Source organism: Pelodiscus sinensis, chromosome 1, assembly GCF_049634645.1.
Source record: "Pelodiscus sinensis isolate JC-2024 chromosome 1, ASM4963464v1, whole genome shotgun sequence".
Classification (NCBI taxonomy): domain Eukaryota; kingdom Metazoa; phylum Chordata; order Testudines; family Trionychidae; genus Pelodiscus; species Pelodiscus sinensis.
The window spans coordinates 222,961,418-223,249,775 of NC_134711.1; the positions used below are offsets into that span (position 1 = coordinate 222,961,418).

At 43.2% G+C, this 288,358-nt stretch overlaps 3 protein-coding genes and 4 long non-coding RNA genes across 9 annotated transcripts; 1 reads left to right on the forward strand and 6 right to left on the reverse strand.

Annotated features, from left to right (window-relative positions):
- Positions 1–5,037: 5,037 nt before the first annotated feature.
- LOC102456991 (uncharacterized) lies at positions 5,038–27,690 on the reverse strand. Its single transcript, XR_331282.4, has 4 exons — positions 27,557–27,690; positions 10,248–10,395; positions 9,759–9,984; positions 5,038–5,350 (listed from the first exon to the last, which is right to left on the reverse strand). It is a non-coding gene; the product is annotated as an uncharacterized LOC102456991 (long non-coding RNA).
- A 3-nt stretch (positions 27,691–27,693) lies between these two features.
- LOC142823995 (uncharacterized) lies at positions 27,694–145,175 on the reverse strand. The gene is made up of 3 exons (XR_012899052.1): positions 145,034–145,175; positions 116,315–116,407; positions 27,694–27,879 (listed from the first exon to the last, which is right to left on the reverse strand). It is a non-coding gene; the product is annotated as an uncharacterized LOC142823995 (long non-coding RNA).
- A 9,788-nt stretch (positions 145,176–154,963) lies between these two features.
- Positions 154,964–167,308, reverse strand: LOC142823997 (uncharacterized). The gene is made up of 3 exons (XR_012899064.1): positions 166,954–167,308; positions 164,454–164,533; positions 154,964–155,563 (listed from the first exon to the last, which is right to left on the reverse strand). It is a non-coding gene; the product is annotated as an uncharacterized LOC142823997 (long non-coding RNA).
- A 17,010-nt stretch (positions 167,309–184,318) lies between these two features.
- LOC102457574 (acetylserotonin O-methyltransferase-like) lies at positions 184,319–201,960 on the reverse strand. The gene is made up of 8 exons (XM_006112261.4): positions 201,777–201,960; positions 200,688–200,862; positions 195,116–195,245; positions 192,237–192,305; positions 191,577–191,695; positions 189,495–189,635; positions 186,760–186,882; positions 184,319–185,584 (listed from the first exon to the last, which is right to left on the reverse strand). Exons 1-8 carry the CDS (start codon positions 201,846–201,848, stop codon positions 185,373–185,375), a joined length of 1,041 nt encoding a protein of 346 aa, XP_006112323.2. The 5' UTR covers positions 201,849–201,960; the 3' UTR covers positions 184,319–185,372.
- Positions 201,961–208,875: 6,915 nt separating this feature from the next.
- On the forward strand, positions 208,876–248,672 carry LOC142827028 (uncharacterized). Its single transcript, XR_012901391.1, has 3 exons — positions 208,876–209,085; positions 222,947–223,040; positions 248,436–248,672. It is a non-coding gene; the product is annotated as an uncharacterized LOC142827028 (long non-coding RNA).
- LOC102457160 (acetylserotonin O-methyltransferase) lies at positions 213,505–226,322 on the reverse strand. Its single transcript, XM_075920502.1, has 8 exons — positions 226,251–226,322; positions 224,488–224,662; positions 221,340–221,469; positions 219,588–219,656; positions 218,883–219,007; positions 216,273–216,410; positions 214,945–215,067; positions 213,505–214,336 (listed from the first exon to the last, which is right to left on the reverse strand). The coding sequence occupies exons 1-8, from the start codon at positions 226,320–226,322 to the stop codon at positions 214,125–214,127; spliced, it is 1,044 nt and encodes a 347-aa protein (XP_075776617.1). The 3' UTR covers positions 213,505–214,124.
- Positions 248,673–254,839: 6,167 nt separating the features above from the next.
- On the reverse strand, positions 254,840–274,141 carry AKAP17A (A-kinase anchoring protein 17A). Of its 3 annotated transcripts, none has more exons than XM_075915763.1 (5): positions 274,034–274,141; positions 271,891–273,132; positions 267,009–267,157; positions 258,376–258,616; positions 254,840–257,321 (listed from the first exon to the last, which is right to left on the reverse strand). In XM_075915763.1, the coding sequence occupies exons 2-5, from the start codon at positions 272,650–272,652 to the stop codon at positions 256,416–256,418; spliced, it is 2,058 nt and encodes a 685-aa protein (XP_075771878.1). In that variant the 5' UTR covers positions 272,653–273,132; positions 274,034–274,141; the 3' UTR covers positions 254,840–256,415. The 3 variants fall into 3 exon arrangements, with proteins under 3 accessions (XP_075771878.1, XP_075771863.1, XP_006135913.2); XM_075915748.1 differs by having other exon boundaries at positions 273,973–274,117; XM_006135851.4 differs by lacking the exon at positions 274,034–274,141 and adding an exon at positions 273,701–273,904.
- Between the last annotated feature and the right edge of the window lie 14,217 nt (positions 274,142–288,358).

The following is a 288,358-nucleotide window of genomic DNA, read 5'->3' on the forward strand; positions in this document are numbered from 1 at the left end:
ACGAAAGCCCACCATGATACCATCTACATGTTTTGTTAGTCTATAAAGTGCTACCAGACCATTTGTTGTTGTTTTTTTAAATACTGATCATCTCCAGTAGAAAATTTCAGTACAGACTTCAACTTTGTGTAGCTGACTGATTTTTCTATTCAGTTTGCTCAGTTTGAAAGTAAAAAGATGCTTTTCTCTACTTGGCAGCTCCATAACTTCATCCTGGGTGTGTTCTTTCCTTCTCACACATCATCTGACATATGCATAGGTCATATTATGCCTTTTTATATGTATGCAAGCATTGTCTTCACATCATATCCGCAGTAATCCCTACATAGACCTCTTCTTCTTAGCTGTGTGAGGATTTTCACAGGACCTATGACACAATTTGCAGACAATGGACTGTTGTCAGGGCTGATTGAGGGTACAATTTGGTCTCTGTCAAAATTTGACCTTTACTGATGTGTGAATTGGGAAGAACCCAGCCTAAATTTTGTAGTCCAGTCTGAGTTTGTGGGTCTAGCAGTTAGCATATTTTTTTTAACTTACAATAAGGAACAAATATGAGATGCAAAATCAATGACACACAGAATATGGAAAACAGCAATACCACTGTGGCAGAGTGATTTAAAAAAAAATGTCATACCATAGTTGATGTTAGTAACAGCTAAAGTTGGTTGGGACTTTTTGAATTGTTTCTTCGTTGAAAAATGCCAGTTTGTCAAAACCAAATCTGTTTGCCAGAAAGAGCTAGATTCAATGCATTTCCCGTTTTTTTTTGTTCATTTTATTTGTTTGCAAATATTTTCAATGTATTAATTTTTTTCTTCCTCATTCAGAATGGAAATAATGTCAAATTCTTAGAAATATTCATGAGATGGGGATACCTGTTTCCCGTCCAGCTCCATTCTGATCAGTTCATGCACTATTGGAAGATATTCAGATTACGCTATACTGAGGGAAGTTTGAGGACCTACAGACCACGGACTAGAAAAGAATTAAAGGGTATAGGACCTTGTGAGGGCCCAGTTTAACCCTGAGTATAGGGCAGGCTGCACAAAAACATAATATGTACCAGTCACAAGAGTTATTCAAAGTGAGTAAACCCGGTTGCTGAACAAACTGTGCATAGGGCATCAATATTGTAACCCCTGACTTGCTGTAAGACACAGAAACCTCCCCATTAATCATCCCTCCTTTTCAGACAGTAACATTCACAGTAAACCACGCAGGCTGCGTCTAGACTGGCAAGATTTTGCACAGAAGCGGCTGTTTTTGCGCAAAATCTTGCCGCCTGTCTACAATGGCCGCGAGTATTTGCGCAAGAACACTGACTTTGTACTGTACAAAATCAGTGGTTCTTGCACAAATACTCCGACGCTCCCGCTCAGGGATAAGCCATCTTGCCCAAGTATTCTTGTGCAAGAGGGCCAGTGTAGACAGCCAAGTTGATTTCTTGCGCAAGAAAGCCCGATGGCTAAAATGGCCATCGGAGCTTTCTTGTGCAAGAGAGCGTCTACACTGGCATGGATGCTTTTGTGCAAAGGCACATGCCAGTATAGACGCTCTATTCGCAAATACTTTTAACAGAAAAACTTTTCCGTTAAAAGTATTTGCGCAAAATCATGCCAGTCTAGATGCAGTCACATAGAATAAATGCAGTAAACAAAACAAGAGCACTTTTCTACATCCAAACCTCTCCTCCCCCCATCTCCTTCCACTAACTGCTATCTCAGACATGTCTGCGGATCCCTAATTAGCACTCTATTACTCACAGGACAGTTCTGTTTCTTTCCGGGGTTAATATCTATCATTGTGCCTGGCTTTGCAAGGCATTTATTAATTACAGCAACACTGCAGTCAACTACTGCAGTTCTTCCACAGTTTGTCTGTGCCATTTCCCATTTTATTTTCTCTGATGGAGAAGTATTACCGGTGTATCCATGGTGTCATTTATTTTTAAATGTGACTAAAATGATCACTTCAAAGTATCTTAGTTGGAGAAAAAGAAAGAGAAATTAAAAATAATTCCACTAACACAGCAGCTGAGTTGTGGGGAGCTTTAGGGAAGGGTAGAAGTTTGGTTGTTGGAGGCCAATGACAATTTCTACAGTACTATAGAATATTGGATCACACCATTGCAAGCATAGAGCAACATATTTGGGAACCTGAGATCAGACTGCAGATGTAGCAGTGATAGTGTCACATATGATAATCTGCCTCAGGCTTCACTATTTCTTCTCCTACCACCTTCTTGATTCAGCATGGGAACCTGCCTAATGCCTGCAGCACACAACATACCCGTGTCTGTATTCAAGGGTATAAAATCAGACGTGTGACGTTGTTCTGTGGCACTGGTAGCTTTGATAAGAACTGCTCTATGAACTCTGTTTTCTTACTAGGTTTTATTTTATTCTTCCCTAAGCTACCAATGCTGTCTTGTCACTGCTGTTTGTCATCATTTTTATGCAGCTGCTATCTCAGTGAAGTCTCATCTTCCCAGCTCACTGACACAGCCTGCTAATCTATATGGAACAAAGCTCTCCAACAGAACAAAAAAATGCTATCACAAAGGACAAAGTTAATGACCATTGACACGATCATGGATTGAATTTCTTCAGGCTGTGTAATTTCTCCCAACACTGTGTTAAAGGGGCAAGCTTGTGCCCCTATTCACTGTCTGCTGTTACTGTCACACGTCTACACAGTGGGGCTAAAGCCGAAATAGGCTATGCAACTTGAGCTACGTCAATTGTGTAGCTTAAGTCAAAATAGCTTATTTTGGCTTTGGCGCTATCTACACAGCAGGAAGTTGAAAGAATAGCAGTCTTCCTCCGACTTCCCTTACTCCTCACGAAATGAGGGTTACAGGAGTCAGAGTAAGAAGTCCTCCAGCTTGACATTATTTTGACATGTTGAAATAACTGCTTGTAGTGTAGACGTGGACTATATTATTTCAGAATAACGTCAGTTATTCATATGCTGTGTTGACATACCCTTAGATACGGGAATTCTCCAGCAAAAGAATATCCTATAGTGTGAAAACAGAGAATCGCACGAAGGGCACTTTCTTCATTCTTGTCAGCTTCTACTAAACTCTAGACTGCCATTAGACTCACTTGATATAAATATAACAAAAGAACTTAATAAGTAGGAGTTACTCAGCATTATGCCAGCTGCTTTTTTCCAATCAAATTCTATCTAAAAAATGTAGCCATCACTTTTTCATATGTGTGGACACTTTTGTAAACAACAAAGAGTAAGAGATAAAACTAAAAAACTTGAAGGCTGATATATAGCCTGTTGAAGGCAATGGGAGCATTTACAATTACTTTGAACTGGGTTTGCATCAGGCCTGTGGTCACTCACCATTTGGTAGAATGGAGACAGAAGCTGTCTTAGGGAGAAGGGCGAATAGCTCTTTCTATGTCTGTTGGTTCAGCATCTTGGAGGAACTCGCTCAATATCCAGTTGCTGGTGGACAACTGGTAGATGTAAAACCTGGGCAAGGTTTTCAGAAGAGCTTAGGTTCAATTACAGGCCTGGACCAAAGGTCAATAGAAAACTCAGAGCCCAGATCAACTGACTCAGACTTGGGGTACTTGTGCTCTCAGGGGTGAAAAATAGCAGCATAGACTGCACACCGACCTACAAGGTCATCCCACCTTGCCCAGTCTCAGAGGCCAGGTTCCAGCCCAAGTGAGAATGTCTTTCCAGCTATTTTTCGCCCCTAAGGCTATGTCTACACTATAGAGCTTTTTCCGATAGTTTTTTTGGAAGAGGATTTTCCAAAATTTGGCCTGTCTACACTGGGCCAAATTTGGAGAAAAACCCTCTTTCGGAAGAGCCCTTCTTCCTCACGGGAGGAGGAAGACAGAGATTCTGAAAGAGCATGTCTGCTCTTCTGCAAAAAAAAAAAAAAAAGCAGTGGAAGAGTAGATGCATTCCCTGGACACAGTGAAATTTTTACAGGATACCTCCAGTATCCTGGAAAAAACCCATAGTCTAGACATAGCCTAAGTGTGAGCTCAAGTCCATTGACTGAGGCTCAGACACACTTACGTGGAGATTTTGCTTCACTGCAGATGTACCATTAGATACTTGAAAGAAGCGGCCAGATATTCATCAGTGCCCAGCACCTAAAGGTGCCGATTGTTCTCAGTGGGGGATGCTGAAGCAAAATGCAGGACAATGTAGCACTTTAAAGACTAACAAGATGGTTTATTAGATGATGAGCTTTCGTGGGCCAGACCCACTTCCTCAGATCAAATAGTGGAAGAAAGTAGTCACAACCATATATACCAAAGGATACAATTAAAAAAATGAACAAATATGAAAAGGACAAATCACATTGCAGAACAGAAGGGGGATGCGGGGGGGAGGGGGGGAGGGGAAGGAAGGAAGGTAAGTGTCTGTGAATTGATGATATTAAAGGTAGGGAGAGTGGGATGTTTGTGAGTTAATGGTATTACAGGTGATAATTGGGGAAGCTGTCTTGATAATGGGTGAGATAGTTCAAATGTTTGTTGAGTCCTTTTTGGAAAGTGTTGAATTTTAACATGAATGACAGTTCAGAGGATTCCCTTTCAAGTGCAGATGTAAAAGGTCTTTGTAGCAGAATGCAGGTGGCTAAGTCATTGAGAGAGTGTCCTTTCTGGTTAAAATGGCAAGAAACTGTTTTCTCTGTGATCTTGTCTGATATCTGTTTTGTGGGCATTAATCCTTTGGCGAAGTGTCTGAGATGTTTGTCCAATGTACATAGCAGACGGACACTTTCGGCACATGATAGCATAGATTATATTTCTGGATGCGCAGGAATATGTATTCTTGATCTTATAACTCACTTGGTTAGGTCCAATAATGGTATCAGCAGAATGAATATGTGGACAAAGCTGGCAACGGGGTTTGTTGCAAGGGAAGGTACCAGGGTTGGTATTAGTGTGGTATATCCTGTGGTGGTTGGTAAGAATCATCTTGAGGTTAGGTGGTTGTCTATACGAGACTATGGGTCTGTCTCCCAGAGCCTCTTTGAGTATGGTATCCTGTTCCAGTATAGGCTGTAGTTTCTTGATAATGTGTTGGACAGGTTTAAGTTGGGGGTTGTAGGTGATGACAAGTGGTGTTCTATTGTTGGTTTTCTTGGGTCTGTCTTGAAGTAGATGGTTTCTAGGTATTCGTCTGGCTCTTTCAATTTGCTTTTTTATTTCTCTGGGTGGGTAGTTGAGGTTTATAAATGCTTGGTAGAGATCCTGAAGCTTCGGGATGCTGAGTGCTCAATGCTTGTTAAAATCTGCCCATTTTATTTAAGTGTTGTGTTCCCTAGAGAAAAACAGGTCTTTCCCTGACAGTTTAGATTAACCTGAAACAAATAAAGAAGAACAAATTGAAATCTGTCTGCACAGGAACAAGAATACAAAGTGTAATAAGCTCCAGCTTGAATTGCCTCCCAACTTTGTTCCTCAGAAGAGAAGCATCTGAACTTATTTTTCTGTTTACACTTTGTAGTCATTACATTTATGCCGGTTTGGGGATGTGAGAAAAGGATTCAGTCTTCAAAGAAGTATCAGATGTACATGAAGCAAAATGCAGGACAATGTAGCACTTTAAAGACTAACAAGATGGTTTATTAGATGATGAGCTTTCGTGGGCCAGACCCACTTCCTCAGATCAAATAGTGGAAGAAAGTAGTCACAACCATATATACCAAAGGATACAATTAAAAAAATGAACAAATATGAAAAGGACAAATCACATTGCAGAACAGAAGGGGGATGCGGGGGGGAGGGGGGGGGAGGGGAAGGAAGGAAGGTAAGTGTCTGTGAATTGATGATATTAAAGGTAGGGAGAGTGGGATGTTTGTGAGTTAATGGTATTACAGGTGATAATTGGGGAAACTGTCTTGGTAATGGGTGAGATAGTTCAAATTCTTGTTAAGTCCTTGTTGGCAAGTGTCGAATTTTAACATGAATGACAGTTCAGAGGATTCCCTTTCAAGTGCAGATGTAAAAGGTCTTTGTAGCAGAATGCAGGTGGCTAAGTCATTTTGGGTATGTCTTCACTACAGCGCTAGTTCGAACTAACTTAGTTCGAATTAGTTAATTCGAACTAAGCTAGTTCGAACTAACGCATCTAGAACTAAAAACTAGTTCGAACTAGCGTTTTGCTAGTTCGAACTAGTAAGTCCACATTGAGTGGACTCTGAACAGGGCTTAAGGATGGCCGGAAGCAGTGCCGGCAGGGCATAAAAGGAGGACTTAGAGCATGGAGATACTGTCTCAGGCTAGCCGAGGGCTGCGCTTAAAGGGTCCCGACCCCCACCCCGGACACACAGTTCTAAGGGGTGCCCCGCTTGCAAAGAAGTTCTGGCTTGGAGTGCCCTGAGTGCCCACACTGGGCACATCACACCACTCGGCCATCAGCCCGGCTGCACTTGCCGCAGGCTGCCATCTGGGGAGAGGGAGTAATTGGGGGGCTGCAGGAGAGCTTCCACCCCCAGAAGCCCGCAGAGCCAGCCCAGTCCTCCCCATCGGGGGCTCGTACCCCATTCCTCCCTCACCTCCTTCCACTTACCCTTCCCTAGCCCCCCTTCTTATTGATGTACAAAATAAAGATAATGTTTCTTCCAACATTGACTCTGTCTTTATTGAAAAAAACTGGGGGAGACTGGGAAAAGGAGGTGGGAGAGGGGAAGAGAAAGGCTGGGAGAGGGGAGGGCAACTAACATGATCAGGGGTTGGGAACAGGTCCCAGATGAAGAGAGGCTACAGAGACTGGGACTGTTCAGCTTAGAAAAGAGGAGATGGAGGGGGGACAGGATAGAGGTCTCTAAAAGCAGGGGTTGGGTGGAGAGGGTGAATTCATAAAAGTTCTTCCTGAGTTCCCCTAAAGAAGGACTAGAGGACACCAAAGGAAAGGAATGGGTAGCAGGCTTGAAACTAGTAAGAGAAAGTTGTTCTTGCCAAAGCAAATAGTTAACCTGTGGAACTCCTTGCTGCAGGAGGCTGTGAAGGCTACAACTAGAACAGAGTTTAAAGGGAAGTGAGATAAAGTGATGGAGGTTGGGTCCATGGAGTCCTATTAGCCAGAGGGTAGGAGTGGTGTCCCTGCCCAAAGTTTGTGGAAGGCTGGAGAGGGATGGCACGAGACAAATGGCTTGGTCATTGTCTTCGGTCCATCCCCTCCAGGGTCCCTAGGGTTGGCCGCTGTTGGCAGACAGGCTACTGGGCTAGATGGACCTTTGGTCTGACCCAGGACGGCCATTGTAAGCTCAGGGCTCAGTGTCGGGGGTCTCAGTGGACCCCCTTGATTTTCATGCACACCTGGTCCTGGGTGGCCAGGCTGGCAGCTCTCCTGCCCTAGACGGCCACTTTCCTGTGCCTAGTGCAGAGATCGTGGACGAGGTCCACGATGTCCGCACTAGCCCAGGAAGGTGCCCGCCTCTTGCGGTCCAGGGCAAGCTCCCGGGAGCCGCCAACCTGGTCCCGGCAAGAGGGGGTGGGCTGGGGGGCATCGGGTGGGTGGCTCTGTGCCGTGCCAGGTGCAGGGTCTGCTAGCTGGGTGCTGGCAGGCTTGCACCTGGCACGGGCACCGTAGCCAGCCCGTGCCCCTTTAAGGGGTCCGGGGCAGGGAGGGGGGGCATAGAGTTTTCCTGGTGTTGGCCAGAGTGGCCACCAGGGAAACCTGGGGAGGGCTAGCCTCCCACTAGTTCGAACTAAAGGGCTACACAGCCCTTAGTTCGAACTAGCTAGTTCGAACTAGGCGTTAGTCCTCGTAAAATGAGGTTTACCTAGTTCGAACTAAGCGCTCCGCTAGTTCGATTCAAATTCGAACTAGCGGAGCGCTAGTGTAGCACCTATTAAAGTTAGTTCGAACTAACGTCCGTTAGTTCGAACTAACTTTGTAGTGTAGACATACCCTTAGAGAGTGTCCTTTCTGGTTAAAGTGGCAAGAAACTGTACATGTTTGAAAATGCAAAAAAAAAAAAAAAAAAAAAGAACTCTTGTTCAGAAAACAGCATCCAAAAATAATGTGACATTTGGTGAGTCTACTGTTATGGACCATGTAAACCATCTCAAAACTGAGAGCTTTCCACTTTAGCTAGAAATTTGACATGGCCAATCTAACATTGCCACAGCAAGGGCATAGCTACAAACAGTCCCAGTTTGGCATCTTTGGACAAATGGGCTAGACATCTTAGGGCCTGAAAGAGAGTGAGACAGAGTGAGAGAGAGAGAGAGAGAGAGATCAACTGATTCTCTGTCCATTATGCAGACAGCAGTAGAGTACCTATGGCAGAGTCCTAACCGGCTAGTGGGAATCACAGCCTGTGGATAGCAGCCCTATTAATACTCAGAATTTTTGCCTGTAGCAAGGCAGTTATTGTATTAAATAAGTGGGGACTTTGGGGAGAAGGGAGGATGGGGACAGAATTAATTTTCGGGAAGTGATTTCTTAGTAATAAAAACCACACAAGGAGAAAAGGGGGTGCAATTAAGGAAGAAAGGATAATAGGCCTGTTTCCTCTCCCCAAATATGCTATATGTGTGAGAACTATAGGCATCTGGGTGTACCAAAAGAAGGCAACAGTAGGTAAGTGGGAGTCTTTTTTGAGGGTGTGAGGAAGTGTTCCCTGTAAACTGTGTACTTGTGCAGCTGCCTTGCAGAGATTCAAATGCCACCCAACTAATTAGCAGAGCTGCACAACTTGATCTTTTGTTTCTATTGGTGGTGCACATTCACCATGTTTTAGTGCACATAAAAACTTTATTCTGCAGATGGATGGGAAAAATTAGAGGGAACATTGGTGTGAGACTATTTGGGAAGGAATGATTATATCCCATCAATTAGTTTTTAGCTGAATCCTCAAAATTTTGCAACCCTGACAAAGGGCTATAGAGATAGCTATATTATATCTATAGCTATATTATAGCTATGTAGAGATCGCTATATTATGTCATCTGAAATTCCCAAGTAAACATCTCCTTATCCCTGAGCAGCACTCAGAAGAACCCCAACTTCTGGGACAATTCTGTACAATTTTTATAAAGCCATAGCATGTATGCTCTAGCAAAAGCTGTATGTTCAGTGACAGATGAAAATACTGCCTGAATGGAAAGAAGAACATCTAGGATCAGGAACTCCTGTTTTAAATGGCTCTTGGAAAAATGAAGTGCTATCTCTTTAAGTTTTATGTAGCAATTGCAGACAGTGTCTAAGCTGACCCCCTGTAATTATAGCAGTGTAAATTCAGATGTGAGAGGTCATTGTCTGGCACTAACAGCTTTATGCAGACTTGTACTATGAACCTTTTTTTCCTGCTGGGAAAATTAATTATGTGATCGGCTCTGCTTGAAATTAACACAGAGCTAACCTTTTCACATGAAGAGATCAAACACTCCAAGGTGACTTGCAAATTACTCCTCTAAGCGAGGGTCCCTCTTTTCTCTTCCCTCCCCCTGCCCAGAGAAATAATTAGTTCACTTTGGTATGATGTTTAAGTACTGTCATTAATCAAGTCAAACATTCTGAAAGATTTCGTTTTTGTTCTTTTTTTATATTTAAGTTTTAACTCAATTTTTAATTAGAAAGTGTACAAAGTGCTTTGGATAAAAAAGATTTCCCAATATTGATCCCAATCCAAATTTAAAATACATATTTTGTATGCAAATAATAAAGCATAAAAATTATAGTGAGGTTGTCATAGCTTCATCTTTATACTTTATATACATATATATAGTTTACACATACATGCAGAGGAATACACTTACCTGAATGGGTGAATGTGTTTGTATGTACAGGTAGCTGATCCACATTATAGAGATTTTTGCCATTTTTCAATGGCTTGCAATTTATTTCTATGTTCCTTCCAAGTTAGCATTAGGGCTGGTTGAAAATTTACCATTGAAATTATTTTTCATTGAACAATTGACTTTGCATCTGAACATCTCTCTGTGAAAATTTTTGAGTATTTGCATTTGTTGAAAAACCAAACACCTGAAAATAAAAAAAAATAGTTTTCAGCTGAAAACAGAAATATGTTGATTTCCATCATATGTTGGGTTTACAATTTCATTCAAGGGCTTTCAGCACTCCTAGTACACAAATTGTTTTAACACCACTAGCTGAAGATTTGCTTCAGTGAACTTAGGTTAGAAGCCATTCGCCTATACCAGCTTGAATTTCAGCATGTTTCTATCACTTGCATTTACTTCATGTTAGAAAGGGAACAAGTATAACTAGGGGAAAATGCACAGTACCTCCTTTTCCAGTAACCTCTTTGTTCCAGGTAGAATTATCCAGGGGGACAGGTAAGCAGAATGGTTCAATGCACTATAGCCCCCCAAAACGGTGTGATACAAAACCAAAATGGGCTCCAATGGAAATCCATTACACTCTGCTATGTATCTGTGATCATTAAAAAAAAAGAAAAAGAAAAAAATCCCTAGTCATACTCCAAATATACACACACATTCTAGTGATCTAAAGTGACAAGAGAATTAATACATACAATTTGAACATTGGCTTACAGATAATTGTGTCATTTTGTTTGTTCTAACCTAAACCTAACCTCTAATTTTGCCTTTGAGACACTTAAAGTACAAAATTGGTGTTTAGCAATATGGTTTCCATTAACTTTAAGGGAAGAGAAGAGCATGTTGAATTCTCACACATGGCTTTGAAGATATAAAGTAGAAAATTTCAGTTTGTTTTGCAAAAACAAATTAGAGATAGAATTAGACATCTCACAAACACAGATGCTTGCGAGTGGCAATGAGACAATTTTCTCCTTATTGGAAACATGTGAACGTCCTATTAAAAACAAACAGGAGTGGTGTAACATTTCAGTATTTGTGGACAGTGCCAGTCTTGGCACCTGTTAGACAATGTCAAAACAACATAAAAGATTTTGTACTGTGAAACAAACAAGGAGTTGGAAATTTGTACACAGAGACTGGGGGATGGGTGTGTTGTCTTATTTATATGTTAAAAACAGATGCCAAGCAATACAAAATGTACAATACAATAATATGTAGATAGAGGGACATTTTTCCTTTAAAAATCCTTGGAGCACATACCAAAATGTAAAGTTGCAAAAACATTTTTTCCTTCATCAGATAATTTTGCACAAACTGCTGAAGATCAAAGTCAAGTCAAGAGATAAATGACATCTGAGCTGACAAGGCATCTTAGCCACTTGAGAGTCCCAGAGGCAGCCTTAAAGCCAACAACATGATTGCCTGTGGAACTGCCAAAGGATCCAGATGGCAGCACTGAAATAAAAACTGTGATGACAAATATTCAGACAAAGAGTCACCTGTGGCTTATGTTTTTGTATGAGTGCTGCTGAAATCAGTGCCAGAAGAAGAATGAGGAGAATTAAGGGGAAGGTATATATTTTCTGCTATTATTCCAAGGTCCAAACCTGAAGTCCAGACTCCTTACACATGCAGGATCTCCACTGGAGTTACTGAATTTCATCTGTGCCTTCATGGCAGAAATGGGTCCCAGAATTCTACTGTATTCTTTTAGTTGTCTCTAGCTGAATAATATATAAAACTGAATAAAACCAGGGTATAAATAGCAAAAGGCCCTGAAATGTCTAATGAGCACTCAGGTATATCAGACACTTTAAGGGCATAACCACTTGCCTCAATCTGGTCTCAGCCCTGGCTCCCGGTCACTTCTAAATCACCCCAGGCACACCTACGGTTTAAGACAGATAGTATTTAATAGTTATATTACAGCACTCCCCAGAGGCCCTGGTCACCATTGGAACATTTTCATGTTCACTGAAGTACAAAACCAAAGGAAGAGATGATCCCTTCCCCACAATAACTTCTGTGGTCTATAATTATTTTCTCCTCCTTTACATGGTCACTTGAGTCAATGTTTCATTTTGAGCCTAACTCTAGTTCAAATAGTATCAGAATAAGATCTTGTAAACCAAATGTAAATGAAATACAAAAGAAAACACCCTTGTATTTAAAGTGATAGATTTGACAGAATACTAAAAATGGTTATTGGCCACACCGTCAAGCATGCTCTTTTTTCTGTGATTAGGAGAAGCACAATCAGGCCTACTGCACAACTGTGGAAGTTCAATAAAGGTTATCCAATGTTCAATCGAAAAAGATAATCATGCTGTTGCACAGCACTTGGTAAAATGTATATTTTTTGCTTGCATCCAGTTTACCAAACACCCCAATTTGCTCTGAATTAGTCACCTGCCCTCTTCAATATTAACCTACATTATTTGCCAAATGTTTGTGTCATTTGCAAACTTTATAAGTGATATTTTTATGGTTTCTTCCAGGTCATTGATATAAATGTTAAATAGTGTAGAGCCAAGAACTGCTCCCCATGGAATCCCACTAGAAGTAGACTCACTCAATTATGATTTCCCCCTAAACAGTTAGGCTGTGTCTAGACTGGCAAGTTTTTCTGGAAAATCAGCAGCTTTTCCGGAAAAACTTGCCAGCTGTCTACACTGGCCACTTGAATTTCCGGAAAAGCACTGACCATCTCATGTAAAATCATCAGTGCTTTTCTGGAAAAAACTAGGCTGCTCCCATTTGGGCAAAAGTCTCTTTCCGAAAGACTTTTGCCTAAAAGGGCCAGTGTAGACAGCATAGTACTGTTTTCCACAAAAAAGCCCCGATCGCGAAAATGGCGATCGGGGCTTTTTTGTGGAAAACCGTATCTAGAAAGTGCTTTTGCAGAAAAGCATCCTGCCAATCTAGACGCGCTTTTCCAAAAATGCTTTTAACGGAAAACTTTTCCGTTAAAAGCATTTTCGGAAATTCATGCCAGTGTAGATGTAGCCTTACATTTTGAGAACTATCAGTTAGCAAGCTTTCAATCAACTTAGTGCCATATTAATTTTATATTATTCTAGCTTTTTAATCAAAATGTCATGTTACCAAGTCAAATACCTTACAGAAATCTAAGTATTTATGTCAAACCTATAATTTTATCAACCAATCAGGACCTGAAGTTAGCTTAAAACTGCATGGACAGACAGAATTTAATTGTCCATGTTGGTAATCCACTGTTAAGAACTGGAAAGAGGAAGACATTTTCAACAAGTTGTATTGATTCCAGAATATAATTAACAGCTGACCTATTAACAATAGGTGTGGTTACTTACACCATTATAATTAGTTAAGTTTTCCTACCTGACATTTTCCACTATAAAACTTCTACTTTCAGTTTCGCTTATCACTTAGCAAAACTTTATCTGTTTCAGCTGAAATTCTCTGTGCGAGGTATCTGATTCAGGTGGAAAATTTTTAGCAATTTTCAACAAAAAGGTTCAGATGTTCCCCAGAATGAGAATGGGAAAAATACAAGTTTGTCCTTACTAAAAATAATTCTTAAAACTGTATGGTTGAAACATTCTTCTTCCTGTGTTTTTGGAGCAGGGACTTGAAATTTGGTTTGGGGAAGGCAAACCTTTTTGGCATCAAGGGTGTGCCTTTTGCTATTCTTGAGATAAAAAAAATAACACATGCTCAAATCTGATCAAGTTATAGCTCTATGGAAAAACTTAGCTGGTGAATGCTCAGCAGAAACTTGTTAAAGTTTTGCAGCTAAATTTTTTGAAGGTGCTATCTGCACAGAGCATTCTCCAGCTTTCCTCTGCAGGGTCTGAGCAGGACCTTCTCTGGAACTGGTGCCAATATACTGTAACTAAGCACAGGGAGTGCCTAGATAGGGAGGAAGCAGAGATGGCTTAAATGGAGACTGGTGAGAGGCTGGGCTTGGAGCAGATGCATGGGAGGTCAGGACAAGGAGAGTGAGCACTGGGAAAAGAATGGTAGAGGACTAGGACTGAGATGAGGACAGTCTCTAGAAAGTCTCAGGTAGAAGGGGTCAGGGATGTAACTGGAGGTAGAGACAGGGACTGTCTGTAAGCCAATAAGATGAGCTTCCCCCTTAGAAACAGAACTAGATTTCAGGATGCCTGATTTTAGCATGCTTGTGCTGTAAGCAAGTAGCCTCATCTCTGTCCAGTGGCTGACCTGCATGGCCAAAGTATGTTGTCATCCTTTATCAGTTGCCTCAAATGGCAGAGGTCTGTGCTGTGGTTAAACCTGCCAGGGAGCCATTTTGGGACCCCTTTTGGGTCCACGTGCTGATTTTTTCCAGATTTTTTTAAACCTAAAAAATTACAATCTGATCATTCTTTTAATGGCATTTTCGTTTGTAAAGTCAAGTACTCAAAAGCTAGGGAATGTTAAAATTAAAGTTGCTCATGCAATCTCACTTTAGCCTTCTTGGGTATATACATAATGATACTGTCTGGTGCACTGAATGAAACAGGGATCACCTGGGGAAAAATTGTATGTAATCATGTAATTGATGAATGTATTATAATGCATATGCACAACTGAGCAACATTAATTCTCGGCTTTCCTAACTTAGTGCTCAACTTTGCAATCTTAATATTCATTGACTGCAGCTTTTTATATAGAAGAGATATACAGAGTACTCTCATAACATATCCTAGTACTCAGAGGCCGACACTCCTGCAAAACATTAAGTGCATTGAATCGTTAATGACACAAGTATCAACCTTTTGTTTTATGTGGCTAGGTCACAGTAGGTGAATATCTGTGTAGCTCCACTGATAGAAGAGACTATGGAATCAGCTATCAGCGCAATAAAAAAAGTGTATTGGAGGTTTTCCCAGATTGTTTAATTCGATTAGAGAAGTTGTTTTAAAATGTCATAAGTGTGCAGACAGTTGCCAGTCCTATGTTAGGAACGGGGGGCCTAGAGCAGTTCATTGGAGGTGCTGAGAGCCATTGAACCAAACTGTATATCCTGTGTATAATGGAAACCACTTCAAGTGTGGGGTGCTGCAACATCCCTCTCTCCTCTCCTACCAGCACCTAGAGTTAGGGAGATCCTTCAGGTCTACTAATATGCACTGCAAGCTTTTATCATTGAACTACCAATGATTGTCCTGCCATGAGGCCAGGGGACTGGACTCGATGATCTCTCGAGGTCCCTTCCAGTCCTAGTATTCTGTGATTCTATTATTCTACCAAGCTTGAGACAGCATCCTGTCTTCATGCTGTTTGCTAGGCTATGGAACTCTTAGGGTTCAATTGTGACATTAAGCTACAGACTGAAGTAAGGAATGGTAGGGAGGTAGTCTGAGGGAGTAGGTAGTTGCACCATGTTTGAAGAGAACATGCCTGTCCTGCTGGTGAATGGGTGAAGGGGTGGAGCAATAGTTTGTTCTGAAAGTTGATTGGCACTAAATTACTTTTGACTTTGTGTTCCTGGAAGCACTTCATTTGTGATCATGTCCAGACTACACAGGAACGGAGAGATAAGTAACAGAACAGAAAGTTCCTTGCATTATCCCTTTCTTCTCTCCTTCCCCTCACCAAGAAGTGATATGATTTTAAGAAAAAAAACCCTAAAGTTATGTGTGATATTCTGTTATTTACACAGCAGAACATTGTGAAAGTGCCTAGGTAATTTACACCACAAGGTGTCAGCCAGAATAACTTTTGGTGACTAAGTTTGTCATCCATTCTCCTAGTCATAACAAAGGTGATGTATCTGCAATCACAGCAAAAGCTATGTTAGTGGAGCACTGTGTAGCCAATATGAGGCTTTATAGGATGTATACATCTTATCACAGCTCGGTCAGATATCTTGTTAACACCTTGAGAGAGGTGACTTCTACAGTGACAAGTTTTATCAAGATAGTGCAGTGCAATATGATTTTCCATTCTAAACCACAATGGACTACAATGAACTAAATCCAATATTTAAACAATGGCATCTGTAAGCAATAACTTCATTGGCACCATAAAAAATAAGGCAGTATTTTCCTGCACTGCCTAGAAAAATAAAGTTCATGTGGCATGTAGAATATAGGCTGCCCCCCGAATTGTGATGCGATCGGTTCCTGGGATAGCATTGCAAGTCAGGGGCAATGTAACTCAAACTTGCATTTATGATAGGCGCCATGTTCTGTCATGAATACAGGGCTGAGGATGTAAGTCAGGGGTTTTCGGCCCCTTCTGCACTTAAAAAAATGGCGGTAAGTGCGAGGGGTCGCAAATCAGGCCATCGTAAGGCGGGGGTTTCCTGTACTTAAGTTCTATTGTGTGGCATATGAAATTAATTTAACTAGCATTCTTGATTTATTTATAGTATATAAAGACTTTGTTTTATTCTGAAATTCACATTTGTGACCTGTAAAGCATTTTCTAAAATCTAGGTAATCACTAGTATAAACCCCCACTAGAATAGCAGCATTAAATAAATGGCACTTCTCCATCAAGGGATATTTGAACTATAAAAAGTAACACATGCAATGAATCTTTAGTACAACGGGGCAGGGACATCACAAGACAGTAAGGTTAAGTTGGTATGTCAACTGTCAGTTCCCGTGACATATCTTAACACAAATGGGAATTTGTTAGCAGCGATTGAAAATGACCTTGTTCTTTTCCTACGAATCTGAACAAAATAGCTCTTTCTAATATTGAAAATACTTCCCTATCATATAATAACTGTATATCAGACTCTACAAGCATAATTAAATCATATAATGCAGATGAAAAATAATATCAAATTCTACATAAAAGTTATGATTGTAAACTCAGTAATATCGAAACCAGAAACTTTCCCATACTTGAAAAGCTGCAGCTTTATAAATAATACAGTATAATCTCATATATAAATCTATTAAAAAAAACCAAAAAACCTATGATAAAGAATGTTAAGGTTCCACAGTCAAGCATTCAAAAATTAGTAAATTTTATAATAAAGATTGCCCTTCCATTTCTAATTTGACCCACTTTTGTGTATGCATTAAGGAATCTTGCTTAACATCATATAGAAAGTCCATGGCAGAGACAAAGATAGAATTCATTTTAGGGCCTTAAACAAAACATCCACTGTCTTCTTACAGGTCTGTGCTCCATTGTCAGCTGACTGTGGTTATGTCTACACAGCAGCATTATTTCAGATTAAGCTATTGCGGAAGCAATTTTTCCAGAATAGTTTATTTTGAAATAGCGCGTCTACATACAAAATGCTTTTTGAAATAGTGCTTAGCTATTTCAAAATAATGCGTTCATGCTGATTGGTCGCTAAATCACGTTTAAGGCCACCTGGAACCAGTTCAGGCAGGGCATCAGGTCAGTGGTTGCTTTGTGTAGCTGCAGCTTGAGGCTATCTGAGGTCTGTGCTTAAAGGTACCCCCCTGGACAGCCTGGTGTCAGGTTTCCTTGCTTGCTTGCCTACCTTGCTGAGGGCCAGCAAAGCATTTTCTCTTTTTGCTCTGGTTGCCCTGCTTCAGGACACCACAGCACTCTCCTCTATGGAGCCAGAGCTACCTCCAAGCAGTTTTCAGCTCTTGCAGCTTTTGCTGCAAGTCATGCAGTGCTTTCTGCATGCAGCCTCCCAGGCCCCAGCCCTTGTGGTAGACCCTCCTCGGGTGTGTGGGGGAGCAGCTCCAGCATCTGGATGACGTCCCCCTCCTCATCTGGTGTCTGGACACCAGTGCAGACTCGTGGGACCATATCGTTCTGGAGCACTGGGGAGACCAACAATGGCTCCAGAACGTCAAACTGAAGAAGGGCACCTTCCTCAAGCTGTGTGAGTGACTCACCCCTGCCAAGGCAACGAGACATGCACATGAGGCTTGCCATCCCCCTTCAGAAGAGTGTCACCATTGCCCTCTGAAAGCTCTCCACACTGGACAGCTACCGATCCATGGGGAATCAGTTTGGTGTGGGGAGAACGACCATCAGAGCCCTGATCTTGCAGGTATGGCATTCTCAAGCTATTCTCCCAAAAGCAAGTGGAAGGGTGGAATGGGCTTCCCTAGGGAAATGGGGGGTGGCGGTGGTGCAAGCCCCCTTCTCAGGAGGGTTTGTTCTTTCCTGCCCTCACAAAGCCCTGCCAGAGGTGGATGTGACTGCAGGGGGTTGCTCCTGGTGAGTGAGGGGGAGGGAAGAGGACTAGGAGGAAGGAGCAGGGGGAACTAGCAGGTGTCCTGGCATCCCTGTGATTTTTGGTTTGTTTCTCTCCTTCTGCAGGTGGTCAGGCTTATCAACAGCATCCTGCTGTGCAGAGTCATCTGCCTGACAGATGTGGACACCATCATCAAGGGATTTGGCGCTCTGGGCTTCCCCAACTGCAGGTGGGCTATCGATGGGTCCTCTGTCGCAGCGTCCTGGAGCCATGTGTCTAGGAGCAGCACAGCACATGTTCCCCCATGCACAGGTTGTTGCGCAATCCACAGCCAGCAGGGGCCAAGCATGTAGCGCCTAGCTCCCCCCTTGCACCCAGCCCTCCCCTCCATCCTCTGTATAAAGAGAAAGTGATGGCACTCACATGATGTACCTTTCCCGGCCTTGGACAATGCCTGGGACACGTCCACAGGGAGGCTTTGGGTCAGCTGCGCGCTGAGGCTGGTCTCATCTGGGTCCTGGTCCTCCTCCTCCTCCTCACCGTCATCTCTCCCCCCAGCGAGGATGATGACAGGTGTCTCCAGCCTGGAGTCTATAATTAGCAGGGGGGAAGGGCTCTTCCCCGGGATGCAGTTGACCTCCTTAAAATAAGGGCAAGTGTGGGGCTCTTCCCTGGATCAAGAGCTGCCCTCTTTGGCCCTGGCATAAGCCTGGCAGAGCTCTTTTACCTTCATCCATACCTGTTCTTGAGTGTGGATGTGACCTTTGTAGCTCGTCCCCCCAAATCTCAATAAGGTCCAGGATCTCCACACCAGACCAGGAAGGTGCACTCTCTTGAGGCCCCAGCAGGCTCCTGTGAGCTGCCTGAATGCTCCCGGGGAGCAGGAGAGGGCTGGGTGGCACTGTCACTGTGGCTCGTTGTAGCCTAAATGCTGTCAGGGGCAGCTGCAGAGTGGCTCAGGGCTGTCAGGCCTGCTGCGAGCCACAAACCCTGTTTACATAGTCTGCAGCTTTAAGAGCTCCAGGGGACGGGGGTGGGGAGGAGGGAGGAATCGAGTTTTCTTGTGTGTGGATAGAGTGGCCAGTAACACACACTGGGAAGGGCTGGAGGTCCCCTATTTTGAAATAGCCCCTATTCCCTGTCTACACAGCCCCTATTCCGAAATAGCTATTTCGGAATAGGCACTATTTCTCGTAGAATGAGGTTTACAGAACTCGAAGTAAGCCAGCTGTTATTTTGAAATTATTTCAAAATAGCAGTTTAGCTGTGTAGACACTCGCAAAGTTGTCGGGATAGCGGCTATTATTCCGAAATAACTTTGCTGTGTAGACACACCCTGTGAGAGGATGCGCTAGTATAACTCTTAGACTACACCAAGAACCCAACCCAGTGGATTCAATCTTAAATCAGGGATTTGGTTCTCAACCTTATTATACTGGTTCTCTCTTTTCTACACTAAGATCCTCCTCCACAACCTGTTCCATTTATCTGAGTCCACCTGCCAGCTAGAAATACAGGAATGGGAGAATAGTCATGAGTCCCCTCTGACAACCCCCTGCCATCTGCCCCGATTGAGAACCCAGACCTTAGGCCATTGTTTCTCAAACATTTGAAAGCTGAGCCTCCTCCTTCAAGAAAAATAAATCTACCATATCATCCCCACAGTTTCATTATGTGTTACTACTTTATGTATTTTCTTTGCCCTTTCCTGCATTTTGGTGAGCAATGCCATACGATCTCTTGATTCAAACGGTCAGGGCTCTAAGAAAAACACCAAATGTTATGAAACTGGACAATACTGATGTTGTTACATCTGAGCATCCGAGTTAGTACCCAATGAAATGGAAATTAATGGGACAATTCACAATTCACTGAGTTCAACTCCTAGCTTGGTGGGAGATCTGAGGTAATCGCTTCCCCTTCTTATGCCTCATTTTCCTTTTCTGTAAAATGGAGATAATGTAGCAAACTCCTTTGTAAAGTGCTGTGAGATCTCCTGGGAAAAAGTGCTATCTGAGAGTTAAGATTTTACTATTTCAAAGTGTAAACTCAGGCAAGTGTTCTGCACTGGTTACATTCCCTTAACATTTGGATGAGTTTTTTCCTAACCATAGGCTAGGGACTTTGAGAAATGAAAGCTTAGGCTCTGGAGAACAATTCAAAGGTCTGCTCGTGCCTCTGATACTGTGTATCCAGGCTCTGCAAATTAATACTATAAGCCAAATGGGGAGAAAAATGGAGGAGGCAGTATCTTTTATTGTCCTGAGATCTAGCTTGTAGCAAACTCATCAGACGTTAGGTACATGCCCAGTGGGGTTGCATACAGGGAGCTTTGTGGGACTTGAGCATTCTCAGCAGCACTCTAACAAATGCTACTGAGCATGTTCAAATGGCAATTTTCAGAAGCTTATGACTCAGTCAGATCGCAGTGCTCTTTCATGGAGATAGCACTAGGCCTCCATCTGACTCCAGGAGCACCCTCCCATTCCACATCTCAAGTTTTTATGCCAAAGCATGAAGACACCAGAGTTCTTGAAGAAATAGTTGGAGGAAATGAAAATTTAAATCCATCCAATTTTCATTAGCCTCATTCTTGGAAGTGGTTAGACCATTTCAACAGAAACTTTCTAATATTTTCAGCCTAAGGATTAGACTAAATATGGAAAATTTTGGCTCAATGAATTAAAATATGAAAAAATAGTATTCTTGTTGCCACTCTAAAACTATTCCAATGTTAGAAAAGTGTTTGAAAGTGACAGAGTAGCCAGAGGAAAAGTGAAGAGGGGAAAATCTAGGCCTCATTCATTTTATTGTACTCGGGAGAAAGGCAGATGGGGAGCAGGGTGGGGGGGGGGGGGGGGGAGGAAGGGGGAGAGAATATCCAGGAAGGAACAGAACTTTTTTTTTCAAAACAGTATTTAACATCAAAATCAAGGACAATTGTTAGATTTTGAAGTCATGAGAAATGGGAACAACATCAACATTTTCCGCAAAATTGTTTTTCCAATTTTTGACCAGCTTTAATGGCCATACAGAAACATTCTTGAACATGATTACACTAAACTGAGATGCCCCATCCTGTCTGCACAGGTTCATCTCCATCCTTCCATGAGTATTACACTTTGGGACTCTCCTCCATCAACTTCCAGCAATAATGTCTTCTTGTTATTCTACTTCATAGTCCTGGGAGTTCCAAGCAACTCTTTTCCTTCTATGCCATTAGGTAAACTACCTCATTTTTGTTTAAGGGTCCACAAAGGTATCAATTTAACAGCATTAAAAATGAGGTTCTCTTTTGTTCCACATAACATGTACACAGCAAAATTCTACCAACCTGCCTCTATTTTAAACTGAAAGAACTGCTTTTTGAGAGAGAGGAAATATGCTGTCTCCAGAAATATTCAGTACTTGACTTCTCTTCCAAGATTGCTGGCAAAGTGATAATTTTTGTGATGTGGACACGTCAAGTACTGTACTCACTGGCTCACTTCACTCAAACCATACACACTTGTCAAATGGTAACAACTTTCTGCTACTAGCACTTATTAGGGGAAAATTTGAACTAGAACCATAAAAATGAAGTGGTTTGTACCTCAGTCCCTGGAGGACATCTTTATGTTGGATCATCTTTTCTCTTCAAAACCTCTTCTTCAATAATTCAGTTATCCTTATTACTTCCTTATACGATCGTTTCTCAACTCCAGAACTCATTTCACCTCACTAACCATTGTCCCTCAAGAGTGTTCAACATCACCATTCAACTGGGCCATTCAAAAGATCTCCCAACATGATCGTAGCTCAAACACACACTAGTATAGGGGTGGGCAATAAAACAGCAAAGATTTACCAGGGTTAGCTGCTTCCACAGATGCTAGAGATCACAGCTCCAGTAGGCCACCAATCGCTGTTCCTGGCCAATACAAGTGGTAGGAAGTGGTTTGGGCTAGCTAACCCTGGTGGACCGGATTCAGCCCATGGGCCGGAATTTGCCCACCCCTGCATTAGTAGATCCTACGTAGTGGCCTTGATACTGGATCACCATTTTCTCTCCCACTTCTTATACCACTAATCTTCCTACAGCTCTTGTTTCCATTTCATTATTTACTAACTCGTGTTGTCTTCTAGAATTTCAGATTTTCACATTTGTCAGGTAATTTTTTAACCCGTGATTTTAAAAGAAGTTCAAAATCTATTCAAAGTTTGTATCCTGACTTATCTAAGGGCACTACATTATTTGATATTATGAAGAAAATGGAGCATGTCCAAAACTTGGCAGCTATTGGGCACACATATTCCAATTTATAATTAATTAGAACTGAGTTTAAGTGCTCTCAAAAGAATATCTTGCAGCTTAAGAAATGAATTATGCAATATTAATCATATGTGTCTATCAGTTACAAGATAATTTTATGCATTGCACCAGGTTTTCAAAGTAATTTAGGATAGCTCTGAAGCAGCTTAAATTATCATTAAACTGCTGCGGCAATTAAAAATGTGTTAGGGTCTTACATGTAGTGTTGTTGTAGCTGTGTTGGTCTTAGGATACCAGAGAGACAAGGTGGGTGTGCTAATATCTTTTAAGCTATGTCTACACTACAGAGTTTTTCTGCAAAAACTCAAGCCCATTTTTGTGCAAGAGAATCGAAAGAACAGACGCGGTTTTGCACAAATGGGGAAGAAGGAAGAAGTCTTTTTGCGAAAGAGTTCTTCTGCAAAAAGACACGTGTGGACGGGGAAGAGGGTTTTTTTTGCGCAAAAATAGGAAAGAGGAAAAAGCACAGGTGCCCTGGTGGCCATTCCGTGCATACCAATCAGTGTTTACTTTAAAGTGTCCATGCAATCTGGATGCTCTTTCGCAAAAGTGCATTGCTTTTTCAATGCGCTTTTGCAGTGCAGACATGCTCTTGTGCAAGACGTTTTTGTGGAAGATCTCTTCTGACAAAAGCTTCTTCTTCCCCAAAACCCTGAAGTCTAGATGTAGCCTTACTGGATAAATGTCTCTTGGTGAAAGAAACATGCTTTCGAGCTACAAAGAGCTCTTCTTCGGGTCTGTGAAAAAGCTACTCCAGTCTGGACCTCTAGTCACTGGCCCCGTCAGGCCCTACAGGGCTATTCCCCTATCAGCTGCCTGGGACCAGTAACTGTCTCTCTTCCCCCAGGCCCTCTCTAGGTGCCAATACTCAATACAGATGATCGTGGCATACCTGCAATTGTAGTCCTTGGTGCTGGGGTTGCTCCACCCCATCCTCTCCAGCGGAGGCTTCGGCCTGGTCCCACACTCCCCGCAGAGTGGGGTCTTCCTGCTGCTGCTGCAGAAAGTCCCCCTCTCTGATGTCTAGGTCAAATGGCGCCCGGTCGTCTTCGTCCACGGCATTCCAGGTGCGTTCCTGGCTATTCTCGTGATGCGGCCTCCTCATCTCCACCCTAGGGGCCACCAATGTTATACCTTGGTCCCCCTGCGTTGCAGTGGAGCCCGCCTCTTGACCCCACCATTTTAAATCCGGCACGAATCGGGCTAGTCCCTACCCAGCAATATTGGGTACGCTAGTCTGGGGGTGAGGGCAACGCAACAGCGGCCCTCCCTGTGCTCATCCCAAAGGGTGACCTACATGGTCGGGTATGTACGCACCTTTCTGTGGATACATTGCATCCTCATGGGTTGGCCGCTCTGTCGGGTCCTTTCCCACCGAGCCTGCCCATACCATCGTCTGTCCAGAGCCGGAATCAATCAAGGCTTTGTGTGACCTCCCTTCCATTTTTACTTTAATCACGGGTTGGATTAGCTGCGACACCTCGATGGCGGGGCAGGCCCCGGTGATCCATCCAAATGTATAGTCCATTAAGGGGCACTCTCTCCTGAAGTGTCCTTTTTGACTGCATTGGTATCAGACTCCTCTTACTGGACTCCTCCCCCCTTTTACTTGGTTCTTCACTTGGATTTCCTCTCTCTCCTTTGCCCTCTGGTATGGGACTGGGGTTCATCGAGGTTTTCCATACCAGGGCCAACTTCCTTCCTTCCCCTGCCCAGGATGTCCCACTCTTTCCTCCTTCAGCTCCGCTCTTGGCACCACGTCTGTGGTAGGAGGGGTCCTCAGTGCACTCAGACCTGTGAGGGGCTTTCCTTTTCCCCCGACTCCTTCATCCACCAGATAATCCTCCATTAGTGTCACCGCCTCATCCAAGGTGGCCTGAGGGTGTCAGCATACCCAGCTTTGTCCTTCAGGTGGCAAAACCTGTACAACTGCTCCAGCACAATCTTATCCGTGATCTGGACACCTGTCTTGGATTCTGGCTGTAGCCAATGCCAGCATGCCTCTTGGAGTCTCTGCGCCAGCATCCGCAGCCTCTCCCCGGGTGTGTACTGTCCTGCCAAAAATGCTGCTGGTAGGTTTCTGGGGTCACCCCAAGCTGATCAAGAATCGCCTCCTTCACCTTGAAATAATGTAAGGCGTCCTTTGCCGACAAACTTCTGTAGGCCAACTGGGTGGGGCCCGACAGGTACTGTGCTAGAAGGGTGGCCCAGTGCTCCTCTGGACATTTGGCTGCCATCGCCACCTGTTCAAACATAACCAAAAATGCTTCGGGGTCATTTTCGGGTCCCAGCTCCCATAAATGAATTGGTAACTTGTGGCCAGGTTCCAGGTCTTCCTCTGCTCCCAAAGCTGGATCTTCCGACGCACGCCCCCATCTGGCTATTTGTTGCTGGTCCACGATCTTCTGCACCAGTTGTCTTTGCTGTTCCTGGTACTGGCTCACCAGTTGCTGCACCAGGTGAGTCTGCTGCTGTTTCTGCTGGTGCTGGTTCTCCATTAACCACTCCAGCAGCTTGTTGACCTCCATGTCTATGATGTTCATGTCTTCCCCTCTGGAATTAAATCTCTCCTCAACCAAACACAAAACAGAACCCACCAAGAGGAAAACCCTAGATCCCCTTAACTCAGGGATGGATCATTGATACTCACATTCTCCACCACGTGTGAAAAGGCCACTCCAGTCTGGGCCTCTAGTCACTGGCCCCGTCAGGCCCTACAGGGCTATTCTCCTATCAGCCGCCACAGACGCTGCTCCTGTTACCCAGGATAGTGCGCCGTGGAGGAGGGGAAGGGGGACTCGGGCCCACCCTCTTTCCGAGTCCTGACCCTAAGGTCGAAGGAAAGTCACAACTCCCTCGTGTGACCTGACTGGTGAGGCATAACCCCTTAACTCACCAGTCCACAGACTTACCTCCCTAGCCCTGCCCTGGGCAGCTTCCTCCCCTCTTGGCTCACCCGGCTCCACCTCCATTGGGTGTTCTCCCTCCGGTGTCCGAGACTCACCATGCCCCTTTTTGTCCGGGCTCCCTCTCTCCCCAGACTCTTCCGGTCCCACTCCCTTTTTCAGTCCTCCTTCCCTCCTTCGCCTACTCTCTTCCTCCCCTTCCACATCTTTGTCCTCCCCTCCTGTCTCCTCCCTTCTCCCTTTTATCCTCCCAGCCTCTGCTCCAGGATACCCTGTGATGTCTCCATTGAGGTCACCTGACCCACGGCCGGCGGGTCTTGCGCCGTCCGCCCACACCTCCCTGTGTGGTCCCAAATGTGCCACCACTTGCAGCTGGGGCAGTGGGTGGTTTTCTGGCAACCCCGGGGTGAGGCGGCCCCTTGCGTGGCACTGCTGCCACCCACATCTCCCTGGATGGCCTTACGTGCGCTGGCCCCATCAGCTGGGGCGGCATCCGGTTACCCAGCAACCCCGGGTGAACTGGTCTGTGATGTGGCACCGCTGGCGCATGCACCGTCCAGCTGCTTTGGCTCCACCGTGCGGGGCGATGGCCAGCGCCCCGCCATGTCCCCCAACAAAAGGGGAGAGCTGCAAGTGCGGAGCTCTGCCGCCCTGTCACAGGGTCAGACAAGAAGTGCTTGTCTGTCTCACCCCCAGTATTTAGCATCTTACAGACAGATTAAGGCCTTGCTGAATCAAAAAAGTTGTACTTCTTTATCTATACTGGTATGGTCAAAACACTACAACCTCCTATTATGGTATAAATGTGCCTATATGAGTAAAGTTTATTTCCATATGGGTTTAAGAGAGCTCAGTACACAACATCTTTATACCTTTAATCTATCTTCTATAACTGTGTCCATAATAGCACTTGTACTAGAATTACTATATTGGTTAAACAATCCTCCCAAATCACCTCTGTAACCTTTAAAAAAAAAAACCAGTGTGTGCAGCCCCAGCCTAAATGCACGGAGAACTCACTGAGCTATAAGTTGGGTGAGAACTTTTATATTTACCTGACCATTTCCTGAAGAAGCAACAGCATGCACCTCACTGCTCTGACTGTCATTTCTGGAACTATTCCACCATATGTGAACTTGGTTGCTCTGTTCCTTGTGAAAATACCGCAGCAAAACAAATTTTGACTTACTGTCTGTGCAAAGTGATTTTGAATAGTAACACTTTATATAGTCTTTTTCCAGGCAGGAAGCCATAAGAATGATAGCTTAGAAGAGTTGAAAACAAGGGGGGTTGTGGCAATAGATGTATGCTACACATATTGAATATGCTACACATCTCTAAAACAAATGAACTTTTTAATGTGTGCCAGTATAAAGAATGTATGGCTGTAGTCAAAGAACATGCAGCAATGAGAGCATTGTAGCTTTTAGTAGTATGAAGTAAAATTTTCCAGTAAACTGTCTTATGTGAGCTACTGATCTAACTGTAAAGTATTGATACCCTTGTGTATACTGCCCATTTAAGTTTTTCAAGTGACCTAGATAGTTATTTCCCTCTGGTTTCAAATCAAAAGATCAATCATGTCTGCTTCTAGAAAGCCAGAGATGAAGCTGAAAGATTCTGGTGAGGCTTTAGGGCCTGGGAAAATATCATGTTTCAAAATTCAGTGTAATGAACCCAATCATTAAAATTTTATTGCTTAAAAATAATTCATTATAAATCTGAAGCCTCATTAAACTGAACTATGAAACTTGTCTGCAAATAGAACTACAGTAGTTACAAGTCATTTGAACTACAAAGTTGTAAAAGGGTATTTGCACATTTAGGAAAATTAATGGTCATAACAATAGACAGAAATAAATAAAACAAGTCTTAGATTTCAAGGACTGAAAACCATGGAACAGAGATCAATTGAAAAAAAAATCAACCAAAGCTTGCTTTCTCTCCAGAAGTATAAATTCACATATAGCTTGACATATTAGAAAATAATAAATTACTGTGTCTGATATACTTGTTTTGTGATTTATTGATCTTACATACACATATATATTATGAAGGCTAGGTTCAGTTTTGTACTAAAAGCATGAATTCAGTCCCTTAATTATGTATGAAAAATGCCACATATCGTCTCTCAAATTAGAAAACTTGTTCCTTGTGTATAAAATACATTTCCTAGATTTTTAAAGCAACTTTACCAATTAGTTTAAGAATTAGAATTAATTTAAACATAGGTCCATTCAGAAATGTCATGCTTGTATCAAGTCTTTTTGCCATGTAAACAATGGAATAACACAGACTCTAACTTTCCCTATAATTAAAACGTAATTGAAATTTTGTACAAATGCTATATTTGAAAAAATAGGTTGGAATTAAGAAAGTTAATAACAATGGTTGTACTCACTTATATGAATAATGTCAACAGGAAAGATCATCTCAACAGGTCAGAGAAGTATGAAGTTGAGCTGTTTTGATTTCAGCAGTAATTCAACCAGTCGTCAGCCATCTTGCAGCTAATTTGCATATAACAGTTCTGCTGGTTTTTGAGTCAGTGGACTGGACTCATCAATTAAATGACTCAGCTGTCAGTTTTCTTTAAAGGTTCCATGTTTCATGCTGCTGCCTTGGGTATCAGAGCTGGAGAAGCTCGCTATAGAACTGCTGCTGAATCTGGAACAGCTTCCTCCACCCTCGCAATCATTTAATGTTGATTTCTATAACAGTCCTCTAAACCAACAAATCAATAAAAATTGATGAGCTCAGACTGATTTCCCTGTACTGGAGGCCTCATACTCAACAAGTTCATCTCATACAAAAAATATTGTGTTACTCGTAAATCCTTAATATGCAGGTTAGGGTACTGGAAGTGTCTGATAAAACCAAGAAAACTCAAGTTTCCCACGTGTTATTTAAAAAAAATCCCTCAGTGAATGATAGTTCCAAATGTCAAGATGCTAGCTCTATACAAACATGCAAATTAATTGTACAGGTTATGCACAGACAGGCTGATACAAATATTTATATGTATTATAGAATTATTATGTATTAATGTGTTTGGGTATGAAAAGTATGGCTATAAATGTAATTAAAAACAGGCATCTAGGCATTAATAAGTAACAAAACATAATTAATAAAGAAGAAGCAATCAAAGTCATGCCATTCATTATGCACGAGTCTAAAACTAATTTAACTTTTCTGCGTAAGCTTTAATTGTATTGAGCTCAGGCTTCTGTCAGATGTTCTGAAAGACTGATATGCAAAGTTTCTAACACTCAGTAATGCAGATTTGAGCTAAGAAACTGATGTGAAATTTCTTTCTAAGCATGAAGAAAATGGGTATAAATGAAAAGCTAAATAAAATCATGTGTACTGTATATTGAATTCCTTTTAACTTGACTTTGGAATGGTTACATCTTCCTTTTCATCAATATTATGTGAAAAGTCTCAGGCTTTTTTGATCCAGCATTCCACCCTCTGCATATTTCATGCTGCTCTAGACACTGAGATGATCACAGAATTTTACTGATGTTATGTTAACTTCTGACATTAACAAATTTAGGCAGAAGGAACTATTTGGACACTCCTAGACCTTGATTAAAAGCTAATTTGATAGAATTAGATTAAAAGCTAATAAATAGAAATCTTTTGTGACCATTTGATCTGTAAAAAACACACACAAAGGATGGGATGGTTTTTTAGATATTCAGATGTGGAATTTACTGAAAATTCAAAATACATAAGGACTGAACAACAAGGTAGAGTTCAAAACCCAGGAAAGGAATGGCCAATCTGCTGATGATGGGAGCTCTACCTTCCTAATCCTTAGGTTATTGTAATGTACATATTTTTGAAAAAGTGAGTCTCTCCAATGGTAAGAAGAATTGCTCTCCTTTAAAAATACCTTTAATTTGAATTGTGGAAGGTGGATTTGAATTTACACTTTGTTACATTTGTTAATTTCATCATCAGTTAATTAAAAAAATCAAAGACAGTGGGAGACATTCACAGCTGGGAGCTCCAAGCAGTAGCAGCAAATTTGCAGCCATTTTGGGGATGCCCAGAACACCCAGATGGGGGAGGGGTGCAGGTTCAGGGAGTGATCTGGCCTGGGGCAGAGACTGGGTGTGCAGGAGGGTGCGGGGTGCAGTCTCTGGGAGGGAATTTGAGTGCAGGGGGGAGTAAGAGATTGGATTTGGGGAAGGAATGCAGGTATGGGAGGGGGTCAGGGATGCGGGCTGTGAGATGGGGTCTGGGTGCATGCTCTGGGATGGGGCATGGGTGAGGGGTACAAGCTCTGGGAAGGAATTTGTGGGCTGGAGAGGGTACTGGGAGAGAGGGTAGTAGGTGCAGTGCTTACCTGGGGAACTCCCTTGTCAAGTCTGTTCCCCACTTTGGCATGACAAATGCAAAAGTGGGGCCCGCAAAAGTGCCCCAAAACCTTATCTCTATAGGCTTTGGTTCCAAAAGTCCTCCTCCTAATACCCATAGAGATGTAGCCATGTTAGTCTGGGGTAGCTGAAGCAAAATGCAGGACAATGTAGCACTTTAAAGACTAACAAGATGGTTTATTAGATGATGAGCTTTCGTGGGCCAGACCCACTTCCTCAGATTTTGGAGAATAAAAACTGCTGCCACCACCCAAGTATTTGTAAGAAAACCAGGGGAGAAATCACTTGGGAAATTTCATCCCTAAGATAACATCAGGACACAAAAATGAACCATTACCAGGTTAATTAGAAAAAGAAAACAAACTTTTATGATCAAAACAACACCATAGTTGCAAGCATAATAAAGTGGCTAGATGAAAAAGAGCCACCACTTGATATACTCATGGGGGACTATCCCCCTCCTCCCATGGGCTCAAACTTAATTACAAAAGGAAAACACTTTTAAAGGGAAAAGAAAAAAATACACTTTGAACAGCTCAGATATCAATTCCACATTCCCAAACCAGAAAACAATAAAGCCTGATGGATTATCTAGACTTTTCCCTACTTACACTTGTAAGTCCATTCTTGGGCGAGAGACAGGCCTTCCTATCTCCCTGTTACATGGAAGAAACCGCTCTGACTCAGACAAAGTAGTTCCTTTGTCCCAGTTTGAAATCCCTATCTGCATTGTTATTGGCTGACCAACTACCTGGCTAGGTTAACCCCTTAGCCACGAGGCTGCTGGTCAGCCCTCATGGTTATGACACCCCCTCTGACAGGTGGGGGAAGGTGGGAGGAGTCTTTATGCACTGCTGCCTGCAAGTACCACTGCCTTCAGCTTACCATTGGCTGCAGGGCTGGGGGCAGTGTACAGAAACATGCATTCCCCCGGCCATACGGACATACCAGCAGCCCTGAGGAGCACCTGCAGGATACTCTAGTGACCCTGCCCTGCTGACGATGGTAGTGGTGATGGGGTGGGAGGTCCCAGGCTCTTTTAAATTACCAGGGGCCAGCAATATGGGGCTGGAAAATGCACTGGAGGGGTTGCACACGTGCAGCCGGGGGAGGGACCCAGACCCGAACTTTGTTGGCTCCAAACTCCGGGCTAAGAATATTCCTGGTGCCCCAGAACCAAGGGCTCATAGAGCTCACCACCCATGGCTCAAGTATTTTTTTTTTTTAATATATCTGCTTGTTTCCAAAACTGCCCTCTACAAAAATCACTTTTATGGAATGAAAACTTTTTACTCCGGTCATGAAAAACCCTAACCCTTGTACTCCTGCCCTGCAGTTGTTTGGAAGACTCCTCATGCTGAATTAATTTACACAATGCACAACTGGAGACATCCGACCTACAATGAAATTGTCTATTCTGTGTTATGCTCTCCATCAGAGGTCCTAAAACTGAGATCTACAATCCCTGGTATTTTGTGACGCACTTGTGAATGGTTGATGGACAGTGCACTGGTCCTATGTCAAGGATGGGCAAATACTGGCCCATGATCCAGATCTGGTCCACTAAGGCTAGCTCCTGGTGGGCCTCCACCACTGTATTTACCTGCACGGTCGCAGATGCCAGTGATCATAGCTCACATTGGCTGCAGATCACCATTGCAAGCTGTGGGAAGCAGTGTCCTGGTCCACAGTCCGGAAATGGTGATCCGCGTTTAACAGCTGCAATTGCTAATGCCTGAGCCAACCCAAGCAGGTAAATATAGCAGTGGTGGTTTGCCAGGTACTAATCCTGGCAAACCATGCCATGTTATTGCCCACACTTGTCCTATGTGGTCAGGTTTTCAGCTCAGTTTACCAACCTCTGCAGTTCTTGTGCGTTTCAATGAACACCTAGAACTGTCTGATCAAAACGGCACAGGGAGGCAGCAGTGCACATGTTCAGTGTCAGACACATAGGCACAGAGGGAATTTTTACTGAATAAACTTAGACGCTGAGTGAGTTTAGGAGCCTACAGGATTGAAGCAGCAATTATTGCATCCCATTGGCTCCAAAACTAAGACTAAGGAGCCGAAAGCAGGAATTTAGGTAACTAGTTTCTTTTCTGCCTCCAGGGTCAAGTGCATGATTTTACAAATATGGAAGAAAAGGCTTAGGGAGCAGGGTATGTCTAGACTGCAGAGTTCTTCCGGGATACCAACTCTGCCATGTCCAAGGAATGTGTCTGCTCTTCTGGAATTTTTTTCAGATGAGCAGACATGTTTTTTTTACGAGGAAGAAGGGATGTTCTGAAAAAGGTTTTTTTTTCCTGACATTTGGCCCAGTGTAGACGGGCCAAATGTTGGAAAAGCCTCTTCTGAAAAAAGAAGCAGAAAAAGACACAAATTGTGGTTTGCAATTTGTGTATCTTTTTCCAGAAGAACTGTGTAGTCTAGAGACAGCCTGAATTAGCAGTAGAAGAGCTATACAGAACAGTTATATGTTTTTGGAGATTTGGACCCCACTGGATAAAAAATATTGAAATATCTTAAAGAATTCCAGTCCTTCATTCCACCTAATCCCATATTTTTCCCTCTCGTCTCCCTACCTCCTTCATGCTCTTACTATTAATATATGCCTTCTCCTACCATTTCCCCCATCCTAAAATATCATATCTTACTATTGTCTGCTTTTGTGCTGTCTGGTCTCACAGCTTTGACGAGTTGTGGAATAGCATAATTCCGTAATGTTTTTAGAGAGCCTGAGATGTATATGCTATTTGGGGTGATACACAATCTGTAAGCCACTTACTTTATTATCTTTTTTCATCTACTTTTGAAAATCAGTAACAAACTACTCTAAACACAAAAGTGCTCACTCTTCATCTAGATAGCTCAATAAAGTAGTCAATTTTTCAGATAACCTCAGCACATCTGCAGATGTGGATGCTCATGGATATAAACAGATATCCACCAATTTGCAGGGTTTTAGATGCAAAATTTGTATCTGCATCTGCAGCAAGCCATGGATATCTGCATGCACGTATGTGGCTACCAACAGATATAAAGCAGATATTTGGATTTGCAGAGCTCTGCACATCTGCCTCAAACTCCTCCAGAACCTTCTCCTTAGGTTCTTGCTGCACTTTTCTCCATACCTGCTTATATTTGCACAGTCCATCCCTGGCTCAACAGGAATGGATCTATAAACCATGTGACCTCCTTGTCAACCTTCTCCTGGCATTGGCCAAGGTGGCAGTCCATCAAATCAGAAGGAGATGGATGGGGAGGTGCTCTTAGACTGTCTGGCTTGTTTCTCTACCTCTGGGCCACATTAGCCAGCTCCCTGCATGCCTTTGAGGAGCAGTGGGTGTTCCCTGCTTTAGACCCTATGACCCTCACACCTGCTCTTGTTTCATCATTTATTGCCCCCCATATTTATTTGAAACTTGGACCTGGTAGTGCGTCCTCTTTGGCTTGGGGGCCTTTGGATGTGGGTGGGCACAAGCCCTGGGGAACTCAAATAGGAACCCCAGCAGCAGGATCTAGTAATTTGAAGATGAAACTGAAGAGGCCCTTGTGTGGGGGTTCCCCTGAGATGTCTTCCAATTGGTTCTGCAGCCCTGGATTTGAAAGGTATATATACCCAAAATGAGATAAAGTTAACTGCAGCCAAATTTTATACCGGGGTGGGGGAACCTTTTTTGGGTCAGAGCCACTGACCCACAGAACAATTAGTTGGGAGCTGCACACATGAGTGAAACAACCCCCCCCCAATCCCTCACCAATGCTGACAGTAAAGTGGTGGGGTGGGTTCTTGTGTGGCCTAGGGGATAGGGCACTTGCTCTGGGAAGGACAGGGTCATGGGTTCAGGTCTGGTTGGGTCAGGTCAGAACAGCCAAAACCAGTCAGCCCTGGGGCTGGAGGAATAAGGGATCCCCCAAGCCTCAGGGGCCAGATCCAGGCAAGCCAGAGGCTGCATCCAGCCTCTGCACCTTAGATTCCATACCCCTGTTTTATACACTCAGCTTCTATAAATTAATGAAATAGTATACCACATCATTAAGAGTTAATTTGGAGACAGGCTTTTAGAAGCAAGGGCATAACAACTGGCAATTTTTCTCATCAGTATGGGAAGAGGGGAGGAAATATAAAGAACAGAGAGTGAAGGAAGATAGCTGGATGGACAGCCTTGAGTCTAGATGCCTCTGATAATGAAAATTTATTGAAAGTTAGAAAACTGATAATCTAGTAGGGGTCATTATGACCTGTGTGTTTTGCAGAAGTAATAACAAAATTTAGATAATGGTGTGTACTTGGTAACAGTCTTCTGGAGCTACCCAGAAACATTTTTTCCCTGACATCTTTACTCCCCAGCAGGGAGGTATCTGGTCTGTGCTGACCTCTTGTTGATTACTCAATACTACTTCAGAATATAGGTAAATATCTAGTATGTTATTTACTATTGCTTATGCCTGTGTGCACTTAAATCTAATAAATTGCAGTGTTAAACAAGAGCAAGTTATTTACAACATGCCTTGATCAGACAGAATTTGTGAGTTCCTGTTGATTTAGTCCTCATGTTGCCTGGAATGAAATAGTTAAGTTGCCTCTATTGGAGGGTTCTGAAAACCCCAAGTAACCATTCCCCAAGAACTTTGTTCAATTGAGGTTTCATCATTCAGGTTCCTTTATTTGACATAGAACAAAGCTACTTTGAGATGATCAGTCTCAGATACATAGATTATTACAAATACTAATAGTACATACATTTTTAATCTATCACAGATTTCTAGATTGAGTTAGTTACTCCACATGAACCAATCTCTGTATAATACTATCTGCCCATACACTGTGTACACCAAGCCTGGGCAAAATACTGTCTGCAGGCCACATCCAGCCCACCAAGTGCCCGGATTCAACCTGCAGAGGCAGTGGGGAGCCCTAAGCAGGCCTCCCTGATAGCCCCGCACGCCGCTCAGAAACACATCTATGAGGCACTTTCTCTTGGAGCCTGGAGGGGAAGGAGGAAGATTCAGACACTGTTCCCATCCCCAGCACAATCCTATTGGCCATTTTCTGGACAGAAACAGGCAATGGGAGTTGCCTATTTGAATAACAGGCAGCCACCCTCCTGCTCACTCACTCAAGTGCATGGCGGAGCAGGAAGAAACATTTTAAACTCTGTAAGCAGGCTGGTTTGGCTGGTAACTGGTAAGTATCCTGACCAGAACCTACCTCTGACACCCTAGCCCCTCTGTTCCCCAACCCTTTGCCCACACTCCTGCCTTGCTACTCCACGTGCACCCATACCCCCGCACAGATCTGGCACCCCAATCTCCTGCCTGAGCTCACAATCCCTTCCTATCCTAAGTCACATCCCAAAACCTTCACCCCAGTTCCCTCCCCAGGTCACAACTGTCTCCTTCATCCAAACTCCCTCCAAAATGCCATTCTCCCTTCTGCACCCCAATCCCTTGAACCACAAGCTCCATCCTAGACCCTGCATTTCCTCCATTAATACCATGGAAGAGTGCAGCCCTCAACCACTTGCCAAAATCTTAGAGTAGCCCCCTATCAAAAATTATTGCCCACCCCTGGTGTAGACACAACTTACTTTTCACCTCATTCTATGTTCCAGGATTATTTTGTCCATCATTATCTTGCACACTGCAAATAGTACCAGGGTGTTCCCTTTCACCTCAGCTAGTACTGACATCCTGTCTCTACTGATTTTTCTGACATTTACCTTCCCATTGTTGCCCACTAAGAAATGACTTAAGTTACTTCTGTCAAGTTATATGCCCAAACGTATACCTTGTTTACCACCTCTAGTCCTCCTCATGAGAGCGATAGGAGCGAGAGTCACATCAAGGGCAAATAGCCACTCCAGTTGAATGACACTTAACAGGAATGGATCTATAAACTCTTTAACGGGATGCCATTTCAACTAGCAACATTGTTCAGATTTGTGTGGTGCTAAAGTGCCACTTTGCCTGTTATATAACCAATGGGTTGCAAAGGAAAGAGATGGTGTAATAGGAACATGTGCTGCACATAAGCCCATAGAATTACAAATCAGCTTAGTACATTGGATGTCTTGGGTTGGGCTTCTTCTGTTCAGAAAATTAGCACAATTTTATCCTTGTTAAAGCCAAATGTTGGAAGCATCCCTATAGATTTTGAGAAATTCAGAGGCCGTTTAAAAAATGGAAGTCAGCGCCTCCTGCTTATATCTGTATATGTCCATTGTGGTGGTATCTGAGGCTATGTCTACACTGCCATTCTTTTTGTGGCAAAAGATATGCAAATCGTGCTCTCATTTGCATATCTTCTGCTGATCCTTTTTGTGGAAGAGGTTTTGCTGCTAAAAAGTCCTGTGTAGATGGGGCTATTTGTTGGAAAAAAAAAAAAAAAAAAAAAAAAAAAGCCTTTTGCACAACATCCTGTAAACCTTATTTTTTGAGGAATAAGGGATCTTGCAAAAAAGGGGGGGTTCTGACAAATGGCCCCATTTACACTTTTTAGCAGCAAAACCTCTTCTGCAAAAAGGATCCACAGAAGATACGCAAACGAGATCGTGATTTGCATCTCTTTTGCAGCAAAAAAATGGCAGTGTAGACGTAGCCTGAGTGCTTTCATTTGTGCACTCAAGGTAACTGGGCAAGCTCAGAGCCACTGTTTCAGTCACAACAATCCGCATTACATCTGAGCTCAGAAAAAATGTCCAAGTTGATAGTGACGGGAGATGGGGTTAAAAATTCTAGCACTTTGTTCTCCTTGCGATTGTGTACTGCATACCCATTCCCTGGTGGACTGTAAGTGAAATAGCTGATGACAAAGCTTTCACTTACCCCGCCATTTACGGTCTAACTGAGATGATAAAGCTACAGGCCTCATGTCCTCCTCTCTCCTGATGACACTGACAAGGTTATTTTTTAAAACATTTAAATCACTTTGGTGCAGAGTGAAGTGTTGCTTAGAGACTCCAGTTGCATTGCTTACAGTAAGGCCTTCAGGGACATACTGTATTTTGTCTATAATGTTGCTAACTCTGCTTAGTGCTACCAATAATTCAGTAAAGTATATCCCAGGATATGTCTGTCCTTACCTTAGCTCTGCAGTTTTCATCCTCTGGGCTTTTTCCTATAGACAACTTTTTACCTCTTTCTGTCTTGGGCCGGTGTTTAAGTGCTGTCAAGAGATCCTTGTAAAGACTTATTAGGCCTCTATATAACAATGTTGCATTAACTACCTATTGCTGAGCCCAATGACTTCAGTTAAGAACAGGGGCAGGCTATCATATAATCACCATGCTTTAAGAATGTATTAATGTTGAGATACAGTAACAGTGATATATTTATTTTATTGATTCATTAGGTCTTTTATCTATAAAAGGTATTTAGCTGTAGAGGCTCTTAGAAAAAGTTTTGACTTACAAAATGCAAACAAATAAAAATCTCAAAAGACAAACAATGGACATGAATTGCCCAGCTAACAGCATTTGAACTGAAAACCTTCCCCTCCCCTGTAATCAATCCTATCCAAAATGAGCTGATGACAGCTAACCAGTTTCAGTCCCATTAAGACTCTGGGTCATTTGTTCTACTATATCAAATGGTATGATTAGCACACTGAAGTGACTGCAACCAATGTCACTTTGCTGATCTTTATAACTGCTTTTTGTCTACAATGAACATGAGATCTGACAACTTAGAATCTTTTAGGGAGGATTACTTAAAACTATTCTTAGGATTTTTCACAAAGAAAGGAAAGGAGACACTCCACAGTGACTCCCTTCTCTTGTTCGAGACGATGGATTATGAAATCACCATTTCTTAGACAATAGTATGGCAACATATAAGTCTAAAAGAATTAGTTTAGAGACTTTATTAACAGCTGTCATGACAAAGTAACTGACCAATACTACTGTGATTTGCTTCCAATGCCCAGGACTAAAAACTGAGTGGACTCAAGGAAATCTTTGTACTCCGCATATTATTACCATAGAATCATAGAATACAAGGACTGGAAGGGACCTCGAGAGGTCATCGAGTCCAGTCCCCTGCCCTTATGGTAGGACCCCAGTACCATCTAGGCCATCCCTGATAGATGTCTATCTAACCTGCTCTTAAACCATCTCCTCCTCTTTTCCACAGAACACAGGAAAGCTGAATATAGCTCAGTTATTAATGAGTCTGTCCACATCAAGAAATTGTTTCTTTAATAGAGGCCTTCCAGTAGTTTTGTTTCCTTAGTTATAGCTAGAAAACTGATTCTTCACCCTAAAATTTAAACAAAAGAGATGGATTTAATAGCTATCGTAGTCCCAAAATGAAAGCTGTTGCTATCTGATATTTGGTAGTGTATGTGAAATTCTTTGGTGGTCTCAGGTCAATTATTAATTAATAGTAGACAGTATCAGCATAAAAACCCCCAGCACAATTGGCATCCCCATAAAAAAAGAAACCAAGGACTTACATGCACATCGTACTGTGGTCTCATCCCTAGTGGTTGTAATTCCAGTGAAGGGAGTAACGAGCAGAATAGCATAGCTTTCACTGCCCTGGTCCATGGTTTGCTCTTTGTTCTCTAGGGCTGTCAACTCAGGATCTTTCACAAATGTTGAATTTACTTGTATTTCTCCAAAATATAAAATCATTCCTGTTTTATAACAATGCTACTTTGGAAAAATTACTTGTGAGCTTGAGTTGATCCTCATTTACTTTTGCTGAAATTTCCTTAATTTACCAAGCCAATTAAAATAGTCTCAAGCAATTGTTTGATCCCTCAAGAAATGTTAGTGAATCATCTTTGTACATGTTTCCTATTCCTCTGGAAATAGAATGTCCTCAGTTTTGGTGTGGACATTTTAGTGAGTCATACTTCAGGTGCCAGCAGCATCATGAAGAAGTGTACATTGATTTTCTCCTCAGCATTTGACTTGACAGCAAAGAATTTTAAAGTGACCATGTGATGGTAATACTGCAAAAAAACCTGCCCTGCTTCTGAAGAGAAATCATCTAGATTCTCATAAGACATGCTACAGTGGCTCATTGCCATGCAGATTTTGCCATGAGTATGGGCAAAAAAAATATATTGTGTTATTTAAGAATGCTCTTTCCTGAGTGTGGGGAATAGGTTCACAAAATATGAATTGAGGATGTTTTAGTTTTATTTATTAACTAACCCTGACTAAATTGTTGCTGCATCTCAGGGTTTACAGACATATCACGTTTCCATTTGCTAGCATTAAATGTGATGTGACTCGAACTGCTCCACTGGAGAAAATCTTTAGGCAACAGAGTGATGAAAGGATAGTGTGAAACACAGCTTCATACTTTAAAAGGATTATGACAGGATTGGCTTTGTGAGCTGTGATGGCTCAGTGGAGCCACCCTGTGGAAGCACATTTGAATAATAAATAAGGATAGACTACATAGTTTAGTCTGAGGCTACGTCTAGACTGCAAGCCTCTTTCAAAAGAGGCTTTTTCAAAAGATACTTTTGAAAAAGCCTTTTTCGAAAAAGAGCATCTAGACTACAACCGGTACTTTCGAAAAAGCAAGCTGCTGTTTCGAAAGAGAGCACCGAGGAAGTCTGGATGCTCTCTTTTGAAAAAGCGCTTTCGAAAAAAGGAGTTCTTCCTCGTAAAATGAGGTTTTCCGTGGTCAAAAAAGCTGCCACATTCTTTAGATTTAGAATGCAGCAGCAGTCTAGATGCAGGGCAAGTTTTTTTCGAAAAAAGACCACTTTTTTGGAAAAACCCCTGTAGACTAGACATACCCTGAATGTCTTGACTATTATTGAGACAGTTTATTTCTAGAATAAATCTATCAATAGGTGGTGTGATCTGTTTTTCTGAGGACTACTTTTGAACCCAATTTTGGCTCATCAGTTCCATGATAACATCACAGATTTGTAAACTAATTCCATCTGCTGACACAGTTTTCTATCAGAGGACTTTTTAAATGTTAACTGCCCTTTAAAAGTGATTCCTATTAACTGCCATTGGATAAATTGGAAGTCATCAGTCGGAAACGCAGCTAGACAACATTTCGTCTAAGAGTTACGTGACTTTGTGATTTCATTGAATTAGAAAAGAACGTGTGCTAAAGTCATGTCTGGTACAGCTCCACAAAATCCATTCCTCTCCCCTCTCCGATCTTTTCTGAGTATTTTGGTACTTCTGGAAGCACTGAGACATGTGAAAATGGAAGGAGAAAAAGGTAATTGAACTTCTTTAAAATTCAGAGGTGCAGGAGTCAGATATAGACAAAGCTCCTATTTTATGCCTTGTCTAGACTAATGCCCACCGTCAAACTACTGCAATTACACAGTTAGCATAGCTGAAGTTGACATACTCAGCATGACATCTTGATAAAGTCAGTAGGGGCTGCTCTCCTGTCCATGCCAGCTAATCTTCTTGTCTTGATGGAGTACCAGCATCGATGGGAGCAGGATCAGAAATCAATTTATCACATCTAAGAATATACGATAAATACATGTCTGGTGAAACAATTGCTGCAGTGTCGATCGCCGGTGTAGTGTAAACAAGCCCTTAACTACTTTATCTCTAAAGGCAACTTATCATACATTAAGGCCTGGTCTACACTACTCTGGGGATTGATGCTGCAGCTATCGATCCACCAGCAATCAATTTATCGCATCTGCTTAAATACAATAAATCACTCTCTTAATGCACTCCGATCAATGCCAATACTCTACCAAATGAGAAGAGTAGCCGGTGTCAATGGGAGAGCAGCTCCCCTGTTGACCTTACCACATGCAAGACACCATGGAGAGTATGTCGTCTTTAGCTATGCAAGTACATCAATGGCAGCAGTTAGTGTACACAAGGCCTAAGATTCCTATACCTAAACATGAAGCTTGCAGAAATAATAGATATATGTATTTTTTAAAACAAATCAGAGTGGAGGGAATGAAAATGAGCAGTGTCAGAACTGGGACATATCTTCCTGGAAAAACATTCACAATGAAATCAAGAGGATCAAAACTTTGTTATAAGGGAGTTTTGTAACAAGCCAAAAAAACCATTCCTTTAGTGTTAAAAAACAAACACATTTGCTTGTTACCAGCACATCATGGCAGACTTTCATCCTGGTTCACAGTTATTAGGCTCAAAAAGCAGATTGATAAAATATAATGGAAATGAATGATGAAAGCCATCCTTGCTTGAAATTCAAATGAGGGTCAAGTAGTAGTTTTTCCTTTTCAACTCCCTTGAGCTTTTCATTGTATATTTGTTAACCTTTTTAAAAGTCCTTATGCACTATATGTTTTCACTACAGAGGCACTGAACACATCAGTGTACATGAAAAAAAGTGGAGATTTGAGTAGCAGAGATTTGCATACAATTAAGATTTTCATTTGACTGACTGAACTGACTTGGAGTCTCAGTAATGATCACAAACTATTTTTCTAATTAGTTATTTTCTTTAAGTCATCTCAGACAACTGAACAACACCCATTGTATATAAAACTGTTTGTATTTGCAATGCATGTTTTGGTAACAGACAGCTGGTATGGAGAGCCACTGACTATCTTGCTGATATTTCTTGTCTTCCTGTTTACTTGTGCTTGCTGGTCTGTCTCTAGCTGTTGTCTCTTGCCTTACAATTTGATTATAAGATTCATGAAGCAGAAATCATCTTTTTGTTCAGGACATTAGCAGGGGCCTGGCATTGGTAGTAGGGGTTGCATCCCCCTCACTCAAAGGCAGCTGCAGAAAGTGGGGTGACTTGGCCCTAGCCCACTCTGATCTCCCCTGGCTTTCAGCTACATCACTCCATTTCCTGCTGCTGGTGAATGCAATTCTGCCTCTTTCCTCAAACTCCCTCCCTCAGCAACAGCCCAGGGAATTGAGGAGGCCTTGTGCAGGCTGCAGTGGTCAGGGCCTTCCTGCACTCACCAGCAGAGAAAAATACAGTGACCCAGCTCTAGCCCGATCTGCTCCCCTGGCTCCCATCAGATATATTGTAGCCCAGTGTCTGTGAGTCTGTAATGCCAAAATGCTGGCTGTTCCCTCTGGGCGGCCTGTGCTGCATGGGGAGTGCGGGGCCCAAACGGCTGCTTGCGCCGCTTGCTTCCCCGCAGCAGCCCAGCTGAGCGGCGCAGAAGTCAGCCAAGTGCCACAGTGGGAGGCCAAGGGGGGGGCAGAGCAGTGATGTGCGGTGTGACAGCGGCTCCAGGCCCTACCCCCTGGCTGTGAACGTCACCACCGCCCCCCTTTGCCTCCTGCTGTGGCGCTCGACTGACTTCTGCGCCACTCAGCCAGGTCGCTGCATGGGAGCAAGTGGTGCAAGCGGCCATTTGGGCTCTGCACCCCCCCCCATGCAGCACGGGGAGTGTGGAGCCCGAATGCCATTTGGGCGCCGCGGTCCCCCACGTGAGAGGCAGGAGGGGGAGGAGAAGTGAAAGAGAGAGACAGAGAGAGAGGCAGGAGGCAGAGGAGAGCTGAGAGAAAGAGAGGGGGAGGAGGCAGTAGGAGGAGAAGAGAGAGAGAGAGATGGCGCGAGAGACCGATGTGGAGGAGAGACCTGAAAATCCATCTTATGACGGGCTAATTGACTAGTTCTTAAATAATACAATATATATTTTTGTAATGTGCCTGTAAAAATGAGATGCTAGTCCTCAACAAGGGGGAGGGGGAAAGAGGGCTGTATATGTTATGGCAATATAAATAAGTAAATAATAATAATTAATAATAATGATGGCAAGAGCTCACTCTGCTTACTCATTTAAGACTCCCAATGATGGTTGTGTTTTTCTTGAATAAAAAAGTCTGATTTCTTGGTTTTGAAAAATTGTTTGTTTTCCTGCTGCATAACATTGTCATGGTTAGTGTTTCATGTAAAGGTGTAAAACAAATAATAGCATGAGCAAATGTTCAGTATTGAGAAGACATGCTGTAATATTGTTATTTTTTGGTATAAAGGGTTTTGTGTGGAAGCAGCTTCTGGACATGGCAGTTGTGCAAACAAGCAGGGGAGATTTCTTTCTGCCTTGGTCTTTGGTTACGTTAATTTCTCAAGGCAGAGCTGCTCTGTGGGGATCCGGCATAGGTGCTGAGCTGAGATTCCTGAGAGAAGGGATCACCTGCATGCTATTTGACTATGTCTGTTTCCAGAACTGGTGTTCATGTATAAATAAAGCAGGCCACACACCGTATGTACAGAACCCCATATCACCAATTTCTTCTCTCCTGGAAAGCCAATGTGCAAGGCCCTGAACATCTGCCACCTTTCAACAGAAGCAAAATGAAGGTGTCAAAACAGCACAACAATGGTTACACAAAAGAATGACAATAGCAAAGATGCCTACTGGAGTCAGGGGATATTAATAAGGGAATTAGCTTATTATAACCATGACCCATGTCATGAGTCATGAAAGAGTGACCAGAATCTTATCATAAGAATGGCCTGACAGGGTCAGACCAAAGATCCATCTAGTGTAGTATCCTGTCAACTGACGATGACCAATACCAGGTGCTTCCAAGGAGATGAACAGAACAGGGCAATCATCAACTGATCCATCTCTGCCGTCCATTCCCAGTTTTGGTCAGTTATAGGCTTAGGGCATCCAGGGCATGCAATTTCATCCCTGATCATCTTAGCTAATAGCCATTAATGAACGTATCCTCTATAACCTCTTTTGAACACAGTTATAGTTTTGGTCTTCATAATGCAAGAATTAGGGCTCACCCAATGAAATTAATAGCAGGTTTAATGCACAGTCAATCTGTGGAACTCATTGCCAATGGATGTTGTGTGATGGGGTAAATAACATTTCCTTATTCACATTCTGCACACCATTCATGATTTTATGGGCCTCTATCATATCCCCTCTTAGTTGTTCCTTTTCCAAGATGAAAAGTCACAGTCTTTTTAATCTCTGCTCATATCACATGGAAGGTATTCCTAACAAGAATGATTTTTGTTGCCCTTCTCTGTACCTTTTCCAAGTATAATATGGGGCAACCAGAACTGTATGCAGTATTTATGTATCATGGATTGAAATAGTGGCATTATGATTTTTTCCCCCTTCTTATCTATCCCTTCTTAAAGGGTTCTAATATTCGGTTAGCTTTTTTTGACTGTCACTGCACACTGAGTGGATGTCTTCAGAGAACTATCCACAACAATGCCAAGATCGCTTTCTTACATAGTATCACTGAGGTAGGCAGTATCTTGCTAAGACGTGGAAAAAGCAAGATTTACATTGGAAGTTAGCTAAAAGCCATATCCTGAGAGAATCTCAGGATTTGGTTTTAACTTTATTATTGTTATATTGTATATAAGTCTTGGTCGTTTTGGGGAGGTCTTCAAACTACACATACACTATTTGCTGCATTGCCGGTAGGGTGGCCCTAGGCAAGGCTGGATTTAAGGGCAGGTGCAGGCTGGGGTGCTGGTTTGTCATTAGTGACAAAAGGGGAAATAGAATTATTCAGCTAATGTATTATATCCTGATAATCTGTCTTCTTTTTTATTGAAAGGAAAAAATTGTATGAAATAGCAACTTTGTTGCTTAGGCACTAATGAGCCTGGGTTTGATATCACAATAATTGCTACGATTGCAATGTCAGAAACAAAAGAGAACTTTGAACAAGGAAAAAGAGCATAAATTGATGAAGTCATAAGCCTTGATTAATGACATCATACCAGCTCAACTGCAATTAAACGAGATTTCAGACAAAGGATCATGAACTTCTAAGTATCAAAGATACTTGTAATGTAAGTGTCTATATGAAAAAAATAAAAGCAGAGTGAGAAATACAGAAAGCAAGCGAGGCAATCAGAGTCTTCTTTGGTCAGAATATTCTGCCTGGGACAGCAGGTCTCTAAACACTAGAAAGAGTCTCAAGCTCAATTTGCTGAAGCACCTAAAAATGGCCCTCTCAAATGTATATATTTATATAAGACTCAGAATACTTTAATATAGAAAAGAAGATCTAGATAAGCAAGCTGTATTTACAGAGTTCCTATAGACAAAACACCCCAAATTTCTCACCATTCCTAAAGTGAACTCTTCCCCAACCAAAAAATAGGCACAGGAGTTACTGCTATGTCTAAAGATGAAAAAGGCTTGAATGATAATGCATTATGAAGTCAGTTAACAATGAAAAAATCTGTAATCTCTTTAATGATTTCCAATGAATCCCATTTTGGCTGGAAAATATCAAGGGTGAGAGTCTCACCCCATTCCACAGGTTGTACCTTCTTTAACCGGGACTCTCTGTAGGGGAGCTTCAGCCCTGCTGGCAGCCAGGAAGCTCTGGCCACAGCCACACTGCTGCGGCCTCAGTGGTGGCCAGGGAGTTCCTGCCCTGGCCACGCAGCTCCGACCTTGGCAGCAGTGGGGCCAGCAGGAGCTGGAGAACTCAGGCCCAGAGAATGACAGCTGGCCAGGCAGCAGCAGGGTGGACTGGAGCTCTAGTAGGGGAGGTGAGGGTGGGACATTTAGCATAGGCCAAGAGGTGAGGGACCTCCCCTGGTCTGGCAAATCCCCTGAGGGTCAGGTCCAGGGAGGTCCAACCCAGACTGCTATTAAGTAAGCAAAAGGGCTGAAGTAATATAAAGGGATCCTAAAAGCACTGTATCTGGCAGTGCACGTATTGTGGAACAAAGCCTTAAGGATGTCTCCAAGGACTTTTTGCAAGTAGGGAGTTAGTGGAGGTAGGGCTGGGGCTGAGAGGTGTATGTCAGAAGCAGAAAAAGGACACAGAGTTAGGCTGATTCCAGGTAGCACTGCAGCCCATAAAGTGGCCCTAGGCAAAGCTGGATTTGGGGACAGGTGCCATCTGGGTACCAGCTCCGGGTTGCGGGTTGGCTGTTAGTGACAAAAGGGGAAATAGAATGTTTGAAGTAAAATGTTGCAGGCATTCTGCGTGTGGATTCATTTTTCACTGGCCTCCAAGAATGTTCTGGAGCTTTGTAGAATCTCATGGAACCTTCCAGATTTTCTGGCTATGTCTACACTGGCCTGTCTTGTGCAAGAACATATGCAAATGTGGCACGGCAATGACTATCTAGTGATGAAATACTAGTCTACAATGCTCCTTCTTGCGCAAAAACCCCCTCTTGCGCAGGAGCTGGTCTGCCGCTTATTTTCAGGCAGAGCGGCTCTTGTGCAAGAGGGGTTTTTTGCGCAAGAAGGAGCAGTGTAGACTGCTCCTTCTTGCGCAAAAGCCCCTTGTGCAAAAGTGATGACTCATTAAGTATGCAAATGAGGCATGGCAATATTCATTGCCTCACCTCGTTTGCATATGTTCTTGTGCAAGACTGGCCTGTGTAGACGTAGCCTCTAAGTACTACATTTTGCTCAAACCTCTTAGAATACTGTGAGCCATGGCCTCACAGGCATACAAGGGGCGGGGCATCATTAACAGTGAGAACCCAGAAGCAATATCATGAACCTTGTTTCATTGTGTAACTGTGAAAGTGCCCTTTTGTTTTAAGACTTGAAGAGTGTAAGCAGTGACTAATAAAGGACATATTTAATGTGATGCCAGAAGTAGCTATCAAACCCCTAAATATGCAACAATATGAAAGAAATACCATTACTTGTTTTGCCATTTTTAACACATAATAGCTGATTACTTTCTAAGACTGCAGAACATAAACCAGCTCTTCCTAACTCTGTCCCCCATAGAAAATAAAATTTACCCCCTAAAGAAGCCTTCAGGAGCTCAGTATAGGAAGGGAAAAGCTTAATTGCAATCTAGGTTGCAGCAAGGGGCAAAGCTGATGGGAAAATACCTGAAAGAGAACAATATAGCCTGAGCTTTATGCAGTAGAAATCTTCCCAGTGCAGAAGAAATTGAAGTGTGAAGCACACATGATTAGTAAGAAAATAACAGATTTATTTGAAAATAAGGAATGGAAATATGATGGAGAAGCATCCAGTTTTCCTGGAAGCATAAAGGATAGTGATGATACAGAAGAATGTGGTTTATATTAAAAGACGATTAATGACAAAGAAAAATATGGTTTACATGAAAAGGAGAGAAACAATAAAGAAGAATCAGCCTTGCATGCTGAGAGAAACAGCAGAGAGAAAAATTGCACACCATGAAAATCAATACATCAGGTCCTGCTATATGACTGAAGATCTTAAACTTTGATTAGATTGATTATACAATTTTGAATGGGCCAGGCAAAAATGAGGATATGATGTTTCCAGTAAAAGAGCGGAAGAGATACTTCTCAAAGTCGCACTGTGACAGCGTGCTCAAGAATGGTGAGAAACAGAGTCAACATTGGCTAGTTTACTTGAAACCATTTGACAAACGATTCTGGTTTTGTTGCAAAATATTTGAGCAGAATGACAAATCATTGCTTGCACTTTCTAGGTACAATTACTTCCATAAGTTAATTGATCCTCTGAAGCAACATTTTACAAGTTACTCCATAAGAATAGAAAGAGATTTACTGTCTGAAAACCCTCTCTGTTCTTTAAATTTTTTTTCAAAAGAACACTATTGCAGAGTGGACGTAAGTGAAGGGTTTTTTTTGGGAAAAATGGCCATTTTTCTGAAAAAACTCTGCAGTGGAGACATCCCCAGAAGCAACAGCATCTTCTTTAGATTCAGTATCTCTCTTCTGAACACTGCAGAGGAAATGCATCCTGTTTTCAGCATCAGCTATTAGATGGGAGATCCTCACTGTCAATATTAGAAATCTAAGCTTCTCCTAAAGTGAGGATAGTTTTGAGGATTTTGCTCATGCTGTCGGTCACAGTTGTGAGTGGCGAGTGCAGCTTTTTGAAGCTCAGGATCATTAAAACCTATCTTTGATCAATGGTGGCCAAGAGACTGGCATCGCTTGCTATTTTACTACTTGAAAATGTCATTGGCCAATATTTGGATCTCTCTGATGCTGTGCTTCAGTTCAAGAGGGAAAAAGTGAGAAAAGTCTTTTGGGAGAAAGGACTGGGGTTAAGGCTGTCACCTGCTATAACACTAGTTAATACTGGTGCCCCCCCTAACCCCCCAATGTTGGTGTACAGTTCAATTTCCTGATGTTAGTACATTTCAGTGATTCTTAAAATAGAAACGTTTCTATAAGCTTAGAATAAATGATTATTTTTATTTCCTTATACACTGTATATGGCACGAATAAATATAGATTTACAGATCCTATCATCTTATATGACAGGGATAACTAATGCATTCAAACCATGCATCAAAATCATGAAATCGGCTACAAATGCAATAAAAATAGGTATTCAAAAGTTTAGCAAATGGAGAGGAGCACCCAAGTTGCCTGAAGCACCATTTGGTCTAGTGCCAGTCCTGGCCCAGGAAGTGGCTTTAACTTAGGCTATATCTACACTATCGTGGGTATTGACACCCTGACACTGGTCCACTGGCAGTCGATTTAGCGCTCATATTTTCTTCAGTTTAGATTGACTATGCCTCATTTTATTTCTTGCAAGGATAATCCTAAAATGCACAGGACCTAACAGAAAAATTCCAGTTACATACTAAATATATGTCAGGGTTCAGCACCTACAGAGGGCAGTTTATTTTCCCTGATCTTTGGCAAAAACTGCTTGGCAGCCTCCATGTACACTACATTTCTATACCAGATAATATTCCTTATGGCCATTTGCATCATTTTGTATCACAGTGGAGATTTCCTTTTGGGAAATAAAGCAAAATAATGAGTGGGAAATGAGTTGCTTGCAACAGATTAAATCATTTAATACCGCGGTGATGAATTACTCAGTCTCAGAGAAAGGAATGCTAAACAGCCCCTTTTGGATGATCAGAAAGCTGGAGCTGTTCTATTCACTTACTCATGCAACAGTGCACACTGTTGTTACTCTCTCTGTTGCATGCTGATTTCAGTTCTGCCGCAATGGCTTACACAGCAGAAGACATTGGGCGAACACTCACATCTACCTTTAGACAGGGTTCACAACAGAGACCACTCAATTCTGGGAAGAAAACCTTATTTCAGGCAGTGGGGATTTAGGCATGCAGCTCTCCTCTTTATTACAGGGATTTGCACATGAAAAGACAATAAAGTACCACTATCCCTTCTTATGACACCATTGTCCTATTTGACAACCCGTTGTCCCCTCCGTCAAGCAATTGTCCCTGGCTTTATATATTGATTTTCCAGAGGAGGAAAAATCACAGAGCAGAGTCTTGGTATATTCTAACTATTTGTATTTACACATATTTACCATTGGAACAGAGGTAGTAAAACAAACAAAAACAGAGCAATCCCTTCTTTCAGGAATCTCAGCGCTATCCCAGTGCTTGGTTACTAGAGAGAAACTCTAACTCTTCCTCAATAATTGACTGTAATTGGAGAGCAAAGTCTCCTGCTGCTTACACAGCTGCCTATCCAAGGACCATTGCCTTTATCCACATTTTTGCATAGTAGAAACTATTGCCACCACCATGTATTGCCAAGATTCAACATTTGCTCAGGCACTAATGAAACAAACAAAGGAACAACCTTGCAACAGTATGTGTAATAGTGCCAGCTGGTGATACCTGCACTAATAATATCCCATTGCTGTTTAAGTTCTAATACCTTTTCTCAGCAGCTCAAGTACTGGAAGCTGAGAAATTCCAAAAGTACCGCCACAGTCCCATAAGTTGTTAAAAAATCTCATGTTCAAACTGCCAGCCTTGTTTATTTGCTGGCAAAAGTAATTCACTTGGCAAGAAGTCCACAGAACTTTTCGATATTTGCCGGAGGCCCATGGCTGGCATGGTGCTCCACTGGCGCTGGAACAGTGGAGCCTCAGAGCAGTGGAGTCTCAGAGCCGCGGAAGCCTGGGATAGCGGAGACCTGGCAGCAGAGCAGCCTTGGGGTAGAGCTGTGGAGCCCCAGCATCCCAGGGGCTGGGAGCCCGGTGGCTCATAGGCAGGGAAGCCTGCCAATTTGCTGACAGACTCTGAGAGAGCCAAGAGTCTGTCAGCAGAGAGGCCAACCTCTCCTGGTCCAACCTCTCCCAAACAACTCCGTTGGGACCAGTCAGGGTGCTGGACTAGAGAGTGGACGTCCAATCTGTAGCTTATTTCCTCTTTTCTTTAAACATGGACAGATAAATAATACAATATTAACATATGGCTTTCTATTTTAACTTTACATCAGTAACATTAAGATGAGATACTAAAATGCTAATCAACATGCATTTTTGGAAAACAGATCATGTGAAACCAGCTTGGTAATTTTTATGAGATTTCAGTTTTGTAGGTAAAGGTCAGGGAGAGAAAGTGTGCGTGTGTGTGTATGTGTGTGTGTGTGTTGGAAAAGCACACTGAAAATGTTACAACTTTTACTGCAGTTTGCATGTAAGAATAATGTTAATCACTGGAAAATGTTTGCTCCATCTATCCCAGAAAAGAGCTGTGAGAAACCAACCAACTTTTGCTTTGTGTGACAACCACGTTTTCCACCTATGAAAAGTGTCTTTCATTTTCAGCATTTCAAGCAACAAGTTGTGACTGTCTGTGTTGCAACCATGGAAATATAATTTATTTTAATGAGATTGAACTTATTTCTACAAAACAGATGCACAGATGACAAACGTAAATGCAAAGAAATAAAAGTACCAAAGAAGACAAGAAAGATGGCTGGAAAGTAAAATTGTTAATGAGAAATGTGTAATGGGACTATGCTTGTCTGAAAGCACAACATCTTAAGCTGTGATCCTAGTAGTTAGGTTAATTAAGCTAAGCACCATTAAGTTAAAATAGAATTTCAATGGGAAACATCCAAAGTTAAAACAGCATTACAGAGGTTTTGATTGTTCAATGGATTGCCTTCCTCCTTCTGCCTGAGTACCAAACCAGCAACTACAACTCTGTGACTGCTCTCAGAATTTAGATGGCAGATCAGAAGTTTGGACAGTGGCAGCTCTAGCAGGAAGGACCCCAGCCGCAAAGGCTATGTCTACACTACAAAGTTCTATTGGAAAAAGATATGCAAATTGCGAACCACAATTTGTGTTTTTTTTTCCCCGCTTTTCTTCTGAAACAAGCTTTTCCAATAATTGCCCAACTGTCAGAAAAAAAAGCCTCTTTCGGAACAACCCCTGTTCCGCTGTGGTGGTTAGCAGGGTGACCATCCAGAGCTGAAAGCAGAGCCAGCAGCAGACTAAAAAGCTGGCAGCAGGGGACCTCCCCAGGTCTGACACATTCCCCCATTTGGGACCGTTCAGGTCCCCAGGGTCTGAACCAGGGAGATCCAACCTGTAGAAGATCGCTGAAAAAAGGCATGCTCTGGTGTTGGGGTCCCAAAATACAGCTTGATCTGTATGTACATCCCACCAGAGCCCCCAGCCAATAAGTATTTGGCCCAATAAAATCTACGCTCTCCTGAAATCTAATGGAGTCCTGTTCAATGCATCCATGCTTCTCATAGATTTCTTTATCAGCAGAGCTTGCTGCCAAACCCACATTGCTTGTCAGTATTCCCGCATTCCTGTTTTGTGCAGGCTTGGTTTTGTAGGTGACAGACTAGCACAAATTAGTGCTGACCCAGCAGTGTAAACTTTTGCTAATGACAGGTTGAGAGAAAGAAGACAGTATTATGAAGGCCTGGTCCATCTATTGCATCCACAATTTTTCACTTCTCTATTCTAAAAAGCAGAAGGGAGAAGTTGAACCTAAATTTACACCCATTTTCTGATAAAAAGAGCTTAATAATGTATATAAAACTGGAGCAGTCTCATAGGTAATCCAATCTGCATTCTAAAACTCTGCAATGGTAAATTTAATCTAACACAAGGTACAGATGGAATCTTTGCTATTGACCAAAGAAATCAATGTTATTACCTCCATACTGTTCCTTGATGAGTTCATGTAGCTGGCTAAACCTTTAGTGAATCGATAATCAGATGGCCAAGTGTAATAATTATTCTCAGTTCCATTCATAAAACCAATTGAGCACTAATATCTAGAGTAATTTCAGAAAAGGAAACAACAGTCTAGCTCAATATTTCTGGGGTGACTTTTACTATATTAATTGTCCTGTGCCCAAAACAATGAATATATCTTTCTGTGGTAGACTGAAAAAAATTCCCCAACAGAACTTCAGTGTATTTCACAAAATCAATATTAATCATTTTCAAACTATTTTCTTGTTGACTTTCCAAAGACTGCAAGATATCCGTAGGCAACTTCTGTGCAACATAAACAAATGCTCACTAACGAATATGTTTTGGGTATTTTTGCCCCTTAGGATTTGCATTTGACCTTTGAAACAATGTTATGGCTTATTCAGATAAAGGACTCTATTTTCAGATATCCTGGGTATTGAGTTATCCACTGTGCAGTCATGCTTATATGTGTCTAGAATTTGTAAATTGTATTCAAATTGCACTAACTACCTAATATTTTAATTATAACATTTTTGTTAGTGTCATTTTTTATTTCTTGAGTGCTGTCAGGAACTCCGTAGCATACAAACATAAAAGACAACACATTCTCTGTCCCCAGGAGCAAATCAAACACAGAAGATAACGACTGGAGACATGATTTGTAGGCTGAATTATTGCCTTCTTTCCAACAGATAAGCTGCTCTTATTTTATTGGGCTCCCCAAAGTGTTCTCATTTGAACATGAACGATTTCTTGCTGCGTTCAGAAAGGTGGGATATTCATAGCAATGATTGGCTCATAGGGAGAAAATTCTTTGGCTCCTGTTCTAGGAAGACACTTTGCCAGATGAGTATTTTAAAATAAACGCACTACTGATCTGTTTAAAGAAATAAAATATACCTGAGATATCTGCAAAATAATTTACCAGTAAGAATTTTAAAACATGTCGCTTAACTCACACCTCCAACTCTCATCCCTTCCTTGGCCCTCCAGGCATCTGCTTGGGTGTTTTCCCACCACAGTCTTTTGAAACCCATCTGATAGGGCGGGGATTCCTTTAGTCATGTCTTATTGGCCAAGATGAGATTGGGGGGGCTGGATTCCAGAACAACTTTTACCTCCTATTCCTAACTTTTGAGGTGATTGGATACTTTTCCTCTTTATGAATGGACTGGTTGGAACACACACACACACACACACACACACACACACACACACACACACACACAATCTCCTCTAGTTACAGAAAGGAAATGGAAATGCTCACAGGTTCCATAACAGTCTTCAGCTCTAACCCCAGCATTCGATTTCTAATTTCTATTCTCAGAGGCAAAGAGCATCTTTCCACAGACCTCAGAGCTCTCACTTGTCCCAGTCCTCTGTTTTCGAGCCCATACATCATCTCATGATGCATCCTCTCCTATCTTCCAAACAAGGTTTCCCTGGATACATACGCACACAAAACAAAGTTTGAATTTTATTGCTTTCTCTAAAGTCATGTCTACACTGTGGGGTAGCAATATGATACCCACAAAGCTCTCCTAGAGTGGACTCAGCTATACATCTATAGCTGAGCTTTGCATTGGTAAGTAAAACCTCCCGTACAAGCAAAACAAGCTATTTATCCAAAGCACAGCTTTCCCTGTGTAAACTGCATCATGGCCAGTGGCTTCCACCAGCATGGGTGAGTTGGTCAGGAAATCACACCTCTTCACACACCTGGCTGACTTAGCAGTGCTGGCAGACATCTGTAGCAAAGACTTGACCTATGTCTTCATCCAATCAAAATCTATAAGTTGACCAGCTGTATACATAACTTTTAAACTGTGCCTTTCAAAAGGTTAATCACTTCATTTTAGATATCCTCAGGCCATGTCTTCTACAGACTTCTGCTGGCATAGTGATGTCTGTTGAGACATGACAAAGCATGCTCTGTCACCACCACAGCAGAATTCCCTACTCCAGCTGTGGCTATACAGGCTAAGCTGAGCTTTTACAAGTATAGTTTGTTTTGCTTGTGTGGTGTGGATGCCTTATACATGTACAAAGTGCAACTTTGCCAGTAGAGCTGTACTCATAGCACGTTGGCAGCATAGTATACTACAATTCCTATACTAATATACTATACTAGTATAGATATGGGCTCAAATACGACATGTATATCAGGCAAAGTGATTTATGATGGGCCATTCCCACTGCATCTTGAGGGAGGTAGTTTTTCTGGCTGGGTATATCTGACTCTCACCAACTCACTTCATTTGATTGTTAAATATTACTTTATTGACAGATACATTCAGCCTGTCACACTTGGACATACTATTATTATGCCCAGAGAAGAGAAGGCTTCCACAGTGTAATCCAGAAATTGACCGAGAGAGTCGGTATTGATATTCACTTTCAACTTAATTTTAACAAACATCTTGGATTTTCATTAGTAAAAAATGTCCTCAAAATATATGGGGAGGGAGCAGAGGTGAAAGTAAGCTGGTGCACAGCTCTGGCAAGAGCCGGCAGGGAGCTATTTAAAAAGCTAGCAGGGACCTTGGTTACCCTAAGACAGTACCTGCAAGAAACTGTAAATTATTTTCACTGCTGGGAGAGAGGGAGAAAGATTATTTCTTCTAAGAGCTAGAGATATTGTTTCCAATATCATAGCTCATGATATCAAATTGGAGGTCTCATTCATACCTGGTGAATCCCCCTCAACATCCCAGCAATGAGGAGTGGGCAAGTATTTTCCTGGATGTCTAATACTAGGCAGAACTTTAAATTGTATTCATGAGAAAAAGAAGTTGCCAAAAAGAACATTTTGGAGTTCCATGCTCATTGTCTTTTGGGAATCAACTCTGCAAGGTTCTAAGCACTGCTTATCCATCAAAGCAGTTAAGCATTTTGAATTCAATTAGACTTTCTGCTTTAATTTACATTAACTTTCTTTCCCCAAGGTTTGTATTATTGGGTGAAATGATTTTGCTCTTTCCTGGTGACCTGCCTTTCATCATATTAGGGCACACTGATGCAAACTAGTGTCTCCAGAGTTTACAAAGCCATGGTGTTTCGCTATTTTCACTGTATTGACTAAGTCCCATTAGTGTTAATGAGAGTGGAAGTTACATGAATGTATAGAAAGTAGACAAGTTTGCTAAACCCTGGTCTACATTAGGATTTTATTTCGAAATATCACCTCACCCCAACGTTGAATTTATAAGCAGCATGTTCACACTACCAAGCCTGTTATTTTGAAATAATGGGCTGAGTCATTCAAAATCTGTACTCCTGCTTTTCAGCAAGAGTAACGCTAATCCCGAAATAATTATTTTGAAATGACAGTAGTGTGGACACTCCAGTGCTGCTATTTCAAAATTATTACTCCCTAGAGTAATTCTCCCCAGTTTTTCCTGGGGCTCTAAGTCCAAGGTAGTGCATCCACATTAATAGATCCTGCTTCGGACTAATTTCGAGGCTTCTCTGTAGTACGGACATGATAATTCAAATTTGTTAAATCAGGAGTTATTGAGTCAAATTTAGTAATTTTGAAATACTTTCCTAGTATAGACATGGCCTAAGAGAATCTTCCCTTTGTGCTTGTAGGTACCAAAAATCACCAATTTTTGCTTTGTAACTCTTACGCGTAGGCTGTCCCAAAGAGAACACTAACACTACACACTATAAATCTATTGTATTTATTCATTTATAAAATAATCCTCTGAACTGACATTGGAGTATTTTGCAGCATCTCTGAGCCCTTGCCCGTCTCAAAACAACACAATTTAATTGAAATGAACATGATTGTACCCATACATTTGCTTTTTCCTTGATTCATCCTTTTAGAATAATCAGGTATGCTGGCACTGAAAGAAAGCAAACTTCATTCAAAGAGGTAACCAATTATTAATTAAGGCAGTTAGCTTACCATGAGCCCTTACAGAAAGCCCTTATTCAGCTTTGGTGAGGCCACATCTGGAGTATTGTGTCCAGTTCTGGGGCCCCCACTACAAAAAGGATGTGGACACATTGGAGAGGGTCCAGCGGAGGGCAACCAAAATGATTGCCCTCATTTTGGCAATCATAGGCTGGAGATATGATTTATGAGGAGAGGCTGAGGGAGTTGGGTCTGTTTAGTCTGCAAAAGTGAAGAGTGAGGGGGGATTTGATAGCAGCCTTCAATTTCCGGAAGGGAGGTTCCAAAGAGGCTGGAGAGAGGCTGTTCTCAGCGGTGACAGATGGCAGAATAAGGAGCAATGGTCTCAAGTTGTGGTGGGAGAGGTCCAGGTTGGATATTAGGAAAAACTATTTCACTAGGGGTATGTCTAAGGGACGTTAGTTCGAACTAACATTCGTAGGCGCTACACTAGCACTCCGCTAGTTCGAATTTAAATCGAACTAGCGGAGCGCTTAGTTCGAACTAGGAAAACCTCATTTTACGAGGATTAAGCCTAGTTCGAAATTACGAGTTCGAATTAAGGGGTGTGTAGCCCCTTAATTTGAACTAGTGGGAGGCTAGCCCTCCCCAGGTTTCCCTGGTGGCCACTCTGGCCAACACCAGGGAAACTCTATGCCCCCCTCCTGGCCCCGGACCCCTTAAAGGGGCACGGGCTGGCTACGGTGCCCATGCCAGGTGCAAGCCTTCCAGCACCCAGCCAGCAGACCCTGCACCTGGCACGGCACAGAGCCACCCACCCGATGTCCCCCAGCCCACCCCCTCTTCCCGGGACCAGGCTGGCGGCTCCCGGGAGCTTGCCCGGGACCGCAAGAGGCGGGCACCTTCCTGGGCTAGTGCAGACATCGTGGATCTCATCCACGATCTCCGCAGTAGGCACAGGAAAGTAGCCGTCTAGGGCAGGAGAGCTGCCAGCCTGGCCACCCAGGAGCAGGTGTGCATGAAAATCAAGGGGGTCCACTGAGACCCCCGACCCTGAGCCCTGAGCTTACAATGGCCGTCCTGGGTCAGACCAAAGGTCCATCTAGCCCAGTAGCCTGTCTGCCGACATCGGCCAACCCTAGGGACCCTGAAGGGGATGGACCGAAGACAGTGACCAAGCCATTTGTCTCGTGCCATCCCTCTCCAGCCTTCCACAAACTTTGGGCAGGGACACCACTCCTACCCCCTGGCTAAGACTACTCCATGGACCCAACCTCCATGACTTGATCTCACTTCCCTTTAAACTCTGTTCTAGTTGTAGCCTTCATAGCCTCCTGCAGCAAGGAGTTCCACAGGTTAACGATTTGCCTTGTCAAGAACAACTTTCTCTTACTAGTTTCAAGCCTGCTACCCATTCCTTTCCTTTGGTGTCCTCTAGTCCTTCTTTAGGGGAACTCATGAAGAACTTTTATGAATGCACCCTCTCCACCCAACCCCTGCTTTTAGAGACCTCTATCCTGTCCCCGCTCCATCTCCTCTTTTCTAAGCTGAACAGTCCCAGGCTCTGTAGCCTCTCTTCATCTGGGACCTGTTCCCAATCCCTGATCATGTTAGTTGCCCTCCCCTCTCCCAACCTTTCTCTTCCCCTCTCCCACCTCCTTTTCCCAGTCTCCCCCAGTTTTGCTCAATAAAGACAGAGTCAATGTTGGAAGAAACGTTATCTTTATTTTGTACATCAGGAAGGGGGGCTAGGAAAGGGTAAGCGGAAGGAGGTGAGGGGGGAATGGGGTACGAGCCCCCGATGGGGAGGACTGGGCTGGCTCTGCAGGCTTCTGGGGGTGGAAGCTCTCCTGCAGCCCCCCAATTGCCCCCTCTCCCCAGATGGCAGCCTGCGGCAAGTGCAGCCGGTCTGATGGCCGAGTGCTGTGATGTGCCCATTGTGGGTACTCTGGCCACTCCAAGCCAGGACTGGTTTTCAAGCGGGGCACCCCTGAGAACTGTCTGTCCGCGGTGGGGGTCGGGTCCCTTTAAGCGCAGCCCTCGGCTAGCCTGAGACAGCATCTCCATGCTTTAAGTCCTCCTCTGATGCCCTGCCGGCACTGCTTCCGGCCATCCTTAAGCCCTGTTCAGGGTCCACTCAATGTGGACATGCTAGTTCGAATTAGCAAAACGCTAATTCGAACTAGTTTTTAGTTCTAGACGCGTTAGTTCGAATTAGCTTAGTTCGAATTAACTAATTCGAACTAAGTTAGTTCGAACTAACTCTGTAGTGTAGACATACCCTAGGAGAGTGATGAAGCACTTGAATGGGTTACCTGGGGAAGTAGTGGAGTCTCCATCCCTAGAGGTGTTTAAGTCTCGGCTTGACAAAGCCCTGGCCAGGTTGATTTAGTTGGGATTGGTCCTGCCTGGAGCAGGGGGCTGGAGTTGATGACCTTCTGAGGTCTCTTCCAGCTCTATGGTTCTATGATTCTATGAAAGCTAACAGTAACTTGGACTATTAAAAAAGTCATTTTGGCAAATATTGAAATGAAATCTGGACAGAAATATATACTACTGCAATAAAAGTTTATATAGGAAATGCTATAGGAATTTGAAAGGAACTACATCATGTGTTTGAATGAAATTTTGCAATAAAGAAGATAAGATCAAAACTGTTAAGAAAGCCAGAACGGCTTTTTATCTATTCTTTGTAATTGTAATTGAATGTGAATACAACATGAGAAATGTGGTTAAAATTATAACAGATGTGTACTGCAATGCTATAATAATCAGTTTCTTATTTCATTTGTTCCATATTGATCTACATAAGATCAGGTATTAGGGTCCCATGGTGTTACGTCAATCCCTGTCCTAAAAGAATTTGCAATTTCTGTTTGGACAAAACACACAAAGCAAACAGACTGAGAAAAGTGTTTGAGAGAAGGCAAAAATAAGTCTGATGTGAAGGGAGCAAGTTTTACACAATTCAAGCAAATAATTTTTCAAATAACCTACAGGCTGAAAAATGTTTGCCTAGATATTATAAATAATGCATAAATTACTAAAAAGCAAAGTTTGTACATGGATAATTTGTAACTAGGGGTACGTCTAAACTACATGCCTCTGTCGGCAGAGGCATGTAGATTTGTTTGTTCAGCAAAGGTAAATGAAGCCGGAATTTAAATGATCGCGGCTTCATTTACATTTACATGGCTGACGCGCTGAGCCGACAAACAGCTGATCAGTTGTTTGTCGGCTCGCCGCTAGTCTGGACGTTCCCCCTGTTGACATCAAAGCCCTTTGTCGGCAGCCCCGGTAAACCTCATCCCACGAGGAATAATGGGGCTGCCGACAAAGGGCTTTGATGTCGACAGGGGGAACGTCCAGACTAGCGGCGAGCCGACAAACAGCTGATCAGCTGTTTGTCGGCTTAGGGCGGCAGCCATGTAAATGTAAATGAAGCCGCGATCATTTAAATCGCGGCTTCATTTTCCTTTGCTGATCTGTCTAATCTACATGCCTCTGCCGACAGAGGCATGTAGTCTAGACACAGCCTAGAAAAACATTGTAAAATTCATTGGCTAACTAGTTCATTGCAAATAATTTGCTGTGTTCCAGCTGAAATATGAAATGGTAGAATAAATACATTGTTCTGGAATGGAATGAGGAGTAACGGTAGTTCGAACTAGGAAGCCTAGTTCGAACTACCTAGTTCGTGCCCCGTGTAGCCGCGCTGCACGGGGTTCGAACCAGCGGGGTTTTAAAAATGGCGGCGCCCCGCTTATGCAAATGAAGCCAGGGAAATTCAAATCCCGGGCTTCATTTGCAAGTGCGGTATGCCTACATTACCCTCCTAGTTCGAACTAGGAGGGTAGTGTAGACATACCCTAAGTGCATATCTCACTGAAGAGAAAGGTACTGTGCCCTCTTACGAAATAGCTGAATAAAGAAAAGAAGGAAAAAAAGTTAAAGCATTTGAAAGGTAAAGTATTAAATAATGCTTTCAATTTAATAACATCCCTTGTTACATTTTCCCTGTGGCTGGAGAAAGTTTTAGAAGAAAAAACCTCTTATCTGACAGTCTTTTAGACAGAACATTAAATGGTAATAAGTGTTCTTTTTGAGGAAAAGAGAAGACGTTAGTTGAGATGGCATGGAGTTGTTATTTCTGTTAAAATTCAATCCTGTTTCAACCCAGGTGGAACCAGAGGAAGTGTCAGTGTTATCTAGGCCACTCTCTCTGGTCAGATCTGGTCAGGCTAGCTCTCATGGGGTATGTCTACACTACAGCACTAATTTGAACTAACTTAATTCGAATTAGTTAATGCGAACTAAGGTAATTCGAATTAGTGCAACTAGACCTAAAAATTAGTTCGAATTAGCATTTTGCTAATTTGAACTAGCATGTCCACATTGAGTGGACCCTGAACCGAGGTTAAGGCTGGCCGGAAGCAGTTCCGGCAGGGCATCAGATTAGGACTTAGAGCGTGGAGCTGCTGTCTCAGGCTAGCCGAGGGCTGTGATTAAAGGGACCCGACCCCCAACCCGAACAGACAGTTCTCAGGGGTTCCCCGCTTGCAAAGCAGTCCTGGCTTGGAGTGCCCTGAGTGCCCACACTTGGCACATCACAGCACTCGGCCATCAGCCCGGCTGCACTTGCTGCAGGCTGCCATCCGGGGGGGGGAGGGGAAGGGTCAATCGGGGAGCTGCAGGAGAGCTTCTACCCCGAGGAGCCCGCAGAGCCACCCCAGTCCTCCCCATCGGGGGCTCGTACCCCATTCCTCCTTCACCTCCTTACACTTACCCCTCCCTAGCCCCCCTTCCTGATGTACAAAATAAAGGATACGTGTGTTCAAAAATAGAAACTCTCTTTATTGAACAAAACTGGGGGAGACTGGGAAAAGGAGGTGGGAGAGGGGAAGAGAGAGGGTGGGAGAGGGGAGGGCAACTAAAATGATCAGGGGTTTGGAACAGGTCCCATATGAAGAGAGGCTAAAGAGACTGGGACTTTTCAGGTTAGAAGAGAGGACACTGACGGGGGACATGATAGAGGGACATGATAGAGGTCTATAAAAGCATGAGTGGTGTGGAGAGGGTGCATAAAGAAAAGTTCTTCATTAGTTCCCATAATAGAAGGACTAGAGGACACCAAATGAAATGAATGGGTAGCAGGCTTCAAACTAATAACAGAAAGTTCTTCCTCACAAAGCAAATAGTCAACCTGTGGAACACCTTGCTGCAGAAGGCTGTGAAGGATAGAACTATAACAGAGTTTAAAGAGAAGTTAGATAAATTAATGGAGGCTGGGTCCATGGAGTGCTATTAGCCAGGGGGTAGAAATGGTGTCCCTGGCCTCTGTTTTGGAAGGCTGGAGATGGATGGCACGAGACAAATGGCTTTGTCATTGTCTTCGGTCCATCCTCTCCAGGGTACCTACTGTTGGCCGCCGTCAGCAGACAGGCTACTGGGCTAGAAGGACCTTTGGTCTGACCCACTACGGCCATTGTAAGCTCAGGGCTTAGGGTCGTGGGTCTCACTGGACCACCCTGATTTTCATGCAGACATGCTCCTGGGTGGCCAGGCTGGCAGCTCTCCTGCCCTAGACGGCCACTTTCCTGTGCCTAGTGCGGAGGTCATGGATGAGGTCCACGATGTCTGCACTAGACCAGGTGGGCACCCGCCTCTTGCGGACCTGGGCAGGCTCCCAGGAGCCGCCAGCCTGGTCCCGGGAAGAGGCGGAGGGCTGGGTGGCCGCGGGTGGCTGGCTCGTGCTGTGCCAGGTGCAGGGTCTGCTGGCTGGGTGCTGGGAGGCTTGCACCTGGCATGGGCACCGTAGCCAGCCCCTTTAAGGGGTCCGGGGCCGGGAGGGGGGCAGAAGAGTTTCCCTGGTGTTGGCCAGAGTGGCCACCAGGGAAAACTGGGGAGGGCTAGCCTCCCACTAGTTCGAATTAAGTGCACCGCTAGTTCGAATTAAGTTCGAACTAGCGGTTTGCATGTATAGCGCCTATCAACGTTAATTCGAACTAACGTCTGTTAGTTCGAATTAACTTTGTAGTATAGACATACCCAGAGTTATATCAGCAGTCCATTTTTATTTGGACTAATTCGCTCGGTCTCTCTTTTGTATCTTTTCCCATCAAAACTTATTATTTTAGGTTATGACGACATGTTATGAACTTCCAACTACTTTTTAAAATTTAACCTAATATTAGGGTACATTTATAGGCCCAATTATTACAACTGTGCCTAAGCGACAGCTGTGGGTGAAGTTGTCTAAATGTGTCAATTCTAATCCCCCTTTTCTAATGCAAGATTTTCAAGGTGTGGTCTTTGCATGTTTTTTTTTCTTCTAGGTTAAGGAAAAAGCATGTTAGTCATTTAGGAGAATGACGTGTATTGGAAAAAATACATTTGCTTCAATTATAAAAAGTTATTGGATTTTTGGAAGAGGTATCAGAAGAAGTACATAATATCTGAAAGTCTGAACCTGGCTGGGAACTACTGCAGAGGGTTGGAAGGAGTTATTAAAAGTTCTAAGTCTACCTTTATACATCAAATAGAAGCAGTGAAGGTTTTTTGGTTTGTTTGTTTTTTGCTTTGCAGCCTTTAAAGGTGCAATTCATATGCATGTATTATTCAAAGCATTACTCATTGATGAAATTGTCTGTCGGTCACAATATTGCTAATAGGTTGTCAAATCCATATGAACTATAATGAAAACTGAATGCATTTGTGGGGGTTTAAGTGGAAATTAATAAGACTAGTAGGGAGAAAAATTCATTAAATCATAAATGTTGCTGGGTGTCTTTAGAATTTAAGATGTGATCTCCTCTGAAAAGTGACTCAGTAAAAAATGGTAATCCAGGATTGCATGCTTATTGCATCTCAATGATTTCTGGATAAAATGCGATCACTTTTTAAGTAAAATTATAATTTTTTTCCAACTGCAAGTACTGCAAACCCTAAAAGAGATACGAAAGTCAAACTGATTGCTTTCCTTCTTGGGCAGCCCTATGTGCTCTCTGTAGAATGCAGAGAAGACTGGCATACGGAGACTAATAGGAGTCATCTTATATATAGTAGCCCAGTGTCTGTGAGTCTGTAACGCTGACGTACACGGCCACACACCCTGGCCATGTGCGTCAGTGCCCCACCCCCCTTCCCCTCCCTCCAGGTAGACCCCGCTAAAAAAACGGACATGCTTGTCCGGGGGGGGTGGGGACCAGCCGGGAGGGGGCGGCTGGCCGGAAGGGGGGCAGGAATCAGGGCTGGCGGGGGGGGGTATCGGGGGCCGCGCGACTGGCCAGCAGGAAGAGGGGATGGGAAGCAGAGCTGGGGGGGATCAGGGGCCGTGGAGCTGGACGGGAGGAGGGGAGGACAGAGGAAGGGGGGCAGGAAGCAGACCTGGTGAGGGGAGGAGGTGCAGCCACTGGCCATAGCCGGAGTCCTTCCAGCCGCACCCCCAGCAGGCACTCTCTCTACTTGCCAGCAGAAGCTGGGAGACGGGCCACGACTTACACTGGGAGCCTCTGGTCCCATGCAAAAGCCGGGCAGGCGGGGGTGGCTGGGAGTTCCAGCCCCCGACCTGCCCCACCCCACCCAGCTTTTGCGTGCGACCACAGGGCTCCCAAAGCCAATCGCGCTCTGCCTCCCAGTCGCTGCCCTGCCCCCGCCAGGCTTCCCTCCGGCGCCCAGCCGCAAATTCACAAAATACTGGACATTGCACATGTCTGGTATTTTCTGAATTTTCCTACCGGACAGAGGGCGCAAATACCGGACTCTCCGGTAAAAAACCAGACACCTGGCACCGCTTGACTGGGCCCCGGGCGGCATGTGGCCATTTGGGGTCCGCGCTCCGCATGCATGGGGAGCGTGGACCCCAAACGGCCGCTTGCCGCCGCTAGCTCCCCTGCCATGGCCCAGCTGAGTGGTGCTGGTGCTGTGCCGCTCAGCTGAGCCCCGGTGGGAGGGGAAGGGAGGCGGGGCGCTGATGTACGGGGCCAGGGGGAGGGACCATGTACATCACCTCCCCCCCTTCCTCCTCTTGCCATGGCGCTGAGTGGTGCACCCCTCAACCGGGCCGTCGCGGGAGAGGGGAAGGGGGGGGTCAGTGACGAAGACAGTTCCGCCTCTTGGCCGTGTACGTCATCGCCCTGCCCCTCCTCCCCCGCAGCAGCCCGGCTGAGCGTGAAACACTCAGCCTAGCTGCCACGGAGGGAGGGGAAGGGGGCGGGGCGGTGATGTACACGGCCAGGGGGCGGTGCTGTATACATCACCACCCCCCTTCCCCTCCCGCTGTGGCACTCAGCTGAGTGCTGCGCCCCTCAGCTGGGCCGCCGGGGGAGCCAGCAGCGCAAGGGGCCATTTGGGCTCCCCCGCGGCGAGAGGGGAAGGGAGGGCGGTGACGTACATGGACCCACCCCCTGGGCATGTATGTCACCACCCTGCCCCCCTCTTTCGCGGCAGCCCAGCTAAGCAGGCAGCACTCAGCCAAGCACCATGGTGGGAGGGAAGGAGAAGAGGAAGGGGGAAGGGAGAAGAGGGAAGAGGGAAAAGGGGGCGGAGAGAGACGGAGGGGAGAGAGAGGCAGGAGGAGGAGGAGAAGAGAAAGGAAGAGTGAGAAGCAGGAGGGGGAAAAGAGAAAGAACATAAGAACATAAGAACGGCCGTACTGGGTCAGAACAAAGATCCATCTAGCCCAGTATTCTGTCTACCGACAGTGGCCAGCACCAGGTGCCCCAGAGAGGGTGGACCGAAGACAATGATCAAGCGATTTGTCTCCTGCCATCCCTCTCAAGCCTCTGACAAACAGAGGCCAAGGACACCATTTTACCCCCTGGCTAATAGCCTTTTATGGATCTAACCTCCACGAAATTATCTAGCTTCTCTTTAAACTCTATTATAGTCCTAGCCTTCACAGCCTCCTCTGGCAAGGAGTTCCACAGGTTTACTACACGCTGTGTGAAGAAGAACTTTCTTTTATTAGTTTTAAACCTGCTACTCATTAATTTCATTTGGTGTCCTCAAGTTCTTCTATTTAGGGAACTAATAAATAACTTTTCTTTATCGGCCCTCTCCACACCACTCATGATTTTATAGACCTCTATCATATCCCCCCTCAGTCTCCTCTTTTCTAAACTGAAAAGTCCCAGTCGCTTTAACCTCTCCTCATATGGGACCCGTTCCAAACCCCTAATCATTTTAGTTGCCCTTTTCTGAACCCTTTCCAAGGCCAAAATATCTTTTTTGAGGTGAGGAGACCACATCTGTACACAGTATTCTGTGTCTTATTTTCTATCCCTTTCTTAATAATTCCTAGCATCCTATTAGCCTCTTTGACCGCCGCTGCACCCTGTGTGGAAATTTTCAGAGAACTGTCCACGATAACTCCAAGATCTCTTTCCTGATTTGTCGTAACCAAATTAGCCCCCATCATACTGTACGTATAGTTGGGGTTATTTTTCCCGATGTGCATTACTTTACACTTATCCACATTAAATTTCATTTGCCATTTTGTTGCCCGATCACTCAGTTTGGTGAGATCTTCTTGGAGTCCCTCACAGTCTGCTTCTGTCTTGACTATCCTAAACAGTTTTGTATCATCTGCAAACTTTACTACCTCACTGCTTACCCCTTTCTCCAGATCATTTATGAATAAGTTGAAAAGGATTGGTCCCAGGACTGACCCTTGAAGAACACCACTAGTTACCCCTCTCCAATCTGAAAATTTACCATTTATTCCTACCCTTTGTTTCCTGTCTTTTAACCAGTTCTCAATCCAAGAAAGGACCTTCCCTCTTATCCCATGGCCATGTAATTTACACAAGAGCCTTTGGTGAAGGATCTTGTCAAAGGCTTTCTGAAAATCCAAGTATACTATATCTACTGGATCCCCCTTGTCCGCATGTTTGTTAACCCCTTCAAAGAACTCTAACAGCTTAATAAGACAGGATTTCCCTTTACAGAAACCATGTTGACTTTTGTCCAATAAATTATGTTCTTCTACATGCTTCACAATTTTATTCTTTACTATTGTTTCGACTAATTTGCCCGGTACTGAAGTTAGACTTACCGGTCTGTAATTGCCAGGATCGCTTCTAGAGCCCTTTTTAAATATTGGTGTCACGTTGGCTACCTTCCAGTCATTAGGTACGGAAGCCGATTTAAAGGATAGGTTACAAACCACAGATAATAGCTCAGCAATTTCCCATTTTAGTTCTTTTAGAACCCTTGGATGAATGCCATCTGGTCCCGGAGATTTGTTAACATTAAGTTTTTCTATTTGTTCCAAAACCTCCTCTAATGACACTTCAATCCGGGACAGTTCCTCAGATTCATCACCCACAAAGGACGGTGCAGATTCAGGAATCTCCCCAACATCCTCAGCCATGAAGACTGAAGCAAAGAAATCATTTAGTTTCTCCGCAATGGCTTTATCGTCCTTGATTGCTCCTTTTATAGCTCGATCATCTAGGGGACCCACAGGTTTTTTAGCAGGCTTCCTGCTTCTAATGTACTTAAAAAACATTTTGGTATTTCTTTTTGAGTTTTTGGCTAGCTGTTCCTCAAAATATTTTTTTGCTTTTCTTATTACATTTTTACACTTGATTTGACAGTGTTTATGTTCCTTTCTATTTATCTCACTAGGATTGGACTTCCATTCTTAAAAGATACCTTTTTGTCCCTCACTGCTTCTTTTACACGGTGGTTAAGCCACGGTGACTCTTTTTTAGGTCTCTTACTATGTTTTTTAATTTGGGGTATACATTTAAGTTGGGCCTCTATTATGGTGTCTTTAAAAAGTTTCCGTGCAGCTTTCAGGGATTTGGCTCTCGTCATTGTGCCTTTTAATTTCTGTGTAACTAACCTCCTCATTTTTGTGTAATTCCCCTTTTTGAAATTAAATGCCAGGGTTCTGGACTGCTGAGGTGTTCTTCCCACCACAGGAATGTTGAATGTTATTATATTATGGTCACTGTTCTCAAGCGGTCCGGTAACGGTTATATCCTGAACCTGATTCTGCACTCCACTCAGGACTAAATCGAGAATTGCCTCTCCCCTTGTGGGTTCCTGCACTAGCTGCTCCAAGAAGCAGTCGTTTAAGCCATTGAGAAATTTTATCTTCGCTTCTCTTCCTGAGGTGACATGTATCCAGTCAATATGGGGGTAATTAAAATCCCCCATTATTATAGAGTTCTTTATTTTGGTAGCCTCTCTAATCTCCCTCAGCATTTCAATGTCAGTATCGCTGTCCTGGTCAGGTGGTTGGTAATATATCCCTACTGCTAATTTCTTATTATTGGAGCATGGAATTACTATCCATAGCAATTCTAAGGAACATGTTGATTCACTTAGTATTTTTATTTCATTTGATTCTACATTATCTTTCACATACAGTGCCACTCCGCCACCCACCCAGCCTGCTCTATCCTTTCTATATATTTTATATCCCGGTATGATTGTGCCCCACAGTTTTTCCTCATTCCACCAGGTTTCAGTGATGCCTATTATGTCATTTAATACGAGGTACTCTAGTTCACCCATCTTATTAGTCAGACTCCTAGCATTTGTGTACAAGCACTTTAGAAATTTGCCACTGGTTATTTGTCTGCCCTTCCCTGATGCATTGGATTCCTTTGTATGCAGTTGTTTGTCTGCTCTGGCCCATGGTTTGCCCTCTCCCCTCCTCTCTTTCTGACTACTGCTTAGAGAATCTCTATCAATGGATTCTCCTCTAAGAGAAGTCTCCCTCCGATTTACGTGCATCTCTGCACCAATCGGCTTTCCCCCATCTCTTAGTTTAAAAACTGCTCTACGGCCTTTTTAATGTTTAGTGCCAGCAGTCTGGTTCCACCCTGGTTTAGGTGGAACCCATCCTTCCTGTATAGGCTCCCCCTCTCCCAAAAGTGTCCCCAGTTCCTAATAAATCCAAACCCCTCTTCCCTACACCATCGTCTCATCCACGCATTGAGACTCTGAAGCTCTGCCTGCCTACCTGGCCCTGCGCGTGGAACTGGAAGCATTTCCGAGAAAGCCACCATAGAGGTCCTGAATTTCAGTCTCTTTCCTAGCAGCCTAAATTTGGCCTCCAGGACATCTCTACTACCCTTCCTTACGTCATTGGTACCTACATGTACCACGACCACCGGCTCCTCCCCAGCACTACACATAAGTCTATCTAGATGCCTCGAGAGATCCACAACCTTCGCACCAGGCAGGCAAGTGACCATATGGTTCTCCCGGTCATCACAAACCCAACTATCTACGTTTCTAACGATCGAATCACCCACTACTAACACCTTCCTCTTCCTAACTGGCATTCCCTCCCCCTCAGAGGTATCCTGAAAGAGATGGATAGAGAGGCAGGAGGTGGAAGAGAGTTGGGGGGTGAGGCAGTAGTAGGAGAGAGAAAGAGAGATAGAGAGAGCGAGAGAGAGACGGAGCGAGAGCACTCAGGAGAGAAGACCTGAAAATCCTGTCTTATGATGGGCTAATTGGCTTGTAGTTAATAAAAGTGGGCTGATCGAGATGCAGAAGGAAAAAGTAAATCATGCCTGAAGCAGTATTTTGAAAATGGATAGATGGAGAACTTCCACAATAGAGTGTTGTACTGTGCTGATGCACCCAGTGCTGAAGACAGACTTCACCACGCCTCCAGAAGGGGCGAGGCCTGGAGCAGATAGCAGGTCTAGGGGCTAGCCTTCCCCAGATGGTCCTTCATGCCTTTAGGCCCCAGGGCAGCTGCCCCCACCCCACAATGGCCCTGGATGCACCTATACTAAAAGCATCAGATGAACAATTTATCCAGTTATGGAAGAGTCTGTATCTGAATCCAGGTCAAAAATTTAAATGGCCTCTACCTATATAGTTGACAACCCAAAATTCTGAACTCCCAAACCCATGAAGTCAAGGGAAATCCATATCCAGATACTAACTCTGCATCTTTGGTCAATCTTTACCTGAATTCCCACAATTCATACAATCCAGCCCGCTGATGAGGGTAGAGGGCAAAGGGGGCAACTGCCCCAGGGCCTGGCAATTCTCAAGGGCCTGGGATTCTGGGCACTATAAAGAGCCACCGGAGCAGCCACGTGGCTGTGAGGGCTGGAGAGTTCTGGTGTGGCACACACCAGCTGTGCTGAGGGAGGAGGCCATGATCCAGGCAGTGCTGGGGGGAGGTCATAGTCTTGGCAGCATTGAGGGCTGTCTGTCCCCAGCCATGAGGCCCCACCTCTTCCAGGAACACAGTGTCCTCCCTTCCCCACCTTGCCCAAGGGCCCAGCATGGCTTTGGCTCTCCTGCATACAATGCAGCTGTCTAAAATCTAGCATGCAGATTCCTTTTTGAGCAAGACATTTTTATGGCAATGAAAAACACATATATATTTACAGTTTCTAACTTTTGGTTTTATTTTTGTGTGTTTTAACTAATTACTATGAATGTGAGGAAAATATGACATGGCTATGATTCACTTCGTATAGATGAGGCTGACACAAGAGGTCATGAACCAATTAACACAAGCTAAATAAGTAACAAGTTATTCTGTGCTGCCATGATGTGAAAATTTTCAGTCAGAGCAGAGCAATGAGCAGAATGACAATAAGAGCAAGAGCGAGGAGGAGTCTATCTGACAAAGTGGGTCTTTGCCCACGAAAGCTTAAGATCCAATAAATCTGTTAGTCTAAAAGGGTATGTCTACACTACAGCACTAATTCGAACTAACTTAATTCGAATTAGTAAATTCGAACTAAGCTAATTCGAACTAGTGCATCTAGACCTAAAAACTAGTTTGAATTAGCATTTTGCTAATTCGAACTAGCATGTCCACATTGAGTGGACCCTGAACCGAGGTTAAGGATGGCCGGAAGCAGTGCCGGCAGGGCATCAGATTAGGACTTAGAGCGTGGAGTTGCTGTCTCAGGCTAGCTGAGGGCTGTGCTTAAAGGGACCCGACCCCCACCCCGGACAGACAGTTCTCAGGGGTTCCCCGCTCGCTTGTCTAACTCGATGAGGGACAGCAAAGCAGTCCTGGCTTGGAGTGCCCTGAATGCCCACACTCGGCACATCAGAGCACTCAGCCATCAGCCCGGCTGCACTTGCCTCAGGCTGCCATCCGGGGGGGGAGGGGGCGGCAGGAAATCAATCCACCCCGAGGAGCCCGCAGAGCCACCCCAGTCCTCCTCATCGGGGGCTCGTACCCCATTCCTCACTCGTCTCCTTCCACTTATTCCTCCCTAGCCCCCCTTCCTGATGTACAAAATAAAGGACACGTGTGTTCAAAAATAGAAACTCTTTATTGAACAAAACTCGGGGAGACTGGGAAAAGGAGGTGGGAGAGGGGAAGAGAGAGGGTGGGAGAGGGGAGGAGGAAACCTGGGAGGAGGGAGCTGGAAGAGGGAAGCCAGGGGAAGAAGGAGGAGGGAAGTATCAAAATATGGTACGCCATATCTTCAGTACTGTTTACAAATGTGATCTCCTCACCCCAGAAAATATTTTTTGGCCTTGGAAAAGGTTCAGAAAAGGGCAATTAAAATGATCAGGGGTTTGGAACAGGTTCCATATGAAGAGAGGCTAAAGAGACTGGGACTTTTCAGCTTAGAAAAGAGGAGACTGAGGGGGGATATGATAGAGGTCTGTAAAACCATGAGTGGTGTGGAAAGGGTGCATAAAGAAAAGTTCTTCATTAGTTTCCATAATAGAAGGACTAGAGGACACCAAATGATATTAATGGGTAGTAAGCTTCAAACTAATAACAGAAAGTTCTTCTTCACAAAGCACATAGTCAACCTGTGGAACTCCTTGCTGCAGGAGGCTGTGAAGGCTAGAACTACAACAGAGTTTAAAGAGAAGTTAGATAAATTCTTAGAGGTTGGGTCCATGGAGTGGTATTAGCCAGGGGGTAGAAATGGTATCCCTGGCCTCTGTTTGTGGAAGGCTGGAGATGGATGGCACAAGACAAATGGCTTGGTAATTGTCTTCGGTCCATCCCCTCCAGGGTACCTACTGTTGGCCCCGGTCGGCAGACAGGCTACTGGGCTAGATGGACCTTTGGTCTGACCCAGTACAGACATTCTTATGTTTTTATGTTCTAAGCTCAGGGCTCAGGGTCGGGGTCTCACTGGACCACCTTGATTTTCATGCAAACCTGCTCCTGGGTGGACAGGCTGGCAGCTATCCTGCCGTAGACTGCCACTTTCCTGTGCCTAGTGCAGAGGTCATGAACATTGGAGGCTTCCCCCCAAACCTCGATGAGGTCCACGATGTCCGCACTAGACCAGGCGGGCGCCCACCTCTTGCGGCCCCGGGCAGTCTCCTGGGAGCCGCCAGCCTGGTCCCGGGAAGGGGAAGAGGCGGAGGGCTGGGTGGCAGCGGGTGGCTGGCTTGTGCCGTGCCAGGTGCAGGGTCTGCTGGCTGGGTGCTGGCAGGCTTGCACCTGGCCCGGGCACCGTAGCCAAACCATGCCCCTTTAAGGGCTCCGGGGCTGGGAGGGGGGCAGAAGAGTTTCCCTGGTGGTGCCCAGAGTGGCCAGCAGGGCAAGCTGGGGAGGGCTAGCCTCCCACTAGTTTGAATTAAGGGGCTACACAGCCCTTAATTCGAACTAGTTAATTCGAACTAGGCGTTAGTCCTCGTAGAATGAGGTTTACCTAGTTCGAATTAAGCGCTCCGCTAGTTCGAATTAAGTTCGAACTAGCGGTTTGCCTGTGTAGCGCCTATGAAAGTTAATTCGAACTAACACCTGTTAGTTCGAATTAACTTTGTAGTGTAGACATACCCTAAGGTACCACAGGACTCCTCATCGCTTTTTCAGATTCAGACTAACATGTGTACCCTTCTAATGAGAGCAAGGGAACTTATCTCCATATGAAGAATGATGGATACAAAGGATACAAAGAAAGAAAAAATCCCTCACTAATTGCAAGGAAACTTCTGCCTTACACCATTAACTTATTGTTAATAATGGGCATTAAAGTGAATCCATTACTAATGGTGATGGCTAAATATAATGTGCAGGCAGGAGAATCACATAAATCTTGTGCTGTGAGTTAAATTGCAAGAATTAAATCAATAGCAAATAAGAAGAAATCATGTCAGCTACAAGCCAACTTAAAAGAGAAAACTGTTCATCATACAAATAAGGGGAATCAAATAAGGAGTTTCCAGATAACCTACATTGTGGAGAACCAAGAATGTGAGACCCATAGGATTACTGGTGCTTGTTTTATGAGAGCACCCAGAAGCAGCTATCCAGAGACTTTTTTCCCCATTGGAGCATTGTTTATTGGAAGATATAATTAATTAGACTCATTTCCACCTTTTTCCTCTCACAGCTTCTTTTGTCTCTAACAGTAGCGTCTTGTTTTGAAACTGAGATTTTAATCTTTGCTATCCTGTCATGTGTCTGAGGTCTGGAAATAAACATCTGTTTGTTACCACTGGCACTCCCGTTTGTCAAATCTTTCTTTCGCTTCCACTTTAGTTTTCCATAAGGACAGAATATCAATCCTTTTAGTGCATTATGTATCCCTCTTGCCCTCATTATCCTCTTCATACTCTGTCAGCTCTCCACGGATGCCTCTTATGACTCCAGAACTCAACTATAGCTGGTGAAGGTTCCCCTCTCCTTCCACAAAGCCCAAGAACAGCTGGTTTTGCTCCTTGATTTCATGAAGCAATGATGTATGTACATAGGTGACTCAAAAAAGAGGGGGGTGCGGAACTACAATGGAGTATATCAGCCCCTCACAATTGATTGGTTTTGGTTGCATCCCACCATCTGCCGAGGGACAAGCTGTTTTTATTATTTAGATGAGCAACTAATTCTGCAAGTAATCTTCTTGAACTGTCTGTGAAGGCAGATAATATCCAGGCCCACTAATGGGGGTAAGGGAATAGTTGCCCCAAGGCATGGCAATTCAAAAGGGCCTGGGGCTCCCAGCTGCTACCACAGGAGCAGTGGTGGCTGAAGCCCTGGGACCTTTAAATTGCTGCTGGAGCACTGTGCAGTGTGCTCTGGGCAGCTCTAAGGGCTGGCTGCCCCTGGCTCCTCCCTTTCCACCTGAGGATCCACCTCTTCTGGAAGCACAGAACCACTCGCCTGCACACGCACATGCTTTGCCCAGAGGCCCAGCAAGACTATTGGCTCCCCTAATAATGCCACAGTCCAGACAAACTGCACTTGCATTTTCCATGTGTAGTCCTGCCAGGAAACCCACTGTCAGGCTTCCAGCTCCCTTGGCTGTCACTTCTCTTGGGTGGAGACCTGTGGTGAAAGATGTGGAGAAATTGGAGAAGGTCCAGAGAAGAGCAACAAAAATGATTAAAAGGCTAGAAAACAAGACTTATCAGGGAAGACTGGAAGAATTAGGATTGTTTAGTTTGGAAAAGAGAAGACTGAGAGGGGACACGATAGCAGTTTTCAAGTACCAAAAAGGGTGTTACAAGGAGGAGGGAGAAAAATTGTTCTTCTTGCCCTCTGAGGATAGCACAAGAAACAACAGGCTTAAATAGCAACAGGGGAGACTTAGGTTGGATGTTAGGAAAAACTTCCTAACTGTGAGGTTGGTTAAACAACCAATTGCATAGGGAGGTTGTGGAATCTCCATCACTGGAGATTTTTAAGAACAGGTTAGACAAGAATTTGTCAGGGATGATCTAGACAGTACTTGGTCCTGCTGTGAAGGCAGGGGACTGGACTTGATGCTCTCTTGAGGTCCCTTCCAGTTCTAATATTGTATGACTCTATGATCCTCTGTCTCTCTTTTGACCAGGGTATGTCCTTGCTCACCAGTTCCTTGCCTTGGCTAGGTTATTCCCTGCAGAAACAGGCTGACCAAGTACAGGCTGAACTTGCAAAGACAGTTAAGTGTGATGGCACATGGTTGAAAATTGCTACACAGTTCTTCCTAAGAAGCATTTCAGAGAAAACATATTATAAATAATAAAAAGTTACGTGAATGATAATAAGCTTACCAGTGATCACTCCAACCCCAAAATGGCTTTGGCAGAAGCAATCCCTTAGTACCCACCTAAGGGATTTCCTTTCAGTTTCAAGCATAGTCTTATGGGTCTGCAACATCATAGAGATGGGAAGAACCGTGAGAAAGTCATCAAGCCCTGCCTGCTGCACTAAGGCAGTATCAAGTAAACCTCGACTTCTGTGGACCAGAGATCCTGTCTGTTTGTTGGATCAGGAAGAAAGTCCTGAACCTATTTAAACCAGCCTCTTGATCCAAAAATCCTTTTGTGGTCCCCAGAAGATCCAGTTTGAACTAAAATATGCTCACCAATCCAGCAGGGTGGCTTCAAAGAGCTAATAATGGTCGAAATACTTTAGCATCCCCCTCTCGTAGAGGAGTTACATGCTATTCTACAATAACACATACATAATACTTCACACATACAGGAGAGCCTCAGACTTATGAACCTCAGGAGTGGGGGCTGACCATAATTCTGAAATGTTTGTAACTCTGGACAAAGCATCATGGACTTCTGTCAGAGGGATGTGGGGGCTGCCACCCTGGTTGGGGGGGGTCAGGCTCCAGATAGGGGTGCCGTGGTGTTTATGACCCTCACTGGCATGGGGCTCAGGGATTTTGCCGCACGGGAGCACCAGTGCTCATGGGTTTAGACCCAGAATGGATGCTGGGGAACGGGATTCAGCCCCGAGCCTCCTTTACTGGCTTCTGCCCTGAGGGGAGTTTCAGGGCTTGGGGCTCCCCATGAATCTGTTCCAAGTTTCAGGCTTGCAGAGGGCACCAGGACTCAGGACTTCAGCCCTGCAACTCCCTTCCTGGTTTCAGCCTCATGGCTGGCACCAGGCACCAGAACTTGAGTCCGTATCTCCCTTCCTATCTTCATCCCCACAGGGGGTATCAGGGTTTGGGATTCCTCAGGGCTCCACTCCCGGTATCTGCTGGGGCTTGGGACTTTAGCTACGGGGATGGAGGAGCACCAAAACTGAAGCTGAGAGCAGAACTGCAGGGAGCCCCTCTCAAGTAAAACTGGGAGCAGAGCTGTGGGGAGCCCTGTTGCTCCCTGTGGGGCTGATTACTGGAGTGGGGTCCCCTCCATGGAGTTGATGTCCAAGCTCCAGTGTTTCCATGAGGCAGTAGCCCTGACACTCCACTTGAAGCCTCAGTATCTTGAGGATCAGAAGTCCCTTGCATCTCCACCCTACCCCACCCAGAGCCCTGACTCCCCTACCCTGCGGCTGTACCCCACCCCCAACTCTCCTTGGCTGAAAAAGGTTGAGAACCCCTGCAGTACATTACTGTATTGTCTTTTCTGATTTTGTTTTTGTTGTCTCTGCTGCTGCCTGATTACTTCCAGTTACCCATGTTGTGCATCTGACAGGTCAGTCTATATCTCTGGTGTGTATGTTATCTTCGAGGTTCTACTGTACTCGATAATACATAGACCTGCCTTGAGTGCTAGCGCCTGGACTAGATGGCCTCTTGAAGTCCCTTCCAGTGTCATGATTATCTAACTTTAGGATAATTTCATTTTCCATACAATGAACTCCATGGGTATTAAACCTAATTCAATAAGGTTTAACTTAATCCAGTAAAGTTTATCTTTCATAATGTTTGTTCATGATATGTCAAAGGCTGTCAAAGGTTCCATTCAGCATGAGTAAGTGCTGTAGAATCTGGATTTTAGATTATAAATTTTGTGACTACATATTGCTTTCTAAAGGGCCTAGAACTCTTTGGATACATAATTCATAATCATAAATTATTTCACCTTGCACTCTTCTAGTAGAGAGGGCTTGCAAACCTGTCTTCCGGTTTTCAAATGTTGCTACTGTTTTGAAGTCAAATCCTGGTATCTTCATTTAGATAATTTCTGATGTCTGGGAAACTGTCGGGGGGTATGTCTACACTACCCCGCTAGTTCGAACTAGCGGGGTAATGTATGCATACCGCACTTGCTAATGAAGCCCGGGATTTGAATTTCCCGGGCTTCATTAGCATAAGCGGGGAGCCGCCATTTTTAAATCCCCGCTGCTTCGAACCCCGTGTAGCGCGGCTACACGGGGCTCGAACTAGGTAGTTCGGACTAGGGTCCTATTCCGAACTACCGGTACTCCTCGTGAAACGAGGTGTACCGGTAGTTCGGAATAGGCACCCTAGTCCGAACTACCTAGTTCGAGCCCCGTGTAGCCGCGCTACACGGGGTTCGAAGCAGCGGGGATTTAAAAATGGCGGCTCCCCGCTTATGCTAATGAAGCCCGGGAAATTCAAATCCCGGGCTTCATTAGCAAGTGCGGTATGCATACATTACCCTCCTAGTTCGAACTAGGAGGGTAGTGTAGACATACCCGGGGAAAGTGCTTTATAATTCCTAGAGTTCTTAAGTTGTTTGTGCCTTACTTATGTTTTAATTGGCTTGGTTTTCCCCTTTAACTCCAGGTAGTAACAATGTACATTAGTTCTCTTGAGACAACTCATTGTTATTGAAGTCCTTCGGTAACGCTGGAAATAAAACATAACACCATCTAACAGATTATTGTGTATGTGGGAGGAGGGATGCACGGGAGTCCCCAGGATCAATGCTGAGTGACAGTGAAAATTCTTTCTGGGATGCTAAGGGAGCACATGCTACATTAGCTGCTCCTTTACTTCAAAGTGAGGTGTGTGACACCCTTGGACCTCAGACCAGCTCTGCACACAAAGAGTGCACACAATGACAAGGGAGCATTGCTGGGAGCATTGTCTCTTCCCTAGATGCATCATGCTCAGTCACTGTATTGGAGCTTAGATTGAAGAGAGAGTTTTCCTTTTGCCTTCTAGCTCTATCCCACCTCACAGGCTCCTGCACAAGACCAAGTAACCCATAGGAATAACCAGCTCATGTTTATTATTTATACAACACAGAGAAAAGCTAGATACATACTCTGGCTGGAAGGTTGCAGCATAACATGACTTTATTTCTTAGCATTCAGAATGATGATGCAACAGGAACCCCCAAACAGAGACACACTAAGCAGGCTGCTCCCTCAAATGGAGAGACACAAACCACCCTGTTTTACTGATACTGTCTGTCTGCAGACTGCTAGTCCCAGTTCTCATGCCCTACTGCCTGAAAGTAGAGCCAAGGAAATCCCCAATATTTAAAATGACTATTGACAATTTTAACACATTTTTTCAGTACGCCACATTTGGATATATAGAACCAAAGACACTAAGGCTACGTCTACACTGGCATGATTTTCCAAAAATGCTTTTAACGGAAAAGTTTTCCGTTAAAAGCATTTTCGGAAAAGTGCGTCTAGATTGGCAGGATGCTTTTCCGCAAAAGCACTTTTTGCGGAAAAGCGTCCGCAGCCAATCTAGACACAGTTTTCCGCAAAAAAGCCCCGAACGCCATTTTCGCGATCGGGGCTTTTTTGCGGAAAACACTACTGTGTTGTCTACACTGGCCCTTTTGCACAAAAGTCTTTCGGAAAAAGACTTTTGCCCGAACAGAAGCAGCATAGTATTTCCGGAAAAGCACTGACAATCTTACATGAGATCGTCAGTGCTTTTCCGGAAATTCAAGCGGCCAGTGTAGACAGCTGGCAAGTTTTTCTGCAAAAGCAGATGATTTTGCGGAAAAACTTGCCAGTCTAGACACAGCCTAATAGTATTTGTGATTACCATCATTCTAGCCAGACTGCTTGTTTGACTCAAAATCAGTTACCAACAATTTAAACCTTTCCTCAGCATTTTGTTTCAGCAAATGACACTTCTCTTTTTGTAGGTCTGAGTCACCATTACTCTAGTTAACAGAAACAGTTACCTGATCACAAATTCACAGGCCATCTTTCAATTCTAAACAGTGGTTATTGCTCATGTTCAAGATGAAAGAGGACATTTATACCACAAGCATTGTCAAAATGAATAAACCATAATGCAGCTTGAGAACTAGGCACAATTCCTTTATCATAAGGGAAAAAGAAACCTATATTAGATTTTCTGACTACCAGCGCCTTCAGTAATAAGTAATTATTGACATCTCAATGGGCAAGAATGGAGAGCAATGTTTTTCTCTTGTCAAAAAATCTCCCAACCACAAACCATAAATATGAACATCTTCAGCATTATTGAACATGTTGATACTATATTTCCTGAGGGGAGGGAGAAAAGGGTTTATTTCCTCATTTTTTCTCCAAGTAATAGCATGGATCTAAACTTTTAATCAATATTGCCCTGCATGTTGTACTCTGATACTATACATTTGTTTTCATGATATTTCATTCTCCCTAGTCCCAGGTCTCTACTTTAGTCTTGGGTTTCTCACTGGTAATGAGCCATCATTCAATGGTGACATCTGTCAGTATGAGTGGAGGATATCTGATATATCAGTGCGTCTGTGGATGCACCATCATGATGCATTTGATACCATATGCATGCCACATAATGCCTAGAGAGGTTTTTTTCACTGTGATAAGGATGAAGGAAGCTAAATAAGAATTGAAAGAATCAGATAGGACTAAATGTTCAAACTATCATTTTTTATCATAAAAAATGTTTACAGAAAATGAATTTAGTGTCAAATTTGCCAGTGTCCACTGGAATAAAATTTTACATGTGCACATTCAAGTTTGTGCTGCAGAATTTTTTGCACACTCATCCAGTCAAGAAATAAACACCAAATGACTTGCCTGATCCACCATGATTAAGCACCATAATTCAATTTTGTGGTTAACTCCAGAGTAAACAAAATTAAATGTATTAATTGAATAAAGGATAAATCTGAGGAAATCACAATTTGCTCATGAACAGTCAAGAAAAAAAGGTTTAATTAGATAATGTAAATAATAATTCAGTCAAATTAATTGCTCAGTTCCAATAACCAATATAATCAAACATTTTTCATAAAGTGGAAATACAGAAAATATCTGTTATGCTGATTCACTTATACACACACCATTTTTCTACTTTTGTGTGTAATAGTTCTAAACTCTGATTAGTGTTTCTTTTTTTCTTCTTGTATATAATATTTTAAGATTTGTACTGATTTTGATTCCACAAAAATTGACAAAGATGTAACTCTGTTGATGTTGATTGATTTACACTGGGGTAAGGTCATCAGACATTAAGTCATAAACTGCAATTAAAGAATCTGCATATTAGGCAGAAAATCTTATAATTCAAAAAGAGATCTCATTGGCTATGTCTAGACTGAAGGCTTCTTTCGAAAGATGCTCTTTTGAAAGCATCTTTCGAAAGAGCATCTTTCGAAAGATCGCGTCTAGACTGCAGGCGGATCTTTCGAAAGAAAAATCCGCTTTTTCGAAAGAGAGCACCCAGCGAGTCTGGATGCTCTCTTTTGAAGACGGCCTCTTTACATTGAAGAACGCCTTCCTTCGAAAGAGGAACTTTCGAAGGAAGGTGTTCTTCCTCGTGAAACGAGGTTTACCGCCATCGAAAGAAAAGCCGCGTTCTTTCGAAATAATTTCGAAAGAACGCGGCTTGAGTCTGGACGCAGGGGAAGTTTTTTCGGGAAAAGGCTACTTTTCCCGAAAACCCCTGAGTCTGGACACGGCCATTGTGATGGAATATACCCATGTCCACATCCTATATACTACTGTAATGATCTTTGTATAAGGTATGTCTTGTAAGGTACCATTGGACAACTCATAATTTGCCTGTCAATATTACCCTGATAAAATTTGGGTGACAACATTTTATGTAAAGTTATAAGATTTTTCTGTAGGATGTTATTAGCACATGTTCCATACAGAATCTGGCAAACAGCTGAGTCAAACAAAGGAATGTGTGCTCTGTTTAATTTGCATTTAAGTAGTAAACAGTCATCCAACAGGATGGGTAGACAAAGAAACCCCAAACAAGCGAGGAAAGCCAGCAGTGAATAATCTTACATACAGACACTTTCACATTCTGTCTTCTTAATCTAGCCTGAAAATATTTTCCAATGGCTAAAGGAGGATGTCTCATCTCTCTGTCTCTCCCTGTCCATCTCTGTCTCTCTCTCTCTCTTCATTGATTCACTTCATGAGAACGGACAGAGGAAGCAGCAGCCAAACAGAAGAGGTCCTCGCCCAAGTAGTTTGGACAGTAAGATTGTTGAGAGCATGTGGTGAGAAAAACTTTCCTTTGAATTTAACATAATTTGTTAAGTTGGGCACTTGTGTTTTATCTTTATTTTTACTGTACCCATTTCTGACTATTATGCCTCATTACTTGTACTCACTAATAATTTCTTTGTAGTCAATACACTTTTTTATGTAATCTCATGGGTTTTTTTAAAATTCAAGCGTATGAAGAACTATTTGAAATAATATACTGGCATATTATCAAGGGCACCATTTAGAGAAGGCAGAGGGCTGCAGAGCCACGTACTGGAACACTGCTTGTTCTTCCTCCCCCCATTCTACTGTCGGTGAGTGAGTGGAAACCACAAAGCTTGCATGAATTATTCCTCTGTCCCCTCCCCTCACCAGCCAGGAGTGAGAGGAATGAACATTTTTCTTGCTCTCTGATAACTGGGAAATGGGAAGAAGAGCAATCAGCATCCTGGTACATGTAATTGCAGCTTCCCCAGCCCTCCTTAAATGCCCCCCTTGTATATTATTATCTTGAAGAAATAAGAGACTTAACATACTTGTCCAAGAGAGGCTTAGTCAGTACTGGACATATATTTCTGGTGGAAAATCTAAGGCTGGACATGAGCTGGAGTCACTCTATACTACAGTACACCCAGACTTAAGTATACTTTGCTATTCAGGGAAACAATTATTCTTTTCATTTCCCCCACTGCCACCCCTACCCCCACCCCCACTCCAATCCTTTAGCTCTTTGCTGTCTGCAATGGAGGGTCAATGATGAGAACTAATTTACATATTATAATCAATGCTTTAGAATTGATTTTAAATTGTACTTAAATTGTGTTAATCCTGCTATGCTGTGTAAAAGTTAGTTTGCTACAAGTTCCATTTTATATGAATTAATCTTTATTTAATATAGAATAAGTGTTTTGTTCTGATTGTACAGGCCAAAGCCTCACTCTGTTTTATTGGGCAATCTTTATCTAGGCATGCTTCAAGTGACTGACTACTATGAATGAATTTCATATTCAGCATAATAGCAGTGATCATAACAAACTCATCTGGTATGCATATGGAATTCATATCCATTCCCATAGGTGTTCTATCATTCAGCAAGCTGCGTGGTACACACTTAAAATAAGATGGTACCATGTAATTTATAATGAATCTTAAACTAACATCTGATATGATTACAAATGAATTTTGATTGAATTTTAAGGAAAGCAGAATAGTCTAATTTTATTTTCCCCATTCACAAGTCTTTAGAGGGAGATTTGAAATTATGCAATGCTGATAGATTAATCCTAAAATCTAATATACAGGTTATTTTAGTTTTCTCTGCTGATAAGGCTGAGATCTTGATGAAAACCAACTAGCTGTGAAGCAACTCAAACCAAAAACAGAAGATGTCCAACCCAGAAATAATTTTTATAGTAAGAAGGAAGTATTGAGGGCTTGATAGATAAAGCCCTGCATAGATACAAAACTGGCATCCACATCTGAAAAAATGATCTGCATCCATCTCTGTGACTGCAGATACCTGTAAATATGAAGCAGATATCTGCAAATTTGCAGGGTTCTAGGTACAAAATTTGTATCTGTATCAGCTCATATCCACACAAATGAGCTGTGGATATCTGTGCTTGGCAGGGCTCTACTGATAGAAGCTAAGCCTGTATCCCTGGTGACTAATAAAAGGGTACCCAGAGGGCCACCAACCACGTCTCCTCCATCCCAAGCCCTGCTTCTTCCTGCCCCTTTTCTACCCTCCTTTTCCCTGCCTTTGCTTTACCCCGCCTACCTCGTCCCTCAAACAAGACAGCCGCGGACCCCCACCTTCGTCAGCAGCAAAGGGGGAAGTAGAGCAATGAGGCCCCAGCTCACTCTGCTCCCCCCAGCTGTGGTGCTCTGCTTCCCACCGGTGAAAGTGGGGGTGATCCTGCACCTTCCCCCAAGCAAGGTGGCCAGGAAAGCAGAACAAACTGGAGCTGTGTTGCTCTGCTCCCCCTGCTACTGTCAGTGAGTATGGGGTGTGTGTATGTGTGTGTATACCTGCTGCAGGCACCTTCCCCTCCCTATACTAGCCCTCCCAGAGGCCTGGGACTGGCTGGCCTCTTGACCCTACCGCCCATATGCCTCCCATACCTTCTGCATGTCATCCCTGCTTGTATCATCTATGCATATCCTGCATTTGCCAAAATGGTTTGCCGCCTTGGGGGTCCTACTGGATTCAGTTCAGTTCCTGGATTTCCGGATAGCAGAGTATTTTCAGCATTGACACCTGGCTAGGAGACTGTGGTATTACTCTGAAATGCAGACTATGTTGCATGCATCCATTCCCATGACGCTAGCACACTAAGCTCTAAATATTCCAGCAGCCATCATTGCAGTCATTTGCTAATGCAGTCATTTGCTAATGCAAAAACACTGTTGCCCACACTACTTAGGAGATAATCCTAATGAAAATCATGTATCAGCTTCCTCTTCACTTCTGAGTTCAAGCAAGGTGTTGGTGATAATCTAAAAAAGGACCGAATCAGCTCCTATTTTGTTCTTAAAGACACCTGCCCCTCACCCTCAACAACTTTTGGCACCAGTTAAAAGTTAGCCTATGAATGCTAACTTGAAGAACTTTAAAATGTAAATGCTCCATTGACTGCAGTTTGTTTTCTTTAATAGTGGAAGTCATCCTTTGGATTGGCTGCCACAGCACCAAGTGCTATAGAAATTAATATTATAATCTTTTTTCCTCGCCCTCCAGTTTCCCCCACACTTCACATGTGAAGTGCCCTAGTTCTTCCATGCAGTGAGAAAACCACGGCTTTCTTTGAAATTGTTTTTCTGTAATGTTAATCCTTCAGGTACTATGTAAACATGTCATCAGAAAACACACTCTGCAGCCTGTGTAGATTCCCTCTGGATTAGTGTTATGCCTTCCTGTGTTTGAGTTACAAGAACAATAATGCTGGATTTTCTTTTCTTTCTTCTAAGTGTTGTGCTAAATTGAGATTTCTTTATGCAGGGAAGTAAAGTTCGCCTTCACTACAACTAGAGTTTTGCCTGCATATGGAGTGAAAGACCTGGCCTTTTGTGGAGGCACCTCTTCATATACACCTGCCAATGAGATGCTTTCCTAAGTTTTCTGTCTGCTCACTAATATAATTTAGTGACACAAAACTGGGTTCTAATTACATTATAATCACTAAGGATTTGTATAATGCTTGTGAATATGGCATCTGCATGCTCAGATATTTTCAGATAGGCAGGTCAGCTACTAACATTTCTTATTCCGCTTTCCCTTATTAGCCTAAGAATGGATTGTTACACAGTCTCTCTCTCTAGTCTCATTACAGTCATTTCAAGAAAGAGGTTTTTAATCCATTTTACATTTTGTGAAAATCAGTAGTCTGATATTTTCACTGCTCCTACACTCTAATTTGATTGAGTGGACATTCATATTTTCCATTATAAAGCCATAGCAACCAGAGAGAAAAATGAAATGACTAGGACTGACTAATCCACATATATAATATTGAGAATGTTCAAAGTAGCACTTCAGACTCTGATTTACATAGTGAGTGCAAGCTAATCAAATTCTGATAATCCCTCCTCAGGACAAAGATTACAAATCCTTCTCATTACAGTCTTATGGGCCTTACTCATCAATTACTTCTGTCTCGTATCAGCTCTAGGTCAGCTGTACAATATTGCTCTTTCTTGTAATGGAAAACAAATGGATACTACTCAGACAAGCGATTTACACCTACAACAAGGGAAATTTGTAAGCACATTAGTAGAGAAAGCTGACTGAAAACAGGGGGATGCTGTGCAAAAATAAAAGGCAACTGACCTGAAAGTGTCAAGACAGCCAACTGGCAGATGAAAAATTCACATGAAAATGAATCTGAATCCCATGTACCCTTCAGAGAAACTTACATGATTCTGCATCTTAATGGAAGAAGAATGGTCTTAAACACCAACCAGGGACTCAGGAGTCCCAAACAGAGTGCTCAGGTACACCACAGACTCCCTTTAGCAAGCCACTTAGGCTCAGATACACAAAAGGACTTAGCCACCTATAGTGGAAGTTTAGTGCCTAAGTCCAGAATTTAGGCACCACTGAGATCTTTAAAATCCTGGCAGTGGCACTGGAAAAGTTATTGGAGTGGGGGTGCTGAGCTGCAGCCTCCTGCCCTTTTCCCTCTCTACTGGCAGTTGGGACCCCAGTCCCAGCAGCCGTGTGGCATCCCTCACGTGGGATCCAGTGATGGAATCCTCAGGTGTGGGGCCAGCAGCCAGGCAGGACCCCAGGGCTGAGTGGGGCACAGGGCTAGTAGCCAAGCACAACGACCTGGGGCCAATGGCTGAGTGAGACCTGGGGGCCAGCAGCAGAGTCCTTGGGTGGAAATGGGCCCAACAGACCAGGATCCTAAAGCCTGGGCATGCTTGCAGCACCCCCCCCCCCCATCCTTTCTTACCATACCTATGAGTCCTGGCTATGATGCTGCCTAATTCTGGAGGCACTTAAATTTCTTCTGTGAAAGTCCCCTAGGTGTCTATGTCACAAAGTGTGCGCTTCCACCTCAGATAAGTCACATGGGCACCTATCTCACAGTTAACCCAGAAGAATTCTCTAACAGAGGGGCCAAATCTGGTAGGTGTTCTCAGAGCAAGAAGCGGCTTGCTTATCTCTGCTCATAACCTTTAGTCTGGCAGAGAAGGAACTCAGCTGAGATGTGAGAGACCTCCATTCGGCCTGAGGAGAAGAATTCAAACATGGGACTCCCACCACTGGTCTATGGGATATTCAGATATAGGGTTCTCTCAATATCTCCTGTTGAAGCTGTTCCACTTTATGTACATAATTAAGCATCCATAATGTTAAAGAGTGAAGAAGAATGATTCTATGGTCTAGTAGTTAGGGCACTCACCACAGAAGTGGAAAAATCCTTGTTGAAATCCCTTCTCCTCACCAGGTAGAGGGAGAAACTGTACTGGGGTGTTCGGCATGCCTGATGTTGGGCTATAGGTTATAAGAGAGGCTCCTTTCCCCTCTCTCCTTAGCATTATGTGTCAAGTTAAGCAGGCACTGCCCTCATTCTTGCTAGAAACACTTTGGCTGTGTCTACATTGCACGCTTCTTGTGCAAGAACAGTTGTTCTTGCGCAAAAACTTGCCGTCTATCTACACTGCACGTGTGTTCTTGCGCAAGTAAATTTACAGTATAGTGTCGGAAAACAGGGCTTCTTCCAGAAGAGTTATTCTTCTCTCCTTGAGGAATAAGCCCTCTTTCACAAGAGCTCTTTCACAAGAGGGCAGTGTAGACAGGCAACATGAATTTCTTCCGCATGAAGCCCCTATGGTTAAAATGGCCATCAGAGCTTTCTTGCAGAAGACAGCGTCCACACTGACATGGATGCTCTTGCACAAAAGCACATCTCTTGTGCAAAAGCACATGGCGGTGTGGATGTGCTCTTGTGGAAGATTTTTTGCACAAGAACTCTTCCGCAAAACAGTTCTTGTGCAAGAAGCCTGCAGTGTAGATGTAGCCTTTGAGCGCCTGATTCCCAGAGAGGGCTGATGTAGCTATAGATCCTAAGCACACAAAAAATGCTGATCTCTAGCTTGGATAAAATGTATGTCTTTACAGCATCTGGGAGGTGTAATTCCAAGCTCTAGATGTATGTGCATGCTAGCAGTGTGACTGTACAGGCTCTGGCTAGCTACTTGAGTACAGTGTCACCCAGCCTCAGGGTATGTATTAAGGCAGTGAGCCTGAACTGCCCTTGTACTGCTGTAGCCCTTCTGCTATATTTAGGCACTAGCTCAAGCAAAGTTAGTGCATATGTCTATTCGAGCTGGGACTTAAACTGCTGTCTAGATTTACCCTTAGGCTGCTTACTCCCTGAGAGGGGACAGGCTTAGGCCACACCCCTTCTTTGCCATTTGCTATTGGCTAGTTTAGATGACTCCCTGCTTCATATGCTGGCTTGTGTGGATCATATTCTTAGATGTCTGTTTCCCCCCATGCATTGCACAGGCTAACTCAGGCTCTATAGACTCTATGATGTGACTAGTCACCTAAATGTTAGGCACTGTAGTGCTTTGTGAGCTTGGGTCTGAATCTTTCCATAGATCAATTCTCCATCTTCAAAAATCCTTCTTTTCTCTGTCTGTTGCCATCTCTTTGGGTCAGTGACTTTTTCTTACTCTGTACTTACATATCACCCTGTACAATGGCGCTCTAATTCTGAGGAGAGCTCTGAATGTGCTAATGTCTATAAATCCATCTATATATTTTAGTGTCTTTCCATCAGTGAGTTTGTTCAATAACTCCTCCTAAATGATAAGAACTAGGACCACCAAATTTGGTATGAATCTTCCTCTTATCCTAACTTAAAGTAAGATCGGGATTTGGTTGTGTCAAGGCAAAGGGATGTGCTTGGAATTAATTTTTTTCACATAAAATGGAAGGGGAGGGGGCTGATAGGAGGGAGTTATACTGTAGAATGACCACAGGGGGCAGCAAGCATTCTAGCAAGCCACTAGCAGCTGCTCCTCAGGGCAGGCCGGGACGTTGACTGCTGTCAACCACTGCATCATCCCATCACCCCCTGCCTCCAGGCCAGGCCCAGAGAGAAACTGGTGGGTGATCTTCAGGGCTCTCCCCCTTGGGCAGGGTGAAGCTGGCAGCCAGGATGCATGCCTCTCCTGCCTCCCTCCCCGCTCCCCCACATATCTCTGGGCTAGCCCCAGGAGTTTAATGTTTCATGTAGAAATATTGTTTGCTGCATTAACATCCAGCACGTTATGAGCACACAGCATATACAAGTGGCAGGCTATGTTTTCCTAAAACTCAAAAGGTATATTAATAGTAGTTCATAGAAATATAATTTTCTATCAGATTTTAGCAGAAGTGTGTGAACTTTGTTAATAATTGAAGACCCTTTGGGTTCTTAGGTGAGGTTATGGCATGACTGAAAAAAAATGCAGATGAGCTTAGCAACCAAAAGCAGGAACAGGTCACAGTCATTTTCATATTTCTTTAGGCTATTGAGTGTTACAATTAAAACTGAACAAGGGCTCAAGTTACATCCCAATGGCAGCTGAGTATTCGGCTCCTCTTCCTCCTTATAAATGCAAACAGTCCAGTAGCATTGGAGTGCCACAGTGAAGGCTGTACAATTTATTGACACAGCAAGGCCTTCTTTACAAATATTCTCACAGGAAGTTTATTGATTGGGTGGGAAATGGCTGCTGATGGGAACACCAGAGAGTTGACAGCAGATAGGTATTTACAGAGGAGACAAGTCTGTTCCTCCAATGACTGAGTAGCATTTCCAGAAGGGGAGTGCTGCCTCCTTGCTGTGGGGCATCCTCGTCAGAGACATCTTGAGAAATCTGTGGGTAGCATAGGACCCCACATTGCCCCTCCCCCCCCCACACATACACATCACCTCTGGTTCTGTGTCTAGACTACAGGGTATTGTTGACAAAAGTGCCCTTTTGTCGACAAAACTATACCTGCGTCTACACTACCACCGCATTCTGTCGACAGTAAGTTGACAGAACACAGCAGTTTTGTCGATGGCAGTAAACCTTGTTTTACAAGGAAGAACGCCTTTTTTAGAAAGTACTCTTTAAAAAAAAGGCACTATTGCATGCAAACTGTGCTTTTTCGAAAGAGAGCGTCTACACTCGCTTTCGAAAAAACGGCTTCCTTTTTCAACAGAACTGGTTGTAGTCTAGACATTCTTTTTTTGACAGAGGCTTTGTCAACAGTAACTGTCAACAAAGCCTCTGTCGAAAAAGGCGTGCAGTCTTGACATAGCCTATGTGAAGACCTTGGCAGGGAGCTTCCAATTGTCTTGTTGCTCCACCTGATATACTTGAAATTCTGTCCTGCCATACTGTAAGATTTGGAACACAGATTTTATGATGTGGCAGTTGAAGTGCACAAATTTCCAAGTAAGAAGCTCTGCTTGGAGATTCATAATAAATAATAGTTAGCCTCAGATCTATTTTTCACACAGGGAGGAGCACTCAAAGGATTTTAGAAAGATACGGGATGTAGCAGCTGCCAGGACTGAGGAGTTGGGTGGCTGATGGCAGGGGAGATGGCAGATAGTGGGAAGGCTAGAATGCTGAAAAGAGGAGGCTCAATGTCTGTTTCCTCCATTTTCTACTCCCCTTTGGTTCAGCACACCCACCATCTATCTCACGCACCCAGCTCCAGATATAGTTAAAGAATTTCTTATACGGCTTAATGATTTTAGCTATTTGTTCTTCCCTCGTAAACTCCACTCTATTGGCCTCCGTAGGACTGGCATGCTCCAAACCATGTAGTCCCTGTAAGTTGCTTTTAGCAATACTACAAAAAAATTTTCCTTATAGTGGTCAGGTTGGTTATACTTGTGGTGCGTTATTAGAAGGGGAGAGCAAATGTCGGGCTCATGATGAGCAAGTGGTATCAGACAATCTTCACTGGATCAAAGAAGTATTCTATTGTGAGCAATGCTAAATCCAGGCTGGCTAACAGGAAAGATTGTACTGCTTGAATAGTTTCTCAGTCATTCCAGTTTATTTTTAAAAAAGTGTGTGTGTGAGAGAACATATTTGTTTTTTTTTCATTGGAAGTTCATGGCAGAAAATAATCAGCTTATTAGGGAGAGTGGTAAATTCATCATCACTTCGAGTCTTCACCTTGAGAATGGATGTCTTTCTATGAAACATGTTTTAGCTGAACAGCAGTTTATCGAATTCAGTGTTTAATCACACACAGCAGGATAGAGTTCTTCACTGCTGGAATTATGGGATGGAATTCTATGTCCTGTATAATGCAAGAGTTTTGATCAGATTACAGTGTTCCTAGTCCCACTGACGATGATGGCAAACTTCCCATTGACTTCAGTGAGGGGCTAGGATTTCACTCCAGATAAATCACAAATACATTACAAATCTACTGAGCCACAAAAGCCAACTTTTGGATTAAATACCACTCTCAGCGGGAAACAAAATGCCAAGAAGAATCAATGAAACAACAACACACTGATCAACAATGGAAATATGGCAATGCTTCTCAAATGCTGACACCAGCTTTTTATGAAGATTATTAAAGGAATCTCAGTGTAAATGGGATGATTTCTCAGTTTGCACTAGACCAAAAAGATAATACAGTTTAAAGTTATTCCATAATTTCTCGATATTTATATAAAGACACATTTTCAGAAGAGGAGTTCTGCTTTGTAGAGGCCATGCCAAATTCTGCTCTTTTTCACCGTGGGTAAAAAGTGGCAGAACTGAGCCCACAAAGAAAGAAGAATCTAATCCATTTAAATTATTCAGATTTACCAGGGAAGAAAGGTTTAATCAAATGAATTCTTACTGTCATGATCTACGAAGAGAGAGGCATAGTGAAAGAGGTGCAATAGATCATTAGCATTATAATTCTGCAATTGCACCTTATTTCTAACCTGCAGCAAAGTAGATTTGCAGAGAGGGCAAATCATGCCAAGTTATATAGCAATTTTATATTCTGGACTGATCTCTCCTTTCCATATTGAGCACACCAAACCCTTTTCATTTGTATCCTAAGCCAAAGTTACATCCAGATCTCCAAATATGAAACTCTAGTTCATTTACATATTTCATCTTTTACTACTCAGCAGTCAGAGTTTTAAAAATATGTCTAGGAAGAAGTCACAATTGTTTGTTGTCCTTTACTAACTAAACAGAGTTTCTTGTTGTTATCCTTCCAGGGATAGCCCAAGCATTGTATTTTCCACCTACAGACTGCCAAGATCATTGTAAGTAAAAAAAGACTAATTTCTGTGAACAAAAATCCATGTTATTTGGGTGGCCCAATTGGATCAAAAAAGGGCAACAAAAATGATTAGGGGTTTGGAACAGGTCCCAGATGAAGAAATATTAAGAAGACTTGAACTTTTCATATTAGAAAAGAGGAGACTAAGGGGGGGGGGGGGATATAATTGAGGGCTATAAAATAATGACTAGTGTGGAAAAAGTGAATAAGGAAAAGTTATTTACTCATTCCCACAATATAAGAAGTAGGGGTCACCAAATGAAATTAATAGGCAGCAGGTTTAATACAAACAAAAGGAAGTTTTTCTTTACTCAGCGCATAGTCAACCTGTGGAACTCCTTGTCAGAGGATGTTGTGAAGATTAGGACTTTAACAGGGTTCAAAAATTAACTAGATAGATTCGTAGAGGTTAGGTCCATCAATGGCTTTTAGATGGGTAAGAATGGTATCCCTAAGAATGGCCTCTGTTTATCTGGAAATGGATGACAAGAGAGGAATCACGTGAGGATTACCTGTGGTGTTCTCTCCCTCTGTGTCATTTGGTTTGGCCACTGTCGGCAGACGGGATACTGGGCTAGATGGACCTGTGGTCTGATCCAGTATGGCCGTTCTTATGTTCTCATGTAAAAAAACATTCCTTGAATATAACAGAGGAATGTTATCTCTTCTAAAAGATAAGGTCAGGATGACAGAGTAATAGAGATATTTTGAGTAAGCCAACATGTAAAAGTTGATGGGTGATAACTAGGCATATTGGGGGCAGTAAATATGTCAGAAGGGTAGTATGTAAACCAGTGGTCTCCAACCTTTTTAACCGCAAGATCACTTTTCCATTTAAGTGAAATGTAAGATCTACCTCCAACCCAAATACCCTTGTCCCACTTCCTTCCCCCCCTCCTTCTTTGAGGCCCTGCTCCACCCATTTTCTAGGGCCTCATCCAGCTCACTCCATCCCCCTTCTCCCATTCTCACTCACTTGCGCCAGGCTAGGGTAGGGGGTTGGGGTGCAGGCTCTGGTCTTGGGCTAAGGGGTTTGGAGTGTGGGAGGGACTTGGGGCTTAGCCCAGGGTGGGGGATTGGGGTCCAGCATGGGTTTCAGGGTGCAAGCTCTAGGAAGGCATTTGGATGCAGGGGGACTCATGTCTGGGGCTGGAGGTTGGGTGTAGGAGGAGATTCAGAGCTGGGACAGGAGTTCAGGAAGCAGGCTCTGACTGGGCACCATTTAACTGAGATGGCTTCTGGGTGGCAGAGCGGTGGGGTTAAGGCAGGCTTACTCCTGTCCTGGCCCTGCACCACTCCTGAAAGCAGCTGGCACATACAGTAATGGCTCCATGGTGCCATGTGCTGCCCCTCAACTACAGGCACTGAGCCCACAGCTTCTACTGGCCATTACTTCCCTATTACTGATCAATGGGAGCTGCAGGAGTGGTGTCTGCAGGCAAGGACAGCATGTGGAGACCCCTTGCTCTTCATTTCTCAGAGGCTGCAGGGACATGCCAGCCACTCCCAGGAGCAGCAATTACCACAGGGATAATTACTCCAGCCACGACAGGTTAGGCATTTTAGGACTCACTACTCAAATGGAAGTGTAAGAGCAAAATGAAAATTATGAAATGCACAGACCAGTCAAAAACCATAAATAACCTACTTTGCAAGCAGTAAAAGGAGTAACAACAGCCCCCTACATGTGTGTTGGGTCAGGAGATGAGAGGGAAGGATAGTGTGTGTTTGTGCCAATGACAGAGACACACACAGTGTGTGAGAGTGACAGAGATTTGCATTGCCAAGCTCCCTTCATCCCATTCTCTCTGTGTGGAGATGGGGTACAGCTGTGGGGGAGGAAGAACTCCCTGATATCAGTGCCCCCCCCCTTTCTCTCTCCCACACCCTGCACAGCAAGCAGGAGGCTCCCAGGTAAAGGGATCAGTCCCTAATGTCAGGCTGTTTAGGTAACCAGCTGCCAGCACCACCTTGATGGCTGAAGAACAATATGCAAAAGCCCCGAAAAAGAATCCACCGAAGAAAGAGAGAGAGAAAAGGCCCACCAAGAAAAGAAGATTGAAGTCCCATCTGCTGTTAACCGATGACAACAGTGCCCTGGGGCAGAGGGATAGGACAAGATCAGTGGACTAAAACATATAAAAAGATTAATTCTGCCTTCACAATACACATATTGCATTATCTCCCTAACAAGATTCTGCTAGTTCTATTTCTACGAGTGTAACAAGGGAACTCTCTGGAAGTGGCAACATATCCCTCAGTTCCTAGGCAGAAATGCAGTCAGGTGGCTCTGAGTGGTGTGCACTGCCTCTGTCCTTAGGTGCCACCCCCACTACTACCATTAGCTGCTGTTCCCAGCTAATGGGAAGTGTAGAGCCAGTGCCTGTGGTGGGGGCAGTGCATGGAGCTCCCTGGCAGTCCCTCCACCTAGGTACCAGAGGGATATTTTGCTGCTTCTGGGAGCCATGCAGAGCCAAGTAGGGAGGCTGCCAGCCCCACCAGCCAGACTGCACCAGAGTCACCAGGATCCTTTTTGATGAGCTATTCTGGTCCAAAACCAGACAACTGGCAACTCTACTAGCCCATGCTTCATCGGCAATAAACCCAGCCTGGTGCCTTCATAGCTTCATGTTTCTTGGGAATATTGTGTGGTTCACTCAGGCTCCATCGTGCCAGCTGTGGCAACTCACAGGGAGAACACACACAAACAGAAATGAAATTGTTCCTTGTGACTTAATCACCGTATTTAATTCTAACCCCAAACTACAGCATGAGATGTTTACTCTGAGGTGTGCTTTGTCGTTTAAATAACAGTTATACCTTTTATACACAATAACAGGCTGCAAGCTTTTATTGATACCAAAGTTCCCTAAGACAATTTTCCTCTTTTGATGACTTTATAAAGTTTTTCTGTGCAGTTCCTGCTGATCTTCTCTATTCTGTTTAGCCATCTGGGGTCCTGCAATGGTATATACACACTGTGCCACAAAAGAATGAAGCACAGAAGACATGCTGATTGTATGGGCAGTTATGAGAAAGCAATGGGGGTAGGGAGAATTCTGCTAGAAGGCCTTGCAGCATCACTCTGCAGCATAGCTTTGTGCTGTGAAGAAAATGATGCAAATTGCTAAATGGACCTGCTACAGTCGGAGTAAAGAAACCACTTCCTTTATAAGAGAACAAAGGCTCCAACATTTATCAGTGGGGAAGACAGAGATGAAGTAGCTGTGGCAGGATACAGCTGTTATTTCCAGCATCCATTCATATATTGGATAATTTCATATTGAAGCTTTTCTATTGCATCAAGATAATATTCCAAAACACAAATAGTACAAACGGCTACATTTCTATCACAAATAGTACACACACTTTCAAAGACACTAGCTGGAGATATGCAAAGAACATTATTCTTCAGATGCCAGACACAGAGACTTCTCCTTCTTAGTCACCCTGAGAGTTTCCCCATTGTATAGTGACTAAAACCCAAGGCTACGTCTAGACTGGCATGATTTTCCGGAAATGCTTTTAACGGAAAAGTTTTCCGTTAAAAGCATTTTCGGAAAAGAGCATCTAGATTGGCACGGATGCTTTTCCGCAAAAGCACTTTTTTTGGAAAAGCATCTATGGCCAATCTAGACGCGCTTTTGCGCAAAAAAGCCCCGATCGCCATTTTCACGATCGGGGCTTCTTTGCGCAAAACAAATCTCAGCTGTCTACACTGGCCCTTTTGCGCAAAAGGGACTTTTCCCCGAATGGGAGTAGCATAGTATTTCCGCAAGAACACTGACAATCTTACATGAGATCGTCAGTGCTTTTGCGGAAATTCAAGTGGCCAGTGTAGACAGCTGGCAAGTTTTTCCAGAAAAGTGGCTGATTTTCTGGAAAAACTGTCCAGGTTAGACACAGCCCAAGGGTACTGTCAGGCACTAAGTGGTGCATGCCTGGAGCATCACACAGGGGAACAATAGAAGTCTACACAAATAAAACCAAACTTCTGAATGCCCCGGAGACCTCAGAGGAATATATGAACAGAATGTGTGATGAAACCCCAGCTAAAGATCCACTGGAAAGTCTCCTAAGACTTGATGTCCAATAACATCAGTCATTGCTTTATCAGAAGCAGGAGATGGAAGATTCTAACTGTAGGCAACTTTGCCTCCTAATTAATGACTAAGGTCTCCCATGTCAACAGAACAGATGAGGAAAGAGAAGAGGATCAACCAATGTGTCATGCAATTAACTGTTACTGTGTTGTGCCCACCTTAACACCTGGAGTGCTCTTCAGAGGACATGCTGGAAGAAGTATCCCAACAACAGAGATTTTGAATACAGATAATAGCTTCAAGCTTAATCCACGGACATTGCACATTAATAGTTTCACTGGCTTTGTCTTCCTGGTAAAGCATTTCTCTGTCTTTGGCATAATGAGAAAAGTAAAATAGATAGGAACATATTTCAAATGTTAGTTCCTGGACTAATACCACAAAATAGCTAGCCAGCATGTCTGGGAAAGGCTATTCAGGTTGATTGGTTCATCAAAAAACATTCAATGGATAAGGAAGCATGAGAGACATCCAACTATACTGGCCTGCAAACCTTCAATCTGGAATGTGGTTAATGGCATTCACCTGCAAAGAACTGAGTGATGCACGGACTGGTCACTAGCCCATATGACACCAAACACTATCTTGGGATGTACTGTTACACAGCAAGAACAATGGAGTTCCCTCCACATTGCTGAGGATATAAAAGAGCCCGGAAACACCTACATTTTTAAAAATCCTGCTTCTTACCTCTGGAAGAACTTTGCTACAAATTGAAGCTTGGAACAAAGGACTGAATGACTCATCCAAGCTGCAGATGTACTCCAGAGGCTTGACTTAAGCCCGCAATTTATTCCATCACTGCTACGAGCCTAAACTAAGAATTTTGAAATTGTTGGACATATTTAATGCCTTTAACTAGTTCTATTCTTCCTTCCTTCCTTCCTTCCTTCCTTCCTTGACACACAAAGTGGTTTAAGTTTCCTCTCCCTCCAACCCAAAGCTTCTTTGCTTGAACTGTGATTCCCCTACAAATACTTATATTCACTATCAATGTACAAAAAGTCTTAATTTGTGTAACTCATATGCCAAAGAACTGGAAATCAAAGTGTAGTGGGGGTTCTTCAACGTATGACCTCATTCCTCGTTCAACTCCTCAGCAGGTAAATTACACCAACTAATGCACATCGTTAAATCCCCAACAGATTTGTGTACACTAAGTAGGTCAAATGGAATTAGTGTTAAGTTTATACTAATTTATAGATCACATCTGCACTCAACTCAGACAGAAATCAACACTGGGTAAGTCAGTGGTAGAGCTACAGCTGAAAGTCAATAATGATTGTCCATTAGTTCAAGTGACAGAGACCTGTATTTCTAGCATACTGTACTCAAAGTCTGTCCTAGTTGAGCATCATGAAGTCTGTGTGACAGATCCTCAGCAACGGCACATGAAGTATATAAGCTATGACTATTTACACCAGATGGCTCTGGCCCTGTGTGTCCAGGGTAAGTGGTAAAACCGATTATTCTAGAGTTTGTGTGGCCACAGAAGTGTCTAGGTAGTCATGGAATCCTGACTACCTATACACTCAAACCTCCATACTCTGGGTGACCCTAATCCGAAAACACCCATGGCTCAGACCCTGGCTGGAGGAGGAGGAAATGGCTCTGCACACTGATGTTCACTGTGTGCCCCCAGGATCAGGATGCCAGATAAGCACCTCACCTCCATCCTCTCCATGTCACAGAATCCTTCCTGGCCTGACGAATTCTTTATTCCAGCATACGCTGTTTCCCAAGGTTGCCAGATTAAAGAGGTTCAAGTACAGTATGCACCAGCCTGCACAGAATCTCTATTTTTGGAAGCAGGACTATGTCCCCTTTGTAGCAGGTATAAATAGTAAGGAACAAATGCTAAATTAGTGCAGATTCCAGACCCCAGAGCTGTGGATTGCAAGAAGTGAATACAAGACACACAGTGGTAAACCCCAAATGTGCTGTTTACCCACTTGTTAAATAACTGCTCCACTATTGTGCCTCCTCTCAAGTTTACAATCTAAACTCTAAATGACTGTTTCTTTGTCTTCTGTGAAGCAGTTAAAACACCTTTGAGTACTCTCAGTGAATAAAAATTATCCAGCCAGTACTCTCGATGAATAAAAATTATCCAGTCTAGCACTTCCTCCTGTGATCTCCCTTTGTTTTTGACAGTCTTATAGCAGAATCTCAGAGACTTAGCAGGTTGTTATTGTTTGGGTCTGTCAAGGGGCGACCTACTCTGGGAGGCCCCTTGGGTCTAATCCCCTTTAATGGCATGATTTGGCCTTTCCCTAAGCCTATTTACAAGACCCCACAATGGTCTCAGTCTATATCCTTAACCCCGAGTTTGTACACAGGTCCCCTCCACTGGGGATAATAAGACCTAGTGGCCAGAGTCCATACATAAATCCCTTCTGCTAGGGATAATATGGCCCAGAGGCCTAATCCACGTAGGAAAACTTCCCCTACACAGGCTATCTACAGAAGGGGTAGGGGGTTCTGGGCCCTCCCACTCCACTGGGTCACAGCCCAGGGCCCTATTGGCAGTGGCTTGGTCCACTGCCCACTCAATGGGGAATCCTGCCACAACACGCTGAGCATCCAGAGAATAATTCTCCGCCCTGGGCTACTTCCTACCGTTCCTTGTCTGATGTCTTACTACAGAGTTATGGCTCCTCAGGTAGCCTCTCTCAACCAGGCTGCTGCTTTGTGGTCTGGCAGCATCTGCTCCTCTGGCTCCAGAGCTCTCTCTGTGCCTCCTTCCCCTTCCGCAGTCAGCCCAGACTGAGCTTCTTCAGTGGCTTTTATAGTCTGTCTCCACTTGGAGTAAGCCCAGCAGGACCGTGGGGATGGGGCCCTCTTACCCAGCTGGGCCAAGACAACTCCCTGAGCATCAGTGTGGGGTTGATATGCCCCATCACAGGGTCCAACTGTCAATCTTTGGCATCATATTCAATCTCAAGGAGAATATATCAAATCATTGCCAAACAGGACAGCAAGTGCATGTCTATACTACAGCGATCTTACAGTGTTTGATTTAGCGGGTCTAGTGTAGACCCTTAAATCAAACTCTGAGGGCAGCCCCACTAGCATCCTGTACTCCTCCTCCTCCTGTGAGGAGTTAGGGAAGCCACCAGGAGCATGTGCAAGAGTGATTTTTTTTCCTGTCTCAAAACTGAATAACAATAACAACAACAACAACAACAACAACAACAAAAACCCAACCCCACACACTTCAGGTCAATCAGAATGTTTCAAATTTTTTTAAAAAATTTGTTCAGTTTAATTAGTTTCCAAACAAAATAAAAAGGTGTTTTGAATTGGAAAACTGCATATTTTATTTTAAAAAAGTCAAAATGAAATATTTTGACAATTCAGAAATTCCCTCTCACCCAATGTTTTTTCAAGTTGGAAAACTTTGTGAAAACTTTTGTCAAAACTGTTTTTGAAAATTGGCACTCTTTGATGAAAAACAATTCACTGAAAAAGTTCCTGACCAGCTATACTGTGAAGATTATCAGAGTGGGGACTGGGGAACAATACCAGAGCCAGATTAAAGGTGGGGACCAGGGAAAAGGAAGGGTCAATTGGTTAGAAGAGAACAGAGCTGGAGCTGGCTTTGGGAGCTACAGTGTCACTAGATAAATGGGTCAGGGGACTGAAGAACATAGTAGCAGGGAAATAAGAAGTCTGTTCTCAAGTTTGAAGAAGGGAGCGCCAAAAGTTAAAAGAGCTGAAGGAGGTTCCATATCTGAACTGAAACTTTTGGAAAATTATCTATTTATGACTTTAGCCCACAGTTGCTTGCTGCATCTGATTTTACATTCAGTGCTTATTTTCCTATATTCTATTTTCTATTTAGTATTCCAAGCATGATTTTTTTCCCTTGCAATACCCTTTAACTTAAAGAAAAAAACATAAACTGCTTCTGGCAGTTAGTCTGGCTTCACAACAGTTTATGTTGTGACCTTAAAATTTTTATATTTTGTTTCAAGCTGGCTTAGAAAAGGTAGCATTTTTCGTTTTGATTTTCTATAAATGATACATGAATGTCACTCCATACTCTGTCCTGATATGCTGTACTTTGTTCCTTTTTTATATTTGACACCCCACAACTATGAAGGAAGAACCAAATCAAGTATTGTACTTCCTCGTTACCTAGTTCCTATTTGCAAAGGCAAGAAATATACTCATGTTAGGAAAATTATGTATGTATTCATAGTGGTGTTGAGTTATGTGTCTTTGTTGTAACAAATGTGATTAGGAATTCACAGTCATCTCTAGCCCAGATATTTGGAAATTTATCGCTGCAGTAGGGAAAGAATTGAAGCAGGATGATCCAAAAAGTAGAATATCACTCAAAGGAAATTCCAAATTTCATTGTTAACAGTTGTTAACAGCTATTGTTAACAGTTCTGGTTACATCGAAGAGGAAACAGAGTCAGGCATACACACTAAATAGTTTATCACAATATTTGGATGCTTTATAAGCTTAATGTAAAGGGCACATATTTAAAGATCTTGAATAGATAGCATACCAGATGACTCCTTGTTAAGCAACATTAATATAATGTATTCTTTTATTACACCTAACTCATGATCTAAGCACATTATTCATTGCACTGGCACCACATTTTAACTCTTACGGGTTTGTATGGGAGTTACAAAAGTGTACCAGAAGGAGATTATGTCCATACATAGGGACAATCACATTACATTGCACATTATTATGCTCTTTGGACAATATGTATTTCAAATATATTTTATCTAATTTAGTGTATTTCCAAAAGGCAATTTTATGATGTATTACTTTCTCAAAGGAATTGCTGTATATGAATCTGTGTTATAATCATTAAGACTAAAAACAAAAAAACAAAAAAACCCACCACCCTCCCATTTAGGAGATAAAAATAGTTTGGAAAATGTGTCTGTTAATTTATTCTTGTCATAGATTTAGTCTAGCTCTGCCATTAGCTCACCAGATTGCTGTAATGAGATCTAGGCACTTAATCCCCTGTGTGTTTTATGGCTCCAAAATATGATCAGAGTTCAGGCTCTGTCCTTCTCTTAGGGTCCCTAGGCATCTCTTTGAGCTAGCACAATGTCCCATTTATTTAGAGCACACAGTGCACTTGTTCGGGCCTTAGAATCAGTGCTCATCCCTCATTCCTCCATAAAACTCCCATAACTCTATGGAAAGGGAAGAACCTCCTGATTTACCTCTTGAACACATGGCCTGTTCAAGAGGTAAATCAGGAAGCTCGAAACACTGGCATGTTGCACAGTAGTCTAACTTGAAGAAGTCTCAGACATTGCTGTAAGGAGCCATGAATCCAATGTGTAATACACTCCTCCTCCTTCATCCTGTGATTGCAGAGGTGTTAACTTCTCACTTCACCTTAAATGGTCTCTTGTTTCATCTATTCACTTCTTATGCTAAACAATCTGTTCCATCTTGAAGTTAGCTGTGAAACTGAATATCTTTCCCAGACATGGAGGAGAGTTCTGTGTACGCCTGAAAACTTGTCTCTTTCATCAGCAGAAGCTGGTCCAATAAATGATATTACTTTACTCACTATGTGTCTTTAATAACCTGGGACCAACGTAACTACAGCTACAATGTTGGCAGATATTAATTTATTTTCATTTAACGTCTGTGTTCTTAAAGTGCTGTTACATTTTGACAACTAGTTCAGAAAGGGCATAGAAAATGTCATGTTTGTTTCAAAATCATAGAGAAAAAGATATATTAATTATTTGTTATTGCTTTAAAAAAGAAAAAAACAGTCACCTGAAAATTTAAATAAAACTAAGGAAAAATTCATACAGGCAAATGTTTCGTATTATGATTTATTTGGAGGGTCTTTGGTGGCTAGAGAGAAATTGTTTGTCACAAACATTTGGAAATGAACATACAACGATCACAAAGTCCAGTGGCTAGCTCATGCCCATTCTCTGAAAGGATAGTCTTGTGTTTAAGGCACTAGAATGTGGTTCATAAGCTTTTGTTTTAGAACCAGATCTGGCATGAGTTTCCTGTTTGGGACATATGTGACTTGCCCAAGGTCAATCTGCAAATGCTCATGTGTGTGATTCATTTTGAGCACATGAAAAATCTCAATGTTTTTAATAAGACTGCTCATATGTCTAAAATTAAGCACATATGAAAATTCTTGCAGAATTAAAGTTTTAATATGTGTTCCTCAGTTCGCATTTGTAAATTAAAAAAACAATCTCTCCTTTCTCCCAGCTTTTGTCCTTTTTATCCTATTTAAATTATGAATTATTTGGTGCAGAAGATTCTCCTATTATGTGTTTTTAGAATCCTTAATGTGACTGAACTGTGATCATGATTGGCTAATGTAATACATCACTACTAACAACATACCATTGCCTTTGTGAAATGTTCCTACATTTTAAAAACTTTCAGTGAAACTCCCTTGTGATATATTGCATGTTAATTGAAAAGGTGTTTGAAATTCAGATTCTGAATTTCAAGAGTGATGGACCTGAAAATTTTTTGTATTTTTTTTAAATAAATCATCTCTCTCTAAAACACTAAACAAGCCTATAATGCCCAGCTGGATTAGAGATGGAAATGAAGCAGGAATGGTTTCAGTTAGAACCATTCTGCAGACTATCATTATATGAAAAGGATAAAAACAGTGAGCAGTATCTGAATCCTTGGTACTTGCAAAAGCAGCTTGATTCCCAGGGTGACCAAGGGATGTGTTGCACTATCCAAGCTTTCATTTCTATTATGATGAAGTTGAAAGGTTTGGGTAAACACAAAGCTGAACCCTTCAGGGTAAAATTGCAATTTATGTGCTTGAGAATTTCTTCATTCTAATGCAGAACATTTTCTACATCATTAAGCAGAAGAGAAGGCTTCATAGATCTTCTTTGAAATATTTGAAAGCTAGTCAAAATCTTTAGTTACACTGCAAATAAGAATACATTGTGCATTACTGTTCTTCCTGTGCGTACGTACACTGACCATCCTCTTTTAACATATTATTTTGAGAAAACTATCTGATTGAAATAGGCACACAGATGTTAAGCTATATAAAAATCATTGTGAGCCTATGGAACTGTGGGATAGGCAAAAAGCAGAAGGATTATCAACATGAAAGTCGTAAAATCTATTTGCTACTTACTTCCATAGGCAATGAATGAAGATAATCAATTGAAGGTACCTGGGTGGGCATTTTATGAAGATTGTAGTCTCTTTACCTCATGATCATGTTCATCTGGGACCATAAAGAAACTACTGAAATAAATTAGAAAAATTACTCATTTTGAGATCACTGAATTCGGTGAATTTAGGATCAGGCCCTAAGAACCAGATTCTGCTGGTCTTGATTACGTTGAGTTGTAACTTACTCTGCAAGCAGTTCAAATAGAGCCAGTCAAGCAACAGTACTACTAGTTGCAGACTGGAGTCAGGTATTAATCATGAGAAAGCATGGTAGAGAATCAGGCCCTTGATGCTTCTGGTCTGTGCACAATTAGAATGTGCACCCTGAACAAGCTAGTCCTTGTGAGTTTTCCAGAGGAGATATTCTAGTCATAGAGAATGGGTTGCAAACTTTTTGATCAGCAAATTAACTTGTGGATTGGTTTTGACAGTTGGGAGAGAAGAGAGGAGTCTCAATAAGAAAAAAAAAGCTATAGGCAAGAGAGTCAGAGGTTATGTCTACACTAGCCCCCTAGTTTGAACTAGGGAGGCTAATGTAGGCATTCGAAGTTGCAAATGAAGCCCGGGATTTAAATATCCCGGGCTTTATTTGAATCTTCCCGTCCGGGCCCCATTTTTAAATCCCCCTAGTCTGAACTAACTGCCTATGGCTACACGCGGCAGTCAGACGTTAACTTGAACTAATTGTTTAGTTCGAGTTAACTGTTACACCTCATTCCATGAGGAATGTTTCGGTGATGAAAGAAACAGCTTGACATTTTCCAGGGAGGGGGTGAATGTGGGAGAATTTGGAATCAAGTTTGGTAGAGATAGCTATACCTCATATACAAGCTTATGGAATGTGATTTATGTATTTAGTCCGAAAAAAGTAAGAAAGGAAAGAGGACTCTGCTGGAGTGCCTGGTCTCAGTTTGGAGAAAGGAAGCTTCCCAACTTCAAGAGGGTCACACTAAAGAATACTCAATGCTAGCACTGGCAGATGATGAGATACTGGGTTTTAAAATTACAACATTGCATATTCAGGTCATTACTGGAGGAGTTTTACATATATTCATTTTAATTTATCTCTCCCTCAGAACCTGCATAACTGGATTCATGGCAATTAAGATACTCAGCTGCCCATGCAAGAGGATAAAAAAAGTTCCTTAAAAAAACTTCCATAAAAGATTAATTACATAGTTGTTCCGTAAAACATATTGAACATCCACTATCAATGACAGTTGAATATGATGGTATAAAAGGCTTTACTAATGAGTTGGCTTACTAACATGAGGTGGTTAGACCTATTCAAGTGACAAAGCCAAGAGTGAGTTATGTAAATCAGTGGCTCTCAACCTTTCCTGACTCCTATTCCTCTTTCAGAAGTCTACTATATCTTGAGTATCCAAGTTTTACCTCACCTAAAAATACTGGCTTACAAAGTCAGACACAAAAAATACAAAGAAGGTCCCTGAACGCTTACTGAAAAATTGTTTCCTTTCTCATTTTTACCATGCAGTTATAAAATAAACCCATCTAACTATAAACATTGTATTCATGTTTCAGTGTATAATATGTCTATATGAAATTTTAGTTTGTACTAAAATGCTTTCTTTGTAACCTGCTGTAAAACTGGCAAATATATAAATGAGTTGATATAACCCTTGAGACACCACTGTATACTCCCAGGGATATATGTAGCCCTGGCTGAAAACCATCCATGTAAATAATCACAAATACTTCCAGAAATGCCATAGAATTTCATAATTGTGAAGGGTTGTATCTCAGAAGTTCCCAGGATTAGAAATAAGAATTTGTGTCCCCTTCCCAGTAAACAAATCTACTTTGTCTAGCCCTGCGAAGATGTGAGATATCCTTTTTAAATCTGGGGCATTTTTATGTCATCTTTTACTGGCCATGACTAACTCTTACCTGGGCTGGGCCTCAGACAGATTATTTTGGGTTGAGAGAGGAGAATTACACAATAAACAGGGAGAAATTTTTTAGGAATAGGAAATATTTTTTAAAAGGAAAATATTTTACTGGCATGTTAATTTAAATGTAAGTGGCAACAATTTGAAGCGGCACTAGGATTTGAAGTGTTAACACAAATTCCAAGAGGATTGGTTAGAGGTCACAATCCAAGTGAAGTGGACAACCGTGAGTGAAATAAATATATCATGTTTTTACATTTATGACATAGGTATTACTTCCACATTTGGGCTGTGCCCAGAGAGGAGCGTTGACCTCCCCTGGTCCAGCAAACTCCCTGGTCCTGGACCACAGACTTCCAACCTGTATTCCAGTTAGAATAATTGACATTGCAGATAGGCAAAATTTTTAAAAAATGCTGCTTGAGAACTTAAGAGTGCCATCTCAATGTGCCTTTTAGGTAGCTTTAACTTTTTGAATCTCAACAGCTATTGTCATTAAATAATTATTGTCGAACACCCTCTCCCATAATTGCATACAACTTCGAAAATTGTAATACAATTTTTGACAGAATGTTGAAAAACAATCAATGCTACATTTCAAGATTATAAAAATGAAATTCTGGCAAGCCTAGGGCTAGGTCTACACTCTAATGTTACATCAGAAAAAGAAACACAATTTTCAGTATGCAAATTATGTATCTTTTCCCAATTTTCTTTCAAAAGAGGCTCTTTCAAAATTTGGTTCATTTACATAGCTCCAAATGTTGAAAGAAAGTGTTCTTCCTCATAGAACAAGGTTTATACAGATGGCAAAAGAGCACAACCACTTTTTCGATCTTTTTTTTGATAAAGTGGACACATTCCTTGGACGCAGCATTGCTTTTCCAGGATAACTCCGGTATCCCAGAAAAGCAATGCAGTCTAGATGTACCTCAGGTATAACACATTCTCACACTAATGTCCTTTTCATCTTTATATACGAAAAAAAGCAAAATGGGATACATACTGCTTTTACAAAGATTTCCTTAAAAATACCTTGTACATTTTTCAGAGATGTTCAGACCTCTTATGACTGACATTTAATTTTGATGTTCAGTAAAACCAATCCTTTCTTTTAAACATTTACAATAAATCCAATGCATTCATACAATGTTTTACATAGTCTATAAACCACAATCAAGATGAGGACATATTTCAATTATTTTATAGTTTAGAACATGCGGACTTTACAAATGGCTTGAGACATTTGTTCTGTCCAAGATATGTTAAATTAGCATCAAATATCAGAAAGTAATTTTTATTTTCTTGAATGTATTTTAGTAATTTGGATCAGCCATCAACTGGATTAATGAATTCTCTTCTAACCAGGAAAGAGCATTCATATGATTCTCATGCTTAGTAATGCTGTCATATTTTCAGAAAGGCATTTGTTCTGTTCAGATGGTACTACCACTCATTTGTAAAAAGGAAATGATTGGTTCTACTGAGATGAGGATAAGGTTGTATTAAGAAAAGCCTTCAAAAGTGACTATCGCTTTCTTTCTGTGGAGATAACATTTTGTAGCTCAAAATCAAATGCGGATCCTTTACTAAGGAAATGAACAAGCTTGACCCATAAAGCGTGTACTTTAAGATAAGAAAAAGATTTTCCTGCTTCCCCTCTCTAGCATGAGCTGACTTTTAGACATTTACAGTCCTTGCAAGTTTAGCATTGATTGGGACACATAAAGATTATGGTAACTAGGAGATGATAAAATGTTCTAAACTTAACTATGATCACCACTAGCCTAAAAATCACAATATAACACCAAGACAGTTTTGTCAGTTGCAATTTAATAAAGTTGAACAAGTTCCTTTTAGAACAGTATATAGCAGAACATACTGAAAAATGACAAGCTAGAGGAGGGATGGTCAATAATTTTTAATGGGGGAGTCACTCCAAGATTTTGATACGTAGTTACGGGCCACACTTTTGTGGAGGGGGTGCATAGTCTAGGATGGCAGGTGGGGTGTAAAAGAGAGCTTGGGATAGAGGACTGGGGTGCAGGAGGGAGTGTGGGGTCTGAGAGGGAGTTTGGCTGAAGGAGGGGGTTATGATCTGGGACAGCAGCTTGAGGTAAAGAGTCCGGGGTGGGGGGTGGGGGTTATGGGTGCAGGAGAGGATTCTGGCATGGGAAAGGGATGTAGGAGGGGGTGCAAGGTCTTGGAGAGAGTTGTGACCTGGGGGAAGGGGTGCAGAGGGTTTGGTTGGTGATGTAGGGTAGGAGAATGGGGTGCAGGGTCAGGGAGCAATATGGATGTAGGAAAGGATTCTGGCCTGGGGCGGGGGAGTGCAGGGTCTAGGAGGAAGTTATGAACTGATGGATGTGGGGATGCAGAGGGTTTGGGTGGTGGCCTGGGGTAGGTAGTTGTGGAGAGGGGGTGGGGTGCCAGAGGCAGGCTCTGGCTGGGAGGAGTTTACCTAGGTGGACCCCAGCCAGCAACTTTGCAGACTCCCTGCCTGTGTGCTCTGCAGCTGCTCCATGTGGCTCAGCTCCAGCACAGGGAGTGAGTGGAGAAGAAGGGAGGAAGAAAGGAGGCATAATTCACTGCCCCTGCCTTCAGCAACATTTCTCAGCTCCTTTCAGCTGAAAACTGGCCAATGGGAGCTGGAAAATTTTGCTAGGGGCAGGGATAGTGCACAAAGCTTTCCTCTCCCTGCCTAGACTGCACAGCAAATAGCAGCCTGCTGTTTAAAGTGTCTGCAGCTGCTCTGTAGTAAGGATATCAGCGAGGTGGCTGCAGGCTTGATCTGGTGGCTTGGTGGGCTGGATGCTGCCCACTAGCCACCTCTTGCCCACCCTTGAGCTAGAGTGGACAATATTGCAATTTGTTATGCAATTACAGGACAAGTTGTCCAAGATAACAAATATGGTGGCCCAGATCCTGAAAGGCAGAGAGGGCTTCCACCTTCCCACACAGGAGAGCATCACCCTTGATCTAAAAAAGCCTTGAGAATTCTAAGGCCATTGTGGTGATAGAAAAAATTCTCATCTACGTTGCATGGTTAAGGACTTCTCAGGCCCATCTCCACTAATGGCCCTACATAATTGCGGATCCCTCTGGCTTATCTGTGCATAAGCAACACAGAGAGAGATGTAGCTACTGCACCAGAAAGTTGCAGTAATCACCACAAAGAAGACTTCATGGTGTAGACTGTAGAATCCACGGAAGAGGGAGCACTCAGAGTCTATAGAAAAATTAGCTCTGGTGTATTGCCTGGTTAGTGGCTGTGAACCTTGCCCCGACTGTCTGGTAGACAGGATGCGGGGGGGGAGGGGACTCTTTGTTTATTGAATGCCCGCTCCTAAATGATGACACTGTTTCTGAGGGAGACTTAGTTCTCCACACTGGGAGGTGGAATGGGTCACCACTTCCCCTGAATGCCCCCTGCTACTTATGTGGAAGTGAAGTTGCCATCAGGGCAACCTCTGGTAAGCAGCCAAACTGAGCAGATAATAGGGGGCCTTCCACACGGGATCAGAGTACAACTTCATGAACATGGGGCCTAAGTTTGGCTGCAGATCTGTGGCATCCATACCTAATGGCCTGTATATGGCTCTGTATGTGTTATGTCCTAAGTACTTGGAATGTGAACACCTTTTTAAACCAAAAGTCATATTTTAAAAACAAAGTTTCCATCAGATGACGAGAGGAAATAAATGCTGGATTTCTAGTTTTCTTAACCCTTTGGCTCTTGCATTCCAGAGCTTTCATGGTTAAGATTATCATTCTTCACTAGAGGTAAAGAGAATTAGAACCCAGTGCTGAAAAAGGGTTAGAATGAACCATTTCCTTAGATTAACCAAAATTCTTCACTTCACGGGAATCCCTCTGCTTCCACAGCTTAGTATTTATTTTAAATATGTATTCACATGGTTCTTTGATCTGCAGATCTCCATTTAGCAGCCTGGATTTTAGAAGGTTTAAACATATGCTCTTACTCTCTCACTTTAGGCATAAGCAATCTTCCCCCCAAACACAAAACACAGTCTCTCTTTCCCCCCCATTCTATACCAGCATTGAATATTTGCCTGATCAAAGTTATATCACTCCTTCCAAAAATCAAGGTCTGACTTCCCTAGACCTACAGCACCAGGATAACAGCAAATGTACCATACATCCAGGCTCAAATGAAATCTAACAGAGACATACATCTATTGCCACCAACGTCAATGAACCTTCAGATCTGACATTTCCAGGAGGCAAATCAAAATCAGCTGAGTTAGATTGCTTATGTCTAGTTTTCCTCCAAAACACCTCTGGAGGGCTTTACTTGTCTGACTGTGCTGCATGAGTCAGTGAATTACACTCAAGGCCATCTATTCAAATATACCAAAGATATTATTTTTTACCCTGTTGACAATAACAATTGTAAGCAGGCATATAGCTGATGACAAAAATAAGTGAGAATCCTGGCATGCTACTCTATCTTAATTTCCTTTGGAGATATTTTGACTAGAAAAAGTAAAATTAACAAATAAGGACATTCATTTACTATAGGCTGTTTCTTTCAATTTTATGGAAAAAAATTATTTATGGATACAAAGTAGTGAGCTTTTTAACTTATGTGACCCTACACAGAGCTGCAAAAAGCACAAGTTACAACCACATTTCTTTCATTGAGAGCAAAAGCATGATTGATATGCGCAGATCTATGATTAGGGAAGATTAGATACTGGGGGTTGCCTGGTAGAAATCATTCTGTATATAAAATCATATTACTGTATATTTGTGCAGTTTAAACTATTCTTAAAATAAATTATAAACCATAAATACAAATTATAATTCAAAAATATTAGATTTTTAGACTAATATAATTTAGAAAACTATAAAATATTTAAAATGCATTTTATATATGAAAGTATGTCAGAGACTTAAGGTATTATAGATTTGGATTTCCTAATGTTAGGGCCAAGGGGTGTGCATCTCCAAAGAAAAGAAGAAAAAAATCCATTTCTACTGTTATGAAGTTCCACATTTTAGCCTTGAATGTTTTAAGATATAAGCCTTTAAACCTGCTCCTGTTACAATACTGAATCTTGCCAGTGTGGGCCTCTGACCAATATAATTCTGGAAGTTTGGAAAGTTAATACACACACACACACACACACACACACAGAGTCATCTTCTTGGGGCACATGACAAAAAGGGATGCGTATATAAATGACAGAAAGATGATTCACTACTGAACTACAGATGCTAATCTGCATTAGCAATACTACAGGAGTTTGTTAGTTTCTCATGGGGGATGGGGAGATGAAGGATTTAGAAGAGGAAATGAAGAACATTTTCTCCAGTTGAAACTATAAAGGAAATCTGGTGTATGCAAATGCAATTACTGAGTCTGGAATTTGGCCAGACAACATAAGCAAACTAAAAATATTCTTCTGTCTTCACAAAGTGTGAATTTCTCCCCCACAAGTGTTCTAAGAACAATGACCAGGGTTTGAAAAAGTATTAGTTACAAATAAGTCTCAGCTATGACTAACTGCTCAAGCATCCTTGACATCGTTCATGATATAAGCTAAACCCTGACTTGATTTATAACCTGATTACCTATTCATACCCATTCATTAGCCAACATGCAGTGTGTCATTACAATCACAACCCCTTTCATACATTTATACCATCTAGCATAGTAATGAGTGAATAAAGGTGAACTAAAATAAATCTGAGTAGAGCCTGGCAGCACAACCCTAGTGAATTCCAGAAATTAGAATTATAAATATCCCAGGGGCAGATCCTGGCTGATCTATGGAGCTGTGTAAATCTAGCATCTGCCCTCTGGAGTTTTAAAATGCAAGAAACAAGTCAAAATGGCGGAGGGGAAGGGAAGTCAAGGTAAAATATTGTTTATTATTCAAAACACCCAATAGCAGGCAACGCCTTTCACAATACATAAGAGGACATAGCTCCTGCTTCCCCAAAGATCTCCAGTCTCAGGCCCTGATGGTACAATCAAATCAATAGAGACAGACTTACACCTATGCAAATTCTGACTGAAGTGAATGAAGCGCCACATGAGTGCAGGTGCCCACCCATGATTGCAGGAACAAGGTCTAATTCTGGGCAATGATAGAATGAAGGGAGAGAAGACACTATGATGTGCTAGAGAAGGAAGGGTGGGCATTACAACAATAAGATCTTAGGTGACTCAGTAAAGTCAGGCACACAGTGTGGTGAAGTGTGGTCTCTCCCAGGTCCCCTCACCACTCCTTTTCTCTTGATGATAGAGAAAAAACTGAATATTTTTGTTGACTTGCTGCTTGCAGTTGTGGTAGAAGATGTGGCCTTCAGAAGACAGCTGAATGGGTAAGAGACACTGGCCTGCAGAGAAGCTCAGAAAAGTCATTTTGTAAGGGATGGTCTAGGAAAAGGCACAGGGAGAGTGATAGTACTGAGAGTGAACCAATTTTTTGCAGTTGTTTTAGGCTCATAAAACGGACAGGCAAATCCTCTTCCACTGCAATGAGCAATCAAATCTAGTATTTTCAGTTCACAGCAGAGATTGCAAGTAAAGAAGGCTTCAGTACATTCAACAAGATACATACTGCGGGGAATATTAGGCTCTCATAAAGGTTACATGAAACAAAAAACAGGACTATATAGCACTTTAAAGACTAACAAGATGGTTTAATAGGTAATGAGCTTTCGTGGGCCAGACCCACTTCCTCAGATCCAATAGTGGAAGAAAATTGTCACAACCATATATATTTTCTTCCACTATTGGATCTGAGGAAGTGGGTCTGGCCCACGAAAGCTCATCACCTATTAAACCATCTTGTTAGTCTTTAAAGTGCTACATAGTCCTGCTTTTTGTTTCAGCTGCACCAGACTAATACAGCTACATTTCTAGCACTATAAAGGTTACATGTTCATTGTAGTTCACCCTCACCCTTTGTGGTGAGCATCAGCCAGAATATATGACAAGCTAGCAACTGTCAGTCACTACTGATCAGAGCTGTGTTACTGGTGAGGACAGAGAGGAAAATGGCACAGTCCTTCTAGAGGCAAAACTTGTAATTACAATGAGTGAACTAGGAGGCCGGGGCTTATAGTGTTGAGTACAGACATGGGCAATCATTTTTGTAAGAGGTGGGGCACTTCACAAATTTTGATAGGCAGCTGCGGGCCAGCTCTGCCTTGGAAGGGGAGGAGCCTCAGAGGGAAGAGGCCTCATGCAGAAGGGGTGGAGTCCTAGGTGGAAAGGAGTGGTTGCCTTTAGGTGCCACATGCTCCTGCTGGGGAATAGATGTCATGCACTCACCAGCCCCCAACTGAGGCCTTGAGGTAGAGGAGCACACAAAGTCTCCTGCCTCCCACCCCCGCCTTGCCAGGAGCATGCAGTGCCTAGCGGGTAACCGCCTGCCATTTTTGAACAGTTGGTGGTTGCCACTAGGCACCCTGTGCCCCCGGTGTGGGAAGGAGACTTCATACACTCCCCCCCGGCTTGAGGCCAATCTGGGCCTGGGGGTGGGAGAGAGTGTGAAGTCATTCACTGTTTAAAATGGCTGGTGGCTCCCTCTAGACACCGTGTGCCCAGATCGAGGAAGAGAGCCTGGGGGCAGGGGAGCATCAGGGCAGGCTGCGAGCTGGATCAAACAGATTGGCAGGCTGGATCCAGCCTGTGGGCCGCATCTTGCCCACCTCTGCTCCAATGACAGCAGGATAATGTGTTATTTTGTATAGTGTGTCTTAAAAGGATTTAAGACACACTATACAAAAATCCCTGTAAACCTCGTTTCACAAGGCGTAGGGGATCGGTCAGCAAAGGCTTCCCCAGACGACTGATCCACATCTAGACTACCGCGCTGTGCCGGATGAGCTGATCGTCAGTACAGCATGGCAGCCATGTTTATTTTAATGAAGTGGGGATTATTTAAATCACCACTTCTTTGCCTATGCCGGGTAAACTAGTTTACTTGGCTCCGTCGACGGAGCCATGTAGTCTAGACATACCCTAAGAGCCCAATCTGCTTGTAGTTGTGGGAGAGGTAAAGGTAAGCATAGCTTATGGTCCTGGTTCTGGTCCTGGTGGTCCACACTGACTGTGTCACTCATGTACATTTACAGGAGACCAAGTTCTAATAACAGTTCCTTTGCAGCTCCCAATGGTGTTGTATTATCCCTTAGTCACAACAAGTGACGTGTTCTCTCTGATAGCTATCAGAGAGAGAATGTAGCTATAGCCTACATTTGGTGTACCTAGATGTATAACCTTGCACTTGACTACATTAAAATGAATTTTGTTTGAATGGGCCTAGCTTACAAAATGATCCAGAGGATGCTGTAGGTGTGCCATTCTCATTATCTACGCCTCTGCCAATTTGTGCCATGTGAGTTTTTATCAGTAGCAATTTTATATTTACTGCTTGATTGTTGATAAAAATATTGAACAGTGGATGTTGGGCCACACTCTGGAGAGCTTTAGATCACCTCCTTTTTATACCCATTGCTTCCAGAGAGTGGGATTTGTACTCCTGTGAACCTTTCTTAGAACTAGCTGAGGAGTTGATGGGCACATGAGGTTTCCCAAGCATCGCCCTGGAAGACAAATCCTAGTGCTACAGGCAGGAGAGAGGCTGTCGTCTTTTGCAAGACTGGCAGGAAAGAAAGTATCAGCCATTGATGACTGGTCTTAGCAGGCAGCATCTACCCACTTTTCTTCTCACAAAGGGCCCAGCTATTAAAGTAAAGAGAAGAATGAAAGCAGAATAACAAGGTGAAGGACCTGAAGTCCTGGCATCCACCTCAGTGTTACATGTCTGCCATTTACTTCCTCCCTTGGTCCAAGAACCTGATCCATGTAACCCTCATTTCTGGTGCAAGTAATTAACCAACCTCTTCAGAGAAAATGCCCAGATTTTTTGGGGGTGGTGGTGGCTGGTGAATTTATTTTCTCATTTCTGATGAGCACCATGCTTTACCTCTTCCTTGATAGAGAACTTTCTTTTAAATCAACTGCTGGTAGAGTTCAGGGAACCTATTGGAATCTCACAGAAGTAAACGGCAAAGCTTCCAAGTCCCTCTGGCTTCAGTGGGCTCGTAAGTAAACAGATTGAAGTTGAGACTTCCTAATTAAACCAGTTTTCACTCAAAGTTATGACGTTCAATTTTACAATTCGCAAATGTCAGTTGCAACGGAAGATTGGCCTCTTAAGAAAAAGGGTAAGATCTGTGCAACGTAAATTTCAAGAGTGATTTTTATGGTCTTTTCAGCGTCATAAATGCACACAACAAACAAACAAACCCCAAAATTGACAATATTGGGGAAAAGTTACATAGAGACTCCTCATTAAATGTTTCTTTCCCTACCTGCTCCAATTATTTTGTGTCAGCAGGCCAACATACTGCAGATAAAAATAAACTTGCAAACAAAAAAAGGCTGTATTTTGTCAAAACCACCAGTCAATCACTTCCAAAAGGTTAGACCAATTTGGTAAAACATATGTTGTTTGCAGAGGCCTTTTTCATGTTAGGCTGAAATTCTTTAATTGTAAATATTTTTAAGTTATTTGTTGGTTCCATAAGAGCTTATGACATGAGCACAGAACAGTCATACGTTTTAGTGATGTGCAAGCAGGTGCTAAGGCTGGACTAAAAGGAATTCCATCACACTATTTAAGGTTATATAAAAAGTCTCCATGTTTCCTGGGGCATGGTATTTATTAACAAAGAAATTAAGAACAGGATAAGAGTTTTTGTCAAGCCTTGTCCCTATACTAAGGCCAGGTCTACACTAGAGGGCAATGTCGAACTAAGGTATGCAACTCCACCTAGGCAAATAGCACAGCTGGAGTTGTAGTCTGAGTTACCATGTCATCTCCATGGGAGGTGTGGGAGATCAACAGGAGAAACTCTCCCATCAACTTGCCTTACTCTTCTCGATTTGGTAGAGTACCGGAATCAACAAGGGCACCATTAGCAGTTGACACTAGACCGCTAAATCCACCTTCAGAATATTGATCCCCTCAGTGCTGATCTTCTGCTAAGTGTAGACAAGGTCTTTGGTCTCCTAGGATCCTTCCTCAGGACTGGTCTCCCTACACCCCACCAAGGTCCTCTTTCTCTTTAAAGTGTCACTTCTACCTCAGCTTAAATATGGATACTTCATTCAGTGAGTAGTCAAATTATCCCTTTTTGAGCATAAGAAACATCTACTAGTGGGGTGGAGGGCATGTTTCATACAGATAATGCCAGACTTTTCTAATGTCCATAAAAGCAGTAGGGGAAAAACAATTGCTGCCAAATAGTTTCTGACAGGTAGCTATTAAATTCATATGTTTTTCATTGTTGCCATGTTAAAAGGAGTCCCACTGATTAATCGTCTGTTTTTCATTGATTTTTTTTTCAGTAGGAAGTACCTCTTCTTACCCCACCACTTACTCAAATTTGCCCTTTTTTGTACAATTGTAAGTTGCAAGCAATCTTATATTTTAATATAAATTTGATTTGATATTAACATTAAAATGTATGGGCATATATGTCTTTCTTTGAATAATAAGCTTCACATCATACTGACCAAGGGTCTTTATTGCTTGAGTATAAATCCATGAGGCCATTTGGTAGCAGAAGATGGCTTCTCCATTGGAAATGAATTGAGAAATAAGATTCCTTTTCTCCCTTATGTGCTTATAATTCCAAGAGACTATTAATCTGCATTAGGTATTTATGCTCCTTAAAGCACTGAATGCTTTAATGAATGTTGTCCTCTGCTTTTTGACAGCAGTGACAGAGAGTTTAAAATGTGTTTGACACATGTTTTACTGTATTTTACAAAATGTTTTTTCTGTAGCAGAAGGGGGAAGAATTTCATCAATACACGCCTTCAAAAGACTGACAGAACACATTACTTTTTCTTGGCTGTTGCTTTTCTTTTATAACAAGGATTTAAATCAGTGTCAGGTTACATTTTTAAAAAGTTATTTTGAGAGTTACCAGCAATAAAAAAAAACCTCACCTGGTATCCTCTGGTATTCAGTGACACAAGACTTTAACCTCCCTTCCTTGTTTTTAAGCTAATTTGCTAGCTAACTTGATTTTCCCAGATCGCCTTCCCTACCCCAGCCATTTCTCCACTCTCCTAAAGCTGTGGAATGCTGCTGAGAGCATTAATTGAAGACATCCTTTCAAAGCTGAAAGCACATGTTCTCCTTAATTAAGCTGTTAAAATGTAACTTCAATGAAGTGTTCATTAGGGTATGGTTTTGTTAAAATTTTACCATGTTATGATAGGTCACCATTAGATCTTGGAGCACCTGTTCTGAAAAATGTATTGGTAAAGTCCAGAGCTGTTATCTTAGTGCATTGTAGCTGAATCTGTATTGTAGTTGTAAACTATGCCTGAAAATTGTGCATCTGTTGACACATAATATATTCAAAGAACTGCTGTTAGGGTATGTGCTCCTCCTCTCATTTACCCAATCAAAATGAAGGTGGCACAAATAGATATAGACATAACAAAATGTTTTAGGTTAGTAAACTACCTAAGACTTTCAATGCTGACCTGAAGGAGGCCTCTGGGTTCATTCCTCCATTCCATTTTGTCACTTTGCTTGTGAAAACTGAAGAATGAGACTGTGAAGAGGCTATTGTGGCAATATATTCAGTCAGGTGGAATGAAATAACATTGATCAAAACATCACACCAGGAATGCATTATATACTGTACATCACTTTGTTTTAAGAGGTTTCTACTCCTTGACTGGACAACAATCAGTAGCATGCAACTTAGGCTGACCAATCACACACCATGAATAATGAATTCTTAAAGTGACCATTTTATCAGTACTATCACCTGGAATTGGTTCACACACTATCAAATGTTTCTGAGGAACATACATACTTGTTGAAGGGAGGACTGGTTACTGAATGACTTGTAGACAACAGAAAGGGCTTAATGTCAATGACTTAAGCATCTGTACTCAAAAGTGAATGTTTTCTATTCCTGATAGATATGGAAGTTTTTCTCTTCAGTGCAATGGGTATCTCTCATTTAGGAACATTAAAGAGAATGTTAGAATTCTCACCAACAGTGTTTGGGAGCACCCATAATGATGACTTCACACCGATACACTGGGATGGTTCACAACAAGGTAAAGACAACCAGCAAAAGTCCCATTACTCCCATGCAATGAATGCAAAGAACCACCACAGATCTGACCATCTGGATCCAACCTGTAATTGTTGCCTCTTATAATTGATTTTCAATGATGGCATTAAAAAACACCCTTATCTACATACTCATTCTAATAGAGAGAAAATGGAACTCAAAACTACTTTGTGTTAATTAATAGCCATGTTTGACACCACTCTAAATAATGTCAAATACTTAAATATGCAGGGAAAAACTCTCTGCTAGTATAAATCCAGTGCTTTCAATGAAATTAAACCAGCAGAGAATTTGGCCCATAAAACAGCAGGACTTTTCTTACAACCTTGTGCATCTGGTGTCAGAAATGAAGAATTATTTTATTAAAGTAGAGTTGAAGGTTCATATAAAAGTCATTCCATAGTTTCCAGACACCAAAAATAATTATTTCTTTCAAACCGAGAAAGTGTTCTAGCTGCAGAATAAAGAAAAATGAGCCACAAAACTAAAGAAAAAATAGGCACTTTCCACTCTGGATTATGTTAAATTATGTGTTACAAATAAATTAATCTCCCATGCAGCAAAGGAGTTGATGATAAAAGCATATAAGCTAGCTGAGGGAAAATAAGCTTCATCATATAATAAGACATTTAATATCATGCCTGTATTGCATCCCTGAGTCTGTATCGTTATAAATAATACCATAATTAGGCCCCAAACTATTTTCTATGTAAATTGTATTCTAATTTAGAACATAGAAAGAATATACTTAATTGCAAATATTTATGAGGGCATGAGGAGATGTGCTAAAACAAGTCTGGGGAAAGTTCTTCATGACATGTGCTTTGAAATTTCCATTTAGCAACCTGTCAGAATGAGCACGAGGCATGTTTCTTAGAATTAGGCTGCGAGTCATGACATGGCAATGCCCCATATTTCTGTAAATACCTATATGGACCTTATTTCCATATGGGCTGTATGTATTTTATTCATTAATGGGTTTTATGCTCCCGACAAAGTATCATCCCCGTTTTACAGCACAGGACAAAGCGACTTGCTCAACATCAGCTGAGAAAACCAACTGAGCCAGGAACTAAATCCAGGTTTCCCGTGTCCTGGTCCAATCTAGGTACTAGGTCAGCCTTCTTGCCCTACCACACCGGTTGACATCACATGCCGATCTCCTAGAAGCAAGCATATTATGTCATCATATGGATAGTAGCTTGCCATTGATAAATTGCACACCCTTAAATTCACCATTTCCTACCATTTTGAAAGGGTTTGTTCATTTTATTTACATGGGCACTATGTCAAGTTTTTATACATTACAAAGAGTTGTAGAGAAAGTGTATGTGATAGGGTATATCTAGACTGCATCCCTCTGCCAGCAGAGGGATGCAGATTAGGCAGGTCGAAATTGCTAATGAAGTGGGGGTTTAAATATCCCATTCTTCATTAGCATAAACATGGCTGCCACTTTTTTTCAGCACGGACCTTTATAAGAGAAAAGCGGCAGTCTAGAGGCTGATCTTTCGCTAAATAAAGCCTTTTCCAATAGATCCTGTATACCTCATTTTACGAAGCAAAAGGGATCTATCGGAAAAGGTTTTCTTTAGCGAAAGATCAGCCTCTAGACTGCTACTTTTCTCCAACAATGCTCCGTGCTGGAAAAAAGCGGCAGCCATGTTTATGCTAATGAAGCACAGGATATTTAAATACCCGCTTCATTAGCAAATATGACCTGCCTAATCTGTATCCCTCTGCAGGCAGAGGCGTGTAGCCTAGACATAAGCATAGAGAGAGATTTTCAAAGTCAAAAAAGGGAACAAGGTACCTAACTCCTGTTTGTTCCTTTTGGGGAAAAAAATAAACAAAACTCTCACCTGTAGGGTGCACTTCTATGTATGATTCAATAACATTTGTTTTGTTCCCTGCAGGGCATGCAGTCTCTAAATGCCTCTCCTGTGTTACGGACCCTGAAGTAATACCAGAGAGGGAGAAAATAGGGTAAGTACCTAAGGTAGAAGAGGTAAAATATTCCAAGAATAAATATAAAAAATATGCCCCCAGAATACTTAATTACTCTTATGTGGCTTCAATAGTACATTCATATTATCCCACGAAAGCCTAGAAATTTTGGCTCGATCTCAGTGTGAAATGGCAGCCTCTTTCTGAGTTACAGTCCAAAAGGAAGACTCGTGCTTCTTTCCTAAGCAATATAAATGAGCTTCATCTCAGTTTATTGCAAAGCCTTTTAAACATGTTGACCTTTCTGAGCATTTTTTTCATAATTAAATATTATCCCCACTGAGCAGTTCAATGGGTGCACAGTTTGTAAACCAAAACTATGCAGCTAGATTGTGTGTTCTCACATTCCCTTCAGATTTATTATGCCCCAGTCAGAACTCAGATTCCAAGGCCAGAAGGGGCCACTGTGATCAACTCATCTGATTGAACAAGGAGCAATGGTCTCAAGTTACAGTGGGGGAGGGCTAGGATGGATATTAGGAAAAACTATTTCACTAGGGGGGTAGTGAAGCACTAGAATGGGTTCCCTAGGGAAGTAGTGGAATCTCCATCCCTAGAGGTTTTTAAGTCCGAGCTTGACAAAGCCTTGGCTGCGTTGATTTAGTTGGGGTTGGTCCTGTTTGGGTAGGGGGCTGGACTCAATGACCTCCTGAGATCTCTGCCAGCCCTAGGAATCTATGATTCTATGATCTTCTGTATAACACAGGTCATTCAACTTCTTCAAAATAATTCTTAAATATGTCTTTTTAGACAAATAGCCAGACTTGATTTTAAAAGTACTGGAGAACCCATCACAATCTTTGTTGCAATGGATAGTTATCCTTACTCTTAAGAATTTATACTGATAAGTCAAAAGGATCTTCAACTGAAGTCAATGTTCTAAGGCTATTGCAAGGAAAATAGAAATAGAAAAGGAAAGGTTTATATAGATATGAATAGTCCTAAATACAGGGTGGTGGAAATAATGCAAAGACTAGAACAGATCATAGTTGTAACTGTACATTTAAAGGCAATCTGATTCTCTGAATCTGAAACATGAGCTTATTAATTGTTAAAATTAAATAAATAAAAATAAAAGCCAAGATGATCACAGCAGGAATGACAAGCTTTAAAGAACATCACAACTGACGGTACAATACGTGAAATAAAAACATTAGATTGAGCAAATTGCTTGAATGATTTAAAAAGTCAGTGAGAACAAGCCAGAGCTGCAGGTGTAATTCTGAGTGATAAAATGGCTTATTAAGCAAATTGCTAGGGCATAACAAAATGGAACAGATGTATTAGTAGCCTTGGATGTGGAAGTGAAGAAGGCTGGAAGAAAAAGCATCCTCACATTTATGGAAAAGAACTGAAGTGCAAAGAGGAAGAGAGAAAATAACTTAGTACTTCAAAGCTACTCTCTGCAGAACCAGAATTTATCACCACTATTCATCCTAAGTAAGACACTGCCAAAGCCCAGACAGCCACACAGGGCAAATACCTCCTTCCCCAGAGTGACTGACACACGAGGAAAAACTATGTAACACTTTAAAGACGAACAAGATGGTTTAATAGGTGATGAGCTTTCATGGGCCAGACCCACTTCCTCAGATCATAGTCTGGAAGAGAATTGGCATGACCATATCTACCAAAGTAATACAATGAAAAAAGTGAACACATTATTAAACTGACAAATCAGATTTAGTACAGAAGGTGGGGCGAGGGTTAGGGATGGAGGGAATAGCTATTTATGAGTCAATGAATGGCTAATCAGGGGTAAAAAGTGGGGAAGCTACCTTTGTAATGGGTAAGGTAATTAGCATCTTTGTTAAGGCCCATTCGTAAAGTGTCAAGAATGAATGAAAGTTCTGAAGTTTCCCTCTGTAATCTGGTGTTAAAGTCTCTTTGAAGTAAGATGCATGTCGTAAGATCATTAAGACTATGTCCAGATAGTCTTTGATCATGACAAGCCTGCAGTGGGACTTCTGTGGTAGCACCAATAGTATTGGGTGAGCCCACTTGTATTGTTGGTAAAACCATCTGTCCCAAACCAGCAGATGGTTTAATTCCTTTAGAACAGTGTTTCTCAAAGTGGTCTGTGGATCTACTCTGAGAAACCTGCTAACTTGCTGCTCCGGTGTGTTTATTTACTGGCTCCAGCCTATATGAATAAATATAAATAAATATGTATAGAACGTAGTTAATGCCAATATATTAGTATTATGTAATTATTTCATACAGAGCCACAAGAAAATAAAAGATCATTCTGAAAGTGCTGAATCTCTTCGTTATGCTGAAAGACATTGTACTCAAAGAAACAGTTTCATTTTACTCAAATTGAACAGTTTCATTTTTCCACCATCTCTTCTCACACTGCAGTAGAAGAAAAATATACCCAGTTCTCATTGTACCACCTTTTCCTAGATGCGAGTCCCTCTCTCCAGCTGATGAAAAATGATGCAAGACATTGACCCTGTTTTAGGAACACCCAAAGAGTATGTATTTTAATAATAAACCCCCGTAGGTAGCCTCCTGCATCTGGTTCTATCATGCCCATAATATTCTGTGAGAGCCCTCCTGCAACTAACATGTTTGCAATTCACTTGTGAAAATCATTGAACTAAAATATGGTCATTTTATAGGCAAATTATTCCACTAATATAGTAGAGTTGCTTTTAAATCAACATTCATAGGCTAGTACATGTAAAAAATCAATTAGGAAAACAATAAGACTGCAAAATCGAGAACTGAAATACAGGCAGTCCCCGGGTTACGTACAAGATAGGGACGGTAGGTTTGTTCTTAAGTTGAATCTGTATGTAAGTCGGAACTGGCATCCAGATTCAGCCGCTGCTGAAACTGACCAGCGGCTGACTACAGGAAGCCCAAGGCAGAGTTGCTCTGCCCCGGGCTTCCTGGAATCAGCCGCTGATCAGTTTCAACAGAGGCTGAATCTGGACGCCTGGGACAGAGCAGCTGGGGCACTGCCGGGTAGGCCCCCGCAGCACCGCACCTTGGCGCTGCGGGGACCAACCCGGCAGCACCCCAGCTGCTCTACCCCAGGCATCCCCAAATCAGCTGCTGCTGAAACTGATCAGCGGCTGATTCCAGGAAGCCCGGGGCAGAGCAACTCTGCCTCAGGCTTCCTGTAGTCAGCAGATGGTCAGTTTCAGCAGCGGCTGACTTGGGGATGCCTGGGGCAGAGCAGCTGGGGTGCTGACGGGTTAGTCCAGTAGCGCCGAGGAGCGGCGCTGCGGTACCAACCCGGCAGCGCCCCAGCTGCTCTACCCCAGGCGTCGGCGAGGAAAGCCTGGTCTGCTGGGGGGGCGCATTTGCTGCGCCCCCCCCCAGCAGACCATGGAGACACGGGCAGCGGGACTGCCGAGACGCGCCGCGGTCCCGCCGCCCGCATCCTCCGCGGCTTTGCTCCCCGTCTCCCTGGTCTGCTGGGGGGCCAGCTGACCAACCCGGCAGCGCCCGAGCTGCTCTACACCAGGCATTGGTGAGAAAAGCATGGTCTGCATGGGTGGGGGGGCGCACTAGCTGCCCCCCCCCCGCAGACCAGGGAGACGCGGGCAGACCAGGGAGATGGGGAGCAAAGCCGCGGAGGACGCGGGCGGCGGGACCACGGCGCGTTTGGGCGGTCCTGCCGCCCACGTCCTCCGGGGTGAGAAAAGCCCCGTTCGTAAGTACGGATCCAACATAAGTCGGATCCGCGTAACCCGGGGACTGCCTGTACTCCCTTCATGCTATGCCAATCACATTTATTGAGTTTAGTTGACTGTTCCATTTATACCTGACAAAATATAGGTGCCAATATAACTTTGGCAATTATTATTAAATGAAGCCACCTGCTACACAGATTGTTCCTCAGTGGAAGCTGAATGCTCCGAGATACCAATATACCTTCATTAGCATAATATTTGAGCACCCCAATTTTTAGTGTATTAATCTTCATGGCATCCCTCTTAAAGGGGGGGGAAGAGTATTATGACTATTTTACAATGGGGGATCTGAGATACAAAGAGGTTTAAGTACAGATCCTCAATCATCTATTGTGAGTGAGGAGACTAAAAACATTTGAGGAGCTAGAGCCAAAGGCCTTATCCAAGATCACACAGGAAGTCCCTGGAAGAGCACAGAATTGATTCTAGGTTTCCCACATCACACCCAAGCACCTTAACCACTAGATCATCCTTCCTATCACAAAATCTTGAGGCACAAATTCGCATTAGTCCTGCTTTAGATATTCAAATTTATAACCAATAAGGATTTTTTTTAATCATAGGAATGGTATTTTTTCCAAGAATGAGTGAGTGTCTCACTTTCTACACTATTTCTGTCTTGTAATGCTAGTTGCAGAATGAACTAAGTTCATTATTATGCTTTTATATCTAAAAGGAGTCACTGTTAGAATAAATTCTCTGTAAAATTAACTCAGTCACTCAGGCTACATCTAGACTGCATCTCTCTGTCGACAAAGAAATGTAGATTAGGCATGTCGAAATTGCTAATGAAGCCGGGATTTAAATATCTTGTGCCTCATGAGCATAAACATGGCTGCCGCTTTTTTTCGAAATGGAGTTTTTTCAAAAAACATGGCAGTCTAGATGCAGATCTGTTGAAAATAAAGCCTTTTTTGACAGATGCTGTATTCCTCAAAAAATGAGATTCAGTCTAGACACACACCTAGGGTGTGTCTAGACTACATGCCTCCTTCGACGGAGGCATGTAGATTAGCCAGATCGGAAGAGGGAAATGAAGCCGCGATTAAAATAATCGCGGCTTCATTTAAATTTAAATGGCTGCCCCGATCTGCCGATCAGCTGTTTGTCGGCAGATCGGGGGAGTCTGGACGCGATGCCCCGACAAAGAAGCCTTTCTTCATCGACACAGGTAAGCCTGGTTTCACGAGGTTTACCTGTGTCGATGAAGAAAGGCTTCTTTGTCGGGGCATCGCGTCCAGACTCCCCCGATCTGCCGACAAACAGCTGATCGGCAGATCGGGGCAGCCATTTAAATTTAAATGAAGCCGCGATTATTTTAATCGCGGCTTCATTTCCCTCTTCCGATCTGGCTAATCTACATGCCTCCGTCGAAGGAGGCATGTAGTCTAGACACACCCCTAGTGACAGGGCTGTTTTGACACAGAGTTGTCATAGAACATAAGAACGGTCGTACTGGGTCAGACCAAAGGTCCATCTAGCCCAGTATCCTGTCTACCGACAGTGGCCAGCACCAGGTGCCCCAGAGAGGGTGGACCGAAGACAATGATCAAGCGATTTGTCTCCTGCCATCCCTCTCCAGCCTCTGACAAACAGAGGCCAAGGACACCATTTTACCACCTGGCTAATAGCCTTTTATGGATCTAACCTCCACGAAATTATCTAGCTTCTCTTTAAACTCTATTATAGTCCTAGCCTTCACAGCCTCCTCTGGCAAGGAGTTCCACAGGTTGACTACACGCTGTGTGAAGAAGAACTTTCTTTTATTAGTTTAAAACCTGCTACCCATTAATTTCATTTGGTGTCCTCTAGTTCTTCTATTTAGGAAACTAATAAATAACTTTTCTTTATCGGCCCTCTCCACACCACTCATGATTTTATAGACCCCCTCAGTCTTCTCTTTTCTAAACTGAAAAGTCCCAGTCACTTTAACCTCTCCTCGTATGGGACCCGTTCCAAACCCCTAATCATTTTAGTTGCCCTTTTCTAAACCCTTTCCAAGGCCAAAATATCTTTTTTGAGGTGAGGAGACCACATCTGTACACAGTATTCAAAATATGGGTGTACCATAGTTTTATACAGGGGCAGTAAGATATTCTGGGTCTTATTTTCTATCCCTTTCCTAATAATTCCTAGCATCCTATTTGCCTTTTTGACCACCGCTGCACATTGCATGGAAGTTGTCGCTCAAAGTGGCGTAATATAAACATACCCTTACAAGGCAGGACAAATTGTTTGATCTGCACCTTGTTAGCAAAACCTTAACAACTTGTTTATCAATTCAGATACTTAGAAATGCATCATTATAGATATTTTAGCCAGAGATTTCCACAGGCAAGGTGTTTTGTTAGATACTTGAAACTTCTCATTTTGAAAGATTTTGTCTCAAGGGAATTATTTAAAATTTATCACTTATCAATAGTCAGTGAAATATTCTTGGATAGAGAATACCTGAGGAATGAATGGATTTGTAACCCTTGTGTCCAAGGCATCAAAAGAGCTTATGAAGTTTAAAAAAAATTGTGTTAAATATTGCATGGATGTTTATGTAGGTATAATTCTACTTACTGAAATGGAGTTATTCCAAATGAGAATTCATCTCATTGTGTAGATAAAAAAGCCATTTTATCTGCTCAGCAGTGACTCTTATTTATTCTTGCACACTAAAACTAGAACCATATGAAATGCATAATCAAAAATCTTGACTTAAAACTCAGAGTGTGTTTGTTGAAAGAATCACATAAAGTTCATGAGCCTTTAAAATAAATGCTTATTTGTTAAAAAAGTGGCCTAACGAAGATTACAGATTTTCATATTGTTGGTGCAAAATTAAGTGAAACGTAGTGAGCTTAGACTCCATTTCACTTTGTGTTTGGGGGAATCACACAAACAATGAAACACAACAGGGGCAAATCCATGTAATATAAAAACAGTTCTGTTCAGAGACTGTTATTGAAAGAATGTTTCTTAAAGTTGCCCTCTGTCATAGGATCACTGAATTCTTCCCAGGCAATCACAAAGCATGAGGGACAATCATTTTGTTTTGTAGGAATAAAGGGACTAAATTCATTTCCCAAAAGTGTTTCTATGTGGTTTAATTTTAGGATATATTTTAAGCTTGAAGCAAAAAGATTTATCTAAGACATTGACTTCTTATAATAGGAGCTGGACATGCACAGTATAAAGACCGATTAAGACGCAGAATGCTTGCTTCTGTAGGCAAACTGCAGCATATGTCAAGAAAAAAAACAGAAACAAATTGTGAGGGCTGTATACACATAGAACCTTATAGTCAAAGAACATTAAGGTTGCACAGGCAATCACTGAAATACTAGCAAATACCAGAATTAAGATTTTGAAAAGATTTAAGCAATTGAAAATAGGTTCTTATAATGGGAAATGCCAGGGAAGAGGCAACACTATGAGATCTGCCTATAATCTGACCTTAAACTCTTGTATGTCTATGTCCTTATCCTGCCTTGTATGCACACAAATATACTAACTGTAAGCACAAGTGTCTGGCATAAAGGTTCCATTTTCTGCCCATCTGACAACTGATGTCAACTTTACTCCTGACCCAACTGGGAGAGAACTGCTAGGCCTGGTCTACATTAGGCCAGGCAGGTCAGCTTACGGTACACCATCCAGCCATGCAAAATTTTCAGCTGGAATCAGTTTACCTTTAGCCAAGCCACTGCAGCCTCTGCAGTGTGGGAGGCTGATGGAAGCATATGCTCCTGTGGGCTTCCCTTACTCCTCACATAATGAGGAGTACACAATGCTGGTGGGGGCTGACCTCAGCGTTCAATTTTGGGGTCTACAATAGACCCACTAAATCGAACACTAGAGAATCAACCTACAGAGGATCAATCTTCTTCTTGGTGTAGACAAGCCCCAAGTGGGGAAAGCCAATCCCTAACAGGGATATGAATAGAGTTTTAGGTGTATTAACTTAGGCCTTTTGTAAAAGGCCATGCAGAGTTCTTTTGAATCATGTATGTGATATCTATACTGTGTAGCATTAGCACCAAGATTTCTACCCAGTAAACTGCATAGGAAAATGGAATTAAGATCTAGACAAAAGTCAACACAGAAGAGTGCAGATCTAAAAATGCGGAGGGATCCCTGTAGCTTTATCCTTCCTCAAAGCTATGCAACTCACTGTTTATGTGATACATAGGTAGAACAGATTTAAAAGTGAAGTACAGCATATAAGTAAGTTTCCATTTACCAAAATAATAAAGGAATTCCTTAATGGAAATGTTCATGCAAAGAGTATTCTGCAAAGTAGTCTCTATATATGTTATTTCATTCCCTGCCTGTCAGAGTGTGCCCCTATCTTGTGAAGTCTAATTATCTTTTCAGAACCACTCCATTGAAAAAGTGAAAATGAGCCAGTATAGAGTGGGTTATTTCGCTTTTGTGTAACTAGCAATACGAAAAGGGACTTTTGATGCTTAGATTGATTCTATTTTAAAGAGAAAAATCATGCATGCCACCCACACTCTTATTGAAAATAATGTGGAGTGTGTGGAATAAAGAGGAGATCAAAAGGATTTACTGCAGAAGGTACTATTTACTGAAGGGTCTTGCAGCAGACACTATTATGATTCTAAGGCAGAATGTTAAATAACTATTAACATTCTTTCCAACCAAACCCAATATTTCCACTGTAAAAATGCTAACATCTAACACACTAGCTATTTATTAATGTCATTCATCCATGCACATTTTAGGTTAGCTTTGGTTTTGACTATTAAAATGCAAATCCCTTTTGTGGCTTATGTTTTATAGTTGTTTCTTTCATTTTTGATGTTGTTAGAAGAGACATCATTTATAGTCTACAAGGAAATGCACATCATGCTGGAAAGCATTACTCACAATTCAGCCATCAGCAAGGTCACCTCAATGTCACAAGACAGATGATAACAAAAAGTATTCAGTTTCAGAAGGAATTATATGAGAATAATGGCAGAACAAGCATCTCGCCACAGCTTCCCAAAACATATGCATTGTCTCTTCCAAAGAGGTGGGTATATCACATCATATTTATTCTGAAATACTGTGGCATAACATGAATCTCCAGCCTTTAAATATTATCTCTAGGAAGAGAATGAAAAAATCAGATGTTATGGTCCTTGCTCTCCCCCAGCAAAGGCACAGAATTGGGGGAACATCCCCCCAGCAGAGTAACACAGACATTGATAACAGCACAGCTCTGGAGGGCTCAGTTATAGAGACTTGACAGCACTTACAAGCACAGTCCCAAATAGAAACCAAACCCCCAAGTAAATCCACTTACTCTATAAAGGTTTTACGCAGAGAAAGCTCATAAAGTTCACTCTCTTTATCAATGAAAGAGAGATATGCACAGCTGTTGTTTCTCACAAGGTAATAATTGTTATCACTGGCTTTGATAATAAATAAGAGTGATTTTATTAAGTATAAAAGTAGCATATAAGTGGTTGCAAGTGATGACAGACAGATCAAAGCATGTTGCTAAGAAAAAAATAAACCAAAGCATACCATCTAAGCTTAATACACTAAGGCTATGTTTATACTGTGGAATTATTTTGGGATACTGGAAGTATTCTGCATCTTTAAAGCAGCCCATTATTTTGAAATAGATTTTTAAATAATGGGCGTACTATTCCAGCAACCCTGTAACCCTCATTCCACAAGGGTTAAGGAATGTTTCGGAATAGTGCTTTATTTTGAAATCACCTTGAAATAAGCTACACAATTTGCATAGCACAAATTATGTAGCTTATTTCGAGGTAAGGTTGCAATATAGATGCACCCTAAGAGAAATTGTTACAATTCATAATTTCTTACACTACTCCTTATTTCACGGAAAGCCCTTCAGGCCAGAGCTGATATTTTCTCTCATCTGAGTCTAACATCTTTTCTCCTTGAGGGTATGTCTACACTACCCCGCTAGTGCGAACTAGCGGGGTAATGTATGCATACCGAACGTGCAAATGAAGCCCAGGATTTGAATTTCCCGGGCTTTATTTGCATAAGCCAGCCGGCGCCATTTTTAAATGCCGGCTTGTTCAAACCCCGTGCCGCGTGGCTAGATAGTTTGGACTAGCTAGCCATTCTAATGGGTTCTAATGCAGAGTTTGCCCTACTAATACTTTTGGCCACAGGTGCCGAGGCGTACAGATAGTTCGGAATGGCTTGCTAGTCCGAACTATCTAGCCCGTGCCGCGTGTAGCCGCACGGCACGGGGTTCGAACAAGCCGGCATTTAAAAATGGCGCCGGCCGGCTTATGCAAATAAAGCCCGGGAAATTCAAATCCCAGGCTTCATTTGCACGTTCGGTATGCCTACATTACCCCACTAGTTTGCACTAGCGGGGTAGTGTAGACATACCCTCAGAGAGTTCTTTTTCTTCCCAGGTCCTTTCATGAGCTCCCTTGAGGTGGGGAGCAGTCTGTGAAGCCAGCTGAGGACAATCATTGTTTGCTCCCCATCTTTTAAATAGAATATCCCCGGGACAGGAATCCTTTATTCAAGTCCACCCTCTCTCAGGAATAGTACTATATTCGGGATATATTTCAGCATCAGGTGGCATGGTCATGGGTCTTCGTAAGACCAACCACAATCCAAGCTTACTGGGAAAACAAAATCGTTCACTGAGCATTGTTTTGAGCACCAAGTCATTAAGTCCCTCACGTACCACTAATGGCTTTCACCAAAAGATCTAAATTAATAAATAGGTTTACACTTCATATTTTTAACTTCACACACAAAAAAGATACATGCATACAAACAGAATATACAAATTCAGGGGATAACATGCTTTTGAATGATAGGTCACTTGCATCAGTATGCATAAAGCATATTCAAATTACGCATATTCATATTCAAAACATATATCCATAAAAATATCAAGGCATAGTATCCCAACCAGTATCAAATCTGAAAGCACAGATTACAAGGTGGAAGGGAAGAAAATTATACCAGTCAGCTCTCATTCAATCATAAAAATACTGTCATTGAACTATTTATGCTAAGAACAATGAGTAGTACTATGGCACCTTAGGGTATATCCACAGTGTGGGCTAAAGATGAATTAAGCTATGCAACTTCAGCTACATTAATTGCGTAGCTGAAGTCAAAGTACCTTAACTTGGCTTTTGGTGCTGTCTACACAGCAGGAAGTCAAAAGAAGAACACTCTCCCTTCAACTTCCCTACTTCTTGTGAAATGAGGGGATACAGAAACTGGAGTTAGAAGCCCATTTTTTCAAAATTATTTCAAAATAACGCTGCTGTGTAGACATGCTTCTAGAGACTAATCAGGGGTGGCCCGTGAGACTAGCCAGACTAGGTGGTCGCCTAGGACACCGCCAGCCTGGGCGCCAATGATGATGTCACAGGGCGCCCGAGCACCCCATCATTGTGTCACGGTCATTGACAGCTGTACAGGCAGGGGTGCCGATCACGCCTTCTGCCTGGGGCGCCAGCTACCACAGCTGGCCTTGGGCCACTCCTACGATTAACATCTATCTATCTATCTATCTATCTATCTATCTATCTATCTATCTATCTATCTATCTATCTATCTATCTAGATATAAAAGCAGCTTTCATGGGGAAAACTCACTTCATCAGATAAAGAATTGCACAGGCAGTTGCCACGATGTAAACCTTGCACAATAATAAATCAGTATATTCTTTGGAAGACAGTTGGTTCTCATTAGAAAAATCTGTTCTGTTCTAAAAAGCGTATTTTTGTCAGTTTGCGTTATTTTATGATTTTCTAATTATTATAGCTTTAAAACTACTTGCTGAAATTACATTCAGGATCATAAAATGGGTTAGCACATAGAAAGAAGCATTATAAAAAGGAGAAGTAAGTTTGGATTTATACTAAAACCCTCATCCTGGAATGAACTTGTATCGTTTACACCCCTTCATTGTTGAGCCACCTCTCCTTTCATGCTGTCAAAGCATTCTGATGTTTGATCGTTCACTTAGCTAAACTAAACCTTGCTGGGTATTTGTGAAGCAGACTATGGGAAGCAGGGCCAAATCTTCCAAAAATATATTTCTCACGTAAGATTTACATTCACGGAATTTGTTTGTGGAGGTAAAAAGTTAATTTTTTAAAAAATTGAAGAGATCTGCTATGGGCATTGTAGGTAATGCAGGGTTGTTTTGTTAGGCACTTGATAAAGATTTGTAAGATGCATACGTGGACACACACCATCTATATAGTTTGGGGAGAAATCTCATTTCAGTACAATGCTGATCAGCAACAATGACACTGACATTTGTCAGACATTGTTTTCCTAGCTACTATATTTACTACAGGTTACTGTCCCAACTCTGTTGCCACCAGCTAGTCTAGAATGAAGCATTTATAAAGTTACCTAGTTGAAAACTACAGCAAGATTGGCTGGAATATCCTATCCCATGTAATTCTCTCCAGGCAACAATTTTCATATTAAACATTGTACAGTCTATCCCGTTTCTAAAAAAAATAAAAATCAGTGTTTATTGACAGTAGACTGGCCTGAAATGAGTTACATGCCTGGGACTGACAAAGCAGGAACAAACTGGTTCCAACATCATTATCTGGTACCCTCTTATCCTCTCACCATCCCAATTTGGCTTCAGAGCAAGGAAGAACACAGATTTTGTATTAGTGGCCAATTGCCTTCTGGTGATGGACAAAGGAAAAACATTGATACTTACACTCTAGTCTGTCGGTTGCTTTGAATACCAATCGAGATGGACTGAGATCAGCCAACTGTGTAGTGTCAAATGGTCTGGTAGCACTTTATAGACTAACAAAACATGTAGAGGGTATCATGAGCTTTTGTAGAATATGGATTCCAGAGTTTGGACTGTGGGCTAAGCCATTGTATGAATGTGTTAAGGGAACAGATCAGGACCCTTTTCACTGGTCCACAGAAGCCGACCAAGCATTTAAAACTTTAAAAAGAAAACTGATGGAAGCTCCAGCCCTAGGTTTGCCAGACCTCTCCAAGCCATTTCAACTGTATGTACATGAACGAAAAGGGGTGGCCTTGGGCAAGAAAGAAACCTGGCCGCCAAGCTCGGGCTCTGGGAAAAGGAGGGATGGCTCCACTCCACAGAAGGAAAGATCCTCCTATCGAAGGACCTAATCTGACCAGTGCTGCAGAGACTACATCAAACCACTCACGCCGGCAAAGAGGCTCTAACCCAGCTTATGAATAAATACTTCTTAACCTCTGGACTTCGGCCCCTAGCATCTCAGATACAGGCCAACTGTCTGGTCTGTCAAAAGAACAACCTTCGACCAGGATTTTCAGTACCACCAGCTACTCTGGAACCCACCCCAGGCCCGGAACTGGTTTGGCAGATAGATTTCACTGAGCTCCCACGGACTCAAGGGTTCAAATACCTCCTCATTCTGGTGGATTGATTTAGCGGATGGCCTGAAGCCTTCCCGTGCCGTCACTGTACAGCCAAGACTGTGGCTCTCAAGTTTGTCAAGGAACTCATCCCCCACTTCGGACTGCCCCAGTGGATGGAATCTGACAACGGAACCCACTTTACATCCAAGGTTGTCCACCACATAGCAGCCGCCCTACAAATCCCGTGGAAGCTCCACATGCCATGGCGACCGCAGGCCAGTGGAGCGGTGGAATGCACAAATCAGACCCTTAAGCGTCACCTCTCGAAAATCTGTCAAGAAGCCTCCCTACGGTGGCCTGATGCTTTGCCCATTGTTTTGCTCCGCATCCGCGCTCTCCCAAAGGGTAGATTAGGGCTTAGCCCCTTCAAAATTATGTTTGGAAGGGCATGGCCTATGAATGGGACACCGGCTCTGGCAGGGGAGTGGGAATGGGATGCGGCTTTTTATCTCAGTATATGTGCTCTCTGTCTGCTGCTCTCTCTTCTCTTCACAGGTACACCAAAGACTCACAGCCTCTTCCGCTGGATGCCCCTGTCCACTGCTCACAGCCGGGAGACTCCGTGCTCGTTCATACCTAGAAGGACGAGCCTCTCCGGGAGAAGTGGAAGGGACCCCACACCATCCTGCTGGTTTCCCACATGGCAGCAAAGGTTGAGGGACACAAAAACTGGATTCATCACTCGCGTCTGAAAGTAGTGCCCGCATCACCGCCAGCAGAACAGTGGACCGCCCAACCCACCAGAGCATCATCCACTGACGCTCTGGGACTTAAGTTGTTGTTTAAAAAGCACTGAGGGGTTAGGGGTTCTGTTGGGAACATAGCTGCCCTATCCAATAGACTCACCATGGGTTCTAATGCAGAGTTTGCCCTACTAATACTTTTGGCCACAGGTGCCAGTCTCTTGTTGCCTCCCGTGTCGCCCTCCACGCATGCAGGATGGGGAAGGGCCTCTGGAACTGGCTATCTAGCCTGGGAGGACTGGGGGGAGGCATTGTTCGCCTCCTGCTTACAGGTCTTGTATTATATCTCATCACTCTCCTCTTGATCACTTGCTGTAAAGCGCTCCTACATAAAATCTGTACTTCCCATTCCCTGGGAACCCCACTATACCCTCTCATAAATGACCCCAGTTCCTTAGCACTTAATCAGCTTTTGTCCTCAGAATATGAGAAAACTCAAACCAAAGTTTGTTGAGTATTCTCAAAGGAGGGAGCTGTTGGGGTCACTGGGCATGATCCTAGGTAACTCGGATGAGTGGAAGATCAAAAGAATCGATGAAGCACCCCGCTCTAGGCCCAAGCACCCTAAAAGCACCCCCATTTTCCCCCCGTCTCCTCCCCCCCCCCCCGGCATAACTGTTCTCTGGCTCGCTAATAGCTGGCAACGGCAAGACCTACCTTGAGGTTGCCTAGTTACTATCAGTGGTATAGAAGAAGAATTCAGATGTGTTTCTGTAGAGGAGAGGAGGAGGATAAGGCTAGCAACATGTCCCAGCGTGGGAATCTTGCTACAGTTCACTATTTTCCTGCAAGTAAACAACCTGGGTATATAAGGAGGGAAAACTGCTTACGTTGGTGTGCTTGATCAGAGATGTCTAGTCTCCTGGCACCTATTTGAGCGTTCAAATAAACTTTTTTTTGCTTTTCCACACCGGTGTGTTTATTGGAGCGCACACACCGGGCACCGAACCCAGCTGTTGCCTCCCTCAGGCACTCTGTGCCCGCAACAGATTGATTTAGATAGTGTTTGCAAAAGCAATTGGCTGCAGAATCTTTAGGGAGTTTTGCAGTTGAACCCAGAAGATATCTTCATCAAGCACAGTCTGTACTTGTAACTACTTAGAAAGTGTCAATTACCACTGTTTCTTGAAGAGCATTGTTTAATAAAATCTTTTGGATAACATCACCACAAGTTCCAGTCTTGTTTTGCTAGAATTCTTCAGTGTTGTTATACTATTCTTCCAGTACTACTTCTTAAAGCCTGGAGCTAAAATATGAGTATTTTTCATATATTTTATAGATTTTCCAGTGTACTTAACTTCATGAAATCATTAAGAAGCAGGTTTAGGCCATGAGAAGCTCATCCTATTGCAGAATCATAGACATAGTTATCCATTATGTCCTATGCTGAGTTCAAGTAACAGGTAATCAGTCACCAGGTCAAACACTTTCTCACTTCCAACCTTCCCTAGTACTCCACATATTTCACTAAAATACTCTATATATCTGTTCTCTCCTGTTTCAAAACTTTTCTTAAAAAAATAGGTGAGATGTTATTCCTTTCCCCCATATTTTTGTCCACTCATCTGTAAGTATTGTCAAAGTGTTTCATTGATTTTTTTCTTGCACAGTTTGCATTACATATGCATATTCTGATGGGTAGAAGAGGCTTGCACAAAAATGTCTGCTGAGTGACTGGTACAGTGGTTTAAATGCTGCCTACCAATAATTGTTTTCCATGACCGATAATGGAGTACCAGAAGTGTGTACCACTATTGAGAAAGCTTGGTCAGGTGTTTTGTTGATGTCCTGGTGTCATCTCCTCAGAAATTGAAATTGCTCTTGGGAGTCCTGAATATGGGTATTTGAGTGGCCCATTTTTATGCTGATTGAAGAGCTGAACTGGAGGGATGTCACAGGAGCAGAAGGAATTCTTGACCCAGAAAGTTTGCTGCAAGTGTCATTTTCCTCAAGGCCTTCTTTACCTTCGTTTTCACACAGGAAGGAGATTTTAATGTGTGCAGGGCATTTCATCCATGCAAGAATATGTGTGGTTATCCTGCTAGCATTTGGAAATATAGTTTTCATTGAGTTGCGTTTGCAAAATACTAGTCATTTTTGTATGAATGACTTTTGGTGTAGACAGATTTCCATATGTTAGAAGATTGTCACTCTGTTTTTCTTGTGGGAGGGGGAAAAATATCAGAGCTCCTCCATGTTGGGTGCAATTGGTTCCTCTTGGGGATCTCTGGGTCAGGATATGGAGGGAAGTTCCTTTCCAGCTCCACAAAATTCTCCTCCAAGGCACTGCAGGCACAGGCCTCTCTTTATCTGTCCACAGACAGGCACACAATTCAGTTTCTGAACATTTCCAGGTTTTTTTCCCTGGGCCCTCCCTTTTCTAGTGATGCGATGTGTTTTGAGGAATTAGCATAATATACATATATATACACACACTCACGTTAGGGTGCAGCCACTAACATCTAGTTATGAGTCACCAAAGGCTCCCTTTGCCTGTGGAGGCCCAGCCCATTCCTCTATTTGAATATTGGGTTCCATGTATTTGTCACTGCCGGACTGCTCTAATGTAATTCACTCCAACTGGGGCTGAATCTGACTGACCCTAAAAAGGTCCAATTCATACAGCAGCTCTTTGCCAAGCAATACAAGTCAAAGAGTATTACAATGGTATGCTAGTACCTGCAGAAGCCCCCCATTCACTACCAGAATTAAGGTTCTGGCACTTATCAAACAAACCTGTTACTGAATATGCACCTGAGGGACAGCCTCTCTTTCCAGCACAGCAATTCTGACCATCTACCATACAACAGCTAACATAGCCCATTGATTAGCTCAAGGGAACCAAAGGCAGAGCTTTCTGAACAACATGACAGAGTCCGTTACTACTCTTCATTTTGAGGTCAAGCTTCAAGATTTATGTCTTTGCCAAAGCAGTCCACAGCAGGAGTGAAAGAAAATGTTGGCAGTAATACGAAAGGGATTGCCAGTCTATCTTAGACTTAGGGTAAATCCTCTTTGATATCTTAGCTCCAATAGCAGCTAGCACCAGACGCTAAGAGTTACATAAACCCCCTGTAATAGAGCACTTTGGAATAATTGATTACTGGGGAGTTGGTGGTTGGTTTACACCAGGGAACATGAAAGTTTATATACTTTTAAGTGCTCTTACATAAAATAGCATTCAGTTACATTATATATGTATAATTCAAGGTAAGCAAAAAGGAAGGCCAATAAATTGTCCTTCTAGGAAGATCTTGACTTTTTTCTGTAGTCCTTGTTCAGTGTCCACATACTGTAATGACCGGGGCTATTAATCTAATCTATGATCATTCAAAATGAACAAAATACTGGGTCACATCCTAGGCTATGCCTGCACAACAGCGTTATTTCGGAATAACTGATGTTAATCTGAAATAACAAAGAGCGAGTCTACACTACAAGCCATTATTTTGAAATAATGTTGAGCTGGAGAACATCTTACTCCCACTCCTGTAACCCTTGTTTTATGAGAAGTAAGGGAAGTTGAAGGAAGAGTGTTCTTCCTTCGACTTCCTGCTGTGCAGACAGCGCCAAAAGCCAAATTAAGCTATTTCGACTTCAGCTATGCAATTGACATAGCTGAAGTTGCATAGCTTAATTCAGATTTTACCCTATTGTGTAGACATGTCCTTAGGGTTCCACTGAGATGCTCTCCTTAGAAATCAGGGAAATGCAAAGGTGGCTTTAAGCCATCCATGTAGACTCTCAGTTCAAGGGGTAAGTTGCAAAGGATTATTCCCCAGGCACAAGTCAGATCAACTTTTATACTGCTCTAACATACACTGGCTTGCAGTAGCCTAATGGAGCTATAACAACAGTAGGGAATGCCAAAGCACAGGAGTTTCCATCACCTGCTGTGTACCCTACATGGCTAGATTCAAAGAGCTTTGCACTGGAAACTTGGACAAAAACTGTCCTATTGCGCTGGAGGAACTGAATGAAAATGTTTAGGACATTCTTGTGTTGTATAGTTGTTTCAGGAAAGAATGACAGCTGGATGCAATTTACCCAGCAGGCTGTTTTAACTCAATGATCTGGCGGTCTGACTTGGTGAAGTTTTAGGCAGTTCTCTACAGAGAGCATTGGTGTCAATTTCTGCTCACACTTATTTCTTCCATTTGTAACAACTTAGGGTACATAAGAACATAAGAATGGATGTACTGGGTCAGACCAAAGGTCCATCCAGCCTACTATTCTGTCTGCCAACAGTGGCCAATGCCAGGTGCCCCAGAGGGAGTGAACGAAACAGGTAATGATCAAGCGATCTCTCCTACCATCCATCTCCACTCTCTGACAAACAGATGCTAGAGACACCATTCCGTACCCATCCTGGCTAATAGTCATTAACGGACTTAACCTCCATGAATTTATCTAGTTCTCTTTTAAATCTACACTGCAACACTATTTCAAAATACCAAGTGCTATTCTGAAATAACTTAGTTTGCGTCTACACAGCAGGCAACTATTTCAAAATAGTGACAAAACACTGTCAAACTGGAGGACTTCTTATTCCAAATCCGGTAACTCTCATTGTACAAGGAGTAAGGGTATGTCTACACTACAACCCTAGTTTGAACTAGGGTGATTAATGTAGGCAACCGAAGTTGCAAATGAAGCCCAGGATTTGAATTTCCCGGGCTTCATTTGCATCTTGCCGGGCGTAGCCATTTTTAAATCCCTGCTAGTTCGGACTCCGTGCCCGCAGCTACACGCGACACGGAGTAGGTAGTTCGGATTAGGCTTCCTCTACCGTGGAACGAGGTGGAATTCTGCAACTTCGGTTGCTTACATTAACCACCCTAGTTCGAACTAGGGTGGTAGTGTAGACATACCCTAAGGGAAGTTGGAGGAGGAGTTCTGTATTTTGAAATAAGTGCTCTGTAGATGCTCCCAATTTTGAAATAAGCTACTGATGTAGCTCAATTTGCATAGCTTATTTTGAGTTAAGCCCTACAGTCTATACACACCCTTATTGTTCAAGATTTAAAACTGCAGCCATAAAGGAGCACCCTGTTCTTCTCTTATAGACGTGTATTTCATCCCACATGTGTCACAACTGGATAATTTAATAGTGAAGAGAAGCAAATAAATAAATAAATAAAAGTTAACCTCTGCGTGATTTTAAATATTCAAAAGTTAACCTCTGCGTGATTTTAAATATTCACATTGGCTGAAACACAATATGAGACGTGCTGAAGCCTTTAATTAAAAAAGGAATAGGTGTAAAGCTATTTGAAAGAGGTGGTAGTGAGGAATGCGACCTGAAACCTGCTTCAGGAATAAATTATTAGATTTTTGAAATGGCATCCTCAGCCTCATACCAACAAGCAATAAAATGCTCTGAGAAAAATGAAAGGTATCTTCAATTTGATAGTGTTGGTTCATCATGAGCTAAGAAAAAAGAAAAGGACTGAACACTATGTTCCATTGCCCTTTTAGGCTATGTCTACACTGCAATGCTATTTCAGAATACTGGAGTATCCCAAAATAGTTATCCCGCATCTTAACAGCAAGCCCGTTATTTTAGACTCACTATTCTGACATCCCTGTAAATCTCACAAGGAGTAAGGGACAGCGAGTTATTTAGAAATAAGATCGAAATAAGATACACAATTTGTATAGCTCAAATTGCATATCTTATTTTGAGCTACATTGCAATGTAAATGTAGCCTTAGTGCCCTTAGCCCTGGTCTACACTAGGGAGTTATTTCGAAATAACCCGCCTTAAGTCAAATTTACAAGAAGAGCGTCCACACTGCCAAGCTTGTTATTTCAAAATAATGGACTCATTATTTAAAAATCTGTATTTCTGCTTTCACTGGGGAATAACACTAACTCCAAAACAATTATTTAGAAATAGCAGTAGTGAGGATGCTCTGGTGCCGCTATTTCGAAATATCTACTCCCCAAAGTAATTCGAACTAATTACTCCCCAGTGCTTCCAGGGGCTCTAAGTGGAGGTCGTGTGTCCACAATAAGTCCTGGTCCACACTATTTTGAAATAATAGATGGAATGCTCACACTACTAAACCCGTTATTTTGAAATAACAGGCGGGTTATTTAAAAATCTATATTCCTGCTTTCCTCGGGGAATAGTGCTTATTTCAAAATAGTTATTTCAAAATAGCATTAGTGTGGACGTGCTGCGGCTGCTATTTTAAAATAGCTACTCCCCAGAGTAATTTGAAGTAATTACTCCCCAGTGCTTCCTGGGGCTCTAAGTTGAGGTAGTGAGTCCACAGTAATGGAGCCTGCCTCGGACTAATTTTTAGGGTCCCCCATAGCGGAGACACGGTATTTCAATTTTGTTATTTTGGGAGTTATTAAGTTGAATTTTGTTATTTTGAAATAGTTTCTGAGAGTAGACAAGGCCATAATATTACAAGCAGTGTAAAGAATGCACAGGTGGTTTATGTGCCCTATTAGGATTTACTCAGCACAGAAGGGCGTCTCTGCAGGTGTATCGCCAGCAGAACTGACTCTTATTTCTTCTGCCCACTGCTCCCAGAACAAGCACTGGAAAGGAACACAGGAGCAGTGGTCAGGTTACATTGCATTCCAGCAATCCTCAAGGAGCAGATGGCCCATTAAGGGCCATTGCCAATTCATGCATGATCATCTGCTCTATACTTGTGCTTGGGGCCAGAGTTGGACAGCCAATCAGGAGCTGTAGTTGGCTCCCTGAAAGGCTCCCCCCTCTACTATATACCCAGTGGAGGGCAGAAGCAGCAGAGAATCTAGCCCTGTCTTTTGAGTAAGTGGTGTGATGGATTTCAGGCATCTGAAATTTTTTAATACACACACACACACTGATCTTGATCTCAAAAGAGGTTGTTGTAAATGTTGTGTGGGACAGCAGAAATTTCAGCTGAGGATAATGGGCTTGTTTTCATTAACATTACATAAAGGTTAATATTACATGAAGGCAATGATACATTTGTCATCCTACATAAAATATGGCAATAGCTGGATATGATACTCAGTTAAAACACTTATGACACAAATTTTTCAAAAAGCTAGAGAAGTGTGGCATTCCCCAAATGAGAGAGATTTGTATGTAGCTGTGTCAAATAAGAGCATCACAATTAATGCTGGGACAGATCCATAAATATAGAGTATGTTAAGACTAATGATTTAGCCCAATCTGCATTTAGTTATGACACCCTAGTTACCTTCTCGTGACCTAAAGAAAACTCTGAAGTTCAAAAATGTGCCCTTTCCACCAACAGAAGCTGTTCTAATAAAATATATTCCCTCCCCCCATCTTGTTACTGTAATAGCCTGAGACCAACATGGTTATCACAACACTGCAAACAATATGCATGAAATGTGAATGTTTCTACAGGTCTAAATTGGTGTTAAGCAATAGACATGATAGGCAAAGCACTGGGCTATTGTAAGTAGAAACAGGCTGACGGAATTAAAATAAGAACAAGCTTAAAGTATTTCTTATCCCTCAAACCATCCTTCGTCTGTCTTCCTGGTTACAGCTTAGGTAATGAACCTTATCTTCCCCCACTTCATGGTCCTAATACACATTATTACTTACTGTTTTATAAAAGCTATATCCTTTATCCAGATTATTCTTTGGAAATTGCTCTACTACAGTGTTTCTCAAAGTTGTGGAACAAGTGGAACAAGTGTTACAGGAAAATTAGAATCTCTTTTGAAATAATGGGTGCAAAACCACAACATCAGAGGCTCATACAACTGCATATTCTCTAATGTGATCTATGCCATCAAGTGCCAGCACTTCCCTTCTGTCATGTATATTGGCCAAAAAGGACAGTGTCGGCAACAAAGGTTAAATGGACACAAGTCAGATATCAGAAATGGTAACACACATAAACCTGTAGGGGAACATTTTAACCTACCTGGGCACTCATTAATGGATTTTAAAGTAGTGATTCTTCTACAAAGAATTTAAAAGACCAACTACAGAGAGAAACTATGGAACTGGCCTTCATATGCAAATTGACACGATCTCTCATGGCCTGAACAAAGACATGAACTGGATGGGCCATTATATTCAACATCCAAATGATATCAAAAGCTAAGCGTGGGACACTTCCAGACCACTCAACTTCATTAGCACTGGCATTACAATTGACAGGCATTTTTTCTCCCCTTCTCCCTTCCTTTTCTGTTATAAATTGGAAGGGTATCCCTTTTTTCTCCACTCTTATCTGAGAAAATGGATTTTGCCCACAAACTTTCATGATACTAGTCTCTGAGGTGCTACAGGACTACCCTTTTTTTGAAGTTAAAGACTAACACGGCTCCCCATCTGAGACTTTTAAACATGACCAGAAGTAACTTTTTTTCTTTCCTTACTGTACATGGATGAAGCGTCTTATAAGTTTTTGCCAAAGCAGATATGTATAGGTCCCATCTTTCTCTAGTCTTTTGGATTTCTTTTTAAAGAAAAAGCCAGGACACTTGCAGGAGGGCTTAAATACAGGACCGATCCTTTAAAACCAGGACCTCGGTTTAGGGTGACCCTATAGAGCCAAGGGGTATCATTAATTATTGCCATCTTGTTTCTGTTCCCATTTACCAATTCTACATTTCTCATCTCTGAGGGTATGTCTAGACTGCATCCCTCTGTCAGCAAAGGGATGCAGTCTAGGCAGGTCGACATTACAAATGAAGCAGGAATTTAAATATCCCATGCTTAATTTGCATAACAAATGGCCGCTGTTTTTGCCGACTCAGGACTTTGTCGGCCAAAAAGCAGCAGTCTAGAGGGGGATCTGTCGAGAAAGAAAGTCTTTTTCAGCAGATCCCTTATGCCTCCTGCAAGGTGCCCCAGTGCCCCAGTGCCTCGGTGCGCCTTTCTTTCCTCTGTTTCAAAGTGGTCAGCCATTCCCTCCCAATTGACTTAGCTTTCTGTGTATTTTGTCTTTTTTGATTTATGTCAATGTACCTCACATTCCACTTTGCCTTTCCATGACTCAGATTATGAAATGTGTTATTCCCTTCCCTTTAAAACAAAATAAACACAAACAAACAAAGCAAAACAAAACAGAACAGAACACACAGTGTTTGCCTTTTTGGAATTCAAGATTATAAATTTGTGATCTCTTCTACCTTTCCTGGGCTTAACATAAAATCCAAATAACATATTATATGTTTTAACAAAATAATGACACAGGAATAAAGACTTTAATCCTTTATTTTTCCCTCAAACCCATAGGTCTAAAAATATGTGTCCTACAACCTTTAAGAAACTTTTTTTCTTAAGACAAATTTAGATTAGATCATATCCTTGGTATTTAAATAGCTAAATCTTTATTGTTTCTAAGGTCAGATGATTGTTTTCATATGAAAATTGAAAAAATCAGGTCGTTCCAAAAAGTCTTTTCCCCAAAGTTTTCATTTTTTTCAACAAAAGATAAAAGGGTAAAAATAACAGATTCTTTCTCCACTACCACCATTTTTAGTGACAAAAAAGAAAAACGGAAAAAAATCAGGAAAAAGAATAAAGTTGAAGAACTACCATACACATTTTAATGTAAAGATTAGCATTAACATAAAATTATTTTCAAAATTAGCTACAATTTTCAAATATTTCACCTGTTTTGGCCTTTTTATTTTCTATTAGAGACATACTTAATTACAAAGCAGTCATTAATTCTTGTTTGTCTAGAATTGGTTCACTAACTGCATACATGTCCTTGAGCTTTTCTAAGCTTAAAGATCTAAATTGTATCTTAGTTACTCATTCAAAACTCTTATCTTGAAGTAAAAAACACCCTAGGGATAAGCCTGTAGCTTCTAAAAATGTTTCTCTGTTTTCACTGGGAAATGAATCATGGTTATGCTTGCAAAATAGACAGTAAAACTTCTCAAGTAAAATAGCCCATTAAGTTTGCAAAAAAAATATTATTAATTTCAGGGGTGAGGGTTGAATAGCATGTACGCCCCTCAACACCCAATTCTATGCTCGGGGAAGAAGGTACAGAAGAAAAAGTTATCAATATCAAAATGAAACTGACAGGAATGTCACTGAGTTCCACTAAGGCTCTTGAACTGATCAAAATGTTAAATGTGCGTGTGACACACACACACATATATACACACACACACACACACACTCTACTCAACATACTTAAAGAATATAAGAAATTCTTGCCTAATAAAATTGTCCTCGGTAGCACTTTTCGTATCCAAATTGCCTGATTAAAAATTCATCCTTAGACAAAGAGGAAATTTCTCTAGCTTAGAATAAGAACTATCTAGCTTTTATTTAGTTCTTACCATTGCACATATAATGCAAAAACCCTTGCAAAGATCATAGGGCCCTAATTCTTTACTCCACCAGTCATATGTCGGTATAACTGAATGAAAATACAGTTAAATGGGCATAAAACTAGCATACAGAGAAGAGAATCAAGTCTCTATTGGCTTTCTTTATTGCAAAGCTAAATCTTTTTGCTATCTTAGTTTTAAGCATTCAGAATTCATTGTTTCAGGATATTCTACCAAAGGATTCTATTAAACCAAGAGTCTGCCTTCTGAAATATAAATGCAATATATACTGTATACAGTTCTTCCACATCTCCACATACAGTATTTTAGAGAAGGATTTCAGTACATCACTCACAGAATCCAGATAAGACTTTGGACCAGCACAATTGGAGCTGTATACACTAAAGGGGGTTGTGCTTTGTTTTTCTAAAGATGAGGAAACTTACTAGGAAGTGGAAGCAATGACTGAAATACTTCATTAATGGTTAAACTATCTAAAACCTCAATTAATAGTCTCCCATTTACTTGAGAGATTCTCTTAAATATCAACTTTTACTTAGCTCCAGAGAAGTTGTCAGAGATGCATTAGAGGCTCACAAGACATCCCTGTTAATTAACTCCTCATTAAGATACACACCACAGATATATCATAGAAGGAAATGATTTATGTGTTCTCAGATGCGGAAGTATTTCTAGGGGGATTGGCAAGAAGACCTATGAGTAAATAAACTCAAAGTGATATAAGCTGTGCCTCATTGTAAAAGTGATTTACTTGGTTTTTTTCTCTGCTGATTCCACCTGTCAAGAGCCATTAGAAAACCTCAGAGCTGCTCACACTGACATGGCTTCAATTATATACTACAGGCAGTCCCTGAGTTACGCGGATCCGACTTATGGATTTTCTTGCCCCGGAGGACTGGAGCGGCGGGACGCCTGGTCCCGCCGCCCGCCTCCTCCGGGGAGAGAAAAGCTGCTCCCCGTCTCCCTGGTCTGCTGGGGGAGCCAGCAGACCAGGGAGACGCTGAGCAAAGCCGCGGAGGACCCAGGCCGGACCACGGCGCTGATCTGGAAGCGCCGCGGTCCCGGGTCCTCTGCCGCTTTGCTCCGCGTCTCCCTGGTCTGCTGGGGGGAGACGCAGCTAGTGCCCCCCCCAGCAGACCAGGGAGACGTGGAGCAAAGCCCGGGGCCTGTGGTAGAGCAGGTGGGGCGCTGCCAGTTGGTCCCGCAGCACCGCTCCTTGGCGCTACTGGACCAACCCTGCAGCACCCCAGCTGCTCTTCCCCAGGAGTCCTGATTCAGCCGCTGCTGATCAGTTTCAGCAGCAGCTGAACCAGGACGCCTGGGGCACAGCAGCTTGGGTGCTGCTGGGTTGGTCCAGTAGCGCCGAGGAGCGGCGCTACTGGAGCAACCCAGCAGCACCCAAGCTGCTCTGCCCCAGGCGTCTCCAAGTCAGCCGCTGCTGAAACTGACCAGCGCTGACTACAGGAAGCCCAAGGAAGAGTTGCTCTGCCCCGGGCTTCCTGGAATCAGCCGCTGATCAGTTTCAGCAGCAGCTGACTTGGGGACGCCTGGGGTTCTTAAGTTGAATCTGTATGAAAGAACTGGCGTCCAGATTCAGCCTGTTGAAACTGATCAGCGGCTGATTCCAGGAAGCCCGGGGCAGAGCAACTCTGCCTCGGGCTTCCTGTAGTCAGCCGCTGGTCAGTTTCAGCAGCGGCTGAATCTGGATGCCAGTTCCGACTTACATACAGATTCAACTTAAGAACAAACCTACAGTCCCTATCTTGTATGTAACCCGGGGACTGCCTGTACTTATAGAAGTCAATGAGAATCCTCGAAGTTAAGAGAATTCAGTATGTGATCATCCATATGAACTACCCTATAGACAATTTTGACAACTGCACTGGAGATTAGTTTTCTTTAGCTGTGCACAGGCTCATTACCCACTAGATAGTCATCTTCTTTTATAGGGAATTAGACCTACCAGACAGGATTAGGATGTGTGTGCGAGTGTGAGTGTGCATGCAAGAAATATTTCTAGCGGTACTGGCATCAGCAAATTTCCAGCACTAAACAAGAGTTTCCTCAGATCAAAGTGGTTCAAGATAAATTTTACATAAGAACCCAAACTTTGAAGCTGAGTGGTGATTGTCCCTAAACTGAACTGAAGCACACCTAAAACAAAGAATAGCTTCCATAGTGTTATTAAATCAATGGGATGTAAACTTGTGCTTAAGTGTTTTGCTGAATAAAAATGAATTTCATCATGCACTGATCTGCTTTGCTGAATTTGGGGCCATTGTGACAGGGGGAAGAGGGAATATAAGGTTCATTCTATCTAGTATTCATTCTTTCTAAATGCCAAGTATATAAAATATTGTATTACATTTGTTCATTTCCTTCTGTGGAAAATTTTAAGAATGCATTTATTAGAATTGGCCTATGTTATATTTATTATGAATAATGTCACTGAAAAACAATAATGCCTGTGTATTTAGTAACTCAAATAAATGCTAACTGGTTCAAATCCACAGTGAAACAGTTTCAAATACATACACATGATCATAAAACCCACCCATCCCAGGTAGTGATGCCAATAATGGCTCCGTTATCTGTGAGAAGGACCAAATGAGAACTTTAAGAGCTGTCCAAGGAAGCTCAAGTAATTATATAAAAAAGCTCCTAGATAGGGATCAAAATGATGCAAAGGAAAAGAGACAATTGTGAGGAAAAATTCACTAAAGATAATGAAATGTGGCCTGGAGAAGAAAAAGTGGGTCCATTTTAAAACCCTGCAAACTGGAAACAACCTCAAACTTTTTCAAACTCATTTTCCCAATTTCTGATCAGTACTAATATTATATTCTGCTAACATTGTCTTTATGAAAGCAAAGATTTCTGATTAACATTGAGCAAAGCAATTATTTTCTTTGTAAGTGTTCATAAAACACTAGATAGGGATTTTTATAGGTTTTCCCTAGGTCTTTCTATCTCTTGTAATTTCCAAAGTGAAGAATAACTGTGTTAGACATGAGGGCTATGAGAATGATTAAATATTCAGTTCAGGTTCAGCTCTTAAACATTTGAAAACTTTTTTTCAGGTTGAACCAGAAATGAAACAGTTTCACTTTTTTGGAGAAACAAAATGTCCAAGTTTCATTTTTGTGTTGACTGAAGTTTTTGATCAACCCATATCAACTATTTTGATGATCAAGTGATAATTTATTTAAAGAGGGTTTCAACATAAATTGATGATGTGTATGTGTTTGCAACTGTTTCAATGTGAATTTGAATCCAAAACAAAAAGTCTCTCTGACATGAAAAGTCAAACCATTTCCTTTTTACTGAAACAATTTCTAAACCATATTAATGTGATTCTTCGTAAAAAAAAAAACCTATTAAAGACTATTGCTAATCAAGAAAGAGTTAAAGTGCCAGTATGGATTTAAAATGACTAAAACAGAAAACAAAGAGGTACAGTGAATATCTGCTCTTTAGAACGTTGTGGAAAGTACCCACTAGTCTATGATTAGGACCAATGTTACTTAATACCTACTTAATTTGAGGAAAATGTAAACAGTAAACTGGTGAAATTTGCTAATGACTCTGTGAGTTTAAAGAAAAACAAAGAGAACTCATATACAACAAGATGACTGGGTGAAATAAAGGTCAGGCACGTTTTATCACAGCGGGCACATTTTGTCACAACCAGTCTGTTTGCATTAACCCCTAGATGTAGCTTGTTAGGTAGGGATGTACTTAATAAAATATGCAAAACTAAGAGAACCTAAAACACTTTTTTTAATGAAGACGGTACAAGGAATTTCATCGCACACATATTTATACTAATGGGTCACAGCCATAGGGAGCCTGCTATGCACACTACAAATACAGCCACTGGTACTGAATTATAGTAATTCTCTAAGGCAGTAATCTTGTTTGCTGTCAAAAATAATGCTGGACATTTTTCAGTATCTTCCATCAAATTTGAATAATTATATAATTGTTATATCTATAGTGAGTCAGCTATTTAAATCTTGGATGATAATTTTTCTCCCTTATGGCTCAATCCTGCATTTGGTTGAATTTTTGCCTGAATAAGAACAGAGCACTTAATAGGATGCAGACTACAGATAATACTGGTTACAGAGCAGCAGAACAGTAGATCTCACTCTGCTGCAAAACAGAGGTTATGCCCGCAGCTCTATTTTAAGTATAGAAATGTAGCCATAAAACAAACAGAAACTTACAAGGAGAATGTAGCTAAAGATTTAAGCCACGATGGCATAAAGGATGACATTGGTTAGGCTTGAGAAGAGCATTAGAATACAAAGAGGTGACACAGAAAGGCCATGACTGACAAATTCTGAAATTACATTGTTGATTTGGTTGTAATGGGAGACAGCTGAATTAATTGTACCTTGTAAGTTCTTGCTTTTCCTGTTTGCTCTCTCCCCTTTCCATCCCCTCAGAATATGGATTACACTGGGAAGAAATCCTCAGTACAAATCAAATTATCCTTTCTTCAATTGCACAGTTAGAGCAGAGGCTGCACGTACAGATCCCATTGCCTCAGTAATCTGTCAACCTGGCCCTAGCAGTATTTAATCTTTTCCTTCCTCTTTGTCTCAGAATTCATATTACCTCATACTCCTGAGGCTATCTACATGATCTGGTTGCTTAGAAACCACTTTGTAGTGGATATCTAGGAATTAGGAAAATTTGTCTTAACAACTACCACATTTTTTTATTCCCTCGCCCCTTTTCTCACATCATGCAATTGTTTCATGAACTACAGGTAATCTATTTTCCTCTCCCTTAATTTTCTTTAACACTGTATTTGACGTATAAGCTTTCCTCCACTGTTTGATGCATCAAAGCTGCTCTGTGGCTTTTCTTTTTGTTCTTCCAGTTCTTAAGGTCAATGAATCCTAGACTGCCTCAGAGCTGTGTGTCTACAGCACGGAGTATAGGCACCACCCCAGCACAAAGCCACAAAGGTGCTGTGCATGACCCAGGCAAAATACCTCTGGAAATGCTGGGCTAGAACAAGCCTGATTATGTCCTTCTGAAGTTTTGCACTCACTGAAGAGCTCACTTGGGTTCTTGCTCTATGTTTCTTCTAACCCGGAACCCATCCACACATAAAAACCTCTTCTCCAAGCTTTATACACAAGCTAGATAGCCTGTGTGGAGCTATAAGCTAATACCTCCTAGGGGCTCATAGGTCAGATTCAGTTTATTTAAGGCCTTCTCTACACATGCAAGAACATGTAGAGTTCATTGTGTAGCTGCAGTGTGTAGCTACAGACAGCAGTGAAAGATTCTGACAGGAAGGACGCAGCAGGGACACAGCACTATTAAAAATATCCTTATAGAGATAGACAGGGCTCAACAATTAGTGTAGTCTACTCAACCATGGCGAGTAGATTACAAGCTGGCACAGCTGCGCAGCGCAGTAAGTGCATGTGCAGCACGGTCTGCGCATGCTCAGCGTGCCGAACCACACGGCTGGCAAACAGGGTTCACCGCCGCTTGGCGAGCCCTGGACATAGAGATAGGGAAGCACTTTTGGGACAGGTTGACAGCCATGTAGAGTACATACTACAGGTTTCTGGAGTGTCTGTACTCTACTTATATACCTCAGCTAGCAGGGTGTGCAGCATCTGTATTATGCACTTTGCCCTATGTCTAGAACTACCCTAAGAATCCAAGTTTGGAAGCATCTAAAATGGTGCTTGTTGTTTCACAGTGCAACTAAAGAGAAATGGTCTCTCCCCTTATAAGCACATAGCCTAGAGTTTAGACAAGGACCAATGAGCAAGAAGGATGATGAATAGTGGAAGTGATTTTTTTTCTAAACATTTGTCATCATATGGTAATTTAGGTATGTGTCTCAAGGCCTTACTGGGCAGGCAAGAACATGTGCACACACATTCACAGATTTTGACCATAAGAAGTAGGCAATCTTGGGTGTCTAAGTTAAGCTCCTAAATCTAAATTTAGGCACCTGAATAGACGTGGCTTGGTTTTCACAGGGACTAAAGAACTTCAGCAGCCACTGACTTCATTTAGGAACTGGGATTGTTATAGAATCAGAAACGTAGGGCTAAAAGGGACCTTCTGAGGTCACCCAGTCCATCTCCCCAGACGGAGGCAGGACCGAGTATACCTAGACTAAGGAAGCTGGGAACTATGGATTCTGGGAGGGAGTGAAAATAATTTTGAAATCTTACCAGTACAGGGGCCCACCTCCAGTCCCTGGAAGAGGCAGGACGGGGGGCCAGCCTCCCCCAGCTAACCTTTCAGTGTTGCACAGCGAGCGCTGTCGAGGGCTCAGTCATTCAGAAGCCCACCACGCTCTTTTAAATCACCAGACCCCAAGGCAGCTGCCCATTTTGCCCCTTCTCCCCACCCCGTTGGCTGCCCTGCTGGAAGAGTCCGACAGCCATGCTTTAACATCGCTGCCCCTTTGGCCACTCCTCCCCCACATTAGCGGCCTGATTGGGGAGAGCAATGTTAAAGTGCTGCTGCAGCAATGCTTCAATGTCAGCTATGTACGGGCCCATACCTTTGCCCACTTCTTACCAGTATGCTGTACCAGCCCATACCAGCCCACTTCCATCTCTGGTTTTGAGGGGGCAATAGCAGTCCCTTAGCTTGATGCAACCAAATTCATGGCTTTCCTCATATGCAGGATTTAAAGGTTTTGTATAATTGCTTTCAGCACACTCACAACACAAGATGTTCCAGCTTCTCTGCCTAGACTATCCTGGGCAGGCATTTGTCTAACCTGCTCCTAAAAGCCTTCAGTGATGGACATTCCACAACCTCCCTCTGAAGCCCATTCCAGAAATTACCTACCTTTACAGATAGAATGTTTTCCTCATATCTAACCTAAATCTCCCTTGCTGTAAATTAAGCCCATTATTTCTTGATCTATCTTCACTGGACATTAACACCAATTGATCACTCCTCTTTATAATAGTCCTTCACATATTTGAAGGTTCATCAGATCTACCACCCCAAAATCTTCTTTTCCTTAACACTACACACACATTTTTTAAGCTTCCCTCATGTCAGCTGTGTCTACACTGTGCCACTTATTCCAGAAAATCAGCCGCTTTTCCGGAATAAGCTGCGAGCTGTCTACACTGGCCCTTGAATTTCCAGAAGAGCTACGATGCTCTACTGTACAAAATCAGCCGCTATTCTGGAAAAACTATTCTGCTTCTGCTCGGGCATAAGTCCTTATTCTGGAACACTGTTCTGGAAATGGGCCAGTGTAGACAGCCCAGTAGTCTTTTCCGGAAAAAAGCCCTGATCGCGAAAATGACGATCGGGGCTCTTTTCCGGAAAAGTGCGTCTACATTGGCCACAGATGCTTTTCCAGAAAAAGGGCTTTTCCGGAAAAGCAGCCTGCCAATGTAGACACTCCTTTTCTGGAAAAACTTAAAACGGAATAGTATTCTGTTTTAAGCAGTTCCGGAAATTCATGCCAGTGTAGACACAGCCGTCAGGTTTTCTAAACCACTTATTTTTGTTCCTCTTCCCTGAATTCTCTCCACTTTGTCAAAAGCTTTCATAATGTGCCACACAGAATTGGACACAACACACCCTGCTTAGATGTCACCAGGGCCAAGTAGAATGGGATAATTACCTTACGTATGACAATCCAGTCAATAAGTCCCAAAGCGATATTTGCCTTTGTAGTGACTGCATCACATTGTCACATATTTAGTTTGAGATCCATTGCAGTCCCCAATCCTTTTCACAAGCTACACCCCATTTTGTAATAGTGTATTTGATTTTTTTCCTTCCTAAGTGCAGTGCTTTGAATTTCATCTTGATTTAATTTCATCTTGATTTCACACCAATTTTTCAGGGTAGGTTTGAAATCAAATCCTGTCCTCCAGAGTGTCTTTTGTGTGTGGTAGCTCCTTCTCTTCATTCCATTTCTTTTCCCCTAGAATAGGGGCTGACATGGGGAGTGGGGGGGAGGGGGCCCTTTTGAATTGCCACTGAAGCACTGCTCGGTGCAGCTCTGAGGGCTGGAGGGCATGCCACAGGCTGGCAGGTGCAAAGGGCTGACTGTCCTTGGCCCCGCCCCTTCCTCAGTTTCACTTCTTCCTGGGCATAGAACAACTCCCCCCACGTCTTGTCTTGGGGTCTGCAGTTGCTTTCTGCCCTGCTGTGCTAGCATGTTTAGAAAGCATCCTAAGCTTAGGCTCCAGAGCATCCCATCCATCTACTGATAAATATATCTCATTTATCAGTGAGATTCCTATCTCCCTGTATTCCCCATGCAAAATTACTGTTTATGCAGGAACTGAGGGGCAAATTTTGCTAGGCATGTGTAGAACATATATAATCCACACACACTAGGTTTCTTCAGACTTCAATATGGGTATGTCTACACTACCCCGCTAGTTCGAACTAGCGGGGTAGTGTAGACATACCCTATGATATTTCCATGTCTCCAGGTTATTATTTCAAAACTAAATGTATTCAAAACAAAGACAAGGCACAATTCCTCACACATGCCAACGTACAAGTTTAAACATATATTTCAGTTTTTTTTAAAAATAATCCAGGGTCTCCAAACGTTCTCTCATCTCTTTGCATGATTTCTGGCATCCTGTGAAAATACTATAGAACTTAAAGTCATTATTGAGAGAGTTTCCTCTGCATTGGCTTTGCTGCAAAAACAATTTCGCAGCAGTTTTATGATCAGCTCTAAATAGAACAACACAATAGCTACACCCAATGGCAACTAAGTTAACTGCTCCTTTCCAAAATTTCCAAAGAAAGCTGCTAAGATTTTCTGAATCATCCTGGAACCAGGGCTGGATTAAGCTTTTCATAGGCCCCCTAGTTACTCCCATAAGTGTAGGCCATTAAATTAGACTATATAGAAATATATGAATGAGAAATGCCCTATTATCTATACACCTAATATCATTCACTTTAATTTTCGCTCTTGAAAATGGCTCACCATGTGAGAATTTCATGGTACTTCATTCTAAAAGAACAGCTATTTTGTTGTATACTATAATTATACTTAGCATTCACCTGATAGTTAATTGGTGGATAGGGAGAAAAGTAAAGTGATGTTGACGCAGTTATGACTGTAAAATCCAGAGTATTGCATTGCACCACAGAGGTGACAACTTGGCAAAAATGTGTCTCAAGATTGTTCAACGTCATTTATGAAATAACAGTACATTGACTGATGCTGGCCATACATTTCTGCCAGAATCAGTGATTAGTATCAGCCTAGAATTTCTGAAACACAACTGTGAAAAGCAAACAGTGTATTAATAAGCAGTGTTCCCTTTAACATTTCCATCCTTGATTGGGTTGAATTTTCTTATGTGCACTGAAGTCTTACAGAGAATAATCGCTGTAATAAGATTCCTTGCTGAATAAGGACTAGCCTTTCATGGGGACACTGAAATGTACATCTGCCCTACCAATGGAAACTACCTTTGTTGCATTAAACTTCTAGCTAAATTTGAGCCATTTCTCTCAGAACAGATGCAATGACATGACAATCCAGACAGAGGGAATGTGTCTTACCTTTAATCAACTATATGCAATGAATTTATTGATATATTGGGATCTAAAGTTATGGCACAGATAATATCTGAATTCAAAAAGACAAAGTATTATGGAATCAAAATCAATTCATCTCCTGATATTAGTCACGCTTATCAGCTTACAATGGTGTTTCGTTATGTACTCGGTGATGGAAATGTGGTTGAGTGGTTTCTTCAGTTCACTCCCATTGAACATCATGATGGAAAATACTTATTTGATCTTTTGCAGGATAATCTCAAACTTCATGGCATTGATATTGCAAGCTGATGGTCACAGTCATATGATAGTGCCAGCAATAGGAGTGGCATTTAATCAGGGGTTCAAGCTAGCTTTTGTGAGGTTAACAGTTTGGCTGAATGGGTTCCATGTGATGCCCGCAGTCTAAATTTGGTTGGATCAATTGCTGTTGTCAGGTTTTTTGTTGTTGTTGTTTTGGGTTTTGGGGGTTTTTTTGCAGTCACTTTTTACGTTCCTCTAAGCTTCAACCCATAGATGATCTAAATTAGTAAATAACATGATGAAAAATACCCATGTTGTACAAAGCATATCAGAAACACAACGGTCAACATGGAGCAATGCCACCAGAGCACTTTATATGAACTGTTCTGAAATTCATCAGACTTTGACAGACATAGCTGAACGTGATCGACAAACACCAGCAGCTGTCCATAAGGCAAAGTCACTGACTAAGAAGTTGGATCAGTCTGAGACAGCTTTAATGTGCATCATTTGGAATGACATACTACAAAAGACTAATCTTGTGAAGTAGCCAATAACCCATCATACAACAGGATTTTTCCGGACTCTCCTCCATGTCTGTCTCTCTTGCTCTCTCCTCCGCCTCCTCCTCCTGTCTCCCCCTTCTCTCTCTCAGCTCTCCTCCACCTCCTGCCTCTCTCTCCACCTCTCTTTCTCTTCTCTCCCTCCTGCCTCTCACTCTCCCTTTCTTTTCTCCTCCCCCTCCTGCCTCTCATTCGGGGGACCGCGGAGCCCAAACAGTTGTTTGGGCTCCGTACTCCTCATGCCGCATGGGGAGCGCGGAGCCTAAATGGCAGCTTGCACCACTTACTCCCCCTCAGTGGCCCAGTGGAGTGGCACAGAAATCAGCTGAGCACCACGGTGGGAGGGGAAGGGGATGAGGCAGTGATGTACACAGCTGGGCCCCACCCCCCTTCACCTTCTGCCGTGGCGCTTGGCTGAGTTCTCCGCCACTCAGCTGGGCCGCTGCTGGGGAGCAAGTGGCGCAAACTGCCATTTGGGCTCCCCGTGCCACTCAGCCAGGCCGCCGTGGGGGAACATGTGGCGCAAGCAGCCGTTTGGGCCCCATGCTCCACATGCAGCATGGGGGTGCTGCATGGGGAGCGCAGGGCCCAAACGGCCACTTGCACCACTTGCTCCCCTGTGGTGGCCCAGCTGAGTGGCGCAGAACTCAGCCTAGTGCCACGGCACAAGGCAACAGCGCCCCCCAGAGGTGACTCTGTAATGCTACAGCTACAGTGTTACAGAGTCACAGACATTGGGCTACTATATATATGATAAAGCTCTACAGGAGCCTGGTACTTTATGTGATGGACTTTTAGCACACTTCTGTGATATCCACGATACATTTCATGTGTTTGAGGCAACTGCCACTCACCATCTGACTACAATGAGACCACACAAAGCAAAAGACTTAGAAAGCAATTCTTTAATGAAGTTTTATGAATAATACTGTCTCAGATATGAGTGTTAGGGACAAATTTCACACACAGTGCTTCTATCCTATCATGGATAAACTTATTGTAGAGACGATCAGGCAACAAGCCCCATATGCCACATTGAATGAAAGGTTCAGTTTTTTTGGTGGATAGATCAATATTCAGTGCTGAAGTCACCTCTAGGGCAAGGGCATTAGTAAATATCTATCCATCAAATCTTGAGCATGTCTTTACAGATGAATTTCTATTGTTCTCACATATGTGGCAGCAATGATCAGTGCACAAATAGCAGGCAAGTTGGTGGCAAGTTTTCCAAATGTCACCATTGCTTTCAGAAGGTATTTCACCATCTTGGGAACAGACTGTGAAGGGGAATGCTCTTTTTCAAAGTTAAAATGTATAAAGAACTGTCTTCGGTCTACCATGGGAGAGAAATCACTAACTTCTCTTGCACTACTTTCAATTGAGAGTGAGCTTTTGAGAAAAATAACATTTGATAATGTAATCTGTGATTTTGCTAACAAAATGTGTAGCAAACTAAATATTTAATTGTAAGTTATACCTGTATGTTGTTTGTTGACTAAAGATTTAATAGACCTGCATTTAATTGATCTTCAACATTTAAACATGTTGCAAAAACATAGCAAAGTAAGAGAGATTTAGCAGTTTTCTTTTCTTATTTTTGAGTCAATTTTGAATTTCTGCAAGGGCCCTAAACTTTTGGTAGGCCCTCAGCACTATGCCTACTGTGCCTAATGGACAATCTGGCCCCACCTAAAACAATCAACATCAACACAGAAGTACTCAATGAAAAAACAACTGCAAAAATGGTTTAAAATACATTTATTTTAAAGGTCCCATTGCTTATCTTTCCCTTTACCAAATCAAATTTTCATTGCAATTAATCTTTTAATACACAGGAATGTTATCCTTTTGACTGATTTATTATCCACTCTCAATGTTTCATTGGAGGAGCACAAAGAATCTTGTCAAGCCAGAACTTTTCTCCTGGTACCGACTGCTATTTTGTACTCTAGGCAATTATTTAATTATGATTGTGACAGTTCATTGTTTGGAGGTTATTTAGTGACACACACCTGCATCTGCAGAGACACTGAAACAAAAGTTCAGATAAAGATGCAAGCTGCTCCTGTTTATATGACTGCAGCATTCACTCTGTTGAACTCTTAACAATGGCCATTGTTTTTTCACAAGATAAATTACATATAGAAATTATATATATATATATATATACTATCTGAAGTTTAGCTCTTTTTTTTGTTTGTTTTTTTTCAATAAAAAATCAAATTTGGTTATTTGAAAAAACAACCTGAATTATTCTTGATTAAAAACAAAAACCAAACCTAAAAAAAAAAAAACTTGAAAAAGCTTGCAGAAAAAAATTATTTTGTTCAAAAAGCCATTTTTCTTTGATAAGAAGTTGTAATGATTTATATGATTAGAATTTAAGTGTCTATTTATATGATTAGAATTTAAGTGTCAACATTGATGAGCGTTTCACTGCTGAGTACACTAGGCCAAGAGGCAGGGAAGGACAATCGCATTATGAAGGTCTGCAGATTCGATTGTGAATGACAACTGATTTTGACATCAGAAATAGGCAGAACTTCAGAGAACAATACTCTCTCCATGTTTTTCATCCATAGATCTCAGAGTGTTTTACAAGAAACACTAGAAGCACCTCTACTTACAGATCTGAATATATCTAGTATATATTTTGAAGAGTTTGTTTGTGGATTTGTCTGTTCAAAATAAAGTCATACTTTGCAATTACCTACTGATACCAAATTTTGCATCGACAATCCTGCTACTTAAATTAGCTGAATGCATTACTTTTTACACTGGAATATGATGGGTGAGTGGTTTAAATCACTGTTTCTCAAACAGCAAACTAAAGCCTATGGGAGTCATGAGGCTCCATAGCTGCAGAGCCGGTAAGTAAACAAACAGGAGCTTTCTTGGAGTGGGTCCATGGACCACTTTGAGAAACACTGGTTTAAATCATTATTTTTGTTTTTCATTATAGAAAAGTCATGATTATTATTATTAGAGTTCATATAAATATTTACTAACAAAATTAAAAATGAGTTGCCTATTCAACTGCCATTTTAGTGTAAAGAAAATTTTTACTATTACAAATCACAAAATAATTCAAATTAATTATGGAAAGAGTAATGGAAGATTTATGAGCTTCTGATTCAAAATTACTATGTATGGTAATTATTCAAAAAAATGAATAATGTTTGAAGCTACGCAGAGTCAATCTCCTGGCAGATGTTGATGCCGTCATTGAGGGCTTCCCCAACTGCAGGGAGGGGGGCTTTTGACAGGACACACATCCCTATCCATGCCCCAGGCCACTGGGCCTCAATGTTCATTAACCACAAGGAATACTTTTTGGTGGTCCTGCAGGCTGTGACTGACCACTAGGGCCAGTTTAAGGACATAAATAGTGGGTGGTCGGGGAAAGCACACGATGCACACGTATTCAGGAGTTCTAGCATCTGCCAGAAGCTGCATGCTGGAACTTTCTTCCCCAACTGCCACATCAGGGTTGGGGTCATGAACATGCTTGTATGCCTGGTGGGGGATGTAACTTATCCTCTGCAGCTGTGGCGCATAAAGCCCAACACCAGCCACCTCAACCCCTCATGACAGGCATTTAATGCCAGGCTGACCAGGGCCTGCATTTGGTCAATGGTGCCTCCTCCCCTGCATTTTGGCTGCTTCCACACCCACCTGCATCATGGGGGGCACAACATTCCTCATGTGGTGGCTGTGTGTTGTGTCCTGCACAACATGTGGAAGAGGAAGCAGGAGGCTTTCCTACCAGGGTGGGGGAGTATAGGTGGACTGTTTAGGCAGGGCCTATGATCAGCAGTGCACAGCTGCCATCCAGCAGGCCCTTCAGGGGGCTGTGTGCATCTGGGAGGCCCTGTGGGAGAGTTCCCTGGTCCGCCCCAATTGTGGCTTCTGCTTCACCCTTCACTGCCATCCCTCCACTTACCCCTCCCTTCTGCCCTTTCCCAACAATAAAATAAAGTCACTTTTGTTTTGAATAATTAAACAGTCTGTATTTTCCATAACTGGGAGGTCAATGAAACTGGGGAGAGAGAGAGGAAAGAACCTGGGAGAGGGGAGGAGAAAGGGGAGCTGAAGGGGGGTGGTGAGAACCTTTTGGGAGGGAGCTGGAAGTGGGAGGAAAGGCTCAGGGCTTGGGCTGGGGGTGGTGCCAGCCTGTTTGGATTCCACTACCGTGGGCGCAGGGGCCTTGGCGTCCATGGCGGGTGGTGGAAAGGGGTGGGGGAGAAGTGGGAGAGGGAGAGGGAGTGGGAGGAGGAGCGATAGCAGAGATGGAGCAGAGGCTGGAGCAGGAGGAGGCCGCATGCTCTGCACCAGGATGTGCACATCATTTCACAGGGAGCGGCCCTGCACAAACAGCTCCCACCAGCTTTTCTGATACAGCTGCAGGTCCTTCTCCACCCAGCAGTGGATAGTACTGTGCAGGGCTTGCAGTGCCGCCAGGTGCTGTTGCTGGTACTCGTCCATTGGATGTGCACATCTGTGGAAGCCTCGGGTGCAGGAGGATGTCCTCGGTTCTGTGAACCACTCTCCACTCACAGATGATCGGGCTGTGGAGAACAAAGAAAGATGGTCAGTCATCCCAGGGGACCCAGTGCCTGAAGCCCAGTTCCCATCTGCAAACCAAGAACAACAGTTCTCAGCACCTTCACAGGTGGTCATTATTCTGAAATAACTTTGCTGTGTAGACACGCCCTTTGACAGGGGAACAAGTCCTGCAGCGAAAAGAGAAGCAGTAGATGTGGTATATCTAGACTTTAGTAAGTCTTTTGATTCACTTTTGTATGACATTTTCTTAACAAATTAGGAAGATGTAATCTAGATGGAGCAACAATAAGGTGGGTGCATAACTAATTTGATAACCATTCCCAGACAATAGTTATCAATGTTTCACAGCCATATTGGAAGAGCATAACAAATGGGGTTCCACAGAGATCAATATGGGGTTTGGTTCTATTCAGTTTCTTCATCAGCGATTTAGATAATGGCATAGAGAGTATACTTATAAATGTTGTGGATGATTCCACGTTGTAAGTACTTTGGAGGATGATATTATAATTCAAAATGATCTGGAGAAACTGGAGAATCTGGAGAAATGATCTGGAGGAAATAGGATGAAATTCAATAAGGACAAAGGCAAAGTACTCTACTTAGGAAGGAATAATCAGTTGCCACTTACAAAATGGGAAATGACTGTCTAGAAAGGAGTACTGTGGAAGAAGATCTGGAGGTCATAGTTGATCACAAGCTAAATCTGTCACAAAAAAAGCCAACACCATTCTGTGATGTGTTAGCAGAGTTGTGTAAGTAAGAAAAGAGATGTAATTCTCCCTGGGTATGTCTACACTACAGCGCTAATTCGAACTAACTTAGCTTAGTTCGAATTAGTTAATTCGAACTAAGCTAATTCGAACTAACGCGTCTAGAACTAAAAACTAGTTCGAATTAGCATTTTGCTAATTCGAACTAGCAAGTCCACATTGAGTGGACCCTGAACAGAGCTTAAGGATGGCCGGAAGCAGTGCCGGCAGGGCGTCAGAGGAGGACTTCGAGCGTGGAGATGCTGTCTCAGGCTAGCCGAGGGCTGCGCTTAAAGGGTCCCGACCCCCACCCCGGACAGACAGTTCTAAGGGGTGCCCCGCTTGCAAAGCAGTCCTGGCTTGTATTGCCCGGAGTACCCACGCTGGGCACATCACACCACTCGGCCATCAGCCCGGCTGCACTTGCCGCAGGCTGCGATCTAGGGAGAGGGGGCAATTGGGGGGCTGCAGGAGAGCTTCCACCCCCAGAAGCCCGCAGAGCCAGCCCAGTCCTCCCCATCGGGGGTTCGTACCCCATTCCTCCCTCACCTCCTTCCACTTACCCTTCCCTAGCCCCCCTTCTTATTGATGTACAAAATAAAGATAACGTTTCTTCCAACATTGACTCTGTCTTTATTGAGCAAAACTGGGGGAGACTGGGAAAAGGAGGTGGGAGAGGGGAAGAGAAAGGCTGGGAGAGGGGAGGGCAACTAATATGATCAGGGGTTGGGAACAGGTCCCAGATGAAGAGAGGCTACAGAGACTGGGACTGTTCAGCTTAGAAAAGAGGAGATGGAGCGGGGACAGGATAGAGGTCTCTAAAAGCAGGGGTTGGGTGGAGAGGGTGCATACAGAAAAGTTCTTCATGAGTTCCCCTAAAGAAGGACTAGAGGACACCAAAGGAAAGGAATGGGTAGCAGGCTTGAAACTAGTCAGAGAAAGTTGTTCTTGACAAGGCAAATAGTTAACCTGTGGAACTCCTTGCTGCAGGAGGCTGTGAAGGCTACAACTAGAACAGAGTTTAAAGGGAAGTGAGATCAAGTCATGGAGGTTGGGTCCATGGAGTAGTCTTAGCCAGGGGGTAGGAGTGGTGTCCCTGCCCAAACTTTGTGGAAGGCTGGAGAGGGATGGCACGAGACAAATGGCTTGGTCACTGTCTTCGGTCCATCCCCTCCAGGGTCCCTAGGGTTGGCCACTGTCGGCAGACAGGCTACTGGGCTAGATGGACCTTTGGTCTGACCCAGGACGGCCATTGTAAGCTCAGGGCTCAGGGTCGGGGGTCTCAGTGGACCCCCTTGATTTTCATGCACACCTGCTCCTGGGTGGCCAGGCTGGCAGCTCTCCTGCCCTAGACGGCCACTTTCCTGTGCCTAGTGCGGAGATCGTGGACGAGGTCCACGATCTCCGCACTAGCCCAGGAAGGTGCCTGCCTCTTGCGGTCCCGGGCAAGCTCCCGGGAGCCGCCAGCCTGGTCCCGGGAAGAGGGGGTGGGCTGGGGGACATCGGGTGGGTGGCTCTGTGCCGTGCCAGGTGCAGGGTCTGCTGGCTGGGTGCTGGCAGGCTTGCACCTGGCATGGGCACCGTAGCCAGCCCGTGCCCCTTTAAGGGCTCCGGGGCCGGGAGGGGGGCATAGAGTTTCCCTGGTGTTGGCCAGAGTGGCCACCAGGGAAACCTGGGGAGGGCTAGCCTCCCACTAGTTCGAATTAAGGGGCTACACAGCCCTTAATTCGAACTAGCTAGTTCGAACTAGGCTTAATCCTCGTAAAATGAGGTTTACCTAGTTCGAACTAAGCGCTCCACTAGTTCGATTCAAATTCGAACTAGCGGAGCGCTAGTGTAGCGGCTATGAATGTTAGTTCGAACTAACGTCCGTTAGTTCGAACTAACATTGTAGTGTAGACATACCCCCTCTCTCTTCTCCATGCTGATTATACCTGAACTTGAATTTTGTTTCTGGAAAAGTGTACGGAAATTGGGTGTAAGAGACTATGGCCGTGTCCAGACTCAGGGGTTCTTTCGAAAAAAGTAGCCTTTTTTTGAAAGAACTTCCCCTGCGTCCAGACTCAAGCCGCGTTCTTTCGAAATTATTTCGAAAGAACGCGGCTTTTCTTTCGATGGCGGTAAACCTCGTTTCACGAGGAAGAACCCCTTCTTTCGAAAGTTCCTCTTTCAAAAGTTCCTCTTTCGAAAGTTCCTCTTTCGAAAGAAGGCGTTCTTCAATGTAAATAGGGCTTCCTCGAAAGAGAGCATCCAGACTCGCTGGGTGCTCTCTTTTGAAAAAGCGGATTGCTCTTTCGAAAGATCCGCCTGCAGTCTAGACGCGATCTTTCGAAAGAGGCTCTTTCGAAAGATGCTTTCGAAAGAGCCTCTTTCGAAAGAAGCCTGCAGTCTAGACATAGCCTATGTGTTTTTGTGTAGGAAAGGTATGTGTACTGCTGTCAGCTCTAATGACTCCTGGAACACATAAAACTGGAACTTAGCATAATACATCTATCAAAACAACAAATATGCCTGTTTCGGCCTCGTAGTGAAAATGAGCATATGGTGTGGGGCGCAGTGACAGAAGGAGGGAGGATTAAGTAAATGGGGGTTGAGATCTCAAGAAAAAGTGGAGGGGGGGCCTCAATGAAGGGCCATAGCAGTGGGTAGAGCAAGGGTATTTGGTTTTCTGAAGTTAGAAAGTTGGCAACCATACTCAAGGTTCCTTCCAGTTCTCCAATTCAATGATGAGGGACCCGTGGGAAACTTGGTGAGGAGGACGGCTCTTTACAAGTGATATTCCAATAATCCGCAATGGAAAGATCAGAAGCAGCTGTATTTTATTGAAAGTATATTCTTCATATGCAGAATAGGTCTTTTTCATGGTATTCATAATTTATACCAACATTACTGGCCAAATAATTGTTTTTACCTCAAAGTAAATCCACAGTAGCATAAAGTTTCTTTGAATTCATGGCAGGGAAATGGAGAGAAGAATTTAGCTCAGTCTATTCTTTTTTATGTCTCTAGGACCAGGTTCATGGAAAAAGGACTAGAGGACTTTTTTTGGTCTCATTAATATGTAGGCTGATGTTTTCCATGCAGCTTGAGCATGGTTAAAATGAACGGGAATTGGGATCTGAATCTGTGAAGCGGCTCTGAAAAATCTCAGTCTGAATGAATAACTAATGTCTTATGCTTTACAAGTGTTCCATGTTTGTAGAACAACTCTATTTCACCAATATAGATAGAGAAAAAGTAGAGATTAGACAGAAAGAAGTGAAATTCTGATAACAAACAAGAAAAAAAACCTAGCTAGGTGAGAATTAGAAGGGAAAGGACAGAACTGAGTGGATATATAAGAATAAGGATACAGCTGAAATAGCATATGCACCCTGCCATAAAGTCACCTTGTCTCTGAAGTTATGTATTTTTAATTAAACATTGGCTTCATAATAGTCCCATAAACCATTCAACATTATTTTCTTTGTCATATAGTTTAGCAAAGTGCCAAGGAATATTTTGTTAATCTCTGCAGCATGCAGTTGGCCATTCAGACATAAGCCAAGTACATGAAGGATGAAAGACATCCAAGGAATAGTAGTTTAGATAATTAAAGACTCTTTTAATCTTTTAGGAATACCTATAGCATGATGGTATTGTGTGCAACTATTCTGACACTCTTTGACTTCACAAATATCATCTCATCTTCAATATGCCAACATAAATTAATTGTTATTCTGCTCTCATTTCATTTTTAAATTGTACTCTGCTTACTTGCTGGTTGAGATAGCCCTTTATACTCCCAGCATTTTGGAACCTTGTCATATCTAATGGGCGGTTAGATATATCAGTTGTATATCTTGCCTATCCAAATTATCCCTGAGCCACTGATGTGTCTGTCAGGTACAGCAGGGCATTTTTGAAACTTCATGAATGAATTCACAGAATTAAGGATCTAGTTTATCTACACCAAAAAGATCCAATACCGCTGTCCTTGCAGTCAAGGTCAAATTTATCATTGACACCAACAGTGGTAGGATCTGCCCTATTAAAACAGTGTGATATGTTAGGTAAGTAGTCCTCAACCAGATGTACATATACAGCTACAGGTACACAGAGGTCTTCTGGAGTGTGGACATTAAATCATCTAGGGTATGTCTACACTACAGAGTTAATTCGAAATAACAGTAGTTATTTCAAATTAACTTTAATGGCGTCTACACAGCCACTGTTTCGAAATAAATTCGAAATAGTGGAGCGCTTATTTCGAATTTGGTAAATCTCATTCTACGAGGAATAACACCAAATTCGAAATAGCTAATTCGAAATAAGTGTTGTGTAGACACTTTTTTCGAATTAGGGGGCCACCAGTCCTTCCCAGTTTCCCCTGGTGGCCTCTCTGGGCCAAACCAGGAAAACTCCTCTCCTCTCCCCCAGACCCGGGGCCCTTAAAGGAGTAGATTCTGGCCACTGGGCATGTGTGAGAGCCATGCCTGCCAGTAGCTACCGGCCTCCACACAATGGCAGCCAGTGGCAGCCAGACATCCCCCGCCCAGTCCTCCAGCACCCAGGGGCCAGCCAGGGGCTGTAGACAGCACGTGCCCTCATGAACTAGTGTGGAGATCATGGACTTCATTGAGGTTTGAGGGGAGGCCCCCAACGTCCATGATCTCTGCACTAGGTGGAGGAACGTGCCTGAAGGTGAAGGAGCTGGGGACACCAGGGGCGGCAATGCAGCAGGGGCTGCCACCTGCCCCTACTTCCCCGCCCTCAACCAAATCCTGGGGGGCGGAGCGGTCCACACCAGCCCGGGAGGCAGTGAGCCGGGAGCGGAGGACCCTGACCCAGGCACCGCAGAGGGGCCACCACCAGCTGTCCTGGTACCGGAGTCATCAGGGTTGTCCAGGGAGGCCATACCAGGTAAGTGCCAGCATTGTCCCCTACCCGGGGGGGAAGTCAGGGAGGGAGACCAGGGACCACGCACGTGGGCCATGCCTCCCACGGATCACGCAGCCACCTGTGCACATGCTTGCAAGTGCAATGCCACCCTTGGGCAGGTGGATCCAGCTGCGTGACACCCAGGGGCCGTGGCCCAATAGGCACACGTGTATGTGTAGAGACCTGACATGCTCCCGACCCTGGGGCGGGACCCAGAAGGATGCCCTCCCTTCACACGCCCCCTCTACACAGAGGCAGGGGACATCTCCTCCTCCTCCTCCCCCCTGCCTTGGCCGCACTATACATGGCACAGGGGCATGGGTACAGTCTTGGGGCAGCTCCCACTCCTGGGGAGAGCCAGACATCCCGACCATGGCCTCTGTGCAAGCACGTTCTCTGATAGTGCAGGGCACGGTCATCCTCACCTCGCTTTGATTCAGGGTCCAGTCAATGTGGATGCACTATTTCGAATTAGAAAAACACTATTTCGATTTAGTTTTTGATTCTAGATGCGTTATTTCGAAATGGCTTAATTCGAATTAACTAATTCAAAATAGCACTGTAGCGTAGACAAACCCCTAGATATTTGTCCAGCTTTACAATAGGGTACATAAAAAAATTACCAAAGTCAGTAGAAACTAAAATTTCATATAGACAAGGACTTGTATATAATACACAATGAAATGTAAGCATAATATTTATATTCCAATTGATTTATTTCATAATTATATGGCAAAAAATGAGAAAATAAGATTTTTTTCAGTAGTAGTGTGCTATTAATCTTTTGTATTTTTATGTCTGATTTGTAAGCAAATAGTTTTTAGGTAAGGTGTGCTTGAGGGTATGCAAGAGAAATCAGACTCCTGAAAGGGGTACAATAATATGGAAAGGGTGAAAGCCACTGTGTTAGGTCATAAAAAGATTTTATGGCCTATTTTTTCCCCAATATACCAATATTTAAGAAATCCTACCATAATATCATTATTTTTAAATTAGTTTCTCCTATGATGTAAGGAAGTGCTGTTATTACTGCCAGGGTTGTGACACACAGGCAAACTTAAATTCACAAAGGTATTTAGGAATCTCATGCCCTTTGATTTTAGTGGCAGAGCAGAAAAATTGAACCTGAGTTCCAGTCTAGCAGCCCAATCTCTTGACCATCTTTACTCCTTGGAGCTTAAGCACTGTGGGTACGTGTACACTAGCCTCCTAGTTCGAACTATGGAGACTAATGAGGGCGACCGAAATTGCTAATCAAGCGCGAGATTTAAATATCCCGCATTTAATTAGCATATTCCTGGGCGGTCGGTTTAACAGTTAATTCGAACTAAGGGGTTTATTCTCGGAATCCCGCTTTTCTGACACTTGTAGACGAGGGCAGTTACTTTGGACTAGTCAGTTTCCAAAATGGCGACCGGCTGGGAATATGCTAATCAAGCGTAGATATTTAAGTCCCGTGCTTGATTAGCAATTTCGGTCGCCTTCATAAGCCTCCCTAGTTCAAACTAGGGGGCTAGTGTAGACGTACCCTGTGACTAACACACCTGCTAGGAAGGAAGCATGCACTCATATGTATGAATTCGGTTTGGGGCCTAATCCCATGTTTGATTAGCTATTTAAGTACCTCCCAATCTCTCATTTATATATAACAAAGCCCTTTTGTCCATAGAATCATAGAACTGGAAGAGACCTCAGAAGGTCATCAAGTCCAGCCCCCTGCTCTAGACAGGACCAATTCCAACTAAATCAACCCGGCCAGGGCTTTGTCAAGCCGAGACTTAAACACCTCTAGGGATGGAGACTCCACTACTTCCCTAGGTAACCCATTCCAGTGCTTCACCACCCTCCTAGTGAAATAGTTTTTCCTAATATTCAACCTGGACCTCTTCCACCACAACTTGAGACCATTGCTCCTTGTTCTGCCATCTGTCACTACTGAGAACAGCCTCTCTCCAGCCTCTTTGGAACCTCCCTTCAGGAAGCTGAAGGCTGCTATCAAATCCCCCCCTCACTCTTCGCTTCTGCAGACTAAACAGACCCAAGTCCCTCAGCCTCTCCTCATAAGTCATATGCTCCAGCCCCCTAATCATTTTGGTTGCCCTCCGCTGGACTCTCTCCAATGCGTTCACGTCCTTTTTGTAGTGCGGGGCCCAGAACTGGACACAATACTCCAGATGCGGCCTCACCAAAGCCGAATAAAGGGGAATAATTACATCTCTGGATCTGCTGGCAATGTTTCTCTTAATGCAACCTAATATGCCATTAGCCTTCTTGGCTACAAGGGCACACTGTTGACTCATATCTAGCTTCTCATCCCCAGGTCCTTTTCTGCAGAACTACTACTTAACCGGTTGGTCCCCAGCTTGTAACTATGCTTGGGATTCTTCCGTCCCAAGTGCAGGACTCTACACTTGTCCTTGTTGAACCTCATCAGATTTCTTGTGGCCCAATCCTCCAATTTGTCTCAGTCATTCTGTACCCTATCTCTGCCTTTAAGCGTATCTACCTCTCCCCCCAGCTTAGTGTCATCCGCAAACTTGCTGAGGGTGCAATCCATCCCCTCATCCAAATCATTAATAAAGATATTGAACAAAACCGGTCATAGAACCGAACCTTGGGGCACTCCGCTAGAAACCGACCGCCATCCTGACATCAAGCCATTGATCACTACCCGCTGGGCCCGGCCTTCTAGCCATCTTTCTATCCATCTTACCGTTCATTTATCCAATCCACAATCCCTTAACTTGCTGGCAAGAATATTGTGGGAGACCGTATCAAAAGCCTTGCTAAAGTCAAGGTATATAACATCCACTGACTTCCCCATGTCCACCGAGCCAGTTACCTCATCATAGAAGCTAATCAGATTGGTCAGGCACGACTTGCCCTTTGTGAATCCATGCTAACTAGTCCTAATCACTTTCCTCTCATCTAAGTGCCTCAATATGGATTCCTTAAGGATCCCTTCCATGATTTTTCCAGGAACCGAGGTAAGACTGACCGGCCTATAGTTCCCTGGATCTTCCTTCTTCCCTTTTTTGAAGATGGGCACTACATTGGCCTTTTTCCAGTCATCTGGGATTTCTCCTGATCTCCACGACTTTTCAAAGATAATAGCCAAAGGCTCCACAATGACATTTGCCAACTCCCTCAGTACCCTCGGATGCACTAAGTCCGGACCCATGGATTTATGTACGTTTAGCTTTTCTAAATAGTTCCTAACCTGTTCTTTACCCACCACGAGCTGTCCATCTTCATCCCATCTTGCGTCACTTGGCGCAGAAGTCCAGGAGCCGACCTTGTCTGTGAATACAGAGGCAAAGAAAGCATTGAGTACTTCAGCTTTCCCCACATCATCTGTCACTAGGTTACCTCCTTCATCCAGTAGGGGCCGCACACCCTCTCTAATCACCTTCTTCTTGTTAACATGCCTGTAGAAACCTTTCTTGTTATCCTTCACATCCTTAGCCAGTCGCAATTCCATTTGCGCTTTCGCCTTCCTGATAACCCCCCGGCATTCTTGAGCTATACCTTTAAACTCCTCCCTGGTCATTTGTCCAAGTTTCCACTCTTTGTAAGCTTCCTTTTTGTGCTTAAGTTCACCAAGGATTTCCCCTGTAAGCCAATCCGGTCTCCTACCATGTTTGCCTCTCTTGCTAGGCGTCGGGATGGTTTCTTTCTGTGCCTTCAATAAGGCTTCTTTAAAATACTGCCAGCTGTCCTGGACTCCTTTCCCCTTCATGTTAACATCCCTGGGGATTCTGCCCATCAGATCTCAGAGGGAGTCAAAATCTGCTTTTTTGAAGTCCAAGGTGTGTATTTTACTACTCTCTTTTCTTCCTGTGGTCAGGATCCTGAAATCTGCCATCTCATGATCACTGCTTCCCAGGTTGTCACCCACCTCCACTTCCCCTATTAGTTCCTCCCTGTTTGTGAGCAGAAGGTCAAGCTGTGCACGGCCCCTGGTCGGATCCTTCAGCACCTGTGTGAAGAAGTTATCCCCAACATTCTCCAAAAACTGGATTGCCTGTGTACTGCCGTATAGGTTTCCCAGCAGATGTCAGGGTGATTAAAGTCCCCCACGAGAACCAGGGCCTGTGATCTGGAAGCTTCGCTCAGTTGTCCGAAGAAAGCCTCATCTACCTCATCCACCTGATTCGGTGGCCTGTAGCAAACACCAACCACAACATCAATGCTGTTGTTTGCTCCTTTAAACTTAAGCCATAGACTCTCAACAGGTTTTTCTCCCTCTTTATACTGGAGTTCAGAGCAATCGTAGTGCTCTCTTACATATAGTGCAACTCCTCCTCCTTTTCTCCCCTGCCTATTGTTCCTGAACAGTCTATACCCTTCCATGACAGCGCTCCAGTCATGCAAGTCATCCCACCAAGTCTCTGTTATCCCAATTAAATCATATTTCTTGGTCTGGGCCAGGGCCTCCGGTTCTTCCTGTTTGTTGCCCAGGCTTCTCGCATTAATGTACAAACACTTCAGGTAACCAGCTGATCATCCTATCTTCTCCATTCGAAACATGGGTCCTCCTTTCTTGCCCCTTCCTCTCTGCATTTCTTCCCGGTATCCGACTTTCCCACTCCCCTCAGGGTTTTGGTCACCGTCCCCCGACGAACCTAGTTTAAAGCCCTCCTCACTAGGTTTGCAAGGCTGCCCGCGAAGATGCTCCTTCCTCTCTTCGTTAGGTGGATCCCATCTCTTCCTAACAATCTTTGCTCCCGGAACAGAGTCCCATGGTCGAAGAAACCAAAGCCCTCTCTGCGACACCATCTGCGCAACCACGTCCTCAATTCAACGATCCCTGCCCAGTCCTTTCCCTTCAACAGGGAGGATGGAGGACAATACCACTTGCACTCCAAATTCTTGGATCTTTCTTCCTCACGCTATATAATCCGCAGTAACACTCTCAAGATCATTCTTGGCCGTATCATTAGTTCCCACATGGAGAAGCAGGAAGGGGTAGCGATCTGAAGGTTTGATCAGCTTGGTAAGCCTCTCAGTGACATCCTGAATGCGAGCTCCCGGTAAAGAGCACACCTCTCGAGATTCCAGGTCCGGACGGCAGAGGGATGGCTCAGTCCCTCTTAGGAGGGAGTCCCCGACCATCATCACCCGTCGTTTCCTTTGGGGGGGGGTGGCCGTGGAACCCCCATCCGTAGGACTACGCATCCCATGCCTTCCAGTAGATGGTGTTCACTTCTGGTTTCTTCCTTGTGAGGTCCCTTCCAGAGCTTTCAGCACTGCAGAGCCTGTGGAGAGAGCTTGAAAGCGATTGCTTACTTCTATAGCATCGGGGGATTCCCGTGCTGGCCTTTTTCCCCTTCTAGAAGTTACATGCTGCCAGTTCTCTTCTTGGTCACGTACTGCCCTCTCTGGCTCTTCTGCCTGCCATGCTTGAAGGATTAAATGCTGCCTTCTATCGAGGAAGTCTTCATCCTCTCTGATCAAGCGTAGGGTCGACACTTGGGCCTCCAGTCCTCTAATTTTTTCTTCCAAAATGTCGACCAGCTTGCACTTGGTGCAGATGAAATCCGTTCTTTCTTCCAGGAGGAAGACAAACATGGCACACGCTGTGCAGGTAACAACAGCAGACCCATCACCAACCATCGCTGCTGTCCTGGAAAAAGGATTTAAAAAGAAAGGCAAGAGAACCTCCCGCCCTTCCCTCTCCCCTTCCCAACTCCCTCTCAAAACTCCCTGTTAGCACTCACCTGTTCGCAAGCTTCTTGGTCACTTGCCCACTGCCTTATAAAGCCCCTCCCCCTACCAAGGCTCAGCCAATCAGCAGAGGCTTCTAGAATCCAAACTTTAATTAGAAGCCAACAGTTTCCACCTGCCAATCACAGCACAAACTCCATCAAGGGGAGGGGGAGGGCAGAGGGCAGGTGGGGGAAAAAAAAAAGCCTCACTCTCAAACACAGGGGAAAATAAATAAATAAATAAACAAAAAAAGAACACACACCAACCCTCACTCACAAACACAAGCTCAGCACACAGCAAGAAAGCCCCAAACACAACAGCCACTTCCCCCAAGACTCCTGTATCTGCCTCTCCTCTACCTGGAGAACTCCCTCTCTAAAGCCTCACTCAAACAGGGAAAGAAAGAAAAAAAAAAAACCAACACCACCACACAAACAAACACAAGCTCAGTACACAGTAAGAACGCCCCACTAATAAAACACACTTCCCTCAAGAGTCCTGTATCTGCTTCTCCTTCACCTGGAGAACTCCCTCTCAAAACTCCCTGTTAGCACTCACCTGTTCCATATATGGTTTCAACTTTCCACTACCTTTTGCGGTTTTTTTAGATTGGAAGCTCATCAGGACAGGGCTTGTGCCCTCTGTCTACACACTTTGGAAACTATTTTGATAACAAGCAAGAATGCTATAGCCTAGTTTTTGCAAGAACATGATTTTTTAAAAAACATTGTTCTCGTACACTCAGCCCATCAGTACAGGCTACTGAAACCATAGAAGAATTCTTTGGTTATGATTGAATGCTTTTTCTTTATTCACCGTATTCTATGGGCCCACATGGTGTTTTATGAATGTGTCAAATGACAAATCCACATCTAGAAGGCCTGACACTTCAATTAGGGTTTATATAGCAAGAATGACAGACACTTATAGGTGTTGGGAGAGTATGAGAAGACAAGAGTTACAACAGTGAAAGCTATTAAGCTGGGCCACATGTTGTGTGCAGTTTTAGTTACCTGTAAGTAAAGTGGCATTAGAGGGATTTGTTCAAACAGTGATAATCCTTCAAGGGTACCACTAACATTTCCTCAGTTAAAAACACAAAAGGGTTAACAAAGTTAACCACTTAATTCTGTCACAGAAAAGGGTAATTAATCCAGATATTATAACACAATTTTCCCTAGGCTATTCTTTATCATGCAAATAATATGTTTGGTGTAGTTGAATAAGTAAGATATTTTCTTTTGACTGTATTTAAATGGAAAAAAAAGTCTGAGCAGGCACACTTATCATTGCCAGCTTCTTTGGATTATTCTGGTTTGAGGGCATGTTTCCTGTGGGAAGAAACACCCTCCTTTGTTTAAAAAGCAAGGGAGCATTCAGAACAAATTACTCAGAAGCAGGAGCTCCTGGCAAAGTCACCTTCATGCCTCATAACCCACACTGCACAATTCAAGAGTGAGGAAAATCTTCTAGACTGAGTTTGATGCTGTATCATAGGATAGATTTATAAAGCCAGATCCTCAACTGGTATAAACAGGCTAGCTCATTGGTGTAATCCTCTGCCAGGTAGCGCCGGCAGCAGCCAGGGCCGGGTTCAATATCTAGGGGTCCCTTTTCATCCATCTCACACAGAATTGGCTAGGGCTCCCACCCAGCAGCCTGGGAAATTCACATACACCCTGGGTGCCTCTGAGAGACAATGCTTCCCCACTCACAAGTACAGAGTTTGAGCACAGAAATTTTTAATGAAGGAGAGAGAGAAGTCACATGGCATTAACTTGGGAAAAGACCACATCCAGAATTCATAACCAACCCATGAGTAACCGTCCCAGCTCAAATGGATTGAGCAATGTACTTTGCCTCTCAGGCTCACTAGTCCAACAGTGTAAGGGTCTCATTCACTTACCAAAACTTTCTCCGTATCCCACTTCAAATGCCCCACTTACAGCTCTGTCCAGTCAGTGCGGATGCAGATACATCACCCTCATGACTCCACTCACTGAGCCTGATGCCATGACACCTTTGTGCTGCTCCTGTGGTCTTCTTGCTCCGGCAGCTGCTCTGCCGGCCACCCACCAGTCACAATCGGTCTGGCTCCAAGCCAAACCAGTGACTTCAGCTCTTAGTGATCTCAACTCTTAGCCACCATCTAGGCTGGCCAAAAGATTTTAGCTTCCACTGGAATAACAGAGAGACTCCTTATAGAATCTACTTTAGGTTTATCCTTAGAACAGGGGGAAAGGAGACAGGTTGAACCAGTCTTACGGCTCACATCTGGCAGGCATGCAGCAGGCTGCCCCTGCCCCTCATGCCTGCCACCCCCCCAAACTCATCCACTCAAATCTGGAAGGGGGAGGCTTATTCATCTGAGACCCTATAAAATGATGGTGTCTCTCCTGCAAGAATTGGTGTCATATTTTACAGTTCCTACATTTAGGGGTAGCATGGTTTGTGATCCCACAACAGCCAAATTAGTTACAATACATCACATTCCATTCCAACAATTCACCCTCCATCAGCCCTGGCTGAATTAGATTTACAAAACCACACCACAGATTCCTTCCCCATCCCAGCATGAGCTGTATTTACATAGCAACAGTTAATTATCTTGCAGGGCTAAACAATCTGAGTGAGCATACCCTCCCCTAGGGCTGCTCTCGCCTTTCAGTTGGCTGCATTGCAAGCAGTAGTTCAGCCCCCGCTTACACTCGTAACCCACACTGCACAATTCAAGAGTGAGGAAAATCTTCTAGACTGAAACTTTGATGCTGTATCATAGGATAGATTTATAAAGCCAGATCCTCAACTAGTATAAACAGACTAGCTCATTTGGGAACTAATGGATTGTGGTTCAGATTTTAAAGTGAAGAGGGACTACTGTGAGTATCTAATCTGACCATGTGCAACATACTACAGGCCACAGAACATTGGGCAACAACACCAAAACCAATATCAATTCAATATAAAGACCAGTAAACTTGTGGTTAAATGAAATCTCTTGTAGAAGGATGTCAGGTCTTAATTTGAAGACTCCACATCCCAGAAATTCATTGCTGCCCACAAAACAGGAAGTTTGCTTTTAGTGTGGCATGAATCCAGCTCTCAGTTTCTATTTAATGGCTTCTGAACAAACCACTTTCAATTAACTGTATTTCTCCCAGCTTCATAGTAGTTGTGTATTTTGGGGGGCAAAGCTATGGTGTGGCTGAAGTCCAACCTGCCTGAATATGAGCCTGCAGAAAATAACAGAACAAAATTAAAGCTGAGATTTTCCAGCTCCATACAATTCCTAGAACAAGGGCTATCAAAAAGAAAAAAAATGTGTAAACACTTATTTGTACATATTTGTTTTTTTCTGGCCCCAGTTCTGAAAGGCATATGAATTTGGAAGTTTCAGCTTCCATTTTTAAAAAGTGTCTATCCCTCCCAGTTGCTGAGAAAAGCTTGAAACTATAAACAGAAGCACAATCCTGAAGCCTAAGAAACCCAAAAGCAAGTAAAATAAACTCCAAGTTTAATATTTTTAAGCAATCTCATGGTTTGGAGGTCAATAATAATGTAAGCTGACAGTTCTGGGCCAACACGGCGGGCATTTGCTGTTGTTGAAGCCTGGGCTTTATGGTACATAAGCTACAAAGGATTGTGAAACTGATTTAAAAAGTTCAAAGGCAAAATGAGTTGGTAAAGAGAGAGAGAGGTCAAATTTGAAGTTTGTTTGTATGTCACTCTAATACTTTGCATCTTTTATCCCAGGTCTGAAAGCTTTTTTTCCACTGGTATTCATCCCAAGATTGTAGATGGGGAATTCTAGGAACACAGTAGTTAGTGTCACATGTTCATAAGTGGCTTTTGGCATGGGGTCCCTGTGCAAGAATGGAGTTACCACTGGAGCTTCTTTTCATGGATGAGCATGGCATAGCAAGTTTGCCTCATCTGAACCCCCCTAATGATAGCAACTATAGTGCTGGAACGGGCTCCTCCTCTTCTGACTAGGCTCTCTGGCCAGGTCACTTTCACATCAGTCCATTGACAAGTTACCAGTATCCCACATAGTGTCCCACCACACACTGGCGAACAATATGACATCCTCTTCCCCCTCCTCAGCTCCTTTTCCATTCCATTCTTCTGTCAGAGTAGTTATCCCCCAGGCTTCTCCTTGGAGTCTGAACCACATTCAAAAGTAACACATGAGCTACAATGAAAGCAGCTTCTGACCTACCACCCTCAATCTTAAACTTGTGACCCATCCCTCTGCAGGACACTGACTCTCAAGAATTACCTCCCAAGTATCAGAAAAAAATAAGCAAATAACAGAGACTCCGAAGTGGGGAAGAGGATGGGTAGTGGAGTACCCATGGGGACACACATCTCGAAGAACCGTCGTTACTGCACAAGGTGAGTAACTTGCTCTTCTTTGTTAAGTGATGTCCCCGAGGGTGCTCCACTATTGGTGACTTTGTAGCAGTACTCGAGAAGTCAAAGTAGGAGGGTCTCAGAGTCACTGTTTAATAGCTGAGGATAACACTACTGACACTACTAATTTATCGTTAGTGAGGTGTTGAAAGATAGCATAATGTTTCATGAAAGTATGGTTTGAGGATCATGTGGCCACATGGCAGATGTTCCGGAGGGCAACGTCTTGCAGGAAGGCTGTGGATGTTGCTACAGCTCTTGTGGAATGAGCTCTTGGTGCTCCAGGAAGTGGCTTGTTTTGCATGGCATAGCATTGGGTAATGCAAGATATTATGAGTCTGCATACACATTGTGATGAAATAGGCTCACCCTAGAAGCGCTCGACTGTGGAGACTAGTAATCATTGCGACCTGCAAAATGATTGGGTTCTGTCTATATAAAAGGCACATGCCCAGGGTATGAAGAATAGCATCCTGTCAAAGGGTTGGGTTAAAGGATGGAAGAACTATGGGTTCATTAACATGGAAATCACAGCACACCTTTGGTATAAAGGAAGGGTGAGGCCACAAAATCACGCTGTCATTATTGAATATAGCATATGGTGGTATCACTATGAGAGACGCCAATTCGCTGTCTCTGAAGGCTGATGTTATAGCTAGTAGAAAGACCACTTTGGTAGTCATCATCTATAGTGGACAAGTAGCTAGTGGTTTGAATAGGGGTTTGGTAAGTGTGTCCAGTGCAATCTCAGGATTCCAAATCGGGTGGTGTCCTATGTGGTAAGTTAAGGCTGCACAAGACCTTGATGAATCCCTTTGTGGTATGATGTGCAAATACTACGAAGCCGTTTATCGTGTGGCAAAAAGTGGTGATTGTTGTCAGAAGCACTCTGAGAGGGTATGTCTACTCTTGCCCCCTACTTCGGACTAGGGAGACAAATGAAGCATACTGAAGTTGCTAATGAAGCACGGGATTTAAATGAGGAGTAACAGTTAATTCCAGGGAAGGGTTTTGGATCAGACGACCATATCTATACACGGCAAGTTAAATCGGGCGACCGGCATTTTAAAATGGCGACCGGCCACTAATATGCTAATCAAGTGAGGGATATTTAAATCCCGTGCTTCATTAGCAACTTTGGTATGCTTCATTTGCCTCCCTAGTCCGAACTGGGGGTAAGTGTAGACATACCCAGAGAGACCAGGGCTAAACCAGATTGCTTTAAGAAAAGGATATAGTCTAGAATTTCATGTAACAGTACTGAGTTGAGATTGAGTCATTGGTCGTTACACTAGAACACAAATCTGTGCCATTTTTGAAGGCAGGTGGAGCATGTGGTGTGCTTCCTGCTATGCATCAATACTTCCTTAATGCGGTCTGAGCAGAGCATTTTGGACTCTTGGAATCAACAAGGAGCCAAGCTGTCAGGCTGAGAACATGGGGCAGGGAATGCAACTGCGTGCTGCAGTTCTGAATCAATAGATCATTGCGTTCAGGGAGGGGATAAGATAGTTGGGAAGACATCTGAGAGAGCTAGGGAACCACATCCATTGGGCCCAGGAAGGGCTATGAGTATTATTATCACCCCATCTCTGTTGATCATCTAGAGGACTCTTGGGATAAGAGGGATTGGTGGGAACGCATAGAGTAGAGGTCTCCTCCAGTTGAGGAGAAAGGCATCCCTTAGTTATCTCAGACCCACTCCAGCCCTGGAGCAGTATTGTGGGCATGTGGCAGTCTCTTGGGAGGCAAACAGGTCTATTTGGGGAAATCCCCAATGACGGAACATAGGTTGAAGTACTTGATGATGTAACTCCCACTGGTAGTCTGGTGCAAAGTGCTTGCCCAACGCATCCACTGTGACACTGTTGATGCCCGGTAGGTACAAGCTCACAGAGTCCAAATGTTGTGCAACTGGTTTAATGCCATCAATTTGTGTTGACCATCTCATTGTAAAGATGCCATGAAGGGAAACAGACAGACGCTGCTTCAGAACTTCCCACTTTCGAAGACTGCTATTGAAGAGGTCATACAACTGCTGGATTGTTCCAAAGTATGTGATTGCTTCCTTGCATGATTCAATGCAATCAATGCCAACAAGATTTAGTGTGCGATTGACACAACTGGAGAAAATACAGTTTGGATTTTGCTCAAGAAGGACTGCTGGTACTGTGTTGTACTTCCCAGCCATATTGGATCCACTGTCATAGATTTGGCCCATGCAGACTTGAAAATTTAATTTGAAGTTTTCCAGGTTTTTTAATACATGAGTGGTGATTTCTTTTCCAGGTTTTTTTTGTGAAATTATCAAACAAAATGAATCATTCTTCAATTGAAACCTTTGTACTTCCTGCAAATTTAACATATTGAACAACCAAGGTAATCTGTTCTTTATGAGAACAGTCTGGAGTTGCACCAATGATAACTGAAACGTACTTTGCATGTCGTATCTCTTCAAGAATTTTTGTTTGCCCAAATGCCCCACACAGTAAAATAAACTTGTTTTGTATTCTGGTAGACAGATAATGAACTTGCATGTGTTTTCTGCTCTCTTGTAATTCATGAATGCTTAACATGGCCTGATAAAAGTGGGTCATCCTTGCTAAGAAGCTCAACTATACCGAGAAAGTTTCTGTTGGTAGGGTCACCGATACATTGACTGGAAACAAATCCCCATTCCGAAAAAAAAAAATGACATTCAATATGCGTTCAAGGAGTTTTTTTCAGTTACCAGTTTTAGTGTTTATTTCATTCAGGAGTAAGTTTTCAATTGAACTGTCATCTAGTGCTGCTCTACTAGCTGATTTCCATGTAACATACTTATCTTTATATGATACTGAATTTTCATGTGCAGGTATTTGGTCTTTCAACTTCCTCCAACCAGGGGCGGATATAGGGCAGGGCGAACGGGGCGGCCGCCCCGGGCCCCGCGCTTCAGAAAGCCCCACGCATGCGCCGTGGCGCCACCGCGCATGCACATGGCATCACGGCACATGCGCCGTGGCAAAGGGGGGCTCTGCGAAATTATGCTGCCCGGGGCCCCACAAAACGGTCATCTGCCCCTGCCTCCAACCTCTACCGATGCTCCAGCCAGATGGATCAGACAGTACTGTTGAACTATTTGAAATATTACTGTTACAAATGAAACAGAGTAGACAGTACAGAGCCTGCTTTTCCATGCTCCAGCAGAGCCACTCTCTTGTGTAGATTTCTCCATTTGGAAGAGTTTTTGTCAGCAGATGTGTGGGAAAAGCATGATTTACAGCATCTTTTGGTATATTACTTGGAATCTAAAAACTACTAACTTTGAGAAACAACTGGATTTGAGCAACATTGTTCTTATCAAGAAGTCCAATATCAGGTTCTGATGCCACTGTTGTTGCACTGTGCCCTGTGCTAGTCATAAGTTCTTGCTCTTGCTGTGCCATCGAATGCCAGCAATGCCCCTCTGCCATGCCTCTGTACTTAAGAACAATTTGCAACTTCTCTATCAGCTTCATGCACCAAGGAGACTAACTGGCTATTTCTTTCCCTTTTTTCCCCTCTTCCCCCCCATCCCCTATTTATTTTTGAACTGGACCTTTAATAACTCCATTCATCTGAAAAAGTAGGTTGTGCCCATGAAAGCGCATGATGCCATCTCCATGTCTTGTTAGTCTTTAAGGTGCAGCGAGACTATCTGTTGTTTTTTAAGGTTATTCTGGCCAAATTTTGTGTAATAAATGCACATTTGCACTCACTGAACACAGAGGAAAGTCTCACCCATGGCTCTTTTAATGGTTTTATCTTGATTCCCCTTAATATTTGAAAGTACGCTGCATAACATTTGTGGATGTCATCACATGACTATATTATGTAGTTCATACTAGTATTTGTATACATAATGAAAGTGACCAATTCAACTATATGACAAGAATATAACAATAGTGACACCTAATGGCAAATGAGATAATTGTTCCTACTCACAAAAACAGTTTGTTTACTAGGAAAAGTAAATCCACACTTTCAAGGGGAAGATAAAAGGAATAGAATATAAAATAGATGGTTATGTTCAATACTTAATTTGTAATAAAAGAAGTGCTGGGGGTCAAATTATTAGGTTCTGTGGCTCAAGCAATTTTTCTGCTTTCATAACAGACACTTGATGGCATAAATTATATTTCTGGATGAGAAAAAATATGTGTTCTTGATCTTATAACTGAATTGGTTAGGTCCAATAATGGTGTCAGCCGAGTGAATATGTGGACAAAGCTGGCAACGGGGTTTGTTGCAAGGGAAAGTTCCAGGGTTGGTATGAGTGTGATATGTCCTGTGGTTGTTGGTAAGAAACATCTTGAGGTTAGGTGGTTGTCTATAGGAGACTATGGGTCTGTCTTCCAGAACCTCTCAGAGTGTAGTATCCTGTTCCAGTATAGGTTGCAGTTTATTGATAATGTGTTGGATGGGTTTAAGTTGAGGGCTATAGGTGATGACAAGTGGTGTTCTGTTGTTGGATTTTTTGGGCCTGTCTTGAAGTAGATGGTTTCTGGGTATTCATCTGGCACTTTCAATTTGTTTTTTTATTTCTCCAGGTGGGTAATTGAGGTTTATAAATGCTTGGTAGAGATCCTGAAGTTTTTGGTCTCTATAGAAACCATCTACAGATGTCCGTCTGCTATGTACATTAGACAAATGTCTCAGACACTTTGCCAAAGAATCAATGCACACAAAACTGATATCAGACAGTATCACAATGAAAAAATAGTTTCTTGCCATTTCAACCAGAAAGGGCATTGTCTCAACAACTTGATTACCTTCATCCTGCTTCAAAGACATTTTAACACTAGACTTGAAAGAGAAACCTCTGACCTGTTATTTATGCTTAAATTTGACAGTGGGTCTCAACAAAGATGCTGATTATCTTACTCATTACAAAGATAGCTTCCCCAATTATCACCTATAATATCATTAGCTCACAGACATTAACCTCCCCCCCCCTCATCCTCCCTCTGTTCTGAAATTTGATTTGTCCTTTTTATATACCGTATGTTCACTATTTTTGATTGTATCCCTTTGGTATATATGGTCATGACAATTTTCTTCCACAATTTGATGTGAGGAAGTGGGTCTGGCCCACCTAATAAACCATCTTGTTAGTCTTTAAAGTGCTACATAGTCCTGTTTTTTGTTTCATAAGTTTTATAGTATGTTTTCCAAGGCTACCAATACATATGTAAGTGCCGGGCAAAGAAAAACTTGACTTGGGAGTTCTAACAATATACACTTTTTAAAGAATAAACTTACCAAACAGTGAGCTCCCTCTAAAGCTTATGATTCAATGTATACATCTATAAACACAGAGACTCATAGTTGTGCAGAGATAAATATACTGGAGTTCTCTTGCCACCTGGAATCTTACAGAAATACTTGGAAAACTTACAGAGGACTCTGCTCTACTGCGGTGTCTCCCAATGTTTTCTGGTAGAATACTCACTGCAATTTAACTCTGTTCTGAAATGTCTTAAGCAGCCAGAAATAAATTAATTTCTCCCCATTGTAAGCAACTGCTACCGTAGCCACAGCAGACTTACTTGGCTGCAAATGAGACTAAGAACAGGTCATGTGATTGTGAATGAAAAGGGAGGGGTACACAAAACATCCTGTTAATTAAAAAAGTGGCCTACAATGCGAAAGAGCTTAGAAATTTCTGCCCTGTGCTGTCCACAAATTTCATTAAAATGGGCTTTTATAGTGTTGTGTGTCAGCTACTTTTGTAGTATTCATGTGTCAGTCTAATAGGAACCCAGGCTAAGCTACTGAATAAGGTACCAGTCCTTCAAGGAGCACCATGCAGGCATTATCAGTGCTTTAATTACAATTGTGATGTAGAGATACATAGCATAATACCCTGCTTTCAAGAAAACTCCATGTTACACTGAAATTACACACAAAAAGCTACATTAAAATGGCAGGATTGCCAATCAAGTACTCAGAAGCAGGGAAATGCAAGAATTAAGGGGTTTTGTTCTTCAGAGGAAGATCTAAGAAAATCTGAAGTAAGCGTATAGAGGAGTCACAGAAAACTAGGCAATAGAGTGGCACCAGTCAATCATAGCATTCATCTACAATATAGATGGGCAAATACTGGCCCATAGGCCAGTTCCACTTCCTCAGGGTTAGCCCCTGGCAGGCCGCTGTTGCTATCTTTATCAGCGCCTCCACAGATATGGGCAATTGCAGCTCCCATTGGTCACAGATCACTGTTCCCAATTAATGGAAGCTGCAAAAAGTGGTGTCCCCCTCTATGTCACCTCCCTCGGATACAATTGGCTGGGAACAGTGACCCCCCTCCAACAGGAGCTGCAATCTTTCATACCTGCAGAGGTGCAGGCAAGGGCGACATTTTGGGTGTATAGGGAGGGCAGCAGTTGTGCACTCTGTGACTTGGGTGGGTAAAGGAAGCTCACCAGCCAGGTGTGAGAGGCATGCATGGAATGCGAGCACTTTCTCCTCACTCCTTTAGCATCCTGGAGTGCACAGCTGCTGCTCCCCCCCCATGTGCCCGAAATGGTGCCCTGGGGTGCAGGTAAATATGGCAGCAGTGGTCCACCATGGGCTATCTCTGCTGAACCACCAACATCTTATTATCCACCTCCTGCTCTGCAAGGTTGTAGACTGATCTGGGGTTGATAGGCACAATCATCAACAAGATGACACAGCCTTGCAGCTAAGACACAGAGTTCACGCTGCTTCTGAACTTAAATTAAAGTCCAAAGGAAACTAGACTATTTTCCTATCACAGTCTCACTCTGGGCACAGGCCTTCTTGTCAGGACCTGTCATATTGGTCCTTCAGACCTTTCATCAACTCAGCTTCCGTGCTTGGGCTCTTATCAATATATTCCCCCTTTTTATTAATAAGGAAGATTATACAATCTCACCAGGTAGCAACAGGGAAGAGGGGAGGGACAATTTGCACCCACCTTATACTCTAGGTCCAGCCAAAGGACCCTAAACAATTTGGTTGATTCTCTCATAAAAGTCTACCCTGACTTTTCTTCTTGAAGCAGTTCATTACATAGGGGTCACCAAGAGTCCTTAGGCCCAGATGCCTTCCAGACACCCCCAAAGTGAAGGGAAACAGTGAGTGTAGGTGTACATGAGTGAGTAGAGGGTACATGTCACCTCAGGAAGAGAAGCAGAGATAAAATTTCTCAATGGCTTAAATGACTGCTTCTTAGAGCAGCTGGTACAGGAACCCACAAAGGGAGAGGCAATTCTTGATTTAGTCCTGAGTGGAGTGCAGGATCAGGTCCAGGAGATAAATGTTACAGGACCACTTGGAAATAGTGATCATAATATAATAACATTTAACATTCCTATAGTGGGAAGAAAACCTCAGTAGTGCAGTACTTTGGCATTTAATTTCAAAAAGGGGAATTATGGAAAAATGAGGAGGTTAGTTAAACAGAAATTGAAAGGCATAGTGACTAGAAAGCTGCATGGAAACTTTTTAAAGACACCATAATAGAGGCCCAACTTAAATGTATACCCCAAATTAAAAAACATAGCAAGAGACCTAAAAAAGAGTCACCGTGGCTTAACCACCATGTAAAAGAAGCAGTGAGGGACAAAAAGGCATCTTTCAAGAAGTGGAAGTTCAATCCTAGTGAGATAAATAGAAAGGAACATAAACACTGTCAAATCAAGTATAAAAATGTAATAAGAAAAGCAAAAAAAGATTTTGAGGAACAGCTAGCCAAAAACTCAAAAAGAAATAGCAAAATGTATTTTAAGTACATTAGAAGCAGTAAGCCTGCAAAAAAAACCGTGGGTCCCCTAGGTGATCGAGATATAAAAGGAGCAATCAAGGACGATAAAGCCATTGCGGAGAAACTAAATTATTTCTTTGCTTCAGTCTTCATGGCTGAGGACATTAGGGAGATTCCCAAATCTGCAATGTCCATTGTAGGTGATGAATCTGATGAACTGTCCTGGATTGAAGTGTTATTAGAGGAGGTTTTGTAACAAATAGAAAAACATAATGTTAACAAATCTCTGGGACTGGATGGCATTCATCCAAGGGTTCTAAAAGAACTCAAATGGGGAATTGCTGAACTATTATCGGTGGTTTGTAGCCTATCTTTTAAATCAGCTTCCGTACCTGATGACTGGAAGGTAGCTAACGTGACACCGATATTTAAAAAGGGCTCTAGAGGCGATCCTGGCAATTACAGACCAGTAAGTCTAACTTCAGTAATGGACAAATCAGTCGAAACAATAGTAAAGAATAAAATTATCAGGCACGTAGCAGAACATAATTTGTTGGACAAAAGTCAACATCTTTTCTGTAAAGGAAAATCATGTCTTACCAATCTATTAGGCTGTGTCCAGACTGAATCCCTTTTCCATAAAAGGGATGCAAATTAGACACATCACAATTGCAAATGAAGCGGGGATTTAAATCCCCCCCCACTTCATTAGCATAAACATGGCTACCGCATTGAGTTGGTAAACTTTGCAGATGATACCAAACTGTTTAGGATAGTCAAGACAGAAGCAGACTGTGAGGGGCTCCAAAAATATCTCACCAAACTGAGTGATAGGGGAACCAAATGGCAAATGAAATTTAATGTGGATAAGTGTAAAATAATTCACATCGGGAAAAATAACCCCAACTATACGTACAGTATGATGGGGGCTATTTTGGCTATGACAAATCAGGAAAGAGATCTTGGAGTTATCGTGGATAGTTCTCTGAAAACTTCCACACAGTGTGCAGCGGCGGTCAAAAAGGCAAATAGGATGCTAGGAATTATTAGGAAAGGGATAGAAAATAAGACCCAGAATATCTTACTGCCCCTGTATAAAACTATGGTACGCCCACATTTTGAATACTGCATACAGATGTGGTCTCCTCACCTCAAAAAAGATATTTTGGCCTTGGAAAGGGTTCAGAAAAGGGTAACTAAAATGATTAGGGGTTTGGAATGGGTCCCATATGAAGAGAGGTTAAAGTGACTGGGACTTTTCAGTTTAGAAAAGAGGAAACTGAGGGGGGATATGATAGAGGTGTATAAAATCATGAGTGGTGTGGAGAGGGTGAATAAAGAAAAGTTATTAATTAGTTCCCATAATAGAAGAACTAGAGGACACCAAATGAAATTAATGGGTAGCAGGTTTAAAACTAATAAAAGAAAGTTCTTCTTCACACAGCGTGTAGTCAACCTGTGGAACTCCTTGCAGAGGAGGCTGTGAAGGCTAGGACTATAACAGAGTTTAAAGAGAAGCTAGATAATTTCATGGCGGTTATGTCCATAAAAGGCTATTAGCCGGGGGATAGAAATGGTGTCCCTGGCCTCTATTTGTCAGAGGCTGGAGAAGGATAGCAGGAGACAAATCATTTGATCATTGTCTTCGGTCCACCCTCTCTGGGGCACCTGGTGCTGGCCACTGTCGGCACAGGATACTGGGCTAGATGGACCTTTGGTCTGACCCAGTATGGCCGTTCTTATGCTATTATGTAAACAATAGTTCTAGGGAACACCGTGGCCAAGAGTTTCTGCCAGGCAGATTTTTTTGCCAGGGTTGGTTGGCCCTCCGAGATCCCTCCAGATTCAGGGACTAACTTTCAGGCAGAGACCATGGAACTTCTTTGGGATGCTCATGGGGTGAACCACTTTATTGTCACCCCTTACTACCACCAAACAAATGGCCTGGTGGAGAGTTTTAATGAAACTTTAGGAGCTATGATATGCAAATTTGTAAATGAACACTCCAATGATTGGGACCTGGTGTTTCAGCAGTTACTGTTTGCCTGCAGAGGTGTACCCCTTCCCAGTTTGGGATTCTCTCCCTTTGAACTTGTTTAAGGCCAGAAGTTAAGGGGTCATTTGCAATTAGCATGGCTCGCCAATACGCGGTGAGCCCCACTCGCCAGCTGCTCTGTCTGGCGACCTGCGCACGCGCAGATCGCCCAAACCCGGCTCTTCCGGGTTGTAATCTACTTGCCACGGGTGAGTAGATTGCATTATTTGTCGAGCCTTGGCAATTAGTGAAGCAGCAATGAGAGGGGGCTACCTCTTCCCCAGGAAATAGCATTCTGGATTTTTTAGGCCACCTGCAAAACACCGTCAGAGACTCTTTAGCCCTTGCTCAACAAAACTTACAGAATGCTGAGCAAAACCAGATGGCCTGGTATGAAACATATGCCAGAGAGTGTTCCTTCAAGGTAGGTGAGCAATTATGTCTTGAAGGTGCTCCAGACCAATAAGATAGAAGCATACTGGGACGGATCATTCACGGTCCAAGAGCACATAGGAGCGGTAAACTACCTCATAGCGTTCCCAGAGCATAACCTTAAGCCTAAGGTATATCATGTTAGTTCTCTAAAGCCCTTTTATTCCAGAGAATTCTAAGTTCTTCAGTTCGCAGCCCAGGAGAGTGACAATGCTGAGTGGCCTGAAGGAGCCTTGTGTGATGGGAAAAGCAAGGGTGGTGTCGAAGAGGTACCACTCTCCATGAGCCTCGGCTATGAGCAGTGACAGCAGATCCAGGAGCTGTGTACCAGCTTCGCACTGATGTTTTCAGCCACCCGAGGACAGACCGAATGGGCTTACCATTCTATTAACACAGGTGAAGCTCACCCAATCAGAGCCCAACCTTACCAGGTGGCTCCTTCAGCCAAAGCTGCTATAGAAAAGGAGATTAAGAACATGTTAGAGATGGGTGTAATTCACCCCTCTGAAAGTTCATGGGCATCTCTGGTGGTTCTAGTACCCAAACCGGTTGGAGAAATCCATTTTTGGGTGGACTATTGTAAATTAAATGCTGTAACTCACCCAACTATCCAATGCATCGCACAGTTAAGCTATTGGAAAAACTGGGATGTGTCCAGTTCATCTCCACCCTAGACTTAACCAAGAGATTCTGGTATGTACCTCTGGATGAGTCAGTCAAGGAAAGGTCAGACTTCAATACACGTGAGGCTGTATGAATTTAATGGTCTCCCTTTCAGGCTACACAATGCACTCACAACCATCCAGAGACTTGTAGGTAATCTGCTAGCAGGATTTGGCAAATTTGCAGTAGCCTATCTATATGATGTGCCTTCATTCTCTGATTCATGGTCAGAACATCTAGAACACCTCCAAGTTGTCTTCCAACACATAAGGGAGGCCGGGCTGACTGTTAATGCTAGGAAGTGTCAAATAGGCCTAAACAGGGTAACTTACCTGGGACATCAGGTGGGTCAAGGCATTATCAACCCTCACCAGACTAAAGTAGAGGCTATCCAAAACTGGTCTATCCCTAAGTGAAAGAAACAGGTTCAATCTTTCTTAGGCTTGGCAGGATATTACAGACAATTTGCACCATACTAAGAGAGATTACTGCACCACTACTAGACCTGACCAGAAAAAAAGCAACCTAAATCAGTTAAGTGGACTGAGAAGTGTCAGGAAACTTTTAAGCAGCTTAAGGCTGCTCTTATGTCTGACCCTATCCTAAGGGCCCGAGACTACAATACACTTTTCTTCATTACAGATGCATCAGATCGTGGTGTGGGGACAGTTTTGAAGCAAACAGTGCCAGATGAACAATTCTACCCTGTTGTGTTCCTCAGTAAAGAACTCTTTGAGAGAGAAAGCCACTGGTCTGTCTCCGAGAAGGAATGCTACACAATTGGATATGCTCTAGAGAAGGTACAACCATATATTTTGGGACGACACTTTCATCTACAGACTGACCATTCTCCTCTGCAGTGGCTTCACAGTCAAAAAGACTAACAAGAAACTCCTTTGGTGGAGTTTGGCTCTTCAAGACTATGCCTTTGACATAAAATACATTCTAAGGAGCTTTTAGCAAAGTGGCTGGTGCACTCTCCTGTGAAGGTTCCCCAGATTAAGCCAATTAAAACTTTTCCTACATCCAAGTCATTGTATCCTATCCATGTGGAGAATCAAGTTTCTTTGTGAATTCACTAGTAAATGTAATGTTTGCATGTACATTATTAACTATGGTTCATTCAATACCTCCGGGAAGAAATCCTGGACTAGCACCCTCTGTGATTTGAGGGGGTGTGTGTCTTGGATAGGAGGACTGCTGGCCAGCACCCAGTGACTAAAGGGTTAAACTCAGGTAAGTAGCAAGGGTGTTGGAAGGGGGCCAGAACAATCAATGGGAATACAGTGCTGAAATCTGAATTATATTTAGATACCTTGCCTGCTCTCTTTGGGGAAAAAAATCTAAGTTATAGGCTGGAGGAAGCAGATATAGTAATCAGAATTGCTATGCCTATAAGAAATATTGGACATGGGAGTGTACTGGGCCTTGAAGTACGGATCAGCATGGGTTTTGAGTAGAAGGGAAAACGTGTATTTAGTCGCAGTCGGGGTATTTTTCTTTATTTTGGTTGTTTAAACTTCTCTGTGTGAATCTTTGCCTTCCCTCTCCCACTCACCATTTAAGTTACAGCCCGAAGAACTATGATTCTTTGTATTGTCTATCTGTCCTTTTCTTAGTTGCTCTGTAACACCTAGCAACCAAGTATGATTTATCAAGTATATCTTTTTCTTTGTTAATAAAATCACCTTTTTTAGGGTGATGATTTGATTCGTATGTCCTGGAAGGTAAGAGGTCTGTGTGTGTCCGCCTTGGAGGTCAGCTATCAGAGATACGGTTTGTTTTTCTGTGCTTTTTGCTTCTTCTTTCAAGCTCTTCTGGGGCAAAAGAGCTTGGAATACCCCTGGGAAAGGAATTCAAAGTGTTCCTTCCTGTTTTTTTCAGGGTTAAATCATTTGATGGTTGCAGTTACCCTCCAAAGTCAGTATATCTGTGACTCTGGGGAGTGTTTGTAAGCAGAGCCTAGAGAGGCAAGGTCACTTACGGGCTCCCATCTTCTGCACTAGGAGTGCCAGAGTGGGGCACAGCCCTGCCAGCTTCCTTTACTCTCGATATAGTTTCATGGAATTACACTGACGCCAACTGTATTCAGTACTGTTTATATTTGCCCAGATGGACTGACACTATGCAAAAAGGAGAAAAGCACAAAGGCAGGCAGAACAGATATAATGTCTAATGTAAAGAGTATAAGATTGCCATAGTATTGCTTTCACATGCTACTTCTTGTTAAATGGGTTAATTATTGTATTCCCCCAGTTAGAGTCCAAAGTCAAGCAGGAGTTACATCCTAACTAGATCGTTGATGCCTGTAACAGGGCCTGCCAAACATACTGACCCTTTGAGCACCTCACAGTCTTCAGAATTTCAAGAGCTAGGGTACACCAGAGGGCACACTTGTCAGGGCTTGGAGCATCAGCTCTGCATGATGGGAAGTCTCAGGGCCTCTGCCCCACAGTAGGCGGCTACTGGGGCTCAGGGCTCCAGACCCCTCTTGTTGAAGTGTTGAACCCCAGTAGGCATGTGCCAGTGGATTGAGCTTCAGGACTTCCTATCCCACTGGGCAGAAGTCAGAGGCAGTCTGTGGGAAGGGGACCATGGGGTCAGATGCCCATATAGATTTTTTTAAGGGTTTACTGGCCCCATGCAGGCACAATGTGCTGCCAGGTCCTCTTCTGAATGACAATTTCTGAAGCAGGGAAGTTGGGGGCTATGTCCATGGGAGAGGCAACAGCAAACAGTTGGGAGCTGTAGGGAGAGAAGCTGCTTTTGCTGCTGCGTCTCCTCACGGAGCTAAAGCAGAGACCTCTACTTGCAACTCCCAGCTGTTTGCTGCTGCCTGTCCACACCGAACTAACAGCTCAGAGCTGCAAGAAGAGTCTGGGAGGTGCAGAATTTGCAGTGGGGAATTTGCCGCACTTGAAATGTAAAAGTGTCTCATGTGCCTTGCGAGCTGCAGTTTGGCTACCCCTGCATTGCAGGCTCAACATACAAAATGAGTGACTGTTCTAAGAGTGTCTTATTGCAAAAAGAAAGTGACAGGCTTATCTACGAACTGGGTTCATTCCTGCATTCTAGTAAAATATGATCAGTTCACTGCATGCACACATCTAGCAACAGAGCAGAAAGAAAAGGAAGAATTATTTTCTTCCTAAAATGACATCATAGAGCTTTCCTGTTTTCTTGACTTGCATCTCTCTGAAACCAGCTGCAGTGAGGAGCTTTCTGAACTCACTTGGTGTTCGTTCTTTTCCTTCAGTCTGAACCAACATTATCACAGACAAGAGCAGGGCATCCAAAGGCCCAGTTTTGTCATCATCCACAAGTGATTCAACCAGCAACACTCCGCCACCTTGTGGGACAAAGATATAAAAACACATTGATTTGTCAGAGAAGGACACAAACTTATTTCCCAACTTCATTTTTAGGTCTTTCCATCAGAGATGCCAACTTTGTGGGTGCTCCGGAGCTGGGATTACAGGATGCTTAGCTCCTGCTGGCAGCCCTACAGATCAACTCCTCTCCTCCCTCCCAGTGCCTGAAGCCCACTGTAATCAATTGTTTCATTGACATGCAGATAGTTGTGGGAGGAGCAGGCATGGGGCATGCTCAGGGGAAGAAGCGGAAAGAGGCAGGAAAGAAACAGGGTGGGGCGGGAAGAGGTGGAGAAAGAGTGGGGACTTGGGAGAATGGGTGAGGGAGTGACAGAGCAGGAGTGGAAAGAGACAGAACAAGGTTTGGGATTAAAGGAAGAGGCAAGTGGGGGCAGAGGAGAGACACAAACCTCCCTCTTGCCTGAAAGAAGCTGACACTTTTGATTTCCTTAATCTTAGTGGTCCTCTTTGGATGAAAAAGAAAAAAAAATCACATTATACTGTGATAGTAGTTAACTGTATATCAAGAGGGATTCTATGCACCAGTGGGCTATTATTTCCTGTACTTGCCAGCAGAGAGTGATGGGGAACCTGTTAGTTGTGATTGAAACATTTATTTACTCCAGCTAAAATGAACCAGATGTGTGGTCACTCACCACCTCTGAAAATCATGCTCCTTAGGCCAGAATTTGAAAAGAATTTAGTCATCTAAAAATGGACACCAGTAATTTCCAAAATTTGAATAAGTGCCTATCAACATCCTTAGGCACCCAAATCATTTTAAAAAATCAGACTTTGCCTATCTAAATTGTATGCTCAAACCTACGAACAAAAGACAAAAAATTCAAATTGATCATTATTACTCATGGTCTGAATGAAAAACACTCACATAAAAAGGATATGTATTCATCTGAAGAGGTGGGTTATGCCCACAAAAGCTCATGATGCCATTTACATGTTTTGTTAGGTCTTTAAGGTGCTGCTAGACTCCTTGTGGTTTTTTAATTTTTTTCGATTACATACTAACTCGGTTACCCCTCTGAAGTTTATGTTTCTTGAGTTAGTCTTTCATTAAAATGGCCCTTTAAAACTCTCTGATCCAAACAAATACTTCCTATACATCTCTATTATGCAAAGAGGAAAACATACATACCAGGCTTGCAAACCTTGTGGATTTTTGATAGTAGCTCCAAACACTTGTCATCTGCCCAGTCATGCAGAACCCTCGCCACAATGTACAGGTCAGCCTCTGGAATTGGATCTGTAAAAAAATCTCCTACAAGAAAAAGAAAACAAAGCAAAAAAGAGGCCTGAATGAGCCACCATTTTTAATTCACTATTGCAAAAAGTACCAGCTGGCTCCAAAACTCCTCAAAGGGCTTGCTGGGAAATTACATTATTTTGGCTTGTTGTACTCAAGGCTGATGCTAACCAGTGACTAACACTGAATGGCAAAAATTCTCAGTGCCATAGGCTAGTGTGAAGGGGTTTGTTCATGTTAAGTGTGGAAGAGGTCTGAATAATGTAAGCAGCCAAACATTTAAAACGCATATCTGATTCTTTAGAAAATATTTTAGTGCTTCACAATTTCCCTGAAGAGACAGCAATTAATGTTCAGACAATGCAGTAAATAGAAAGGGATGATGAACCAAACCCAAAATAAATTAATTTTTACTTCCTTGTAGGCCAAGTAAATTTTTAAAAAACCTCCTCTAAACTAGGTGGTACCACAATACAAATTAAGTAAAGTCATAGCACTGTTAGATGGCAAATCTCCCGGTATTGATTTATTGCTGGTGATCCTTATGCCAATTTCACATCCCCCCCCCTCTCTTTTGCCCACTTCACCCATAAAAAACCATCTGTCACACTTCTCTAAGACATCCTACCACTCCTCCTCTTTTCCTCCTTCTTCATTGCTGCGGCTTCTTTCTCTGCCTCTCCCCTGACTCCAGCCCTCTAAAAATGAGCATTTGTTTATTTTTAAATGGTAAAAATAGACACTTAATACCAAGATGTTCCTACTGTTCCTACATTGGTGTGATGGATGATGCTGTATGATTGAGGATAACTACATGTATGATAGCTGGTATCACCATTACATAATTGCAACAAACTTTGTGGAAAGTATATCATGTTGGATATCAATGGAAAAGATACATATGAACAAATATGATTATCCTGATAAATCCGTATATCATTACTGTATCTGAAGTTACGATGTTGTCTATGTATTTCCATCTCAAATGTGTTTGTTTTTGGGGTGATGCCACATTGTTGTTTACATGCAATCTCAACACCCCATTGTGGATGGACTATACAGGTGTTGAAGCGCTATTAGAAAGCATCAACTGAGGATGCCTCAGATAGCAAGGAATCAATAGCAACTACGGAGTGATGGGGACATCTGACCTAAAAATCCATCTTGGCCAGTAACTCCCCATTCATCTGTACTGTGGGCTTGGTTTGGAACAGTGCACATGGCAGAAGGTAAAAGTTACAGCTTCATTCCTGCTCCAAGCTTTTCTGAACTGTGGATTTATCACAGAAAGCGTATTCTGAATTAGGGACTGAGGCCCTTCCAAGCTTTTGGAATTTAACCTAAGGGACTTCTGCAAATCAGCCGACTATTACATCAAATCTACAAACCTTATCTTGGGACATGGCAATTGTTTGTTATGTATCTATCTTTTACCTATTTTAGAATTCTCTTCTGTATTTTAATAAACTCTTAGTTATTTTACTAAAGATTGGCAGCATGATTCTGGTAAGATGTGAAATATTTATTTCCCTGGGATAAGAATCCTTTGACATTGAGGTGTTTGGTGAATTGTATGATGAACTGGATTACTCTCAGGCTATGCCTACACTGCCATTTTTTTTTGAAGAAGAAGAAGATGTGCAAATCGCACACTCATTTGTATATCTTCTGCCAATCCTTTTTGTGGAAGAGGATTTTCTGCTAAAAAACCCCATGTAGAAGGGGGCTATTTGTTGGGGAAAAAAAACCTTTTGTGCAAGATCCTGTAAACCTCATTTTTTGAGGAATAAGGGATCTTGCACAAAAGGCTGGGTTTTTTTCTGACAAATGACCCTGTCTACACAAGGCTTTTTAGCAGCAAAACCTCTTCTGCAAAAAGGATCGGCAGAAGATATGCAAATGAGAGCACAATTTGCATATCTTCTTCCGAAAAAAAATGGCAGTGTAGACATAGCCTCACTGACCTCTCACCATACAAGATCTCAGAGGGGTAGCCGTGTTAGTAACTTTTGAAACAACGAGTACATGCCTCTCCTTGCACAAGATCTGTTTCTCTGGACTGGGGATCAGAGGGCTGGAATGCTTAAGGGGACTGCATATTTTGGCTTCTTGTTAATCCGTGTGATATAATTGTTTGTTACCACATTGGTGAATTTAATTAAAGAAGAAATAAAGAGGAAACCAGCAGTCAGTGGGTCACATTTATATATACAGGATCCAACAGCATTTATCCCTTCAAATGTAACATGCATATCCATACGTATCTTTGTGCCCAGTCACATTGCACTAGCCTACACAACCTCCAGTTTGCAACAATTTAGTACACTTTTGGATTGCCCACAACTGTCCAGTGATACCACACACACCCTGCAAGACACGGAAAGGGCATGGAAAGACACAGAATGAAGTCTGGGGTTTTTTTTCTGTTTATGTTGTTTTTTAAAAGGGATGCTCTTCAAGACATTGGCATGTACTTTCAATCTTGAAAACTTATTGCTTAACTTTCCCCAGGCGAGTAATCAAATTCAAATGGTGTACATTCCTCATTATACTAAGGTATCAAGAAATATAGTCCCTTCAGCACATTTTTCATGCATGTGGACACACCCAACATGAATCAAGCTTACCTCCATGGAAAGTGATCCGACTTTCCTCCGGGGTCACAAAATGCTCCTTTGCCAATTGTACCACTTTAGGTAGGTCATAAATTGTGACTGTAGAATTTGGGTACAAAGAAATACATTCCCGGGCCAAACCGCCTGCACCTCCTTATAATGAAAGTAAAACAGATGGTAAATGCTCAAATATAACAATGCTGGTCATTTCCATCTAATAAACGTAGACTCCAATGAACTCAGACTCATGATACTTTGTGAGATAGATTAATGTTAGTATTCATTTTTACAGAAGGAGAAACTGAAGTAGTACGGAGTTAACTGATGGTCTCTCAGTCTATCTCTATCTTCTCTGGAATAACACTCAATTTTCCTGGCTCCCAGTCCTGTGAACTAACAACTGCACTATAAAGGGTATTGTTTTAAAATCACACAGCATGATGCACCTGCAGCTGGCTGGAAACTTCTAAAGAAGAGCTGTTTTTCTTTCAAAAAATGACCATTTTGAATAAAAAAAATTGTGAAATATTCAAATTGTTACTGAAAGTTTATTTCACTGAAAGCCTGTGTTTTGTTTTTTCTTTACAAAAGTGGTCATTTTGAATATGAAAATTTTGTGTGATGTTGACTTTTTCTAAGTTTTAATTTTCATGACATTTTATGACTTTTTAAATAAAAGGTAACTAAATATTTTTTATAAAAACTTCTATTTTGGAAAAGAGGAAATATACACTGCCATTTCAGTGATTTGCATAAAATATGAGAATTTTTTTTAAAATAACATTTCCTCTGTTTGAACACTGCAAAATAGAAATGTCAATTTTTTATAAAAGTATTCTAAAAAAATTTTCAACCAGCAGTAGATGAACCTAAAATCCAAAGTACAAGTAACGTACAATAGATATTTCCCTTAGGTAAAATTGACTAACCATTCTTCTGTTTTAAAGCTCCCATCTTCAATCAGTCATAAAGGAAGTCATAAAGTACAATAACAACACTTAGCCTCTTATATGGTGCTATTAAACTAATTGATCACAGAGCACCCCATTGGCCTTAAAATAGATGAGTTTTATGCTATCAATCTATAAATATCAAAGCACTTCACAAAGAAGAAACATCTCATTATCTCCATTTTACAGATGGAAAAACAGAGTTCCAAAGAGGGAATATGACTTGCTTAAAGTTATCCAGCAGGCCAATGGCAGAGCTAGGATAGAACCCCACTCTCCTGCGTCCCAGCATGATCAAAATCAGCACAGTGGCTGCAGCAATGTGCTAGAACTCTCGGTTTTTCCCTACAAGCTGACTTTGAAAAGCTCATGCCTCTACCGATTGGACTTACATCAAAGCAAGGTCTTTGTATATAGGAAATGCCACTCTGAGCCATAAGCAAAATAACTTAATTGTTAAAAACAGGAAAGATACACATCCAGTAGTCGTCATTCCAATAGTTGCCATATTGACTTTGTTAAGGGTTAGGTTTCAGCCAATTTGAGAGTCTATATGTGTTGCCATGAGGGATCTACAGGCTGTTCTAATGCAATGCACAGCTCCAACAGAAAAGCGTCATCAATGTTAGTTAGAAAACCATAAATAAGGCCATTGCAAGAGAAAATAACATACAAGCTATTGAAAGGCTTTACAGGGGAGAAGGGAGAACAGATTAACCAGGCCTGATTTATGCCATCCGTATTTTAGAAACATAGGAGAGCAAAACAGCCAGGCAGAAGTAGAAATGGAGATTATGTGATGCTATAAATTCTGACGGGATTAAGACATAGAATTGTAAAACTGTTTGGGATAAGAAGTATATAGACAATTCATCAACCTAAGTCACTGAATGAAATGAAAAATGGACTGGAAGCTGCTATTTAGATATATGTACTTCAGGCTGAGCAAAACATTCCACTTTATAATTCTTTTATCATTTTCATGTTTTGTACAATTTTGGCTCACAAAGGACAATGCTTCCCTTGTGATTGATCCTGGCCATGAAGTCTGCCCTGTTTTTCCACTACTTATACAGGCTGTAGAATGAGGGCAGTATTTATCCAGAGATTATAAAAGACACTTCAAAGTTCTGATGACACTTACCTCCAAGATCACAAATGACAGTGAAAGGTGAAAGGTCAAATGCAGAAATCATGTCTCTACCACATACACTCCAAAATGCATTCAAGAAATGGGTGACTTTTATCATCTCTTCTTCTGATCTAGTCATTTGAAGGAACATGTTTTGTAACACCAGTAAGTTATGAATGAATTGTTGGCTAGCATCACATAATGCTTTTTTTTAGATGAAAATAATGTATTAAACTCTGCCAGCATGCAGAAAGGTCTATTTTGACCACCATTAAAATTAATTTACCTTAATAAGTATTCAAAATATTAAGAATAAATCCACTATTTCATATCCCTATGTTTTAATGACATTTACTGAAGAAAAAGTCTGCTATATTTATCATTGAGTAATGTGTTAAACTGATGGGCCCCCAGATGTTTCATTGAACATTATACTTGCTATTGTACATAGCAAATTTCTCATGCTAGGTTGTTGGTAAGAACTTGATGGTTACATATCAAAGTGACAAACATGTTATATATACCAGAGACCCTCAACACTGGATACCATTGAACGGAGGGGTTTTCATGTGACTAGGGCTAGGCATCACAGTTCACAAAGGGGTAATACAAAATACAGAAGGCATTCATATTAAAAAAGCATAAAGTTCTCAACACCAAATTGATCATTACCTGTAGAGAACCTCGAAAAGATCTTCTGATGAAATGCCAAATGCTCGCTTGTACTGCTTTTTTCCCTCCCTTAAAGAAAAAAACAGTGTACTTGTGTTGTAACACTTTAGCGCATGTCTACCCTAGAAAATTATTTTGAAATAATAACTCCTGAAATAATAATTTTGAAATAGAGCATCCACACTACAAGGCTGTATCAAACTAGCTCAGAATTATTTTGAAATAGCGCGTCCACACTGATTGGTGCCTGAATCGGATTTAAAGCCCCTGAAAGCACTCTGGTAAGGGCATTAGGAATGCAGGCACTTCCTGTGGCTGCTTGCTGAGGCTAGCTCAGACATGTGCTTACAGGGGCTTCTCTTTACAACCGCCTCTCACATACCGCTCCTCCACTGCCCACCCCTAGTGGGACACCAAATTCACGCCATGTGCTCTGGTTGTCCTTGTGGATGCCACAGCACTTTCAGCATGGGGACGGAGCTGCTGCAAAGCAGTGCCAGGCTCATGGTCTTTGTGCTGCCCCTCATGGTGCAGTACATCCAAACTGCCCACAGGGTGCTTCAGCACGACGATGACCACCCTGTACCATAGAACCCCTTCGCCCAGTCCCTGGTGTTTCTGCTGCATCAAATGAACCTCAATCCCCAGCACACTGTGGAACGCCACTTCTGGTGGAAGGAGACCAATTCTGACTAGTGGGACTGCATCGTCATGGAGCAGTGGAATAACCAACAATGGCGCCAGAACTTCTGCATGCAGAAGGCCATCTTCCTGGAGCTCTGCAAATGGCTCATTCCTGCCCTCAGGTCAGGGCCGGCTCTAGGTTTTTTACTGCCCCAAGCAAAAGAATTTTTGGCCGCCCTTCCCCCCCCCCCCCTTTGTCCCACTGCTGCAAGACAAGCCCTGAGGAGGAAAGTGCCCCTTTCACCTTGCAGCTCTTTGACTCCCACACGCCATCCAGCCAAACCCAGCCTACGTCCTGTGTGTGGAGGGGAGACATCCTGACCCACCCCACCCACTCACTGAACCCAGATTCCACCTTCTCTCCCCTCCCAGGCAAACCCGACCCCTCAGTGACCGGACCCAGTCTGCCCTCTCTTCTGTCCCCCACCTAATCCACCTTGAGCCATCTCTTCCCTCCCAGCCAAACCCGATCTCCCCCACTGAACCCAGCCTGCTCCCCTCTCCTACCTACCCCCACTGACCGAACTCTGTCTCCTTTCCCTCTCCCCGCCAAACCATCGTGTCCCTTCCCGCCGGCACGTGCAGAAAGGTTGGACCACCCTGGGGGTGGGGTGAAACTGGCATGCGTCCCCCTGGGGATGCATGCGGACACAGTCAGGAAAGGTAACGAGCAAGGCCAGGGACACCTCTCTCCCTCCTCCGCCCAAATCTCTGAGCCGGGGCAGGCGAGGCCCCCTCCAGTGGCTCCTCAGCACCAGACCAACTAGATCAGGCTGCAAAGTAGCTCTCCCCTCCCCACAACCTAGGTGCCTCTGCTTGAATCATCCTGGCCCGGATAGGGCCTTCCTTCTGCCCGGCCCCACTAAGGCTGCAGCTCTCCCTTCCCTCTGCAACCAGCATTGAGGTAGAGAAAAGGTGGGAGAGAGTCGCCCCCCATTTGCCAATATGTGCAACTTCCCTCCGCCACACCCCACCCCCACACACTCCTGCAAACACCTTGGCCAAGGATGCCTGCTCTGGCCGGAGGGGTAACTAGTAAGCGTGAAGCAGGCAGAGAGATGACCAAAGGCACCTGGCTCGCAGCGTGGTCCCTGGCTGCAGTGACCGGGGCTGCCCCTTGCCTGGCCCCAGTTCGCTCTGTGCAGCCTGCCCTGCACAGCCCGGGGAGAGTGGCTCGCCCATCAGGGCCGTAGCACTCTGGCGCCGCTGCTGTTCTCAAAGCCTGTGGTGCACCCCACTGCACGTCAGGCTGCGCTGGCTGGTGCCAGTCAGAGGAGCGCGAACTATCCCTGGGCACCGGAGTCTGCTTCATGGGAGGTTCCCTTGGGCATTTCCTGCTCCGTGGCTGCTGGGTGCTGGGTGCTGGGCAGCGGCAGCTGCACTGGGAAGGCGACTGGAGTGGCGCATGGCCAGCACTCCTGCCGGGGCTGCCCCGCCGTGCCCCTCCACAACGCCCTCTCGCACTAACTAGTGGCACACTTTTCTTCCCAGTGCCGAGGGAAGGCAGCGAGGCAGCCCCGGAACCAGGATGTCATGGCGCCTCAGCCATCACTGCGGGGCTGCGAGTGTGACTTGCCCCGTGCACCCTGACTGCGGAGGGTGGCTCGCTGCTGGCCCACCACATGCTCTGCTGCGCCGTCCATTGCCTTGGGCGGCCACAGGCAGGCTCGCGTCGGATTGTAAGAGTCAGGAGTTCAGGAGTTCTCCAGCCAGCATCTCTCAGGGGCAGCCAGAATGCTGCCCCTTGCAATGTGCCACCCCAAGCATGTGCTTGGTTTGCTGGTGCCTAGAGCCAGCCCTGCCTCAGATGATACAACACCCGGCTGAGACCTGCCAACCCCCTGCAGAAGAGCATCACCATTGCCCTGTGGAATCTCACCATGCCAGTACTGGTACTGCTCCGGCAGGAACCAGTTCAGCATGGGGAAATCCACCATCAGGTCTGTGCTCATGCAGGTTTCCTGAATCTGCAGTGAATCCATCAACTGAAGCACTAGCAAACACGCGCACATATAATAGTGATACTTAGCACATCAACACACTCCTGAAACTGTTACTAGTCCGTATCTTCATTTTCTCTTCCTTCCCCAGAGACGCACCTCTTCCTGGGCAAGTTCATAGATGTAGCAATGTACTTTATTGCAATGGGTGTTGGCGCATGTATTGTACACAAACGTAAGATTTCTTCTCCTTACCTCACAGCATCTGTCAGGTAGTGACAGCACAGATAGTTGGTTTTGGAGTAGTACATAAAATGATGATACTGAGACTTGGGACTTGCTTTTCCAAGATAGAGGTTGGAAAGCTCTGTGTTCCTGTAAAAGGCTAAAAGGAAAAAGGTTGGTGAATTGACAACCATCAATCCAGTCACTGCGCAAAGCCTGTTGTACAGCACAATCGTTGTAACAAGAGCAAGCTGTAGAAAGGCAAAAAAGCAGGAAAGAAACAGCAGGATATTCCCCACTCGAAGTAGACCGAAGGGCCCAGGAGCACACATGCCCAGCATACAACCTCTACCTGTCAATTCCTGCAAGAAGTGGAGTGAGAGATTCCAGGATGTCAAAAATGCACCCATCGCCACCAACACATCTTTTGTGAAAGAGCAAAAGGAAATTGTATCAGGCACACAGCAACCATAGCATCTCCTTCCACTGGTTTTTTAGTGTATGTGCATCTTATTTCATCAATAATGTCAAACATCCCAGTCTTTTTCTGCCCAGTGTGGAAAGCAATAGGGAGAGTTAAGACCCCAGAAAATAACACCACCCATTACCCCTAACTTGAATAGCTCAGGGTATGTCTACACTACAGTGCAAATTCGAACTAACTTAATTTGAATTAGTTAATTCGAACTAAGCTAATTCGAACTAGTGCATCTAGACTAAAAAATTAGTTCAAATTAGCATTTTGCTAATTCGAACTAGCATGTCCACACTGAGTGGACCCTGAACTGAGGTTAAGGATGGCCGGAAGCAGTGCCGGCAGGGCATCAGATTAGGACTTAGAGTGTGCAGCTGCTGCCTCAGGCTAGCCGAGGGCTGTGCTTAAAGGGACCCGATCCCCACCCCGGACAGACAGTTCTCAGGGGTTCCCCACTTGAAAAGCAGTCCTGGCTTGGAGTGCCCTGAGTGCCCACACTCGGCACATCACAGCACTCGGCCATCAGCCCGGCTGCACTTACCGTGGGCTGCCATCCGGAGGGGGGTCAATCAAGGGGCTTCAGGAGAGCTTCCACCCCCAGAAGCCCGCAGAGCCACCCCAGTCCTCCCCATCAGGGGCTCGTACCCCATTCCTCTCTCACCTCCTTCCACTTACCCCTACCTAGCCCCCCTCCTGATGTACAAAATAAAGGACACGGGTGTTCAAAAATAGAAACTCTCTTTATTGAACAAAACTCAGGGAGACTGGGAAAAGGAGGTGGGGAAGAGAGAGGGTGGGAGAGGGGAGGGCAACTACAATATCAGGGGTTTGGAACAGGTCCCATATGAAGAAAGGCTAAAGAGACTGGGACTTCTCAGCTTAGAAAAGAGGAGACTAAGGGGGGATATGATAGAGGTCTATAAAAGCATGAGTGGTGTGGAGAGGGTGCATGAAGAAAAGTTCTTCATTAGTTCCCATAATAGAAGGACTAGAGGACACCAAATGAAATGAATGGGTAGCAGGCTTCAAACTAATAACAGAAAGTTCTTCTTCACAAAGCAAATAGTCAACCTGTGGAACTCCTTGCTGCAGGAGGCTGTGAAGGCTACAACTAAAACAGAGTTTAAAGAGAAATGAGATAAAGTAATGGAGGTTGGGTCCATGGAGTGCTATTAGCCAGGGGGTAGAAATGGTGTCCCTGGCCTCTGTTTGTGGAAGGCTGGAGATGGATGGCACGAGACAAATGGCTTGGTCATTGTCTTCAACCATCCCCTCCAGGGTCCCTAGTGCTGGCCGCTGTTGACAGACAGGCTACTGGGCTAGATGGACCTTTGGTCTGACCCAGGACGGCCATTCTAAGCACAGGGCTCAGGGTCGGGGGTCTCAGTGGACCACCTTGATTTTCATGCACACCTGCTCCTGGGTGGCCAGGCTGGCAGCTATCCTGCCCTAGACGGCCACTTTCCTGTGCCTAGTGCAGAGGTCGTGGATGAGGTCCACGATGTCCGCACTAGACCAGGTGGGCGCCCGCCTCTTGCGGACCCAGGCAGGCTCCCGGGAGCCGCCAGCCTGGTCCCGGGAAGAGGGGGAGGGCTGCGTGGCAGCGGGTGGCTGGCTCGAGCCGTACCAGGTGCAGGGTCTGCTGGCTGAGTGCTGGCAGGCTTGCACCTGGCACGGGCACCGTAGCCAGCCCATGCCCCTTTAAGGGCTCCGGGGCCGGGAGGGGGGCAGACGAGTTTCCCTGGTGTTGGCCAGAGTGGCCACCAGGGAAAGCTGGGGAGGGCTAGCCTCCCACTAGTTCGAATTAAGTGGCTACACAGCCCTTAATTCGAACTAGCTAATTCGAACTAGGCATTAGTCCTCGTAAAATGAGGTTTACCTATTTCGAATTAAGCGCTCCGCTAGTTCGAATTAAGTTCGAGCTAGTGGAGCGCTAGTGTAGCACCTATCAAAGTTAATTTGAACTAATGTCTGTTAGTTCGAATTAACTTTGTAGTGTAGACAAACCCTCAGAGACTTCTGAGGCCATCTCCTGCTACTGCATCTCAGTATTCTCTCTGGCTGACTATGGAAGATATCTCACAGATGCAGAGTTCTGGGAACTTACTGTGCTGTTGGTCTTTAATGACAGAAATATGGGTGGGTATAGAATGTGTTATATCTAGTGTAGCATAGGCAAACACCCACTGAATTCAATGAGAGCCAGATTAGCCTATAAATCTATTCCTCAATCGTGTGTGATAGGAAGACGGGCTTATGGGAAGTTCCATGAGAATCTGTGTGTATGTGTGTCTGTACACCGAGCCACAGAGAAGATCCATCTTCTGAAGCATCCAGCTCTGTTTCCATTAGCAGGGTGAATGCTGCCTTGTTTGTGTTCTGCAGCTGGCTGGCTGCCATGGAAAGGATGTACGTGGCTTCAGAAGCCACAGATTTCTCATGGCTTGTCCACATGGTGAAATGGACTGGAATAGCTGTTTGGTAAGAGCTCTTGAAGAGGATGCCTAGCATGTATGCTGTTTCAGGAGGCACCGCCTTTCTGCCTAGGATACCTGCTGCCCCTGCTCCCCATGTGGACAGTTTGATTTAATCCATTTTGGAAGTGGGTTAAGATAAACTGAATCAAACCAAATCTTATTCCTGAATAAGAGTATCCACATAGAAACTAGGACTTTAAATTCACATTCCCAAATTCCAAAAAATGTTTCTATGTAGATGTGGCCTAAGAGAAGACAAGATACAGATTGGTTCTCCCTGGTTCAGCACCCTCAGGATTTTGCCAGATGAGGGGAGGTCATTTCTGCCCCCCTGCTACTGACTTCCCAGCCCAGCTCTGCTCTTGGTCTGGCCTCCCAGTGGGCTCTCCACTTGTGATCACTCCCTGCAATGACAGCCCATGGTACAGGTGTTATGGCAGCACCGGTCCCATCAGCCGGCAACCCACAGCCAAGGCACCCCTTCTCTCCCTGCAGACTGCTGCTCAGCCACCAGGGTTCTCAACCCTGCCAGCCCTATTGGGGAAGTGCCTGCCCTGCTGCCAAGGCTCCTGGCCCCACAGGAGCAAACTGCTGCCCCGCTAGAGCCCGCTGGTGTTCCAGCTGCCCTGACATGGGTTCATTCAGATTCCCGCAGCAGGACCTCTGGCCACTGGCCTCGCTGCAGCCAGCCTGGCTGGGTTCCTGGCCTCTGCAGGACTCCTGCCTCTGGTCCTCCACTGGGTCTCTCTGGTCCAGCAGCAGCCGTGGTCATGCTGGACCATGGATGTTGCTGGACCAGGGAGTCCCAGTTGAGAGAGGTTCGACCTCTATTTGAAGCAGCCACTCTTCTTGGATGTGAATTAGAGCAGCCCTCCTGCTATGTAAACGCACACAATAAACACACTCTTTAGGGCCCGGTATGACAATGCATTTGTATTCACCCATCAAATGCTGCCTGATTCCCAAAGGGAGAACCCCTACCAATGATGGAAGGACTGTGGAGAGATTCGCCTGAGAGACTGAAAGCTGGGGGTGTGTGCTCAAGGAGGAGCAATTGAGGGCAGTGATTGTGAAGTAGGTTGTATGCAGGGGCCTGGCCTGAAGGCTGACTACATTTGTCATTGACTTAGAAACTCCTCTCAAAACAACATTTCTATGTTTCCTATGTTTAACACACACCATTTTTTAAAACCAATGTCCTTGTTTGCTTAAAGTACTCTATTATTGCTTCTGTCAGCAAGATGTGTGAGTGGAATTTACAGAAAGATCCACTAATCTTTGCTGCATTTGGAATACAACAGCTTAGGAAGTGTGGATTGATACTGTATCTGGTACAGTCGTTTCCTGCTCGCTATGGGGGTTTCTCTTCATTTCTGCATGTCAAATATTGTATTGACGGCACAAGTCAGGCTGAAAGCAGAAAACACATAGTAAAGAAGTTTCTTTCTATACATAGGGTTTGCTTTCAGGGTTCCTTTGTCTGAATTAAGGATGTTAAAGACTAGTCGACTATTCAGTAAGCATTTGCTTATCCGATAGTCTTTTGGCTAGTCAACTAGTCGATATCGCCCCCACTTGCTGCCTCTGTAAAATAGAGGCAGCAAAGTTGGGGGGAAGGGGTACTTCAAAGTGGCAGCGCTGCCACTTTTGAACCCCAAGGTGGCCACTGCACAGCTGATCTGTGGCTACTGAACAGCTGAAATGCCATCTCTGCGCCATTCAAAGGGGGAGCCATAGAACCCGGGTTCAGCTGTAGACTCCCCAGCTGACCCCAGGCTCCATGGCTGCCCCTTTGAATTGCGCAGAGGCAGCGTTTTAAAGGAGCTGACTGCTGCACAGCTGATCCGTGGCACACAGCTATGAGCCTGGGGTCATCTGGAAAGTCTACAGCTGACCCCAGGTTCTGGGGAATTGCCACGAGAAATCTGGGGTCAGCTGAAGACTCCCCAGCTAACCCGGGGCTTCTAGCGGCACGCTGCGTAGCATGGAGCCCGGGGTCAGCGGAGGACTCTGAGTCTCCCTCTGACTTCGGGCTCCATGGCTTTGAAATGCACAAGTAGACATCACACTGTAGAGATCAGAACCATCTGTCAGTGTAAACAGGCATAGCTTTGCCAAATTCTATGAAGTTTAAGCAATTGATACCAGCTGTGGATCTGACCTCCTATCTTTAGATTGAGAAATCTGAGCCTGCCCTTAAATAAATAAAGACAATTGACATACAAATAAAAACAAAACTGGCCAAGTGAGCAGAAGATTTTAAAGAAGTAAAAATTGATGTAACTAATATTTTATGTTGGCCTCCACTCTATATGTTCTTTATATATTTTACAACACTCTTCGATACCCTTACAGCTGCTTGGATTCAAACTCATTTACACATGAGTAATCAAAATTGATTGTGAGTTTGGTCCACTGAGTTAAAGAGATTATTAGGAGAGGCAGAAAAGTGGCTGTGCATTTGTTTCAATCTCCCACTCCTACCCAAATTCAGGTTTTGTAAATCTCCTGCACTGAGATTTTTCAAATCACACAGTCTCTCATCTCTCATTCTGGCATTATTTACTTTTAACATGATCACTCAGTCTCACACAGGCTATTTAAACCCAACAGTGATTTAATCACTAGTCTCCCTTCCTGATAATATTACCTCTTTCACTTTTCATTTCTACTGCCAGGAGCTTTAACCCAACACAGGCTTCAAGTAACCGTTCCATTCCATATGCACTGGTGCCCAAACGTTCAGCAATGACATCTGAAGGCAGGGGCCCTTCTGACTCCAGCAGGAGGTCAAAGACTCCCAGTTCGCAGGCAGTGGTCATAATCTGAAAGCAAAAGGGAATGTTGTGGAGCAGAGCAAGAGAAAGTGGAGACCCGGGTGTGACGGGCTGGAGCAACCCCGTCACTCGCACATGCCAGGGCCCGCGGGCGCTAGCGGAGAGCCGGACGGATTAGCCTCAATTGCGCTGCCGCACTTGGAAGACGGGGAGTGGACGCATCATCAGGACGTGCCCGGGACACCTGCTGAGGTCACCGGTGCGATGGGGAAGAGCCGGGCGGGGCACCCGGACGGAACAGGGACTGGCAGATGGCACGGGGGATATAAGGAGGCCAGATGCGAGGGGCCGGGGGGAGCTCGCCGGGGAAGGTAACCAGGAGCGAGGTGGGGGCGCGCGCGCTGGCAATGAAGGTCCGGTGAGGGAGGTGATAGAAATGTAGCCGTGTTAGTCTGGTGTAGCTGAAGCAAAATGCAGGACAATGTAGCACTTTAAAGACTCACAAGATGGTTTATTAGGTGATGAGCTTTCGTGGGCCAGACCCACTTCCTCAGATCAAATAGTGGAAGAAAATTGTCACAACCATATATACCAAAGGATACAATTAAAAAAAATGAACAGATATGAAAAGGGAGGGGTAGACACCCAACCCACGCCGAGAGCTTGAGGCACGAAGGAAGAACTCACCGGCGGGGTGGTAGCGACCCAGGGAGGGGTCGCGGAGCCCGTGAGCAGGTGCGTTTAGGGGTAACCCCCCCCTTCTACCATCGGGAGCTGAGCTCCTGGTGTTAGGGCCCTGGGTTGGGGTCCAGAGTGAGGGCAGGCCCGGACCCCTCACCCCGCCTGGAAGGGCGAGAATCGTTTGGCTGGCATCACCAGAGGCGTCCCAAGAGAATACCTTGTGACACCGGGACCAACTGATAAGTTTTAATGTAATTTCCCAGCAATATCTGTCGTCTTACCTTTGTGAGCAAAAACCCACTGTTGTATTGAAATAAGAGCTGAGGATAGTCAAGGTCTTGTGTGGAGCTCATTTTTCTTCAGCACTCAAGGGAGATCCTCCTGCCTTTGCTGTTTCAGTAAAACTTGTTCCCGCAACTACAGCTCACACTGGGTAGCTCACTTAAATTGGTCAGGGACAGTACAAGCCTTTTATGGAACAGGGAATGGGGCTGTCTTCAAGATGCCTTGCCCCTCTCTGTAGTCCCACCCCACTTCCTCCTGTTCCCTCCAAGGCCTCAGCCTGGAATCTGTAGCCACCGCCAAGTAGTTGCTTGCAGATGGAACAGCTGCTGGGCAGATTGGGGGAAGGGAGCAGTCGGGCAGCAGCTGTTGTCAGGCATCTTTGCCCCCTACCTGGGATTAGTCCTTAACTGTTGCTGGAAGTGGGCACTTGGGAAGCGGCCGCTGCTTTTTTTCCTCCACTTTCAAAGCCACTTTGTCACTTTCAGTGCTCCAGAAATTGTTTTGCTTTATATAAATGAGTGTTACAATACTTTTATCCAGGGGTGAAAGTAAGTTTTACACATTCTGTCCTATCACAAACAGCCCCTAAAGGTGAGGGATGTTGGCCATACAACAGAACCTGTCAGAAATGTGGGATGGAGTGTGGGGAACTTAGGACAGAGGGTTTGGGTGTGGGTGGGTGCAGGACTTAGGGCTGGGGCTGCAGGAGTCAAGGTTGGGGTGCATGAGGGCTCAGGTTAGGGGGTATGAGGAAGAGGCTCAGGGCAGGGGGTTTGGAAGTGCAGGAGTCAGGGCTGGGGTTGGGAATCAGGAATCAAGGTTGAGGTATATGAGGACGGGGCTCAGGGCAGGGGGGATATGAGGAGCAGGGTTTGGGGTGGAGGTGCAGGAGGCAAGGTTGGGGTGTATTAGGTGGGGGCTCAGGGTAGGGGTTTTGGAGGGTACAGGGGTCAGAGCTGGAAATGGGGATTCAGGAGTCAAGGTTGGGGTGTACAAAGAGGGGGCTCAGGACAGGGAGTTAGGGTATGTCTACACTACCCTCCTAGTTCAAACTAGGAGGGTAATGTATGCATACCGCACTTGCTAATGAAGCCCGGGATTTGACTTTCCCGGGCTTCATTAGCATAAGCGGGGAGCCGCCATTTTTAAATCCCCACTGCTTCGAACCCCGTGTAGCACGGCTACACGGGGCTCGAACTAGGTAGTTCGGACTAGGGTGCCTATTCCGAACTACCGGTACACCTCGTTTCACGAGGAAATTCAAATCCCGGGCTTCATTAGCAAGTGCGGTATGCATACATTACCCCGCTAGTTCGAACTAGCGGGGTAGTGTAGATGTACCCTAAGAGAGTGCGGGTGGGTGCAGGAGTTAGAGCTGGGGATGTGGAAGTCAAGGCTGGGATGCATGAGGGCTCAGGGCAGAGGATTATGAGGAGGGGGCTCAGGGCTAGTAGGTGGAGATGCAGGAGATTGTGGGAGTCGAGGTTGGGGTACATAAAGGTCTCAGAGCAGGGATGTGAGGATGGGGCTCACTGTTGGTTGTGGGGGGCAGGAGTCAGAGCTGGGATTGGGATTCTGGAGTCAAGGTGGAGGTGTATCTGAGGAGGGGGCTCAAGGCAGAGGATTGGGTGAGTGCTGGGGGGTAAGGGTGACATTTCAGGGGTAGGAGGTGTGGGGGGCTGCAGCTACTGTTACCCAGGTTGCTGAGTGTTGGTGGGTTTTTTTTATTTGGTTTGGTTTGGAGGCGTGGGGGTGAGTTGACTCCTCATTAGAGAGTGAGACAAACTGCCCAGCCTGTGAGCCTGCCTCCTCTGCCCTCCCCTGGGCAGCCTGGAGTGACAGCAGGCTGCACTTTGCCTTGTTCCCTAGTCAGCAAAAAATAAAACCAAAACAAAACACTTAGCGACCAGATTAACTGGGGCTACAGCCCCCTACCCCAGGCTCCCTGAAATGGCAGCCGGGGGAAAGGTGGGGCATAATGGATGGTCCGAATAGGAGAGGCAGACCCCACAAACAATGGGTAGATGATATAGTAGATTGGTGTGGAGCTAGTGTCACATTACTGAATTTGAGTGAGGCAGCCAGATCACTGCTGCACCCATGGGGGGGAGGGGGATTGTTGGTCCCAAAAGTAGTATAAAGGGGGCCATGCGAGATGTCAAATAGAAGCTTAATGTCTGCTAATTTTATATATGCTATTCATGTAAATGTATAATGTCTGCATGTAAAGTTATAAGTATGTACTTTGAGTGAGTATTAAATATTTCTCTGTGTGTGTGGTTAACCAATGGGCAGAGTTCAGTCTATAGACATGTTAATTAGCGAGGCTGTGTGTGACAATAGCAATCAATGGGCCAAGGTCACATCTCGGGAATGAGGAATGACACCTACAGGCTACCAGCAGGGAACACCGGGATAGGCTGCTGGCCAGGTGACCTGCTGCAGCCAAGAAGAGACCAGGAAGGAGGTATAAATTTGCCATGTGGCCATCTCCATCTTGGCTCAGCTTAGCCCTTCAACCCAGAGTCAAGAGTGCAGGGATCAAAGAGCCGGAAAGAACTCTGGACCCATCCTGACCTAGGATGTGCAACAAGAACTTTTAAGCCAGCAGCTATAACATCTCTGCTAGGACCTGCATCAAGAACTGGGAGAGTCGATGCATGTAATGTATGATACTTTAGCAACCACTCTCATGCTTTTCTTTATTGTAGTAATAAGGGTATGTCTACACTACAGCACTAATTCGAACTAACGGATCCAGACTAAAAAACTAGTTCGAATTAGCGTTTTGCTAATTCGAACTAGCATGTCCACACAGAGTGGACCCTGAACCGGGGTTAAGGATGGCCGGAAGCAGTGCCGGCAGGGCATCAGATGAGGACTTAGAGCATGGAGCTGCTGTCTCAGGCTAACCGAGGGCTGTGCTTAAAGGGACCCGACCCCCACCCCGGACAGACAATTCTCAGGGGTGCCCCGCTTGCAAAGCAGTCCTGGCTTGGATTGCCCAGAGTATCCACACTGGGCACATCACAGCACTCGGCCATCAGACCGGCTGCACTTGCCGCAGGCTGCCATCTGGGGAGAGGGAGCAATTGGGGGGTTGCAGGAGAGCTTCCACCCCCAGAAGCCCGCAGAGCCAGCCCAGTCCTCCCCATCGGGGGCTCGTACCCCCTTCCTCCCTCACCTCCTTCCACTTACCCTTCCCTAGCCCCCCTTCCTGATGTACAAAATAAAGGACAATTGTGTTCAAAAATAGAATCTCTTTATTGAACAAAACTGGGGGAGACTGGAGTCGGCCGCTGTTGGCAGACAGGCTACTGGGCTAGATGGACCTTTGGTCTGACCCAGGACGGCCATTGTAAGCTCAGGGCTCAGGAGGTCGGGGGTCTCAGTGCTTCTGGGTGGCCAGGCTGGCAGCTCTCCTGCCCTAGACGGCCACTTTCCTGTGCCTAGTGCAGAGGTCATGGACGAGGTCCACGATGTCCGCACTAGACCAGGTGGGTGCCTGCCTCTTGCGGTCCTGGGTAAGCTCCCGGGAGCTGCCAGCCTGGTCCCGGGAAGAGGGGGAGCGCTGGGGGAGCATCGGGTGGCTGGCTTGAGCCGTGCCAGGTGCAGGGTCTGCTGGCTGGGTGCTGGCAGGCTTGCACCTGGCACGGGCATCGTAGCCAGCCCGTGCCCCTTTAAGGGGTCCGGGGCCGGGAGGGGGGAATAGAGTTTCCCTGGTGTTGGCCAGAGTGGCCACCAGGGAAAGCTGGGGAGGGCTAGCCTCCCACTAGTTCGAATTAAGGGGCTATACACCCCTTAATTCGAACTAGTAAGTTCGAACTAGGCTTAGTCCTCGTAGAATGAGGTTTACCTAGTTCGAACTAAGCGCCTATTAAAGTTAGTTTGAATTAACTTTGTAGTGTAGACATACCCTAAATGTTTAGATGGTAGATTTTAAAGGATTGGCTCAGCATGATTTGTGGGTAAGATCCAGAGGGTAAATTGACCGGGGATCTGTGGCTGGTTTCTTGGAACCAGACAGAACTTGTTTGGGGAAGGAGAGATTGGGTTCTAGACCCCTCACCTGTGTATGAGGCCCTGGGCCATCTGGAGCACGGATATTGCTGGGGTGTCGGAGGAGTTTTGCTCGTGAGTCTTCAGGCAGGCAGCTGAAGTGCTCTGTGGGACTGGCTTGTGGCCTGTTTCGAAAGGTCTCCAGTCCGGGGGCTGTCAGGAGCCCCGAATTTGAGCAAAGGATGCCCTCAGCTGTGCCCAGCCCCAGCCCAGTCAGTCACAGCTAGTTTAGAGAAACTAAGCCACTCTACACTGGACGGGGAAAGATGGAAGGAAATAGTGAGGGAAGCATTGGACACCAATGGGCGTTGAGTCCATGGTGGTTGATGATGATGATGAAGTTAACAGAAAGATGGCAAATCCTGATATGAAAAGTTTGCTCCCTTTACTCTGTATAAATTGTTATAGAATCTCTGTGCATCCAACAGTATTCAGTACAATTTCTATTTGCAGGGAGAAAGATGAGCACAAACCCAGAGGGGCAGACATTATGTTAACTATGCAAAAAGTAGAAAAGTACAAAGTCTGACAGGTTAGAAACAATGTCTAATGTAAGGAGCAAAAGCTTTCCACAGTGTTGCTTCCATATGCTATTTCTTGTTCAACATGTGTTAATTACTTGAAGTGGATTTTACCTGTGAATGATCATGATCCTTGTTAGTCACTAAGGGTACATCTGCACTTCAGAGGAAGATCGAAGCTGCCACTGTTGATCTTACAGGGTTTGAATTAGCATTCTAGTAAAGATAGCTAATTCAAAGTGAAAGGAACACTCTGGTCGATGCTGGTAACCCTGCTTTCACCAGGACTAAGGGAAGTCGAAGGAAGAGTGTTCTTTCTTCAACTCCCTGTAGTGTAGACAGCACCAAAAGTTGAGTTAAGGGTAATTCAACTTCAGCTACATAATTAATGTAGCTGAAGTTGCATATCTTGACTTGACTTTGTCCTGTAATGTAGACATACCATAGAACTACTTGTTGTTTTTCAAATTACAGAATAACACGGCACCCCTCGAGACTTTATTCCCCTCATTAGAGTATAAAACTAAACAAGAGGTACATGCAAAGTGCCAGATCATCAATCTTTGTCAGCTCAATATACATAATGAGTGCTTCACAATTTCCATGAAGACAGCAATTAATGTACACACAGTTCAGTAAATAGAAAGGGATGGTGAACCAAACCAAAACCAAAATAAGTTAATTTTTACTTTTTTTATGTCAAGTAAATTTTTAAAAACCTCCTTTAATCTAGGTGGTACCACAATACAAATTAAGGAGTCACAGCACTGTTAGATGGCAAATCTCCCAGTATTGGATTATTGCTGTTGTTCTGTATGTCAATTCCATGTTTCTCTCTCTATCTCCCTTTTTGCTTACTTCCCCCATATGAACCATTCATCACAGTTCTTTGTCTTTGATTTTAAGTCATCCTACCACTCCTCCCCTTCTCCCCCTTCTTCACTGCTGGGGACACTTTCTCTGCCTCTCCACTACTATCTTGACTCCCAGCCTTCAAAATTGAGCATTATTTATTTTTAAATAGTAAAACTGGACACTTAAAACCAAGATGCTTCTACACTGGTGTGATGGATGATGCTATACAATTGAAGATAACTACATGTATCATAGCAGTATCATTGTTATATAATGGCTTGAAAGGACAAAGAATGGCTTTTTTTTCTGTTTATGTTGCCATTTAATAAGGATGATGTTCAAGGCCTTGGAATTTACTAGCATTCTTGACAACTTATAGCTCAGCTTTCCCCAGGCGAGTAACCAAATTCAAATGGTGTACATTCCTCATTATACTAAAGTATCAAGAAACATGGTCCCTTCAGCACATTTTTTGTTGCATGGGGACACACCCAACATGACCCATACTTACCTTCATGGAAAATGATCTGGCACAAATCATTGGGGGGCACAAAATGTCACAATTTATGACCTACTTATAGTAGTACAAGTAGCAAACTTGTACTACTTTAAGTAGGTCATAAATTGTGACTGTAGAATTTGGGTACAAAGAAATAAATTCCCAGGCTAAACTGCCTACATTTCTTTACAGTGAAAGTGAAATAGAATGTAAATGCTCAAATGTAACAATATTGGTCATTTTAGAAATATTTTCCATCTAATAAACTTAGTGATAGAAATGTAGCCGTGTTAGTCTGGTGTAGCTGAAACAAAATACAGGACTATGTAGCACTTTAAAGATTAACAAGATGGTTTATTAGATGATGAGCTTTCGTGGGCCAGACCCACTTCCTCAGATCAAATAGTGGAAGAAAATAGTCACAACCATATATACCAAAGGATACAATTAAAAAAATGAACACATATGAAAAGGACAAATCAAATTTCAGAACAGAAGAGGGATACAGGGGGGGGGGGGTTTAAGTCAGTGAGCTAATGATATTAGAGGTGATAATTGGGGAAGCTATCTTTGTAATGGGTAAGATAACTAGAGTCTTCGTTAAGACCCCGGCGTAAAGTGTCGAATTTTAGCATGAATGTGGGGGTTCACCTGTCCCCCCCCCTTTGAGTTAGTTAGTTGCCGCATGCGCTTGTGGTAAGTTCCTTGCTTAATTCCCGCAACGAGAGGACTGGGTCGCAGGTTGGCAGGGTGGGGGGTCTGGGCCCACCCTCACTCCCAGACCCCAGCCCAGGGCCCTAAGGACAGAGTCAGCCTGACCTGTCCCACCGGAGGGGCTATGCCCTAAACCGCCGGTGCGCCGGCTCCGTGCCCTGCCCTGGGCTGCTTCCACCTTGCTGGCCTAATTTATCTATTTCGGTAGCTTCCCCCTCTCACTCTTTCTCCCTCTTTTCTCAGCCCGTTCGTCCACCCCTCCTTCGCACTCCCCTCCTCCAACTCCCTTGCTCTCCCCCTTTCTCCCTTGCTCGCCCTCCCCCCCTTGTATCCACAACCCCGTCCTTTGTATTCCCCCGCCAGTTTCCCCTGGCGTCTGACGTCACTTCCGGCCGCCGTCTTGTCTCGGGACGCCGGATCGCGTTGCCTAGCAACGCGGGCGTCCATGTGAGCCGTTACGTGCAGGGCAGCGCTGCACGGCTCACAGACCGGCCGTGTCTGTCTGTGCCTCCCTAGCAGGGACAGCGCTATTGCCGGGTCAGTGCGGGGTGGGCCCGTTTCCAGGGAAAGGGGGGGGCCCACCTCGTCACAATGAATAACTGTTCAGAGGATTCTCTTTCAAGTGCAGTCTTAACAGGCTTTTGAAGCAGGATGCAGGTAATTAAGTCGTTGAGACAATGTCCTTTCTGGTTGAAATGGCAAGAAACTGTGAAATACACAGAAGTGACTGGTATGACTGAAAATATCTCCAGAAATTGACAGCCAAAATGAAGGGCTATATTTGCTGCCATAAGGGAACTACTTTGGCACAGGCTATCCGAATGCAAAGCATAGCTCCTGCAGAAAAGTGTCATCAGTATTAGTCAGAAAATAATAAGTAAGGAAAAATAATGCACAAGCCACTGAAAGGCTTTACAGAGTGAGAAGTGAGAACAGATTAGCCAAGCTTGATTTCTGTTGTCTGTATTTTAGAAACATAGGAGAGCAAAACAGCTAGGCAGAAATAGAAATGGAGATTATGTGGTGCTATAAATCCTGGCAGGATTGAAACAGAGAATGGCGAAGTTGTTTGGGATAAGAAGTATGTAGGCAATCCATCATCCTAAAGTCACTGAATGAAATGAAGAAAGGTCTGGAAGCTGCTCAGAAACAATTTCTTAAGCACTGGCAGGAGAAAAACCTACCAAACCAATGAGGAGGCATATAGGCTTCTCTCTTTAGATTGAAGAAAACATTCCACTTTATAATTAATTTTTTATCATTTCCATATTTTATGACTTTGGCAGCAGCCATTAAATGTAAGGCCTGGAGTCACATACTCACATTCCATCTATTTTGTATTAAAAAGTGTCACATGGGGCTGTGAGGAGGGGACTTTGCCCTGATAGGTCCCCTACTGTCACCAGATAAAGAAACAGATCTCAGGATGGGTAAAGAAAACTTAAGTAACACCATTCTGCCTGGCAAGAAACTGCTTATCAATAGAGAATGTTGTGGAATCCTCATTCTATGATCACTATCATTACACTTTCCTATTATTTGTCTGTGTGATCTCTGTCTGGTTTGTAACTGTTTCTGTCTGTTGTATAATTAATTTTGCTAGGTGTAAATCAATTAAGGTGGCTTGTTTGGATGTGCCACTGTGGCACCCAAGTTATTAATAAATATCTTATAAACCTCTCTCTTTTCCCTCTGCTGCCATGTCTCCTCCACTTGCTCCATCAGCTTCCCTGCTGCCTGCTGCCCCCCAACTCCTTACCCTCCTCTGCTGTCCTGACCCCTGCCCTTCTCACTGCCCTCAGACCTCCTGCAACCTGCGCCCCTCCACCAGCCCTTCTCTGCCCCCTGTGCCCTCTCCTCCAGTAGCCCCACTCTGATCATGTGAGCTACCCATCCTCATCCCCTCTTCTAACACCTCTCTCTACAAACCTGCCCTGCCTCTCTCCTCTGGTGCTGGGCCCTCCCCTGCAGGTGTCTGCCCTTCTGCTTCACCCCCAGAATCCGCTGGCACCTGCATCTTCCCTTAGCCCTGCACTCTCCTGGTGCCTCCCCCTTCCCTCACTGTCCCTGCCCTCTTTTTCCCTGGCGCCCACTCCCTCACCACTCTCTGCCTCCATTCCTCTCATGCCCCTCTGTGCCCTCACACATGACTTGCTCCATCCCCACCTTTCTCATGCCCACTCCTTCTTTCAAGCCTTCTCCCAGCATCTCCCTCTCCCTCCTCTAGCCCCCAATGCCCTTACTCTCTCCTCTCCCAGCATCACCCTGTCCCCCTCCCACTGACACCTCCCCTCCTGCCCTTTTCCTCATTGTCTGCACTTGGCCCCCTGGCATTTGTCTTTCCTCCAGCCTGCCCCTTGATACTTTCCCCTTTCTTCCCCCTTCCCCTCCTCACAAGCCCCTTCCCCTATTTTCTCCCTCCCTTTCCTCACAAGCCCCTTCCTCCCCCTCATCCACTCCCTACCTTACCTTATTTTCTGCCTTCCACTTTGTGGGGCCGGAGTCTGTGCTTGGGCCCCAGAAATCCCCGGACTCCAAACCCGGAGCTAAGCCACATGGCGCAATGCCATGCCAAGAAGTTTTAAAGTCCCGGGCTGTGACATCACGTCATGCCCGGGCATATCCCCGCTCACCTGGGAATGCCGCACATTGTAATAGCAGCCAGCAGTGCATGCTGACAAGGGGGAGCCGGACTTAAAGCTGCACATGGCAGGGACAGGCTGGGGATGGGGGTGGATGCTCTGAGGCTGGGGTGGGAGGACACGTGGCGGGGGGGGCCAGGGCCCACTCCAGGCAGCGCCGGGGGAGAGACCCAGCTCCACATATTGGTGGAGCAGGGCATCCAGCTCTGCTGCCCATGCTTCTGGGTTCAGGGCAAGGAGCCTGATTCGGGGGAACGGGAGGAATTGGCCTAAGGCTGGCCCTGCTGGTGAGCATGACACTGTGCTTAGCATGTGTATTCTGCTTGTTTGGGAATTGTCAATAAATAGAGGATAAGGATATTACTGTGTGAGACTCTCTCAGTGGCTAAAGATCCTGCAAAACCCACAGGAAGATGCACCCTGAGCCCTAGGAATTGGGTAAAGGTGTGTGTGTAAATTAACAGGGTTGCCCCTTGAGCCGTAGGAACAGGGTAAAGGTGTGTGTCCCTACAGAGTGGAAAGGTTAGAGAAATTTGTGCGCGTAACACACAGGCCGTAGAATGAGGGCAGTATTTATCCAGGGATTATAAAAGACACTTCAAAGTTCTGATGACACTTACCTCCAAGATCACAAATGACAGTGAAAGGTCAAATGCAGCAATCACATCTCTATCAGATATACTCCAAAATGCTTTCAAGAAATGGGTGAATTTTATCATCTCTGCTTCTGATCTAGTCATTTGAAAGAACATGTTTTGTAACACAAGTAAGTTATGACTCATTCATTGCTGTCTAGCATTACATAATGCTTTTGTTTTTAGATGAAAATAATGTATTAAACTCTGCCAGCATGCACAAAAGTCTATTCTGACCACCATTAAAATGAATGTGCCTTAATAGATATTTAAAATATTAGGAATCAATCCACCCTGTTTCATATCCCTACATTTTATGACATTTACTGAAGGAAAGCCTGATACATTTATTATTGAGCAGTGTGATAAACTGAAGGGTCCCCAGATGTTTTTCAATTAGCAGAATTTTCCATTATACTAACTTTTGTACATAGCAATTTTCTCATGCTAAGTCATCAGTAAGAATGCCATGCTTCGACACCAATGTGACAAACATATTAATATAAACCAGAGACGCTCAACAATGTATACCATTAAAAGGGAGGGTTTTTCATGTGACTAGAACTAAACATCACTGTTCACAAAAGGATAATTCAAAGTACAGAAGGTGTTCACATTAAGAAAAGTATCCAGTTCTCAACACTAAATTGATAATTACCCACCAAGAGCCCCAAAAAGATCTTCTGATGAAATGCCAAATGCTCATTCCTACTGGTTCTTCATATCTCTTAAAGAAAAAAATAGGGTACTTTTGTTGTAAAACCTTAGCGCATTGGTGGAAATTTTGACTTATTTAGGTACCTATTTTATTCAGATAAGGTACAAGGGTTACCATAAGAACGGCCTTACTGGGTCAGACCAAAGGTCCATCTAGCCCAGTAGCCTGTCTGCCGACAGTGGCCAGCACCAGGTGCCCCAGAGAGGGTGGACCGAAGACAATGATTAAGAGATTTGTCTCCTGCCATCCCTCTGCAGCCTCTGACAAAAAGAGGCCAGGGAAACCAATTATATCCCCTGGCTAATAGCCTTTTATGGACCTAACCTCCATGAAATTATCTAGCTTCTCTTTAATCTCTGTTATAGTCCTAGCCTTCACAGCCTCCTCTGGCAAGGAGTTCCACAGGTTGACTACACGCTGTCTGAAGAACAACTTTCTTTTATTAGTTTTACACCTGTTCCCCATTAATTTCATTTGGTGTCCTCTAGTTCTTTTGTCATGGGAACTAATAAATAACTTTTCTTTATCCACCCTTTCCACGCCACTCATGATTTTATACACCTCTATCATATCCCCCCTCAGTCTCCTCTTTTCTAAACTGAAAAATCCCAGTCGCTTGTGAAGTAGGTTGTATGCAGGGGCCTGGCCCAAAGGCTGATTACATTTTTCATTGACTAATTTAAATGATAATTTGGAACTGTAGATGTCTTACATTTCCTATAGGCAATGTTACAAGTCATTTACTCTTTGAAATGCCTCTCAAAACAACATTTCTATGTTTCCTATGTTTAACACACATCATTTCTAAAAGCAATGTCCTTGTTTCCTTAAAGCACGCTACTATTGCTTTTATTAGCAAGATGTGTGAGTGGAATTTACAGAAAGATCCACCAATCTTTGCTGCATTTGGAATACAACAGTTTAGGAAAAGTAAATCGATACTATATCTGGTACAGTCATTTCCTGCTCTCTAGGGGAGTTTCTCCTCATTTCTGCATATCAGATATTGTATTGACTATACAAGTCAGGCTGAAAGCAGAGAACACATAGTAAAGACGCTTCTTTCTGTGCCTAGGGTTTGCCTTCAGGGATACTTTGTCTGAACACATCTCTTCTTAAGCTATCTGGAAATACTTCTAAAGTAGACTACACACTGTAGAGATCGGAACCATCTGTCAGTGTAAACAGGCATAGCTTTGCCAAATTCTATGAAGTTCAAGCAATTGATACCAGCAATTGACCTTATATCATTAGATAAGGAAATCTAAGCCTTCCCTTAATTAAATAAAGAAATTAACATACAAATAGAAAGAAAACTGCCCACGCAAGCAGAAGATTTTAAAGAACTCAAAATTGGTGTAACTAATATTTTGGCCTCCACACTATACATTCATTATACATTGTACAAGATTCTTAGGGTACGTCTACAGTGTACCTGTAGCTCAAAATGAATGAGCATCCCCCTCTGAGACTTTATTTCCCCAATTAGAGTACAAAGCCAAACAAGAGTCACGTTCAAAGTGGCAGATCATTAATCCTCTGTAAGCTCAAAATATATAATAAGTGAATGTTCTAATAGTTTATTGTTTTACAAAGAAAGTGACAAGCTTAACTATGAACCAGGTTCATTGCTGCAGTCTAGTAGAAACTGATCACTTCACTGCTTGTATATATCTAACAGTGGAGAAGAACGAAAAAGAATTATTTTCTTCCTAAAATGGCATCATAGAGTTTTCCTGTTTTCTTGACTTGAATTTCTCTGAATCCAGCTGCTGTGAGGAATGTGCTGTACTGAGTTGGTGTTCTTTCTTTTCCTTCAGCTTGAACTAACATGTTAATTGAGTAAAGCTGTGTTTCCAAAGGCCCAGTTTTATCTTCATTCAAAAGTGTTTCAACCAGCAACACTCCGCCACCTGGTAGAATAAAGAGATTTTAAAACAAACACATTGATTGAATCTTCTTTTCCAACTGCATTTTAGAGGTTTCCATAACCTTGATGATCCCCTTTATATGAAAAGAAAAATCATGTTTTACTTCTACAGTCATTAATAAAATAGCAAGCAAGATTCTATGCATCAGTTAATATTTCCTGTACTTGAAGTATAGAGTGAATTGAAATCTCTTTGCTGTGACTGAAACATTTATTTACTCCAGCTAAAATGAACTAGAGCTTTGGTTCCTCAGCATCTCTGAAAATCAAGTCCCATAGCAGCCTGGCAATTTTCAAAAATCCTAGAGATACCTGGCAACCCCATTAGGCAGCAAAACAATTTTAAATATCTGATTTTGCAGGTCCAAAGTAAAATGCCCAGGCCTAGAAACCAATTGTGACAATGTTCACATTGGCCATTTTCACTTACATGTTCTGGATACAAATCACTGACTTAAAAGGAAAAAGATTTTCAGTGCATGTTTCATTACTTAACCATTTATGAAATGACACTCTAAAAAAACCAAACGTACTGTTCTAAACAAATAATGTATATAATTCTCTATTTTGCAAAGAGGACAACATACATACCAGTCTTGCAAGCCTTGTGGACTTTTGCTAGTAGCTGCATACACTTGTCATCTGCCCAGTCATGCAGGACCCTCGCCACAATGTACAGGTCAGCCTCTGGAATTGGATCTGTAAAAAAATCTCCTACAACAAAAGGAAAACAAAGAAAAAACAGGGCTGAATAAGCCACCATTTTAAATTCAAATTAAACTATTGCAAAAAGTACAAGCTGGCTCCAAAACTCCTCAAGAGGCAACCTGGGAAATTACATTTTTCTGGCTTGTCGTGCTCAGGGTTGATGCTTACCAGTGACTAACACTGAATGGCAAAAATTCACAGTGCCATGGGCTAGTGTGAAGGGGTTTGTTCATATTAAGTGTGGAAGAGGTCTGAATAATGTAAGCAGTCAAACATTTAAAAGACATAGCTGATTCTTTGGAAAACATTTTAGTGCTTCACAATTTCCCTGAAGAGACAGCAATTAATGTATACACAGTTCAGTAAATGGAAAGGGATGATGAACCAAAACAAAACCAAAAAAATTAAAAAAAAAGAAAAATTTTCACCTCTTGTACATTCATTTAATTTTAATATCCCTTATCCAATCTAGGAGGTACAGTAATACAAATAAAGAAAAGTTACAGCCCTCTCAATGGACAAATCTCCTAGTATTGGACTTCTTGGTGATAAAGGTCTTTATCTGCCTGCATATATGCCCATTTCATATTTATTTATTCTCTCTCTCTCTCCCTTCCTCCCTCCCTCCCTCTTTCTCTCCCTTCCTGTCTCTTTCTCTCCCTCTTCCTCTCCATCTCCCTCCAATTTTGTCCTTTTTTACTGGACCCCTTTTCAATATCTCTCCAATCCTCCCTCCACCCTAGCTCTCACAATTGAGCATTTATTTTGATTTAAATAGTAGAAATAAACATTAAAAAGCAACATGCCTCAGCACAATTTATATTATAATAGAATTCCAGATGCATTTATCCATCCAAATGTAATGGGGACATCTTGATAGGATGCTGTGAACAGTCACATTGCACTAATCTACACAACCTACACTTTTCAACAATTTTGCATGGTTTGGACCTGCCCACAGTCATTCCCTGAAGCAATATCCTTCCCCCTCTTCCTCTCCCCATGACACTGAGAAGGACTAAAGAGGACACAGAATGAGTTGTTTTTTTTCTTTGCCCTGTTGCTGTTTAAGCGAGATAATATTCAAACTCTTGATATATGGTGAGTAACCATGCTCAAATGGCACACACTGCTCATTATACGCCGGTGCCATGAAACTCTTGGCACAGTTTTCACTATATGTGGACACTTCTAAAATGAACCAAGCTTACCTTCATGAAAAGTGATCCTACGTTCTTCTGGGGCCACAAAACACTCCTTTGCCACTTGCACTACTTTAGGTAGGTCATAAATTGTGACTGTAGAATTTGGATACAAAGAAATACATTCCTGGGCCAAACCACCTGCACCTCCTTTCAGTGAAAGCAAAATAGAGGGTAACTACTCAAATGTAATAATAATGTGCATTTTTATAATATCAAGAAATTTAGACTGCAATGAACTCAGACTCATGATGCCTTGTGAGATAGGTTAATGTTACTATTCATTTTTACAGAAGAAGGAACTAAGCTACTAAGAAGCTAAGTGATTTCTCCCTGATCTCCCAGCCTCTCTCTACCTTGGAATAATACCCAATTTTCCTGGCTCCCAGTCCCGTGATCTAACCACTGGACTATAAAAGGTATTAAAAAAAAAGAAAAGAAAAGAACACAAGGTGATGCAGATGCAACTTGCTGGAAATTTTCAAAGGAAGAGCTTTCGTCTTTAAAAAAAATTGCCATTTTGAATACAAAAAAAAGTGAAAGATTTTAGGACTTAAAAAAAAATCGAAACAGTATCTGGAAGTTTATTTCACTGAAAAGCTGTTTAGTGGTAATGAAAAACAATTATATCAGAGTTACCATAAAATGTGAGAAGTTAAATACATGGAATTTTTGAACATTGCAAAATAGAAATGTCAATATTTTATGAAAATATTCTGAAAAAATTTCAACCAGGATTAGCAGAAACTAAAAGCTAAAATACGAGTGACCTATCACCACAGATATTTCCCCTAGATAGAATTGACTAACCAGTCTTCTGTTTTAAAGCTCCCATCTTCAACCATTAAGCAGGCTTATAGCATAAGAACAACATTTAGCCTCTTGCACCCCATTGACCTTAAAATCTATGAGTGCTATCAATCCATAAATATCGAAGCACTTCCTAAAGGAGGCACATCTTGTTATCTCCATACTACAGATGGGAAAACGAGTCCCAGAGAGAAAATGTCTCTGGGGAGGGCTTGGGAATAAGGGTTTAGGGAATAGGAGGATGCTCTGGGCTGATCCCAAGGGGTTCAGAATGTGGGAGGGGGATCAGGCCTAGGGCAAGAGTCTGGGACATGGAGTGGTATGAGGGCTCCAGGTAGGGATGCAAGTTCTGGGGTAGGGCTGGGAGTGTAGCATTGGGGGTTCAGGAGGTGCTCTAGGCTGGGATTGAGAAATTCAGAGAATGGCAGGGGGATGAGGTCTTGGGCAGGGAGTGAGGGTGTAGGAGGTGTGAGGTTCTGGCTGGGATTTAGATTCTGAGATGGGGCTGTGGATGAGGAGTTTTGGGTGCCATAGGGTGCTCCAGGCTGGAATGGAAGGGTTCCAAAGGCAGGAAGAGGATCATGGCTCGAGCAGGGAGTTGGACAATGGGAGAGGGTAAGGAGTGCAGGCTCTACGAAGCACTTGCCTCAAGCAACTCCCAGAAGAAGCAACATGTCCCCGCTTTGGCTCCCAAGTGAAGGCACAGCCAGACAGCTTTAAGAACTGCTTCATGCACAGGTGACTTTCCCACTGCTCCCATTGGCTGCAGTTTCAGTGAAATGGGAGCTGTAGATCAGTATGCAGATCCCCCTGGCTGTCCCTATGCATAAGGACTAGAGCTTGGGTGAGGGGGACATCCTGCTGCTTCCAGGAGCTACATGGAGCCATAGCAGGCAGGGGTGAACCACCAACTGGACTTTTTAACGGTCCAATCCGGGATGCTGACTAGAGCTGCAAAGGGCCTGTTTTGAACAATGCAAGGAAACATAATACATATCTGAGACATATTGAAAGGCCTTGGAGGCTGAGAAGCAGGCCCTCAGACAGAGGGGGACAAAGAGGCAGTTGCCTGGGCCTAGTGATTCAAAGGAGCCAGGGACTCCCCCTGCAGTTGTTGCTACTGCAGTAGCTGGAGCCTTGAGCCTTTTAAATTGCTGCCAGAATGTTGAGCCACAGAGCTCTGAGGGCTGGGGAGAAGAGCATGCTACACTCCACGTGGTGCTGAAGTCTGGCTGCTCTAGCACCGTCCCTTCTGCCCATGGAGCCAATCACCCCCACACCTTGCTTAGGGGCCCACCAAAGCGGTCCGCCCCTTTGTTAGTCGGATTTAATTTCTGCTTTGTGTGTTTTAGAAACATGGGAGAGCAAAACAGCCAGGCAGAAGTAAAAATGGAAATTGTCTGGTAAATTCTGACAGGATTGAAACAGAAAATGGCAAAGCTGTTTGGGGTAAGAAGTATGTAGGCAATTCATCATCCTAAAGTCACTGAATGAAATGAAGAATGTCCTGGAAGCTGCTCTGGCACAATTTCCTGAGCACTGGCAGGAAAAAACCTACCAAACCAATGAGGAGGCAAATAGGTTTCTACTCAGATATATGAAGTCCTTTAGACTGAGGTAAACATTCCACTTTATAATGCTTTTATCAATTCCATATTTTATATAACTTTGGCTCACAATGGACAATGTTTCCCTTGTGATTGATCCTGGCCATGAAGTCTGTCCTGTTTTTCCACTACTCACATGGGCCGTAGAATGAGGGCAGTATTTATCCAGAGATTATAAAAGACACTTCAGAGTTCTGATGACACTTACCTCCCAGATCATAAATGCCAGTGAAAGGGGAAAGGTCAAATGCTGCAATCACATCTCTACCACATATACTCCAAATTGCATTTAAACCATACATGAACTGGATCATCTCTTCTTTTGATCTAATCATTTGAAAGAACATCAATTGTAGCACAAATACATTAGGACACATTTGTTGATGGCTAACATCATACAATTTTTCCCACTAAATAGAGTATTTAGTTCAAATACTCTATTCAACCCTGCTTCTTAGCCAGCATGTACTGTAAACTACTTTAATCACTATTTAAAAGCACTTACATTACTGCTATTCAAAATATTATTCATAAATCCACCCTTTTACTGATTCTATTCAAAATATTACACATAAATCTACCCTTTTACTTATTTCACGAGACTTACTGGAAGAAAATGCCATTACACTTAGCATCTAGCAGTGTGTTATCATGCTAAGCCTAAGGAGCCTCAGATGTTTGTCATTAAACAGAATTTTCCATAATAGGAACTAGTTTACATAATTTATTTGTCATGATAGGTTGCCAGTAACAACTATATGCTTAGATACTAAAGTGACAAACATGTAAGAAGTGCCAGAGGTTCTCAACATGGGATACTATTGAAATGAAGGGTTTTCATGTGAATCGTATTTCACAGTCAGATAGAAAAAAAGAAACATTATCTCAATACTGAATTTATCATTACCTGTAGAGAGCCTCAAAGAGGTCTTTTGATGAAACACCAAATGCTCGCTCGTACTGGTTTTTCCCATCTCTTTAAAAAAATAAAAATTTTGAGCACTTTTTTTGTTTAACATTTTATGTATTGATGACAATTTTGACTTAAGGTACCTGTTTTATTAAACTTATTAATGTAAATCACCTTTGGCATTACAAGTGTTGCCCTTTGTTTGATTGCGTGGCTCATTTTGAAAGCTGTCTGTGCCACACCAAAAGACTCAGAAAGGAAATCAGTCTCTGTTAATATTTAAAGTCCATTATTGGAAGCCACTAAGAAGAAGAAGGCAGAGAAGGTATTTGATGTACCAGAGACAGGATTCAGATACTCAGCTAGCACAGAATCCATTAGAATCCCTGTAGGCATCCATCAGTCACTATTTCTCATCCTCTGTCTGGCTGAGGACAGAAATTGCTCTCATGATCAAATATTCATCTCGGGACAGACCAAATAAGCAAAGGCCAGAAGTGTGTTTTCTGAATCTGCAGTCAATTCCTCCACTGAAGCACTAGTAAAAATACACATATGTAATAATAGGGATACTTAGCAGGTCAGCATGCTCCTGAAACAATTACCAGTCAACCTGTAACATCAATAGACACAGGCTGTCTTTGAACTTGGAGCTAAATGCAGAAGCTTCTACTGCATGAGCTACGCAGTACATAACTGTTAACTAACACTGTAGCAGACTCAATATCTAAGTTGTCTCAATGTCACTACATGGGACAGAGCACCATGTCCAGAAGGTATGTGGGTTCCATACTTCCCTTAACTGAGGAAGTGAATCCCAAGCTTCAGAGACTTCCGAATTGATATTTCAGATGAGCCTCCACTTGTAATGCAAACAGACCCTAGGGGTTGGCAGGCAGAATTGAACTTGGAAGACTGGGAGCTAAATGCATGAGCCTGGCTGTACTATATGAGCTAAAAGCTACATGCTTGTTAGCTAATGCTAGAGCAGTCTCTAAGCAGTCTTAGGGTACGTCTAGACTACCGCGTTTTGTCGACGGAAGTTTTGTCGACAGATACTGTCGACAAAACTTCCGTCGACAATTTGCGTCCAGACACATGGAGTTCTGTCGACAAAGCAAGCCGCTTTGTCGACAGAACTCCGTAGTCTGGACACAACGTTACAGGCAATAACACCTTCTGTCAACAGAACTCTGTCGACAGAAGGTGTTTTGCCTCGTAAAATGAGGTATACCAGCGTCGACAAAACGGCGGAGTTCTGTCAACGTTATGTCGACAGAACTCCGTGGTAGTGTAGACGCTGGTATTGTTTTGTTGACAAAAGTCCACTTTTGTCGACAAAACTAGGTAGTCTAGACACACCCTTAGTACCACTACATGAGACAGAGCAACACACCCAGGAGGATAACATATGTCTTCCTTTTCTCTTGTTTTCTCAGAGACACACCTCTTCCTGAGCAGGTGCATAAGTGTAGCAAGCTGGGTTTTTTTATATGAAGATATACCCATCTCATAGAACTGGAAGGGACCTTGAGAGGTCATTGAGTCCAGTCCCCTCCCCTCCCAACCAAGTATCACCCCTCACAGATTTGCCCCTGATCCCTAAATGGTCCCTCTTAAGGGCTGAACTCACAAATCTTAGGTTTAACAAGGCAACACTCAAACCACTGAACTATCCTGCCCTCCTAGTTTCTTGCAATGGTTCTTAACATATGAATTCTGTACAAACAACATAAGATTTCTCCTTACCTCACAGCATCTGTCAGGTAGTGCCAGCACAGATAGATGGTTTTGGAGTAGTACATCAAATTATGATACTGAGACTTGGGACTTGCTTTTGTAAGATAGAGGTTAGAAAGCTCTGTGTTTCTATAAAAGGCTAAAAGGAAGAAAGATGGCAAATTAACATTGACAAGCCTTGTCACGGTGAAAAGCCTGTTTTACAGCATAATCTTCGTAACAAGAGCAAGCTGTAGAAATGCAACAAAAACAACAAAGCAACTGCAGGAGATTCCCTGTTCTAAATAGACCAAAGGTGGTGGAGGCCCCAGGGGCATGGATGCATAGTATAGCATATCTGCACCTCTGCTTCTTCACATACTGGCATGGTGGATTCCAGGATGTCAAAAAGTTCATCCATCAGCAGCAGCAGCATGTCTTTTATAAAAGAGCAAAAGGACATTGTATAAGCCAAATGGCTGCCGTGGCATCTTCTTCAACTAGACTGTTTAGTGTGCGTGCTCAATCAAACATCTTATTTCAACAATAACGCTAAACATCCCAGTCTTTTTCTTCCCAATGTGGAAAGCAATAGGGAGAGTTAAGTCCCCAGGACATAATAGCACCCATTACTCTAACTTGAATAGCTCAGACACTTCTGAGGCCATCTCCTGCTATTGGATCTCAGTATTCTCACTGGCTAACTATGGAAGATATCTCACAGATGCAAAGCTCTACATAGGTACGTCTACATAGCAGTGTTATTCCAAAATAACCATGCAAGCGTCTACACAGCTAGACTGTTATTTTGAAATAATTTGTAAACCTTATTCCATGAGGAATAACGCCTCTTCCAAAATAGCTATTTCAGAATAGCAGACGTTCAAGTGCTGCTATTTCAAAATAGCTCCTCCACCAGGCCATTCCAAGTAATTACTCCCCAGTGCTTTCTAGGGCTCTAAATTGAGGTAGTGCAGCCTCTTTAGGGGAGGCTGCCTTGGACTTATTTCCAAGCTTCCCTATAGTGTAGACACACTATTTCAAAATATGCTACTTTGTAGAATTTCTTCTGGAACAATTTATTCCCAAATAAACATGCAGTGTAGACGTAGCCCCACTGTGCTGCTGGTCCTTAATGGACAGACATATGGGTGAGTATAGAATGTGTTAGCCCTGGTGTAGCAGAGGCAAACTTCTGAATTCAATGAAAACCAGATCAGCCTTTAAATCTATTCCTCCCATCTGTGATGGGAAGACAGGGGTATTTGAAGCCTCCCTTCCTGTCCCCCCATTTTCCCAGTCTCTGTGTGTGTGTGCTTTACGTCCAGCCACAGAGAAAAAATCCTTTGAAGCATCCAACTCCATTTCCTTTAGAAGGTGGATGCTGCCTCATTTATGTTCTCCAGCTGGGTTGGTTGCCATAGAAAGGATGTAGGTGGCTTCAGAAGAGGACACAGATTTCTCAGGGTTTGTCCACATTATGAAATGTACTGGAATAGCTGTTTGGTAAGAGTTCCCCATGGTGACAAACTATTATTGTGGCGTATCAGTGTCTTTTCCAATGATGTTTAATCCATTTTGGAAGTGGATCAAGCTAAACTGGAACAAGCCAACTCTTATTCCTCATTACCCTGCAGAGGACAACCAGTGGTGATGGAAAAACAGTGCAGAGTCTTCAGAGATCTTGAGAGCACGCAGGTGTGATTCACGAGGAGCACTCAGAGGTTTCAAGTGAGTAAAGTGATTGTGAAGAGGTTTGTATGCATGGGGCCTGGCACAAATACATTTGTCATTGACTAATTTAAATTGATCATTTGGAACTGAAGATTGCTTAAATTATCCAGAGACAAGGTTACAAGTTATTTATTGTTCTAAATCTCTCAGAGATACCTTCATGTGGTGTAAGTGTCTGAAAATGGAGGACAGGGGAGGGATCGTGTGAGGATTATCTGTTGTGTTCCCTCTCTTTGGGGCATCTGGTATTGGCCACTTTTAGTAGACAGGATACTGAGCTAAATGGACCTTTGGTCTGACCCAATATGGCCATTCTTATGTAAATAAGCATAGACAGCTCTGTCAACTTCACTGGTGCTGCCAGGGCCGGACAGAGGCATGGGAGAGCCAGGCAGCTGCCCGGGGCACCAACCGATGAGGGGCGCTTGATGGCAGCTGGAAGGGGCGTGCACCATCCCTTACAGCTGCGATCAAACGCCGCGTGCCCAGCTCCCGCAGCGCCAGCCCCGCAGTGCCGGCCAGCAGCGCCCTTCCCCCCCATGGTCCCGGGGCCCTGTACGCGCACCAGCAGTGCACGCTGGGCCGGGCTGGGCAGCGCATGCACCGTGCGCCTCGGAGGCAGGCCCAGAGCTGCACACCAGTGGCTGTAGCCAGCGCACGCATGCACTGTGCACCCTGGAGGTGGACCTGCGCACCCTGGGGAGGCAGGCCCGAACATGCGCCATGCATCCGGGCACAGGGTGCCAAAAGGGCTCAGGCCGGCCCCAATGTATACCAGGTGAGGTCCAACCTCATATCTTTAGATCAGGAAATCTGAAACCTCACGTAATGAAATAAAAATAATTCACATAAAGATATAAAGACAACTGGCCAAGTTAGCAGGAGAGTTTAAAGGAATCTACATTTGTATAACTAATACCTTATACTGGCCACTACACTATCTGTTCATTACACATCTTACAACCCTTTCTTAGGCTAGGTCTACACTACAGCTTTTTCCGATTTTTTTTCGGAAGAGGCTTTTCTGAAATGTGGCCCTTCTACACTGGGCCAAAATTCAGAAAATCCCCCTCTTTCAGGAGATCCCTTCTTCCTCATTGAAAACCCCCACAATGTAGATGTGCTCTTAGATTCCCTTACAGCTGCTTAGACTCAAATTCATTTATTCATGATGAATTAATATTACTCGTGAATTTGGTCCATCCAGTCAGTTAAAGAGGTTCTTAGGAGAGATAGGAAAGTAGCTATGAATTTGTTTGACACTCTTACTCCTACCCAAGTTTAGGCTTTGTAAATCTGCTGCATTGAGATTACTCAAATCATGCTTCACCTCCTCCTTCAGTCTGGTATTTTTGCTTTTTAATATTATCACTCAGCTGTTTAATGAGTCCTTAAAACCAACAGCAACTCGATTACTAGTCTTCTCGCTTCCCGACAATGTTACCTCCTTCACTTTTCATTTCTACTGCCAGGAGCTTTAACCCCACACAGGCATCAAGTAACCGTTCCATTCCACAGGCGCTGGTGCCCAAACATTGAGCAATGGCATTGGAAGGCAGGGGCCCTTCTGACTCCAGCAGGAGATCAAAGACTCCCAATTCACAGGCAGTAAACATAGTCTGAAAGTAAACAGAGGTGAGGGCAGTGGGGTAAAAGAATGTGAAGATGCCCACTGATGAGCACAGATCCATAGGTGAGAAAATTCCACAAGAAATGCAAAATCCACCATTACATGTTTTTTGGCCATCACAATGCTGTGATTAAATTGCATTGCTGTTAGCACTGATACCATTGCTTAAATTGCACTGCTTCTTCCATTTTTGTTTCCTGCTGAACCAGCTAGGAAAATGATCACATATTAGGGACAGTTATTGTGTATGCATTTTTTTTTTTTGCCCTTGTAGATTTAGAATAGGCCCTTCAAATATCACAGTTAAAGTCACTATTGTATGATTAAAGGACATATTATAAAAAACCTAATGAAAATCTTGTGCATCAAAATCAGAGACTATTTTATAAGCCTTGAAGCTCTTACACAGATCTAATAGCCTGTGCCCGAATTCTAGCAAATGTATTTATGTCTTTCTATCTTGCATGGAATTAAAAATGCTAGATTGTAAATTTTATTGTTGTCATAGAAAATCTTTAACAGAATGCCAGATGTGGTAGTTCTAATCTTCTTTTCACCATGATCTTTTGCAAAGATCCACAGAGTTCCCCTTTTCCTCTTCAGAAAAACAAACTATCCAGAGGAATAAAAATTACATTCAGATTATCTTTCAAAATATTTTACAAGAGTTTGAATTTGAAAATGGTGGCCATCCTCTGAATTTTTGAGTGCTTAGAAAACTAAACTCATTGGGCTTTTAATCCCCCCCTCATACACACACACACACACACACACTCAACCTGTCATTGTTTTTCTATGTTGGGTTTTAACAGAGCAGGTAATATTAAATACAAGTGTTCCAAATAGGTTTGTAAAAAATGTTAAAAAGAGGAAATTAATTGTTTGGGTTTCCACCTCTGCCATACTACCTTTCTGTTTCTTGAAAGACAGTCATTAAAACTATATCTGTAATCCCTTCCTCCCCTCCGCCCCAAAATACAATCTGCCAAAATATAACTAAGCAGCTATATTCTATTTTTCAGCACAAGGTAAATACATATATGCTAAATTCACGGTAGGTGAGAATATTTTTGCAAAACTGTATTATTTGGGGTTGGATTTTGCAAAAATCAAAACCAAAAGTCATTTGGATCTGTGGTCTGTTTATGTCAAAACCCAACATTTAAAAGTACATGCAGATATTCTATTAACAAAACAGACTGGAACAACTGTGGATAATTTCAATTTAGTAAAAATGTCATTTGGAAGACTTTATAATAATATAACTTGGTTGAAAACTGGTTTTCCTTTACCCAAAGCCCCTAAATTCAAGAGGGTTGAATAAAGTTTCTCAGGGTTGGGCCCTCCTTGAGGGAAATGTCTGTTACAGGTTTTTTGTTTTTTTGGTTTTTGCAAACTTTCATCCTTTCTCTTTCAAGTTAAAATTCGACAAACTATGAGAAGACTGAGGTTAAAATGGGGAACACTTGTATTGAGTCTTTTCCTTTTTTGAGATTTAAAATAACCACCCAATTAAGTTTGGAAATTTCTACCACTGAGTTTTCATAGAATTTCCACGAATTATTTGTAATTCTTACCTTTGAGACCAAAAACCCATTGGTATACTGAAATAAGATCTGAGGATAGTCAAGGTCTTGTGTAGAGCTCATTTTCCTTCAGCACTCTGCCAGAGATCCTCATACCTGCGTCATTTAAATAAGCCTCTTTTCCACTAGACACTAATCACACTGGGTAGTTCACTTACCCTGACTAGTTGCGAAATTTTTTTTATTAAAAACACACACACATATTGGATGAAGAATTTTAATCAGCCAATTACTTCTTTTAGGTTTCTCACTGTTCTTCGGCTCTCTGTCCCTAAAGTACAGACTGGAGAATTATTATGAATTTATGCATATTATCTGGAAAAATAACATTTAAAAAGCTAATGAGACGTTACAGAAAGCAAAATAAAAATGTTTAGATTATAGTGTTTACAATGTCAAAAACCTGAACAGGGGATGTTACGATTGATCAAGAGTTAATAAAATAATAAATTAGGTACATTCATTTGGGGTGTAATCACAACCATGGTATAAAGGCAAACTTTTATCATAGTTCTGTGATATTCTGAATTGGTGAGTTTGGCACTAATGTGGAATTATAGCTCCTAAAATACAGATACTGTATCTCCAATAAAATTTATCTGCCAGTGAAATTAAGGGATTGCTTGTTTCAGTTCAACCACACAATTCTAAAGTAAACTTTAAAAATTAAAGCAAGCGAATGATTGAACAATCTCCAAATCGCTCAAAATTACCTTTTCAGTTATACATAGCCAAGCTTTGCCACCTAAAAAAGCACATCTTGAATACTGTGTACAAATATAATAACCTTATCTCAAAAAAACATATATTGGCACTGGAAAAAGATCAGAAAAGGGCAACAAAAATTATTAGGGGTATGGAACAGTTGCCATATGAAGAGAGATTAAAATAAGTCTTGGAATTTTTAGCTTGGGAGAACAGATAACTAAAAGGGGGATATGGTAGAAGTAGAGATCTTAGATACCGTGCAATTGAATAATCATGTAACGGCATCAAATGTTAGCAGTTACATGACTATTCGATAGTCCCTGGGGCAGGCCAACAGCCAGTGCATTCCTGGACCAACTCCCAAGGAGCCACCTGCTACCCCATACTCCTGCCTCTGTATCAAAGGCAGCAGCTTGAGGTGACAGCAGCCCCTGTCCATGGGAGACGGAGCTCCGCGGCAGTCTCCCCTGTTCCCCCCCCCCCCCCACACACACACCCCACAGCCATGCGAGGAGAAGAGGAGAAGGTAGAGCCAATGATTGTGGGGAGCTGGCCCCCCCAAGCACAAGCTCCCACATGCTCCTCCCGTTCCCACTGCCTCTGTGGGAAGCACGTGGCTCTGCAGAACTGGCATAAATGGAGAGCCAGCTTAAAAGCCGGCTCCCCATGTGGATCAGCTCCCACTTGTCCCTCCTTCCCCCTCTCTGTTGCCTCAGATAAAGAAGCAGCAGAGCAGGGGGCGAGGGGAAGGCGACTCTATGGGAGCCAATATGCATGGGGAGTCAGCTTAAAAGCCAGCTTCCCACATGTACTGGCTCTCATCTGCCCCCACTCACTCTCCTCACTGTTGCCTGTGTATCAGGGGCAGCAGCACTGGGGGAAGGGTCAGGCATCTCCACAGGATACATAGCTCATGGGGAGTCAGCTTAGAAGTCAGCTTCTGGTGGGCACCAGCTCCTGCCTCCCCCACCTTGCTGCCTTTGATACAGGGTGTGTGTGTAGTTGACAGGATTAATTGATAAGCCCAACCTTATCGGTTAATCATGTAGCTAACTCCACATTGACATCCCTAGAGAGAAGTCTAATGAGGAGAAAGATGACCCCTAGCCCCCACCTTAAAGACTGAGGCATCTCAACCAAACAGGAAGCTGGAAATCAAGCATTCCAACCACTAGGCCGTGCTGCCCGCCAAATGTCCTGTTACAGTTATCAGCCTTTACAAACACGTGCTGTGTCTTTGGTTGAAGCCTAAGGAGAGTAGTAGACCTCAAGAGGTCAAAGGCAGAAGGCAGCCCTGAGAGAAAGGGGTTTGCTGGGCACTGCCCAACTGTAAGAGAATGCTATGCTTGAGCATTCAGAATGTATGGTGTGATCACTGCAAATGCACTTAAAACCTTCCCTCCTCTCTGGTGTGTGGGAACAACAGAAACTATAATTACACAATCAGCTGCTATTTCTAAAGGGGCACAGTATATCATACGTTTTTTTCCTAGCATCATCTTCTCCACTGCGCACCACGCTGTATGCCAGAGTCTCTCCAATTTATGTAGGTCCAAGATATTGTAGAATTTTCCCCTTAATTATTGAGATCCAGATTTAAGTCTCTGCACTAAATCACCTATAGAAGTCTCAGAAAGATGGGCAACTGAAAGCTCCTCTCCCAGTCCAAGGGGAGAAGCCACTAAGCCCAAGGCTCAACTAAATTTGGGGGACAGCAGATGATCAACAAGAATGAGAATGAGAGTTCCAGGACCACACACAGGGATTTTGAGGGGCCATCAAACATAAACTCTGGACAGTGCTTACTGGTCTTCAAAAGTGTCTAAGAATCCAGTGCATGTGGCCCAGAGGAACTGTGCCTAGACGGCATGATTGAAGGGAGGTGCAGAAATAGGCCTCCCAGTTACACAGTGCCTCCCTGTCCAATATCCTCATCTTGGTTTTATATATTGTCTAGCACATGGAGGAGATTAACAAGGCAGTCCCATGACTTTGCGGGGTGACAATCCAGGTGCGCTTTCAAAATTCCAGCCTGGCCCTGACATCCTGAAAATGTAAATTGAATCATTCCACGAAATGTTTTGATGTTGATGAATTTGCATTTTCTGATTTAAAAAAAAAAAGCATTTTGACTAACATTTCCCAACCTGCTCTACTTTCAGCATTGCAGCATAGACTTCTGCCACTGGAACAATTCCATTAGCTGGCAGCTAGTATCCTTCAGCTTGCAGACTGCTTTCCTTCAGGCTGAGCAATCACGAGAGGGGTATGAAACCTTAGCATGAGTTATGCTGTAGTCAAAAGTTCACAACTGTGGAAGTGTTTTGATGCTTTATCAGTGCTGTAATTTTGGCTACATAACCAAATGTTTAAGGGCATAACAACTAATTAAATTGCTGTGTCTCCACAAGATTGGCAGAGCCAGCAAAGGGCAGGAGAGACTTGGGTAATAGAAAAGCCATACCATTGATTAAGCCCAGTTGGACAGCTTTCCTACCATGACTACTAAGCTTTCTTTTGAGGACAGCATAGATAATCATCTTAGAAGATTATTACAAGCAAGGAGACTGAGGATAAGGATTACAGATAGCTGCACTGGACTGCTGATGTTTTGAAAAGGAATGTGGTTCCACGTCTACTGGTAGTGAGGCTTAAACTCTAAGCTCCTGTTAAGAGTTATGAAGGAACTCTAGAAAATAAAATTAAGGTTGCTTTCATTCTCAGAGAGCACCATCACATTTCTTAGACCAGTGCCAGAATAACACTTGTTATGAAAAGGTGCTACTTTGTTAAATCCAAGGAGTTGTCGATGCATTTAGATTAATAAATCTGTCTTTCCACATATCACTTGCTGGAGACAAATATTACAACACAAAAATATTTACAGAAACAAACAATTCATGCAGAATAGGAGAGGTTTTTTTTAACTGATATAAATCTAAAGCAGGTTTAAGTAGAAAATGTGATTACATATAAAAAACCCAACAAAGCTGCCCATGAAAAATGAGGACTGATACTAATTTACCATGTAATTCATAGTGGATAAGGATAGATATGTTACTAGTATCAAAGTGACTAGGCTCATGAGAGTATGCAATGCTAATATGGAAGTAATTATGCAACTGAGCATACTAAATACAAAAGTGATGTTATTAGAAGCCTGAGCAGATGTAAACTGAATGGGGTGCATATGGAAATAACAGGGTGCTGAGCCTTTTTGCCAGACTCCTGGTTGCTTATTAAACATTGCACTGTCTGTCTGAAGGATTATGCAATATTGATATGCAGTAATTTCTTTTTCCTTGTGTTTTATCTTTCTCTTCTAAGCACTTCAAAATAGGGATGTAATTGTATAGACAATTAAATAATTAACCAATAAGCAAAAGCTTATAGATTAATGCTATAGACTACATGTATCCCCCCCCCCCCCCCCCGCCAGTAAATTTTTTAGCAGGCTGGCCAGCAGCCCAGTTCAGTCCTGGCTCACACTAAGTCCGGGATCTACCCCCGCTGTGGCTCTGCATTTAAAGTGTATTAGGAGCCAGGAGGGCAGGCAGCCCTGTTCAGTTACAGTTCCTGCTGGGTCCAGAAGCTCAGACTCATTTCTCCCAATCCCCCAGACAGGGGCAACTGCCACCCTGCAGTGCTGCCTCTTTTTCAGAGGCAGCAGCACAGGACGACAGCACAGTCCATGTTTTAGCCGGTTTTAAACTGGCTTCCGTCATGGACCAGATCCTGCCTGGCAACCTGTGCTGCTACATCTCATACATACACATCCTTTGTTCTCCTGTTACTTATCTTCTATATCGGGGTGGGGAACCTCAGGCCCAAGGGCTGGATGCAGCCCCTGGCTTGTCTGGATCTGGCCCCCAAGGCTCAGGGCTCTCCCCAGCATTAGGAAGTTTGGGCTGGCACTCAAGCCCCCTTGTTCCTTTGCTGCCCCATCGCAGGGCTAGCACACACAAAATCTACTAGCCTGGGTCCCCCTAGACCAGTGGTCCCCAATGTGGTGCCCGCAGGTGCCATGGCACCCGCCAGGCATTTATGTGCGCCTGTCGAGTGATCAGGGTCAGCCCAAGCCATTCTTGCGCTCCGGGCCCCGGGCGTGCGGCGCATGTGTGGGGCCAGCCCTGGGTGTGTGGCACATGTGTGGCCCTGCCCCGGGGCGCTCTGCAGCCCCAAAAGGTTGGGGACCACTGCCCTAGACTCTGGTGTGTGATGGGAATGTGGGGAGTGTCTGTCTCCTCAGTCAGGGGCCATGTCAGAGAAGGGTGCAGGGTTTTGTTTTTATTTTTGCTTCGCACTTGTGTGCAACCCCTGACTGATTTTTCTTTGGGTCAGTGGACCCCAACCCCCCAAAAATGTCACCACATACCCAGATAGACATGGCTAGTTATTTACAAATAGGTGACAGATGGAAATGGGGAGACGAATCCTGGAAAGGTGGTTCAATGTGCAAATTAAGGCTATATCCATACATGAGCTTTGTTGTGCCATACCCTTTCTTCTACCCAATTCCCTCATTCAAGTCCCTGAAACACATGTGAAGGATGTCACCTGGAGAGAAAGCTAGTGTGCCTGAGGATCGTATGTACATGCCTCTGTTGTGAATGACCGTGCACCCATGCTTCCATACAGTGTGAATGGGTGCAAGGGACATATACCAGGGCCTGAGTTTCAGTAGTCCTCCAGGCCTATTCCTGCAAGGCACTGAAGCATCTTTTTGACATTGAAACTCCCATGCCAAAGCAGTATGCTAATTAAAATTTAAAATATAAATGTTTCAAAACTGATTTGCAGCTACTTGTTAATTTACAGGCATACCTGCTGAACTGAGAAGATCCAATATACTCTTGGCATTCTTGACATTCTAGTATCTCCCCCAACAAAGTTAATTTCACATTTTAAATGAAAAAAAAATCCATGTTTTGGAGTGTCAACAATATATGTTAATTTAGGCTAAAAGCCTATTGATCAGAGAGATTAAACTTAATCGGACAGGGGACTGCAGACAGGGGAGTTGAGCAGAGGGAGTGACTGATGGTGATGAAGACCCGTAGCGCTTGTACCAGTACTTCTCCTGTCTCCTCCACCTGTGCCTGTATCCAGACAGAGAACCTGAGCATGGATGCCTCTACCCAGGTCCTGGTGTGGTCTTGCTGTATTTGTGGCTTGCAATTCCCACTGAGTGATCTCCAGGCTGGGGGAGACAACCGTTGTGAAAGGTGCCTGCTGGTGGAATCTCTCAGGCAGCAGGTGGGAGAGCTACAGGAGGAGGTGGCCAGGCTGAGGAGCATTCGAAGCCATGAGGAATTCCTGGACAGTATTCCTGTGGAGTCCACGGAGGTCACTGTCCTAGGATGTGGGACTGTTGACCAGCCACTTATGGAGGAGGCAGTGGTGCAGGGTGAGCACTGGCAGCTGGTTACTTCCGGCAGCAGGCAGTGTTCCACCCCTGCTCCTAACCCTCCCACTGTGTTGTTACATAACCGTTACACTTTACTTTCAGCAGGAGACAAGGAGTCACCCCCCACAGTGGAGGAGACCAGGCCTTGCACCACCAAGGTTGAGCAGTCTCCTGCCACCACTGCGAGGAGGAAACGTAGAGTAGTGGTGGTTGGAGACTCTCTTCTTAGGGGAACGGAGGCACCCATCTGTCGCCCTGACAGCTCATCTCGAGAGGTATGCTGTCTGCCAGGGGCCCGTATCCGAGATGTTAGGGAGGCATTGTCGAGGATTATCCGGCCCTCTGACTACTACCCCATGCTACTCATCCACGTGGGCACAAATGATACTGCCAGGTGTCACACTGAGCAGATCAAGTGTGACTACAGGGCTTTGGGAGTACGGGTGAAGGAGTTTGGAGCGCAGGTGGTATTCTCTTCTATCCTTCCTCTCAAAGGTAGGGGCCCGGGCAGAGAGAGGTGCATCCTGGAGGTGAATGCCTGGCTGCGACGATGGTGTCGCCAGGAGGGATTCGGCTTCCTTGATCATGGGGTGCTCTTCCAGGAAGGACTGCTTGGTGGAGATGGAGTTCACCTTTCCAGGAGCGGGAAGGCCTTGTTTGGACACAGACTGGCTAACCTTGTGAGGAGGGCTTTAAACTAGGTTTGTCGGGGGCAGGTGAGCAAAGCCCACAGGTAAGTGCTGAATGTGCGGGACTGGGAGATGGGTTGGAAATGGGGGGGACTACGGCCTATAATGGCAAGGAGAAAGGAGGGTCAGGGCACAACAGGGAGGCAAGATCAAATCAGTATCTTAGATGCCTATATACAAATGCGAGAAGTATGGGTAATAAGCAGGAAGAACTGGAATTGCTAACCAATAAATACAACTATGATATCATTGGTATTACAGAAACCTGGTGGGATGGGACGCATGATTGGAATATTGGTATGGAAGGGTACGGCTTGCTCAGGAAGGACAGACAGGGAAAAAAGAGAGGAGGGGTTGCCTTGTATATTAAAAATGTACACACTTGGACTGAAGTGGAGATGAACATAGGAGATAGCTGTGTAGAGAGTCTCTGGGTTAAGCTAAAAGGGGTAAAAAATGAGGGTGATATCATGCTAGGAGTCTACTACAGGCCACCTAGCCAGGTGGAAGAGGTGGATGAGGCCTTTTTTAAACAATTAACAAAACTATCCAAAGCCCAAGATTTGGTGGTGATGGGGGACTTCAACTATCCAGACATATGTTGGGAAACTAACACAGCGAGGCACAGGCTATCCAATAAGTTTCTGGACTGCATTGGAGACAACTTTCTGTTTCAGAAGGTTGAAAGAGCTACCAGAGGAGAAGCTGTTCTGGATTTGGTTTTAACAAATAGGGAGGAACTAGTTGAGAACTTGAAAGTGGAAGACAGTATAGGGGACAGTGATCACGAAATAATAGAGTTCATGATCTTAAGGAAAGGTAGAAGGGACACCAGCACTACTGAGGTTATGGATTTCAGGAAGGCAGATTTTGATAAGCTCAGAGAACTTGTAGGTAAGGTCCCATGGGAAGCAAGACTGAAAGGAAAAACAACTGAGGAGAGTTGGAAGTATTTCAAAGGGACGTTGTTAAGGGCCCAAAAGCAAACAATTCCGCTGTGTAGGAAAGATAGAAAATATGGCAAAAGACCAGCTTGGCTTAACAAGGAGATCTTGCATGATCTCAAAATAAAAAAGGAGTCATATAAAAAATGGAAACTAGGACAACTAACAAAGGATGAATATAGGCAAGCAACACGGGAATGCAGGGGCAAGATTAGAAAGGCAAAGGCACAAAATGAGATCAAACTAGCTACAGGCATAAAGGGAAACAAGAAGACCTTTTATAAATACATTAAAAGCAAGAGGAAGACCAAGGACAGGGTAGGCCCACTGCTTAGCGAGGAGGGAGAAGCAGTAACAGGGAACTTGGAAATGGCGGAGATGCTCAATGACTTCTTTGTTTCGGTCTTCACCGAGAAGTCTGGAGGTGTGCCTAACGTAGTGAATACAAGCAGAGAGAGGGTAAGTTTAGAAGACAGGATACACAAAGAACAAGTTAAAAATCACTTAGGAAAGTTAGATGTCAGCAAGTCACCAGGTCCTGATGAAATGCATCCCAGGATACTCAAGGAGCTGATAGAGGAGGTATCTGAGACTTTAGCTATGATCTTTGAAAAATCATGGCAGACAGGGGAGATTCCAGAAGACTGGAAAAGGGCAAATATTGTGCCCATCTATAAAAAGGGGAATAAGAACAACCCAGGAAATTATAGACCGGTCAGTTTAACGTCTGTCCCAGGGAAGATAATGGAGCAGGTAATTAAGGAAATCGTATGCAAACACTTGGAAAGTAATAAAGTGATAGGGAATAGCCAGCATGGGTTTGTGAAGAACAAGTCATGCCAAACTAATCTGATAGCTTTCTTTGATAAGATAACGAGCCTTGTGGATAAGGGAGAAGCGGTGGATGTCATATACCTAGACTTTAGTAAGGCATTTGATACGGTCTCGCATGATATTCTTATTGATAAACTAGGCAAATATAACTTAGATAGGGCCACGATAAGGTGGGTGCATAATTGGCTGGATAACCGTAGTCAGAGAGTTGTTGTTAACGGTTCTAAATCCTGCTGGAAAGGGATAACAAGTGGAGTTCCTCAAGGGTCTGTTTTGGGACCCGTACTATTCAATATCTTCATCAATGATGTAGATATTGGGATAGAGAGTACTCTTATTAAGTTTGCAGATGATACCAAACTGGGTGGGGTTGCGACTTCTTTGGAGGATAGGGACATAATTCAAAATGACCTTAGCAAGTTAGAGAAATGGTCAGAGGTAAACAGGATGAGGTTTAATAAAGAGAAATGCAAAGTGCTCCACTTAGGAAGGAACAATCAGTTCCATACATACAAGATGGGAAGCGACTGTCTAGGAAGGAGCATGGCGGAAAGGGATCTAGGGGTCATAGTGGACCACAAGTTGAATATGAGTCAACAGTGTGATGCTGTTGCAAAAAAAGCAAATATGATTCTAGGTTGTATCAACAGGTGTGTTGTAAGCAAAACTCGTGAAATCATTCTGCCGCTCTATTCTGCACTAGTTAGGCCTCAGCTGGAGTACTGTGTCCAGTTCTGGGCGCCACATTTCAAGAAAGATGTGGAGAAATTGGAAAGGGTACAGAGAAGAGTGACAAGAATGATTAAAGGTCTAGAGAACATGACCTATGAAGCCAGGCTTCATGAACTGGGCTTGTTTAGTTTGGAAAAAAGAAGATTAAGGGGGGACATGATAGCGGTTTTCAAATATCTAAAAGGGTGTCACAAGGAGGAAGGCGAAAATTTGTTCCTCTTGGTTTCGGAGGACAGGACAAGGAGTAATGGGCTTAAAGTGCAGCAGGGGAGGTTTAGATTGGACATTAGGAAAAAATTCCTAACTGTCAGGGTGTTCAAATATTGGAATAAATTGCCAAGGGAGGTGGTGGAATCTCCCTCTCTGGAGATATTTAAGAACAGGTTAGATAGACATCTGTCAGGGATGGTGTAGACGGAGCTTGATCCTGCCTTGAGGGCGGGAGGCTGGACTCGATGACCTCTCGAGGTCCCTTCCAGTCCTATTATTCTATGATTCTATGATTCTATGAATGTACAGGAGTATGTGTTTTAAAGCTTCTACATATGGCAAAGGATAATAGATTAAAGAAATATATTTGATTATATGAACATGAAGTCATTTATCAAGACTATTTTAATTCAATAGGAAATCACAGAAAGAGTACCAGATTTTAATCAGACTGCTCCTGAAAGTCAGTCTTGCCTGTTTAGGGCTGTGTCCAGACTCAGGGTTTTTTTTTTAAAAAGTAGCCTTTTTTCGAAAAAACTTCCCCTGCGTCCAGACTCAAGCCGCGTTCTTTCAAAATTAATTAGAAAGAACGCGGCTTTTCTTTTGATGGCGGTAAACCTCATTTCACGAGGAAGAACGCCTTCTTTCGAAAGTTCCTCTTTCGAAAGAAGGCGTTCTTCAATGTAAATAGGGCTTCTTCAAAAGAGAGCATCCAGACTCACTGGATGCTTTCTTTCGAAAAAGCAAGCCGCTTTTTCGAAATTTCTCCGTGCAGTCTAGACACTCTCTTTCGAAAGAGGCTCTTTCGAAAGATGCTTTCGAAAGAGCCTCTTTTGAAAGAAGCCTGCAGTCTAGACATAGCCAAAGTGATCAGATATTTAGTCAGTGATTTTTTTAAAGAAATCTGTAAGATTTCACATAGAATAGTTTATCTGTTTCTACCAAAACATTTTCAGTGAATGTAAAAATTATTCAAGTTTTAAAATTGTGGGTACATGATTTCCAGAACATGATTTAGTTTCCATATGGATCCAAGGACATGTGGTTAAAGAGCTAAAGACACCACATCACCAACAAATGTGCCATGATATATAACTGATTCTGAACAAAGAACGGTTACTTATCCCATAGTAGCTGTTTTTATTCAAGATGTTATAGTCAATGTGGATCCCACTGTCAGTGCCTTATGCACATGAGTGTGTCATCTTTTGAAAAACAGTATCCTTGGGACCATTTTCCCTGTTTCCTCATACTTCTTTGTGAGGGCATAAAAGGGAAACTGCAATATTTATCAGAGGGGTAGCCGTGTTAGTCTGAATCTGCAAAAGCGACGAGAGACTTATAGACTAACTGAAGTGTAGGAGCATAAGCACATCTGACGAAGTGGGTCTTTGCCCACGAAAGCTTATGCTCCTACACTTCAGTTAGTCTATAAGGTGCCACAGGACTCCTCGTCGCTTTTGCAATATTTATAGAGAACACAGGAGACGTTTAGCATGAGATGTCAGACATACACAGTCTATACTAGTCAAGCTTTAGATCATTTGTTAGTGGCCTGAAGAGACTGGGACTTTTCCGCTGGGAGGGAGGTTTTCACTGACTGAAAGTTGGCTATTGTCCCTCAGAACTCTTATTGTCCCTCGGAACTAGACTGCTGGCACTGAACATTAAAAAGGCTGTAGAGCAGTTTTTAAACTAAGAGATGGGGAAAAGCCGATTGGTGCAGAGATGCACATAAATCGGAGGGAGACTTCTCTTAGAGGAGAATCCATTGATAGAGATTCTCTAAGCTGTAGTCAGAAAGAGAGGAGGTTAGAAGACAAACCGTGGGCCAGAGTAGACAAACAACCGCATATAAAGGAATCCAATGCACCAGAGAAGGGCAGACAAATAAACAGTGGCAAATTTTTAAAGTGCTTCTACACAAATGCTAGAAGTCTGACTAATAAGAAGGGTGAACTAGAGTACCTCGTATTAAATGAGGAGATTGACATAATAGGCATCACTGAAACCTGGTGGAATGAGGAAAATCTGTGGGACGCAATCATACCGGGATATAAAATATATCGGAAGGAGAGAGCAGGCTGTATGGGTGGTGGAGTGGCACTATATGTGAAAGATAATGCAGAATCAAATGAAATAAAAATTTTAAATGAATCAACATGTTCAATAGAATCGCTATGGATAGTAATTCCATGCTCCAATAATAAGAATTTATCAGTAGAGATATATTATCTACCACCTGACCAGGACAGCGATACTGACATTGAAATGCTAAGGGAGATTAGAGAGGCTACCAAAATAAAGAACTATATAATAATGGGGGATTATAATTATCCCCAGATTGAATGGGTACATGTCACCTCAGGAAGAGAAGCAGAGAGAAAATTTCTCAATGGCTTAAATCACTGCTTCTTGGAGCAGCTGGTACAGGAACCCACAAGGGGAGAGGCAATTTTTGATTTAGTCCTGAGTGGAGTGCAGGATCAGATCCAGGAGATAACTGTTGCAGGACCGCTTGGGAATAGTGACCATAATATAATAACATTTAACATTCCTGTGGTGGGAAGAACACCTCAGTAGTGCAGCAGTCTGGCATTTAATTTCAAAAAGGGGAATTATGCAAAAATGAGGAGGTTAGTTAAACAGAAATTAAAAGGCACAGTGGCTAGAGCCAAATCCCTGAAAGCTGCATGGAAACTTTTTAAAGACACCATAATAGAGGCCCAACTTAAATGTATACCCAAATTAAAAAACATAGTAAAAGACCTGAAAAAGAGTCATCATAGCTTAAGCACCATATAAGCAGTGAGGGACAAAAAGGCATCTTTCAAGAAATAGAAAGTAACATAAACACTGTCAAATCAAGTGTAAAAATTTATTAATTTAAGCAAAAAAAATTGTTGTAGGAATAGCTTGCCAAAAACTCAAAAAGAAATAGCAAAATGTTTGTTAAGTACATTATAAGCAGGAAGCCTGCTAAAAACCCCATGGTCCCCTAGACGATCGAGATGTAAAAGGAGCAATCAAAGAAGATAAAGCCATTGCGGAGAAACTAAATGATTTCTTTGCTTCAGTCTTCACAGCTTAGGACGTTAGGGAGATTCCCAAATATGCACCGTCCTTTGTGGGTGATGAATCTGAGGAGCTGTCCTGGATTGAAGTGTCAGTAGAGGAGGTTTTGAAACAAAAAGAAAAACTTAACATTAACAAATCACCGGGACCGGATGGCATTCATCCAAGGGCTCTGAAAGAACTCAAATGGGAAATTGCGGAACTATTATCTGTTGCGTATAACCTATCCTTTAAATCGGCTTCCGTACCTTATGACTGGAAGGTAGCTAATGTGACACCAATATTTTAAAAGGACTCTAGAGGCGATACTGGCAATTACAGACCTGTAAGTCTAACTTCGGTGCCGGGCAAATTAGTTGAAACAATAGTAAAGAATAAAATTGTCAGGCACATAGCAGAACATAATTTGTTGGACAAAAGTCAACATGGTTTCTGTAAAGGGAAATCCTGTCTTACTAAGCTGTTCTTTGAAGGGGTTAACAAACATGTGCACAAGGGGGATCCAGTAGATATAGTATACTTGGATTTTCAGAAAGCCTTTGACAAGGTGTCAGCTGACGGTCAGGGCTCCCTATATCTGTCCCTTAAGACTGGCTGAAGTTCTTTGAAATTGTGCTTGGTTCTGTTACAGCAACTGAAGGAGTCAGGTTAAAGCTTAAACAGTTACAGGTTTATTGAGGAAGCTTATAAATCATATGGTTGCAATGGCTATTGTTCTATTTCTTAACTACTAGCAAAATATAGATCTTAAAAATGGTTACAAAGAAGATAAAGATAGAAAAATAGAAATAATGGTACCAAGTAACAGCTTACTCTTTCTATGTGTACACTTAAGACAGAGGACCACATCCAGGTATAATTTTTACCCCCTTCAGTGCCTCTCGACTCCAGCATGTCATGCCAGGGCCGGTCCCTCAATTCCTAGGAAAGATGAAAATACGAGGTGGGCGTCCCCATAGAACCTCGGGAGGTCAAATACCTAACCTGACCAGCAGGTAGAGGGTAGAATGACACTCAAAGTGAGTGTGTGCTGGACCTATCTTATATACCAATGGGGTCACGTATTTCTCTTTCTTATCTGTCATGCCAAATGGGGCTGGTCTGTCTTTTGTGTGACCAGTTCTTACAAGGGAGTTGTGAACTTAATTTACACTTGTAAGAGAGATAACTAAATTGGAATTACTGAGGATTCTTTTTTCAGTGGGAAATTCCTCTCCCAGGGACTGTGTGTGTGTTCGAATCAACATAGGTGCCAGCCGGGGGCAGTTCTCGCAGCCTCGAGACCAGCTTGTTGACTTAATCGCTCTCTCTCCACATATTTGTTTTAGCTCCTCAGGATCATATGAGCCAGCATAGATTATGCTGATATTATTGGTCCTTCTCTGTCCTGTATGCTTCAGGAACCTCAGAGAGGCAAATAAGATGGATGTTATGGGGGTTAGTCTGTCTGGCTACATTCCACCCCCTGATACGACACACCACGTCCCAGGAATGCAAGATGGTGGCTTGCCAGTACCTCTTGCCCACCTTGGAGGAATCTAAAAGTACCCAATGGCCTGATTAGAGGGTTTAGGATCTAGGAATTGACTAGGGACCTTTCCTGGTGCTGTGTATCGAATGTGCACACAAGAGATAGCTACATTAACTAGGCATTGCACAATACATAGGGTTATGCAGAAAAGGAGTACAACAATCAAAACAATTAAAACAGTGGTCGTAATAGAGTGTAGGAAAGGAGTTAAGGAAAGTTTTAGCTGTTGGGCTAACCAAGTTAGCCATGAGTTATTTACATTTTTAGTTACAGCATGTCTTATCCCACACCATCCGTTGCCACTTCCCTTGCCTCCCCCCAAAGTTATTTTGAGGACTGCGGTAGTCGCTGTCATCGAACCATACCGGTCCCCATCTGAAGATGTCACTCTTGTTTCACCAGTCATTTGGGCTGAGAGGGACAAACTCAATTCCCAGTCCAGTGGAGGAGTCAAGTGAGGTGTTCTGGTACAGCGGTAGCAGTTGGGATGAGGAAGAAGACCATGGCGAGTTGGAGTGCCATGTCTCATTTCAATAGTTTGTAACTAACAACAGTGGTTGCAAGCGCTACAACAGCAAGCGGTATATATATATATACAAAAGTTCATGGTGGTTTCCTGGATCCACACCAGCATTGGGAGGGATCCATCCCACTGGATCACTGTTCAGGGATATTGCCTCAGTTTGCTGTGATAAAACATAAGGTTTGCCGGTCTTGGATACAATCCAAGCCTCAGTAATGGTTATTGGTGTTAGCCCAGCGTCTGCAGTGGTCCAGACTCCTTTTCCCGTGTAGGAGTGCAGTATGTGGGTTTGTGTCCCCAAACTGGGGTATTGGGACAAGGGCTATTAAGTGGTTTAGTCCCATGACTGTAAACAACCCTGTTGCCACTGGGGTTGAGTAAGCAAAACCAATTCCTGAAACAATTTCCACTCCAGTTAAAAAATACTTCCACCCTTGCTTACTGGTGGGTAGTGTACTAATATAATCTACTTGCCAGGTTGCCCATAGTGCTTTTCCATCTCTTAGTCTGGCAAACCATTGCCCTTCTGCTATACGTTTCCCGAGTTCAGCACATAGGGTGCAAGCTTGTACCAGATCTTTGGCTTGTTTGTGGATGATAGGCCACCCCCTGGCATGTGCCTGCCGCACCAGCTCATCATTTCCTGTGTGTCCCAAGGTTTCATGTAGCCAAATGTACAGGCGTTCCCAATCCAGCTGGGCAGCAAAAATTTGTACTGCTGCATCTGCTAGGTTATTTAGCTGTGCAGTCAGGGTGTTATTCTTTTGGTGAGCTGTCACATGACCTATGCTTAAGGCATGTGGGGTTGCATGCTGGTATATCCATTTCCAATATTCCAATCTCCAAACAGGCTTTCCTATTTCCCAGTTATTATTCTTCCAATTAGTTATCCACTGGGTGGCTCCAGCCCATACAGCATAGGAGTTAGTGTAGATGGTACTGGCCTCTGCCTCACAAGCTAATTGATTGCTGCCAGCTCTGCAAGCTGAGCTGTTCCTTCTATGTTTGTGGTCAGGGATGCAGTGGATGTGTCTGCTGAAACAGCAACAGCCTTCCCTGTCCACTTTCATTTGAAATAGCCAGGCAGCCTGTATTCACATATAATGTTGAATTTAAAAGCAAGCCAAAAGTGCTATCAGCTCAGCCTTGAAAGAAAAAAACAGTTAAGTTTCAAAGCTTGAATTTCTAAACTAATAATTTGGTCTCTAGAAAGTTAAATGTCCTTAAGAGTTGAATGTCCAACAGAAGCACTAACTAATTTGTGCCTTGTCTGTTTGCAATTTTAAGCAAGAGGACATTATCCAAAATAAAATAAAACTAGTTCATTTGAAACCTACAAAATAGTGTTACAATATATAGAGCTAATTCCTTTATGCAGTTAACCAATTAAGTTTCAGTAGAATCCCTAATTTTCCTTTGCAGATTTAACAAAAGTGTCCATAGACAAAATGTTTACATTTGATTGTTTCTTTGCATAGATGGTTTGCACAGTGCTTAAGGAAGAGAAGAGGCTGCAAAGAACGAGGTGTCATTTTTAAAACAAGATTTCCCTCACCTATTACAACCATCACTTAATTCCTTCCACACTCCCATGGAGTCCACCTTTTATCTTCACATTCCCTCAAATCACTTGCTTTGTCCTTTCAAAGAAAATGTCTCTAATTCCTAGTAACTTTCCAATGTCTGCTCTACTTTCCTTATTCCTTCAACTATGCCCATAGGGCTCCAAACTTTTTGCCTTCTCCTTCTTATGGTCCATCCTAATTCCTGCTAAATGACTTTTCCCAATGAGACAGATTTGTCTACTATTAATTTGGTAAGGAGGGTGAGCTTGTTCACTAAACCTCATACCTCCTGGTCCTTTTCTTAAGCATATTCCTGAGGGAAGAAAAATAAATACATCTGAGAGTTGCTTTAACTCTCAGCACCCATCCTTAAGGGAATCTAGCTCTGTCTGGGTACTGAGGGGCATGCATTTCTACCTCTCTACGTCTGCAGCAGAGGCTTTTACATTTTGCAGTTTCATGTTTGAATTCTTATATCAGTCAATTTTGAAGAACACCTCTTTACAGGTTTTCCACAGAAGACAAAAGCTGCAGCTGTTTCCCTCTCCATTGGGTTTACATATCCACAGGTAGTTAGCCAATTTGTCTTCTAGGTCTGAAATTGTATGGACAAGCAGTTAACACTTGATCAGACCAAGGGCTATGCCCAAATCTTTGCAAGATTTTGTTCAAAAAGGGGTAACATCTTTTACAAATGCCAATTTCTCAGTCTTCTCTCTGCCTTCTTAAAAGACTGCTTACATTTAAACTTTTCAAGTATATCCAACCTCTTACTGGGACTAAAACAGCAATACCAATACAGGCAGTCCCCGGGTTACGTACAAGATAGGGAATGTAGGTTTGTTCTTAAGTTGAATCTGTATGTAAGTCGGAACTGGCATCAGCCGCTGCTGAAACTGATCAGTTTCAACAGCCGCTGAATCTGGACACCAGTTCCACTTACATACAGATTCAAGGTAAGAACACCAGGCGTCCCCAAGTCAGCTGCTGCTGAAACTGATCAGCAGCTGATTCCAGGAAGCCCAGGGCAGAGCAACTCTGCCTCGGGCTTCCTGTAGTCAGCCGCTGGTCAGTTTCAGCAGCAGCTGACTTTGGGATGCCTGGGGCAGAGCAGCTCGGGTGCTGCTGGCTTGGTTCAGTAGAGCGGCCGCTCCTCGGAGCTACTGGACCAACCCAGCAGCACCCCAGCTGCTCTGCCCCAGGCATCCTGATTCAGCCACTGCTGAAACTGATCAGCAGCTGAATCAGGACGCCTGGGGCAGAGCAGCTGGGGTGCTGCCGGGTTGGTCCAGTAGCGCCAAGGAGCGGTGCTGTGGGACCAACCGGCAGTGCCCCACCTGCTCTACCACAGGCCCCCGGCTTTGCTCCACGTCTCCCTGGTCTGCTGGGGGGGCACTAGCTGCATCCCGCCCCCCCCCAGCAGACCAGGGAGACGTGGAGCAAAGCCGCGGAGGACCCGGGCCGAACCGTGGCGCTTCCAGATCAGCGCCGCGGTCCGGCCCGGGTCCTCCGCGGCTTTGCTCAGCGTCTCCCTCGTCTGCAGACCAGGGAGACGCTGAACAAAGCGGCGGAGCACCCGGGGCCGGACCCGCGCCGCTTCCAGCTGATCTGGAAGCGGCCGCGGGTCAGGCCCCGGGTGCTCCGCCGCTTTGTTCAGCATCTCCCTGGTCTGCAAACCAGGGAGACGCTGAACAGAGCGGCGGAGCACCCGGCAGGACCCGCGCCGCTTCCAGCTGATCTGGAAGCGGCCGCAGGTCCGGCCACCGGTGCTCCGCCGCTTTGTTCAGCATCTCCCTGGTCTGCTGGCTCCGCCAGCAGACCAGGGAGACGGGGAGCAGCTTTTCTCGCCCCGGAGAAGGCGGGCTGCGGGACCAGGCGTCCCGCTGCTCTAGTTCTCCAGGGTGAGAAATCCCCGTTCGTAACTGCGGATCCGACATAAGTCAGATCCGCGTAACTCGGGGACTGCCTGTACCTCCTTTTTCTTTCTTTCTGGAGGGCTACAATTTGAACTTTCTGATCTCAGGTAGTTTGCTAATCAAACTTAGCTATTACCTGCAAAGCTTCTTTGTGCTGCCAGCTAGGGCATTTACATCACAAAGGAAATCACAACCTGTTGTGGCTCTTGGAGCTTTCACAGCATTTTAGTTTGTTTGCAGTTTTTACTCATTCTATAGTGTACATGGCATGTTACAGGAAAATGTGCAATCTTTGTTTACAACACTACTTAGCCACATTAAACTTTGCATAGAATGTAACTCTTTCTTTATGCTTACAGTTTTCCTGTACCTTCATTAAACAACTTGGACTAAAATGGTCTTACTGAAAATAAAACAAACCAATTTGTTTTAAACCTACAAACAAACAAGATTACTGGACCTTAAAACTTCATATTATTTACACTATATATATATATATATATCTACACACAGATACATATACATTCTCTCTGAACCTTTCTTACACTATTTCTACATAGCTGTACAACAATTACATTCCCTTTTTATTCAATGGGGTAGTTCAGTTCCAATAGAACCCCCTCCCTTTAGAGTTCTTTTAGCAGTCTCTCTAATCAACTGTTCAGATTTGAATCAAATTTGCCTGGATTATTTACAGACATTCCTTTGGAAAAAGGGCCCTTTTTTCCTTCAGAATGGCTGCAAAGAAACCACAATTTTCTAGCTACACCATTTTAGCATTTGCACAACTGCATTTGCTCTCCATTCTCTGCAGAGTTTAAATTCTCTGTGTTTTTCTTTCTTAAAACACTTTCTTATCTCTAAAATAAAAACTGGCCTTGTTTCAGATATTACTCTTGTAAGTATGTTTTAAGGGTTTAGATTTCCAGTACTTACTGCCTTTTTCTCAGTTCTACCACAAGGCTTTCAATCCTATCTGTAACCTGCCTGCTTGTCTGGGCCTGATCCTGTTTTCCATTTCTGCCTGCTTGTCTGGGCCTGATCCTGTTTCCTTGCTAAATGGAAAGTGGCTCCTTTCCACAGACTCAGGCTTTGTCCCATTCTTTAGCTTGCAGGCAGTTCTATACTTACAGAACTGCACCCACAACTCCTCAGGATTTCCCCAATCCTTTTCTAACATTTCTCTATCCCATTTTGGGTTGCCCCAACCTTCCTGGGCAAACCCTTTCTCTATACCACTAAAATCCATGTCTATCATGACAGGCTTCATGTTGCTGTATGTGAACCAGTAGCACAATCCTGCCGACTACGCCAATTCTGTCAGCCGACGGTCAGGGCTCCCTATATCTGTCCCTTAAGACCGGCTGAAGTTCTTTTAAATTGTGCTTGGTTCTGTTACAGCAACTGAAGGAGTCAGGTTAAAGCTTAAACAGTTACAGGTTTATTGAGGAAGCTTATAAATCATATGGTTACAATGGCTATTGTTCTATTTCTTAACTACTAGCAAAATATAGATCTTAAAAATGGTTACAAAGAAGATAAAGATAGAAAAATAGAAATAATGGTACCAAGTAACAGCTTACTCTTTCTATGTGTACACTTAAGACAGAGGACCACATCCAGGTACAATTTTTACCCCCTTCTGTGCCTCTCGACTCCAGCATGTCAGGCCAGGGCCGGTCCCTCAATTCCTAGGAAAGACGAAAATACGAGGTGGGCGTCCCCATAGAACCTCGGGAGGTCAAACACCTAGCTTGACCAGCAGGTAGAGGGTAGAATGACACTCAAAGTGAGTGTGTGCTGGACCTATCTTATATACCCATGGGGTCACGTATTTCTCTTTCTTGTCTGTCCTGCCAAATGGGGCTGGTCTGTCTTTTGTGAGACCAGTTCTTACAAGGGAGTTGTGAACTTAATTTACACTTGTAAGAGAGATAACTAAATTGGAATTACTGGGGATTCTTTTCTCAGTGGGAAATTCCTCTCCCAGGGACTGTGTGTGTGTTCGAATCAACATAGGTGCCAGCCGGGGGCAGTTCTCGCAGCCTCGAGACCAGCTTGTTGACTTAATCACTCTCTCTCCACATATTTGTTTTCAGCTCCTCAGGATCATATGAGCCAGCATAGACTATGCTGATATTATTTCTCCTTCTCTGTCCTGTATGCTTCAGGAACCTCAGAGAGGCAAATAAGATGGATGTTATGGGGGTTAGTCTGTCCGTCTACACAAGTTCCCTCACCAAAGGCCCTTGTGTAAATTACATTGTCATGGGATAAGAGGGAAGGTCCTTTCGTGGATTGAGAACTGGTTAAAAGACAGGAAACAAAGGATAGGAATAAATGGTAAATTTTCAGATTGGAGAGGGGTAACTAGTGGTGTCCCCCAAGGGTCAGTCCTGGGACCAATCCTTTTTAACTTATTCATAATTGATCTGGAGAAATGGGTAAGCAGTGAGGTAGTAAAGTTTGCAGATGATACAAAACTGTTTAGGATAGTCAAGACAGAAGCAGACTGTGAGGAACTCCAAAAAGATCTCATCAAACTGAGTGATTGGGCAACAAAATGGCAAATGAAATTTAATGTGGATACATGTAAAGTAATGCACATCGGGAAAAATAACCCCAACTATACGTACAGTATGATGGGGGCTAATTTGGCTATGACAAATCAGGAAAGAGATCTTGGAGTAATCGTGGACAGTTCTCTGAAAACTTCCACACAGTGTGCAGCAGCGGTCAAAAAGGCAAATAAGATGCTAGGAATTATTAGGAAAGGGATAGAAAATAAGACCCAGAATATCTTACTGCCTCTGTATAAAACTATGGTACACCCACATCTTGAATACTGCATACAGATGTGGTCTCCTCACCTCAAAAAAGATATTTTGGCCTTGGAAAGAGTTCCGAAAAGGGCAACTAAAATGATTAGGGGTTTGGAACGGGTCCCATATGAGGAGAGATTAAAGCGACTAGGACTTTTCAGTTTAGAAAAGAGGAGACTGAGAGGGGATATGATAAAGGTCTATAAAATCATGAGTGGTGTGGAGAGGGTGAATAAAGAAAAGTTATTTATTAGTTCTCATAATAGAAGAACTAGAGGACACCAAATGAAATTAATGGGTAGCAGGTTTAAAACTAATAAAAGAAAGTTCTTCTTCACACAGCGTTTAGTCAACCTGTGGAACTCCTTGCCAGAGGAGGCTGTGAAGGCTAGGACTATAACAGAGTTTAAAGAGAAGCTAGATAATTTCATGGAGGTTAGGTCCATAAAAGGCTATTAGCCAGGGGATAGAAATGGTGTCCCTGGCCTCTGTTTGTCAGAGGCTGGAGAAGGATGGCAGGAGACAAATTGCTTGATCATTTTCTTTGGTCCACCCTCTCTGGGGCACCTGGTGCTGCCCACTGTCAGCAGACAGGCTACTGGGCTAGATGGACCTTTGGTCTGACCCAGTATGGCCATTCTTATCTTCTTATGTAAAATGATGGGAGCAGCAGGGTAACATCTTGAATCTGAGAAGGTTTATGTCATTTGCTAAGTTTATTCAGGTTGATAATAAGATTAAGAAAATCAGGGAATAGAAGCATCTTTCCCCGTATTCAACTGGCATGTCCTCAGTGGTTTCTAGACGCAGGGTCAACAAAATTGTTCACGTGCTCCACAGCTGGGATCTAAAATGTCGGCAGTCAGTTTAATCGAAGGAATCCTCCCTGATGAAGGGGAAGCCTACCAGGATGTTCCCAGGGTCAGTCCACCATTGTAGCAATGTAAGGATCATTGAGGAGATGGTAACGAACTTCTCCCAGTGGTCCTTGGAGTGGAAATAGGTCATCATCAGGCATTGCTGCAGAGGTCACATCTGGAGTTCGGTATAGCATACTATGTACATTCATGCTACTGTGTGACCCAGGAAATGAGGAAACTTCCTGATGTCCTGAATCTCTCCAGTGGCAGGAACGTTCTGGTGCAGGTTGAGTCAAGCACTTCTCTGATGAACTCTATCCTCTGTTCCGGAGCTAATGTGGATTTTTTGTTGTTCATCAGCAGGCCAAGGTAACAGCACATACCCAGCAACATCGCAACATCTCTTTGGAGCTGCCTTTAATGAGCCAGTCGTCGAGGTACTGATAGAGCTGGCTGGATACCCCGACATTTGAGATAAGCAGGCACTACTGACATGCATGTGGAAAATACCTGTGATGCTGTTACTAGACCAAAAAGGAGGACTGCAAACTAATAATGGTTGGGACTTACTGTAAACTGGCAACGTAAAAGTATGCATCTTTCAGATCCAGATCAGTGTATCAGACTCCTGGCAAGGGTGCCATTTCGGGCGTCTGGGGGGGCAGCAACCATGTTCTGCAGAATGCAGCTGGCTTTTCATCCCTTCCCCGGATGCTTAGGGAGTGAAGGGAAAGTGCTTGCATTCTGTGCATGCCTCTCCCACAGAATGCAAACACTTTCCCCTTACTCCTGTCCTGCCCCTCCACCACTCCTGAAAGCAGCTGGCATGCACAGCAATGGCTCCATGGTATCATGTGCTGACCCTCATCTACAGACACTGAGCCCACAGCTTCCACTGGCCACAGTTCCCCGTTATTGATCAAGGGGAGCTGCAGGAGAGGTGTTCTGCAGAAGCATTCCAGCCACTCCCAGGGACAGCAATTACCAGTGGGATAATTACTCCAGCCATGACAAGTTAGGCTCCCTCCATCTCCTTCTCTCTGTGGCTATGTCTAGACTGCAAGCCTCTTTCGAAAGAGGCTCATTCGAAAGATACTTTCAAAAGAGCCTCTTTCAAAAGAGAGCGTCTAGACTGCACGCAGAACTTTCGAAAGAGCAAGCCGCTTTTTCGAAAGAAAGCACCCAGTGAGTCTGGATGCTCTCTTTTGAAGAAGCCCTATTTACATTGAAGAACGCCTTCTTTCGAAAGAAGCACTTTCGAAAGAAGGCGTTCTTCCTCGTGAAATGAGGTTTACTGCCGTCGAAAGAAAAGCCGCGTTCTTTCGATTTAATTTCGAAAGAACGCGGCTGCAGTCTAGACGCAGGTGAAGTTTTTTCAGAAAAAGGCTACTTTTCCCGAAAAAACCCCTGAGTCTGGACACAGCCTGTGTGGGGATATGGTACAAAAGTGGGGACACCCTGACATCAGCACCCTCCTCTTTTCCCCCTCACACTCTGCACAGCAAATGGAAGGCTCCCAGGGGGGCAGCTCCAAGGCAGAGCGTAGGAGCAGCATGAGAGTGGGTGGAGGGGCAACTGAAGTACCAGCACTTGATAGCTTCCTGGCCAAACCTGTCAGGATCACCTGTCAGAGGCTCCAAGATCTACCAGTAGATCTCAATCTACTGGTTGGTGACCAGTGCCTTAAGAGTAGGGACTCGGCAAGGATGGCTTCAAGGCCATCTATACCCAGAATATGCAGCTGTGAAGGGTACCTGAGAATTTGGGGCTCCACCAGGTATTAATATCCACCCGCAACCCCGTTCTGGGGCTCTGCTTCCTTCTGAGAGGATCTAGTTAACTTAAAAGTGAAAAAAAGCTTCCAGAGCTGTTAGCAGAACATTGAACCCATGAAAAAGCCCTTCAAGTGATAATGAAGCCATTTAGCAGAGATTTGCCAACTCCAGGAATAGCTAGTCAGTTTCTATATTTACTGTGTTGGTCTACAGGACCTTAATTTAAAATTTGCTTTACAAATATTTAATTAGTATGATGCTTCAGATTATAAAATTACATCTCTAAAAAAAACCCTCACCATTCCTTCTTGGCTGCCATTGGGCATAGGGGCATCAGTTTAATAGTACCACATAGGGACGCATAAATCATAAGGACATCCCTGTGGGGGTTTCCCATGACCCTGAGACTGTTGTGGCTGGAACCGCTTGAAGGCAGGGCTGGGAACACAGGGTGTGTCTAAACTACATGGCTCCATTGATGGAGCCATGTAGATTAGGCTGATCGGCGAAGGGAAATGAAACCGCGATTTAAATAATCGCGGCTTCATTTAAATTTAAATGGTTGCCGTGCTGAGCCGACGAACAGCTGATCAGCTGTTTGTCGGCTCAGTGCGCTAGTCTGGACGCTCTCGCGCCGACCTGAAAGCCCTTTATCGACCTTCCCGTTATGTCTCGTAGGATGAGGATTATTTAAATCGCGGCTTCATTTCCCTTTGCTGAACAAACAAATCTACATGGCTCCGTCGATGGAGCTATGTAGTTTAGATGTACCCATAGAGTTTTCAAGGTCATGCAGAAGTCTTTGAGGCCACGGAGCTTATTAGCCTGTTGTTCTGCAAACAGGATCTTCCAAAAGGGGAGCTCTTGCATTCACTGCTAAACCTCCGAGAGACCAGATGAGCAGCCAAGAAGCACAGCCACCAAGGCCATGGTTCATGGTTTCGTGCCCACAACATCCAATGCTGCCTAGAGTCACACTGTCTGCAGCTGAGCCCTCGTCCATGTTTGCTTTGAAGTCCTTCCTTGTGCCTCAGGAAGGGAGTTCTCAAAATTTGGCCATGGCCTGTCACATTAAAATCACCGCACATGAGGAGGGCCTGATGGTTGGCCACCCTCAACTGTAGGCTAGAGGACAACTTTACAGGTGAAGAAGTCTAGCCTCTTTGACTCTTATTCTTAGGGGTAAACCCTGGGTAAGCTTGTCTTTTCCTGTGCCTCAGTCACTAGGGAATTGGGAATGAGGTGGGTGCAGAACCAGAAACCAGTCAATGGGAATATGGAGCTGGTGCTTAGCTCGTGCACAGAGCTCCAAGTCCCCCCGCTCCCTCCACCCTCAGAGCCAAGGCTGCTGCCTTATATTTCCCTGCTGGTCCCAGCACAGAGTTGCCCTGACTGCAGCAGCTCCATGCTGAGGTTGATGGGGAGGAACCACTCTCTCCTAGCTGTGACAGCTTTGTGAGAGTTCACATTCCCTGCTGCAGCTCCAAAAGCCCCTGTGCAAGGCTTAATAACCAGTGTGCAGGGCTTATAGGACATCGAAAGAACTTGGTTGCCTACTCACTAATCTCAAGAGATGCATCCTCCTTACAGGACTCTGTGACTTAAAAATATTTTCCACATAATTTACATTTCCTTTTTAAAAGATAGCCTGGACCTTATGGTTAAAGTGCTTTGAAATGTGAACCAAAGGTAAACTGAATTAACAGACAGATCACTTCAGACAATGGGGCAGTGCCTTTGCTTCTATGCATGTCTTTGGCCAAGCATTAATAGAAGAAATTGACTAGAATATCGTTATCTCCCAGCAGTGCAAGTCAGAAGTCTGGCAGTTAATCTGAAGAGAACCACAACATTTACTTTACTAGTTGGGAAGCAAAAAGCTAACCACAGTTGGGCATATAGTTTTAGCCAATTTATTTTTCCTTTCAACAAAAAAGGCAGATTTGGGTTGACAAATATTTTAGTAATCTATTTTGCTGAATTATTTCAGATGAAACAAACTGAACTTTTGAAATGTCAAAATTAATTTTTTTTTTTAAGTAGACTCCTAGGCAAATGTAAGTATCGCTCACAAAACCAGTGGTAGTAATAAAGAATGTTAGATAGCGTATAATTAAATAGTCGTGTAACTGCATCTAATTTTGGCAGTTACATGATTATGCGATAGCTCCCCACAGGAGGGGCCACTAGCTAGTGTGCGCCTGGCCCCACTTGCAGGGAGCCCCTTGGTAGATCTCATTGCTGCCTCTCTGAGGAGGTAAGTAGTGGGGGTAGCAGGCGGGAGCCGGTTTGCAAGGGAAGCCAGTTAAAGAACTGTCTTAAACAGCTCCCCATGCATATCGGCTCCCTCCTGCCCCCCTTCACCCTCTGCGCTGCTGCCTCTGATAGAGGTGCAGCAGCACGAGGGGTAGGGGATGGAGAGGCTTCAGGTGGCTTTGTGGGATCCAGTGCTTGTGGGGAGCCAGCTAAAAAGCCAGCTCCTCAGAGGCACTGGTTCCTGCCCTCCCCTTGCTGCCTCTGATACAGAGGCAGTAAGTGGGGGCGGGCAGGAGGAGAAGATTGCGTGTAGTCGACAGGATTAACCGATAAACTCAGGCTCTTTGGCTAATCATGTTGTTGTCTATATATTGACATCCCTACTGGTGCAGATTGAACCTCCGAAATCCGGCATTCTCTGGTCCTGCAACGGATCACATATGTTGATAGATCAGAGAGCCCCAGCACGCACGAGTGGAAACCCGATCTCTGGGGAGCGCCAGCTAGGCAGGGCAGCAACAGGACCTGTGAGCCCTGTCCCTGGCAGGATCCCTGATCGGGCAGGGGAGAAATGAGGTCAGAGAGGCTGGGGAGCTAGCAGTGGGACTGGCGAACGGCGAGAGAGAGGCAGCTGGCAGGCCCCATCCCCAGGGAGCCCCAGCCAGTAGGGAAGCAGCAGGACAGGCAAGCCCCACCCCAGAAAGGGATCCCTGGTTGGGCAGGGAAGAAGAAGGGCCACAAAGGCTGGGGAGCCCCAACAGGCCAGAGCCCAAGTCCAAGCCCTGCAGGATGGAGCTCATAGGCAGTGGGGCCAGAGTAGAGTCAACAGCAGCGAGAGGAAGTGTCCCCTTGGAGGCCAGTGGCAGGGATGGGTCAGGTGCCCAGGGTGCTGGACAAGGGAGGGCCAACCAGTAGTGCTGCAGCACTGCCCCTCTTAATTTTAGCCCACACACCTGCAATATGGATGATTCAGGTTCAACCTCCTGCTTAGAAGCAGGGACTTTAAACCAGAACTCTCCCGATTTCTGCACCCTCACCTCCCTACTGACAAAGAGTGGAGTACCTTAGTCAGCTGGCTATAGAAGATTCTGGGAAGGTTTTCTTTCATCTTCTATTGAAGCTGTTCCACTCGGTATACAGAAATATTTTCTTGCATAGGAATTGGAACTCAGGTTTTCCCATCCCGAGTGACCTAGCCACCTGATTCTATAATCACACTCTTCCTCTGCTCCAGTCACTACTGAAGTCTTTATGCAAGGTGACATGTCTGCAACAGGAGAGATCAAAAGACTCACCCTAAAACAGGCAACAGCCCAGAGGTCAAGGTGCTCACTTGTAAGACGGAGACTTGGGCTCAAGTCCCAATTTCAGAGCAGAGATTCCAACCTGGGTTTCTCTCCTGTCACCCTTGCTGAGTGCCCTATTCACTGGGCTAGAGGTTATATGGGGGGCACCACAGATACCAGTTTTTAACTTAACGTTACCATTGCCCTTGGTCTGAAAAAAAAAATTCAAAAATGCCCCAAAACAAAATATTTTATTCGACTTAACTGATTTTATTTTTCTGATCCACCCTTCATTTTTTTAAATCCATTTCAATTGAGCCTGGACTTTTTTTTTTAAATTTTAATTTTCAGAACTCCCAGAGAATGAAAGATAAAATAAATTATTTTCCCAACTCAAAAACCATGGCACAGGAGCTATTCAGAGGAAAGGAAGTCTAAAAAAGCCTAGGGATGGGATACGGTAGCCATATGGCTATGAAAATGCAGAAAGTGTGTATGTGTGTAGGGGGGAGATGCTTCTTTTTCAGTGGCTAGAACTGAGAAGGTGATGAAAAGTTTTCACAAGACCCAGGTTAATATGAAAATCTAAGGCCCTTCCACAGCAATATCACCTTGGGAGAAACTCAATCAGCTGGGGAAATAACTGGACTGTACACTTTTGTACTGTCTCTAGGAAGTAGCCTTATATGAATTGTGACACAAAATGAACACATTATAAAACTAGTGATCTCATTCAATACAGATGAGAATTACAGGGATATCTAAAAAGATGTTTCAATTCCATTACTGCAGCATTTCCCAAACTGTGGTCCGTGGCCCGGTACCGGTCCATGGAAAAAATAATTCCGAGCCTCAGAAAATTTTTTGCAAGAGAGCCTGCCTTGCTACCCTCAACCTCCAAGATGCAAACTGCGCTGATGTTACCTCCCTCCTGGGACCACATAGTGCAGGCCTCCTGCAGGGTCAGGGGGCAGTTCTGCAGCAGCGTGCAAGGTCCCAGAAGTGCGCAAGCTGCTCTCCCCATTGCCCCAACAGCAGACACGGTACCTAAAATGCCAGTCCATCGCACACTGGGGACTTTTTCCCTTGCTGCCTTCCTGCATGCAGGGGAGTGGGTGGGGATCTGGGACTGCACCGGCTCCGGCTGCTCGGGTGGCGCATGCTGCCGTGGGGAGCAGAGGAGCAAGATGAGCGCTGCCCAAGCGGTTGAGGCTGGCGCGGTCCAGGACTCCCCCTCCCACCGCGCAGGAAAGCATCAGGCGTGCAACGGACCAGCATGTCAGGTACCACGTTGCTGTATGGGGGCCGGGGGAGCAGCCTGTGCACTTCCTGGGCCTTGGCAGATACAGGATCCCCAGGTATCGGTCCCTGTCCCCTTCCCCTCTCTCCAGACCTCCACAAGCACCCTGTCCCGTCCCAGAACTCATTGGCACCCTTCCCCAGAACTCTGTCCCAGCACACACAAGCACCGCTGGGGCCACATTAGTGAAGTTTGAGGGGTTTGGAGAGGTTGTGTTTTTGTATCTCACTTGTGTAGCCGCAACTGACTTTTCTGGGAGCTAAAGTTGGCACTGGGGGCTTTGGGAGGACCAGAAACAATTTATTTGCATATTCATCATTTGCTTAATGAATATGCAAATAAATGTTACCAGTCCTCCAAAACCTCATGAATGGATTTACTGGTCCCCAGTGTCAAAAAGTTTGGGAACTCCTGCATTACTGAACCAGAACGTCAAGTATTTTTTTTTCAAAACAAATCTCACAAACAAAACAAGGTTTCATATAGTTCTTTTGCAGATTTTTAATGTACTGACATATGAAAACAGCAATTTGGGTTCACTGGAAATAGATTTTTCAAGTTTACCATAAAAATGAAAACTAAACTGTTCTTTCACCATCATCTTACAAGCTGTTTTAAGATTCCTGAGCTTCAGTTTTAGAAGCAAAATGTTATAAAAATTATTTAATTAGATAAATTGCATCACTGAATCTTAACATTGCAAGTAAAAATAATTTAGCAAGAAGGTCCCCCCCCCTTTTTAAAAAACACCCCATCTGTATGCACTTGAAACATAAATGTAACTATTTCCATACAACTTTAAATAATTAGAAATGGCCATTTCTGAACATTTCCTGGTGTTCTAAAAGCATAACAGTGCACCTACTCTGAAATGGACAGGAATTCTGAAATATATAAGCGGCATTAGATGTCATGATTATTTGGGCCTTGTGGTTTTCCACAAAGTAAACACACTTCAAAAAATAATGGAAGCATTGCAGCATAGTTTAAAAGATTTTCTGTAAATATGGTCACTTCCAAATTTCATACAAAAATACTGCCTCCTGGCTCAATTAGCAAAAATTCTGCTTTGCTGCATGTTTTTTCATAGAGTTCCTAAGTAAAGATTTGTAGTCAAATATTTTGTACACAATTGCTTGCCAAGATTAAAATCCTAATAACTGGCACCTATATATCTTGTAATTCAGAGAATGTTGTGATTGCAGACATTAGAAACTAAATGATCTAATACAGTGTTTCTCAAAGGGTCACTCTGTTTCCCACGGCTCCTCTTGGCTGCAAAGGGCAAGCCGCAGCCAATGCAAGTCTCGGGGCTCCATGGCTGCGGAGCCAGTAAGTAAACAAACCGGAGGGGCCCGGTAGCAGCTCTCTCAGAGTGGGTCTGTGGACCACTTTGAGAAACACTGATCTAATCAAAAACTTTTGAAAATAGAAACTAATGAAAACCAAGTTATGTTGGTTATTAGCATTGAGGAAACTCAAGCACATATGATTTTATCTACATTGTTGTAATGTAAAAAAAAAAGAGACAAAACGTATCACAAAGAAACATCAAAATCTAGTTATCCATATCTTGGGTCCATGAACTAGATTCAAGTTAAATAATTCACCAAACAGCAACTTCATTTTTTCTTCTAGTTAGATGAGATCTACTTCAGAACTTTCTGGCCCTGATCTGTCCCATTCTAGCCCTTTTTAAAGGTTAATTACTCGATTACCTACTTCAAGGACTTCTTTGCTTAGCCAGTGACTTTTTTCGGTGCTTTCGTTTCTTGCCCAAGTTTTTGTGACCATGACTTCTCTCTTTTTTATCTTGTCTACTCTCACTACTGAAGGCTCGCTTATGCTGGGTGTGATCTGGGCTCAAGCTTCTTCTGTGAGGGCTGTGACTTTTGCTAGAGTATTTATGGAGTCTTTTTTCTTTCCTATACTTTTCATCTTGACTACTCGAGTCCCTTCTGTGTTTGCTCTTTTCCTTTTTATCTATGCTGTTATCAATACTTGTGTCACTATGTGAATGGCTCCTCCCCTTAGTTGGCTCTCTGTTACACTTGCCTTGCTCTGAAGATAAGTCTTTCTTGCATGCATTCTGGTCATAACTTGATGTATTCTTGTGTTGCTGACTATTGGCAGGAATACAAGAGAGCACACCTGAACTCCTTTTATCAGACAAGCTTTCAGTGCTATTGAAATTAAGTTTCTTGCTTTCCTTAATATTAGCTTCCTTGTGAATGTTTCCATTTAAATACTTGGATTGAGAGTTCACACTTTCATTGGCCATTACTTCCCTCTGATCGACCTGACTTGGTTTACCCATAATGGACTGTAGCGAAGTAGATGTTATAGAGCTGGATGACACAATCTGTGGAACACCTGCAACAGTTTTCAACAGGCCAGACTGACACACCTTAGTTGCCTCCTTACTCTGTTGTGTGTACTCTGTTTTCTTGCTAAGGAGATTGCTTAATAGCTTCTCCCTTAGCATCTTCTCTTTTCTTTGAAGTCCAAGTGCTCTCTCTTTTTCCTCCTCTACACGTCTGAGTTCAGCCTCTTGAAGCCTTCGTCTCTCCTCCAGCTCCTGAAGACGGACTTTTTGTTCATTATGTTCCTGTTCCAGAAGCTTTACTGCCTGCAAGACATTAAGGGGAAGGGAGAAAACGGATGACAAAGGTGGTGTTTCCCAAAAATCTCTGTTAAAAAGGAATCAGATTTTTTCATATACAATGGAAGCCTGTAATAAAAAAAAAATACCATTTTTAAAAAATGTACAGAACTCTGCTCACTAAGGATAAAGCTGAAATGAAAAAGCAGCCAGCTCAGTTTAAATAACTGGTAACAGGACTTGATACTTCAAGTCTCCAAGTTACTAGTCAGAATCCACAATATGAGCAAAAAATCACTTTTATCTAACAACTATTCAGGGCTCTATATCAAATGAGCTCAGTCCAATTCCTAATGGATATGCCACTTCCTGCAGCTCCCCTTGTCTGGAAATGGCAAACTGCAGCCAATAGAGTTGCAAGACCCAGTAGCTACAAACACTTTAGATAAACAAAGTGGTGCAGGTCTGCTAGCCCATTACCAGGTGGGCTTGTAGCCCACTTGGAGAAATATTGCCGTAGACTCAGATATGAATTAATACAGTCTCCCCTCACTGTCAGCGGGTAACAAATATTAGTATTTTTGTAGTATTGTTTCACACACTTTTTCAAAGTTCTCTTCAAACATCAGCAAATGAAACACCAATAATCCTCATTTAGTAAATGGGAAAGAGAGCTCAAGGCCACAAGTGGCAAAGCCAAAATTAAAACTTGGAATCCTTTTGTGTTTCTCCAGGCTGTCTTCTCTATACCAGGTTTTCTGCACATTTGTTTTTGGCATCGCAATGTAGTGGGCAGGCCTCTTTTCTGAACTGAAGAATAATGTTATTCAGGTCAATAATTTCAATGTCTCCTTTTACTCCATCAATGCCTTGCTAGGGAACAGATACCGAGGCAAACATCCTATGGCTTCAAAGCATGCTCTTTATGAGTTGACAATCCATAATGTTCAGAGGACGAACTTTTGCCACAAATGACGGCAAAGTGGCTTATGAACACACAAGTCAGTTAAAACTTTACTCTACCAGTTTTAATTTGTTAACTCTTGAAATAATATGAAAAAGACAGTTTTTCAAAAGTTACCTTTGCTCTGCTGAGAAGTTCTGCAATTAGTCTAATGGACTGAAGATTTCTTTGAGCTAACAGGAGCTTCCTCTCCTCTAGTCTTATTTTCTCTTGCAGTTTTTTTTGCTCTTCTGCTTGCATTTTTTCCAGTTTCTTTTTGTTTCTACGAACTTCACGATCTTTCTGTTTCTGTTCTCTTTTGCGTAACTTCTCTTCTCTTTTTCTCTCTCTCTCAAGTTCTTCAAGTTCCTTCTGTTTCCTAATAGCAATTAATTTGTACATTAGCCATAACAGGAACAATTTTAGACTTTGCCTTGTATTACAATTTAAGTTAAAAATACAAGTTTTGGTTTCCCCCCCCCCCCATAAAGAAATCTTGATTACTGACTAGACAGAAGTAGGAAACATCACATATGCATTCAGTGAACATTTTTAAGCAGTTTCCTTCCCATAGAAAACTAAACTGATATCAGATATACAGTTCTAGGGATAAGCAGAAATGTGAACGACATGTTTTTGTTGGTTCCTAAAAAGCCCACAGAACATTTTACTAATCAAATTTAAAACAGACATCTTGAATCTGATGACCGAGCAATACATAGTGCGGGGGGGCGAGGGAGCAGAGGGAGGAGAGACACAAAACCCACACAACCTTTGAGCGGTTTCAATTTAAAAAATTACATATAGTGGCAAAGGTCGAGATTTTCAAGAGAATACGTGCTGAAACAGTGGCATGATATTTCAGAAATACTAAGCAGTCAATAGCTTCCACTGAAGAATTCCACTTTAACCACAAAAGTAAATGGGTCTAAATAACCAAGTTCTTTACTGAGGCAAAATTTCTATTGAAATCAATAGTTTTGCTTTATTAAGGAGCGAAGAACAGTGCTCTTGAAGAGTTATCTTTCTAAATGATGACAGAGCGGATAAAAATCAATGATAAAAAAAATAAAAATCAGTTTTTATTTAAATCAAATTTTTTTCATAAAATATTTTGAGGGAAAAAATTATGTAAAGATGGCTTTAATTAAGATACATCATAGCCCAAATATCTCTCATCATGGAACAGGGATTATAAACTCTTAATTCTTATTCATTGCAATGTTTAAGAAAAGTTTTGTAAATAAGTTCCAATAGTTCATGGATTAGGGACCCAATTTTATGGCATTCCTGAGATTTAGGTTAATCTTAATAATTTCCCCAATGGAACTCAGCGTTCAGACTAGAAGATACCATTAGAGATGCTTATTTTTGCAGTTCTCAAACTGTGGACTTGCATCTCCAGAGCTAACAAGTTTGTTAACAGCAAAAACGTTTTATAAGAAATAAATAATATGTAGACGTGAGAAACAGACCTCAACTCTATTGTCCCTCTGCAATTTGCGTAGACAGAGTGAATCCCTTACCTCTCTAAAAGGGCAAAGTTTCAAAATGTTCAATGAATAGAAGCCAATATTTTAAGTTTCTCATGTTGACCTGCTTGAGTCAATTTAAATTTTCATTTAACAAAATATATATTTAACTATTTTAGTTGAAAACATTTTTAAAAAACCATGAGTTTAAATAAAAAAAAAATCATGCATACAAAAATATTGTGTTTGTGCTATTGAAGAAAAAAATCCAGAACACATAACGTTTAGTTAAATAAAACAATTTAAGTATCTGTCTGGTGATGTTCTTCTCCTAATACAACATGGAAAGAAAATCCTTCAAATATTAATGATTAACCTGTTGAATTGGGGATATTTATGAAGTCACTGGGAAGTGAACTATATGCTTCAGTTTCCTTTGGTAAATGAAATAACCAATCATTCATTTTCAGGTCTAGTTGAAAAATTAATCTAAAAAGATTTAAAAATAAATTACTGTTTAAAGATGTATTGGGTGTACCTTCTAAAAATAAAATCTATATCCATCTCTGAGTTGTGAAGAATATGTACTGAGGTTATGACAATCAACAAGAACGTACTTTCATATAAATAACCATGATTACATTTAGTCTTCCTGACTAGTCATTTAAATCAATTTTATTTAAATCAAATCCACGCTGAAATCAAAGATCCCTGATTCATGGACTTCACCTTCCTTAACATGATTTTCTACCTCTGGTTTATATCCATATATATTTGGCATCTCTGAGATATTGTCTGTATACACGTATCTTTTTCCAAATAACATACTGTATTCTAAAACTTATTAGGGATGTTAGATAGCATGTAACTGAAAAGTTCAGTAACCGCATACAATTTTAGCGGTTACACAACTATTCTATAGTAGCCAGTGTGCTCCCACAGCCCCGCTCCAGGGGAGTCTCCTGTCACTCCACGCCGCTGCCTCTCTATCAGAGGCAGCAGCGCGGGGTAGAAGGCAAGAGCCAGTCCGCAAGGGAAATCAGTTTAAAAAGAGGGCTCCTGCACAAACTGGCTCCCACCTGCCACCCCTCAAGCTACTGTCTCTGATACAGAGGGAGAAGCACAGGATGGCAGCAGCCCGTCTGCAGCTTCATGGAAGCCTTCCCTGTTCCCCTGTGCTGCTGCCTGTGTTAGACTGTGGAGCCAGCAAGAGAGGGACAAGGGGAGGCATGTCTGTGGAGCCACCAAGCATGGTGAGCCAGATTAAAAGCAGCATGAGGGTGAGGTAGCAGCAGGGGCTGGAGGAGGATGCCTGTGGTCAACAGCTAGCTTACTTTAGTTTGTGTCTTACACAGCCTCAATCCTCCTCTCTCAGAACTAATGCACAGCTGTCATTTTGTTCAGATGTCTTCTAGGAAAAATGGCAGCACAACCAATGGGGCTTAGAGAAATGATTGCTTATAGCACTGACACACAAAACCCACCGCAAATGAAACTTTGCTGGTGGCCTGATATGCATTAAGGGCTGGACTGAGAATGGAAACTGAACTACTCTCATCCTAGAGGTGGTCCCTCCACATCAGAGCTGAGGCATCTTGGTGTGATGATGTGAAGCAGCTTGCTTATGCTATACTTTACTGTAGATAGAAAACTTAAGTCCTCAGTGCTGTCAGTCTAGAACAGGGGTGTCCAAACTTTTTTCAAAGAGGGCCAGATTTGATGAAGTGAACATGCGTGAGGGCTGACCATTTTGCCTGACATTCTTTGAACCATTAAAATTAAATGCAAATTAACTATTTTATGCAACGTTTATTGCAAACGGCATACTTTTCATTTTGTCACATGGATGACAAATCTAAACAGGTGTTAAATCACTCTGCCTTTCATATCTGCAGGCCAGATGAAAAAAAAAAATATCCAGGAAGCTGAAATATATGTCAGGAACATTGTAAAGTACATTACATATTATTGGCAATAAAGGTTGTCTGTCAACTTTTAAGTTCAAAAAATATGAACAGGAACATAACACCAAGTATACATGTTGTGTCCAAATATATTTATAACTGATTTAGACCAACTGACATTAACTGAGATTTTACAATGTATTCATCTCAATACATATGGATTCGTTGGGGGCCATAAAAGATAGATATTGCCAAATTACCTGTGGGGCCGTATTAAACCGGAACACGGGCCGCAATTGGCCCGTGGGCCGGACTTTGGACATGCCTGGTCTAGAACAACCAGCACTAATCTCACTTTAAAAAAAAGAGAAAATTGTATATCACATATGTATAAAACTCACGATATGTCGTCATTTACAACCAACAGATTTCTGTGAAGTTTGCTTTGTCAGAACAGTTCATTTGCTTTCTAAAACAAACTGTTGGTAATGGGAAACAAAGAAAATCACAGCTTCTATCATCTTGTTTGTAAAGAATCTCAAAGCAGGGAAAGTAAGTGGTTTACATGCCCAACACATGCCAAGAAAGTAATTTCCACTCTGTGTAAGACTGCAGCAATACAGTTTATAAACAGACATGCACAAAAGAAGTTTAACGAATTACAGTAGACTTCAGATAATCTGGCACCTTTGGGACCGAGGTGGTACCGGATTATCAGATATGCCGGAGTACCAGGAGGTACTTTAAGGGGGCATACTCCCAACCCAATCTCCCTCTCCTCCCCTCCCCTAGAGCCAAACACAGCCCCTTCCTGCTGTAACCCAGTCCCTCTTCTCCCCCAACCTTATTTCTGGGTCCTGAAGCAGCTGCCTGTGCTCAGCGGCCGGCTGCTAGCACTTGCAGGCTGGACGCTGTGTGCTCTGGGGATTGTGAGCGGAACGGCATGCGCATGCGTGCAGCTCACAGCAGCCCGGCCATGAGAGCGACTGACTGGAGCACTTCCGGGTCCCAATTGGTGCTGGACTATTGGGAGTGCCGAATCACTGGATCCCGGACAATTGGAGTTTTACTGTAACTGGTTCTTGTAATAAACACTGGACAGAAATGTATCTGGTTTACTTTGAAGTGTAGGGATTCTCTGATGGGATTTCCAATGCAAAACATCACTATCTTTGAGAGCAAAAGCTTATATGTCTGTTACCAGCATTGGTATACATTTGATCAAAATTATCCATTTTAATTTACCTTTAAAATAGTCCAAAAACAGTAATTTTGTTCAGAATTATAAGAAATTATAATTATAAGAAATTATAATAACTTTACTAAAATTTCAACTTCAGTGTTTGTCATCCCAGCTCCAGATAACACTGCACAGCATTAAAAATTAAAATCCACAAGTAGAGTAAGGATCTGCCAAATTTTATACCAGTTGCATATACATTTACAGGCGAACTGGTCTCAAAACCAAAGATTTCCAAATATAACTAACGCTTGAAACAGCTATAAAATTCTTCCTTTTATTACTCGGGTATTTCTAAATTAGAAGAGCATTTAGAATCTGATTTGTTCACATCACTAATGTGTGTGATCAAAATACTTTTGATAATAGAGAGTTGAAAAATAAAGGGCTCTTATGGTTGGAGAATTCTGTGAATTACGTGAAAAATCTACAGCGAAAAAGTAGGATTCTGGTTTAGATGACCGATTAATTAAGGCTAAGAAAATACCAAATTTAAACCATTCAGTATCCTCATTGAATTAGTCAAATATTTTTTAACTGATTGCTTATGGTAATTTTAACACAAGCTTGGATTTTTGTTTCTATGGGTATGCCTAGACTACAGGCTTTTGTTGACAGAAGTTTTGTCAACAGATACTGTCGACAAAGCTTCTGTCGACAAAGAGCATCTAAACGACATCCAGTTCTATTGACAAAACAAGCTGCTTTGGAGGTGCTGCACTATATGTAAGAGCACTATGATTGCTCTCAACTCCAGTATAAAGAGGGAGAAAAACCTGTTGAGAGTCTATGAGTTAAGTTTAAAGGAGAAAACAACAGCAGTGATGTTGTGGTTGATGTCTGCTACAGGCCACCGAATCAGGTTGACGAGGCAGATGAGGCTTTCTTCGGACAACTGAGAGAAGCTTCCAGATCGCAGGCCCTGGTTCTCGTGGGGTACTTTAATCACCCTGACATCTGTTGGAAAAATCAATACGGCAGTACACAGGCAATGCAGGACGTTTTTGGAGAATGTTGGGGATAACTTCTTGACACAAGCGCTGAAGGATCCGACCAGGGGCTGTGTGCAGCTTGACCTTCTGCTCACAAATAGAGAGGAACTAATAGGGGAAGTAGAGGCAGGTGACAACCTGGGAAGCAGTGATCAGGAGATGGCAGATTTCAGGATCCTGACCAAAGGAAGAAAAGAGTAGTAAAATACACACCTTGGACTTCAAAAAAGCAGATTTTGACTCCCTCAGAGACCTGATGGGCAGAATCCCCTGGGATGCTAACATGAACGGGAAAAGAGTCCAGGACAGCTGGCAGTATTTTAAAGAAGCCTTATTGAAGGCACAGAAAGAAACCATCCCAATGCATAGCAAGAGGCGCAAACATGGTAGGAGACCGGATTGGCTTACAGGGGAAATCCTTGGTGATCTTAAGCACAAAAAGGAAGCTTACAAAAAGTGGAAACTTGGACAAATGACCAGGGAGGGATTTAAATGTATAGCTCGAGAATGCCGGGGGGTTATCAGGAAAGCGAAAGCGCAAATGGAATTGCGACTGACTAAGGATGTGAAGGATAACAAGAAAGGTTTCTACAGGCATGTTAACAAGAAGAAGGTGATCAGAGAGGGTGTGCGGCCCCTACTGGATGAAGGAGGTAACCTAGTGACAGATGATGTGGGGAAAGCTGAAGTACTCAATGCTTTCTTTGCCTCTGTATTCATGGATAAGGTGGGCTCCCGGACTAATGCGCTAAGTGACACAAGATGGGATGAAGATGGACAGCCCGTGGTGGGTAAAGAACAGGTTAGGAACTATTTAGAAAAGCTAAACGTACACAAATCCATGGGTCCGGACTGAATGCACCCGAGGGTACTGAGGGAGTTGGCAAATGTCATTGAGGAGCCTTTGGCCATTATCTTTGAAAAGTCACGGAGATTGGGAGAAATCCCAGATGATTGGAAAAAGGCAAATGTAGCACCCATCTTCAAAAATCGGAAGGATAATCCAGGGAACTATAGGCCGGTCAGTCTTACCTCGGTTCCTGGAAAAATCATGGAAGGAATTCTTAAGGAATCCATTTTGAAGTACTTGGAAGAGAGGAAAGTGATTAGGAATAGTCAGCCTGGATTCACAGAGGGCAAGTTGTGCCTCACCAATCTGATTAGCTTCTATGATGAAGTAACTGGCTCTGTGACATGGGAAAGTCAGTGGATGTGATATACCTTGACTTTAGCAAGGCTTTTGATACGGTCTCCCACAATATTCTTGCTAGCAACTTAAGGGAATGTGGATTGGATAAATGAACGGTAAGATGGCTAGAAAGATGGCTAGAAGGCCGGGCCCAGCAGGTAGCGATCAACGGCTTGATGTCAGGATGGTGGTCAGTTTCTAGAGGAGTGCCCCGAGGTTCGGTTCTAGGACCGGTTTTGTTCAATATCTTTATTAATGATTTGGATGAGGGGATGGATTGCACCCTCAGCAAGTTTGCGGATGACACTAAGCATGGGGAAGAGGTAGATACGCTTGAGGGCAGAGGTAGGGTCCAGAGTGACAGACAAATTGGAGGATTTGGCCACAAGAAATCTGATGAGGTTCAACAAGGACAAGTGCAGAGTCCTGCACTTGGGACGGAAGAATCCCAAGCATAGTTACAAGCTGGGGACCAACCAGTTAAGTAGTAGTTCTGCAGAAAAGGACCTGGGGGTTACAGTGGATGAGAAGCTGGATATGAGTCAACAGTGTGCCCTTGTAGCCAAGAAGGCTAATGGCATATTAGGTTGCATTAAGAGGAACATTGCCAGCAGATCCAGAGATGTCATTATTTCCCTTTATTCGGCTTTGGTGAGGCCACATCTGGAGTATTGTGTCCAGTTCTGGGCCCCCCACTACAAAAAGGATGTGGACGCATTGGAGAGGGTCCAGCGGAGGGCAACCAAAATGATTAGGGGGCTGGTGCATATGGCTTATGAGGTTGGGTCTGTTTAGTCTGCAGAAGCGAAAAGTGAGGGGGGATTTGACAGCAGCCTTCAATTTCCTAAAGGGAGGTTCCAAAGAGGATGGAGAGAGGCTGTTCTCAGCAGTGACAGATGGCAGAACAAGGAGCAATGGTCTCAAGTTGTGGTGGGAGGTGTCCAGGTTGGATATTAGGAAAAACTATTTCACTTGGAGGGTGGTGAAGCACTGGAATGGGCTGCCTAGGGAAGTAGTGGAGTCTCCATCCCTAGAGGTGTTTAAGTCTCAGCTTGACAAAGCCCTGGCTGGGTTGATTTAGTTGGGATTGGTCCTGCCTAGAGCAGAGGGCTGGACTTGATGACCTTCTGAGGTCTCTTCCAGCTCTATGGTTCTATGTGTCTACACTGTCATGTCGACACAAAGGACAGTGTAGATACAATAACGCCTTCCGTCGACAGAATTCTGGTCGACAAAAGGCATTACTACTCATAGAATGAGGTTTACAGCCGTCTCAAAACTGCTGAGTTCTGTCAACATTATGTCAACAGAACTCCGTGGCAATGTAGACGCAGGTATAGTTTTGTCGACAAAAGTCCACCTTTGTCGACAAAACCCTGTAGTCTAGAAACACCCTATATGTGGAAAGAATTTGCCCATAAATAAAGTGTTCCTGGGTTCATGCATCGTGAGAAACAGCAGTATAGTAAAACCTCCGAGTTATAAACACCATGGCAATGGATGAGGTTTTAACACTGTTCTGAGTTACAAACATTTCAATCATATTTTGTTCAATCAGAAGTTTACAACTGAATATTAGCTTAATACAGCTTTGAAACCTTACTACGCAGAAAAAAACCCATTAGCTGGCCTTTACTTTTTACCACTTTCTCTTAGTACTGTTGTATATTTGCTTTTTTTTGGTCTCTTGCTGTCTGAATCAATATTGCTAATTCCAAATGAGGTGCATAGTTGACTGGTCAGTTCGTAACTCTTGCATTTGTAACTCTGAGGTTCTACTGCATATAAAAGCGAAGTAAGAATATAATCAAATTAAACATTCCTATTTTTTAAATGGAAGAAACATGGAGACAAAAAATTTTAGTTCTGCAAGAGGCAGATTTACTAACGTTGTTCATTCATAAGAGGTGGGAAATGCAGTTTTATTGTATTTTATTATTAAAATATAAAAAATTAGATACAAGTCAGATTTACCTTTCTTGCTCCTTTTTTTTCTCTTCTGCTTCTTTTTCTCTCCGTTTTTGTTCTTCTCTTTGTTGTTCAAGTTCTTGAAGCTTTAGCCGTTCGAGCTGACGTTTCTTAATTGATGCATCACTCAGGTGTTTTGTTGAATCAAAAGAAACCTTTACAGAGCACAGTTGAGAAATAATGGAGTTCAAGAGGTCAAAACCAGTTATAATCCATTACATTTAAGTATCAGATTTGCTTTCACTTCACTCTGAAAACAAAGATTAGGGAACTTCTAGATTTTTTCTGCTTGTTCTTGCAAGTTTTGTCATGTGAGAAAAAGTAAAAATGTTTTACTTCAAATCCAGAGATTCATCCAACAAGAAATGCATACTTAGTTTAATGTGTAGCTCCAATACATTTGAATATTTTCCCTAAACCTTAAGGCATACTTTCTAAATTGACTGACTTTCTTTTGGTATCAAAGCCTCTTTTTGAGTCAATTATCAAATAATAAGTGTATGGCTCCTGACTTAAAACATGTCAAGGCAAATCTTGCTTATCCAAATTGAAAGAGAAAAAACTAAATTTTCTTGTGCTCCAAAATGTTTTATCTGAAATTTAATATATCCATATTTTCCTATTCAAGAGTAGCACTGATATCTGTGATTTGAAAATGTGATTTCTAAACCCTGTATTTTGTGAGGTTAGCCTAAAATAGTAAATTTGGGTACTTCTGCACAACTTTCATTATTAAATTATCTTACAAACAACATCAATCCCCTATATTTTCAAGATAAGGGAATATTACAACTCATTATATTGCAATAAATTGATGCTTAAAACACTAGCCCATGTCTCCCTGGACATTATACTACCATGACATCTCTTATCTGATATTGTGGCCTATCAAATGTTTTAATAGCTTGGCTATTCTAATTAATGAGTAGTGAAGGATACAAAAATGAAAGCCTTTTAAAGAGACAGAAGCATTAAGATGGAAACATGTGCCAGATTTTCAAGTGCCATGGAATTATATTAAGAATTTTTCCAAGTACAATTAAAAATGAGTTGTGATCTCACAATGCATCATATTTATCAAATTTTGCTTATAGTTGCTAAAATATAGGGTGTGGTCACTAAGTTGATGAAGATCCTAATGGGAGCAGGAAAGAATCCACTGACTGTCCTTAATATGAGAACAAATTATACTACTGGATTCTTAGTGAAATGCATCTAGAGAGACTAAGACAGGCTGGGGAAGACACTTAAAGAATGGAGGCTCTGATGATCTTCAGTAGGATTATATCTGTCCCTACAAAAAGGGAACAAAGGTGAAACAAGATTATGATGATCAACAGATAGCTCAGAAAGTACTATAATGAGGACTTTGGGACGTTCAATCACTGGGAGTCATATACAGACAGATGATTGTTCTCTTGGAATGCCCTTTACCTGAGCAAGCAGTGAAATAAGACTTCTGTGATAGAGGCTGGCAAAACTGATTAGAAGAATTTCAAATTGGGAATTTGAGGGAGATTGTTGGGAGATTCTCATGTAATTCTAATACTGAGCAGGAGAAAAATCAAGAAAGAATTTATAGCAATGGAAAAGAGGGTAGGAAAACAGTAGGAATGTTATAGGATAACGGTCTATATGTTTAACCCATAAGCCTGGGCTTATTGGTTACCGTGAACCATTACACATAGGCTCCCGCCCAGCTCTTGGGGAGCCAGCTGCCACAGCAAGCGTGTAATAGCATCTGGCTTTCTGGAAGCAGGGCAGGCAGGCAAGAGCCAGTACACATAAAAGCTGTCTCCTGGCATGCACTGGATCCCTGAGAACTGGCTGCCACCCTAAGTTGCTGCCTCTGATATAATACTGTGAGACGCCCCATGGGATGCAGCCTGGTGAGGGGGCACGCCAGGATGTGGGCTGGCGAGGGGGTGGTGGTTTGGTAACCTGCCAGGAGGCGGAGATGGCAGGGGTGATGGGAGCCGGGGTGAGGCTGAGCTAAAGGGGGGGGGCGGGAGGAGCCACGGGGGAGGGGAGATGCAGCCTGGAGAGGGGGAGCAGCCTGGCTAAGGGGACAGAGAAGCTGACCTGGCGGTGAGTGGCCTGCCGGGAGGGCCGTGAGCCGCATGGCATGGAGACCGGCAGGTCCATGTGTAGGAGGCGGCAGGGGCAGCCTGCCTCGTTGCTGGCTGGGGGAGAGGGGGAAAGTGCTGGCACAGAAGCAAGCGGAGTTGCCTGCAGAAGCTGGGCAGCCTACTAAGAGCCAGAGCTTGTGGAGGCCGCCCGCCTCGTCGAGCACACCTGCTGCAGGAGCTGGAGGGGATGGCCAGCGCGTGCGCAGGAGGGGCAAAGCACATCTGCAGGAGGGAAAACGTCTGAATTCCCATTACACACACAAGATGACGGTCTAAAAAAATAAATTCTCTTTAATAAATACTACTGAGAGCTGTGGGATTATAGAGGACTTGTTTTCCAGGTATATACTGGAGGACAAATGGTACTAATATAGTAAGGCCCAAATTTCCCTATATATGATAGCTGACAGATTTCTACACTACACAGTAACCAAACTAACAAGCAGTGATGCTAATAATATTGGTATTGGTGAGTAGTGAAAAATTGTTTGAAGTAGTGAAACTTGGTTCAAGTAATCATGAGCTAATTCAGTTTAATGGAAGGCAAACTAGTTGAGCAAGCATTTCAAACAATTAAGAAAAAGCAGGAAACCTATTAGGAAGAGAAGATGGGCTCCAGCAGTAAGGAAAGCTACTGCTTGGAGGCCAAAAAATGTAGTGGAAAAGTGAGAATTGCCAAAATCCAAGCAGTGTTGAACACCGCAAAGGAAATTAAGGCTCAAAAATAAAAGGTTTGATAGCCTTATAAATAAGACAAGGAAAAATAATGGGACCACTAAACACTGAGGGTGGTGTGAAAATTAAAGGTAACATAAGCATTGCCCAAAATTTAAATGAATAATCTGTTTCAATTTTTTAGTAACTGTCATGAAGTTATGGTATAGTGCTATAGAAGCAGAAGTTACCAAATCCAAGGTGAAAAATCAAGCTCAGTTTATTGAGGCTGTTTAAATCAACGAGGCTGGATAATCTACACCTAAGAATATTGAAGGAACTGGCACATGAAATCGCAAGCCCAATGGCAGGAATTTTTAAATAATATGTTAACTCAGGAGTTTTATCCCATGCCTGAAGAATTGCTAGTATAGTGCTAAACCTATTTTTAAGAGAGGAAAAAAAAGTGATGAGGAAAACCACAGACCTGTTAGTTCGACGTGAATTGTATGCAAGGTCTTGGAGCTAATTTTGAAAGACATATAGATGATAATACACAAGGTTTTACAGAAGGTATATTGGGCCTTAAAGGCCAGTGAGTAACAGAAATGGGATTAATGAAACAGTGAAGAGTCAAGCATTTAAGGATTAGCAAAAAAAATGTCTTATAGTTTTGGGATTTATCAGTTGCAAGTGAAAGAGGAGGATAAAAAAACTGGGTGTGTTGATTGATCACGGGATGACTATAAGCTGCCATCAGGATACGGCAGGAAAAAAAGGTTGATGCAATCCTAGGATGCAATAGGCAAGGTAATAGAGAAGTGTAAGAATCATCATACAAAACATTAATGAGTCTTTATCCAGAATACTGTGTGCAACTGTAGTCTTCCTCATTTAAAACAGAAAGAATACTAGAATACTAGAACTGAAAGGGACCTCAAGAGGTCATCAAATCCAGTCACCTGCCCTCACAGCAGGACCAAGAACCATCTAGATTGTCCCTCATAGATGTCTATCCAACCTGCTCTTAAATATCTCCAGTTATGGAGTTTCCACAACCTCCCTAGGCAATTTGTTCCAGTGTTTAACTGCCCTGACCGAAAGTTTTTTTCCTAATGTCCAACCTAAATTTCTTTTGCTGCAATTTAAGCCATTGCTTCTTGTCCTATCATCAGAGGGCAAGGAGAACACTTTTTCTCCCTCCTCTTTGTAACACCCCATAGGAACATATGCACAGAGGACTACTAAGATTATACGAATGGAAAAACCCACCGCATGAGTGGAGACTCAAAAAGTTTAGTTAGTTTGGCCTGACCTAATGAATTTGTAGAAAGCATATGATTGCTTTCTACAAATATATCAGAGGAATACCATTTATATATACTCATTAGCCCACTCGTTTATAAGACGATTCCTCCCCCAAGATGAATAGATAAAAATGGAAAACTGCCATGATCCATTCATAAGACAATCCTATATTTCAGTGGCTGGCACCCTACAGCTCCCAATGTCTGCAATTTGCCATTCCTGGCCAACAAGAGAGGTGGGAAGTAGTGGCCAGTACACCCCTCAGCCCACAATGCTTTCTACAGTTCCCATTTGAGGGGAATGATGAAATGCAGCCATTGGGAGCTGAGGGACTTCAGGCCTGAGGACACTCCAGATGCACCAGGAAATTGTGTTTACCAGCAGCCTTCCTTGATGGGTTAGATAATGAAGTTTGCCATCCTCTAATCAAGAATGTGGAAGATCTAGAGGAGATGGGTTAACATTTACAAAACACAACTTTTAAGAATTTAAATGTGGCATTTAGAACACAGACTTGGTTCACATATTTAGCTCCCACACTGTATTATTCCTAGCCTAAGGGCTACGTCAATATTAAAATTTTATTTTGTGCATATTACCACTCCTTCACTATCACACCTTATATCTGAAATTTCACTATGGATATTGCAAGAGACTATTTTTGTGCTGTCACTTCATCAATCTGACCTGATATCCATATAAAATGAGGGTCTAGATGTTAACATATATGGAAAGGACCTTCAACAGTAGTTTTTCCCCTTTAAGATCTATTACAAAATAATTCCACAGTTCCTCACCTTTATATTGCAAGCCACTGCTTTTCCATCATCACCTTTGTACATCAGTTTCATCCCTCGCAGAGCATTCATGGCCTTGATGAAACCTACATACTCGTGATACTGAACATAAGCTTCAAAATTCAAATGTCCTCCAAAACTGAAAGTATGAAAATTTCTTCCAGTCATTTCTTCTCTATATGGATCCAACATGGGTATGTCCACATTACGTATTTCCCCAAATTTATTAAATACTTTTATAAGGACTTCTTCACTTGGTTTTTCTGAGCCAGAGTCCTTCAGTGCAAACCATTTGCAAGGTAACCCCTCTAAGTGAATGGTGTCTGGTCTCTCGCCTGGCAAAGTTTCATTCATATCTTTTGCATCACGGAAGAAAGAGTCCCAGTCATGTCTAGTAGGAAAGTCAATTTTATATTCTGCAGCACGAACTTTTAAAATGTCAGAGAAGCCACTAAGTTTTATTGTTTTGCCATCAAGGCATGCAAGAAAGGACTTAACCAAACTTTTGTTTTCAACCTCTCCTTCAAAACGAATAAAGTCCATGGTACTTTTGGAAATCCGTAGTGTGGAAAACTGATGCGTTTGCACCATTCCTTTTAGTCTTTCCATCACTTCCCAGTTAGAAATGGATTTTCCTGGTTGCTTCAGCTGAGGAAGGGCCACACTAATAGTCATTTTTGTAATGGGTTTAAGATATAAACCATATGTAGAACAGAGCTCTACTGCTTCGGATGTATCATGAACTATGGTAGCAGCAGCCATAGCACAAAAAAAAAAAAAAGTATAAAAACAGTAAGGAAAATGTATACTAAGTGAACTTATAGGCCACACTAATTGAGGAACATAGTCCCTATCTGTAAATAACTGACCATTTCTGAGACTTAAATATTACCAAGTAAAGCCACTGATTCTTGGCATGAAAGTTAATTAGGAAATTTAACAGCATTGCCATTATAAACTGTTTTCTAAACATCACAATATAGGAATTCAGTTCCAAGACTTAAATATTAGCCACAAGAATAAAGCCCACAGAGAAATTGAAAAGCTGATGATATGAATAATAAATATGGCTTGATATTCAATGACTCAACCGTTAGTTATGCTTCAGGAGGAAGCATTGTGAAACTCATGTTATCACCTAGTACTAGCATGAGCAGAATAATTGAAGTATTAACCAGAAACAGTTATACTGCAACAGTCCAATCTTGAAGAACTCCATATTCTCAAATAGATGACTTTATTCTGGAAAGAAAGAAAAACAAATTTCCATTTAAAGGGAAAAATTAGCCTTATAACTCTTGCTCAGACCTAAATATATTATACATGATGCAACTTGAAGACAGCGAGAGCCCTTTCCTAGAATGGGAAACAGCAACACCAAATAGTATTTGATTTACTCAAAACACATTTGTGAATGTTATCTATAGATGTGCTCTACTTGTAAGATAATTTCACAAATAGATAGATTTGCCAGTGATTCACAAATACAACTCTTATCAGTCATAAAATAAACTGAGAAAATGAGAAATCAATAAATGACCAACAAATTCACCTTCCACATACATTCCCCATAAGAAAGTATTTCCATCTATAAAAAGTGAAATTTGCAGTCAGGCAAAAGAAGAAAAACCGTACGCGTGTTTTACAGCTACTTATTGTGTATATTTAGACACAGGATGTTGGTAATTTGCCTTTTAACCAATACAGAAGCTTTAACTTTTTTTTTCCTACGTCCAGTACATAAACATTGTCTGATCCGGCCCCCTCCCCCATCACCCCCGAATTCTGCACAACAGGGCCAGAAACACACGTTTTAAAAGCTCTAGAAGAACCTTGAGCGGCGTCCTTCCCAGGCGGCACCTGGCGCTTCCTTCCCACCTGATTCCGCTGCCCCCTCCCCCGCCACCCACACCCCGGCCCGGGCAGCTCGGATAGAGCCGAGGGGGGTGAGGAGGGCTGCGAATGTTTACGGGGACAAAGGTCACGGCTACCCCCGGGGAGGGCTCTGCGGCCCCCGCCCCCACCTTCAACAGAGACGGGCCTACTGGAAACCATGGGGGGGGAGGGGCTGGTCTGACTCACCCCGCGACGGTCTGCGACCCCTTCCCCCTCCAGGCCGCCGCCGCTGCCGAATGCGACTGACCCAAAAGAAAACAGAGGAGCGGGCCTCCGCGCCGGCGTCCCACAACCCCCTGCGGGCGAACTTCCGCTTCCGGGTTGGCTCAAGCGGAGGGAAGGTGAGAAACAACGATCCCGGAGCGATGTGGAAGTGGCCAGGCTGGATCGGTCCTCCTACTCTATGGTGCCAGGAAAAAAAAAAAAAGGCAGCCCGGCGCGGAATGCGGGCGCGCGCCCCCTGCGGGTGCGGCTTGGTGTCGCCAGGGCCAGAGGAGCCTCCATGGCCCGGGGGCGGAGCCCGATCCCTGGGGAGGGGGCAGGCGCGCGAGCCTGAGCCTCTCCCCTCCCCCAGCAAGCCCTATTGCAGCGTCCCAGCCAGTGCTCTGGAGGCCCAGAGCAGGGCTCTAGGTCGAGCTGCTTCCCTCAACTAATGTGATGGTGCAATTGCGCTGGCACTTTCACAGAATCACAGAATACTAGGACTGGAAGGGACCTCGAGAGGTCATCGAGTCCAGTCCCCTGCCCCCATGGCAGGACCCAGTACTGTCTAGACCATCCCTGATAGACATTTATCTAACCTACTCTTAAATATCTCCAGAGACGGGGATTCCACAACCTCCCTGGGCAATTTATTCCAGTGTTTAACCACCTTGACATTAACTTTTTCCTAATGTCCGTCCTAAACCTCCCTTGCTGCAGTTTAAACCCCGTTACATAAAACCTTTCCATGTAAAAAAAATGGTGTGGAGAAAAGCTTGAAAAGGCGAGACAAACGCAGTATGTGAGAAACCAAGAAAAAGATCCCACATTTTACTTGTTTTTAAAAAAATCTTGCGATGTTTTTAATACCTGGCTTTGGCAATACTGAGGTTCAGTTGTTGTGGAGGGGACCTTTTTATGGAGAATGGAGAGGCTGAGAAAATTAGTACATTTATTCTAAATAGGGTCGCCAGATGGTTGAAACAAAAATACTGAACACCCTCCCCCCCCCCCCAAAAAAAACAGAGAAAAAATTCTGTTGAAGGAAAAAAAGGGGTGGGGGGGAGACCAAAGTTCTTGAACAAACAAAAAAAAGACTCCGAGACCATTTTGTGCTGGGAGCCTTGCAGAACCAGGTAAACATGGGGGCTGGGATCAGGCGGCTGGGGGTGTTGGGAGCCAGGAGGGCAATCGAGCAGGGGGAAAGCAAATTGCTTCTCAGTTTAAATCTCTGGGGGTATGTCTGCACTACAGCGCTAATTCGAACTAACTTAGTTCGAAATAGTTAATTCGAATTAGTTAATTCGAACTAAGCTAATTCAAATTAGCGCAGCTAGACTTAAAAACTAGTTCGAATTAGCGTTTTGCTAATTCGAACTAGCATGTCCACACAGAGTGTCCACACGTCCGTTAGTTCGAATTAACTTTGTTGTGTAGACATACCCTGTGTTAATCATAGGATCACCGCTAGGGTTACCAGGTAGTCATAAAAAAAAAATACCGAGAAAGGACCGGCCGGGAGGGGAGCAGTGATGGCCGGGAAGAGAGTGGGGGGGGCCGGGAAACAGAGCTAACTGGGGGGGGGCAGCAGAGCTGGCTAGGGAAGATTGGGGGGCCGACGGAAAGCAGGGCTGGTCAGTGGGGGGGGTCGGGCGGAACAGGGCTGGCTGTGGGATATTTGGGGGGGTGGCCAGCGAGGGCAGAACTGACCGGGGGAGCTCAGGAGGAGGGGAGAACTGGCCGCCAGAAGCAGGGCTCTCAGGGAGTGCAGCGGGGCTGGCCGGGGAAAATCCAGAGCAGGAACTGGCCAGCGAGACTCAGAGCTGGCGGAGGGGGCAGGGGAGCAAATCAGCCAGCGTGGAGCAGGACTGACCCGGGCTGTGCAGATCCTAGAGCGCTCCCGTCACACACGAGTCAGTCCGGCTGCGGCTCCACCACACGCTTGACCAGCGCGCAGGAGCATGGACCGGGCTGCCCCTCCTCCTCACATGCAACCAGAGGCTCCCAGTGCCGATCATGCCCCGCCTCCCAGTCACTCCTGCCCCCGCCAGGCTTCTGTCCAGCGTCCAGCCAGAAAACCAGGAAATACCGGACATTGCACATATCCAGTGTTTTCTGGATTTTTTTTACCGGACAGAGGGCCAAAAACCAGACTGTCGGGTAGAAAACCGGACACCTGGCAACCCTAATTCTAAATCATTTACTAGTAATGCTTAATGTGGTAATGCTCACAGGACCCAATAAGGATTAGCACTCCAATGTGCTGAATGCTGTACAAACACGGGAAAAAAATCCTTGCTTTGATGGGCTTAATATCAGTACTACCCATTACATATACTATGTAAATAACTTGAGAGATCACCATGTTTCTAAAATAATCTGACTTTATTACAAGAACTATTTACAGCGGTGCTACAATAGTAGCTAACATTCCAGGCACATGCACACAGACTGGCTTACTGGTGACTCTTTCAAACTCTTCTGTCCTGTATCTGTGGAGTTCTGTGCAGTATGCAATACCAACTCTCACTATTTTATGGCTACTCTTTCCACATATTTAGTGTTCTTCTTAAAGCTGCAGCTCTGGATACAAGTGATGGTGTGAGAATCTCACTTCTCATGTAAACAAAACAAAACAACAAAATAAGTAGTTGCCCTCTGTTGTGGCTTGACTCTTTATAGAACAGTCATCAATATGAAGAAACCACGTGGGTATATTTAGGTCTGGGTGTTTGCTAATTACCATGAATTAGCAAATATAACCCATGGGTTATATATGTTTTTACAAACCATGCGTCCCCTCCCTCCATGGGGTATACATGTCTGCGTCTTATATAAATTGATTTATACTCCAGGAGCATCAGTTCCCCTAAGCGTCTCTGCTCGCCCGCCATGAGAACAGGATTAGCTCTGCTGCAGAGAGGGCCTGACGAGCTTCCAGCGTGTCCGCGCACGCTCTCCATTCTCCCCGCCCGGAGGAGGGTGGGTGACGCCTGGCTGCACGGGGTGGGCCTGGGCATGAGTGTGTCTCCCTCTCGCAGTCCGTCTGGCTCACTGACAGCAGGATGGCTGTCGCCTTGTGTCTGCTGTCTATGCACTGCTGCCCAGGGCTGCTGTAGAAGTCCCTGTGGGTTATAAACATACGCGGGTAATCTGCAAATTTGACAAATGTAATATACGCCATCATGTGCCAGCAATGCCCCTTTGCTATATACATTGGCCAAATTGGACAGTCCCTACGCAAAAGAATAAATGGACAGAAATCAGATATTAGGAATTACAATATACAAAAAACCTGTAGGAGAACACTTCAATCTCCCTGGACTCACAATAGCAGATTTAAAGGTAGCCATCCTGCAGAAAAAAAACTTCAGGACCAGTCTTCAGAGAGAAACTGCTGAGCTGCAGTTCATTTGCAAATTTGACACCATCAGCTCAGGATTAAACAAAGCCTGTGAATGGCTAGCGAATTACAAAAGCAGTTTCTCCTTTCTTGGTGTTCACACCTCCATATCGGCTACTAGAAGTGGGCCTCATCCTCCCTGATTGAATTTACCTCGTTATCTCTAGCCTGATTCTTACCTGCATATTTATACCTGCCTCTGGAAATTTCCACTACATGTATCTGAGAAGTGGGTCTTTGCCCACGAAAGCTTATGCTGCAATACATCTGTTAGACTATAAGGTGCTACAGGACTCCTTGTCACTTTTGCAGATCCAGACTAACACGGCTACCCCTCTGATACTTAAAGTGATATATCACTTAATTACCATATATATAAGCTTTCATGTTTGCAGAGAAAAGTCTGTGAATGTGAACTGATTATACCCTAAAAGGCTCAAAAACCAGAAATCAAAAGATTTTTTAAAACATTTTGTTTATTTACAAGTTATTTTAACCCCAATCCTGTAGTTTTAGGGGTCAGACTCTTGATTTCTGAAAACTTACCATAACCGATACTGCAATCTAAAATCACAAATGTGAAGGAAGTAGTGAAAGGGAATATCACTTCACACACATTGGCTGTGTCTACACTGGGCCACTTATTCCAGGAAAGCAGCCGCTTTTCTGGAATAAGCTGCGAGCTCTCTACACTGGCCGCTTGCTTTTCCGGAAAAGCAATGACGATCTACTGTAAAATTGTCAGTGTTTTTCCGGAAAAACTATGCTGCTCCCGTTCGGGCAAAAGTCCTTTTCTGGAAAAACTGTTCCGGAAAAGGGCCAGTGCAGACAGCACAGTAGTCTTTTTTCTAAAAAAGCCCCGATCGCGAAAATGACGATCGGGGCTTTTTTCCAGAAAAGCGCGTCTACATTGGCCACGGATGCTTTTCCGGAAAAAGTGCTTTTCCGGAAAAGCATACTGCCAATGTAGACGCACTTTTTCCGGAAATACTTATAACGGAAAACTGTTCCGTTTTAAGCATTTCCGGAAAAGGGTGCCAGTGTAGATGTAGCCATGAAGTGAAATGGTAAGCTGAAGAACTGTCATAGCACTGCTAGCTATATGTACTGAAGTTTGTTTATAACTTTAATGGATGCTACTGGTGCTTGAGCTTCTTGAAAAGCATCTTTACTGTCATTAAAAATCTGTACAAATACATAACTTGAGGTTTATTTTGTATATCTCACTTCTTGCCTATTGGTGAACATTCCTACAATTATCTATTTGAAACAGTTGACTTGTAAGATTGTTTCTAAGCTTGCAATTCATTGGGAAAATCATCCTCATCAAGAAGAAATTTAATTTTGCTCCATGTGCACCATAAGGTCTGATTTTGCATTCCCTTGCACCATATGTTACTGTGTACACCAGTCCAAAGCACTGCCATTCTGATAACTTGGTGTTCTGCACCCCTTTGGCCCAAGATTTAAGGGACACAAAATTCAAGGCAGTGATGAGTTGGGATCACAGTCTTTATTTATATGACCTTACACTATTTCTCAGACAAGACAATATCATATGATAAGTTTTTCTTATACAGGTACACAGTGAGAGCCCATTCACATTTCCATTGTAGTCAACATAGGTTGGATTGTACTGAGAGTAAGATTTTGCATCTTTTATAAAAATAACTCACAATTTTTTTCTGCCAAACACAAAGTAATATACTATATTACACGTGTCTCTAAGGCTACGTTTCACTGCAATGCTATTTTGGGATACCGGAGTATTCCGAAATAGCTATTCTGCATCTTAACAGCAACTCTGTTATTTCAGGCTCACTATTCTGATGTCTCTGTAAACCTCATTCTACCAGAATTAAGGGACATTTCAGAATAGTGGGTTATTCTGAAATTTTTGGGGATGTGTAGACAGTGTCAAATTACAAAATAAGCTATTTCAAAATAAGATTGAAATACGATACGCAATTTGCATAGATCAAATTGCGCATCTTATTTCAAGCTATGGTGCAGTATAGACGCACCCCAACAGTATAGAAAAATATAACTAATGGTGTATTAATTATGTAACCCTTCTGCCAGGTGCAGCAGCCAGGGCCAGGTTCAATATCTAGGAATTTCTCTTCATCTAACACAGAATTTGCTCAAGCCTCTACCAGTAACCTGGGAAATTCACATAACACCCTGAGTGCTTCTGAGAGGCAATGCTTCCCCATTCACAAGTTCAGAGTTTGAATACAGAGAAGAGACTTTTAATAAAACAGAGGGAAGTAACTTGGCATTAATTTGGGAAAACACTACAAACAGAGTTCATAACCAAAACCATGAGTAAAACTCCCACTCCAAGTAAAATGGACAATGTTCTTTTCCTCCCAGGTTCTTAAGTCTAGCAATGTAAATGTCCTCCTCACATGCCCAACCCATCTCTGCACCCTACTCACAGTTGCTGCCCTTGGTCAGGACAAGTCCAGAGTTCAGAGGTGCATCTTCAGAGTTCACCTCCCATCCTGAGTAGGGGGAGGTAAAGAAGCATCTTTCCTCACTCCACTGGTCACTGGCCATTTGCCTGCGCACTTGCTTTCTGCCACAGCACTACAGGGTATTTGTCTCACCTCTCTGCCACCCCCGCCTAGCTGGCCACCAATTACACCTCTTTGCTAGCACCCCTGCTGGCCACTCACTGCATCTCTCCATCACCTCCCTCCAGTCACCATCTGCTGCTGTCCAGTTTTTGGCTGTGACTTCTGCCCATCAGTCTCAGATGATTTCAGCTCCCAGTGATTTTAACTCTTATCATGCAGGGCGGGACAAACACAACTCCAACATAATCGGCATAAGAAAAGAGGCACTTAATAATGCCTAATTAGCTCCATTATGTGAGCAGTGAGGGAAGGGGAGAAACTGGTCCAACTAGTCCATGCAGAGAATGCCATATACAAGGTTGACCAGAACAAACTTCCCTCACCCTTTCTTTCTCATAGAACTCTGAAAGTGGAGCCCCTGCATTTGCAAAGTTCTCTCTGCTACCTGAGCCCTTTCATTTGGAACAATTTAGCACAGTCCTACTTTTCTGTATTCCCACAAAATTACAAACATTGGAAACCATATTTTAGCTATCCCTACATGTGATACCAACATAGCTGTTGTTGGGTCACAATTTCAGTTGATTACAATGAACAAAAATACCACTCCATCTGCTAAATATCTAACAAATCTAAGCAAAGCACGACCAAACTGTATTTACATACACACATCCAGGGTTTCTTTCCCATTCCAGCTAGCAAAGAATGTAATGGAAACATTCTTTCAGGCCCTGCTTACAATTATATTATGATGATCTTGCAATAAACAATATGCAAGGAATCAGAGTAAACTGGTGCATGCAACCTTAAAGAGGCATAGTCGACTTGGGGCCCAGTCCTGCAACGTGAAGTGAGTGAGTGGGCCCTTTTGCTTATGTGGCACCCCATTGACTTCAGATTCAGTAATACAATAGTAGGTATGATGTGTTCAGACAGATTTGTAATTTTTAAAGCCACAGTCATTCAAGGTCATGTGCATAGTAAGCAGGATTACAGTTGGCGCCGAGATCCACCTGACAGAGACAATTTCATATTTGGAGCCTTTATAATGTACATGACTTTCAAGTGAAAATATTATTACACCAGAAAGAGGAGGGTAAAAGGACAAGCAAAGATAAATACAAGTTATAGCTGTATAGCTAGTGTCTGCACTTAGATGTTTGTTCATGTAATAATATGTACTAAAATGAGGTAGCATAGATAAACTAGGATAAACTGGAATGTATTTATAATCCTTTCATTTATATTCTGTCATTTGAGACAATATTTTATTTTTGTAAATGTAATAAAAACATTTTGAATTGATAAAACAAAATAACAAGTAATTCCCCTAAAATAAATGAAAAATTAAGTAAAAAAGAATGTCATGGGGTTGTATTTGTATATTTAGTCACAGTGCAAGCAATTTCAGTTTTGCTATAATGTATCGCAGTTTAAAACAGAATGAAAAATCATGCAATACTATGGAAGACCACTAGGGGACTAATGAAAGCCTGAGATAGCTAGTCTGTTATTTGCACATGGATTTAACTGCTCTTTTCCTCTAAACTTACTTTGAAACTGAGTCATTAGAGAACTGACTACCACATCTGAATAGTTATTTCTAAAAACAGATATCTGAACCAGTTGACAATAACAAAAATCCTTTGCAGTACATAATATTGTTGCAGCCATATCAATTCCAGAATATCAGAGAGACAAGAGAGAAATCATGTCTTTTATTGGACCATCTTTTGTTAGTGAGAGACTAGTTTCAAGCTGAGGAAGAGCTCTCTGCAAGCTTGAAAGCTTGTTTCTTTGACCAACAGAAGTTGGTTCAATAAAAGATATTAACTCACCTACCTTGTCTCTCTAAAAAAAATCTTTATTAATGTATTTTACAAACTATTATGTTGATTATCAATCTGATTTCGTAGCATGAAGACATGGTGATGAGAATGGGCTATCATAAGAGTTAGTGGTCAATTAAATTGCAAAAATGGCTTCTGAAGAGAACTGGAAGCCTAATCTGTTGAGACATATAGGGCCTGAATACATAGAGGCCTGAATATCTGGATATCTGCTTTATACCCATGCTTTATACCTATCTGCTATATATCCTCAGAGGTGGATGCGAATGCGGATATCTAGGGATCATTTTTGCAAATACAGATGCAAATGTGGATACAAATTTTGTATCTAGAGTCCTTCAAATTAGCAGATATCCATGGATCATTTTTGGAGATATGGATACAAATTTTATGTTCATGCTTGGCTTTATGAATATATTGTTAGAGCCCTGTGCAGATGCAAAATTTGTATCCGCATCTGTAGCTGCAAAAATCAGCCACAGATATCCACATCCACATCTGCGGATATATAGCAGATATTGGTGGATTTGCAGTGCTCCATACATTGTTTGGTGAGGATCTGGTCTTACCACTCTATAATCATAGTAGCACCCAGATGTTTTTTGACATAGTTTGGGACATGCATACTCTGCAATTCTGTGTGTGTGTGACTGAATTGAGATGGATAATATATGTGTAACCCTTCTACCAGATGATGCCAGCAGCAACTAGGGCAGTGTTTGAGAGTCTCCTTTCTATCAGCACAACAGAATAATTGAACCCATACCCTAATTTGTTTTGCTGATCATGGTTATTTGCTTTTCTTTTAACACTTAGGATATTGTGTGAAGGCTTTATCAATGAAATTGTTCTTGTACTCACTTCAAAATTGAGATTTTTAATAGGTATTTTTAATTAGACTTTTAATCAGCATCTTCTGCCTCATGTTCTTGAGTTCATAGAATCATAGAGCTGGAAGAGACCTCAGAAGGTCATCAAGTCCAGCCCCCTGCCCAAGGCAGGACCGAAGTTCCTTTTCTGTGTCCCTCTGCTCCCTCTGTATACCCCATTCATAGTGGTTGTCCTTGGTCAGATAGGAGCCGGCGTTTCAGAGGCACATCTGTGAGAGTTCACCTCCCAGCTGGGGAAGAAGGCACCTTGTTTACTCTACCATCTGAGCACTTGCTTTGGCTGCCTCACCAGCCACTACTTCTCGCCGCTTGGCCACCCTGCTAGCTGCTGTTCTTTACTGCCTGGCTGCCCCACCAGCTGCTGCTCCTCATTGCCTGGCCTTCCCACTAGAAGCTGTTCCTCATTACCTCATTAGCACTTGTTCTGTTTACCATCCACCAGCTGATTCTCAGTCACCTTCTGTTGCCACCTGCCTCCTTGCTGTAACCTCCACATCAGTCTCTTAGTAATTTCAAATGGTTACACAAAACTAGACACAAGTAATGACCCATGGTACAACCCAGGAAGAGACAGGAGATGGCCCATTTCTGTTAATGGAAAGATACCGACTCATCCTGACTATCAAGGTGAGAGGGAATATCTCCCACCATGAATCTAAGGGGGGGAGGAAGAACTGAAAATCCTTAAAAGGGAAGAAAAAACAGGACTATGTAGCACTTTAAAGACTAACAAGATGGTTTATTAGGTGATGAGCTTTCGTGGGAAACTTAAAAGGGAAGGAATTTGAAGTGAAGGGTATCTAGAACTGAGGAACAATCTCAAAGATGGTAGAGGGGGCTGTCTGTGAAACCTAGATGCCCTTTATGGCCATACGGGACATTGGGAAACTATCCAAAAAAGTAGGTAACTTGTATTTTAAAAAAGGTTGAAGTTTGAAGACTGAAGTTGTGTCTTTGTGTCTTTTCTGTGTGACTTGTGTTTGCTTTTTCTTATTATTTCCCCTATGACTCTGTGATTTTTTCCATTAAATGCACTTACATTTACCCCAAGCTGGTTTCTGGTGTCCAAACTGTGTGAAGTCTGCACGCCAAAGTGAACTGATAAAGAGGGGTGTGTGCGTGGAGGTTAACACCTTCAGGGATGATGAACCAGAAAGGAAAAGTCTGAGTGTGTTGCAGGTACGAACTTGGGAGAGATGGATTTGGGAGCATCAGCATCATTAGAGCTGTTGGGATCATCCTGCTAGTGATAACTAGGCTGATGGAAGCCAGGGAGAGTGCTATGTATTGCTGAGGTGGCTACTAAGCAAGAGCAGCACAGCATGAAAGAACCCAACGATACCTGGAAGGCAGTGACCGAACCCCTGACTGATGTGGATGATCACTAAAACATGACAGATAGCACTCTCTTTTGAGGCTCCTAGCACATTCTGTATTGTGCGTCTATTTAGACTCTAAGCTCCTTGGGACAGGGACGATGTTTCCTTTATGTACAATACTACAGATTATTGGTACTTGTAACAGGCTGGAAAGCTTCTTCTGTTGCTGCCTGCAGGGAAAGGATGATTGGTTCCCGCAGACTTACTGCGGCAGTTACAACTCTTTACATTTTGCCATAAATATAGAGGAAGCAAAAACATGAGAAAGGCCATACTGGGTCAGACCAATGATCAGTCTAGCCCGGTATCCTGTCTGCTGACTGTGGCCAATGCCAAGTAAATCAGAGAGAATGAGTAGAATAGGAAATCATTGTGTGATCCACCCCTTCTTTCCACTCCCAGATCATGGGGTTGTATCCCTGATCATCTTAGCTAATGGCAGTTGATGGACCCATCCCACATGAACTTACCTAATTACATCTCCTGAGCACACATTCTATAGGTTGAGTCTGTGCTGTGTGAATAAATGCTTCCTTTTGTTTGCTTTAAACCTTCTCCTAGTAATTTCATTTTGCGGGCCTGGCAATGCTGGGTGAGTAATAGATAGATAGAGGCTAATCTGTATGTATACAAGTTTTTGTTTCAGAATCCTACTAAGATCTTGACCTAAAAGATGTCTTTTGGCAAGAAATTAAATATGTACTTTTTAAAAAACCACACTCAAGCTTAATTTTTCATTTATCCTCTATATCTATCTTTAATTATGTCACCCAGTTTACCATGAAGTACAACTACCATCTTGTTAAAGATAGAATCATAAAAATGTAGGATTGGAAGGAATCTCAGTAGGTCATCTAGTCCACTACACTGAGGCAGGACTAAGTATTCTCTAAACCAGTGGTTTTCAAACTTTTTTCAGTTGAGGGCTACTAAATAATTTGATAATGAAGGAGCAAACCCCTTTAGAAATCTTAGACATAATCTGCAGACCTTCATAGTCTGTGGACCCCAAGTTGAAGACCATAGTTCTAGTCTCTCCCTGACAGATGTTTCTCTACCCTGTTCTTAAAAACCCTAATATGGAGTGCTCATCTACCCTGACAGGAAATTTTTCCTAACATTGACCCTAAAACTCCCATAATTAAATCCATTACTTTTTGTTCTGTTCTCAGTGGATAAGGAGAACCATTTATCACCTTGATCTTTATTACAATGTTTTCCATACATGGAGACTCTTATCATGCCCTACGCAGTCTTCTCTTTTCCAGACTAACCAAACTCAATTTTTTCAATCTTTCCTCATGTTTACTAGACCTTTAATCACGTTTTGTTGCTCTCCTCTAGACTTTCTCCAATTTGCTCACATTTTTCCTAAAGTGTGGTGTCCACAACTAGACATAGAACTCTAAGTCTTAGTCCTGGATAGAGTGGAAGAATTATTTCCTATGTCTTGCTTACAACATTCCTGTTAATATATCCCAGCACGATGTTTGCCTTGTTTGCACCAGTATTATATTGCTATCACATAGGGTGCATCGATACTGCACCCTTACCTTGAAATAAGCTATGCAATTTTCAGTATGCAAATTGCATAGCTTATTTTGAGGTAATTTTGAAATAGCTTATTTCAAAATTTGGCACTGTCAAAATAAAGCACTATTCTGAAATGTCCCTTAGCCCATGTAGAAAGGCACATACCTACAAAAAAGTGATTGAGAAAATAATTTATCATTCCAGTCTATTTTAGGTGGAAGGTGCTCAAATACTACAGAGGTATGCAACAGTACAAAATCCTAACATAAATAGATTTTACCATAGTTAAAATTTGAGTTGGAGATCAGTTTTCACCTAACTCCACAGATGGGTTCTACCAATAACTTAAAACCAAAGTTCTAAAATAGGCATATGTTGGTAGAAATATGTCATGTGGAATGCTGTTTATTTCCTTGGGGCTATTTTGCTTTTGTCAACTAGACGTTTTATTTGTTTTCATTGGGCCAATTCTTAACATTCTGCTCAATGTATTTATATAACTGCATATTCTGTATCAGTGGACATAGCAAGTACAATGGGAAATTATGGACATGCAAGAAGACCTTCTAGAAGGAACAATAGCATGACTGGTGTAAGGGCAAATTTCATTTTATTGGCTGCCATCCAAGGGGCAGATCCTCATCTAATGTAAATTGTTGTAACTCTTTAGAGTAAATGGAGATATAATGGTTTAGACCAGCTGAGGCTCTTACCATCTCTAGTCGATTTTTAAATCCGTTGGGCTCAGCTTGTTTTCACAACCTGCCACATGTCCTTGGGGATGGCCCAGACACATGGGTCATAACTAATACTGCTAATATACTCCATACAATATGCTTTTTGACACCAGCAATAAATTTTCCGTTAGTTACCCACTTCTGCTTTTCTCCTTGTTGGAAGAAAAATGTCTTTCTTACCATTTGCAGAAGAAAAGAGTTATGAACTGTCTGGCAGAAGTATATAGTATACTTCATCCTGTAAAACATTAGAATTGAGTACAAGCAGTCACTGTGTTAGCAACTCTTTAGCAAAATCTATTTTCAAAAGTTCTGCTATCAGGGAGTCAAATAGGTCATAGAGGGTACGTCTACACAGCAGTGTTATTTCAAAATAACTGACATTATTCCGAAATTGTTGTCCATGTCTACACTACAAGCAGTTCTTTCACATCATATCAAAATAATGTCCAGCTGGAGGACTTCTTACTCCGACTCATGTAACCCTCTGTGACAGGGCACTCGCACCTCACACTAAGACTGGGGGAGGCCCCATATTGTGGGGCGAGAGGGCCCCGCTCCCATGACCCTGCTGGGCATGTTTTCGGCGGGATGGACCTATAGTAAGCCCTGGATGGCCTGACCAGGGCAGACGACCGGAAGGGGTGGAGCGCAAGCGTCGGTGCCAGCACTGCCCCAACTGGCTTTGGGAGGGGAATGGCCACCTCCTGTAACCCGCCAGCTGCAACAGGAGCCTCCGCCGGCCCTGGAGCTGCCATTGTCGTGGTGTTCAAGGCTGCCTTTCTCAGCTGGCCAGCCATTGAGGGAGCCACGGCAATTCCCGGAGCCGCTGCTGTCCTGACGTCTGGGGCTGCTTTCTCCGACCCATCAGTCACTGTGGGAATCACCACAGCTCCCAGGGCTGCTGTGGCCTCAGTGTCCAGAGCTGTATCGGCTGCTACACCAGCCACTGGCATCGGAACCACCGCTGACCCAGTGTCCTCGACTGCCATCGCCATCGTGCCAGCCTTTGGGGGAGCCCCAGCCGACGTTGGAGTCGCCCCCGCCTGGGTACTTGGGGCCACTGTTCCAACCGCACCCCCAGCTAGCAGAGCCTCAATGCCTGCCCCATCTGCTACGACCCTGTGAGGTGATGCAGACACCAACCTGGGACACCGAGGGGTAAGCGACCAAACACTGGTAGGAAGTGGCCCTGGCAGGAAAACTTGGCCTGTGAGGTTGGTGTGTTGTGGCCGCTGTCCCCATCAACCGGGCAGTGGAATGCTTCCCTACCCTTAGGGCCCTGGGCCAGGACCCGGTGAAGTGGGAGGGTCCCGGAACCCCCTACTCTCCTCTCCTCCCTCTTCCCTTCGAGTGCATGCAGTCCAATCTCCTGTTGAGGGGACAAAATGGAACTGTGGACTCTGGCCATCAAGCCATACTTACCCAGATAGAAGGGCCGGGGTATAGACCCAGACTTTGAGGCCGTACTCACCCTGACAGAGGGCCTGAGTGAACCCAAGTGGGTCCGTAAGGGCGGGTACCAGGGCAATCAAGGATCCCCCCCCCCCCCCGGTGGACCCTCTGACACCTTCATTTTACAAGGAGTAAGAGAAGTCGAAGGAAAGTGCTCTACCTCAGACTTCCTGCTGTATAGACAGTACCAAAAGCCAAAATAAGCTATTTTGACTTAAGCTAACAATTGACATAGCAGAAGTTGCGTAGCTTATATCAGCTTTAGCCATACTGTGTAGATGTGCGAAGACTAATTATCTTCATTCTTTCACAATGAAGGACATAAGCCATTTCCACATATCATTACTTCAGACTTCTGTGGCTATAGCTTCCATTATATGGCTCTGTTCATTTAGTGGAATATAGTTGATTATAGGTTGAAGCAAGTGCTTTATTTTCTACAAAATGTTATATACTAGCTGGTGAGGCCCATCATTGACCGAGCAACATCATTTTGTGTAGATTACACTTATAGGAAAGTTCAAGAAATGAAATATATGTAA

Bases quoted from the DNA above. Each gene is read 5' to 3' on its own strand.
- LOC102457574 (XM_006112261.4), bottom strand. From the start codon at position 201,848: ATGAGCTCCACACAAGACCTTGACTATCCTCAGCTCTTATTTCAATAC. The intron at 189,636-191,576 runs GTAAGTGTCATC...TTTCATTATAAG, and splicing joins TGTCATTTGTGATCTTGGAG to GAGGTGCAGGCGGTTTGGCC. The intron at 185,585-186,759 runs GTATGTATGTTT...TTGTCCCACAAG, and splicing joins CCACAAGGTTTGCAAGCCTG to GTGGCGGAGTGTTGCTGGTT.
- AKAP17A (XM_075915763.1), bottom strand. From the start codon at position 272,652: ATGGCTGCTGCTACCATAGTTCATGATACATCCGAAGCAGTAGAGCTC. The intron at 258,617-267,008 runs GTAAATCTGACT...AATTGCTATTAG, and splicing joins AAAAAAAAGGAGCAAGAAAG to GAAACAGAAGGAACTTGAAG. The intron at 257,322-258,375 runs GTAACTTTTGAA...AATGTCTTGCAG, and splicing joins AACTTCTCAGCAGAGCAAAG to GCAGTAAAGCTTCTGGAACA.
- LOC102457160 (XM_075920502.1), bottom strand. From the start codon at position 226,322: ATGAGCTCTACACAAGACCTTGACTATCCTCAGATCTTATTTCAGTAT. The intron at 221,470-224,487 runs GTAACATTGTCG...TCTTCCTTTTAG, and splicing joins AGAAATGAAAAGTGAAGGAG to CCTTTTATAGAAACACAGAG. The intron at 219,657-221,339 runs GTAAGGAGAAAT...ATTTTTTTAAAG, and splicing joins TACCTGACAGATGCTGTGAG to AGATGGGAAAAACCAGTACG.